This window comes from Urocitellus parryii, chromosome 1 (genome assembly GCF_045843805.1).
Source record: "Urocitellus parryii isolate mUroPar1 chromosome 1, mUroPar1.hap1, whole genome shotgun sequence".
NCBI lineage: Eukaryota > Metazoa > Chordata > Mammalia > Rodentia > Sciuridae > Urocitellus > Urocitellus parryii.
Genome location: NC_135531.1, coordinates 229,525,141 through 229,768,933, shown reverse-complemented (window position 1 = coordinate 229,768,933; position 243,793 = coordinate 229,525,141). Strand labels below are relative to the sequence as shown.

The 243,793-nt window shown below is 35.0% G+C and overlaps 1 protein-coding gene and 1 non-coding gene across 3 annotated transcripts; both read right to left on the bottom strand.

Moving 5' to 3' along the window:
• Positions 1-1,533: 1,533 nt before the first annotated feature.
• Positions 1,534-143,136, bottom strand: Agps (alkylglycerone phosphate synthase). Of its 2 annotated transcripts, none has more exons than XM_026391997.2 (20): positions 142,817-143,136; positions 121,850-121,939; positions 117,700-117,790; positions 114,354-114,474; positions 114,181-114,255; positions 109,883-109,954; positions 108,141-108,220; positions 103,690-103,770; positions 93,745-93,870; positions 89,462-89,570; positions 62,913-63,040; positions 52,999-53,050; positions 46,807-46,883; positions 44,804-44,916; positions 40,233-40,302; positions 37,952-38,013; positions 33,040-33,129; positions 25,355-25,454; positions 22,044-22,101; positions 1,534-7,054 (listed from the first exon to the last, which is right to left on the bottom strand). In XM_026391997.2, exons 1-20 carry the CDS (start codon positions 143,134-143,136, stop codon positions 6,933-6,935), a joined length of 2,037 nt encoding a protein of 678 aa, XP_026247782.1. In that variant the 3' UTR covers positions 1,534-6,932. The 2 variants fall into 2 exon arrangements, with proteins under 2 accessions (XP_026247782.1, XP_077659045.1); XM_077802919.1 differs by having other exon boundaries at positions 117,730-117,790; positions 142,817-143,077.
• On the bottom strand, positions 37,063-37,169 carry LOC113185086 (U6 spliceosomal RNA). Its single transcript, XR_003301090.2, has one exon. It is a non-coding gene; the product is annotated as a U6 spliceosomal RNA (small nuclear RNA).
• Positions 143,137-243,793: the final 100,657 nt, after the last annotated feature.

The following is a 243,793-nucleotide window of genomic DNA, read 5'->3' as shown; positions in this document are numbered from 1 at the left end:
GCACTCTGCAGTGAAGCAGCCAGCAGCACAGTGGTACAGGGTATAGTCATACTCAACTGCATAACCCAGCAATGTCACTTTCTACCACTAAGCGTGTTTCTTAACTTTTTTTCACCAATAAAAAGGGGATAATTCCACTTCCTTGACAGTAGTGCTGTGAAAACAAAATTGCCTCTTTCCTCAGTCTGGTATTTGAAGGGCAAATTAAAAATTAAATAATTAATAGTAAATCTTAGGGCAGTGTTCAGCACAAGTACATACACTCAACTGGAATCACTGAGAAGGGTTAGAAGGGACCTTATACATTTTCATTTTACAAAATAGGGAAAGTGATGTATATGGATAGAGAAAAATGATGCATATCCAGAAGGTCTAGAGCAGTTTCCACTTTGTTCTAAACCTTTAGAACCCCATCATTTCCTATTTTACAGCTTCATGGTGAGACAGACTTTTTTTTTTTTTTCCCAGCACAATGAAGTACAATGGATACGGTTGAATTATGTGCAAGGAGGGATTTCAGAATTTGTCCATCAGCCAATAGTAGGCCCCAGGTTTATGAGTCTTCTGGAAAGACGTGCCCCTGAGGACAAACATAGGCAAAAGTAAACTTCACGTTTTTTCCTGACTGGGTAACACAGGAAATTGGGGCAGCAAGCTTTATCCTTATTTGAGTCTGGCAGCTGACAATGTTAAATTAAGCAAACATGATTGTGTATTTAATGTTTGGTTAACAGATACTGACTCATTGAATAAAAAGACTATTTGTGGACAAAATGTAAAAATATGAGGTGGACAACAGTATGTCAAATGGAATCTAAATGCTTGTTCATGGTTGGAAGATCAGGATGGTGGGTCAAGCAAGCCCTTATAAAGTACCTGTTGTCTGCCACTATTTAGATGAGAATACAGACAGTATTTGTCTCAATTTTATGAATGATACAAAGCTGGATGGGACAGAAAATATTCTGGGTACAGGTCAAAATCCTAAGATTCTGAAAATCTGGAGCAAAACCTACTAAGAGAACAAATTTTAGTGGGGATAAATAAAGTAACAGGAAAAGGAGCCTTAGAAAAATCACCTCCAGGGAAATGTGAATAAAATGTCACATGCAGAGAAAATAACCCTGTTAAATTTAATTTCAGTGTGCATGGAAATGCCCAGCAAACATGCATTTATTAGTGACTATACTAAGGGAGCATTGGTCCACCTCTGGTATATTTGTATTCAGGCCTACACAACTCACTTTAAAAACTGGGCACATGTAGAGAAGATTAGGATGGTGAAGGGTCTGAGAAATGACAGGAGCAAACGCTGATTGGAAAAGGTCTGAGGGCCCATGAGATCAGTCTTTAAACACCTGAAGAACTACACTTCAACAGAACAAATGGCCAATTCTTTATGACTACAGAAGGCAGGACAATGTATTAGTGGGTAGAAGTAAAAGGAACACAGGTTAAATGAAATCAGTATGAAGTAAATAAAAATTTCTGTAACAATAAGCTGTTTTGATATTATTTTATTTGTTCCCAGCACATCTTAAAAAAAAAATCACACATGGGCATTTGCTTATAGAACAGTACACTGGAGGGAAACCAATAAAAGAGAATCTGAACATACACCGAAAGCACAGTACATAGACTATGTTTTGAGCCCTTGTGGAGAACAACATGGCTCAGTATGAATTGACAACGCTATACTGGAATCTCTCAGGAACTTCCCTTCCCACTACATATCCACTTTTAGACTATAAATGTAAAGAGAAGAACTGTATGCATTAGTTACAGCAGTAAAATGGCTTACATACAAGTGCTTACCCACACATAATTCCCAAAAGATTACTAGAGTACTGGCAGGAATACGCACTGCCTTGGAGGAAGACCCAGGATAAGATTTTATTCAAGTTGTATCAGAGCCAAAGTATTTCACAGGCTTAGCAAAAATGGACAAAAATTAATATGACCTACACATAATTCTCCTAAGATTTACCAGTGTTCAGGAACAAAAATATTTATTAATTGGAAGGCACCATCACACAAAAGGACTGACACACAATATAAGGAATAGACCCCACTCCCCCTTCCAGGCTCTGCTCCCCAGGGACCATGTGAGCAGACATCCAAAGCACAGAGCGAGTGTCTCAAGGCTGGGTGAATAGCCACACTTCAGAGCTACCAGGTTGGGACAGTAGGAATGAAAATGTAGGGATGAAAATTCCTGTTGACTGATTAGTACCTCATCTGTATGTGAGGGTACAAGTCCACCATACAATTAATTAAATATGCTAGATGAGCCAAACCAACAATGGAGAGGATTATCAGATTAATGCACAACTACTTAATTCCTGACATGTTTTTAAAGAGGAATAGCCTTGAGCTGATAACTAACCTCTGTCTTTAAAGACTTATACTCTTTTTCTCATTTTAAATGGCTATTTCATGATGGGGGTGAGGGGGAGCAGAGGAAATCCCAAAAAGGCACTGTGAGCAAGGGGGTACTATTTAAGTAGCTCAGTAAATAACTATTTATAGAAACTATACCAGTATAAGCATATCATGTTCTTTTTGAAATCCAATTAAGAGTTAAAACATGTTTCATGTGGGGTGCTTAAGGTGGTCATGAAAAACACTGCCAACAATAAGGTGCCTTAAAAACATGTATATATGTTACTTGGAAATCTACATGAAAACCAGGTTTCTCTCTCTCTTTCAGACTGGGAATTCAGAACACCTGAAAAATTTTACTAGCAATACTTAATGTATTATTTTTCCTTTGTGAAAAATACATAAAATAATATCCTTTGGGAACCTAAAAAGAAATCATTTCACAGACCTAAAGTTAACTGAATTCAGTGATGGCTCTTTGGCTTGAGTATAGTTAGAAAAGCAAGAGAAAGCAAGAGAAAGCTCATTCTTTGAGATTCTTCCAAGGTTTTTTAAAGGGAATTCTTTATAATTACAAAAAACTAAATGCCTCCTAAGAATTTAACATTGATTTTTAAAATAATTAGAGATTGATACAACCTAGCTAATGACAGACTGTTAGTAATCCAAACAGATTTAGTCATAGGTTATACTTGATTAGGCTACATCAATAAAACAACAAAAACTAATTTCCTATTTTCAGATCAGTGGAAATATTAAGATGATAGACTAAAGATGAAAGAAAAAACCCATATGCAAACAGAACAAATAACACCTTGACACTCCCTTTGAGAAAAAAAAATCTTAGACCCAAGTCCAGTTTATTAATAATATGTTTCTATAATCTCTCAACATTATACAAGCAGTTTTTACAGTTAAATTTCACACTGAAGACAAACGCTATTTGGCTTAGGAAACAGAAAGCTGAGTAACTTACATCCTTCATATCAGTCAGTATATTTCAACAGTTTCAGTAAACCTTTCACACTTTCTGGATTTCAGCATCAATGTATAAGTTCATTTTTCCCCCTTTCCTTTTCAGGAAAGTGATATTAGTAAGAATTAAGTGAATATGTTGACATATGGCTCATTTGGGAACATGAAGCCTTGGGCAAAGCCAAGCTTCCATAACTCAAAGCAAAGGTGAAACAGCGAATTCTTCAATCCTAAACTGGCACCTGTAACACTTTCTGCTTTTTTCCTACCATGAGCTAAGCCCTAATTAAAATCAAAGTTGCTAAATCTTAAGTGATAAACAAAAAGCTACTAAAGCTGTCCTTTACTCTTATCTCAGTTCCTTAAAATGTAGATATGCTTTCCACAGCATTCCATTTGGCTGCCTCAAGCACCACCACATGCAATTTGTGAATCAATCCATATTGAATAAGTGTGTTCTAATATTGATATGGAATAGAAGCTCAACCAAACCCAGCCCATTTGAAGACTTAAGGGAACAAACTGCAGTTTAGGACTTCACAGCTTCTCTGATTGACTGCAGTTAAGAAGTAGCTCTGGAAAAATGACAAGGGAAAATCTCTGGGGCCAACATACAGAAAATGCAAGCTAGGACTTAGTTACTAATATTCTAAAAAAAAAAAAAAGGTTTCCTTGCAACCATCTGCATCTGGTATATTATGCACACTGATGGCAGCTCATCCTTTATTGCATTTTTTTTGTTTTCCAAATCAACACAGCTATGCCAACTAGATGGCTTCCAGCTTCACAAATAACTTTACAGTAACAGTCCCACAATATGAAAGCGCTTTTAGGAAGAAAACTCCTAATTATTCAGAAGCAGAAGAATGTAATCCTCTTTTCTGTGGTAAATACTGGGCACAATTAACACGTGACTTCCACAATTCTTACCAAATAAAAAAGCTCAAGACTAATTCACTTTTGCACTACTATAAATTGCACCAAACATTAAGGCAACAGTTTCTCTAAGGGCCAATAAGAGACCTGTTCATATTAGGTCTCTTCAATTCCATTTCTCACTAGCAGCAAGTTCCCATTACCATTGAAAACCCAACCAAGTGAGACATCATCAAAATATAAGCAAAATATTACAAACATGACTAGCTTAAGAAAGTCAGTGTTACCCAGTTAGAAAACCAAATAGGCTATGGGTCTTCAGAATTTTAAATAAACTTGTCCAGAATTAGTTAAGAAGCCTCACATAGACAATGTTCTCCAGGCTTTAACTTTCATGAAGCCATTTTCAGATACTTCAAAAACAAGAGGTATGGTTTAAGTGCTTCTGTGCATATTCATGAACTCAGTGCTCCAGACACTAAGTCTATACTCAGGCACCTCCCAGATATGAGTGTGTCAAAGCTGGGTGAAGGCTTTCTGATTTACTAAATCAGAGTGAAACAGTACTGATGAACGTTCTTGCGTTTCAAAATGATCCCTGTAGAAATGATTCCAACTACAAAATACAGTCACCATTATAAAATTAAGGTTGGGAAGGCCTGCATACATGGAAAAAGAAACACAAAAACATAAATCACTAATTTCCATAAGGTTCATGTAGAATAGTGAACACAATTCTAGGTGTTACCTTTATAGATTCTTAATATCTAATATAGATTTGTGAGGTTGTTGAAATCTCAACTCCCTGGGAAAGAATACTAGACCAATCACATGCAAAAGAATGGATCTGCTTGTGAATCCGTTTTATTTTTTAAAATTGCTCAGAAACATGTATACACTTTCAGTGAGATATTAGTACCTTACTAAATTTTACATTTTGATCACCAATTAGAGAAATCATCGTCATGAATAGATGCATTTTATAAAGTTGAGAATATGATCATTCTAGAGGCAATTTCCTCATCAAGTGTCCAACTATTTCAAACCATCGAGGGTTTTAAGCATAGATTTGCTGGAAATTTTATAATTAAAAATAAATCACCAATGAAGAGAGGCAGCTTCTAAAAATACATAGTTTTAGTTTTTGTCGTTACACTAGTACTTAATTTTGATTTGTTTACAGATTTAATTTTGTTAGTTTGAGGCCAATTTTAATAGTTAAAAATTATCATTCTGAAGTCTTAAAAATACATTTTGTCAAATTTAAATTTTCACTTTTCTGGTTAAGGCTACTTCAGATAAAAAAGATAGTAAACTGCCCCAAAATAGTTTGGAGTTGTTGCTACACAGAGTGTCCTTTCAAAGGATCATCTGCATTTTGACATATATTATCTGATTAAATATTAGTTTTAAAAAATTATCAAAAGTTAGGTATTGCAGTAAGAAAAGAATCCATCTTAAAATGTAAAACATGAACCAAACAGACAGTGATTTAAAGTAATAATTTCACTCATTTTAATAGCCAGGTTAAATGTAAAAATGTTTGCTAAATGTGATTAATGTTTTCTTTATTATGTAAGAAATATGATATTTCAAACTTCTGATTATGTATATGCATTAATACATTTTTAAAAAAATTTAGGTTAAACCAGTAATTCAAAAAAGGCATTAAACCATTATTAAGAACTAATTTGAAACTTATTTTCACATGAAAATTTACCATGCTATTTGGGTTAATTTAAAAAATTAAAGATTTTTGTCATTGAAACTGTTGAGGCTTTTAAATCCAAATGCTAAATCATGACTGTTTCTTTAGCCAAAGGGCTCTTTCAGCTGGAGACATTAGGGTCAGGAGTCTTCCTTCTGTTCCTGTTGCAGCTTCTGCAGCTCAGCAACAAGCATGGGACAGGAGAAACACTGGGACTCAGGGTGGATAAAGGCATTCATTTCATAGTAAACCTGTCCTTCACAGGAATAAGTGAGGGATAAGTCAGCTTTTCTTACAAAACATACTATGAATGATCTTAGTGATGCAAATACAAACTCATATATCAGCAGAAAGAGAAACATCAAGAACAAAAATGTGTCCCCTCACAGAGTAATTCCTATACTGGTAATTACAACTGTATACTAATTTCAAAGAAAACTGTAGGCCAAGCACCTTATAGAATTGAAGGCCTCCTAACAACAGGTTGCCTATATTCTTTCCTCCCTTAATGTCCTATCACAGTATAACATGTTCTTAGAAAACATATACCTGTATCACTCCTCAGTGGACTCGTTTCCTAGATAACTGCTTCCCAAAAACGTTCTTCTTCTTTTTTCTTTTTTTTAAAGGCCAGAGAAGCAATAGATGATACCAAAAGCCTCCTTTGTTCCTCAAGAGGAAGCATTAATCTAAAACAGCAGGCAGCATCTTCCTCTGAAATATCTGGTAGCCTTGTGATGCTTGACTAAAATTTGAAATTATAAACAGTTGGCTGTAAACTGATATACCTACACTGAGAGAGATTTAAGAACACCATCTGTCAATCCATAGATGTGGAAACAAAACTACAGAATGAAAGCAAACTTATGTTAAACCAACAATCAAATGTAGCCAAAATATAGTCCATAATGTATCTGATTACTGGTATAACCATACAGTTCAAGACTTAAAAAAAAAAAAGGTGACATTTTTCATAATGATACTAATGGATTTATAAAAGGTTTCTATTTCCAAAGATATTACTGGGGTCCACATATTCCTTGACAGACTTCAGCATTCCAAAGCCGACATCGGAGATACATTCCTTTAGCCACTGCTTCCGCAACTTGCCCACTGGAAAAAACAAAATCAAAAATGCTTCAATATACACTATGATGCTTGGAACCAATCAATCTTGTGACCATGAGTGAACAAACACTGTTTGATAAATGCTTTTATTCAAAAATGAGAAATGTTTTGCTTTATTTGATTTATTGAGCCCACCAGACTATCAAGCTCATTAAGCTCAATGCATTCCCAGGGGAAGTCTGTGCTCCACAGTGTCTCCTTTCTCTGTAAACTATGAAATGGAGATTGAAGGGAGCTTGGACTGAGATTACAGCCCATTTTACAAATAAAAATGATGATTAAAACATGCATTTCAAAAGAACCCACCCCCATCTTAACTACTAAAACATACCAAGTTTCAGAGAAAATAAAGTTAACTAAAGAAAAACATCACATTGGGATGAATTTGTTAGCAAAGCTTTGCAAAACTAACAGAATAGTTCCTTAAAATATTTTAAGGAGCACAAAGACTTTTCCAAAAAAAAAAAAAAAAAAAAAAATCTGAATCTTTAACAGGCTTATGGGGAAAAAAATTTAGCTGTGAAGCTTTCTGTTTACATTTTCTTGTCACAGGCTTTTAAATAAATTTGCATGTTCCCAAATAATGGTTATTTTCTTCCTATTGTTTTTTTCTAATTAAGAAATATTTTGGGCACTGAAAAAAATCAGATGCCTAATCCATTTTAACCTTAATCTTTAGCTTTATAAACTATCATGTTCTTATTCTTTGTTTCTAAGTCTTACTAATTTAATTTGAGAATGAAGTAACATAATAATTAGCAGCAAGAATTATATTTTAAAAGACACTCAATGAAAAACAAAACTTTTCTAAATATAACTTTTATAAGAAAGGATATGTAAAAGAATTCTGAACTGTCAACTTAATTTGGCACTGAAAAACAAAGCAATATGCTGACTTATCTGTGGCAAAATAAGTAAGTCTTTTAATTTATGGTTAGGATTATTTGTAGTTAGTATTTCTCAAACACATGCATTACTCAAATGGTCATTTTCCACAAATGTTCATTATGATCCAAAGTCATCAACAATGATTTGTTGACCAACCGAAATGGGAAACCTTCTCTCATTAAACTATTCAGCTTGTCACTCTAAAATGCACTCCCATTTATCAGGCTGCAGCAATACATCATAGCATCTGCCTTTTGGAAACCTTAAATACCATCTCAACTCAACTCAAACCATCTTCTGTGTCCAGTTCTCCAGGAAACCATCAAATTGTTATCAAAATAATAAATAGTATGGTTTCTGCCTAGATTTTAGAAATAAGGGAGTATTGCTGGTGTTAAGAAAGGGGATAAGATAATGAGGTTCAGGAGGGGAAAAAAAACTGAATTCAAAATAAAACTTTTGTTTAAAATATATCTAAAACCAGAGGCAAAAATTACAAATTACTACTTATACAATCTCTGCTACGTAAGAGATTTTTCTGCTAGGATCTTTTATTTAAGGGACAACTCATGACTATGCATTAGCCTTAGTTTTCTCATCTGCAAATGGATTAGAATCTATTAGATTAGTCTATTAGATTCTAATATTCTATGATTTTAAGAATTTAACAAGTTAAAAATCAGTTATTTCCAGATTTGCTCTGTACGATTAAAAAAAAAAGCAACTAGTCTAAGTGTTGGAGGTGGCATTAGATTACTGTGTTACTTTCTATAAGCTAACTACACTGAAGCAGCTCAAGAGGGGCGAGAGCAGTCAATGCCAGACCACTGTTATCTGTAATATAGTTTCACTGAATGTGTCCTGTGGTTATAGATGTAATTGTCCTGAAAAGACTGCAAACAACTGCTCCAACAAGATGAAGCACATTAGAAGCTCAGCAGGATGCCCAACAGCTAGCTTGTCTGCCTGGTTTTACACCTCTAGTAATAATGCAATTCCACAAGGAACTGAACCATCATCTGAGAAGCCACCCAACAGCCATTGCATATTTAATGAAGTCTCTCACCAAGCGCTGGAAAACAGAAGGTGCTTGGAGTGCATCATTAGTTCTGTCAGAAGGATAATTTACACATCTATCTTGTCAAATTTTCTATGGTTTATACTTTTACAATAATCAATCTAACATACATTTGATTAGTGAACTAGAAAGTTAAAAAAAAAAAAAAGAACAGAAAAAAAAGACAGTACAGCCAACATGGATCCTCATAAACATACTTGATGAAAGAATTTAACCCCTTGGTGGCAGAGGTCTGTGAGCTTCTTTTAGTACTGATAACAGAAACTGAAATGGGGTTAGAAGCCAGGGCTTATACAATTAAAGGGATTAGAAATCTTTGGTTTTGTTCAACAAATTAAGTCAACTACATTGTACAAAAAAAAAAAAAAAAAGCATAGTATAAGCAAAAACAATGTGCATTATAAGGCAATTACTGAAACCAGTTTGCGGCTACAGAAGAACTTTCTGGGGCTACCTCAGATTAAAACAACAAACTCCACAGGCCTAATCCAAGAGAAGGAAGACTCTGAAGCAGAAAATTTATGTTCCACAGCTAGACAATAATGCTCTTTGCTCAACCCTTAGACTGCACTGTGAGGCATTTGGAAATTAGCTGGCTATACTGTCCTGCAGACAGATGTACTATATATACATATGTAACACATATGTGTTACATAGTACTTGCCTAAACATTTGTACAGTTCATTTTCTGAAAGGGAAGAAATGATTTCTCTTTTATGTAGTGTGCCACATTGCAGGAGGAAAGAATGATGAATAAAAATTGCAAAAATAGTAAGAGAGGGCCTAAGAATACTTTCAACACCTGGTATTATCATCCATTGAAAAGGCGTATGCACATTCAGACCACATAAAGCACATTCTTCTTTCTAGGCCTGGATCATCTGATGTGAGACATTCATGGCTGCCGATCCAAGTACCTTCCTTTTACTTAACTGAGAGGTAACACTAGAGCTACAAATGCCTGGTTTACCGTCTTCAAAAACAAGACAGATCCCAAATTCCACAATTCATTATTACTCTAATAAAGAATGCCTTAAGTATATAAACCAAATATTTAAGTCTTGTAAAGTATTTTACAAGGTACAAAAAAGGTGAATCCAAAATTGAATGTTATGAAACTAATGGTGTAGGGGGAATCTAAACTAAAAACTGAGTTCACCTTTTTAGAGTCTGATTTTGAATAATAAATATACAAAGAAACAGTTTTTTTTTAAACATGTCTTTCTAGAATATACAGTACATTTTTTAAAATTTACTTTTGGAACAGAGAACATGAAAGCTTTCAGGGATAGTCTCCTATTCCCTTTGGATGCTAACAAATCAAGGAAGAACTCAAGTTTTGTGGTATGATCAACAGTATAAAAGAATAAACAGACATGTGAGGGGCACGGGGTAAAGAGATTTTGTATGTGGAAAATGTGAACATGGGGGCCAACCTAGCCCTCTGGGGCTACTCATATTCACCTTATCTGGAACTACTCTTTGTGGTTTAAGGGATCAAAAACTTAGCAAAAACTATCAAATAGTTCCATTATAAAAGGGACAAACCTGGGGTTTGTTGGGTACAGAGGTCTCTTTAGCTAGATATATTTTAACTTTCTAAATTCTCCTTTTGATTATAAAGTCAAAAAGACTTTTTTTATACTTTTATTTAAAAGAATGAATTATGAAATGAACCATACACTTAAAACTTACTAAAACTACAACACAGAAGTAGAATTTATCCAAAACCAAAAGCAACTACTCATTATTATGACTGCATTTTGAGGGCTGAAGGTATATAGCTCAGTGGCAGAGTGCTTGCCTAACATGCCCCTGGGTTCAATCCCTAGCATTGCAATAATTGGAACAAAAAACCCTGTATTTTTGGAAACTCAGTTTTGAGCATCCTCGATAGCTATTTAGCATTAATATACAGGTCATATTTTAAAAAGAAAATCTAGAGTTCACTGCTGATAGAAGTATTCTGAGCAATGACTTTTTATTTCTAGATTTAATTAATCAGACCAAACTCCTGATAGATCATGTAAGGAACCAGTGTTGCAAGGACATCCAGTCTCTTGTCAGATGAGGCTTTGGAATCCTGGAACTTGTTAGGCACTAACAGAAACAGGAACAGAGAAAAACAATGGACTGTTTCTAGTCTTTGAGTTATATAGTACACCTCACTGTAATATTTCTTCAGATGGGTTTTTTGGCCTGAAAAAAAAGAAGGTAGTAGTTTATTTGTGTGTGCTATAAATATAAAACACATTTCTGTTTGGTTAGTTGGTTTCAGTGGAGGTGTTTACTGAATGTTAGCCAACAGACCTCTAACAGAGGGAATGATAACATCTACCCTTTAACAGAATATGAGACAGGACCATGACTATTAAAACAAAAATAAATTTAATGCTTAATAGGTAATAAAGGTCAATTTGATTTAAGTCATATGACTAATTTTCTACTAATTAAACTTCTGATATCATGAAGACAAGTTCATGAATATCAGGAACTTTACTAAAGCAGTTAAAATCCAGTATTATAAGATTTTTCTCTCATTGTCAATACTCAAAATGTCAGTTTTCTTAATGCTAAGTTTTCTTTAATACAGTTTAGCTATAAGTGTTTACAGATCCTTAAGTAAGTCTTTAGAGATTATGAAACTGAAAAAAAGTTTAGATTATTAGTATGATCACACATCAGAAGAGCTGGATTGAGCCTGTCCTCAGAATCACAATTAAGTCCTAATTATATTGTATGTTCACAAATGATGCCCTGGCACACTTAAAATTTAAACCAGAGTAGCAATCAATATCCATACAAAAGAGTCCAAAGCCAGTGAACAGGTCAAATAATCTGAGATAAGAATAGAAAAAGACAAAAAGCATCGTATGCTTCTTGAAGACTAAGGCCATGTTTTATTCTTCTTTGTGGTGCTGTTGCATAACATAGTACACATCATACAGTAAGAATTCAATAAATGTTAGCTGAAATTTAAAAAGTATGGAACGACAGTTATTCCGAAGCCATACATATGGTGTAGGAATTCCGAAGCCATACATATGGTGTAGTATTTAGGGAAAGAAATATGGGTTTCCTCAACTTCCTTTGATTGTGTCTGTCTTGCATTTCCTATATTTTGACATTATTTCCTGGATATATTCAGAACTGTTATGTAGTAGCAAATACAAAAGAAGTTACATCAGGAAATCTCAAATTCTCATTTCCTTCACAATCTCTAGAACTTTCTGAACTATATCAGTCTTCTCAACTGGTGTGATTTTGGTCCCCAGGATACATTTAACAATGTCTAGAGACATTTCTGGTTGTCATAACTGGGACATTAGTAGCATCTACTGGGTGGAAGCTACAGATGCTGTTAAATGTCTAAAATGCACAGGACAGTACCCACAGCAAAAAAATATCTGGCCCAAACTGTAAACATTAACAGGACTGAGAAATCCTGGTGTCTGTTTCCCAGTGCTTATCTTTAGGTGCCCAATTTCCATGAAGGCTACTGTCACTGCTACAGCTAACTAACTGGATCAGCAGCAAGAGACTTACTACCATTTGCAAAGGGACCTTGTTCTAAATTTGATATTACTGATCACACAGAGAGAAATTTTGGGAAAAGGGGCAGACAGAAGTTAAATCTGTGAGACTATCAATTATAAATGACTAATGCTATTTAATCTAATGTCTACTGAAAAAAAGTTTCAAGTCATATTTTGGGAGACTATTTTCTAGATGAAAATTCATGCAAAGTAAAGCTTTTAGCATTGTCCAAAAGAACACTCTAATGATAAAGAAAATGTTCTATATCTGCACTGTTTAAGATGGTGGTTATTGGTTACATGTGGCTATAAGGCACTTGAAATGTGCCTAGTGTAACTAAGGGCATGAATTTTAAATTAAATTATTTGATTTAAATTTAAAATTAATTTAATTTAAAGTTTAAAATTTAAATTTAAATTTAATTAAAATTTTAATTTTAATTACAGAATGTAAATATAAATGACTACATGAATACTAGGGGTTTCTGTATTGACCCGGCAGAGTTACAGACAACACAAGAAGTAAATTCTACTTATAGTCACCTATTTATTAAAGGATCATCTATTAGGACTGTTTGCTAATCACTGAATCTAACCATGAAAAATATTCTGTAACAATATAATAATGTATTACAGGTGCTTTCAGACTATAATTTTCTGTTCTACACACTAAAACTGTTGGGAAGAAAAAATTCTCTTTAGAAGTCTAACGAGCAATAGTAGTAACTATCTTCTCCTAATGATACTGATGAGGCACAAAGAAATATAAATACAGCATGTAGCAGAAGAAAGTGAACACAATGTTGTCCCTGACTGTTCTCTTGAACTGTAGCATCTGTAGCTGCACAGGGTGGGAAAGGGTAGGAATCAATACATTCTTGCTATGGGTTTTCTGTCAGCTCCCAAATCTGCTTAACCTACGATATAGCTGAAGTAACATAATGTTCTACTAAATTAAAGGTTAAATTGGTTTTTAGTCTGTTCTTAGGATAACTATTTACTATATTGCTTTAATAGAAAAAATATTATAATCATCATCTAAAGTCTATGAGAAAAGGCCAATCACAAAGAAGAAACTGGGAAAATTAATTTGAAGGGCAAAACAAAATTTCTGCTATCTACAGCAATCAGATAAAAACTCAATGTTGGAAAGGCTACACCCATCTGAAGGTTATCAAAAGAATAGGATATTGACACTGATATTCAAGATATACAAGTTACATCATTAAAGGGATCCCCCATGTTGCCTGATTATAATCACCTTCTCCCAAGTTCTGACTCCTTTAGAAACCATTAATCACTTCTCTAGTTCCTATAATTTTGTCATTTCAGAAAAATTATAAAATCATACAGTATGTAATATTTTGAGGTTGGTTTTTATATACTCAGCATAATTCCATGGAGATTCGGCCAACCTGTTATATGCATCAATAGTTCATTCCTTTTTACTGCTGAGTAGTATTCCATGGTATGGATATACTGCAGTATGTTTAGCTATTCACCAGCTGAAGAATATCTGGGCTTCCCAGGTTGGGATCATCACGAACACAGCTGATGTCTTGTTTTGGATATGTGGTCTGCACATATTTTCTGCCTCTTTTCCTTCTCCTAATGGAGTCTTTCATAGAGTAAAAATTCTTAATTTTGATGAATCCAGTTTCTTAATTTTTCTTTTTATACTGTTGGTGTCCAGTTCAAGAATAAGAACTATTTGACTACCTCTCAATCCCAAAGATTTTATACTATGCTTTTCTTCTAAAAATTGTAACATATTATGTTTTGCATTTAAGTCCATTACCCATTTCGAGTGAATTTTTGTAGAGATGTGAGGTTTGGGTCAATGCTTTGTTTTGTTTTGTGTTATTTTTGACCACAGATTTGCAACTGTTCCAGCACCAGTTCTTGCAGGAGGATATGCTTTCTCCACCAAATTGCTTTTGTATTTTTGTAAAAAATCAGCTGGATGGATATATTTGTGTGGGTGTTCTTCTCAATTCTGTTCCACTGATCTATGTGTCTTTCCTTCAAAACCACACAGATTACTGTAGTTATAAGACTCAAAATTTGATAGACTGCTGGGCATGCTGGTGCATGCCTGTAATCCCAGCAACTCAGGAGGCTGAGGCAGGATTACAAGTTAAGGGCCAGGCTCAGCAACTCAGCAAGACCTCCTCTCAAAATAAAAACTAAATTGGTTGGGGGTTGGGGATGTAGCTCACTGGTAAAGCACCCTGGGTTAAATCCCCAGTTTTAAAAAAACAAAACAAAGAAAGAAAGAAAGAAATCAGGTAGACTGATCGCTGTCATTTTATTCTTCTCTTTTCAAAATGTTTCAGCTATCTAGTTCCTTTGCCCCACCACTTCTATTTTAGAATAATCTTTCCTATAATCACAAAATATTCTTCCTGCAATTTTGATCTGGAGAAAGCTGACATTTTTCACTATGTTGAATCTTCCACTAACCCAAGAACACTATATACTCCCTCATTTATTTAGGTCTTCCTTGGTTTCTTTCTTCAACATAATCTTTAGCACACGGATTCTATATCTATTTTGTTAGATTTGTGTGTAAGTATGTATATGTTTTATTAGATTTATGCCTATTTCATTTTTTGAGGAACTATAAATTGTATTGTTTTAAATCTTGGTTTCTATATGTATTATTTTTCCCCACTCTTTTATTGTTATATTATAGTTGTACATAGTATATGTATTATTAATGTATATAAATGCAATTGATTTTTGTGTGTGATCTTATATTCTGCAATTTTGCCTTGTGTAGATTCCTTAGGATTTTCTACAATGACAATCATGTAATTTACAAATAAGGGCAGTTTTATTTCTTCCTTTCCAACCTATATGCTTTTAATTTCACACTACAAGCTTTTCAACAAATGATCCCAAGGCTGATCTTTTATAGAGTGTCTTTTGAGTAGTCTTTTGAAAAGTTGCTGATACCATTAGATTTTGTTAAGACCACAGAAAAGAGCTAAGAGTAGCTGCCCTGTGTTTATAATAGAAAATTATTTTGATAGACACCAATATTTAAATTAGGACTGGTTATGCTTAATCAAGGTTTTTTACTTTCTGACAAGGTCTTAGATATAATTTTAGCGAACGAACAACTTAAAAACTTCAGTCATAAATTGAAATTAAATATGTAGCTGACATAAACTCTGCTGGTTAAACTGCCCAGCTCGTCAGTTATAAAAACAAGCATTATGAAGATTAAGTTAAGCAGACTTTATATTTCCTATAGCCTCCAGTTCCAGACTACATCTGTTTTCTTTGATACACAAAACCAGAGTTAAAATAGCTCCATTTATCACAGCATGATTGTAGGCAGACAAACCAGCCTGTCTGTTTCCAGATAGTGAAAGCAACTGTTATTAATCACAATTACAGGCCAAACCCACTATGAGAAATTGCATCAATATTCTTCCAACCCCAATCTCCTCTCGTAAAGAACTCAAAAATGGTACTGAGAGCATCATGACACTCCCTGAAGGTCAGTAAATAAAGATGCTTCTCTGAGGTTGGGTTTTCAGTTCAGGATGCAAATCAAGGAAAACCTTTTGAACACATAAAAAATAAGTGATGCCTCAAAATCTCCAGTATTGATTAAGTTTATCAGGACAATTAAATGCATTATTTAAAATTCATATTGAAAAGGTTTCTTCATGAACTATAATGAAAAGTAACTGATATTTAACATTTATGAATCAAATGATTTTAAGTAGAGAAGCTATTATAGAAACAGACACTTTTCTGCAACAAATTTCATAGCTAATAGTATGAAAGAAAATTTTTTTCTTGCCTTACAGATTTTAAGAGACCTTCCCATAGAGTGAAGTCAACTGCAGGTTGACAAAGTATTAAGTCCATCACTGACTCATACCTTTTGAATACATGGATCTTTTCCAGATAAACTGCAACCCTTTCTTCAATGGTTAAGACAAGAGATTATGAATACACACCAGAGTTCCTCCTAGTACTGCTATTGCTATTAGAAAACAAATGCACTACAATTTTGAAAGGACCTACTACACGCAAGGCATTTTAGATACTTTACATACATTATCAGAGTTAGGTCTTCCAATTAATCTATGAGGTAGATACTATTATTCTTGTATTGCAGGTAAGGACAATTGCAGTTCAGAGAAATTATTTCCCTAAGACTACATGACTAATTAAGTGCTGAGCCAGGAGTCAAATACAGATCTCATTCCAAATCTGATATTTTCTATTTATCAGCCCCTCAAATTCATGTTTTGTTAAAAAGTGTGAATGAAACCTTGTACACATAAGGTACCTATGGAAGAACACTAAAGTGGCTGGTGGTATGGAACTTCAGAGAAATGCACATTATTCTCCTCTGATCTATTTATCCACTGAATAACTGACTCTGATAATATACGTTCCCAGAAATATTATAAAATAAATTGAGTCTTCCTATGATTAAATAGGCTCCTATATTCAAACTGGGACTGTTTATTAAATGTTTAAAGCTAAATTAGCAATGAGACTATTGCCATTCTAATATGAAACATTTAGACTTGTGTGAGAATTTGTAAAACTGCTCTAAATTTTGCAAGCACTTAGGTATACATCTATCCATTCACTTAACATGTTCATATCTACTACACAACTAAGTACAGCAGTCAGTCACTGTTCTAGGGACTGGGGAACATAGTGACAAATAAAAAAAAGTCAGTAATCTCACTGAATTGAAACTACAGAAGAGGCCAAGGAAGATACCTCTAAGAAGGTGATATTTCTTCTGGAGACCTAAGTGAAGGAAACAGAGCCATACACATATCTAAGGGAAGAACAAGAGAAAGAACATTAGAAATTAAAGGAACAAATATTATAGGGCTTGAAGAGGAAAAAAAAGATTACTGGTATGTCTGAGGAACACCAAGAAGGCCAACACTGCCAGAGGAGAAAAAGTAATCAGAAACATGGACAGAGAGATGGACAGATACACTGTTTACATCTTCGAAGACCCTGCTAAGGAGCTTGGGTTCATTTCAATGTAAGGAGAAACCACAGATTTCTGACAAGATTGCTCTGGCAGTGAAAAAAAAAAAAATGAGAACACAGTAACAGAATGGAAGAGGCAGATCAGTTAGGAGGCCCCTGCAGTAGTGCAGAAAACAGAGTGGAAAAAGGAGGTGATCTTTTCAGGTACCTCTAGGTACCTGATGACTCTAGTCATCAGATTACAGATGCTCTTTTAAGCTGTGGGATTGAGGTAGATAATCACAGAGGGAGTGAACACAGTAGAATGAAAGCTGAGGGCTAAACCCTGAAACACTCTTAATATTTAACAGTTTGAAAAGGGGAAAAGCATCTTCATCTGAAGTATATTTTGTATTCAGGCTTTTATGGTTCCTTTTTCAAAGAATTAGAGAAATCCAGGTTGTTTGAAATTTGTTTCTAAGCAGTCGTATCTTTGACTACATAGAAAATAAAAATATGAGAAATAGGATAGAAATTTAAAAAATTATATTTTAAATGTGGCAGAACCTCTCAATAAACTAAGGTCCATTCAACTTAAAGCCAATAATTTCTAAAAATAAATTATTTCACTAAAATTGGAGTCCTTAATAAATAAAGGCCTCTAAATATAGAACCTGACATGTTAGATAGTTATACAAGTAGTTTTATTTTAACATAATCTGACCTACATTTGTTTAACTATCTGACATTGCTGACATGTTAGATACCTATAGTCAGGAAGTATAAAGACAACTAGAAAGTGAAACTGATTTATGGGCAAGAACTGAGAAAACAAGGAAAATATCTATGAGTAGGAAATTAACATTCTGAATCATTTCTGCTCATCTGTTTCATCTAAAGTAAGGTAGGTAATTAATGTCAAAATTAAAGAAAGTTTTGTGTTTTTTAAAAAAGAGTAGTCTCATATGTATTTCTAAAACTAATTATGTATCTCTTTTCAAAGGATGTCAATTTCAATCTTTTTAGATTGTAACCATTTCAGATATTTTTGCTGTTAAGAGGACAGGGATACTGAAGCAGAAGGATGTGAGTTCAAATTCAAATACTAACAGTTGCTTATCTGGGGGCCACTACTACACATCAAGAGCCTGAGTGTCTTCGTTTGAAAGATAGGAATAATGCCCATTCCACAGCATTGGGAGCAGGATAAAAAGAGATTAAGTCACACAGAGACCCCCCCCACACACAACAAACTTTTAGAGCTTTATAAATGTTAATCATTTTCTTTCATTCTTTCCTCCCTTTGCTTCACTGTTTCAGCATCTATAGCATTTACATGCTTATTTAAAAAGTCACTTTTTAAATGCTTTTCAAAGAAAAGGTGTCTTAAAGTGGTAATGATATCACAATCCCACCAATTCTGATCAATGACTTTTGAAACATTGTAATATTTTACTCTAATGAACTACACAGACCCTCAAGGAAGGGTGTTTCATTCCTTTGTTAGCAGATGAGACATATTTATAATATGGAAAACAGATTATAAGACATTAAAAGGCATTAAAAGCATAGTTTGTATCAAAAATACCACAGCACTGCTTTTTGCCCTTTTGGCAAAAATCAAAGGTACAAATATCACAGGGTACAATCCTGATGGTGGGGTGGGGAGGGGTAGAGACAGAAACTGACAGGAATTATTTACATTTTTGCTTTAGGACCAAGGACTGAATAATCATGACACTGCAGATTAAGGTTTACATTTTTCCAACTATTATTTTCTTATTAACTTTCTTATTAACTTCTATGTGTTAATATTAATATACTTATTATATTAATATTAACACACATAGAAGTTATTATATATTAATTATATTAATATTTGCACAGGTTTCATAAATAAAATCCCAGTTTTAAGTAAATTTATACTATAGCTGTTTAACTATATTATTTTAAATTTGCAAATTACTTTTTTCTGTAGCGTCAGCTTTATAGATATATTACTTTGAGTACATTTATGTAGGTTCTGTTAAAGCCAAGCAAGAAGCTCTCAGTGTCTGAGGTGTACCTAAAACAGTAACATCAGTATTTCTGGCACATTACACTTTTGCCACTGCTGGAGGGACTTGACTATCTTAATAGATCTTAAAGAGATAAAGAGCTGAGGAAAAAACTGTGCATTTGGCTTTCCTCTGCAATGTTTCAGGTCACTTGCTCATTTCCAACTTCCACAGAATTTTTGACGCTGTAAAGCTTGAGTGAGCTAAGAATATTATCCCACAATTAAGGAAACAGCTCACCTAATAACCAGTTATCTAAATGACAAGCTTCTGTTTCTTCCTTATATAATTCAGCCACTCTGATCCTTTTCCAGAATTCTCTCTCTCTTACATTTACTATTATAAATACAGAGCCTACACTGCCCAGACAGGCTGGGCTACTCTCTGGTAACAGAAAGTAAAAGGTACACTATTGATTGCTGGCATGTGCAACATTGTTGGTTTCTGAAAGGACATTTTAATTTTTCTTCAAATAAGTAATATGTCTAAATTATTCTGCCTCCTTCACTGATGCAATCAATTCAGATTAAAGAAAATATGAATACTCCATAATATTATCTGTTTTTAAAAGTTCTTTACTTATTAATAGAATGTCATCCTGAAATAGAATTGAAAAAGACTTGAAATAATTTATGTGGTCTTCAGAACATTTAAAAGAAGCTAAAAAAAAATATCTAAATTTCTTTTTGAAATATCTCTCCTTTAAATTTTGAAGATTAGGTGTTTTCTTTTTTAAAAAGAAATTTGTTGTTTTTAGATACACAGGATAATAGTATAATTTTGACATATTATACAAAAATGGAGTATAACTTGTTCTAATTAGGATCCCATTGTTGTGATTGTACATGCTGTGGAGATAAACTGGTCATGTATTCATACAAGAGTACAGGAAAGTTATGTCCAATTCATTCTACCGTCTTTCCTATTCTCATCCCCACTCCTTCCTTCCCCTTTGTCTAATCCAATGAACTTCTATACTTCCCCTCTCTAACCTCCCTTGTTACGGGTTAGCATCCATATATCACAGAGAACATTCATTCAGCCTGTGGTTTTTTAGGACTGGATTATTTCGCTTAGCATGATATTCTCCAGTTAAGTTTATACTGTTAATCAGAAGCTTTTAATTCTACTTGAGAGACTTCTAATATGCATTTTCCTCCTTTCATTTTTGTAATTCTAAAATTCATTAGAATCTCCAGCAAAGGGGGGGATAATGAGAAGAAAAAGAAGGGAAAGGGCAAATTCATTCACTTTAATAGTTACCAGACAACTAAGTTAAAATTTTATTTGTGGGGGTTAAGAAAAAAGTGAGGTGACAGCAAATGATTAAAATGATATAATGAGGCTAGGAATTCTTTCTGTTTCATTCATCTACATTAGCAATCTTCTCCAGGCTTGACTGCAAAAATGCTATATGCTCAGAGGCCTTTTCCCACCAAATTCTTTCATCCATTCTGCACAAAAGTAGGGACTGAGTGGGCTAAGTAGTTCAGGTACTGATATATAGCAACACAAAAAACAAAATCCATGTCCTCAAGGACCCTAATGTCCCAGTAGGCAGAGAAACATATTTTTAAAAAGCACCAACACACAGCATATTAGATAGTAAGTGCTATGAATGAAAATAAATAGGGGAAGAAGGATATGGAGAATCCAAGGCAGGCGAGGATTTACATCTTAAACTGAGTGGTTATTTGTCTTCATGATCTCATTAACATTTATTTAAAATTTAAAAATCTACACATTTCTATTTTTCTAAGCATTAAATTGTATGCAGGGATTTATTTTAAGAACAAATTTTTGCTACAGAACTGGTAAATAATCTCAAAAATTAAGATTTTTAATGACAGAATGAATGGTCATTCTTTAACTTTTTTTAAAAGATTGCCTCATATTATTTTCCAAAGCTTTTGAAGGTAGATGTATCACCATCATGTTGATTGGTGATACAATAAATTCTATAACAAAACTTGATACTTATATCAAAATGACTACCAAGTAATATAAAACAGCATTACAATCTTGAAAAAATTTTTTTCATATGTCAATTTGCTGGTTTGTGTAGGTAGAACAAATAGCTCTTCAATATATGTATGACTGATGTCCACCTATATTCCAACAGTGGCTGAAAATCATTCATGAATGGTATTGTTTTGCTGTAATGACCAATTATCTCCCAGGCAAGCTGGGCTTCTCTCTCGTAACATGAGACCCCTGAGAACCCAGAATGCTGGCTAGGTTCCAGACAGAGGCAGCCTTGTCAAATAAGCTTCTATTGGTTACAACCACAACCTAACTACCTACTTCAGTCACCGTCATCCTAAAACATAAAAGCATCTAAGAAATATCAAGCATTTTCAAATTACTCACATCATGACTCTTCCCAGGATTTTATCAGACCAAGTATTTTTAAAAGTAAGAATACTAAAAATTTTGCTCCCAAAAAAGAATACCTCCATGGTGATGTGACAGGCTCCCTCCATTTGCAAGGATCTCTTCTCTAGCAGCTGCCTGTATTTGGAAACAAAACAACCAATCACTGCTACTTAGATTTCACTTTGGAATTAAAGAGTAAAACCCAATTCCCAAAGGAGATGCATACTTCTTGTGTTAAATAATAAAACAGAAGTCTAATTTTCCTACCTCATAGGTTAATTTCATTTAAAAAGCAATTAAACTTTGTGGGTTAGCTTTATAATTTCTTTCCTAGTGAATAGTCATATTATCTACAAAGATTACTTTGAGATTCTAGAGGAGTAAAGGCAAAATAACCACCTCAACACTAAATTGTGAACAGGTAAAAAGTTATAAATGTGGAGTCAGGTTTTACTTTGAGTAAATAGCTTATGTCAACAAGCAGCAGTAACTAACATCAAATGACTACTACTGTATGTCCAGAAAGGTACCAAGCAATTTGCCTATAGTATCTCTTTTATTTTCACTGTAGTCTTAAGGAATGATTACAATTACTCTCATTTCACAGATACAAAAATCAGGCTTAACTAGGTTAAATTACTTATCTAATACCACACAATGAGCACCAGAGGGGGAAAAAAAAATCACCCACAAAGCTATTGGGGATCAACCATAAAAATCCTTCGGGGGCTGGGGCTGTGGTAAAGTGCTTGCCTAGCATGTCTGAGGCACTGGGTTCAACTCTCAGCACCTCATATAAATAAATAAATAAAATAAAGGCCTATCAACAACTACAAAAATATTTTAAAAAATCTTTATGGAGAACACTTCTTAGGTCAATGACATGAGACAAATTACCTATCAGTTCTACAGGTATAAAAGTGTGGAAAGAAAAACCTTGCTTTTTTTTTTTTCCTTGTTGTAACTCTCCTGACATACTACATACTGATTAACTTCCTTATGGAGCCCTCAGATTAAAAAGATAAACACTTATAACAAAATACAGACTGAAGTGCAGAGTAAAAAAGGGTAATAGAAAGTGGAATTACCTTTGATTCTTAATGATTCATGAATATGTAATAGTCATGAGGTATCTACAGTGCCCTGCATGTCTAAGACTTTCTCAAGTGCACATAAACCATGAGGAGGCAGGTCAGGGTAGAAGAGGGCCCTGGTAGGACAAAGAAATGGACCACATCCCATTGCAATGTAATCTAGAAGAACCTCATTATTTAGGATTTAGGGTTCTCCAAAAGAATCACAACTATGCTAGTCCTGCTCTTAGAACTTATCATTTCTAACAAATTACTTCAATAAGACAATAATTCCTTGAGATCAGTAGCACTTAGCAAATGGCAGCTTAAACTAGGAAAAGGAAACAACTTCACTTGTGCTACTGCAGGGAAAGAACCTTTGGTGGCCAGCGAATACCACCAAAGCACTGAAAAGCTAAGGGGCTAATACACTCAAACTTTTAAGGGCTGATAAATATATTCATTATTTTGATTATGGTGACAGTACTACGTACTTACATCAAAACATCAGGTTGTATACTTTAAAATGTACAGTGTACTGTTATTTTAATTATACTTCAAAAAGCTGTTAACAAAAAAAAAAAAAAAAAGGAAGAGGGGTAGGGAAGAGCCCACCAAATCATGTCTATAGTTCAGATCTAAACACATGTATATGTGCGGCACCACTGAAATTATGGACTGGCACACAATGGAATTCAAATACTATGGCACCTGAGTTTTTAAGAAAACTGTTTCCTACAGAGTCCTCCATAGTTCCATTTGTTTCTTTAACTCTACACATACTTGTTTTGAGAAATACTGGCCATCAACAAAAGGTTTTATAAAAACTAGCAGCTTTGGGCTGGAGTTGTGGCTCAGTGGTAGAGTGCTCGCCTAGCATATGTCAGGCCCTGGGTTTGATCCTCAGCACCACATAAAAATAAATAAATAAAATAAAGGTACTGTGTCCAACTACAACTAAAAAAATAATAATTAAAAAAACCTAGCAGCTTAACTATTGTGAATTGTGCTGCTATAAATATTAATGTGGCTATGTCCCTGTAGTATGCTGTTTTTAAGTCCTTTGGGTATAGACCTGAGGAGCTGGGTCAAATGGTGGTTCCATTCCCACTTTTCCAAGGATTCTCCAAATTGGCCGCACCAATTTGCAGTCCTACTAGCAATGTATGAGTGTGCCTTTTCCCCCACATCCTCGCCAACACTTATTGTTGTTTGTATTCTTAATAGCTACCATTCTAACTGGAGTGAGACAGTTTTGATTTGCATTTCTCTAATTGCTAAAGATGTTGAACATTTTTCATATATTTGTTGATTGATTATATATCTTCTTCTGAGAAGTGTCTGTTCAGTTCCTTGGCCCATTTATTGATTGGGTTATTTGTTTTTCTGGTGTTAAGATTTTTGAGTTCTTTATATATTCTAGAGATTAGTGCTCTATTTGACATGTGTGTGCAGATGAGTGGATAAAGAAAATTTGGTATATATACACAATTGAATATTATTCAGCATTAAAAGAGAATAAAATCATGGCATTTGCAGGTAAATGGATGGAGCTGGAGAATATACTGCTAAGTGAAGTTCGCCAATCCCAAAAAACCAAATGCCGAATGATTTCTCTGATTTAAGGATGCTGATCCATAATATGCTGCTAGGGGTGGGGGGGTGGAAGGATTAAATGAACTCTAGATAGGGCAAAGGGGAAAAGGGAAGGGAGGAAAAGGGAGGGAGTATAAGAGTAGGAAAGACAGTGGAATGTGATGGTCATCATTACCCTATGTACATGTATGAAAACAAGAAGGATATGACTCTACTTTGTATACAACTGTAAATATGAAAAATTGTGCTCTATATGTGTAATATGAATTGTAATGCACCCTGTTGTCATATATAACAAATTAGCAGCTTAATTTGCTTACATACATTTTCAATACACAAAGAATTTTTAAGCCTAGAATAATATTAGGACAACACAGACCAGAGCATAACCTCAATAGCAATTCCCACATAGGGATGGATAGGCTGCCAAAGGGATGGCAAAGATTCTTATTGTTATTTAATTTCATCAACTATCATGTACTATAAATAACAATCAAATAATCTCAGGTGATAGCTATACAGAACAATAATTTTAGACTTAGAATTTAGTACACAAACCAGTACAACAAGTACATTTTTCATTTCTACAGGCTAGCAGCCAGGCATACCAGCTGTAATTAAACAGAGTCAAACTAAAATTCACAAACTGATACCAAAATTTATTCAAATTACTAAAAGAATGTGAAAGCTATTGTGTATATGCATGTATACAAAATTACCTCAGTTTGTTCAAACACGGTCAGTGGGTCACTAATTCCCCTGTAGTTAAAGGCAAAATAGAAGTAGATACATGCACCTGCATCATAAGTCTGCGTTACCCTAAAAGAACAAACAGACAAAAATCCCCACAAGGGTTTTAAGTTAAGTGAGAACAGATTTAACATCTAGACAAAAATCAACTGAATAATCATTAAGCTATAACGTTATTTTCTTTGTGGTTTCCTACTTCATGGAAGGAATGGAGATTGGCTTTCTATAGAGCTATTACTAAAATAGGTAAAGTGAGAATTTGGTGAGAAAAAGGAGGATTGTACTTCCATTTAAGTGCCAATTTAGTCAATATTTTAAGTACACTCTTGACTGTGCCAAGTTACTAAAACTTGAATGACAAAATTTTTTTTATACATTTCATTAGCATTTTATGACAAAATGCTATTTTGTTATCTAGAAGTAATGGGAGATATAAGTAATATGTGTGAAAATATATTTAAAATTTAGACAGGTAAATACCAGTATTAGTTGTTTTAAAATGCAAATTCAAAGTAACATTTAATAAAAGCATGACAATTAAAATTACACCTATCTTGATAATAAAAGTAATATTTTTCTCTTTGACTAATATGTATGCATAGTCCTTTTGTGACTGGTAAAAGACAATATTCAAGGGACATCCATATTACAAATAGTATAGCTCCATTATTTTTCAAAAGCCAAGTATTCTTGCCAAAAGACCAAACAATGAGATGTATACACATAGATATTAATTACATTTTGTATGGGCACAGTAAAGACACATGAAGTAAATGTCTCCTACTTAAGAAAGGTGGTATTAGACTAGAAACAAGAAATTTGGTTCTGTTCATTGGCCCCATCACTGAAAAGCAAAAACATGAAATGCATGGAATAAATATGGGCATGCAAACACTGACTAAAATCAATTTTCATTATTTTATAAATCTATATTGGTAAAATATAGGCAAGTTATAACCTCTTCAAAGTATATTAAGTTGACAGCAATACTATGAACTTGTCATTTGTTTTGATTTTCTAGTTCAAGAGACTTAAGGATTCTGGGCAGAAAAAATTAACGCACTGAAATTGTTGCTATTAAAGAGGGTAGGGGGAGCTATTTAGTCCTCGCTATAATATTAAAAATAAATGAAATAAATATCAACAACATTTTTTTTTCTTCACAGTAAGTCAAGTGAACTAGAAGAAACTCTTATAAGATTTCTATAGTTGATACAAGATACAGTCCCAAAACACAGAGAAACAAATACGAGTAAAGAATGCTGATATTTCTGAGTTCAGTTCAATAGGCTATCTGATGATGCACTAGAGACCTTGAGAGAGACAGAGAGAATATAAAGACAGACAACATTAATCACTTTTTGCAGCCTAAAAAGCACTCTAGACTCTACAAAACACAGATGGGAAATGAAAAGGTTATCACATTGAGTGATGACACAAAGAATAAGAAAACCTGTGTGGGTCAAATTAGGAAATGTACCTAGTAATAAAAGGTATGCCTAAATGAAAACTGAAAGAAAATGGAAGATATAGTTCTATGTAAGAAAAATGCCATATTACTAACATACAAGATAAGTCAATCAGGAGATAACAGAGGAGACTAAGAAAGATAACTATGAGCAGAGGAAGCAGATAAGCAATAAGATGGAGGAAACATAGTAGGGACAAAATGAAAATAACCACAATTCTGACATGAGGAATAAGAAAAACCAAGGAATATGAAGACGAAATCAAGACCAAAAGACCAATGGTGAGCAAAGGCTATTATTAATACTGCTGGGACAGCATGTGGAGATGATCTTCACTTTACACCAGTTCTACAGCACCCACACCCTTTGTGGCACAAAGACTTGCTTTTTTTCTCCCTCACTTCTTCACTTATGCCACTCACCCTGCCTCAATAACTGTCCTTCCTAAGTATGAGCTCCCTTTTTCCTTCTCTTCAAAAACTACCATCCATATCAAAAGAACACAGAAGCCAATTTAAAGTAGTTTCTAACTGCCTAATCTGGGAAAACTTAAACAAGATGAATAGTGATAATCATGGATCTAACTCAGAGAAGAAAACATATATGGATTCATACCAATCAAAGGGGGATTCTTCTAGTGAATTCCAACTGATATATGTAAAAGAAATGATGAAAATAAAAGTTGCCATTTGAAAATTTCACAATAACAACTGTTATTATCTGAAATTATTAATGGGAGACTGATGATTTAGGAGACTGTATGAGAAACAAGATGTTTACATAGTCTCAAAATTTCTTCCCAAAGGGTATTTATTAAGTGAAATAGGAAAAAAGAGTAATGTTAGAGCTGTAAAATCAGGCAGGCACCATTTTAACCAAGTAATCAAAGTTAATATCATCAATAATATGACATATCAATGTCATGTTCCTGTTGATATGATGTTCCAAGGTTATTCTGTAGCCTTTTTGCCAAAATGTATAAATTGAATTCAATCACAAGAGAACATGAAACAACAACAACAACAAAAGGAAAAAAAAGAAAAAAAAACTGAATGTCATTTTACAAAACAACTGGCCAGTGAATGTAAAAAAGTGTATAGGTCACGTGAGATAAAGAAAGTGAGGAACTGTTCCAGATTAAAGATGATTGCAAAGACATGAAATCTAAACACACTATGTAAACTTAAGATTGGATACTGAACCAAAAGAAAAAAAAATAGTGGGAGAAAGGGTAAATAGAAGTGTCTAGATTAGTTAATAGTATTTTAACAACACTTTTTGTTTTAGTAATCATCCTGTAATGATGTGTAATATTATATTTGGAGAAGATGAGTGAAGGGTATATAGAAACTGTTAGTTTTGCAACTTTTGGGGGAAAGTCTGGATTATCCCCTCCCCCACCACCCACCAAAACTAAAAGTTTAAAAGCAGTGTAAATGTTTCTCTAATTGGCCTAAATAGCAAAAAACAAACAAATAAGCAAACAACAACAACAACAAAAAACAAACCCATCTCCTTCTGGTGGTTTCCCCCACCAATCTAATTATACTACTGTTAAGAGAGCCAAAACACACTAGATAGAACTTGGTGATCAGTTATAAGTCTTCCAAACTTCCTCAAAGTTAACAAACATGAGAACTTAAAGCTCAGAAAAAATACCAAATGAGATCAGACTAGATGAACTATAGCATCTTCACTAAACTTATATTAACAATTAGAAGGACTTGGAAAACAAACTGAATTGACCATATTAAATACAGTGAAATGACATGAGCTTAAAATGGTGCTTAAGAACCTACATGTGTTCATGTTGTATATATGTACATAAAAGATATCAAGAATATTAATTAAATATATTATAATCTGGGCTTTCAAAATGCAACTAGGAAACATTTAAAAGGGAGCTCAGACAATCCTAGTCAAGTCTCCAAATTCAATCTATGGAGGTTTCCACGAAGAATTTAATTTAACAGAAGGAACAAATACAGAGGAAATACTTTCTTTAGTACACAATACAAACAGAATCTGATCTAAAATTTTAATAGCATTTTAGGCCAAATGTTAGGTGCATCAGAACAGAAGAAATGAACTGTTTAACAATGCTACTGTCAATTTGCCAGCTGTGTTTTTCTTCTAGTGTTAATTCACACTCATAAAAAGATCCCTTGAACATTTAAAGTTCCAGATTTACAAAGTTTAAGAAAAACTGGAGAATTAAATTTTAACTATGAGTGCACTATCATTAGACATAAGCAAATTCAAATAAAATTTGACAGGTAAATGAATGAGTTTACAGCACTTGGTAAAATATAACTCGATTCATTAATAACAACACTAGAATAGGTAACTAAACATTAATTGAGCATTGCCATCTTCCAGCAAATCTAGGATGTGGATCACCAGTTCAGTTTTCATAGATGAGCAGATTACTAACGTCAACATAAAACATAATGGGCTTAAATGATCAGTAATTCAGACAAAGATAAAATTTAATAATAAAAACACCTTTTGGAAAACCTCCATTTGGGTCCACTTCAGAAAGTAACTCAGATCTAACTCCTTTTAAAACAGATTAATTCCAGCACTAAAGACACTTAATCACTAACCTCTTTCAAAATGATCTGCACAAATAAAAATGTGGCTGTCAAAGTCACTTCATTATTTTTTCATTTCTAAAACTTTTTTGTGCTTTATTCTGTCTGGGGTACTTTCTTACGTTAGAGTCACTAACAATTCCTTCCCATATGACTTCCTTAAAAGAGTTAGGTTAAAATATCTATTCCAATGTACAAATTACATTTTAATGGTTAAAAATTAAATAATCCAATAAATGAACCCTTATAACCTGAATTAGTTTTCTTGGGTTCTTTGATTTTAGAGTTATTAATTATTTAAAAATAATCTTGGAATAGCTTTTTTAAAAAACTGGTTTGAAAAATGCATCTCATACATTCAATAGAGAATAATCTCCTTGGTCACTTTTAAGCAGATCAAATAAAATTAAATAAAAATCAAAACACTAGTTAAATGTTAATTTAAAAAAAGTAAAAGAATGATTCAAAATTCTAATTTACCAAAGCTATTTAAATAATTATACTTTGGCCATTCTAAACTGGTTTCATAAAGTAATCACAAAAACTGAGCACATAGAACTTTTATAAGAAAATCATTATTATAAAAATAGCTATTTAATAAACACAACTCTTAAGGTTTAGATCTGGAATGTCCCCCTAAGTTTCATGTGTTCAGAGGTGAAGCTCTGAGGAAATGATTGGATCATGAGGGCTTAGAGGATTAATGCAATAATGGCTGAATAAACTACTGGAAAGTGGGACCTAGTTGGAGGAGGTAAGGCACTAGGGGCATGCCCTGGAAGGGTTTATCTTCTCTTTGTCCACCCCCTGACTTTCAGTTGCTATGAGATGAATTGCTTTCCTTCACCATGTCCTTCTGCCATACTTCTGCCTTGGAGCTGGCTAACCATGAACTCAAAGTTCTAAAACGTAGAGCGAAAATAATTTTTTTCCTTTTCTACATTGTTCCTGTCATGTATTTTGATCACAGCCACAAATAGCCAACTAACAATAACATATAGCCAATTCAATTTGATTATATTAATTCTAATGTCTACAAAACATAATAAAGATGCGTAGCCTTACAAATACTTTCTGAAAAATGAAGATTTAACTGTTAATTATGGAGTATACTCCAAGGCAGAATATTTTGCTTTCCACTCATTTTCAATTAAGTAAATATTTATCACAATGAAGGAAGAGGAGGTTCTAAAGAGACACTGAATAGGGAGTTGGAACAAAAGGAGGAAGAGAAGAGGGCAAAAATATATAAATTTCCACTTGCCTAAAAAAAGGAATAATACTTTCTCAACTACACAATAATTAATTCTAGTTTATTATTCTCTGACTTAAAATACTTCAAACTTTAATGATAATAAGTCGCCTTTGGATATTTGTTTCAGGATTATAATAAAAGAGGCCTAATAGATTGTCAAGAGCAGAAACAAGGATCAATTTGAGATAATATGAGTAAATACAACTTTTTTTTCCTTTAGATTTTAAGGAATTTAAAGGTTCATTTTTAAAGACACCAATTTTTTAATTTAAAAATTAAAAATGTTACATGTACATATATTCTTTTTCAAAATTTCTTTTTAGTTATAGATGGACACAATATCTTTATTTGGTTTATTCATTTTCATGTGGTGCTGAGGATTGAACCCAGTGCAAGATGTGCGAGGCAAGTGCTCTACCACTCAGCCACAACCTCAGCCCCTACATGTATATTCTTACAACTTTATTTAGAAAGGTTTTCTCCAAAGTCAATGACTAAACCAACATTAGCTTTATGAAGTTATGGTTTTTTGTTATATAGAACAAGGCCTCTACTTTTCCTTCCTTTGGACATCTCAAATGCCCAGTCAATAATTGTTAAAATCTACATTTTAAAAATTTTATTTTCTCTATTCCAAGTATACTTGTTCTAAAGCATGTTAAAATACTGACTTGACTTGATACTTTCTGTAATGCTCATCAAACCCTGAAAGATTCCCCCATACAGAAACAGAAAAGACCATTTGCAATGAGAACTTTCTCATTGAAATGAGCAGTTTCCTCAGATCTCGTGTTAGAATTCTACCTTCCTGCTCTTCAGAAGCACACATTTAGCAAATGCTTTAAGGATACTTCTCCCAATGGAAGTAATTTTAGAATACCAACTTTTCAAAGTAGGCAGGAAGTTGGCGAGGTGGGTTGGCAGGCCCAGGTTCCTGGGCTGGAATAGGCCTTGATCTGTTTCCCAGGCTGAAATTAAGTAATTCAAATCAGAGAAATAAGCTTCATTAATAGAAATGCAGATACCCTTTGACTTATGATGGTGTTTTGTCCAAATACAATCATTGTAAAAATACTGTAAGCTGAAAATGCATCTTAAATATGCTCAGAACACTTAAATTAGCTTATAATTGGGAAAAATCAACACAGTCTATTTTGTAATAAATTGTTTAATATCTCATGTAACTTACTGAATACTCAACTGAAAGTGAAAAAACAGTGCTTGTGCACTATTGTGAATTTGAAAACTTTTAAGTCAAACCATCATAATTCAGGGACAGTCTTGCATATAGAAATGTTATGCTGAAGCACACTTGTTTTTGAAGTCCAGTGTCAGGCGTACTTAATAACAGAGACACATTATTTCAAAATTATCTACTTTTTTTTTTATTTTGTAAAAGTTTGTTTCTAAAATATTAGATGTGTTCTTGAAAGCCTCCCTCAACACATACAGAATAAAATTGAGGCAGTTACACAATACAGAATGCTAGATCATTACTGTTAGATTCAAATTAATTCTATAACTTTTTATAGAGAAGTCAATTGTTTGACTTGATACATTTCATCTTCTGTGTTTGCACAGAAAATTAATATCAAAAGACTGAATACAAAATGTCCTTGCTCAAGGAATCTTCCTTTTTTGGGCTGGCGCTATGTAACAAAGATCATCAGCTAAACACACTGTCCAATATGGAAAATACTAGCCACACATAATGTTATACATTTTTTTAAATAAATTAAATAAAAACTTTAAATTTAACTTCACAATAACACTAGCCACATTTCAATCTCTCAGTAGTCACATGTGGGCTTGTGGCTACCATACAGGACAGTGTTGATACAGAATACTTCCATTATCAAAGAAAGACCTGTTGGAAAGAGCCAAGTTAATCATCATTTGAGTCATTTGTGCCTCTTAGTCCTCTATCCCTTTCCTATCTCCTTAATCAGCGACTAAAATGGTTAAAGTGGTTTTTTTCCCCCCTCTGATGAAGAAAGAGCTATATTGACTATATATCTAATTCATAGCTGCTTGGCTACATATGTAATTTATACTTGCTGTGAATAAAGGAGCAGTCCTCTTTCCAAGAGCTTAGATCCTTGACTCTTCCCTGCCATGTTATCCAGATAGGACAAAAGGCTTTTGGAAGGCTGGCCTATTCCTAAAGAGCTCAGGACCCTGTGAAATCCTATTGATATATCCTAACAAGCTGGTGAGTAAAGTTCAGGGAAGCTTTCCAAGGAGAAAAAACTGAAATTTTTCCTCAGCTGGAAATTATAATTTGATTAAATAAAGTAGTTTTTCAGAAGGAGTAAAAGAGCAATAAGAAAACTCACCTGCATGTAGAAAGAGGAGCAAACTGTACACCTTTCTCCTTGCATTCCCTTCTTATTCTTTCTTTTACATTTCTACAGAGATCTACAACCCTAGAAAAGAAAATTGAATAAAATATTACACTTTCAAATGAAAACTACACAAATTCTAAGAAGTGCTGGTTTATCTGGTACCCTTCATGTTTGTAAAATCTCTTAACCATAAACTTTCATAGTTACTCTTTAGAGTGTACAAAAAGAGCCTTGATCATTCATATTAGGTCCTCCATTCATAACTTTCTTTGTTGCTTTAGAAGAAATACAAATCAGAAGAGTAGACTCAAGCCTCATGAATGGAGTTTCCCATACTTAGGAAACCTAACTTCAAAATAAACTGAATTACAAGATTTTACAAGTTACAAAAAATATGCTAATGAAAATTCAATTCTGGGTTATTCGAATACCAATCTTTATCCATGTCTAAGCAGCTTTCCTTAATTCAAAATAATTCAATCAAAAATAATTATGTCCTATCAAATGTGCCACAGACTATTCTCAAACTAAAATCCAATTTGACAAAGACTTATTGGATATAGACTGTGTAAAGTGCTAATGTGTTATGCTACACTGTTTGATATTGGGTCAATGAAAATAGGGGATGGGTGGCAATAATCCTTCATAGGGAAATATTTGACAATATTTAACAATGTTCATTTATTTTTAAATTCACCCATATTTAAATGTGAGCTGCAGCATGTCATTGTAACTACATATTTTGTTTTATCTAAACAATAAAACTCCTAAGCCATATATATAAACCATTTTATTCCCCTATAAATGTCTTGGCCACATACTGGCAGAATCTGTGTTTTAAACAATGGTTTGTTTAGCACCAAGAGAACAAACTCAGAAGGCTGGCCTAGCTTTCTAATCTTCAAACTGATTCGACTGTGTAGGATCAATAAAAACCATACATTTAAATGGATTAAGCCTTATAAAGCATATTTAAGTTATCTATATTTTCAGTATCAATAAATATAGGATTAAAATATAAATAAGGCTTTAATATTATTATGCCATATTTTTTATTTTTATGAATAAAGCATATGAAAATTTTATAAATTCTAATTTTACAAAACACTGCTTTTAAGTTAAATTCTGATTTAATTTATGAGAGTTGCAGGTAAATATGATTTACCAATGTTATGTATGCCTCATTCATAGAATGGCAAAAATGAATATTTTTAAAAATATAAAGTATTAAAGATTACTGAAATTTGTTTTTTTTATCTTGAAAATTCATTTATAAAAAGCTTTCAATACAAATAAAACCTATTCAGCTTTAATATCTACAAAGACTAAGGAATACTATAATAATAAAGTTACTAAATAACAAGTTACTAAAATAACAAGTTCTTTATCTTGGCTTTAGAAAACAATGTTAAGTGTTACTGCCAAGTATTCTAAAAATATTAATACAATTCTTCTGTTGATTGGACTATGTTTCAGATTAAATACATGTAAATATACTTAATTGTCAAAAATGCAATAGGAAACATGGACATGTTAAGAATGGCCTATATCTAAACCCTGGTAAGTGAATAATAAAAGAGATGGTAAGAGGGCTGAGAATATAGCTCAGTCACAAGGCCATGGGTTCAATCCCCAGCACCACCAAAATAAAGAGAGAGAGAGGGGGGTGGGAGGGAGGGGGGGAGGGAGGGGGCGGGGGAGGGAGGGAGGGAACACGAACACAGGACTAACTGGTTATAATTGCCAAAGGTATGTTTCTATACATGATTTGTGGGAAAGGGGTTCTGAAAGTATTCTCATATAATTTAGATAAGTTCAATACAGTCCACTGGACCAATTTTTTTTTTTGGATATAAATGCAACTATGTATATACTTTAAAATTCTTACTTGACCTATCAGCAAATTTTGCACTGTTGATCACTTTCCCCCCCAAGCGGGGGGACTATCTTCTATATGTTGAAAGTCCCTAGGACTTCTTTCATAGGTTCTTTTATTTTTCCCTTTACTCCATTCTGTTTGTATAAAGCAGTTTAAATCACTACACTCCCACTGCTATCTCCAAAATCTTTAAAATCTCCAACTCCTAAAAAAACAACTTTTTAAAATTTATTTATTTGGGTATTGAGGATTAAACCCAGGGGCACTCAACCACTGAGCCACATCCCCAATGCTTTTTGTATTTTATTTAGAGACAGGGTCTCGCTGAGTTTAGGACCTCACTAAGTTGCTGACGCTGGCTGTGAACTTTTGATCCTCCTGCCTCAGCCTCTCAAGCCACTGGGATAACAGGCATGTGCAACCATGTCTGGCAAAAACGTGACTCCAGAGTTGATTCATAGGACTCTACATGAATACTCATTGAGCACTTAAAAAAAAAAAAAAAAAACTTACCAGGTATAGTCAGTGTGCTAGGGTCACTATGGGACACACAAAAATTAGTTAAGACCAATAACCCTTTAAGTGGCCTGGCATGAAGAGGCCAAAGACCCAATAATGTGTGAAAGCTGAAGGTCCTGGTCCCATGGGCTACTGCTAAATACAGTCAACAGCTAGCTAAAAGTTCAAAAAACAAAGCAAGTTAGTTAGTACATGTGTAACAAGCAAAGTTTACTTCACAAATGCAGTTACTTTTCATTAATGTCATCAGTTAACATTAATGAATTATGAATTTTTCATAATGCTGAAGAGAAACCTCTACACTAACCCATGTGTACCAGTGATAAGGACAGAATGTTTGTGTCCATCTCAAAATTCACATATGGAAATCCTAACCCCCAGTGTGATGACATTAGGAGGTGGGACTTTTAGGGAAGAGGCACAGCTCTCATGCATGGTATTGGGCACTTATAAATAAGACACGAGAGGGTTCTCACTGCTTTCTGTCATAGAAGGATACGATGAAAAGAGAGCCATCTCTAAGCCATAAAGTCTGCCTTTACCAAAGACTGACAATGCTGGCACTCTAATATCAGACTTCAAGACTCCAGAACTATGAGAGATAAATATTTCTTGTTTAAGAACATTTAAGTCACTCAGTCTATGGTATTCTGTATACAGAAACTAAGAAACCCAGCAAGGAGATGTATTAAAAGACTAAAATCATCTTTGAAAACACTATGAAAAGCCTCTAAACTACTTCTGCTGCTCAAGTGTAAAATATCCATGAGCTGGTAATTCTTTTTATTTACAAAATTTATTCTCCTTATTAAAATTAAATGTGAAAACAGAGAGATACTATAAATTGGATTAATATCTAGTAATCCAAGGAACATGAGCACCAGTATATCAATAGTCACAGTCCTGGGTCAGTGAAGACAACATGATAGGAAAGTTTTCTGAGGGGACAAAAAAGAGCTTAGAAAAAACAAAATGTTATGATATGTACTATCTAAACAGTAGATTCATGGCAATTTGTTATAGCCTATATTCTTTATTGTAGATTTTAAATAGTGCACAAATTTATAAAGAAAAAGTAAAATGTAGGCATATTTAAAAAAAAAAATATATATATATATAATTCCTGAAGGAATTAATTCACAAGTCCATTTTTAATAAAACTACTTGACATTTCCAAATAAGTTTATATTAATTTACAAACTGATATTTGTGTGAGAGTGTGTGTGTATGTGTGTGTGTGTATTTCTGATAAAGAAATCTATACATTTATTTCCATTTATCGATTTGGGCCTTTTCTTACAATATTCTCCCATATTAGAATTTTGCTTATATTTAAAAATAGAAATGTACTTAATTTCTTTTTTTCTTATTTAATAAATATATTTTTTGGGTTTATTTATTTATTTTTATTTATATGTAACAGCGGAATGCATTATAATTCTTATTATATATATAGAGCTCAATTTTTCATCTCTGGTTATATACATAGTATACTCACACCAATCCATGTTTTCATACATGTACTTTGGATAATAATGATCATCACATTCAACCATCATTAATTACCTCATGCCCCCTCCCTTCCCTTCTCACCCCTCTGTACTATCTAGAGTTCAAAAAATATGGAACGCTTCACGAATTTGCGTGTCATCCTTGCGTAGGGGCCATGCTAATCTTCTCTATATTGTTCCAGTTTTAGTATATGTGCTGCTGAAGCAAGCACTGTACTTCATTTCTTAAACAGGGTTTCTTTCAGAAATCACTTAAATGAAATTAAGATCTTGCTTAATACATGCATGCACAAACATCAAAAGCTACATAATATATTACAATAGATTAACTGGTTTTAAAATTTTGGGGGACTTTTTGGAGAACATATTTATGACCCAAGAATTTAAATAAAGCTGGGTGCAGTGGTACATGCCTGTAATCTCAGTTACTAAGAAGGATGGGAGGTAAGAGGATTGCAAGTTTGAGACCAGCCTCAACAACTTAGCAAGGCCCTATGCAACTTAGCAAGACCCTGTGCCAAAATAAAAAATTAAAAAGGGATAGGGATGTAGTTCAATAGTAAAACATACCTGAGTTTAATCCCAGTATTAAAAAAAAGAAAAGAAAATTTAAATTAAAGCTAAGTAAAACAAACAGTAACATTTAGTATTTTTTTCTTCTTATTGGCACATTATAATTATATATACAGTGGGACTTGTTATTATATATTTTTAACATTTAGTTTTTAGTAAGAGTCTTCAAAATGTAAACGTCAATAATACCTTCCTTTTTTGGATTACAGATAAATTTTCCTCAAACCAAAAAAAAAAAAGTGTAATGGCTGGAAGTTCTGGTATTCTGATGAAGATATTAATTTAAATAAAAGTAGCCACCTTGTTTCAAGGCTTCTTCACAAAATTTTGAAAGTTTATATATTCATACAAAATAAATTACGTTAGCAACTCACAAAGCATATTTGAATTGAATAATATCCGACATTTTATTATATATTACCTGTCCCAAGGAGCAGAAGTCTCAAAAGATTCTCCAAAAACATAGTATTCCAAACCCAAGTCCTGTTAAGACACACAAAAATCACTAAACTACAACAGATGCAATAATCAGTAAGTAATATTGTTATTATTTCATGTAACTGTTAGTATTACATTTCTAATTTAACCTCAAATGCTTTTATTATCTATCCCATAAGAGCTCTGGGAAGGTGCCCTGAATGAAATATGATCTTCTTAAGGACAGGAATCTCGTGTCTTGCTTTCTTCTGTATCCCTGGCAGCAGAGAGAGTGCCTAAGACAGAACAGGAATTCAAAGATTTCTCCCGTGAATGGAGTGTCTATCCAGGAAAAATCTACGTACATATAGAGAAGACTAATAGAATAGATTTTTACTGTCTTAAATACCAAATTAACCAATATCAAAAATTGGTCATCAAGATGGAAGAAGTAGAGGGACAGAAGTTGAGAGGGAGTGGGATTAAAATAAGCAAGTATTTTCCTTTCTTCAAGTCAACTTTTCTTTAAAAACAAATTCCAAAAATAGTGTCTCTCTCCTTGAGGTTGACAGATTAGTCAAACGTAGGGAAACAGAGGGATTTCTGCTTGGAAAATATTTTCTAGCTTACAAGATGTAATATTTATATTACAAGTAACTTATACCATTTGATTTCTTTACCCAGAGCACAACTGTCATCACAGCTAGAAAGATAGATTCACAAGACCACAGAATGTAAAGATTTGAAGAAAAAAAAGTTATAAGGCAGAAAAATCAATACAGGTTTTAAATTTGCACTTCCCCTAAAAAGAATCACTTTGACTCTACTAGTGGTTGGCAGGGGGAAAAAAATGCAACTACTGATCTAAAAGGGTTGTTTTTCTCTTATGAATTCATTTATTCAGTAAACATATATCTGAACATGTAACAATGGCACTGTGCCCTGGAATTTTTTAAAAACATGAAACAAATAAATCTAGGGGAAAAATCCCTAATTTGCTTTTGACTCAGTTTTAACATTAACTGGAAACTTAAATTAAGACATTTACCCCAAACTGTATGTACACTGTACTTGCTACAACTGTATTTCATTTTCTAGAATTCTGAATTCAGTATTATAAGAAAATGATCAATACCCTTTGTTGAAACAACAAACAAAATTTTATCTATACTCAAAATACTTTCTATGAGAAGAACCGTGGATACTGACAATTTATGGATGTACACATAATGCATAAAACCTATTATCATTCATGATCTGTACATTCCTTAATCAGAAATCTTAACACAGTGGACAGGCAATAAATATATTTTTCCCCATTGGCACCACTAGGTGGGGGATAGAAAGGCACAGGACTAACAATATACTTCAAATTCACTGCAATTTTATAATTTAGATCTTAACTAGAATTAAATTCTTTCTAAAATGAGAAAATATTAATTCAAGCTTTCTTAAATAAGTAAAACCAAACTGTATATAAGTTTTTGTATTTCCTTCCAAACAATTTCTAACTGAAGAATTAGAAAACTTAGTAGTAAGGAAGCCAAATTCTCAATAGAGTAGCTGAGAAACGACCTTTTAGAATAAGATCATTCACATTAAATAAGAGGCAATATTTAAAAAACAAAACAAAACAATACTAATCACCCGGGAAACAGCAGAAAACAATTAAGAAACCTGAGTTTATTAGAAAATAGAAAGAAAAAAAAACACTAAATAAAGGAAGAAATAAATTTCCAAAGAACAATGTCATGTAGCATAGATTTAAATATGACTAATGAAGTTTCTAACATATATTCCATAAAAATCTATAATCAGAAAAATTTTAGTGCTCAAGTACACATAAATTATTTATTTCTAAATAGTAATAATCACTAGTGAACCAATAACTACTTGGAATTAAGTTAAATATCAATTTTTAAAAAGAAAGATTTATATACATAAAAAACAGATTATAAATTAAGTGAGGAATGCTGCCAAATAAAACAGCTTGATTCTAACAAGGTAATGTTAGGAAAGGCATGTTCAATGTTCAGACAGAGAATGACTCCATTCTTTTAAAAGAAAAGACAGACATTAAATCATTTTTAAGTTACTCAAAAGCATAATTTGGTTTAAATGGGCTTCTGTAAAACCACAGCTACTGTAGGATTCATGTAAATGATGTGCTTAATTATCATATCTTAAGATGTTTAAGAAACTTAAAACTATGGTTTCATTCAAAGTAGGAAAGATTATTACTTGCAATGTAAATTAAATGACAAGGGAAATATGATGTAACCTACTCGAATGTATGCAATGACATAGGTCAGCAAATATCCTCTCTGCCCATTATCTTCTCCAGCTGCCAATCCACTGTGATTAAAGAACAAACTGTTAATACATTTTAAATGAACCACTAAAAAATATATAAACTAACCAAACTGATTTGATATCTAAAGAAAACTGCTTTTCCAGATTACATCTCATTTTTATCTTAATTTCATTTATATCAAAGAGATATCAAGAGAATAAGTTTAGACAAAAATCTAAAAATATTTTTAATATTTCAGTCTAGTCATTAATTTCAAAATTTATTCACCACACTAATAAAGATGAGTTATATTACTTTTCATATTCTCAAAAATAGCAGAGAATTAGTCATGAAAAATAGCTTAAATAAGCTTAATTCTCACATGCATAACAAGACACTTAAAAATTCTTATTTTATTATTAATATAGGCTGAGTATCCCTAATCTGAAAATCTAAAATCTAAACTATTCAGAACTTCCTGACTTTCTATTCTGGATGGATAAACACAAGTTAGTGTTAAGGAGTAGCAGACTTGACAGAATAGCTCTAGTCTAGAACTACTTGAGGACGGGCTATAATGAAATGCAGGGGACTGTTTGTATTAATAGAATGTTTATAAACAAGAAAGAAGCATTGCTGAAAGTGAAAAGTAAGAAAACACAGAAAAACAGTTCTGGGTTGGATGTGAGGTTGTAGGTAGAGAGCCAAATAAAGTCCTCAAACAAAAGGAACACATGTCAGAACACTGCAGGGACAAGTGCTTGGAGGAAAACAGATGAACCCATAACTCACGTAGATATGAAACAGTCAAGATTAAAACCAAAGGAGAAAAAACGCTATAGATCTAGAAAATACAAATGGTTCATCTTGGAACTAAAAGTAGAAGGAAAGGAGATAAGAGTGAAGCCTAAAAAAGGGTACAAGATACCTGTGCTAGGAATCTTTGAGAAGGAGCATGCTAAATATGTTAGGTGGTGAGAAGTAACAGGTGTGAATAAATATTCAGTTGGCCTATCTCTGTTAAGTACGGTTGAGAAAAAGTCCTTCTTTCCTCTCCCAGACAAGACATTTCTCTTTAGATTCTCTTCTAACATCTGGTGATGGTTTCTGTTTCACACTGGGATCCAGTGGGACAAACCACACAGAAACATGCATTGTTTTACTTAAAGTAGGAAGAGATTGAAATTGGATGTCCATTCTAAATTCATAAACCCCAAAGGAGAAAAAAAGTCAATTTGGGATTCTTTTCAAGTCATGTTTTCTAGCAAATTTAGCGTTTTAGAATTTTTCTTTATTTTTTTAAGTTTTTAAAACTGTCAATCTTCTAGTCTGAATTATCTTAAGATACAATTGTGTCATACAACATGAACACAATCACTTATGTAACCACTACAAAAAAAATACTATTTAAATTAAAGTAGCTTTAAAATTTTAAAGTAGCAACTTCCATCCCTTATTTCTGCTCTTTGCAAATTTCAGACATCAATTCATGGTTCTTGAACAAATTTAAAGCTATTTCATGAGGAAGCACTGGGAAGACTAATGAAAGAGGAATGAGACAATCATTTATATAAAAGGGCCATCTGGTAAACCTAATCACTCTCATGTTGAATTATGTTAAACAACTTAAGCACACTTTAAAAATAATGATAATATATTACCTTAAGTTCTATGGTAAATGTCAAAACACCTGTCATGAGTGCTGACAAGTAACATTTATTCTCCTCAGTTCTTAGAAAAGTAAAAGCGTTTAGCCAACAAGGATAAACAACCAAGGTACGATGATTATTCAAAATTTGGTTACTAGGCTGTGTTGGGTCACATATGTTCAAAGGTATTTAACAGTGTCGGAGTGGAGTGGAAGATAAAGAGACAAAATGGCTAAGATAACATGTATTCTAGATTGTTCAGAGTACTTCATTAAAAGCAATCAACTTTAGCTAATAAGGTAATGGGAATACATGACAAAAGGAAGAAAAAATAATGGACAGATTAATAAAGCCCTAATTAAAAATTAAATACATGAACTAAATTAACATATAAAAACTTTAGCAGAAAAAAAGTTGGTGGTGCCTTCCTCTAAATTGTTATGCAGAAGTGACTGAGGATTCAGGGTTTTCGGAGTGGCACCTTAAAGAAAAATATCCCTGAGTCTTCAATAATTAGAACCAAAAAAAAAATTTTTAACAGAAAACAAGGGGGCAGTCAGGACCTCTGATAGAAAATCAAAATAAGATATTTCCAAGTTTAAAAAAAAAAACAAATTCATTTTCCTAACTGACAATATGGGTTGCTCAAAACCAAAGATTTCTGCATCTAAATGAAGGAACCTAGGAAGAAAGTACATTAAGAAATTAATTGTAATGTAACTAAAAAGGAACAAATAATAGCAAAAACACGAGACACCAATTTGAGCCAATGTTTTTAACAGTTTATCTCTGCTTTAAATTAATATCTCATTTACTATAATCTATTTTTAATGGATAAATCTGGTAGAAGTGTTATTTGGAGTAAGCAAAATGTTGGAATTAAACCAACAGTTCTGGAGCTTTAGTATCAATGTCTGGCAAGCTGAACCCTGTATCTAAAAGAAGATTCACTCTTATTTATAAGCTATAAATTGATGGTGTGATGTGAGAAAACAAACTCGGCATTACTGACATGCCTGAAATTGATTACTGAAGCAAAACTGATAATATGGTTCTGAAAAACCATCTAAAGATTAAAATACTCTGTCTTACAGGTAATAGGCATACAAGAATTAGGAAAAAAAAAGATATCAGGGAAAAATACAGATCTTGGCTTCATCAATTCATTCAACAAATGTTTAGTCAATTTCAAGTATGTTCCAAGTATCAAGAGTGAGGTCCAGGAACAGACAAATCATGCCTTATTAAAAAAATTAAGTGTAAGACAGAATGGGCACTTTTTATCAGCAATGGGTACTTTTTATCATCTAACAGGAAATGTGACACATTACTTACTAGTAAAGATTTGCTAGTTACTCTGAATTTTAATTATAATTATTGATTCTACAAAGTAGATTTCCTCTGTGTGTGTGTTAGGAATGTAAGAACACTGGGAAAAAACTAAGCAAATCCAACCCTATAAACAGTGATCCAAAACATTATTAGAAAATGTCTTCTTACATTTCCCTACAAGTCCTTCTGAAAAATTTTATAGTCCCAATTAAATACTTAAATATATTTAAAAATTTTAATGCTTCAGTTTCTAATATTAAAGACCAGAGCAGAGATAAAATGTTGTCATTAAAATTTACTTATCACCTATGAGTACCTACTTCCTAAGCAGTAGGTATACAAATAATGCCAAATTCCTTCTGCGCAGGGAAACATGCATATTTTAAAAATGCAAACAAAAATGAGATGACCTGAAAGCCAAGCAATTTGATCATTAAATAAATCTTTATAGCATAATTATCTTTAATTAATTTAGTTAAAACATCAGTAATTCCAAAAGGTAACATATAAAAACTTTAGCAGAGAAAGTTTAAAAGATTAATGAACTTTATCTGTTACTAAAGAAAATTAAAATTCTACTTGCCAGTTTCAGAATAGGGGGAAAAATGTGAGAGTCTAATTTTTAATATTCAAAACCAGTACAACAATAAACTAAAAGTTAAGCCCAAGGTTATACCCTTTTCCACTCTGACAATACTTCACTTCAACATTGTTCAGACAATCCTGGAAGTAAAAAGCTAGTTACATATTAAAGTGTGTGTGTGTGTGTGTGTGTGTGTGTGTGTGTGTACAAGTGGGATACTCTAAAACACACAGCTCCAAATTAAGTGTTCAATTGTTGGCTTAGAAGGAAAAAAAGAATAAAAGTATTAGAAAGAACTCAGACTAAGCATAATGTGTATGCTATATTTTAACACTGAAACAAACAAAAAAGTAAGACTAGTATCCAGAAAACTGATAATTTATGTACTTAGAAAAGAAAAAATGTAGTCCTGATAAATGGCATTTCCACTATAGTTCTCATTGATCAGTCTGATAATCCATCAAGCAGACAGACAAAAACCACCCTATCATTATTCAGTTGGTTATAGATGTGAAATGTTTTCTGTTTCTTTATACCAGCACAAAACTGTAAATGACACGGGGTGGAGTGTAGACAATTTGTCAAATACCAGGGATTAAACTTAATTTCCTTTTAAAAATACACTAATAGCATGTTTTATATATACACTATTTTCACTGAAGAGTAACATGACAATAAATTTTTTTCCTACTTTACCACAACAAATATGAAATTGGTATTAGTGCAAACGACCAATAAAATAATATTTATATACTCCATATATAATTAGATAGATAGAGCAATCAATCTAACTTCTTACAAATTTTGGAAGTAAATCAAAACAGTATTTTAAATTTACTATCATAAATTAACAGAAATTTAAAATGAAATTTAAATTAATAACTGCCTAGAGATATGCAGTCTGTTTATAAACATTACAGTTTGGTGCATTAATAACTGGTTGGAGATATTAGAATTCTAGCTTATTATTCTCTTGGCATTAAGAACTTAAAGACATACCCAAATTTTGCAGCGATGTCATATACTTGTTTTTCATGTTGAAGAACCTTCTCACGGTCCCCCTCAAATAGTAATGTGGCTACACTTAGCTGATTTGGATCAAATCCTTTAAACTTAAAAAAAATATATATTTTATTACAGATGAGTTTAACCTTGCAAAACAATAAATCAAAATGCATTTGCTCTTTCCTTCTGGTCTGAGTTCAAATACACCAAGTTTTTAAAAATTGAACTTCGGAACTTTAAATTTCAATCAATAAGAATGCTTAATGCACCTATGCAGGTCATTACAACATAAAACTATAGAGCATACAAAAAACATTTTATATGTATTCCATGGTTTTAATCATATAAAACCATGTATGCCATGGTTTAAATCAAATGTCATATTGATATATAAATATAACAAATTAACAGAATTATAATAAAGAATTAAATAAAAACTACAAAATAATAAAGTAGCTAGTTATAGGGGGGAACACAACAGTACCCTTACATACTAATAAGAACTTCTTATTAAAAAATACTTTCAAAAGAGATCTTAAACATAAAACTAAGAGAAATAATCTTATAAAGAAATATATAACTTCATTAGGAAAACATACCTAAAAAATATAAGTAAGATTTATGTTCCTGAATGCATAAACTAAACATTACAAACCTATATATTACTCTATTCTGAGTTTAGTAAGAACCCCAGTGGACTGTTGAAAATGAAGAGTTTCTAAAATTTTTTCTAGAATAGAAAAGAGGTAGGTGACAGTAACCTCAAGGAAAATTCTGAATAACAAGAGGGAAAATCAGACCTACAACAATTAAACCCATTTAATTTCTCAAGAACAAAAAGCTCACTTAAAAATATGCATTCAGGGACTGAGGATGTGGCTCAAGTGGTAGCACGCTCACCTAGCAAGCGTGGGGTACTGGGTTCGATTCTCAGCACCACATAAAAATAAAATAAAGATATTGTGTCCATCTAAAACTAAAAAATAAATATTTTTTTAAAAAATGAATTCAAATGGAGTTTGTTTATTTGATAAATACTATGAGAAGATGTGTTGGTTATGGCAAATCAATAAAAGAAGAGGGATTAATTAGTTAATGGTGCTGACTCAACTGGTTACCAACTGGGGGATCAGAAGGTGAAGATTACTTTAGATTTTTACTTCACATCATAAAATTGAAATAAATTAAAGTGTAATAAGGAAAAATTTTAAATTCTCATTCAACACAAAAGAGAAAAGCAAATGGTCATAATCATAGGTCCAGATGAACGAAGCTTCTAAGCTTAGAAGGAATTAAATAATTACAGAAAAAGCTTAAAAAATTTGAAGTTTTAACACCAAAAAGAAAAATCTCTTTTTAAATGGGAAGTACTGGACTGAAAACATTTATTTACAAAATTTACAACAAAGGATCTCTAATAATTCCTCAAAGAGAACATAGCAGAGGAAAAAAAGGAATCAATCACCTTGGCAAAATAATCATATTCAACTAACTCAGAGAAAAATTACATCTAGAAAATATAAAGAAATGTTTTGTCTCACTGATTTTGAAGAACATCATCTAAAACAAAGGACTATTCCCCTCCCAATAAATTTAAAACATAAAAAAGCAACAAGAACAAAAACCCATATGCAATAATAAGGCCACAACAAAAAAATGACACACATTTTGCTGCCAGTACTATACACTGGTATATGTTTTAGGAAAGCAATCCAGCAAAGTTTAAATAAAAATTCATACTCTTAGAAAATGTGCATTAGACTGTTCAATGAATATTATTTTTAGAAACCTCAAAACTAGAAAAGGAAAATTTTTGAAAATGACTACATGACTGATTTAATATTATTCCAATATGAAAAACAATAATTATAAAATGTACACAGCAACTATTATAAGAACAAACATCCTTATAATAGGCGTCTGTGAGAGGAAGAAGGCAGGAAACCAAATTAAAATCCCAAGTATTTAAACATTTAGCATTTTATAAAAATTCTTACCTTTGTAATATAAAACTTTTTTAATCCATCCAAAAATGATGTAAAAATAGAGGAAACCTGAGGTTTAAGAGCATGACCTGAGAAAAAAGTTTCTATATTAAATTAATAGCAAATGATATTTTCAGAAGATTAAAAGACTAGTTAGTAGCCTAAAAGTGAAAGTTTTATGACTTTAACTTTTAAATCTATATTATGTATATTTATATTAAGAGCTTCATCTTTTCTTTTCCCTTCTTTCAAAAATCACAACTTTTTATTTACAAAACCCATTCTGTTTGTTAAATTCAAATTACCACATGTAATTAATACTACACATAGTTTAGGTCATCTTTCAATGATGTATTTTATACATACTAAAACTAGTTCATTAATTTTTATTTTATTAAGAACTCCCAATGGTGGCTGGTTTTACTTTTATTTTTCTAATTATACAGAAACCACTCAGAAGTATAACCAAATAAGGAGTCAATGCAAAGTTTAAGGTTGTTTCTTAATTAATTCTTAACTCATCGCGAATTCTTGGCATAAAACTAGCAATTGCTTTCTTAATCACACCCAGAGAGTTAAAATTGCCAAAATAACATAAACGGTGTCTCAGAGTCTGTTAAATTAACATCTTTGCCTGCGGATTAAGCTTAATTGAGTGAAAACCTTTTACTGTTTCCCCATTGTTTTCAAAGAGTAGCAACTTCAACTTCCATGACTGCTACATTTAAGAGTCATGCATCTGGCTTTAATGTTATGAGCCCAATTCAGAAAAATATGGCAACCATTTATATAAAAATTTTATAAAGAATTTTAAAGTCTTTACTAAATCTAAAATCATATCCAAAAAAAGATTAATTTTTTTAAAGCCTTTCAAGTTTGAAGGATTTTGTTTGTTTTTAAAGAGCAGGACTTCCCTCTAAAATAAGTACAAAAGCAAACATTTCTAAAACAACTATCACTGATAGTCTATTTTTCTGACCCACCTATTTTTTTAATTGAAATTATGAATCTGTGATACTACAGTTTTGCTGTCTCTAATAGGAAACTGTTAAAAGGACACGTAACATAAGTCTTAACCAGGAGCTAATAGAAATTCATGCTCTGAGGCATTAAAACAACCCCCCGCTGCCCCAGACACTCCAAAAGAACTGCAGATTAGATGGAGATCCACCTGGCAATCCTTTTGAGCTACTGGATCAAAAGTAGTTATTTTTTTCTTTTTTTATTGTGAACTATCAGAGATACTTTTCCAGAATAACCAGTGCTTTTTGATATAATTTTTAGCATGATTTAAGTTAGAAATAACGTATCAACAAAACACTTCCTGCACCAAATGGAAGTCATCCTATCTAAATAACAATTAGAAATAAACTTGTAAACATATGTTGAGTATGTGTTGTGTTTTTGCAAAATGGAAATTGCTATTCATATAAAAGTTTTCTCATTCATTTATCTTTACACAATGCATAAGGGATCCAAATGTTAGTGCTCCAATATGAAATAATCCTTACGGGTAAATAATCCACTGACATTTATTAGTATAATTTCCATTACATCAGTAGCAATTTGTCACACACATCTCCAATATTAAGTTGACATGATAGTTTTAAAGAATAAATTATTGCAAAAGAGACACTGACTTTTGAGTCAAGCATTAGTATTACTTGGAGGATATTGTTATCTTTTACTTTTTCTTAAATTAATGCTACCTATGAGATTAATTATACTCTAAACATATTTCAGCTAGTGTTTTATCTTTTATAGTAATTTGGTTTCCAAATAGCTTGACAGTGCATTTTTTGTTCCTACAATTTGAATTAATTAAAAAGGATATATTAACTATGTATGTTTCAAAGAAGTGGTTTGAAACAGTGTAAAAAGTATTGGGCTTTGGATTCAAACTAAATTAGTTCAATCTCAGCTCTACCAAACAGGACTTGAAGACTTTGGTTAAAATACTGAGCCTTGAATTGTTTTTAAAATGGGAATACCACCTTGAAGAACAGTTGTGAGGAGGGATTTCATAAATTATACTAAGTTAATGTGCTTAGCAATGTGCTACGAGCTATTTAGGATATGCTTACCTTCTTTACCAATGCAATGATTAATGTTCAAATAACAACTAAATGCCTGTTATGGCTAGGAATGATAGTGCAAACCTGGAATCCTAGCTACTTGAGAGACTGAGGCAGGAGGGTTGCAAGTTTGAGGCCAGTCTAGGCAAATAATTAAGATCCTGTCTCAAAAATAAAAATAAAAAATAAAGGAATATGGATGTAGCTCAGTGGTAGAGCACTTGCCCTGCATGTGCAAGAAAGACCCTGGGTTGATCCATAGAACCACAAAAACACAAAATTTAAAAATGCCTACAATGTGATAAATGCAAGAAATTTTAAAAATTACTAAAATACATCCTCTAAAATTTGAGAAACCTTGATCTACAGAGGAAATCCATAGATCATTTTAATATACTGAAAACAGATAATCTAAATATAATGTAATAGGGGTTTTACTACAAGAAGAGTTGGTATTAAAAATATTCACCATTTGTGAATAAGGCTTATGCTTTATTAATCAGTATGACACAAACACTAAAAATAAGCAGGCTATTGTAGGGTCTGAATTGCTGTGCTAAGCATTACTCTTTTAGTTGTTCATCACAAGGTCATGACAATATATATAGAAGGAAAGACTTCAAAACAAACTGAAGAATCAAAAAGACTACAGCCAACCAAGAAGCATAACCAGATCTGTAATTCAAAATAAATACTATGGTGGCTAAATAAAAAGCAGAAGGGAGACATGATCAGTACTATAAAGAATTAAGTCCTACCATAGAACTAGAAGGGACTATGTGAGCATGTTTCTCGGTATATAATGAGAATGTGGAACACAGATGGCAGACAGCCAGAAAGACCTTTTCCTTAAACTCTCATTTTACTATTCCCTGAGGACCTTAAAAGAGCGCACTATAGGGATACGGCCACATCAATGATTATAGCGGCACAATTCACAATAGCCAGACTGTGGAACCAACCTAGATGCCCTTCAATAGATGAATGGATAAAAAAAATGTGGCATCTATACACAATGGAGTATTATGCAGCACTAAGAAATGACAAAATCATAGAATTTGCAGGGAAATGGATGGCATTAGAGCAGATTATGCTAAGTGAAGCTAGCCAAGCCCTAAAAAACAAATGCCAAATGTCTTCTTTGATATAAAGAGAGCAACTAAGAACAGAACAGGAAGGAAGAGCATGAGGAAAAGACTAACAGTAAACAAAGACGAAAGGGAGAGAGAAGGGAAAGCATATGGAAATGGTAGGAGACCTTCAATGATACACAAAATTATAAGAGGTTATGAGAGGCAAGGGGGAGGGAAAAAAAGGGAGAGAACTGAACAACAGCAAAGGAGGTAGGGAGGGAAGATGGGAGGGGAGGGGAGGGGAGAGGGGATAATAGGGGATAGGAAAGGTAGCAGAAGACAACAGTCACTAATATGCCATTATGTAAAAATGTGAGTATGTAACAGATGTGATTCTGCAATCTGTATTTGGGGTAAAAATGGGAGTTCAAAACCCAATTGAGTCAAATGTATGAAAGATGATATATCATGAGCTCTGTAATGTTTTGAACAATCAATAAAAAAAAAAGAAAAAAAGAAAAGCAATGGGTCATCAATAGTAATTCAAATAATGATTCAAACAGTTTTAATTTTTAAGTGATAATTGTAAATATCTGGGGGTATAATTTGAGCTTTGAATTCAAGTATATATTATACACAAAGAGCATGCCCAGCATCTTAAATATTTCTTGTATTTTTTTCCCAGTGAGAAGAACTCTGTCATTTTCATCAACAAAGTTGATAATTACATTAACTGAAATAGGTCAGGCACAGAAGGACAAATGCTGCAAAATATCACTCTTTCATGGAGACTGAAAAATTGATGGCATAGAAAGTGAGAGTAGAATATTAGTTAGTACAGTAGGGGAGACAATGTTACAATTGAATATTAGAAAAAAAAGTTCTGATGTATTTTTGCAGTTTGTGAGCAGAGTTAAATATTACAAAATCTGGGTCTGGGGTTTAGTTCATTTGGAGAGTGCTTGCCTAGCATGTGTGAGGCACAGAGTGTGATTGTCAGCACCATATTTAAATAAATAAATAAATAAATTTAAAAAAAAAACCTCTCATTTTAAATTGCTACAAAACCCAATTATAAAAAAAAAACATGGTCAGAATTATAGTTTCAAAAGATGCCTATGTCTAACATAATGTACTACAACATCATCACATAAATAGTTAATAATTTTATTAATTATATACATGGCTCTATAGATCTCCAAAAGCAAGCCAAACATACTAGAGCCTTGATTTTCATTTGACTTAAATATCTCATTATTTATAGGACACAATTATCAACTTTTGTTTCTTAATACTATAGTATGTTGAAAGTAATTTATTAAAGAAGTAATTGTGAATAAAAAGAATCTAATTTAAAAAATGAATTCTTGATATAAACCTGACTTTCCTAGTTAAGTTTCTACATAACTATAATATTTTTCCCTATATTAAAACCTAAGCAACTTTCAGACATGACAAACAAAAGCCTGCCTTTCAGGGCTGGGGAATAATTCAGTGGTTCAGTTCTTTCCTAGCATGTGCAAAGCCCTGGGTTCAATCCCTAAACTACAAAAAAAGTAAAATAAAACAAAACAACAGCAACAACAACAATAAAATCTGCCTACCTTAGCCTTTGGTATTTATTACTGAACAATAATTTCCATAATTTTAGGAACTGATTTTTTTTTTTTTTTGTACCAGGGATTGAACTCAGGGGCACTCAACCACTGAGCCACATTCCCAGCCCTTTTTCATATTTTATTTAGAGACAGGGTCTCACTGAGTTGCTTAGGGCCTTGCTAAATTGCTGAGGCCAGCTTTGAACTTACAATCCTCTTGCCTCTGTCTTCTGAGCTGCTGGGATTACAGCACCACCATGCCCGGCTCAGGAACTCTTTTGATGGTATTTAAATTCTACAAACTCAAATCCCAAAGTAAATTTCAGCACGTGAAAAAAAATATGGAAGCAATAAAACTAGAATTGAAAACATGATTAATAAATTGTATCAAAAGTTCAATAATTTAGATATATAGGTAGAAAGGAAAAATGTTTTTGGATCCAAATACCTACTGAATTCTTCACCCCAAGAGCCCAATGGCACCTTAGATACAATCCATTGTAATATATTTTTCCCCAAAATCGACCATTTTTACTTCAACTCTTCCCTTTATTTAGCCTTCCACATCTAATTAGCTACCTGATTTTTAAAAATCTATCCTCTACTCTATTTCCATTATTTCTACCTTACTCATGGGTCCCAAAATTTGCCTCTTGAGCTGTTTCATGTCTGTACCCTTCTAATCCACCCTGAGCAAAACTGCCAGAATGAGCTTTTGAAATGTAAAGATGATTTTATTCCCTCCACAAAGAAATCCCACAGCTTACAAGATAAAATACAAATCTATTCTGCAAAGCCCTAAATGACCCATGTAGCTTTATTTCATATGACAAGCCTTGTCCTACCCTCTATTTGAGGTAAACAAAATGATTCCCAGTATCCTAAAACATGTCACTGAGGTTTCATAACTTTGGGGGGCGGGGGCAGGGAGGCAGCCCTGGGTATTGAACCCAAGGCTTTGTGCATACTAAGAAAGTACTCTAACCCTGAACTATATATGCAGCTTCTTTTTTAAATTATTGTTGTATTTTGAGATGGGTCTCAATAAGTTGCTCAGAATGCCCTCAAACTTTTGATACTCCTGCCTAAGTCTCTTGAAAAAAATTCGTATTTCTGTTTACAAGTGAATGAGTGTGGTAAGGAAGAAATAATCTCGAGCAAACTTCTATTTATCTTTTAAGACTTTGCTCAAGTATCACTCTCCTTTAAAAGTCTTTTCTGACTTTCAACTCCTAGGTTGAACAAAATCAAATAGAATCAACTGTTCCTTCACTTAAAAATCTATACAGGATCCAATGCAGTCTTCTTTCATAGTCTCTCCAACACTACTGAACTCATTCATTTATGTAACTGTCTGAGAGAGCTTCCTGAATGGCAGGAACTATGATATTTATCTTTCTAGTGCTGAAAATTTTTAGAATAAATGAGCATATGTTAAAATTATCACTCCTTACTTACCAAACTGAAACTGCTGGTTGTCCATGAGGCGAATAGATGCAGGAGCACATCTCTGTTTAAAAAGAGAAGAATGTGATATAAGTTTAATACAATAAAAAGCTAGATGAGTAGAATATGAATATTTTTCTATATTTAAGAGATTAAGAGCTTACTTCCTAAAAATATACAGAAGAATTTTTTATACAATTCTATGAAGATAAATAAAACATCTGGCTTTAATAGATTAATACATACTACTATATCTTTAATTTCTGCAATAAGATGTGCTTATGTCTAGCAAAGACCTATGGAAATGCCATAAAAGAAAACTGGGCTTCAAGGTGAACTGATTTCAAGATGGATTATTTTAGAACAAAGTAGAAATTTTTAAGACTAAATACAGTTAATTCAATAATTATGTGTTTATGAACTAGTTATGTTAGGTTCTTGTAACACTTTTAAAATGAGGAACATGGAGGTGAAATTTTTCAGGAGACAAAGCACTAAAATGTTGTCTGTGTCACAATTCTACGAACTGAAATTCTTTCTTTTTATCTCTTCTCATAACCCATTTTAAATATAACAACCATCCATTTTCTTGATTTGCAAGTCCTGTCAAGGTTACTTGTATGAAAACAGTGATGAAATTCTGAAGGATAAGATAATGTATTCGAAGAATAAAAACTGCACTAGTGTTGTAGTTATTTAGGCACATACTACAAGTAGCAAGTAAAGAAAACCAAGGAAAGCAGATACAGGCTAAGTAAGCATTCCTAACCCAAAAATCTGAACTCCAAATTACTCCAAAATTACTAACTTTCTGAGTTCCAACTTCCCAGACTTGGGGGCATTTGGATTTCTGGATTAGAATATTCAACTGGTAATGTCTATGCAAATATTCCAAAGTCTGAAAATCTCTAAAATCTTAAACATCTCTGATCCCAAGCATTTTGGATGAGGGATATCACCAACCTATATTTATATTTATTTGGTAATGATAAAACATCACAATACTAACACTAGCAAGGTTCACATTAGGTGTAATTTCTCCATATTCATGTGAGCTGAACCTTAAATGGAATTTTTTATTTTCTATACAAATTTTCTACATGGCTAATGTTTTAGGGGCTGCAGTTGTAACTCAGTGATACAGCGCTTGCCTAGTATGTATGTGTGAGGCACTGGATTCCATCCTCAACACCACATTAAAAACAATAAAGGAATTATGTCTATCTACAACTAAAAGGGGGGATGTTTTTATACCATAAGTCTGACAAATGCTATATATTTTTAAGCATTTATCTTCTGAGTAGTATTTATCAAAACAATTTCTAGCAACATAAATTTCTGAAACTCAGAAGAAACAATACACAATAGTAACATACAATACACATTTTATTTTACCCAATAAAATGACTAAATGTTTCTTATTTTGAGAGATTCAATTTATTTACTCAGTTTTCATACTAAAAATGAGGTAAGTAAAGTTATTTTTTAAAGTTACTTCCAAGTCTAAAGAAACAGTATTAGATAATTTTATATACACATCATAACAATAACCCACCACCTTATATTATTAAGAATCACAGTTTCCAAGCTACTGTCATGTCTTTATTTCATATAAGAAACAACACTATCAAGATAGCAGAACTGATATTACCCCCATTTTACAGAAAATAACACCAGAATCAGTGAGGGTAAAATATTTGCCCAAGGTCAGATGACTGTTAAATAATAAAGACAGAAGTAAGACCAAGATACCTTGGGTCCTAGATGAACGTTATTTCAAGTATATCACACATCCTCTAAAAAAATCACTTAAAACACATTCACACAAAGCTTCAGATTCATATTTTAAACAATAGCTACATTAAAATTATCTTATTTGCTATTTTCTGAATTTATTAAGAGTATAATAATTTTTAAAATACATTTACAACCTGAGTAATTTCAAATCTTGGTTTAAAAATCTTTGTAGTTTGGCTTATGCTTCTAAAAATGCTACCAGTTTCCAAAATACTAAAAGAAAATCCATTTTCTTCATATGTACAAATCTAAAATGTTTTTAATAAAATGAGTACATTGACTTCTAATAAAACATATGAAGCATGAGTAGACCAAATTTCTGTTCTCCATAAAATAAACAGAATATCCATATAACATATATATTTATATGATGTCTTATATATCTAATAAAATATAAAAGAATTCAGAGCCATTTTTCATTTTTAGAATAAAAACATTTTAAACTCCTATCAACAACTTGTAAATACCATATCTTACTTGCAACCAGATTCTACTTCACCTGTATCAATATCAGGTGTTCTTAATGAAAACAACCAACATAAACACATCTGTATCAGAAAACGGGAAGAAAAGATATTACATTAAATAAATTTCTATTGGTACTAAATCTGTAAAGCAATTGAAGTACAATATGCAGATTCTGATTAAATATTAGTTTGCAAATACTCTCTATAAAATATATTTGAGGGACAAGTGGAATAATTTAAATAAAGAATTGTAATTAGCTGGCATTAGAAAATTACTGCATAGTTTCTTAGATATGATAATGGTACTATTCTATTTCAGGAGATAGATGCTGAAGTGTTTAGAGGTCAAGGGTCATGATGTCTGTCACTTAATTTCCAATGGCCTAGACAACATATATATATACACAAAGAAAAATACTGTAAAAAACTAATAATTGCTGGATATACAAGGTGGATATACAGGTGATTGCTGTGCTATTCTTTTAAATGTTTTATATGTTTTAAGTTTCCAAATTAAAGAACTGGAAAGAGAGCTAATAAAGTTTCAGGGCACTTGCTATACACACAGCTACCAATATTCAGTTAAACTGACTGTGATTTTAACTATGATGTTTGACAAGTGAGTCACATAAACTAGTTAGTACACTATTCCCATTTACATTGAGGAAGTACAGTATATGAGAACAGACCATTATAAAAGAATAAGCAAGCAGCTAAAAAATGTATTCTAAATAACATTTACTTTTCTGAAATTATCAAATGCAAAGCAAGAGCTTTAAAGTTTCATATTGTAATCGTGCCAGGGTTTTCAAAGGTTGCTAAGTAGAGTTTTCAGTTACTGTCATATTCTGATAAGTAAAACACTCAGAAATTTAAAAAAATAATCTAAATTAGTTTGTGATTCTCTGGCAACTAATAATTTGTAAATCGTGTTATTCTACATATACAAAAAGCTTATTTACAATTTGAAATAATTAAAGTCATTGCAACTAATTAAATAGAAGTTTCTATAATCAAAAGATTAAAATAATGTTACTATTCTTAAAAAACAACATTATTCAATCTGATATACTCTATGTTTAAGATTCGATTATGTCACCATTGCTTTAAAACTAACTAGGGAGGTTAAAAGCACTCAAAAGATTGCCTTTAGAAGTAGAGACAGCACAAATGCTAATAACTGAAAATCTAAATTCATTACTACACTATTGTAATATGCTGGACTAAGAATACTATATTCCACAGATAAGGAAAGGGGGATAAAAGGCCCTTCAGTAAAAGTGACCTCTGCTGGTAGGTGATCAGAGCTAACCTGAGAGGAAATCTTTTAACTAATTTTAATAAGTTAATTAAAAAAAAATTAAAAGAATTTAACAATTCTCCAAAAAAAATTGCTCACTCAAATGGGAGTTAATGGAATAAATTATATGCACTTACTAGGATCTCTCATGTATCCTGACTGGTACCTGAGTATACTTCATAGTTAGTAAACAGTCAAAAAAAACTATCAAAAAAAAAACCTAACTAATGAAAGTATATCTGTATCTTTATTTCACTTGGACATTTTAGAAATAAATAATCACTCTGACCTTAAAATATAGATATAAGATGAACTAAGTGAAAGTGCTGGCAATTTCTTCCCAGGATGCTACAACCAGGAATTTACTTGAATATATAACCTAATAAATAAAAAATAATCATTCTGTTGAATCTTATTTTACTAAGTATTGGTAGTATTTTCTGCACTAACTCAAGAACCAACAGATTTCTTATCCAACAATTTTATTTTTTTAAAAAAGTCCCTATATAAAACACACCAAAAGCTGTCTGTAAAATTTATTTTTCTGGCACTAAGTCATGCTTTCATTTGTCATAGAGAAAATCATAATTTGCATTTCAGATGATATACATATATCATTTGGGAAGATGTCTCTTAATTATCTAGCTATTGGCAAAAGAAATTCAATGCTAACATACATTTCAAATGTCTGCAGCATATCTACTACTCTAACTTTTTACGGATAAACTATAAAAAGATTAGCACTGAATGGTCCAGTATCTGGAACCACAGCTAAGGAATGAGTCATCGTTGAACTAATAAGGTTTATTTATTCAAAACATAAATCAAACTTTCTGTCTAGAACACCCCAAATTCTTCAGTCTAAACACTATATCAGAGATAGTGAATTTATCTCATATTGCATCAGAAGCAAATACTTCAATACTAAACCCCATGTGCAATGCCATACAAAAATTTAAAAGGAGAATTTATCATGATATGCAATATTCTTAGTGATTACCAGGAGAGGAATCCCATCCACTTAACTTGCATACTATCCACTGCACTATGTGTGCGTTGCACTAAGAACAGAGCACTTCAAAAGGCAATGATAAAATTAATAAAAATAAAAGTTTAAAAAAAAGGCTGAAAGAAATCTATTGAGTAAAAATATCTAGAAATAAAAACTTTAAATGTAGACAGATTCTTCCTCTAACTTTTAAGTCAGAGTTGATATTATAGATGAAATCATATAATATTTACGACTATTACAATTACTGGCTGGTCATATTGGAAATGACATACTAGCTTACAGCTAAGAGTCTTATTGTAAACAAGAAGATCTTTATATTTTAAAGACAATTATCTCTTAGTTTTTAAAAATGAAATAATATACATTATTGTGTGAATATTTCCTTCCACTTATATTAAGGGAAAGGCCAAAAGTTAGGGTCAGTTTCCTAATTATAATTTTTATTTTTTCACTTTAATAAAAGTAAAATAACTTGCTCTGAGTGGCTTCTGATAGAGAGTCTGTCTTATAGTTGTCCTCATTTTGCCGGATTACACAATAAAAAATTCAATTACCAAGCATTAATTAGGGTTATTCTTTCTACACACAAATATATTTTAAATGACAATTCCATCTTCTATATGTAATAAATATTCCCAAGAATTACTTCTGAATATAAAGAAGTTTAAAATATTTTACAAAGTTATGTGGTAAGCCTAACTCCTTTCAATTTATTTGAACCCCTGCAGGATAAATTTTTACAGAAAATTCAAGATCTATTCTTTCCTAAATTATGATCTAAGGTCACCAGGAAAAAATACCAATCAGTTTAAAATTGTTTAAAATAAAAATGCTGGAAAGTAGAAAAGGCTACTCTTTGTCAAAAAGTAATGAGACGAAAGGCTATCATTTACCCTGTAATTCTAAAAATCTAGTTCTGATACTGAGAAACACAATTTTCAAGGGAATGAGTAGAATCCATCACAAACATAGTCAGATTTTCCTCTTACTGAAACAGATGCTCTTTTCTCAATATCATAAGGTATAAATCCTAAATATTTTTTAAACAAATACCATACACACACACACACACACACACACACACACACACACACACACAAACTGTGCTTTTAAGCTTGTTTCAACATTCAGTTTTCCTTCAAACCATGTATAGACATGTCCACTATCATTTCCAGAAAAACAAGAAAGGAGAATAATAAAATGTTACATCTGACAATGACACTGATTTAAAAAAAAAATCATGTTTCCCCTTCTTTAGAGGCTACTATAACAAATCTATTTTCTAAGAAAGTCTTAAAATTCACTTACCCATTTACTGAGTAAAGTTGGAGATTATACTGAACTGCCACTTATGAGAAAGAATCACATTAATCTTCCACTAAATCTTCCTTTCTAGCTCCTCATAAGACAGTGAAGTATTGAAAGAGGGCAATTCCTCACATGGGCAAATGAGAGAAACCTTAGTAGAATCCTTCTGCTGCCAGTGTATGGTAGCTTATTTATTTCCCTCAGTAAGAATAGTAATAAAAAGTATACACAGAGTCCACTTTGCTATTTGTGAACAATCATGTGTACTCATTTCCAAAAGATACTCATCCAAAATACAGTTTCCCATTCCAAAAGCAACTTGAGTCTGAAAATACTGCAAAAATTGAAGTGCTTTGAAATGACAGTGAGGAATTACAAGCAAACAACTCATTATTCAATCAAGAATTTGGCACAATTATAAACCATGTAGCATCTATTTTAATGGATCTTAATTTGCCTGCTATCAGCAGAAATTCCAAATCCCAAATTGAACAATGACTAGTGCCAATATCTGATAATTTTCTCACTTTTTCTGCCTGAGAATACTGTTACAAAGGAAAGCAGCAAATAGTATCTTACTCTTGACATATGAGATTTGCACACTCTGTAAATTGATATGCAAATATCCCTAAACCTTTATACAATCCTTTATCCATTTCCAGGTAAACATTTAATGCTTTTCTACTACATATCATAAGAGAAGTAATATACTTAATTTCCCAAAATAATGTAATATCTCCAAATTGAAGTAATGGTTCTTAGCATCTTTATAATGCATAAGCGCAATATTCGAGAATAAAATATTGTCTCTCCAGACTTTTGAATCAGTTCTAAGACCACAGCATTTGTCTCTAGAGATTATCTACTACTAACTACACGAAACCAAACTGTCAAAACTATCAGAAAAGTGCTTTCTTTTTGACTTGCTTTTTAATCACAGGGTGGTACTTTCTATTAATCATTACCTTTATTTTTTATTTAATTTTTTTAGTTTTATTGATTTTATTTTTTTTAAATACATGACAGTGGAATGCATTACAATTCTTATTACACATATGCAGTAAAATTTTTCATATCTTTGTATATAGAATTTGTTCACGCCAATTCATGCCTTTATATATGTACTTTGATTTTTGCATTACAATTCCTATTACACATATATACCACAATTTTTCATATCTCTGTTTATATATAAATTATGTTGACACCCAATTCAAGTCTTTATACATGTACTCTGGATAATGATGTCCATCACATTCCACTGCCCTTGCTAATCCCTTGCCCCCTCCTTTTCCTCCCACCCCTCTTCCCTATCTAGAATTAGATAAATTCAATCATTACTTATTTAATCCAAGATATACATGCAGCATAATTTTGTATAGTGAATTCTAAGAATTTTTGAGTATCCTAAGAACGTTTTTAAATATATAAAAATACAAATTTTACACATTTACACAAGAAAAAGAAAAAAATCTATCACCCACTATTCAATGGCACAGGTAACTCCTCTTTTATCACTTTCTATCAGGAGCGTCACAAATTGTAACAAACACAGCACCAGACTGCACCGACCATGTATGTTTAAATTTAACATTTCCATTCTAATGAAATCATAAACTTAAGATTTTGATTCACCTGTACATCACTTCTTGTGATGAAATGTAACATAGATTTACATATATTTATAATGTGCAAAAGTTGATGGAACACTCAGGAAAGCATAAAATGTGTACACATCTACTCCAAAGATCGCATAGTATTTTTTAATGAGTCAACTGAATCTGTGTTCTTATAGTGCATATATCATGAAGGGACAGTGTTGAGTAAACATGATCTCACTGAGGTCTTTTGTTTAAAAACAAAACAAAACAAAAACAAATAAGGGCTGGGGATATAGCTCAGATGGTACAGTACATGCCTCTCATGCATAAGGCCCTGGGTTCAGTCCCCAGCACCACAAAAAAAAAAAAAAAGAAAGAAAGAAAAAAAACTCAAACTACTTTTATAACTATAATTTTTAAAATTCTAATTTGGCATTCATATTTATTTTGCCATAAAATGGAGGAAATAATAATAATTAGAAATATGTTGTTCAAACCTTGAACAAGAGATAATATAAACTGTATCTTTAATGAGCTTTTTGGTGGGAAATTGTCAAGCTAGATAAAACATGCAGGGGAAATAAAAGAATTTAACACATAAGGTAGATTATAATTCAAAGTGAAAATATCTGAATAAAAAAATCACTCATTAAGATCTGAAATTAACAAGAATACAGAATTTATTCTGAAAATTCTTTGATTTTGTTTTTAATTGATGAACTTCCCATTCTTCTAAGGTATCAACTCATAAGCAAAACTGTAAAGCTCTGTACACAGTTTCTTTGCTTCTTAATACTTCAGGTAGCTTTATATGTATATAAAGTTACCATGTTTTCCTTGGTCTTCAAAAGTGATGGAAATGTTTTACACACATGCATCAGAACAACTTGAACTTCATTTCTTATACATTATTTTAGCACAAGAAATACTATTTACTCCTAAAACTTATTTCCATGCCTCCTTAATATTCCTGCTTTAAATATTACTGCCAATAATCATTTTGGTAAATGTGATGTCATATTATATACTCTAGCTGCCTAATGACAATATAGTATCATCAAGGTTGTAGTGAATTAGGGCTTTTAGGTAAAAATTTCAACTGTCAATATTTATTTCTGCATTAACACCGAAGTAACCTGTCACAGTCCAAAAATGTTCACCATTATTTCTTTTTAAAATCTTCTCTCCACCCCAAGAGCAGATAGACAATAATCAAGATTAAGGGGCCTATGCTAAGTCTAGCAATCTAACTGTGATAAATAAGCTTCTTGAAAACAGATGAAATTCTTGAAAATGCAAAATTAACAGAATGGTGTCTCAGAAAGCAAAACTGAGCATATGCGATCAAGAGTACTAGAAATGGTATACACACACGTGTGTGTGTGTGTTGATAATTTCCTTTAAACACCAATAGTGGTTGTCTTGGGATGGTGGGAAGATGAAACTATTTGCCATTTTCCCTTTCAGTATCTTACAAAGTCCAAGATGAAGACAGACTACTTGTTAGTTATTTTCATTTGTTTATCAGACTCCCTCCACCTGGAACTGAGAAACTGGGTCACACTGAAAAACTCCCTTGCTCACAAGATTCTATTTAAATATGGATGACAGTAAGTATTAAAGAGCTCTAGGAGTTTAAAGAAAAAGGCTAAGTACATACCCTTAACTTCCTTCCTGCTGAGAAATGTTGAGAAAGAATTACAAACTATTCCGGTTCAAACAATGAACAAATGCCTAGAAAAATGCAGGAATTTCCATACTAATACATAGAATACAGAAATATGATTTCTAGGCATTATCTAGTCTTTTGAAAAACACTTAACAATATATCTCTTTTTAAGGGAGAAGAAAATGGGAATTCTTTTTAGCTTATAGTTAAACATATTGTTTTATACTATATTATTTTATATTACTTAAACAATAGCTTAAGTAATATTATAAAACAAAGTAAAGCCTAGCAGCATATTCTATTTACTGATGGAAGTCTAATTGTCTACATTTCATTTCTAAATTTCAGGGTCACTGATATTCAGACATTACTCTAATTTCAATAAATGTCTTAATTTAAGATAAATTAAAAATCACTTTAATCACAAAATATCTTACCCAACGATAACTTAAGAAATAGAATATCCAATAAAAGGCAGAGTCATTCAAAGCCACAATCCAAGTACATATCTTACCTTGGCTTAAAATCACACATCCCTTTTTAAACCACAAAATAGGTGTGATAGCAATATAATTACTGAAAGTAATAAACTGCACTTAAAGGGGTGATTTTATAGCACTATCCTTTCATAGAGAACTGGGTAAAAATCACAAATATAATACAACTGAATATGAAGATTACTTATAACATTTCCACAATTACGCAGCAGAATTTTAAAAGTATAAATATATTTTCTTATTATTTTTGTTTTTGTTTTTGTTTTTGTTTTTACCTGTTTTGCAATTTCTCTTAAACAGGCTACTCCTTGTTCAAAATTAGGGAAAGCTACCGAGCCATACTTTTGGTATTCAGGGATTGGTCTGATTTTTATTGTAGCTTCTGTTATTACACCAAGAGTTCCTGAAAAAGAAGGGGGAATAATCCAATATATCACATGACAATTTTCTAAATCATATTTAAATCTATTTAATCTATTTATTCTTTTAATTTATTCTATTATCCATATTTAAATCTATTTAATTTATTCTCTTTGGGGAACAAAGGCTAACCAAGTCTTTTTAGATAAACAATTAAGCAAATTTTATAATTTCAAGAAAAGTTTTTAGAATAGACTTTTTTATTTACATACAAATATTTTAAAGTAACCTCTAAGAGGGTTACTTTTAAGTGGATTTTAAAAATATTACAACTTACTAAAAGAAAAAATTTTGGAAAAAATACAGGTTTTTATATTTCATCTGTTTTAACACAAAAGTATATTTGATATGTGTGCCTGTTTTTACTATGAAAATAATTTATTGGGGCAAAAGAACCTAACTTTCTTGAAAACTAAAGATGACAGAAGAAATTTAAGGAAATATTACCTAGCCATTTTTCCTAAGAACTGATTCAAAGGAAAGATAGAGGCATTACTGTGATGCCCTTATAAGAAATCAAAAGACATATTCAGAGACAAAAGTTTATAGATATCTAGCATAGGAGGACCACTAATGAAACAAATGTTTTTCTTTATTACAGGAGACACAAGGGATTAATCAGAGATGAAAACAATGTTAAATATAACCCTGACCTAAATATCTATAACAAAATATTTGAAGAAACATGGTTAAAAAGGAATATATTTACAAAGCCAACCTTTCCAAGTCAGTGGTTTCTAATGTTCAATGGTAGAAATAAATTATACTACTAGTAAAATTTCTGAGAATCATTTTAAAAGACTGTTTTAAAAGTGTAAAGTGGGAAATCATTAAAATTACAGAACTTAATTACAACATCAGAATAAAAGTTATCACAAAATCAAAACTACCAATAAATTTTATGATTTGCCTACAACAACTTGTCAATATATAATACAAGATGAAAAACCAGTATGAGTTCATCAAAAGTAAATTATATTGTATAGATCACAATATATTCACCACAAATACACTTGATTTTTAAACTGAAATTATAAAATATGACCCTCTTATAATCTATATGATCACAAAAGCTCTACAAGTTGGCCTGATTGATACTTGAATGTAAAACAGATGTCTTATAAAATTCAAAATAAAACCTAAATAAAAAACTTTCTTTTTGTTTTAGCATCTTTATTAAGATATAATGTAGACAATGAAATTCACCTGTTTAAAGTGCAAACTTCAATGGTTTGTAGTATATTCACAGATATGTATAACTATCACTATAATCTAAGTTTAGACTACTTTCATCATCCCCCAAAATAAATCTGTACTTATTAAACAGTCACACCTCATTTCTGCACCCACACCCTAGCCCTAGTCAATCATGAATCTATTTTGTCTAAAATTTGCATATTCTAGACATTTCATATAAAAGGAATCTCACAGTATGTAGTCTTGTGATAGCTTTCCTTCACTTAACTATGTTTTTAAGGTTCATATATTAGTATTTCATTCCTTTTTATTGCCAAACGTGCCACTATATGGTATAACTCATTTTGTTCAGCTATCAGTGATAGACATATGGGATCCTCCTTTTTGGCTACAATGAATAATGCTGCTATGAATATACATATACATACACAAAGAAAAGACAGAGAGGCATTACTGTGATGCCTCAAATACCTAAAAACAATTTCAAAGAAAATCTCTGATCCTATTTCATATATTACCTGATTGCCAGCTACCTTTTCCCGAAATTAAGTTCCAGAAGTATGCAGCCATGCAGCCAACAGGTAAAACTCACTTCTCTGAATTTCAGAACCGCTGGTACAGTTGTTCGCCCTTGAATAGGTCACACTAATAATTGGGTCCCAATCATCCTTGCTCTGCCTTATAACAGGGCTGATGTCTTGCCAGGAATAGCAAACCTAGATGGCCTACTTTCCCTTATCCACTTGCCCTCAGCACTCAGCTTCTAAAGCAGGGTGTCACTCAGACAGAAGCATGCCACTGTCTCTACCCCCATCCCCAGAGCCCTAGTTCAAAGATTTTTACATGGGTCAGGGAATAGTGTAGGGGGCATGAGACAGATAACTCCTAACTAACCTTTTACCAAAGGAAAATTACTTGCAACACCACATGGGGAAGATTAAGCCTATGAATAGTCTCAAAAAGAACGAAGGATGAACTGAAGTGAAGCATCTGCCTATCGATAGAATGGATACACAGATTCACTGGAAACAGACTAAACTGTAAGCTGTCTAGTTTGCCCTGGGAAAGAGATATTGTGGAGGACCCTTTCTAGACTCAAACAAAAAACAAACTCAAACTATCCCTTCTAAGGAGATTGAATTTACCTAGATTAGTCTGTAGATCATTTTATGCCCCAGAACATTTTTGAAAACACCAGCATAATCAGCTTGCAATCAATGGTCATTAACAGCTAAATGTGGTTCAGCAAAAAGGATATCGAAGAAATCCCTTTCATACTGCCATCCCCAGGAACTGTAGCCATACCTAAAGTGCATCACCAGAGGAACAATATCAGAAAGTTAACAGTGCAAAAAAGAAAAGTATGAGGAAAAGGACCTCACTAAAATCATACAGTCAGTCCCTCAGCAAATAAAAACAAATTCTGGGGTGGGAGGACAATATACAGAGTTGTTTCAACATATTACATAAAACATTCACTTTATAAAAACAAAAAAAAATTTGATGCTTACAACAAAAGAAGAAAGTATAAGCCATATACTAGAAGAAAAAAAGAAACTGGAAACTGCCTGTGAAGTAACTAGATATCATATTTGAAAAAGAATTCAAAATAGTCAGTATAAATGTGTTCAAAAGACTAAGATAAACCATGATTCAAAAAAATAAAAAAAAAAGATATGCTGATAATGTTACACCAATACGAATTTTCAACAGAGAGAAATCATTCAAAAAAACAAAATGGAAATTCTGGAGTTACTAAGTATAATAACTGAAATGAAAAATTCACTGACAGGGTGCTCAACAACAGATGTGATCTGGCATAACAAAGAACGAACCTGAAAATACATTGATAGACATTATGCAATACAAAGAACAAATAGAACAACAAATATAAATGAATGGAGCCTCAGAGAAATATGAATAACCATTAACCACACTACTACATGTACAATGGAAGTACTAGAAAGAGACCAGAGACAGACACATAATAGTAAAAATGCTCAAAGACAAGGCAAAAAGTCTTCAAATAACTTTAAAAGGGGCCTCTCAGCGTCACCAGTTGCTGTGTGTGCACGCGGAGGACCGAGCTAGCTCGCAATAAACACCTCTTTGCTGCTTACATCCATCTTGGGTCTCTGGTGGTCTTTGGGGGTCCTGAATTCGAGCATAACATATGGGGGCTCGTCCGGGATCCCCCTAATAAGCCTACCCAGACACCCCGATCGAGAGGTGATGAAAACCCGGCCGGTAAGTAAAGGCATTGCCGATGTGTAGGAAAATGTACTCTGGATGCATGCAGTAATGGTTTTGTGTTGTGAGGTCGGCAAAAGGTCCAGGTGGACGCACCGAAGGGCAGCCGACAGGGTTTGTGGGAGACGTCCCCAGCCCCTTTCTGGGTTCTGAGTGGATTGCCTGTAGTAAAGTATTTTGTGAAGTATTTAGTAAAGTATTTTGTAGCTGATGGATCCGCGGTCTGCCTGAGCCTTTAGTTTCTGGGTAGCAATCCACGACGCGCTGCAAATTCTGTGGCCGCGCTGTGAATTTTGTGTTATATGTTTTTGTTTTTGTTGTCCTGTCTGTCTCCACCCCAAAACCCTGGCAAGAGAACTAATCTACCAATCTGGGGTTGTCAGACTCAATCTGAGGGGGATGCTCTCCCAATCCGTATGTCTGAAGGGAAGGCCCCAGTTGGCCTGGGGCCAGCACTCACTTTCATTTTTTGACAATCTGAAAAGGGAATCTATGTCTTTGTGTGTGTGTCTGTGTGTCTTTTTGTCTGTGTCTCTGTTAAGTGTGATGGCATTGTTTTACTTTGGACCAATGCAGAGTCCCAAATTCCAATCTGCCTTAGAGGTGTGGAGATAACTTTAGCTAGATTTTAACCTAAATTGTAAGCGAGATTAGGGAAGCAGTGTTTTCTTTTCTTCCCGTAGTTGGCCTGAGTGCACCCGCTGCGGTTAAGAATGCCTGCTGGGGATCTAAGAACTTTGATATCTCACTTTAACTTTTCTCAAAACCCTGTCCTTATTATTAAATTGGCATTAATTGGCTTTGGGGATGGGAGCCAAACTTTCAGTCATAAATTCTGTCCCAGACCGAGATTCTACACCAAGGTAAGTGAACGCACCCCATGTCTGTTTGAGGTGCATCTTTCTCTCTTTCTTTCTGGAGGTAAGGTGGGCACCCGATGGCTACTTAAATGCAATTAGTGCAGCCACCACTCTTCAAGACTCGGGTGAGAGGTTTCCCGGCCTAGGCAGCTCTCAATCACCTGTTCTATACAGAGCAGGCATGTTGGGTTCTGCCAAAGCCGCTTCCAACTTTTCTGTCTGGGCCCGGAGAGCAATTGGCGTGAGTACACAGTGTCCTGAATCCGGATCTGCCTCGGATGCGTGGAGGTGGAGGAAAGAGTTTGGAACAACTGCGGAATTCCAGTCTGGGCTACCCTCAGATGTATTCCTAAGGTCCTTTCTCTTGAGCCCCCTCCCGACAGCCCTCAGGGGTATTTAGGGTGATCGTAGATGAATGGCACTGAGGGAAAGTCCCAATCACATTTGCCTCCGTATGGGCTACACAACACTCCCAACCCCGCATCCATTCCTCCTGGATGCTCCCCTTCTTTCTCAGGTTAGAAATGTTAGCAATTCAGGTTGTAGGACTGAAAAAGACATAAGAAAATTAGTAAAATCTGCCCAGGTTCTCTAAGGAGCATAGATAACTTTCAATAGTCTGTTTTACCGCCCCAATGTTTAAAATGTGCTGTGTTCCTTAAGCTGCTAAGAGAGACATTTTTAGAGGAAAAAAAAAAAAAAATCAAGAAAAAAATTTGGGTCCATCAAAGTACAAACCCCCTCCCCCTTCAAGACCTAAGGCAGATAAAAATTGACTCTACTGGAAAGTTAGGAGATATGCCAGATTGCCTGGGATTGGATCTATCCAAAGGAGCTAATCCTGCAAGTGAAAGGGAAACTGATAGACTGCCAGCAGCTGCCAGAGCCATTTTCGCTTTGGGGAAATTCCTCATTCTTTCCCTGCACTGTAAGGATTACTCCACCTAAATGCAGTAAAGTCAGTCACACTGAGACCCTTGATTTTACACCTATAGTTGCCCCTATGTGAAAACATCTGGTCCACTCATGGGAAATCTAAGGTGCCACTGATAAGAGTCATAATTAAATGAAATTAAAAACCTGGAGATTTTTCTCTTATCCGGTCTGTTTTAAAGGTTATTATAGATTGTTTCTTGGGGATGATCTTGGCTAAATGTGATTTTTTTTATTGTAACAATCTGGTATCTGAATGGGTTTCTAAAACATTGCACAATCTTACAGTTAAAAGTTGGGTTTAAGTAATTGTTTAGTTTGAGATTTCAGATAGTTCATGCTAGAAAACTTAAATACTTAGGACAGAAAATTAAACAACTCTACTTCCAAGTTGGCAAGTAACTCCCAATCATTTAGCTTTATTTTTTCTCATCAATTTTTGAACTGGGTAGACTGAAAAGATTTCACTAGGTATACCAGTGCATTAACTTGGACAAGGATAGAAAATTATGATATGGTATCTGTTCCCCTCTGTGTAAAGATTCAGGAAAAGAAAGTGTTGGATTGGGATGTTGGTTGGTCTGGCTTATTGAAATGACATTAAATAGCAACAGTCTTAAAAATTTTTAAAAGCTTAATTTTGGATATACATGGTAGTGTGTGATTCTCTTTTAAAATTTTTTTCAGGTGATTTAATGTAACTTAATACTACTTTAGGAACTTCAAAACAAAGAAAGTGGCTTAATGATCCTGAAGAAATTTCTTCTGTGGTAGCTTTTTTATTATTAAGATCCTATTTTCAGTTTTGTGTGAGCAAGTTTTTCTAGTGTAGGAAAATGTAGTAAAGGTATGAAATTTTGTAAATTGTATATTAAACTTGTATCATAATTTTCAACATCCAAACCTAAAAATTGTGACTTATGGTTAAAATGCCTTAGGCATGAGGTGTCTGCTCAGAATTCCAGTTGTCCCAGTTCCTTCCAGACCTCAGCCAGGACTTAAGTTGATATACAAATAGAAGAAGCCTGGAGTGCTCAGCAGGAGACAGATCTAAGCCCCCCCCCCCAAAAAAAAAAGGTAAAAGTGTCCTTTTACCTTAACTCAAACTAGACCCCAACCCAAAAGTAAATTATATGGTATTTACTAATTACTGGCCAGTCATCTTTTCTAGGACTTTTGCTTTTTCTTAGATTCTGTATTTTTTTTTTTTGAGCTCATGATTTTGATCCTACAGACAAGTTAATGTTTTTCTGATAAGTTCTATTTTTGATCAACTGGAGGTTTTTTTTTTTTTTTTTTTTTTTAACACTGCAATGAGATTTCACCTGAGAAAGCTACAAGGCCTTTACTATTGTGTTGTGTTACACTTGTGTTATGTGTTGTGTGTCGGTATGTCTGTATGTGTATATGTCCATACATCCTGCAGTGATATGACAATTGACAGATGAGGAGCGCTCATGAAAAATTTAAAAATGGATCCAAATATCTTTGATTCACGTGATTCAAATGGTTCAATTTAAATTGGGAAACAGATAAAAGTAAAGATGTCTTTAAAATTAAGCTTATAAGTTTTTCTAGGTATTCAAAAATAAAACCTAATAAAATGTTCATGTCTATGAAATAATCTGCTTAAATTAAAAAATTCACAAGTTTTGTTTCAAAATGTGAACCAAAAAAGTTAACAGATAAAAAGAGAAGCTAGAAGGTTCTAGGTATGGATTTAATAGAGGGAAAATGTGTTACTGGATAAGAGAGTCTATGTGACTAAGTAATCAAGAGGGTTTAAGTAAGGGATAAAGAAGGTTTGTGTAAGTTAGGTATGTGTGTAAGTTTTTGAGCAAGTAATCTTAAAAAAAAATCAAACAGCTGGTTAAACAAGTGCTATTGTTTTAAAAAAATTGTGCTATGTTATTTCTTTAAAAAATAAACTTGGTTAGCATAAAATCATCAATGTAATTATGGTGTTATTAATGTGTTCATATCTTCCAGGTATACAAGTCTGTAAGGTAGAAGCTTCAAAAGAACATTATATCAAGCTGGTGTTCTAAAGTTGTATGGTAATTTTAGGCTTAAAAGAAAAACATGTTGGAGATTTAATTATATCATTTGTGTTCTATAACTGGACTTGTTATCAATAAGATATGTACAGTTCCATGTTACTTTTCACATTGAGATACAATTTTAAAATACAAAAATACTTTTCTACAAAATGTTAAAAGCTTTCAGCTTTTCTCTAATTCATGTTTTTGATGTGATATTATGTTGTGTTAGCTAATGTTCATGTAAACCTGAGCAACAATTTATGTAAACTTTGTAAAATGATGTCTAAAAAACAAAGATCAGCTTCAGAACTATAGTACTTGAGATTTATGAAGAGCCCTGCCTTACTTGAGATAAGGCTCTATGTCCCATCTCACTACATGTGAAAGTGACTATGAAAAAAGTAGGCCAGATTTCAGTACATTTAAGGTTGTGTCCAAAAGGTGGTTTTTGTCACGATTGCCAGGATCTCAAACAGGGGATTATAATGTATAACTCTGCCAGAATTCAAGGTAGCTATTATATAAACTAAATATATTTTTACCCTAGTTAGTTTTATTTTGTAGTTTGCTTATAGATGGACTAAGGATTGCCTGTTAATGTTTTGCAGAGGTACTACTTTAAGAGCTCACGACCTGGGTTAATTTAAGATGAGTTACAAGGAGTTATCACCTACAGGATAGAGAGATAGACATTAAAGCCCAGTACCCTTAATATAAGGCTGTCAACTTATTTGCTAGATGTTTAAGATTAAGTTTTAAAATTAAAAATTTGGCTCTTGCCCTCTGAGTCAGTCTGAATCAGGGAATAGGGGACTTCTTCAAAGGGCTCTGCAACTCTAGGCCACATAACCTCCTGAACAGGGAGATTAATGAGACCAGTGGAGGACAGAAAGCCAATCAGTGCATTTGCTGTGAAGAGGAGGGTCATCAGAAAAGGGAGACATCCCTAATGCTTCCGAGGGAAGCCATATGGTCAAGCAAGGCCTGGACCCATCCTAGCGCAAATGGCACTAACGGAACTGAGAAGTTGCTGTAAGTTCCCCGAGGACTCCCAGGGAAACTCAGCTGACTGTTAACAATAGATAGAAACAAAAGTCAGTTTGACTTGCTTCATCTTAAACACTTAGCAAAGACAGTCAAAGCCAAAACACAGCTGTTCCTGGACATTTTAAATGATAATAACAGTTAAATGTAACTTCCATAAATAAGTAAACTGGAGGCTGCAAAAGAGATTCTTAGGTAGGAATGCCTGATAACTATCAAAAGAAACTGCCAGAGTAGTTTTAGTTTAAGGCCCACAGATATTCCTAACCTACACAGGTAGGCTTGGTGTTTGCTAGTATGAGTATCCAGCCATAAGTAACAGAATTAAAGATTTCTCTATTAGACACAGAGGTCATACTAGTAAAAAGGATTTTGCAAGATCAGATGGCATTAAATTATTAAACTGTATCTTAAGGGGAAGGACATCTGTAACCCTAAAAGTTAAATGTTATGTTTACAATCCTGGTAACTGGGGATGTTAAAGCCTGGTGAGGGAACTTATGTACAGTGACATGTTCCAGCTGCTGCAACACTTATTCAGTACTCATGGTTTTTGTTTCTCTCATAGAAGTACCCATCCCCAGATGACAACCTGTTTTTCCCCAACCAGACCTCAAATGGAACTGACTTCTAAAAGGGAACTCATGTCTCCCATGTCATCGTCCCCCATGTCGTCGTCCCCCCTGTCATCGAGCCCCCTCATGTTCGACACCCCTTTTTAGCCTGAAGCAGCCAGAACGAGCCATCGCCCCTTCTCACCCCTTCTCCTTACGGCAATAAAGTTTCTAAAATTAGGGGAAATAAAGCCAGAAATGGTTAGGCAGTGTAGATAAGTAAATCAAGTCAGGTTGGATCTAGGAGGCCAATTTTAAGTAAGTTTGGGAAGTTAAAGACTGTCCCCTGAGGATTACTGTTTACCAAGATGTAGAGCCTGCCCAAATAGGCCCACAACTGAGGGAACCATGATTGGTTCCCAAGTTTCCAGACAAAGGGGGGAATGAAAAACCAGCCTCTATCTCAGAGCAAAGCCTGTCCAAGAAAGGGACATGACCTTTGTCCTTGGAAAAGCCCACAGAGCACTCCTAAGCACATTCCCACCCTGCGAAGTTGTTTATCTACAAATAACAGGAGAGATCTGCTGCCCCAGTTGTCCCAGGCTAGGTGGAGATCCATAGCAACCCCCAGGCAGCCACCAATCAGCATGAGACAGGGAAATACCTGGGATGCCAGATGACCCTCCCAGTAGTTTATGGTGGTTGATAACATATTGGGAAACCATGTAGTTCAGCACGTACACCCCTCTTGGCTCAAACCAATCAGTTCAAACCAATACCCCTTTTGTTCTGACCAATCACCCCTAACCAACTTGTTCCCACCAGTGAATGTGCTAATCATGTTTTAGAGTTGTTATTTCATTTTCCCGCAGTGTGTGATGATTTGCTATGATGTATGTAAAGTCCCTGCCCTCTCCAAAAAATGTATAAAAATGCTGCAAACCCTGGGCTCGGGGCTTCTCAGCGTCACCAGTTGCTGTGTGTGCACGCAGAGGACCAAGCTAGCTCGCAATAAACACCTCTTTGCTGCTTTAAAAAAAAAAAAAAAAAAACTTTAAAAGGCACACTAAAAATACCACTAAGGCAATTAAAGTGCCAGATTAAAAAATACTCACTAATGCAAAGGAAAGCAATAATGGAAGAACAGAGAAACAGAAAGACATAAGACCTACTGGGGGGGAATATGGTAGACATCAGTATAACTAAAGCAATAATATTAAATGTCAACATACTAAGTATCCAAAAGAAAAAGAGATGGTACAACTAGATTTAAAGAAAAATCAAACTGTCTGTTGCTAGAGGACACACACTTTAAATTCAGAGATACAATTAGATTGAAATATGGGAAAAGATATCATAAAAATAGCAACAACAAGAAAGGTGGAGAAGGTCAAGGGTTGTAGTTCAGTGGGAGAGCACTTGCCTAGCATTATGTGAGGCACTGGGTTTGACCCTTGGCACCACATAAAAATAAATCAAATAAAGGTATCCATCTACAACTAAAAATAATTAAAAAGAAAGAAAAGGTGGAGAGGCTAAATACTAATAACGATAAAACAGACTTTAAACAAAAATGTTATTAAAGAAGGATACTGTACAATAATAAACTGCAGAAAGACATACAATTATCACAGGTATGTACGTAAGAACAGGACATAATAATATAGGAAGAGCTAGTTGAAATACGTAATTTGGAAACTTAGTAGTAGTTGGGATACATCAATACCCTACCTTCAATAATAGTCTTAACAACTAAGCATAAGAGCAACAAAGAAAGAAAAGATTAATAACACTATAAATCTACAAAACTAAAACCTTTAACTCAACAATAGCAAAACATATATTCATTTAAGGTTCATAAAGAACATTCTCCAGAACAGACCACATACTAGCTAGGCCATAAAACAAATCAAACAAATTTTCAAAACTTAAAATAGTACAAAGTATGTTATGTGACCATAATAGAATGAAATAAGAACCCAATAAGAAAGAAATCTGGGAAGCTTACAAATATGTAGAAACTAAATACATTCCTAAATAATCAATAGGTAAAAGAACAAATAAATAGGGAAATTAGAAAATAGTTTGAGAAGAATGGAAATAAGATACAACATACCAAAACTCATCAAACACAGCTAAAGCAACACCTAAAATAGGAAATATATTACTATAAATAAAGTCTCTTTTTTAAAATACTGAAGATATCAAATCAATAACCTGACCTCCCATCTAGAAAACGAAAAGCAAACTAAACCTAAATAAAGCAAGCAAAAGAAACTAAAACTAGAAGTGATATTAATGAGATCAATAAAATTAACAAACTGTTAGCTGAACAAAGATGAACCAATTACTAGAATCAGGCATGAAATGGGGGACATTACTACCAAATCTACAAAAATAAGAAAGATTATAAAGGAATGCTATGAACCGTAAACACGATGGCAATAAATTACACAATGGAGGTAAAACAGACAAATTCCTAGAAGAGAAACAAACTACTGAAACTGACTCAAGAAAAAGTAGATAATCTAATTCAAATTAGTAATGAATAATCCAAAAATACTCATAAAGAACAGCCAAGGCACAGATGGTTTTACTGCTTAATCCTGCCAAGTACTTAAGGAATTAATACAAATTCTTCACAAATTCTTTCAAAAAGTGGAAGAGGTAAGAACACTTCCCAGCTCATTGTATGAGGCCAGTATTATATTATTCCAATGCCATCAGACAAAGACATCACAAGAAAAAAAATGACAAATCAGTATCTCTTATGAATATGAACACAAAAATCCTAAAAAAATAACACTGTAGACCTGCACAGAACCCAGGCCCAGGATAGGCCTAGATCCATCCCACCACCAGTAGATACCCCCTGGAGCTCAGGCTCTGGCACAGGACCACTTCCTCCAACCAGAAGAACCCTGCCACAGATCAGGCCCAGTCCAGACCCACCTCTGCTCACCTGCGCAGGAACCAGGCCCAGGGTAGGTTTAGATCCATAACACCCTACACACACACACACACACACACACACACACACACACACACCTGGGAGCCCAGGCCTAACCCACTTCCATCTTGGGACACTGCTAACATCACCATACTCTTCCCCATGCAATAGCCTCTACCTTTCAAAAACAGACAGGGCCTAGAAGCAGCTACGTCTCACGGCAGGCATCCCAAAGCCAGTGGAAGGCCCAGCATCTCAGCCCCATCTCTAAAAGACCTTGCATTCATCTAGGGGCACCTCCACTGCTATTTTGAGTTATCTCCCCCATTGCCGCCACCACCTTTATTGCAGTAACATCCATCATGGGACACCTGCAGGGTCTGGAAGCCCAGCATCAAGATTAGGTACAGATAATCTACAAGGATACTACAAGATTATAGGATAGAAACTGTAATATCTCAGATCCACACTGTAAGAAGGGAAGACACATAGACAATATGAAAAAACAAGGGAGGAAAGTGCCCCAAACAAACCAGGATAATAACAGATCCGATGGACAGTGAGGTTGATGAAGTGTCAGAGAAGGAGTTCAGAATGTTCATAATTAAAATGATCTGTGAATTAAAGAATGACTTAAATGAGCAAATAGAGGCAAAAACTGATCAAACAAAGAGATAAGGGAGTAAATACAGGCAGCAAAAGATTATTTCAAGAAAGATATAGAGACTCTGAAAAATAACCAATCAGAAATCCTTGAAATGAAGGAAACAATAAACCAAATAAAAAACTCAAGAGAAAGCATCAGCAACAGGCTAGATCACTTGGAAGACAGAACATCAATTAATGAAGACAAACTACACAATCTGGAAAATAAAGTTGACCACACAGTGAAGATAGTAAGAAACCATGAACAGAACATCCAAGAATTAAGGGATAGCATCAAAAGACCAAATCTAAGAATTATTGGGATAGAGGAAGACACAGAGTTTCAAAACCAAAGGAATGCACAATCTCTTCCATGAGATAATATCAGAAAATTTCCCAAACATAAACAATGAACTGAAAAATCAAATATAAGAGGCTTACAGGACAACAAATGTACATAATTACAAGAGATCTACCCGAAGGCACATTATAATGAAAATGCCTAGCATACAGAATAAGGATAGAATCTTAAAAGCTGCAAGAGAGAGGAATCAGATCACATATAGGAGGAGAACACTTCGTATCTCAGCAGATTTTTCAACCCAGACCCTCAAAGCAAGGAGATCATGGAACAACATATACCAAACTCTGAAAGAAAATGGATGCCAACCAAGAATCTAATATCCAGCAAAATTAAGCTTTAGATTTAAAGAGGAAATAAAAACCTTCCATGATAAACAAAAGTTAAAGAATTTATATCTAGAAAGCCTGCACTATAGAACATCCTCGGCAAAATATTCCATAAAGAGGAAATGAAAAACAATGATGAAAATCAGCAGAGGGGGAGATTACACGAAAGGAAAAACTAATCAAAAGAGAAACTAAGTCAAGTTAAATACAAAAAATAAACAAAAAGGGCTGGGAATACAAATCATGTCTCAATAATAACCCTGAATATTAATGGCCTAAACTCACCAATCAAAAGACATAGACTGGCAGATTGGATTTAAAAAAAAAAAACAAGACCCAACAATTTGCTGCCTCCAAGAGACTCATCTAACAGGAAAAGACACCCACACACTGAAGGTGAAAGGTTGGGAAAACTCATATCACTCATATGGACTGCAGAAGAAAGCAGGGGTTTCAAGCTAAATTAATCAAAAGTGATAAAGAAGGACACTACATACTACTCAAGGGAACCATACATCAACAAGACATAACAATTATAAATATATATATATATACATGCACCAAACAATGGAGCATCTATGTTCAGCAAACAAACTCTTCTCAAGTTCAAGAGTCAAATAGACCACAACACAATAATTCTGGGTAACTTTAACACATCTCTTTCACCACTGGATAGATCTTTCAAACAAAAGCTGAACAAAGAAACTACAGAATTCAATAATACATCAATTATGCAGACTTAACTGACATATATAGACTATTTCATCCTTCAGCAAGTGAATATATATTCTTCTCAGCAGCACACGGAATCTTCTCTAAAACAGACGATATATTATGCCACAAAGCAACTCTTGGCAAATACAAAAAAGTATGCATTCTATCAGATCATAATAGAATGAAATTAGAAATTAATGATAATATAAAAAATAAAAGCTACTCCAACACCTGGGGACTAAACAATATGCTACTGAATGAACAATAAGTTGCAAAAGACATAAAGGAGGAGATTAAAAAATTCTTAGCGGTAAATGAGAACACTGACATAACATATCAAAATATCTGGGACACTATGAAGGCAGTACTAAAAGGAAAGTTCATTGCATGGAGTTCATTAAAGAAGAAAAAGTCAACAAATAAATGACCTAATATTATATCTCAAAGCCCACGAAAAATAAGAACAAACCAACACCAAAATTAGCATAAGACAGGAAATAATTAAACTCAAGAGCTAAAATCAATGAAATTGAAACAAACAAAAAACAATTGAAAAAATTGACAAAACAAAAAATTGGTCTTTGAATAAATAAATGATAATCCCTTAGCCATGCTCACAAAGAGAAGGAGAGAGAAAACTCAAATTACTAACATCTGTGATGAAAAAGGAAATATCACAACAGACACTAAAGAAATACAGAATATAATTAGAAATTATTTTGAAAATTGTACTCCAATAAAACAGAAAATATCAAAGGCACTGACAAATTTCTAGAGTCCTATGATTCAGTTTGTCTAAAATGAATTAGAATTATATGCACAAGTTAAACAGATCAATTTCTTTTTTTTTTTTTTAGAGAGAGAGGGGAGAGGGAGAGAAAGAGAGAGAGAGAGAGAGAGAGAGAGAATTTTAATATTTTAATTTATTTTTTTTTAGTTTTCGGCAGACACAACATCTTTGTTTGTATGTGGTGCTGAGGATCGAACCCAGGCCGCACGCATGCCAGGCGATCGAGCTACCGCTTGAGCCACATCCCCAGCCCTAAACAGATCAATTTCAAGCAATGAAATAGAAGACTCCATCAGAAGCCTACCAACCAAGAAAAAGCCCAGGACCAGATGGATACACAGCTGAGTTCTACAAGACTTTCAAAGAAGAACTAATACCAATACTCCTCAAATTATTTCATGAAACAGAAAAAGAGGGAACACTTCCAAATTCATTATATGAGGCCATTATCACCCTGATTCCAAAACCAGGCACAGACACATCAAAGAAAGAAAACTTCAGACCAATATCTCTAATGAATATAGATGCCAAAATTCTGACAAATCGAATACAAAAACATATCAAAAAGTTGGTGCACCACAATCAAATGGGGCTCATACCAGGGATGCAAGGTTGGTTCAACATATGGATATCAATTAATGTAATTCATCACATCAATAGATTTAAAGAAAAGAATCATATGATCATCTCAACTGGTGTGGAAAAAGCATTTGACAAAATACCGCACCTCTTCATGTTCAAAACACTAGAAAAACTAGGGATAACAGGAACATATCTCAACATTGCAAAAGTTATCTGTGCTAAGCCTAAGGCCAACATCATTCTAAATGGAGAAAATGGAAAGAATTCCCTCTAAAAACTGGAACAAGACAGGGATGCCTTCTTTGATCACTTCTATTTAACATAGTTCTTGAAACTCTAGCCATAGCAATTAGACATATGAAAAAAATTAAAGGGATATAGATAGAAAAAGAAGAACTCAAACTATCACTATTTGCTGAAGACATGATTCTATACCCAGAGGATCCAAAAAAAATCTCATCAGGAAACTTCTAATACATAAATTCAGCAAAGCAGCAGGATATAAAATCAACACCCATAAATCAAATGCATTTCTGTATATCAGTAACAATCCTCTGAAACAGAAATGAGGAAAACTATCCCATTTATAATAGCCTCAAAAAAAATAAAATAAAATACTTGGGAATCAACAAAAGAGGTGAAAGACCTCTACAATGAAAATTACTGAACACTAAAGAAAAAAAATAAAGAAGACCTTAGAAGATAGAAAGACCCTGTTCTTGGATAGACAGAATTAATATTGTCAAATGACCATACTACCATACTATATAGATTTAATGCAAACCTGATAAAAATCCCAATGACATTCCTCAGAGAAATAGAAAAAGCAATCATGAAATTCATCTGGAAAAATAAGAGACCCAAAATAGCTAAAGCAATCCTTAGCAAGAAGAGTGAAGTAGGTGGCATCAGTAGACTAGACCTTAAACTATACTACAGAGCAATAATAACAAAAACAGCATGGTTTGGCACCAAAATAGACTGGTAGACCAATGGTACAGAATAGAGGACACAGAGACAAACTCACCTAACTACAGTTATCTTATATTAGACAAAGGTACCAAAAACATACGTTGGAGAAAAAATAGCCTCTTCAACAAATAGTGCTGGGAAAACTGGAACTCAAAAATCTTAACACCAAAAAACAAATAACCCAATCAACAAATGGGTCAAGGAATTGAACAGACACTTCTCAGAAGACGATATACAGTCAATAAATACATGAAAAAATGTTCAACATCTTAAGCAATTAGAGAAATGCAAATCAAAACTACTCTAAGTCAGAATGGCAGCTATTAAAAATACAAACAACAGTAAATGTTGAGGAGGATGTGGGGGGAAAGGCACACTCGTACATTGCTGGTGGGACTGCAAATTGGTGCAGCCAATATGGAAAGCAGTACTGGAACCACCATTTGACCCAGCTATCTCACTCCTCGGTCTACACTCAAAGGACTTAAAAACAGCATACGACAAGGACACAGCCATATCGATGTTTATAGCAGTACAATTCATAATAGCTAAACTGTGGAACCAACTTAGCTGCCTTTCAGTAGCTGAATGGATAGCAAAAAGGTGGTATACATACACAATGGAATACTATTCAGCATTAAAAGAGAATAAAATCATTACATTTGCAGGTAAATGTATGGAGCTAGAGAATATAATGCTAAGTGAAGTTAGTCAATCCCCAAAAAACAAATGCCGAATGTTTTCTCTGATATAAAAATAATGATTCATAATGGGGTTGGGGGGAGCATGCACATGGGATGATTAGACATATTCTAGATAGAGCAAAAGGGGAGTGTTGGGAAAGTGGGGGGGACACAGGGGTAGAATAGACGGTGGAATAAGATGGATATCATTACCCTAAGTACATGTATAAAGACACGAATGTTGTACTCTACTTTGTATACAACCAGAGATATGAAAAATTATGCTCTATATGTGTAATATGCATTGTAATGCATTCTGCTGTCGTGCATAATTAAAATTTTTAAAAAACCCAAATAATACTATAACCAAATGGGGTTTGTTTAACCCCAGAATGAAAGAATCAATAAATGTAACATCTAAAAAATCAATAAATGTAATAGAACATACCAGTAGAATAAAAAAACAAAAATAACATTAACATCTCAATAGAGTAAAAAATATTCGACAAATTCAACATTAAGACAAAAACACTCAATAAACTAGAAATTGAAGAGAATATCATCAACTGATAAAGTTCATCTATGAAAAACCCACATCTAACATTATACTTAATGGGGGAAGACTAAATGATTTTCCCCTAAGATCAGGAACAAGATAAGAGTTCTGCTTTTGCCACTTTTATTCAATGTTATACTAGAGGTTCTAGCCAAGGCAAGAAAAAGAAATTAAAATTCATCCATATTGGAAAGGAAAAAATAATTCATAGATAATGTGATCTGTATACAGAAAATGTTAAAGAATCTAATAACAAACTAATAGACCTTAAAAAGGAGGCCAGCAAGATTGTAGCAAATAAAATTAATATGCAAAAATCAACTGTTTCTTTATAATGAAATTAAGAAAATAATTTCATTTATAATGGTATCAAAAAAAACATAAAATAGGAATAAATATGATAAAGAAATACAAAATTTACATTTTGAAAACTACAAAGTATTGTCAAAAGAAACTAAAGATCTAAATAATTGAAAATACACCCCATACAACCTTGTTAAGATGACAGTATTCCTCAAATTTATCTAATTAGACTACTGATTTAATGTAATCCCTAACAGAATCCAAGATGGCTTCATTGTAGAAATTAACAACCTAATTACATAATTCTTATGGAACTGCAAGTGATCCAGAATAACTAAAAGAATATTAAAAAAAAACACAACAACAACAGAAAGGAGAACTCACACGTCTCAACTTAAAAATTTGCTAAAAAAACAGTAAACAAGTCAGTATAGTACAGGCATAAGACAGAGATCAATGGAACTGGGAATCCAGAAAGAAACCCATTTTTTTATAGTCAGCTAATTCTTGACAGGGTGCCAAGACTTTCCAATAATGAACAGTCTTTTGAAAAAAATGGCACTAGGATAAATGGATATCTATATACAAAACAATGAAGTTGAACACTTACCTCACACCACATACAAAAAGCAACTCAAAATGGACCAAAGATCCAAATATAAAAGCTAGAACTATAAATTTCTGGGAAGTAGCTATGGCGGTATATCATCAGGACCCTGGATTTGTCATTATATTCTTAGATATGATACCCAAAACATGAGAGCCACAAAAGAAAAAAAATTGACTCAACCAAAATTTAAAACTTTTGTGCTTCAAAGACACAAGCAAGAAATCTATAGAATGGGAGAAAACATTTGCAAATCATTTATGTGACAGGGACTCATACCCAGAATAAAGTCTTTTATAATTCCATAATAAAGATAAATAACCAACCAAAAAGTAGGCAAATATTCTGAATAGACATATACAAGCAAATATACAAGGGATCAATAAACACATGGAAAAAAAAAGATGCTCAGGATCATTAGTCAAAAGAAAATGCTAATTAAGAATGAGATCCCAGGTTGCCACCACTCATATGACTACAAATTTTTAAAAAATAGAAAATAACAGTGGTGGCAAGGATGTAAAGAAATCTGGAACTCTTTATAAACTGCTTGTAGGAAAATAAAATGATGTAGCCATGCAGGAAAATAGTCTGGATGTTCTTTGAACTATAAAACTCAGGATGATGACCTGTGTGACCAACAATTCCACTTCAGATATATATCTAAGAAAAATGAAAACACTGTGTCCACACAACAATCAGTACAAGGATATTTATCGTAACATAACTGATAATAGCCAAAAGGTAGAAAGAGCCCAAATGTCCGTTATTGATAAATAGATATACAAAATGTAGTATATCCATGCAATGAAATGTTATTCAGTTATAAAAAGGAATGAAGTACTACTGATATATACTACAACAGCTGAATTTTTAAAACATTATAGTAAGTAAAAGAAGTCACAAAAACACTAACTATACATATATAATTCCAGTTAGGTATAATGTCCAGAAAAAGCAAATCTATAGGGACAAAAAGTAGTTGCTCAGGGCATGGAGGTGTGTGAGCACAGGGTGGGGGTACTGATAGCTAAAAAGGACAGGGTTTCTTTCTGGGGTGAACTTTTAGTCTTTTGTCAGAAAGGGGCAAAAGGTTGACAGGTAAGTACTATGCTGTCTTCTCACCCATCAGCACAGAATTATCTATCACAACTATTCTATATTATCAAGACAGTTTTTAAAGTTGCTAATTTCCTTCCAGAATACTGACACTGTCACTAAACTTAGTTTTAAATGTTTTTACTCCTTTCAACATTTTTACAAGTTTCCTAGTAGTCTTGGAATTAACATCTGATGTTCAAAGTCAGTTCTACAAACAAATTTAAAACTTGTCAGGTATAAATTCCTAAACACATGAATCACCTCATCCACCTACTCTAATCTAACCATAAGCCACAGAAAATCTTTTAAAATGCTTTCTGCAATTCAAGTTTCATCAGATTAAATTAATTTAGGGAAGGTCAATACAAACCCTGACTTTTGACAAGAAACTTTTCTATTTAAAAACTGAACTCCAAGTTCTCATATTTTTGACATATTTTGACATATTTTCTTACTTCTGATTAATAAAGTAATTTGAAAATATTTCTCTGAATCACAACACTATAATCAAAATATGATCCAAAGGAAAAAAATGGAAACTACTTAAACATCAACCAATAGAGGATATATATTACAATAGTGTTGACTCTGGACAAATACACATCTTGAATTTTGTACATACTTCTACATATCTGAATTTTGTAAATTTTGTAATGTACATGTTATTACTCAAAAAGCTTATTTCAAAATACGTATGTATCTCTATACATACATAAAGGTTTTTTGAAATTCTCAAAATTCCTAAATATTAATAAAAAGAAGGCATGCCTCAAATTTCTATATATCCATATTGTTTCATAGATACGCACCCTAAAGTAGTAAAGCCCACCATAACACTATGAGATTTTTAAAATCTGGTTTAAAATAAATTATTGTCTTATTCCAAGGTCAAGGAAGTGATCAAGGTGAGTCTATGCAACTTGTCATCTATCAGTTCATTACTCTCTCACTATGAGATCAAAATCCACCCAGGTCCCAAATGTAGTCTGATGGGGACGGCTTCAATTCAGACTTATACTCAAATTAAGCCAATCAAAAATGGATATGTCCAAATTCACTTCATCAAAAGGCCCATTTCTATGGTATTTTTATTTAATTAATTTTTATTAATTCTTTTGTTCTGGGAATATTAGATCAGTAGTGATATATAAAACTACATAGATTATTTATCACTTGATTATACACATCTTATGCCAATATTTTATATATACTTTATATAACTGTTTACAAAATAACTTCATGGAAATGTGACACCACTGAGGCTTACATATTATGTTTATGTTTAAAAACACATGCTTATATTTAAAAAAAAGACTGCAATAACTTTCAACATTTTGTTTTATGATTTTCAAATATAATTTTTGTTCTTGAGAAAACGTGAAGCTTTGATTGCTATTTATTATAAAATGCAAGTATTTGCTTGGAGCAAATTTAAAATCTTTCATAATTTCATAAAATATACTCAAGTAACCTTCTGATTAGGAATAATGGCAGTCATTTGATTCTGAAATTTCCCTCTCATTTTGTTTCCCCTACCCTCTCCCCCCCAAAAAAAAAATCAACATGGAAAACAAGTCACACAAGGCCTATAACTTCAGTATTACAAAAAACAAAAGAACCCTGCAACCTTCAAATTACCTCTAAGAAATTTGAAGAAAAAAAGAAAAAAACTCCAACAGACCTCCTGCAGCTTTCCAGCTGCTACAAGCTAAAAAGTGAATAAGGGAAGGATTAAAAGATCACAAAACAAAGAGGGTAATTGAGGACTTGGAAGAAGCACAGACAAAATTACACCCAGAAAGTAAATGCACGACAAATAATGCCAATAAAAACAATAGACTGTACAAGACCTCAGTAGTCCACAGCCTGACTACAGAGTGGAATTTGAAAATGTGAAGAACCAAAATTTACAGCCTTGGAGAAATACAAATGACACAAACACACACAGAGGGAGAGAGAGAGAGAGAGAGAGAGAGACAGACAGACAGACAGACAGACTGCTGAGACTCTTTAGATACAAGGCAGTAAAGAAAAAGAATGGGAAAAGACAGCCATCCTTTGCCTCAATAAAACTACCACAAAAAACAAACAGCACAAAAGAGGACAGAACATGGGGAAAAAAACACTACCATACTAGAAACCTATTTAAAGTAACAAACATGAATAGAAAAAAACAGAGCAAAAATATTTTTAAAAAATAAATAAATACTGCAGCTGGGGGCAATGGTGCACATCTGTAGTCCCAGCAGATCCAGAGGCTTAGGAGGATCACGAGTTCAAAGCCAGCCTCAGCAATTTAGTAAAGCACTAAGCAACCCAGCGAGACTCTGTCTCTAAATAAAATTTAAAAAATAGGGCTGGGGATGTGACTCAGTGGTTGAGTGCCCCTAAGTTCAATTCCTGGTACAAAAAAAAAGAAATACTGCAAAAAAGTCAGAAAATACAAATAATAGTATGCAGAAAAAAATCCCATTCCCCAAACCAATCATGATCTTGAGAAGAAGTGCAATACAACATTTCAAAAAAAATTAAATATTGCCAAACAAGCTACTGGGAATACTAAAAACAAACAGAGAATTAGAAACACAAAAATTAAAGACAAATTTTAAAAACCCTAGGAGAAATAAAACAAACCATCAAATTTGGGAAAGAAATACAGCAACAATTTTAAAAAGCACCTAAAAAATGACGGTTAAATTATAAGGTAACTGAATAAGAGATACACTTAAATGAAAATTTACTAAAGGGTATTTTTAAAAAGCAGAAAAATAGCCAAAGAATGACACTAGAATAAAGAAATCAGAGAAAAAGTGGGTGAATTGGAAAATAAGCAAAAGAAGTCAAACATATGTATAATGGGCGTCCCTAAAGAATAAAAATCAAAATAATAAAACACTTTTTTTTTAAATGTGGTGCCTCACACATGCTAGGCAAGCGCTCTACCACTGAGCCCCCACAATGTCAGCCCCCCAAAATACCTTTATTTTTTAAATAGAAATTTAAAAAAAAAATTTAACATTACAATCCAAAAAATTGGCTAGAAATAAAAGACGTGAGTCTATACACTGGAAAAGTCTACTAGATACAACTACAGCAAATAACCCAACCAATCAACTTAAACTTTAAGAGTATAATGACAAAGAAAAAAAAAAATCCTGGGCCTCCAGGTAAAAAGAGAAAACAACCTATGAAAAACAAGAGAAATAGACTGGTATCATTTTTTTAAAACAATAAATAAAATTAATATAATAGGGGAGCTGCATTTTCAAGAAAGTTAGAGAAAGGATGACCCAAAGATGTATCCATTCAAGCCGTCCTTAGTATCAAAGTCACAGAAAACCAGTTTAGAACATTCCAGAACTCAGGGAATGGTAAAAGTGCCTTTCCTGAGAAATACACCCAAGGATGATCTTTATTTAATTAAAACATGACGAGTGAATCTTTAAAAAAGGATTGATATAAGCCATTTTTATCTACTTAATTGTAGAGCAAACATTAAAACAAAAGCATTATCAGTAGGTTAAAAAACAAAATTACACTTTGTCTTTCAAATAAAAGAAAGTTAAATTATTAGTAAATCCTATGGTTAGGAAAAGAATGAAAAGCATTTATAATGCTTTGAATATTTATTATAATTTGCATTATACTGATCATGTTAGAGCACCTAAAATAGAAGAAAACTCCTTATTGGAAGAAAAGATGAAAAATTTACAACACAAAACAAGACAAACACATTATACTTCAGGTTATTAGGTATATGTGAAATTTAGGATTACCGGGTGCAATGGCACACACCTGTAATGCCAGCAGCTCAGGAGCCTGAGGCAGGAGGATTGCAAGTTCAAAGTCAGCCTCATCAACTTAATGAGGCCCTCAGCAACTTAGCAAGACCCCAACTCAAAAGAAAATAAAAATAAAAAGGGTTGGGATGTGGCTCAGTGGTTAAGTGCCCCTAGGTTCAATCCCAGGTACAAAACAAAAATTCAAGGTTGTCATCAAATAATTTAACTATGGAAAAAAAAAAAAACATTTTTAACCTTCAGGAAAGGTTTATGATCACATTTAAGGCATAAGGTTATTATATATGTAGTTCAAAACAGCACATAAAAACACATTTTACAGGGTATAGGTTATAGCTATAACTTATACCAGAACTCAGGAAATGGTCTTTATTTATTTATTGTTTGCTCTACAATTAAGTAGATAAAATGGTTTACAGAGTGTAGGTTATAGCTCAGTGGCAGAGTGTTTATCTACCATGTGTGAGGCACTGGGTTCAATCCTTAGCACAGCATTAAAAACAACAACAAAAAAAAAAAAACATAAAGGCATGCTGTCCATTAAAAATATATATATATTTTACAACAGAACATGATGTACATAAATTTACTTTCTCAGTCATGTCATCTCCTGGCCTATATAAAAATAATGCTATATTTGCATATAAGCTGAAATAGTGATTAGGAATCATAAATGGTAAAGATTGATGATATCAAAATAATGAATAGCCAGAATAACAGTAATAAACTTAACATTTGGTCTTATAAATTGCTGAGCACAATCACATTAAATCCTCACAACAAATTTATGAAAAGGGATGCTTTTATTATTTTCATTTTATAGCTGAGGACATTTGACACAGATAATTACCTAATTTAAACAAAGTCCCAGAAACACAAGTGATAAAACTAGAATTGAAATCCAAATCTGACAGACTTCATGGCTCATGCTCTTAAATCAGTATGCTATTTTGAATACATATTCATAATAAAATCTCACTTAACTATTTATACCTATTTTCCATAAATCATATTTCTTCACTTACTTTACTGTTTTCCTACCTTAAATCTCTCTCCAGTCCCCTTATAACCTGCTGTTTACTCTACCAAGCAATTAAACCTTATGTCCTACTTATACTGAAAAACTGGCAGTTTCATGATGAAACAGACAAGGGGCTTTCTCACTTCTCAGTCTGCTTCTATGTTGTTTTTTAAAGAGTAAATACTGTACATCTTTCTATATTTGACCTAGAATTATTTTCTGCTAACAACCTTCAACAACCAGTTTAGGTATGGCTTCTCGGGAGAAGCCTTCAAATACCCATCAACCTGACCTGATCTGTATTTCTCCCTCATTTACTTTAATCGTAGAATTTATCACACTGTTGTGTAATGACCTCTACTTAAGTGCCCTTAAATGTGCTACCACAGTACCTAACAAGCAGAATTTTTAAAACACTGAGAAAAAAAATTGAAGAGTTTACTTGAAAAGATAATATATATTTTATAGATTCAATTCCAACTATGTATATATCAATAATAAAAATTATGAGTTTTAGGGGAAGAGCAGTGGTATACAGCTACAATACCAGTGACTTGGGAAGCTGAAATAAGAGGACTTCAAGTTCCAGGCCAGCCTGGGCAAATTAGGAAGACACTGTCTATAAAGTAAAAAATAAAAGGACTGGAGATGAAGCTCACTGATAAAGCACCCCTAAGACCAATTCCCAGTATCTGAATGAATTAATAAATAAATACATAAATAAATATGAATTTTAATACCCATTTCTTATTTACCTTGAAATCTAATAGCAAAATTTACATTCTTTTAGTTAACTTTTAGATAATGCATTAATGTAAGAATTTCCAGAAAAATATTTGACAACTATATTATTTTAAAGAAACTTAATATTTTATTTTTCTCATGAAAAATGTAGCTGTTTTTTCCTAGAAGATTTTGCTGATCAGAAATGGAATAAACTAAGTAAACTGGTGAGAAATCTCAACAAAAGTTTCATTGATTATCATGCAAAACACCTAAGCTATACCCCTAGACAAGAGTCTATCAAATTTTAGTGATATGGTAAAGAGCATATCACTTTATCATAACACCAAGAGCTAGACTTTGTCATTTTTCTCCTCTTTGATGTTACCATCAAAGATTGCAATCTATCTTCTAACATCTTAATTAATTATAACTACTTGTTCCAATTCTCAATATAGCTTAAAATCTTTTTCTACTTGGACCACCTCTAAAGCAAATGAGTTCCTCTGCCAATTTACACTTTCTTGTTTTAATTTATCAAATTTAGAAATAATTTCTTGTTTTAGATTATTTTGTTTCTCCAAATTCTTATTTTTCTGAATTCTCCAAGACTCCCATTCAAAGAACTGAAAATTATGGTCATGTTTAGCTTATCCATACAATTCACTGTGTCTACCTACAGTCTGTGAAACATAAAGAAAAGGTTAATTTTCTTCTAATCTATATAGCAACTACATATTTAGGATGACCTAAAGAACTACATTCTAATCTATCCAACATTAAGTAACCAGCTAAGGATACTACTTGCAAAATTTAATGACCAACAGGTTTAAAAGATATGTGACTCAAAGTACTGGGGGCTGAAATGAAGAAAATTATGTAACATACATTGATGAATATGTCAAAATGAACCCTATTATTATGTATAATGCACTAATAAAGATGTAAATCAGAATTTAATTTCAGGTCTTCTAAAAATCAAATAGTAAAAAAAAAAAAGATAAAATTATAGAAAAATAAGACAGCAAGATAATGTTTACAGTTCTTTCCCCTGACAACTGTAAAGATATTAAACAGTATAGTACACAATATTAAACTACTTTACATCCTACTTTTCCTAAAATTAATTAAAAATTCTGAAAGAAAAAAATGTAATTTAAAAAAGATGCACTATCTCCAGAAAAAAGGAAAATGAACAAGAAAGTTAAATAAGATGTTCTCATAATAAAAACTTTATGAAATACTAAAATAATAAAACTTTTTAAAAATTACTATTCCTTAAGTATATAAAATGTCTTTCTTTCAAAGATCTGATATCAAATAACAGATTTTTCACAAAATTGAGTCACCAGTATTTTTTTCATAATAAATCTGCAGTTATATTTACCTTCAGATCCCATGATGAAGTGATGGATATCAGGGCCTGTTGACATACGAGGTCCTTGACAGCTTTTTTCTATTACACCTCTAGGTGTTACCATTTTCATATGAACCACCTGTTTAATACAATACAGGATGTAAATTCTAGGAATCAGCCATTGAATTAGTGTGTGTATATATATATACACATTTTACATATTCATATAAAATACTACTTTTAAAATGTGGGGCTGGGGCTGGGATTGTGGCTCAGTTGTAGAATGTTCACCTAGCACGCATGAGGCACTGGATTCGATCCTCAGCACCACATAAATGTAAAATAAAGATATTGTGTCTACCTAAAACTAAAAAATAAATATTAAAAAAAAAGAAATGTGGGGCTAAGCAATAGATTGTGATGCCCTTTAGGACTTTAGTATCTTTTAGTAATTCTTAGACTAAAGATAAAATTTGTATATAACCTAAAAGAGAGAAAAATCCTAAAATTATTATATGCCTCTTGATTTAAGCTGGTTTAAACATATTTATCATCTTAAGAATGGAAAAACAAACTTCTTTAATTAAAGATTTAATCCAAGGTTATCCATATGACAAAGAACTAAGGACTCAAACAACAAACAACAGTGAAGATATTACTTTAACAGGCTCATTCTTTCATTCATTTTGTATATATAGTAATATATTATTATATTATATCATATAGTATATAATTATATATACTATATAATATACATTATAATATTGTTATATATTATACACTATATATTGTATATAACATATGCCATATGTACACATAACATACATGTATATGTGTGATAATATTTTTTATATAATTATATATTTTATTTATTTTTTATTTCTCATTAAATTGCCCAGGTTGGCCTCAAACCTGCAATCCTCCTGCCTCAGACTCTCAAACTGCTGGGATCACAGGCATATGCCACTACACCTGGCTATTTAAATGTATTTTATGAAACACTAGTACTCATGTCAGGTACTGTGCTACATGCTTGAAATTCTAAGAAAAATAATATTTTTGCCTTATCCCCACAAAAAAAGAATGAAATATTAATTATGATCATGTCAAATGAAGATGGGGCTGGGCTTATAGATCAGTGGTAGAGCACTTGCCTAGCATGCACCAGGCTCTGGATTAGATCTCAAGTACCACAAAAATAGACAGATTTAAAGAGACAGAACTGAGTTAAAGAGAAAAAGCAAGGGATATATGTAAGTGCACCGTATAGGTAAGAAAGTCAATATTTTGGGCAAGAAGGATCATTCTAAAAATCAGTTTCAATATCTCATTTGTAAAGAGGTAAAAATCCAACACATTTTTAGAATGGATTTTTGACCACTAAACAATGATGATCTATTTACTATTAAAGCAAATGATGAGAGGACATATAAGCAATTCACAAAATAAGAAATGAGAAGTGCCAGTGAAGACATTTTCAAAGTTTACACTCTAGCAATTTAAAAAAAAAAAAATACACACACACACACACACAAAACTAAAACACAAAATATTAAAAAAAGGCCTAGTTAACTACAAAGATTCTCATAGTGATAGTGGGAATATCAATCATTACAAATATGGCAATTTGGCTGGAGGATTCAAAGACTTAAAAATGTATAAATTTCTTGATCCAACAATTCAACCTCAGGGAGCCTACTAAAACAAAGGAATATACCCAAGAAACTACATTAGAGGATATTTTTATCAGTTTTCTGTAATTTTAAAATAAAAAATAACTACGGAGACTGTTTAATAAACCATGAATTATCCATAAAGATTATGTGAACCCTTTTTAAATGATGGTGTACACCTCCATTCATCCATGTTAATACACTGATAACAAAAATTAAAGAACAAATCAAACACAGTATGATTCCTTTTATATTAAAAACTAGATATACTCATATGTGTTTGTGGTATGCCTAGAAAAATAATTGGGAAAATAAATATAAAGATGTTAAAATTGTTAGAAATGACTACGTATTTAATATACAAAGAACATGTAATTTTTTATAATACGTATATATATTATTCTTAAAATAAAAACAAGTTGTTGTCTAATTACATAAATTATCCATATAATAGTTATGATTTTATATATATATATTTTTTTTAAAGAGAGAGTGAGAGAGGGGAGAGAGAGAGAGAGAGAGAGAGAGAGAATTTTTTTAAATATTTATTTTTCAGTTCTCGGCGGACACAACATCTTTGTTGGTATGTGGTGCTGGGGATCGAACCCGGGCCGCACGCATGCCAGGCGAGCGCGCTACCGCTGAGCCACATCTCCAGCCCAATAGTTATGATTTTAAAAGAAGGATTTTCTTCTGAAAACTAAATGCTTACTATGTCACACGTTATTTATTTTTGTGAAATTCAGAATTTTTAGTTTGATTTTATTACTGTAGGATTCTACTTTTCCTTCTAACAGTACTTTATAATGAAAAAGTATAGCAGAGCACCTTTTACAGTGGCAGTGGATTATTGTTAAAGATCATGAGCTTCAACTCCATAGTATCAGCGTAAGAAAGTGTAACCAAAAATGCTCAGGAAATCCTTTAGTGAAAAGACTTCTAATAAATCAAAAGATAACTCAAGTTGAACTTTAATTCCATGTTCTTGGAAACAGAGGGGGACGGGAAATTTAAAGTTAAAAGTTTATTCTATTGTACACAAAAAGTATTCAAGACTTTTGAATCTTCAGATTAAAAGTTAGACCAAATAAATAACTCTTTTCAACTTTTTTCCAAAGTTAAAATATCATTACTTACTATACTTTATACACTAATAATGATTAAAGAAATGTTAATACTTCTAAAAAGTGTAATATTTTTCATGAGTGCCAGTGCAGGCACAGATATTAAAAATATATCAATTTTAGTAGAGATTTCAAAAATGCAATGAAAATTAAGATAGTTTCAGAGGATACAAGATGCTGCAAAAAAATTAAGTTAAAAACAAAATGTGCTTAGTAACTGCTTGTCAGATAAGTACATTAGGATGTACACTTATAATCTGTGGCCCTTAACTATCTCCCAAAAAATGACTGAAATAAATTAAATATTTTGGCAGTACCAAATCTAAGTTTATCAAGTATTTGCCTACCTCTGATAAAGTTCATAATCTAATAGCAAAAAAAAGTTAAATCTTCTCCCCTGCAATTGAATTTAGTTATTTTAGTTACAAAAAAGAAAAATATAATTTTTAAAAATGTCTGCAATAAAAGAAAACAAACATGGGCACATAGGCTGGAGTGTGGCTCAGCAGTAGAGCCCTTACTAGCATGAATGTGGCCCTGGGTATCCTCAACAGGAAAGAAAAGAAAGAAGGAAAGGGAGAGAGGGGAAGAAGAAACCAGGATAATGTAAACATTTCTAAAGAGCTGACAATATAAGCTGACAAGAGTCTTAAATTACTGGGTGTTAACTACAAACAATAAATATATCTCATTAAAAATTTTAAATTCACATCAACTGAAAATGTTGAAACTTTAGATTTAAAAAAGAAAGCTTTACAAGTCCAGGAATAATGTTAGGAACGTCACTTTAATACCCTCTTAAATTAAAGTTCTTTTGAACTACTCCCAAAATATTGAAGATAAAGGAACTAACATTTATGAAGCACCTATTGCACACCAGAGATTCTGCTGAGTTTTCCCTTCATGCCCTTTACTCCTTACAATAGTTCTATGCAGTGAATTTTATTTTTCTATTTTATAAGAAAAGAAAATTGAAGTTTATAATGGTGAACCAATTTGCATAAGATCACATAACTAATCATTAGAAAAACTACCAATGAAACAAATGATACCTAATACCTAACTAGGGTGCCTACAAGTACACTATTATCACACTGACTCCCAGAAAATTGGCACCAGATAAGCTAAAACAAAATGGTAAACACATTAAACATTACAGATCATATCACTACTTAACAGAACAATTTCAAATAGCCTTTAATTAAATTTTTGAAAAAATTTTTAAATTTTTTCAGAAAAATAAATTTAAAATCTCCTAAAGTAACATAGTAGCAATGCTGAAATACTTAAATAGACTAAAATCTTTGAGTTTCCATAAGGCTTGTAAATAATATTTGTGTATTTCATAAGTTGGATACTGTGAAATATCTACAGTTTAAGTGTTAATCATGTGACACACACACATACATACAAACACCACATCATTATAATCAAAAGAGCTACATTCTGATGAAGATGAACCTCTTCATAATAATCCCTATATGCTAATCAATTATATAAACAGAAATAAATTCACCAGGTCCTCAATATTGCCATAGATATTCTTCTTCATGCCTGATGCCCGAGTAGATATCCATCCTCCCACAGTGCTGAATTCCAGGGAATCTGGTTCATGACCTGTACAATAACCACTTTCTTTAAGCTGGAAAACAAAAATGTTAACATTTGAACAGCGAAATGGTGCCATTGTACATAAGACTCAACACATTAATTCCTCCCACTTTAAAATTTCCATATGACACTGCTGATTTTCATTGAAACTGAAAAATAAATACTTTTATTAGTAGTTCTCAAAAAAATTTAAACTTCTGCCTAATGGAAAGCTTTACAAAACTGGAACATGTGGGCCAAAAGATAGCTGTAGTCCACAGGTTCAACAAAAAATCTTGCTCCTTATATCCTTTTGTTATAAAGCCAGCTGTCCCTCCTCACCTCTACCCACCCACACAAAGAGACAATTTAAATACTTATGGAGAACAGATTAAGCTTAAATAACTTCCAACTTCACCTAAACACTTTCAATAAATAAAGCACTTAATCTCTTGTTCTCCCTGCCCTAATATAATATGCAGCAGGCCTGCAGAAAATCTGAGCAAATTGCCTGTACTTAATTCTCTCAAGGAGTCATGTGTTTTCATGTACAGCCATCTGGCTAGGTTTCCTGCATGTAATACCATCATTTATTTGTGATGCGGATCATGCATTCCTGTACATTAAATAGTCACTTGTTTCTCATTTTTCTATATTAGCTTAGCTTTGCCATCTGTACAGCACCTGAGGTTGAATGGATGCCCTTTACTGCAACAACACCAAAGCCATTCCACTGAAATAATTTTAAAGACTCAGCCATCTCCTGTCAAATGATACAGACACCACCATCTGCATATCCACTATCTACTGCACTCAAGCCCATCAATCTGCATTGACCATTTTGATAGTCATCCAGTTAAGCAACTGCTTCTATTTTTCAAGTAAACCATGCAGAGACATAGAATATGTCAGCTATGTTTGCATCTGAGTATTTGAGTGTGGTATAAAAGTTATAATCCCAAATTTGAAAGTCTACTAGTTAAATATAACTTGTTAGATTTTGTACACCACTGATGCAAACTATATTTTCTATTTTGCTGTTAAGAAAACAAGATTTGAAAAGACACCAATTGCCATTCTTTTCCACTAGATACCCAATACATTTATTTAATTTCAGGAGGTTAATGCCAAGCACAGTGGTGCACACCTATAATCTCAGCTACTTGGGAGGTAGAAGCAGGAGGATTCCAAGTTTGATGCCAGCCTGGGCAACTGAGATTCTGTCTCAAAATAAAATTCTAAAACAAACAAAAAATAGGGGTTGGGTGTAGCTCAGAGGTAGAAAGCTTCTGGGTTCAATCCTCAATACCAAAATAAACTAATAATTTTTTGAAATGAGGTTAATAACTACCCACAAATAAACCAAGTACATGTCTGAACAGGTTAAAACTAAAAATATCAGATTGTTACATTATATTTCTCCTCTAACACCACTCACAATCTAAACTGATGTTATTTTCTCTCAAAAAAACTAGTTACTCAATTTTATGAAATTAGGAAAAGAAAAAAATATTTATGGAGTCCTAAGATGTGGCATGCACTAAACAGAATTTTCACATATTTTAATGACAAAATGAACTTCCACACTACTTATTCAGAAGCCTTCACATCATTAAATATACACTTAAACTATTTCCATTAGTATATCCAATATTAAGATATACTATTAAGTTGGATCTTATATCTGGTAAGCCATTTCCTTACTTTCTCCAATTACAAATAGTTACTATGTGCCAGGAATTATGTAAAGGAATGAAGATAAAGACTCCAAAAATAAAAACAAGGAGTTCTTATGCTGAAGGAACTCTACCTAGCACAAATATTTTAATCTACTTTCTTGTTAAAAAATCTCACTAACTTCCTACTAAGTAAGTGAGTTAAGTATTAATAGTTAAACTTGGGTTTGAGGGGCTGGGGTTGTGGCTCAGTGGTAGAGTGCTCACCTAAAATACAGTGTCCACTTAAAACTAAAAAATAAATATTACAAAAAAAATTTATCCTAGCTAGAAAATCTGCATACTACAGGATGCTAATTTACTAAGAAACTGTCGTTGGGACACAATACTCTATAATTGTATCTACTACCATATACATGATAGGAGCCACTTTATCCTTTAAAAGCTTATATTTTCTGTTATTGTCATTAGCTACCTAAGAATAATCTGAAGGAAGGTCCAGATTTATTCATACACTTAACAAATAATCTTTTAAACAAAATAACCTCTCTGTTCCATACTGCATTATATAAAAGTAACAACTTTGTCCATCAATCTCTTCTCATGTGCCATGAAAAACTATAAGAACAGGATCTTTATCCCACTTCTGTGTCCCCTTCAATACCAAAACAACAAGTATTTATTCAGTATGTGCCGAGCTTCAGATACATCACCAAAACAAAAACAATCCTAAACTGTGGAGGTTGTACAGTGTCTCCCCTTATCCACAGAGGACATATTCAAGACCCCAGTGGATATCTGCAACTGTGGATAGTATCAAACCCTATGCAGTATTTTAGGCTTCTCTTGTAGCATCACTACTCTTGCCCTTTGAGGCCATTATTCAGTAAAACTGTTATAAGTTAAAGAAGTGTACAGTAAACCCTAGAATAACAAAATAAAAGGTCATAGATAATAAAGAAACAAAGGAAATAAAAAGTATCATTAAAAAATAATACATCTTAAAAAGGTAGTAAAAAAGAGGAAAAGAAAAAAACACATGGACAATATAGAAAATAAATACAGGTTGTATACCTCTTATCTGAAATGCTTAGAATCTGAAGCAGCTCAGACTTCAATTTTTTTTCTGATTTCAGAATATATATACATATATTATAAGATATCTTAGGTATGGAAACCAAGTCTAAACATGAAATTCATTTATATTTCATATATATCGTAAGCACACAGATAGATGATTGCTAGGAGCCACAGCAAAAATATTGATACAGGCACCTTTGGGTTTAGTGACTGCCAACCAGCCATTCAGATTATGATTATGTTAAGTTACATTATGGTAATTGTCTCCTGCTGTTTACCTGGGCCCGTTTGGGGACTCAGGTTACTCATGTCACTCTTGTAATGGGAGAGTTCCCATTGGTTGGGAAAGGTTGGTAGGAGGGTGTTCCGGGGGAAGTGGAGCCCCCCCCCCCCTCAGGTAGAACACACGTGGTGGACCCACTTGTTAGGGGACGCACACGGCCTCTCACAAAATAAAACTTTGTCTCAGTTTGACTGGCTTGTGTTTTTGTGCCCAACCGGGTTGCAAGATTGCAAGCCGGCGTGCACTGACAGCCCAGCAGGGAAGCGCTCAGCAGGGGTGCGGCAGGCAGTGCTCGGCAGGCAGTGCTCGGCGACAGCAGCGCAGCGGCAGGAGCGGAGCTCAGGGCCCGGGGCCGGGCAGCCTGCAGCAGATGATAATTTTATACAGTATTTTTTGGGTATCTACAATTTGACTTCAAACCATTATGTGAAGTTTTTGCATGTGGCATCATGTTGGCATTCAAAAAAATTTGAATTCTGGAGAATTTCAAATTTGAGATTAGGGATGCTCAACCCGTTAGCAAGATGACAAACAAACTAAAACTGTCAAAAGATGAAATGATGCCCCGATGAAAAGGTAGCAACTCTCAGGTTAGACAAAAAGAAAAGACCCAATTATCTGATGCCAACAAAAAAGGTATTTTAAACATAAAGATACAAACTAGTTAAAAGCAAAAGAATAGAAAAAGGGAAAAAACATACCATGCTAACAATAATCAGAAGAAAACTACAGTAGATATTTTAATATTAAAGTTGATTTCAGAGCAAAGAATGTTATCAGGAATAAAAGAGAATATTTTATCATGACAAAAGGGTCAATTAATCAAGGAGACACAATAATCTTCAACATTTATTTACTGTTGTCCTCTGATAACAAGTTTTAAAGTACACAGAGTAAACATTGATAGAAGTATAAGTAGACAGATCTGCAATTATACTAGAGGTTTTAATGGCCCTCAATAATTGATCAAATAGCAGACAGTATATAAGAAAAATAAATAAGTCCTAAATAATACTATAAATTATTTTGACCTAATACATATTTATAGATTAAGCCACCAAAAAGCAAATGACACAGTTTTTGCAAGTACACATGAAACATGTACAAAACAGACCACATCATGGGCTATAAAACAAGTGACACTAAATTTGAAAGGATCCAAGCTGTATAAAGTAGTTTTTTTAAAACACGATAGAATTAAGATAGAAATTAAAAACAGACAAAGGTCTGTTAAAAAATCTCTAAATAATTGGAAACTAAATAGCATAAATAAAGCTTAGGTCAAAGAAAAAAATCAAAAGAGAAGTAGAAAATATTATGACATGAATGGGGTAAAAATTGAGGATGCCAATAAAGCAATAGTTAGGCAAAAATTTACAACAGTGAAACCCTTTATTAGAAAACAAGACCTCAAATTACCATAACTTCTGCCATAAAATATGAAAAGGAATTTGACAAATCCAACATTCACTCCTAATAAGAACTCTAAAACTAATGTAGAAAAGGACTTCCTCAACTTGATAAAAGGTATCTACAAAAAAAACACCTACATTTAATATACACTTAATGTTAAAGGTCTGAATACATCTATATCAGTAATAAGATAAGGATATCCACTCAAATTTATTTGTATTAAGAGGTTCTGGTCAGCATGATCAAGTGAGAAACAGAAATAAAAAGCATCCAGATTACACAGGTGTATAATCCCAGCAGTTTAGGAGGCTGAAGCAGGAAGATCACAAGTTCATCCTCAGCAACTTAGCATGGCCCTAAGCAACTTACAAAACTCTGTCTCAAAATAAAAAATTTAAAAAGGGATGGGGATGTGGCTCAGTAGTTAAGCACCCTTGGGTTCAAGCCTTGGTACCAAAAAAAAAAAGCATTTTGATTCGAAAGGAAGAGATAAAATTGTCTTCATTCACAAACAACATGATCATCTACGTAGACAATCCAAAGAGATATACAAAATATTTAACCTAGTCAGTGAATTTAATAAGGGTGCAGATATAAGAACAATACACAAAAATCAACTCTATTTTATATGTTAATTTTTAAAATCAGAAATCCAAACAATAGCACTAAATACTATATAATACTTAAGGACTAATCTGATTTTAATAAATTCTTAAGACCCACACATAGAAATCATAAAACACTGCTGAGGAAAATTACAGACCTAAAAAATTAAAGATATACTGTGTTTATGGGTCAGGTCACAAGAAACAATATTGTTGAGATGTCAGTTCTCACCAATACAGAGTCAATGTAATCCTAATCAGAATCCCAATAGGCTTTTTTTTCCAAACAGAAATTGACAAAATTATTCTAAAATTCCTATAAAAATACAAAAACCTAGAATCACCCAAACAACTGTGAAAATGAATTTAAAATGTTGCAGTAATTCAGTCTGGTCCTACCATAAAGGTATACACACAGACTAATGCAACAGAACAGACTCCAGAACTAGATGCATATATATATACATATATACATACATACATACACACAAACACACACTCAAATGTGTTTTGTTTTGTTTTTAAATGATGGTGCACTTGTTACAGTGAAGAAATTCTATCTTTTTCAACAAATGGTGCTGGAAAAGTTAGATATCCATATGCAAAAAGAAATCAACTTCAATCAATATCAATACCTCAAATTATATGTAAACTAAGAATTCTTCTAAACTAGTTGATGTAAAACCAAAAACTATAAAACTTAAATAGGAGAAAGTCTTTGCAACCTCATGTTAAGAAACAATAACAGAAGCATGATGTGTAAGATAAAAAAATTAATATACCGAATAAAATGACATGCCACAGACTGGGAGAAAGTATCTGCAAAACATGTACCTGAGAAAAGACTTTATACAGAGAATATAAAGAACACTCTCTTTTGTCAGGCATTGTGGTACATGCCTGTAATCCCATTGGTTCAGAAGGAGGAGACAGGAGGATTGAAAGTTCGAGGTCAGCCTAGCAATTTAGCAAGGTCATAGCAACTTAGCAAGATCCCCAACTCAAAATAAAAAGTAAAAGGGCTGAGGATGTGGCTCAGTGGAATCAGTGGTAAGGTACCCTGGGTTCAATCCCTGGCACCAAAAACAAAAGGACTCTCAAAGCACCATTATAGAAAAACAAACAATTCAACTTAAAAATAGGGCTAACAATTTCAACAGACACTTTACCACTGATGATACATGGATGGCAACTAGGCATATACAAGGATATTCAACTTCACGAGTCATTAGAGATATTCAAATTAAAACTACAATAAGATACTACTACACACCTGCTACAATGACTAAAATTAAAAAAAAATAAAATGTATTAGCAAGGATTTGAAGACACTGAAACTCTTAATATAAGCTAAAATATAAAATGATACAATCACTCTGAGGAAAAGTTTGGTATATTTTCAAAAACAACCTATTATTTTGATCTATCCATTTCATTTCCAGATATTTGCCCAAGAGAAAGAAAACATACATCCATAAAAGAACCTGTACATGAATGTTCACTGCAGCTTTATTTCTAATAGCCCCAAACTAGTAATAAACCAAGTGCTCATCAACAGGTAAATGGATAAACTCTGGAGTACCTATACAACAGAATACTTCTGAGCAATGAAAAGAAACAAACTATTAATACATGCAACAATATAGATGAATCTCAAAATAATCATGGTAGCAAAAAACAACCAGAAACACCTCATCGTCCCCCCACTCCAAAAAAAAAAAAAAAAAAAGAGTACTGTATGATTCTACTTTTAAAAAATTATAGGAAATTTAAATAAATCTACAGTGTCTAAAAGCGGATCAGTGACTGTTAAGGACAAGGTATGGACTGGGAGTAAGAATGAGGTAGAATTATAAAGAAGCAAGAGGAAACTCTTGGGATTGATGAATATGTTCACCATCCTAATGGTTATAATGGGTTTCACAGTTGTATTCATATTTTAATACTTATAAAATTTGTACACTTTTAAGTGAAGACAATTTATTATATGAAAATTACATCTTAAATGAAACTATTATAAAGCAAAACAAAACAAAAATATATGACTCAGATTTCGATCTTAACTCTCAATCAACTAAATTTCTCTCTACTGAAAATGAAAAGCTACAGGGTAAGTAAAATTGGAAGGAATGATTAAAAATTTTATCTCTAAAAATTCAGTTTTTAAAACATTCAGTTTGAAATATCCCTTAGTTACCCAAGCAGACACATCAACTAGGAAATTAGATACAAGAATCTAAACGATTCAGGAAAGAAGTCTGGGTCAATGGTACAAATTTGGGAGTCTTCAGTGTAATAATAATTTAAAAAAAAAAAAAAGTTAACTGTACCTGGATGAAGCAGATAATCCTCCATAAAAATTAGTAGAATGAATCAAAATTCTAGGTATTAACTTAATTCAATCCTAATGAACAACCTAAAGAAGTAGAATCATCCCCATTTTATAGATGAGGAAACTGAGGCATAAAAGTAACTTGCCCAACATCATATAGCTACAAGCTATATTTGAAGTTTACACTAAGATCTAATATCTAGAAAGAAAGAAAATGATAAGTTTTTTAGCAATATGGACCCAAGGGGAAAAAAGAATTATGGCCACACATCCCCAGTTTTAGCCAATAAAGTAGTCAAAGTATTTTAATAAACCTGAAAAAGAAATTCCCCATTAGTGACTTCCCTTAAACATACTTAAATCAAAGTAACTTACAAGTTAAAGAGATTAAAATCAGCTTCCTAATGACTGTGTTGTTTCCTTTTTAAACTTCCAGAAACAAAAAGCAGTACATGTTAAACTGGTTATCTCAGCTGATATAGAAACTGAAGGACACCAAATTTTAAGGAAGAACTTGAACTGGGATCAAAACTGCTGCAGAGGGCTGGGGTTGTGGCTCAGTGGTAGAGCATTTGGCTAGCACAGGTGAGGCACTGGGTTCGATTCTCAACACTACATAAAAATAAATAAATAAAATAAAGGTATTGTGTCCATCTACAACTAAGTAAATTTTTTTTTAACTGCTGCAGAAACTACAGCCTACTGCAATCAAAACAGAAAGTGGTACATTGGCAGTAAGAAAAATAAACTAGTAGGTAAAATATCAGAAGTTTCTAGTCTAGGAGGATGTCATTCAAATTTAAAGAAAATATGTTCCTTGAATTTTAATTTTAACCTTTAAAAGAAAAGAAAGCTTGAAAAGGTTAAGATGCTATAATAAAGTATGTAAAATTAGAGACATAAAAAGCCATTCTTTTAATTTAAAAAAGAAATGCTATATTGATTGATAATGCCTCATTCTAGCAAAATGGAAGACTAATATTTGACTTTCGGGGGTTTTTCATTAAATACTACTATTCTGCCCACTGAAGTTCTTAACAAACTATAATAATTAATAAATTTCCTTATCTTGACATACAAAACCTTGACTTATTTGATAATCTTTAACACCTCAAGAAATGTCCAATTAAAATCAGCTTCCTAATTTATTATAGTTCTCTATTTATTCTAGTTCTCCACATCTTACTATATTAAATAAAAAATAAAGACAATAGTTAAATATTGTTTTCAAACCCCTTCAAGTAGAATTAGTCTCAGCAGACCAACTTCAGTCAACATTTCAAAAAAGAAGGAAAAAGATAATAAAAAGTAAGATAAACAATCATATCTTTCTCTATGTCCTGTTAAAGTTTTGGAGGGAAGAGTCTTTATAATCCCAAGTTGGACAAAGTGATTAATACATGACCAAAAAATAGAATTTCTAACTTTTGTTTACAAAAGCTAAGTTACAATTGCCTTGATCACAATTCAGGAAGTTGAAGGATCCAACCATTTGAACAATGACTTGCTTAGAACCTATGAAGAGAACCTAAAGTTTTTCAAAAATTCATTAGAATCCCCAAAACATGCTACAAGGACTCTCTAAGTTTCACTACTCGTAGATGAGCAGTTTTCAATAAAATTATTCATTGAAAAGTTCAGTAAACAGCAAACACCAACATCTACCTACTGGATGCAATTTACCATCAAGACTTGAGAATTATATTTCCAATATGTTCCATTTTGCTCCCTTCCATTCCTCCTACTGTGTATCAGGTCACTAATAGCACTCATCTAAATTATTACAGCAGTCTCTTAATCAGCTCTTACATGGCCTATTCATCCTCCACACAGTAGCCAGAATTCTCTAAGGTACAAGGATAAGGTTCAAGCTTTCAAAGTAGTTTTATAAGGTCCTTTATTTTCTGACCTCTTCATGTTTTTTTGGACTCATCCTCTTACTCCTACACCTACTCCCATCCAACATACACCAAGGATGTGTGTTCTACATACACACTACACTGCAGTCATACTCAGTTATCTGCAGTCTCCACTAAAAGCAATAACTATCTTTAAGGCCTATGCACATGCTTCTTCTCTGACTGCTTGTTCTTCCCACCTCACCTCTTTTTTTGCTAATCTGACTCATCCTGAAATCTCATCTCAAATTGCCCTATTCTGTCACACATTCTTTGTACAAGTTCTTCCCACCTGGCCCCATTTGATGACTTGAATTTAGTCTTCAGATGGCAATTCTCACTCTCAATCATTAAATTTCTATTTACCTAACTTTCTGTCCTAATAGAATGTAAGCCACCTTAGGGTAGTAGGTAATGTCTTTTTCACTACTATGTTCTCAACATCTAGCTTAATGCTTGACCCACATAAAAACTTGGCAAATTCATTGAGTTCCGGGGGGCGGGGGGGGGGGAATGTAACATGAAAGGTACTTCATTTAGATAGAGGACAGAATAGTTTTGAAAATCTTAAAGAGATAACATACCTGTCTTTCCAAATCTTGTCCTGTTATGCCAGCCTCTACATGAGCTGTCAGATTGTTCTCATCAACCCAAAGAATTCGATTCTGTTGAAAGAAGTGAGAAGTCTCATCTCCATGTCCTATTAACATTTTCTCAGGAAATACAGAACTTCCTAATTCAAGGCAACAAGTGACAAGACAATAATTAAATAAGTAGGGTTATTCAACCACCACCCAGGTGGGAAATGAGCTACACTTACCCCTTATTATATAACATAACACATAAAATACTGATTCTTTAGGCAGATATTAATATGAATTAAACTCCAACTCTTAGCTTAGGCAAATAACTATCTAGGCTTAGTGATTCTTCGCTGTAAAAGCATATACATAAATTAATACTATATACTCATAATAATGTAGACACGTGCTATTAGAAATAAATGAAATAATGCATATAAAAAAACAAACAGCATATGTGAGGCCTGGCATTCTGTAGATACTATCTGTACTTCTGTCAACATGGCAATCCTATCTAATTAAGAATCAGAAAATAGGAAAGAAAACACCTGCCAAGGCATCTGAATTAATAAATGGCATCTCTGCTTTCTGTCAATCTGAAAAAAAGACCAGAAATCCCACAGAGAAAACAAAGCACATCCCTGTGTCATACTCAAAGGAAAAAACTGAGTATTTTCTGGCAGAAATATATGACTGATAATAAAAAAAAATGTGTTTTTAACATTCTTATTTGGCCTAATTTTTATGTATATATGTGTCTAATATATATATATATATATATATCCTTCTTTCCCCTTCTATTTGAGCAATCAGGTAACACATAGAATCTTCTGGATCCCAAGGAAGCTTACTTTGTATTTTGGTATGTTTAACTGCATAATAATAACTAATGTAAATAAGTCTGGTTAATGATAAAAAGAATACAATAAGCAATACAAAAAGAGCAGTGTCTGCCTAAATTCCAAATTAGAACATATACAAATAACCGCACTGCTTAATTCATAGGGCACAATAATTACTAAATGAGAATGTATTTTTTGGTTTGTTATATAAAACTCATTAATTATACTCTGCCTATAACAGTAATTTCAACATAACTATGGTATAATTGGGTGTTTGGTTCTGTACCAGCTAAACAAATTTAGTCTTATATACATATATACGTATGTATATGTATATATTAAATTGTTGAATAAAAAGACAAACAATTTATTAATCTAATAATACCATCTATATAAGTTATGTACATCTTCTGCCCCAACAGACTGACCCTTGAGACAATTACACATATGTGCTAAATATTTACTTGTACCCAGTAAGGGTCCAAACATCTTTTTTGGCAGAAAAAAAGAAATTAAAAGAGGCAGAGAATAAAACCACCTTCATGAGTATTCACATAAAAACCTCAAGAAAATGTACAGGTTATCTTATTACAACTAGTATACACTACCCAAGTTAAAACAAAAACTTCCACAGCCAACAGGCTAAAGAATTATTATATGTATTCAAATACAACTCTGATTCCCTTATTTTATATGTATTACAGCAGAAATACAGTGAGCAAAATCACTGAGATATGACTTACTGACTTTAACACAAATCATAGTTACAGGTACCCACTCAACAATCATATTTAAAACAATTCAAAGTTAACAGTTCAGTGACTACACAAAACTACTTGGAAACATGGCAATCCTGCTTCAGAATTTTAAACATCTACTCAGCATCAAGACTTTTACTTGTATTATCTCACTTAACCTTTATAATAACCTTCTGTAGTATTACTATTTCACACATTTGGTAACAAACTTACAGGTAAATTTGCACAGCAAAATAAAGAGCCAAAAATCCAAATACATTCCAAAAAAAAAAAAAGGCAACTGTAGTAGCTCTATATTTTGAATAAATTATAGTTTTTTTTACATTCTGGAATAAGGAGAAACGTTGATAGGGAACTTCATAGTACAATAATCAGGCAGCTACCATGTAAAGTTTGTGATCAATTTTAGCATCACGAACGTAGGATAATCAGCTATTGTATACCACCTCTCCTAATGTTATATGATATTTAAACAGCACATAATTACAAAGTCTTGGGTATGATAATTGCTCTGATTTGATCATTACAAAGTATACATGTATAAAAACATCACTCGTTTCAATAACCCCACAAACATAAACAATTATGTCTCCATAAAATAAAATTTAAAAGCATATCACCATCTATAATGATGGTATATTTTTATTTATGGTATATATTTATTTTTTTAAAATCATGCCTGAATCTAACTAGTCTATATAGAGGGCATAAAAGAAGAGTTAAATGACACCAAGAAGAAGCAACAGACAAATTCAAAGCAAGTCACTTTATGATATAAATAACAGTTTCTTCAAAAGTCAGAAACATTTGAAAAAGGGGAAGAAGAGGATACTTTCAGATAAAATAAGATTTAAGAGAAACAACAAAAAGCTAACATAAGCCTTTTCTAAACCCCCATTTGAACAAATGAACTACAAAACAAAGGCACTGTGCATAAAGAAAGACTCAATATTAAATGGTATAAGAAATTACTTTTGACTATGCCAAGAGTGATAATAATGTAATAGTAACATGAGAAAATATTCCTTTTAAAGAGACAGGCAGAAATATTTAAGTGTAAAGTAGCATTTTTAAAGGATTTGCTTTAAAATACTAAAGAACAAACAAAAGATAAAACAAGTATGTCAAAATGCTAATAACTAATCTAGACAATAAATATACCATTCTCTTTATTCTGTGTTTGAAAAAAAATTCAAATTAAAAAGTTTTTTTTAAAGTTGTTTTTATTATAATAAAGAAATGATCAGGAATACCATTGATTATATAAAGTTCATACCCAAATTAAAGCCTTAACACAGCACAACGTCCAACTCAATGAATCCAAACTTCAAACTAAAGCCTATCATTAAATTAGTTCTTCCATTCACCACCAAGCAAAAATGCAACAGCATTAGTATAAATCTGGGAGACAAGTTTTGATTATTCAAATTAACCTTAACTGACTAATATTATCTGTCCTGTTTTTTAAAAACAGGAAGTCTGACATGGCAGTGCAGGCCTGTACTCCCAGCTAGTAGGAACAACAAGGCAAGAGGATCCTAAGCTTCAGGCCAGCCTGGGCAACTTAGTGAGACCCTGTTCAAAATAAAAAATACAACAATAAGTGCTGGAGAGGATGCGGGGAAAAGGGCACTCTTGTTCATTGCTGGTGGGACTGCAAACTGGTGCAGCCAATTTGGAAAGCAGTATGGAGATTTCTTGGAAAGCTGGGAATGGAACCACCATTTGACCCAGCTATCCCCCTTCTCGGTCTATTCCCTAAAGACCTAATAAGAGCATGCTACAGGGACACTGCTACATCGATGTTCATAGCAGCACAATTCACCATAGCAAGATTGTGGAATCAGCCTAGATGCCCTTCAATAGATGAATGGATAAAAAAAATGTGGCATTTATACCCAATGGAGTATTACTCTGCACTAAAAAATGACAAAATCATAGAATTTGGAGGGAAATGGATGGCATTAGAGCAGATTATGCTAAGTGAAGCTAGTCAATCTTTAAAAAACAAATACCAAATGACTCCTTTGATATAAGGGGAGGAAACAAGGACAGGGTAGGGACGAAGAGCTTGAGAAGATTTACATTAACAGGGTTGAGAGGTGGGAGGGAAAGGAAGTGAGAAGGGAAATCGCATGGAAATGGAAGGCGATCCTCAGGGTTATACAAAATGACATATAAGAGGAAAGGAGGGGTAAGACAAGACAATACAAATGGAAGAAATGATTTACAGTAGAAGGGATAGAGAGAGAAAAGGGGAGGGGAGGGGAGGGGAGGGGAGGGGAGGGGAGGGGAGGGGGGATAGTAGAGAATAGGACAGACAGCAGAATACATCAGACACTAGAAAGGCATTATGTCAATAAATGGAAGGGTAACTGATGTGATACAGCAATCTGTATACGGGGTAAAATTGGGAGTTCATGACCCACTTGAATCAAACTGTGAAATACGATGTATTAAGAACTATGTAATGTTTTGAACGACCAACAATAAAAAAAAAATAAAAAAATAAAAATAAAAAATAAAAAAGGACTGTGGATGTAGCTTAATAGTAGAGAGATACTAGACAGATAATAGATAAATGAAATCAAGTCATCTATATGTCAATCTTCTAATTCATGCTTCTCAAATTATCAATACCACATTCTAATTTGGTAAAATAGCAACAAGATATGCACCTCAGAGTAAGTGAACTTAAGATTTTGAATATCTGAAGACAAGGCTAAAATATAATAATAAAATACACTCAAAACAAAATGGATAACAGATCTTTTTTTGAATGATAATTGAGGCAAAGTCATAAGGACAATGTTTTAAATATAAACATTCAAATACATCTTAAATTATTATATACCATTTGTGAAGTGTCCAAAGAAATTATTGTTCTTGTCTCATCTGCAGGACACATCAGGCCATATGAAACACTTGTTCCTCCTGCCAAAATACAAACAACTTCATGTTTAAATATTTTCCTTTTAGCTACACTTCTAGGGCAAATTCCTAACACAGTGTATATAAATAGAACCATTAACAGAGGGACATCTATTTCTACTCTGCAAAATACAAATCACAAATGATAACAACATACTAAAAGAAAACTCACCTTTAGTTTATTTATTGCCAAAATGAAGCAATATTATGGAACCAAAAGCAATGGGATATGGTTTCTTTCCCTGAACAAAACACACTCAAGTGAAGCCCCTACAATTTGTAGAACTCCACATACATAATTAGAACAATACATAATCTAAGATAATGATTACTGTGAAAAAAAGAAACATCCTATATAACTAGATGCCATTTATTACTTTCTACTTTAATATTGAGATTCATTTGTCATTTAAAATAATATTCTCATACAAAAAGGCTTTTAATAAATTACAAACAAGTTAAAATGTCCAAATTATGTGATATTTAAAAACAAACTAATATATTCTTTGGTGAAAAAGCGACCTTAATATAGAATAAATAATACACAGAAGTATTTAAGTAATATACTGCTGTTTTCTCTTAATACTTATTGTCAAAGTAAAAGTGTTTTCTTGGTACCAAGAATAATACAATATTTTCAGTTCCTTAATTAGATCTCCATCAGCCTATATCAGAATACATTTTAATTGGTACTTGTATACACTTTTGTGTAAGAAAACATATGGGAGTCACTTCCCATAAAAAGCATATGGATGCTGATCAGATTAATTTCAAAAGAGGAGACAATTATCAGTTACAAATATGATTCCTGTAATCAGTAACAACTATTTGATTATCACAGTTATTTGAGTTCAGAAAAATATTTCATAATAAGTGACACTGCAGTCCCTTTTTTGTATAAATTCAATAGATAGTGTGAGCTGAAAAGGGATCTAGAGCTCCTGAAATTGTTAATGTCCCATTTCCATTCCATCAATGCTAATTTGGTCACTAAGGTTTATTTCCTTTTACCTAGATAAGTTATTAGCACAAAGCAGTCAATAAAAGATCAAAACCATTTTAAAATGCAAAACAATGCTAGTTTTCTGCATGAAAAGATATAAATGATTTGATCATATACTGGTGCTCTTTTAATCCACAGAATGCTCTATTATGACTCTGCTTCTCAAAGGTTTAGATTGGGTATATCTATTTTTGCCTTTGAAAATTAAAATCATATCCATAAACATACAGATTAGAAAGTAACTACTAAAGCAGGAGCATTTTCTTATTTAGGCATTAAATCACAGTTTCAACTATGATCCACCAAGAAAAAAGAAATCAGGAATTAAAAGTTTGTACGCCAAGTCTCAGTTTAGGTAAACCTCTTCAGAACAGAAATAAGCAGCATCAACCAATTTTTTTTTAAATAATCTCATCTGTTGGGGCTATCGCTCAGTAGCAGAGTATGTGCCTTAGCACATGTGAGGCACTGGGTTTGATCCTTTAGCATCACATAAAAATAAACAAACTAATTAATTCTGGATACAATAAAGGGACTCCTTAAAAAAACTCATTAAAATTATAGAAATGTTTCTTTCAGCAGACAACATAAACACTTAAAATACAAATACTTTAAATAAAACAAACTTATATCATATTTAAATATAAAAGCACAATACCTACCACCAATTGGTATGATACAAAGGTTATATTTGCATGCTAGATTCACAATCTTAACTACATCATCATGACATGCTGTTGAAAAAAAAAGGAAAATACATTAATTAAAGGGATATGAATAATATCTGGATGATCCTAAAAAATAAGGGTCTATAAAGTTATTTAGCATCCAAACTTTTTCTTTGCTTATTCATTAATGCACTAAACAGCTGTATTAAGACATAACAAGTTCTTTTCAACTTTTCATTTTGAAATAATTTCAGATTTATAAAAAAGTCACTAAATACTACAAAGAATTCCCTTAACCTTACATCCCCAAACAATAACATCTTATATTACAAAAGTCCACTTAACAAAACCAAGCAATTAATACTGAAAACTATTAACTAATTTACAGACCTTAACTGTGGTCAATTGTCTCACCAAAGTTCCCTTTTCTGGTTCAGGGTCAAATCCAGATCACACAGTGATTTTAGCTGGTCACATCTCCTCATTCTTCTTTAAAGCTACACATTTCCAAAGCCTATCTCTGACTTTCATGACCATGACACTTTTGAAGAACACTGTTCAGTTATTTCATAAAACATCCTCAGTTTGGATTTGTATGTTTCCTCATGATTAAACAGATTCTACATTTTGATAGCAATTACACAGAAGTGGATATTGTGCCTTTCTTAGTGCAATACTTCCGGAGACACATGATGCACACACAGACATGTCTTATTTCCAGTAACATTAACTTTGTTCATTTGGTTAGTGTAGGGCATGATGTAACGTGGGGCATGTTGCATCAGAAAAGAGGAAACTTAACCTGCTGGCTGCTACTCGCTTCCCAGTCCTGGGGCCATAGGTGGCTAAGAGAGCACCTAGCAATTAGCCAGAAGGCATTGCCATGGGTTGTGATGAAGAATCGGTCCACCTCTAGGATAGGCTCAGAACCCTTCTGCCCTCAAGGACAGCTCAGGTCTCCCATTACTGTCTGTAGGTTGGGTGTAGATTCCCCACCCCGCTGACCTTTACCCTGATTGGTTCCTGTACATTATATTAGCTGTGTATGTTTTCTCATTAAACGAAATCCTGCTTTGACTGTTCTCCCTGGCCCGCCTGTGGGCGGCCATTCGACCTTTACCTTTCTTGGCCTGTCCTGGCCAGGGCGTGCTCCCTCAATCTCTCCCACAGGTCAGGGGGGAACGGGGTTGGGGGGGGGGGCTAAAAATCCCGACAGGTTAGATTGTCTGGTAGGTATATTTCCTGTTGAAATCAGTAAATTTCTTTAGATATGTAAATAGTATGTTTCTCATCATACTTTCACCCACTAATTTTAACACTTCATTAATGATTCTTTTTTCTGCTTTTTAGAAAAACATTAAAATCTTACACAAAAAAAAACCAACACCTAACTAAAGGGCTCTTTATCAGTGTTAAAGTTATCCAAGTACGAAAAACCTAACTATGGAAGACTGCAAATGCTAAGTAAGAGGTGCTGAGACTAAATATGAGTGGTTCTGGTATTATTAAGTGAAGTAATTTTTAAAATGTTTTCGTTAAAGGAAATTTTAAATTTCATGAGCATACTTACACCAAAAACATGCATTATATGAGTGACTAACCATCTGTCCAAACTAAAGGTCAAGATATGCACACTGTGGAAAGGTCACAATGGTGAAAATCCTGCTTTAAAGATGACACCAGAGCAGGAAAGCTACATATATCACAAAGTCTTTACTCTTAAACAATCCATAGCCATTCCATTAAAGCAATATGTAGAATTCAGATTCAGATTAAATAGACTTAAAGATAACTTCAAATACAGATTTGGAGAGGTGTGGTCTCCAAACTGCAAGGTGAGACAGTCAATTCTACTCCATGGAATTAGCTCAAATTGCACTGCCTCAAAAGTTGCCCTCATGCAAAGGAAAATTTAGAAGCATCAACAATAAGAATTTATATCAAAGTTAAATAAAGGTCACTGTGAACTGACAATGTGATGGGAAACAAAACTATTACTAAGAAGCTCTCATAGCAGAAGATTCAACAGAACAAAGTTAAAAACTTGATTCATCCAGGAATACACCATTCATATAGATAAATAAAGTATGACATAAAATGCAAGGAATTCTTTCACAAAAATTAAACCTCTGGAGAGTATACAGGAGATCTGAAGAGTTAAGAAACTTGAGGCATGAAAACCTTTAAAGCTATTATTGCAAAAACCCAGTTACACATTAATAAAAGACCGAACTAGAAATTGGGGTGGGGAAAATAAAATGGACAAGCACAGATGTGTAGGAACTAACCAAATGGGTAGGATTTTACAAAGAAAAGAAATTTGTGTGTGGCAACTAATTCTGTTTCCTACATTTGGCTTTTTAAAAATACTTGGACTTCTTAAAGAAAGACATACTTCCACTTTGGAATTCTCTCAGCACTTCAATATTCAAACATGATGAAAATACCCAGAAGACACACTTGAAATTTCTTCTCAAGATACGTCAAAGGAAGGTCTATTAAGTTTCCTGTGGCCAATGAAAATCAGTAAATCTTGCTTTCATGTTTTCCAGTAAAAAAAAAAAAAAAAAAAAAGGATTGAATGGATAAAGAAAATGTGATATATATATGCATATATATACACACACACACACACACACACACACACACAATGGACTATTACTCAGTCTTAGAGAATAAAATTATGGCACTTGCAGGTAAATGGATAGAACTAGAGAATATCATGCTAAGTGAAATAAGCCAAACCCAAAAAAACAAAAGCCCGAATGTTTTCTCTGATGAGCGGATGCTAATCCATAGTGGGGGTTGGGGGAGATGTGAAGAAACTTTGGTTTGTGTAGAGGGGAGTGAGGGGAGGGGTGGGGCTTTTGGGATGGAAAGAACAGCAGAATGAGACAGACATTATTATCCTATATACATGTTTAATCACACTACTGGAGTGACTGTGTACCATGTACAGCCAGAGGAAAGAGATGTTGTGCTCCATTTGTGTACAATACTCCAAAATGCATTCTACTGTAAAAAAAAAAAAGTAATTAACTAACTAATTAATTAATTTAAAAAGCCAGCCTCAGCAACTTATTGAGGCCCCAAGCAACTTAGCGAAACCCTTCTCTAAATAAAATATTAAAAAGGGGATGTGGCTCAGTGGTTAAGTACCTCTGGGTTTAATCCCTGGTACCAACAAAATAAAAAATGAAAAAAGAATTTTCAAATTTAAAAAAAAGGAATAAACCTTCCACAAATCTTAGTAAAGAAGCAGCCTAAAGTTACTAAAAAATCAGCAGGCAAAACAAAATATTTTTCCTATTTGACAATAACTTTTCCTTTTTCTTTTTCTTAGGAACAACTAAATTTCTATACTAAATGGAGACAAAAGACCATAACTATTCCAAATGTATGGGAGAATATACATCCCAAGAATCAGGAAACTAATTTCATCTCTACTACATATGATCTTGGATTTTCCTATCTTACCTCCTTTTTCTCCCCATCTTAGGTATCATTTTTCCTTCAGAAAGTTCCTACAAAGTGGAAGTATCTTATCTAAGACATCAGAATTCATGAATGAACCAATTTTCTGAAAAATAAAATATTCTATATACTTTGAAGAGGAAAATCTTAAGAAAAAAGTGGTCTGGAAATCAATATAACTTTTTTAACAATGCTATCATGGACAGCAAGGAACAACATATCTTCCCTGCTTTAAATTATACCGTAAAAGAGATAGTTTAAAAAAATGTAATAAATATAGTACCTAATTCCTTACCAAGAGCAAAATAACAAAAAGTTCATCCATCTTCTTTCCCAAGTCAGGTCCAAAATGTTAATTTCTCAAAACTTATTCATTTCAAAGATAGTAAGTATATCATATATTTTTAAACAACTTGTTTTACCATATAACCTTACTTTTTAGCCCATAAACTAATGTTACCAAATTACTATTATTTTTAGTTCTATAGTAATTGTATTTATTAATAATTTCTATGTATCTGAGTAAATTGTACTAATTTCACTAAGCTTCCAAATGAATAAAATATATATTTTTCTACTGATCATTAAATGCAATTATATACATTTAACTTAAAGACTTAATTATCAACAGTAATCCTTAAAAACCTACTGTTCAGAACAATCTCATCAAGAAAGAGTCTCAAGGCCTTTAGTAAGTTCTTAAAAACATCACTATTTATATTTAACTCATACATTAAAAAGTACATATTTCAAGTACCAAATTTACTTAATATTTAACAATACTAAGTTAATGGTACAAAGAGAAAAAAATAACTTACTTGGCCATAAAACTATATCAGGAATTCGCTGAAACATTCCTTCCCTGAGCAAAAATATCTCATGAAGACAATGACCTGTTTGTGATTTTAAAAAGAAAAGATGTAAAAATATCTTTATAAAACCTAGAAAATTTTTAATTAAAAGTAAATGATACCAATTGAAAGTAGCTTACCATGAGCTCTAAATACTCGATCATCTGCTTCTTGTGAATATGAAATATTAGTTTCTTTAAGTTCACGAAGAAAATCTTCATTTACAATTGAAGGAGGAGTATCACTAGGATTTAAGGATGCCTAGAAAATAAAATTTATTTCCAGAAAATAAATTTTGAATATCTCTGTTCAGGAGAGTGACTATGAAATGCAGATTTCTTTTTGCATTCAAAGTTAGAAGCAGTAAACACAGAAACCAACTTTTGACAATGGCAAATTACAAATAGTCTGGTTAATTATACCCTATCACATGAATTACAGAAGTCCCACATTTCCTCTTGGCTTCTATGACCCACTTTTCATTATTTGCAATCCAGAACAGGGAAGAAAGTAGTCAAAAATCTTCAATTTTAGTTTAAGGAGAGTGGGAGAAGAGTGGGAAAGAGCTATTTGTGTTTTGCATTATCTATATTTTTCCCTGTAGAAAATATTATCATCTCCTAGTCTTCACTGACCATTTTAAAAAGATCAATAACAGTAATAAAAAAAAAATTTTAATGGGCTGAAAAATCTCATGACACAATTATAAACTGAATACCAACTTCAACTAAAAGGTATTTTGAAACCTAATGTTGAACTTTAAGGTCAAAACTATGTGACACTGGGTTTGTCACTCAACTTCTGTGAGACTTGGCTTCTTCATCTGTTATATGAGATTAACCCACTGTTAAGGTTTAGATATGAGATGTCCCCCAATTGCATTGTTCATGTGTGAAACAATGCAAGAGGTTTCAAGGTAAAATACTTGAGTTATGAGAGCCTTAACCTAATCAGTGTATTAATCCACTGATATGAATTAACTGGGCAAGTAAGTGTAAGCAGGTAGAGTGTGGCTAGAGAAGACAGGTCACTAGAGGTGTGCCTTTGGGGTTTATATTTTGTCCCTGGTGAGCAGTGCTCTGTTTCCTAACTCCCTATCCTGAGCTGCTTTCCTCCCCACACTCTTCTACCATCATGTTCTGCTTCACCTCAGGCCTAGCACCATGGAGTCAGCCCTCTATGGACTGATACCTCTGAAACTGTGAACCTAAAAAACTTTTCCTCCTCTAATTGTTCTTGATAGGTCTTTTGGTCACAGTGACAAAAAGGCTGACAAAAACCCACCCCCAAATGTGTAAGAATACTATGAGGAAAGCAGATTAAATGTGCTAATTTTTGTGAAAAGAACCTAATAGCATGTCTAGCAAATCTTAAAAAACAAAAAACTATGATATAGTATTCAGGGAAAAAAGTACAAGAATATATAAAGAAAAGCATATGATATTTCTATATTCCTGGTCTCATGAATTTTATTCATATAACAAATACCGATTGCTAGCTACTATAAGCTAGGCATGGACCTAGGCTTAGGGATATAGCAGTGAGTTAAATAGAAAACAAAAAGAACCTCATGGAATTTATCCTGTACTAGAAGGAAATTACCAAAAGAACACCTCAAAATAATAATAACAATACGTTATTAAAAATCGAAAAGGGCTCAAAAGCAGAAAAATGGAATGTATCTGAAATGTGGTGACATATCTGAATATAGCATGTGTTATATCAATGTCAAAGATAAAAAGTATTCACAAATAGTTGAGACAGAAAAATAATTTAAGAGATGATAAAAGAGACATAAGAAAAAATAATTTGGTTTGGTAGGGGCAGAAATTAGCTATTCAGTCCCACTTTTTCTTTTTTTTTTTTTTTTTTTTTTTTTTTTTTTTTTTTTTTTTTTTTTTTGGTGATACTGAAGATTGAATCCAGGATGTAGTTCTACCACTGAGCTACATCCCCAGCCTTTTCTATTTTTTTTTTTGAGATAAGTTCTCACTACATTGCCAAGCTGGCCTTGAACTTGTGTGATCCTCCTGCCTCAGCCTCTGAATAGCTAGGATTACAGGCATGTGGCATGTTGCATGGCTTGTTCAGCAGTCTAATTTAATCACTAGAATAAAATAACTGGATTTATAAATAAATCTAGCAATTACCCACTGACTACCAATACTTAATAATATATTGGTTACAGTGAAGAATATCATGAATGACATAGCCCCTATATTTAGGAAATTCATATCCAATTGGAGGGACATGCAGAATACCTCTGGTATAGCAAACTAATAACAATAACAATATAAAGGTGATAAATATTTCATTGGTTTCCTATGTATACAGTTTATTGGTTTTTTCTTTTTTTTCCTTTGTGGAACTGTGGATTGAACCTTGGTGCATGCTATGGCAACACTTTATCAATGAAGCACATGTCTAGCATTTTTTTTTTTTTTTTTTTGAAACAGAATCTCAACAGATTGCCCAGGCTGGCCTCAAACTTGCCATCCTCCTGCCTCGGCCTTTCAAGTAGCCAAGATTATACGCCTGGCCAGTTTAAAGTTTTTTAATCTTTCAGAAAAGTAAAAACTACACAAACAAATTAAAATTCTCTATCATTCATATCTTTTAAGTTTTTAGGTTTTTTGGTAATTTTTCAAATATTCTAAATGTTTACTATTAAATATAACATATAACAATTTTATTTCATTCTATATATCATAGATTATTACCTATTATTTTGTTATCTAAAAATAACAGCAATTTAGCTGGGCACAGTGGCACACACCTATAACTCCAGTAGCTCAGGAGGCTGAGGCAAGAGGATCACAAATTCAAAGCCAGCCTCAGCAACTTAGCAAGGTCCCTCACAACTTACAGAGACCCTGTCTTAAAATTTAAAACATAAAAAGGGCTGGGGATGTGGCTCAGTGGTTAAGCACCCTAGGTTCAATCCCTGGAACCAAAAAAAATAAATATATTTTAGGAGCTGGGGTATCAGCTCGGTGGTAGAGCGCCCACCTAGCACATGTGAGGCACCAGGTTCTATCCTTAGCACCACATAAAGATAAATAAATAAAGGTGTCCATCTACAACTAAAAAACATTATTAAAAAAAAAACGAAAGAAATTTTAAAAATAAAAATAATAGCAACTTTCATTTCTATAATAAAATACAGAATTAACTAATTTGTACAACACTACTACCCTGTCAGAGGTATAACAGTTATTACTCCCACTTCTTAAATTAAAAATAATCAAAACTCAAAAAAGAGAAGAAAACTAGTCAAATAACTCTTAAATTCTGAAATTTAGAATCTAGATACTGTGAGAAAAAAAACTCCTACAAAACCTGACAAGACCTATATAATTAATAGGCTTCATAAAAAAGAAACCATAACTGTATTAAAGCAAACACAACAAATTACAAAGATAAATCTATTTAATTTGGGATTAAAAAAACAGTTAAGCAAGTTAGTAATTATTCTTATTTGCTTACTTTAGAGGTAGTTTTATGTTCCAGACTTACTCCAAGTGTATTTTGGATCCATTCCTTAAAAGTTGGTAAAGTCAAGCCACTAAGAGGGTACCTAAGATACAAAGAAGATTAAATTTTAGAGTAAGGTATCTTCATTTAAATTTGAAGCTTAGATTCTGCTTCTAGTAATGGTCAAACAGTTCCTATCAAACTAACCCTCCAACATATAACTATCAACTCTAAACAAAAACAAAATAAAACCTAGCTACCTGAAGACAGTATAGATGGAACAAAAGTAAGTATGCAATACATTTGGAAGAAGGAAAAAGCACTATGTAAATATCCAGCTTTGCTTTGCTTTTTAAACAGTTTTGACAATGGGGAGAGCTACAGCTGTTGAGGTAACAAAAATTTTTTAAAAAGAGCTTAAAGAAGCAGAAGAAGGGAGTGTTTGTAGTAAACGCAGCCGTCTGGAAAGCATACAGAGAAATTACAGAACCTATAGGAGGGACCTATGTTTCAACTCTGTCCAAACATCTGGCTGACCCTGAATTATACATGGGTAGAATATGTATGAGAGTCTTATAAACACCCCAGATAAGCTTAAAAGAACTGAAAAGACAACATAATTGTTATCGCTTCAGAGGAGCAGTATTTGGAGTCTGACATTAGTCAAATTAAATGCTTGATTTAGGGGGGGAAAAAATTAAAAGTCTCTATGGCAGAATATAGCAGCGTCCAGAAGAATCCTGAGTTTCTAGGACTTATCAATCACAACATCCAAGACTCACTCCAGAATTATTAAACATGAACAAACAAGAAAATGTGATCCATCATCAAAAGAAAAAAGAAATAATGACAACTGACCCAAAGATGATCCAAGATACTGGAAATAGCACACAAGGATTTTAAAGCAGCTAATAACAACTTGGCTAAAGGACCAAAGAAAAAAATATGCTCCCAGTAAGGACCAGAAATTTCAGAATAGAAATAAAAATTATAATAAATAACAAAACAGAAATTCTATAATTGAAACTCTCAAACATTCTGTTGGTATCTCATTTCAGATATTCTTTGTTTTGTATGCCAGTTCAAGTTTTTTGGTCATTTTTCTTTTGGGTTATTATTATTTACTTATTGATGTACCAGAACTGTCTACATATTATGAAATCAGGAATATATGTATTAAACATTTTATCATACCCTATGATTTACATTTTCACTCTCTATTACTAGAGTCTTGATAAAAAAAATTCTATATTTTAATGTTGTTTATTTTCTTTCCTTTGTCAGTTAATATTCTTTGTTCTCTGCTTTTCGCAAACCTCAAACTCAGAAAGAATTCTTTATATTCTCCTAGCAGTCTCAGTTTTAGCTTATACATTTAAGTCTACATTCTATCTGAAAATAATCTGTGTATGTGGTACGAGGCAATATCGAATTAATTTTTTCCAAGATGGTAGTTTATGTCCTCCTATTGCTACTTTTGTTCTGTGTGTTTTTTAATGGAGGGCGGAAAAAAAAAGAGATTCTAGTAGTCACTATTCCAGTAGAGAGAACAAACAGAATGGTAGAATACTTGCCTAGCATGCACAGGGCCCTAAGTTCAATTCCCAGCACTACAAAAAGAAAAAAAAAAAAAGAAAAGAAAGAAAGAAATTTGCAACATTTTCTGATACCAGAGAAATCTAATGATTCACCCATTATCCTCAGGAAACTAGACTAGACTTAGAGAAAGTTATGCCTGAATTCAATTCACTTTATTATCCTGTCTGTGAAAAGATAAAGGTGTTCCCTGAAACACCAAAATGGGAACTGACTATTATTTAGTTACTTAATTTTAGTTCTGTTGTGTGTTACACATTTCATCTTAGGTTGTCTAAATTTCACTTTTATGCTTGGGGAATTACCCTTTGCATAAGTCTTGGAGGGAGGCAAGAGCTACCTTCCACCAACATGCATACACCAGATATTTACTTTCCAGGTCTCCTTGTAAGCTCTTACAGTTAGATGTACCCTTATTCTTCCTCTCTCCAATGAACTCTGACTCACTGAGAAATGACACAAAGAAATGATGCCTTTAAAGAATCCTTTCTATTAAGACTGGCAGTAGTGACAATCTTCCTGTGTGTAAACCCAACAGATAAATTATCTGGTTCTGTTACTGCCTGGACAAAAATGTCTATCAGGGTCACTAATATCCCTTTTGCTCTTAATTTTTGCTCTTCTAACAATAATTGAATTACAAATTTTGTTCTCTAGATACTTTAACGTAAGGAAGGGCAGAAACAAGTATAGGAATAATCAAACCATCAATGAATACACTGGGGTTTAATTTTTAAAATCTCTCTCATGAGTGTGGTCCATGTGTCAAGTCTCCACAGCTTGATCTCCCCTGGGAAAAATGACAAACCAAGTGCCAGAACACCTAAAATAAGAACCAGATGCTAAACACATGGGATCCACTAAGGCAGTTACCTGTGATGTTTTCTGTGACTAATCATGTCACATACCCACATACATTTCTAACATAAACCACATTACCTACAGTACTCCACAGAAGGCTCCAGGAGTCTTATGCTTTCAATGGCACTATGCTGCAACACAAGTGACAACATGCCCCCTTCCATACAATAGAAATAATGTTCCTTCAGGTTCAAAGAGACAGAGAGAAAAATGAGGAGGTGTCTAAAAGAAAATAAAGTTGGTTTTCTAAGTTTAGAAAATTTATTTTTTTCTCCAAAAGATTTTGAAAAATCAAACTTTACCTAGGTAGGTTTCTACTGTATTAGACATTATTCTATTTAAAACATAAAAACTCAAGATTAAAAACACTGGTTAATTTACTTTAACAAGAAATCCCTTTTTCTACCTGAATTACATAAGTTCTCAAGTAAGCCTCTATGCTGCCCAGTTATATTTAAGAATAAAAATGAGAACACAGATGTTTATTTTTCCTATTAAAAAGCTAATGTAAATGTACTTCATACCTTCGTGAAAATTAGTTTCTACTTACTACTCCTGATGTTTTACTTCAGGTACAAAATATAGAGAAATCAAAAAATAGACCAGCACTACAATTATGTTGCAAAGAAAAGAAATAACTTCATCAAAAAAAAAAAAAAAAACAGGCTGTAGTTGTAGCTCAGTGATACAGCGCTTGCCTAGTACATGTGAGGTACTGGGTTTGAACATTTGAACCTCAGCCCCACATATAAATAAAATAAAAAAGGTACATTGACAACTAAAAATAAATAAATAAATAAACACAAAAAAAATAAAATTTACTTTCTTTACTGACATTTTAATAATACATCTAATCCCATTTTTTCCCCTTAGTCTCAATATTTATTTTTTTTAAAACCAGCATTCACATAGTGCATATTTATACTCACTGCATTTTCAAAAGTTACATAAAAATTCAAAAACAAACTAAAACAGTTTTGGTAGGAGCAGTGTTGTTTAAAGTCAACTAAGAAGACATTTCACAATTCTGTTTACCTCTAAAATAAACACTTAACAATACAAATATCCTTTAGAATTCTTCTGAGGTATGACTGAACAAATATCCTTAATAATTCTCATCAACATATTACCAGAACATTTCAGAAATGTGAAAACTGTCATAAAAATGACCTTTCTTCATCATTTCTCCCCAATATATCTCAGAAATTCATTTTTTAAATAGCATTTATCTTTGCACAGATCTAAAATTATTACCTTTCATTATAATCCACACAGAGATGTGAATAATAAATATGAAGTTACTTTTAATAAATCAATGGCATGGATATTGATTGGGTGGTGAGATGGCTGAAGACCTTGTTTGGATTCAGAGGCAAATAAACTACTTACAAAAGGAATTTGTGAGACAATTTAGAGGAATGTTAATATGGACTAAATAATTAGATATTATTATAAAATGTTTGCTATCTTGGAAGTGTGACCTATAATATTAGGTCCTTATTTTTTTAAAGGATACATATATAAATATTTAGACATAATGTCAGAATTAAAAATATAGAAAAAAATAAGGAATTATTGCAAAATGTTCATAATTTTTAAATGAAGGCAGGATCATTATGCTATCTTTTCTATTTTTATGTTTAAAATTTTTTGTAGAGAGAAAAAGGAAAAGAAGGAAAAGAAAGGAATAATCAAACAGGATTACCTTTTCCCAGTCAACTCAGCTTCACCCTTCTTATTGATGAAGAACTTGGAATCATTGTATCCCCATCCATTCCATTTCATAACTTCTTGCCTAATAAAGAGAAGAAAAATCTATAAATAAGACCTATGCTAACACATCAAAACTAAGCAGCATATTATTGACCATTAACTTTCACAATCATTCAAAAGACCTTATATCCACCAGTATTTTATTAGTTGAAAATGACCACATATTAAAATGTCTATATATTAATATTTCTAACTATAGATTCATTCTAATGAACAGTACATGCTTTCCAGAGGATTATACAAAAAGATCTAAAGGAAAAGATGTGCTCAGAGTATGCTTCATTTTGTATATGTTATTAAGTTTAAATTACAGGATGCCCCCCAAATATTCAGCAATTAAAACTAAGAATTTGGGGTTGGGATTGTGGCTTATGGGGCTGGGGTTGTGGCTCAGCATAAGAGCACTCGCCTAGCACGTGCAAGTCCCTGGGTTCGATCCTCAGCACCACATAAAAATAAATAGATATGGCTGGGATTGTGGCTCAAGTGGTAGAGTGCCCACCTAGCACATGTGAAGCACTGGGTTCCATCCTCAGCACCTCATAAAAAATAAAATAAAGATATTGTATTCATCTAAGACTGACAAAAGGAAAGAAGGAAGGAAGGAAGGAAGGAAGGAAGGAAGGAAGGAAGGGAGGGGAGGGGAGGGGAGGGGGGAGGGAGGGGAGGGGGAGGGGGAGGGGGGAGGGGGGAGGGAGGGGAGGGAGGGAGGAAAAGGAAGGTAGGAAGGAAGGAAGGAAGAAATTAATTTTTAAAAAAAACTAAGAATTCACTTGGACAGGAGACAAAGTTTCACCTATATTAGAAAAAAAATACAATTGTTAATCTTCCGCTATAATGAAAAAGACCAATTTACAAGATAGGTTCATTAGTAACGGACACTTTCTATAACATAAATTAAAAATCTCAGTACTGGACTCAAACTTTCTAAATCCTTCAACTTCTAAGTAACTAGACTCGGAGTCTCCCCCTTACCTATATATCCTAACAATTAATGACTATTCCAGATTTCAGTACTCCAAAACATGCTTTTTAAAATTTCTAATATGCCAATATTTCAGTTTTAAAAATCATTTTCATTAAAATCAATGATGCAATCGCTCAATTTTACAAAGTACATAGGAATAGATAGATCTGAGACTGTGCAGAACACAATAGGCAACACACAGAAGAGTCAGTTTTTATTACATGTTTTACCATAGTGCCCTGGTGTCATCTTGGCTACCAAAATAAATTGTTAATAAATCTTCTTACTATAAATTGAAGTATGAAGTTTAAGATAAAAATAATTTGAAGAAAACTGTTCTTTATCCAGAAAGCAATTTGCTGCAATAAAATCTCAAAACAATCAGACACAGCGGCACAGTCAGACTCATTCCCAGCTAGATGTTTCTTTAAAAAATAATAATTCAAAATAAAGATGTGCTCATTAGAAAATGGTCCATAATTCTCAGGGGAGAGAAAAATAACAACTGACAAGCAAATACTTTATTACAACCCTAATTCTTGCTCTAGTTCAAGAGTTGCAAACAAGTGGAACATGAACTAAACCAGATACAGATAAGTCAATACATATACTGAAATCTCTTGAAATCTCTCTATTCAGGGGCTGGGGTTGTGGCTTGGAGGTAGAGTGCTAGTCCAGCATGCATGAGGCACTGCTTCGATCCTCAACACCACATAAAAATAAAATAAAGGTATTGTGCCTACCTATAACTAAAAAATAAATATTTTTTTAAAATCTCTATACATAAAACTGAGACTAACTAGAATGCTCTTTAAAATTACAATTATCAATAAAAATATAGTTCCTATACAAATTATTCAAAATACCTCAAGAGAATCAATCCAGAAGCATTCATAATGAGTGAGTTATAAACTAATGCCCAATATTTTCTTCTAATGCCTCAATATTCTTACTTCATTGTAAAGAGAAGTTTTGGGAAAGAGTTTAGGGGAATTTCCTACAGAAAAATCTCATGATTAATGTTATCACTGACACCCATTTTCTTAAGATTATACTTTCTAAAAGCAAGTTATCTTTCACTTTGTTTTTTAATGATTAAATTTCCTTCATGTTTATAAAGTACTATTTATAAGTACTATTTACAAATATTTTAATTATATTTCCAAAATAATGTATATTAGGACAATGTGTATTTCAATAAATTAATCTTCAATATATTTTCAATTATATACATAGATTTGTATGTGAATGCATTTTATTAATTAGTGGATTTAAACATTTATCATGAATTCTGTATTCTACAAAATAGCATGAATTCTGTGTTCTACAAAATAGTTTGGCATTAATATACATGACTGCATGATCAATGTGATTCTGCAATCTGAAAAATGAGAAATTATACCCCATCTGATTCAAATGTATGATATGTCATGATCATTGTACTGTCATGTGTATCTAATTAAAACAAAAATAGTTTGGCATTACACAAAATAAATGTAAAACTATCAAAGTAGTCATTTTGCTTTGGTATTACAACCACCAGATACTAGGAAATCATTTCAGTACAGATGTTGAACTTGGCATTTTACGTAGGTTAACAATGAGGATCATTTCCTTAAAATTATCCCTAGAATTCAAAAATCTTTCTATTTTTTTAGTTGTTAACGAATCTTTATTTTATTTATTTATATGTGGTGCTAAGAATCAAACCCAGTCCCTCAAACATGTTAGCCAGGCACTCTACCACTAAGCCACCACCCCAGGCCCTAGAATTCAAAAATCTTTCTATTTTTTTAGTTGTTAACGAATCTTTATTTTATTTATTTATATGTGGTGCTAAGAATCAAACCCAGTCCCTCAAACATGTTAGCCAGGCACTCTACCACTAAGCCACCACCCCAGGCCCTAGAATTCAAAAATCTTATTCCCAGATGACCCAAAAGTAAAAAGTAAACATAGTCACAAGGGCTTACCCTTAGCACTGCATGAGAAAATGAATCAAGGTAAGCAGGAAAAATGTTGCTATATCCTCCAAAATAAAGAGACTGACATACTCAAGAAGCTTTAGTCTTAAATTCAAATTGGGTTAATACCCTATAGAATTTCCAGGTTTTCAAATGTGGGATAATGTACCCTCTTCTTTTTCCTCCCAATTGGAAAATTCTTCCTCATTACTACAGTTTAAATTTGGAATGTCCACCCCCAAGGCCCATATGTCACAGGCTTGGTTCTTAGGTATGGTGCCATTGGGAGGTGATGGGCCCTTTAGTAAGAACTATTAGGTCCCTGGAGGCATGCTCTTGAAGGAGTCTGTGGATCTTTTCCTTTCTCTCTCTTTTTTCCCATGTCCTAGCCATGAAGTAAAAGACTTTGCTGTACCCTCAGTTCCCACCAGGATATGCCGTCTTGCCACAGGACGAAATCAATGGGACTAAATCATGGACTAAAACCTCCAAAATTGTGAGCCAAGATAAACCTTTACTCTTATTAAGAGACTATCTCAGGTATTTGTCACAGTAACAGAAAGCTAACACATTTATGAATGAGGGATTTACAATATCTATACCAACTTTTTAGGAATCTTTCCCAGAAGTTGAAATGCAAGCATTTGGAATATATTTGTGCCAACACAGTTTTATGTTGCATAAACAGTACATAATTAAAATACAATTTACCCTAAAACTAACTTTCTGATATCTTCAAGTACCCCATGTATTAGATAAAAGTGGGTAAATCTCCTAGGGGTCTGATTTTCTGATTTTATTTTAAATTTATGTTAATGTATCCCCTTCGAATTACTAATCCATAATAGGAAGTTAAACACAACTATGTGATTACATTAAATTTTAAAATAACTTCCCATGTAGCAGAGTATAGTGAGTACACTAAAAGGCATTATAGCATTTAAAAAATAGAGTAAGCTTTACATATCACAGAATTCAAAAGCTAAAAAGAACCCTAGATACCACCCAGTTTTCAGATAAATAAACTGCCCAGGAAGATCACAAGGCTAATATAGCTGTGAGTATCTAAAGTCTGGCTCCCAGTCTCATGAGAGTTAATATCTGAAACCCACTAAGTCATGTGCTCAGGTTAAAAAAAAAAAAATCCAGGAACCCTTTTTCACCACATTGATATTTTCAAAGCACTATTATATGTTATTATTGCAGTCACTCTTCTGTACTTGACCTGAAGGAAAACATTTAGAAATAAAGGAATACAGCTTATCACTAAGCCAGATGCTCTATACCTCCCCATAGTAAAATGAATTCTGCCATTCAGAATAATAATCCCAGAGCACTACAAGCAAGCATTAAAGTGAAGAATGATAAAAGAATCTCCCTATATTCTATAAGACTCAAATAGAACAATGCAATTTTCAACTAACCCCAGAAGTCAATTAACCAGAAAGATCACTCAGACATTCCAATCCTTAGAGGTAACCACACCAAATTTAATAGCTTCAAAATACAAGACTCTCCCTACTGCCAAAAAAAAAAAAAAAGGTTTGATTTTACTTCATAAAAAAATACTTACACATTGATCACAGTACCATATGGTGTTAAATGTAAGGTTTCAGTTAGTGTAACCAAACAAAATTTAGACTTATAAAATAGCATCATATATACACAAGGTGGCAGTATTCTCCATAATATACATGGTGTACATATTCAGACTTCTGCATTTCCCAGGCTGTTATTTATATTATCTTTAAGTGAAATATTTGATTTATCCTTGTTCTTACTAAAACCATAAAAAGTTCCTTACTTTAGTCTTAAAATGTGAGATTAAGTGTAAGTCTTGGTTTACATAGATTAATCAGATTACTATTCCTCTGTACAAGTAATAAATTGTAAGCATCCGGATATAAATGATGGTTTCTACCATTGCTATTTTCTTATGATATTTTTCACTTCAAAATAAGGAAATGGAAAAAATTATTTAGCATACTATCATTCCAAGTTAGCGGTAATAAAAAGTTCAGCTAATAACAACTTATTTTTAAGTTTCCCTGATAAAATTCCAACAATCAAAATTCTGATAAAAGATATACTATGCTACTCAGTTTAGATGAAAACTAAACTTTGGCCTAAACTTTCCAGTTTAAAAAAAATAAGAAAAATATCATATTCTCAGAATTTTTGAAAAGTGGAAACAGAAGTATGAAACTGAAGTGCTAAATTTCTAACTAACCAACCTCTTTATCAGTTAAATGGCAAATCAATCCCACAGATAGTACAATATGCCAAAGTTTTTTTTTAATATTTATTTTTTGTAGTGGGACATAATACCTTCATTTATTTATTTTTATATGGTGCTGAGGATCTAACCCAGGGCCTAGACAAGCGCCCTACCACTGAGCCACAACCCCAGCCCATGCCAAAGTTTTGTTTTTTTTTAAGTCCTTAAAGAATTTTTTGTGCTAATTATCCTTATTATCTGTTTTTACACTTAATTACCTTAAGGCCAGAATTACCTACAAGAAATTCTGAAAGTGAAGTAAAAAATAAAAGTGATGAGAAAGATACCAAGACTTGATCAATAAAACACATACACTCTTCAAAAGATATGCTATCAAAAAGGAAAATCCTATAAATGAAATACTATTCCTTCTGACTTTTTATTTAAAAAAGAAAAAATAGAGCTAAATTCCCATTAGAAATATGAAAGTCCATGGGTTGGGGGAGGCTTTGCAATATTTTTTATCCTACAGTTTAATCTCAAATGTAGATGCTCTAAAATAAATTTAAAATCATATTTATATCTAGTCTACATGTCCTCCAAAATTATTCCTAAAAACTCAATAAGAAACCTTTTAAGACTCTTTACACTATGTACTGACTCAATCTTTTCATACAGGTAAATGAATCTAAGTAATTTAGTTATTCATGTCCTACAAAATTATTTCTGAAAACTTTAAAACTATTTATAATATGTACTACCTCAATCCTTTTCAATAGGTAAATTAATCTCAATAGTTTATAGTATTTTATATATTCTTTTTAAAAGAACCCTTTAGCCCCAAAAAAATTCTTTTTAATTAACAATGCAACATCACATGTTTCCAAGATTGTAACATCTGACTTAGAAAATATACTAATGCTACCAGGCTTTTTGATATGCAACACCATCAAACATCTGAACCACACAATTTGTCTTCTTGCCTAGTATAAAAAATACCACACTATATTTTATATTATATAATATAAAATGTTATAATTCATCTGATTATACTTTTATTTCCTACAGAGAGAAACAGAACAAGTGAAATGGCCAGAAGGCACAACAACTTTAGTTTTCGTCATGAATTAATCTATTTGCTAATTAACTTTGATCACTGGTGAAGAAAGTTAACACCCCTCATTCTCCCCGTTTTTAAGTTTTTGTTGTTGTTCATTTGTTTTTGTTTTTGTTGTTGTTGTTTGTTTGTTTTTAGTGCTGGGGATCAAAACCAGGGCCTTGCACATACTAGGGAAGTGCTCTACCACTGAACCAAATGCCCAGCACCCTCACTGTAAGATTTTCAGGTCTAGTTGCCATAATAAAAATTTAGTCCTTTGAGTTATTAATCAGCTTGCTGATTTTTTCCCCACTGTGCTAATATAAAGTGACTTAAATATGAAATTTAAGAATACAGAAAATTGTTACCTAGAATAGGAAAAAGAGGGACCTACATATAAGCCATTTCACACAGCAACCACGTACTAAGCTTTCACAGGTAAGGTCAAGTCTATGGCCCAGCAACACAACTCCTCAATATATACTATAGAGAAGTTCATACACAGTTTCTAATAAGGGACACAGTCCCTTATTACATATCCCTAATAATGTCTGACACAGTCCCTGGAACACTGTAAGAGTAGTTAGAGGCATCACTAGAGGAAGAAATATGTAAAGTGGAAAATGCATTCAGTGAAATATGTAGCAATCAGAAGCAATGAGGTAGACAGATAAACATATAGAAACAGCGGTGAACAAAAAGGAGAAACAAGATCCATAGCATAATAGCATTTAAGCAAACTTAAAATAGACACACTAAATAACACTGTATATTTTATAAAACATATATAGAAGAACATTCATGAGTGCCTGTGGGAGGGACAGATACAATTAAGAATCAGAGACAAGAAAATAGAAATAAGGACCTTACACAGACCAACACCATAAACTCAAAAGTATAACTGCTCCCTGAACCTGAGGTAAAAATGCTGCTCAATCCTTGAATCTTGAAGCAGTATCTCTGTTGCAAGGAAAACAATTGTTCTTTCATCTATATGCAAGAATTCCATGAGGGTTTATTATAAAACCCATCACTGGCCTTATCAATCAATCTTACTTTTTTTTCTTAGAGAGAGAATTTTTTAATATTTATTTTTTAGTTTTCGGTAGACACATCTTTATTTTTTATTTTTATGTGGTGCTGAGGATCGAACCCAGCGCCCCCGCATGCCAGGTGAGCACATTACCGCTCGAGCCACATCCCCAGCCCCAATCTTACTTTTTAATGATAGAATTCCATTATAATTAAGTCATTGAGTCAAACATTCAATAAATCAAATACATCTTTTACTCCCCATAGTTAGCTGTTTACAGTTCAAGAAACTGGTACTCACTCTAAAGAAACTTTTTTAAAACTTTAAGAGCCAAAAATTGTGCCTCAAAGGCCCAACTTCTATTATATTTGCTAAAAATAAATAAATGAAAGAAAAATGAGGGACAAGGAAGAGGCTCAAAGTAGGGAAGACTGAAGCAAGTAAAATAAGGTCAGCCTTGCACACTGGCAGAGTAATCTGGTAGTCACCATTCATTTCTTCAAGGCTTTTGGGGTGCCTTCCCTTACCCCCAAACTTCTCTTATATATTACCCCAAATTCTACCAATTAGAAATTTATTGTGGTTTAAATAATGTCTCTGGAAATGGAAATATTAATCATGTAAGCTACAGTAATACCCATGACAAATATCTTGGGCCACACATCTTCACACAAAATTGGCACCCGCGATTCTGAAGGCCTGGAAAGGTACATCTATCTTATCCTCTACCTTTATGTGTTGCTCTATATCACAAGGAGCACAACCCAACCCAAATCAGTATCAGGGAGCTACCGTAGCAAAAGAAATGGCACAAGGAGATATACCTTCCTTGACCAGTGGTGTTCCCTAAACTATATTTTAAATTTCATGATTTTGTTCCCCTTGCTGTCCACTAATCTAATCAATACTGTGATTTGGACAACAATGCCAGATTCTCTTTAGCACCAACTGGAAATGACAGTTCACTTTCATTGCTCACTCCCTCCTTACTAGGAATTGAAAAAGGAATTAGATCACAAGTTTATTAAACTGACTACTCTGTTAAGTGACCAAAGACCATTTCTGGTATTTCTGCAGGAACTATAAAAATGAACACTATAAAACTAAATACAAAGAAAATATGAATGTCATTTTACTATAGAAACAAAGTGGAGGAGAGGGGTTTCACATTCTACTATTTAGACAGATAAACATTTTATTTTAAAAGCAGAGTCCTGGATGCCACCCTAGACCTAACCTATAACTGGAATCTCTAGCATTGTGGGTCTCAGAATGCACATTTTTAAAAAAGCACCTATGGGGGAGGTTGTGGCTCAGAGGTAGAGTGCTGACCTAGCGTGTGTGAAGCCCTGGGTTCAATTCTCAGCATCACATATAAATTAGTAAATAAACAAAGATCCATCAACAACTAAAAAATATTGAAAAAAAAAAAAAAAAGCACCCATGGCTAGGCCAGGCCAGGCCAGGCCAGGCGTGGTGGCATACACCTGTAATCCCAACCACTCAGGAGGCTGAGGCAGGAGAATCACAAATTCAAAGCCAGCCTTAGCAACTTAGCAAGGCCCTAAGTAACTCAGTGAGACCCTGTCTCTAAACAAAATATATAAAAGGGCTGGGGATGTGGCTTAGTGGTTAAGTGCGCCTGGATTCCAGGAGATTGGAATTAAGAGAAAGGAAAAAAAAAAAAGGAACTTTAAACTCACTGCATCATAGGAGAGGATGGACCTGGGTTGAGTGCAGCAATAAAACAATGGGCAACAAGAGGGCAAAGTGGAGGAGAGGGGTTTCACATTCTACCACTTAGAGAGATAAACAGCAGAAAAAAATCTTATCTACCCAGAGAAACATGTGCAAGAAGTAATTCTAGCAAGAAGCCTGATGGATTTCTGGTTCTGAGCTCTAGTTCCATACTGAGGCCAAGTTCCATTCTTGCCCTTGACTTCCTTGGTGCCCATGTCCTCATAATAAATCCCCTTGGGTCTGGCAGTATAACTCAGTGCTAATGCTCTGTGATTAGCATGCTTGAGACCCTGGATTTGATCTCTAGCACAGTAATAATTATTATGATAATAATAAAAGCCAAGCAGAGGCAAAAAAGCATAAGGCTTTTCTCACCTAGTAAGTAGCCCAAATTGACTGAAGCATAAATATTCAAGAAAGTCATGGAAAACAGTAAGAACAATAGGATGAAAAAAAATATATTTTCCATGTTCCCTGGTGCTATTAAAAGCAAAAATCAAACAATGTTTGCTTTACAACTTCAATGACTATCCAGTGCTGATGAAATCCCAAGTTTTCAACATAGCACCAATCTACATTTTCACCTTCTTTAACAGCTATTTCTAGCCATGTTAAAAGTTAACACAATTCCTTGTACATACCATGCCTTTTTATGTCTGCCTGTCTTTGCATTTGTTAAATATTCCCTGTCTAAAATGTCCTTCTCTCCCTAAAGAACTCCTATTTATCCATAAAGAGCCAGTCCAAAAATCACTTCTAGAAAGCTTTTCTATCTTCCTTAGGAATTTATGACTTTATCCAAATACACTGATAACAGTGTTTATTACAGAATATCTTCTATGTATCTGTCTTATATAGCTCCCCTGTACTGCCAATCATTTTTGCAATGTTAAAACATACCACAGCACCAGTGGGCAGTGAGTACCACACTTTCCCTGAACAAAGATTGATCAGGGGTAATAGAATGGAAAACTGTTTTTTAAAAAAAGGAAAATAAACAAAGGGAGACCAGGCTATACATGAGACCATTAAGATTTCATCCACATTGGTGACAGTGGAAAAAATTAAAAGTTGCTTTAGAATTACAGCTAATAGAATCTATCCGATTTGCCAATAGAATGAACAAGGGATGGGGAATGGAGCTCAGCAAGGTGTTATGATGGATGTGTTAACCCTGAATGTCTAAAAAATAGTGAAAGCAAATACAAATAGTGAAATACTGAGATTGAAGACTAAAATAATACCTTATACATGCACACTGAGTTGAAGATACTGGCAAGATAGATAGAAATGCTCAATAATGTAAAATGTTAAAATGAGAGCTGAAAGTACAGTATTATCTTAAAAGTTTCCCCAATAGTAGTGAAAGCCAATACAGTCCAAGTAGATGAGATTAATAAGAAAGAAAATGTAGAAAAATTAATCTTAGGGATTTGTAAATTTAGGAAGCAGAAGTCAGTCAACAAGTATTTGGCCAGCTAGATAAGAGTTTAAAAAAAAAAAAAGTCAGGATAATGGTAACATGGGAGCTAAGGAAAAAATAAGAATATCTATCAAGCATTTAGAACTGGTCAAAAGGAAGACTTAGGTTTTATAAATAGGTTATTGATGGCTTTTAAGATAATATTTTATAATTTTAAATGGTGGAATTTAAACTTTTAATCCTTTGGAAGATATCAGTATTATTTTGAGCTAGGTAAAAGTAGGAAAGAGGAAATAATAATGATAATAATAATAATACATAACATTTTATGTAATACATAATTATATATACATTATATGTTATATAATAATATTTTTTAAAGTGATACAAGTAGAAAACTTCAAAAAGTTATTTGAGCACACCTTTTAAGCAGCAGAAAAAGTCATCAGAGTAGAAAACTGATTGGCTCAGAAAAATAAATAGGGTAACTCAAAAGATTCTAGAAAAGGAATCATCAAAAACAATGAGCTGATAATCTAGATGATCATCTTTCAATAAATGATAGCCAGAGTTTATTCAGCTCATTCAGCAGCCCAAGCAGCTTTGTCCTGTGATCACCACTTCTGTCCTCCAAGCAACAGCTGATTAGAGCAAGGTAGACACGTGACCCAGGTATTAAAAATAAGGGGTTCAATTATTCTCTGGTATTGGCTGAATACCCCAGAAGGACAAGTGCACACACTGTTCCTCTGCCCAGAACACTTGTCTGCCAACATATCATATGGCTAAACTCTCTCATCTTTAAATATTTGCTCTAAAGTCATGTTCTCAATGACATCCTATTAAAATTTGAACTCTATCTTATTCTCTTGAACTTTTCTTTTTTCTATAGTACTCAACACCTTTCCACACATAATAATTTACCTGTTAGAATGTAAGCTTTAGTAAGACAGAAAACACAAGTGAACAATAAATACTTGTTTAAAAAGACACAAAATGGATGGGAAGCACATTAAAAGAAAAAGGAACAGATTCTGTGATATCAGAATAACATCAAGGATAAAGCTCTAGATTTGAGATAAAAGATCTAGATTCAAATATGAGCTGTATCACTCACTAGAAAATGACTATTTGCTGGAAAATACCTATGAACTTAACTTTCTGATTTGTGAAATGAGTGGGGTATGAGGATCAAATAACATAATATGTCTAAGACAAGCAGGATAACTACAGAATTCAAAAAAGTTTAATTTTAAAAGAATGAAAATAGTTCAAGATTTGGGATTGAAGGATGTGACTGGGACTAGTGTTAACACTAGGAGAAGTAAAAAAAACCCAGAACAAAAAACTTCATTTGGAAAAGAGAAAATGATTTAGGTTTGATCTATAGCTATACTGTCCAATACAGTATCACCAGTCTTGTGTGCCTATTTAAATTTAATTAAAAACAAAATTTAAAATTCAGCTCCTCAACCACATTAGCCATATTTCATGTACTTAATGGATACATGTTATCATATTGAACAGTGCAGATTACAGAATATTTCTATGATAATAGAAAGCTCTATTGGACTATGCCAACTTATAAAATTTAGGTTGACATCAGAAGATTTAGTCAATAGAATGTGTGACTAAAGTCACGAGAGAAGTCAAATGGGTGTTGTTATGTCTCTGAAGCTGTTTTCCAGAAAATTTCAAGCCTTTTTGAAGATTTATATATCCAACAAAGTAATCAATCTGAGTATAAGTTGAGAACATCTGTGGGTATAATGAATTAGATGTCATATTATTTGATTTCAAGGTCTTGGAATACAAGAACATTCACCTATTTGATAGTATAAAGTTTCTAACACAGCAACTACAAATAGAACCTGGGAGGTAGCTGACATGAATTTACTCAACATCCTAGCTAAAATCTCTGATTAGTATCTTCAAACATACTGTCTACCAAATATTACATGCAATCATACAATAGTTTTCTTAGCAAGTGACAATATGATATCTACAACTCCATATCTCACCTAGAAAGCAAAATTCTCATCAAAGGAGACTGTAGTAATTGGAATGGTAACACTCTTACTTAATAAGAATAGTTCAACTACTAAAAGATCCAAGAATTCACTATACAAATGCTTAAAAGAATCAAAGGCAGAGGTTAACACTCTCATTTTAAGAGAGCAGTACAAAAACTATCTTTTACATATTTCTAAAACTTAAAGAGAATCTGGCCAGTAAGAATGACTCATAACTCAAAATTAAAATGTAAAATCAAGTAATAGATTTAGACTTGTGATTTTAAGCTGATCTTCTAAGGTCATAATATTTGAACACTGTAAGGATTTTAAGGTCAACATGTTTAAAAACTCAATCTGTTTCTAAGAATGATTTAGTACCAGAGACCATTTTATTGATTACATCAGAGAGCTAATATACTTAAGAAAACTGAATATACTAAATACTATTTTAATTATGTTAGCCTCTTCCTTTCCTAGTTTTTCATATTAAAATAAATAACTATTCAAATCAATAACAATGAATAAAATAGTAGATATCTACCAATGGAATATTATCAGGATGAACAAAATGAACTATACATAATAACATGGATAAATATCACAAAAATAATTATAAGGGAAAGCAGCCAAACCCAAAAGAATAGACACTATATGATTCTACTACATAATTCCATTTATATATTATTTTAAATAGGCAAAATTAAACTATGGTGCTAGAAGTTAAAGTAGTGTTTATCAGCATAGGATAAGCCTTTGGAAGTAGTACCAAGTGGGTTTCTAGGGGACTAGTCAGGCTGTTTCTTAATCTAAATACTGATAAAGCAGATGTGTTCACACTGCAAAATTTATTTAAGCTGTAAACTTGAGATATGTGAACTTACTTTTGAAGCATTATATAACTATTCAATAATTTTTAAAAATATGTGTGTATATATGTGTATAAGTGCATGTGTATGTACATATACATGTGTATGTTTGTGTGTGTGTGTATATATGTACACATATAAACACTTAGAACTATTCAAATAAGGTTTTACACTATGTACCTCCCCCAAATTGTCTCAGGACCATCAGACTATATGCATTACACTATACTTTGGGAAAAACTAACCTATCAAATAAAGAGAAGGGAAAGGGAAAGGCATAAACTGGGAATGGCAATAAGTCTGATGTAGTTACAATACATACTAGTTATCAAGGAAATAGGAAAAAGGCCTAAAACGTCTGACTAGAACAGACTGTCCTGGAGAACCATAACTTACTACCAAAAAAATTATGTAATATATTCAGTAGGCAATGGCGATAACACCTACTAGTAAGATATACAGTCAGCTACCATCAAGCTTCAGGCCATTTTTCCTAATTTCTCCGAAAGCGTTCCAGCAATACTTCCATTCTCAGGCTCCAGTTTCCAATGCAGGAAGACTTCAGCAAGAGTAATGTTCCTGGCCCCTGCCCAGCCCTAACATACTCACAGTTTCTCATGGGAGGAGTGATTCAGCTGGTCAGTGAATTATGAAAAGACACCAAGCGCTTGGGGTTAGCCCTCTCTTTGGTATCTATCCTCTTATGTCTCTGAGACAGTATTAGGCTTCCTAACTCTGCCCCTGAAGAGATGGTCTTTTGTGGTCCCACATTGCCTGTGATAGACTAATTCAGGGTAAATACTTGGTATCCAAATCTAAGCAATCCAACCAGTTTTGTCAGTAATAAAGCTGACATTTTTACCTCCACTGTCCATATCTTGAACTACCTATCAAATTATTCTGTACTCAGATGCTGAGACAGAGATAGGATAAAATATTACCCCTAAAACCCAACAAAGAGTGTGCTAATGGAGGGAGAACAATTACTACTTTATAATAATATGGCTTTGGTTTTATTGGGTTGAAATCACTATACTAACTGGTAAACAGCAGAAGTTACCTGCTCAATAACAAGAAAATAAAATCAAAAAGAATGATACTTGCTTAGCACTTACTTTTAAAAAGTTCCAGAAAGTGTCTCATCTAACAGCAATGGCATTCTATTTCTTTGTAGCCTAAAATTAGATCACCTGATTTATTTCCAGTTATTTTTATTAAGTGCCAACGAGGTAAATAGCTCTCTAATAATTTCTTTTTTAAAATATTTATTTTTTAGTTATAGGTGGACACAAGAACTTTATTTTATTTTATTTTTTTAATGTGGTGCTGAGGATCAAACCCAGTGCCTCACTCACGCATGGTACGTGAGCGCTCTACCTCTAAGCCACAACCTCAGCTCTCTCTAATAACTTCTTAATATAAAGACATCTGTTTGGAGAAGATTTGGTTCATCTCAAAATGCAATCCAGATTGGTATGATACCAAATAACCATAGAGAATAATAAGTCTTCAAGGTTTCTTACTCATTCACAGTCCAAAGACTGAAGTAGTCCTAAAGCCAAACAATAAATCCTCCATGACCTCTTCTCTTTTCTCCTTTGATCTTGTCTCTTCCACATTGTTCCTAACCTTATTCCTATTTATTCCCAACACTGTCTTCTCCTACAAACCAAACAAAGTCAAAATTCACTCATAGAAAGAAACAGATTAGTCTATCTTTTTAAATCATGTATTTTATTTTCTTAAATTATGAATTTAATTTTGACAGGATAATACTTTATATGACATGGTATTTGATTATGATCCATTTGATTGCAGAAGGTTTGAAACTTACCATGACAAAGAGACCAATTTGATGAATAGTTTTTTCCCTGAAGAACAATGTCAAGTATGGTATAGAGCAAACAGAAAGAAACAGGCTTGGGAGTAAGACCCAAGGTGAAATGCCATCTCTCTTATTTCACAGTTGCATGACCTTAGACAAATTAACCACTCTGAGCCTCCACTTCCTCACCTGAAAGCTACATATAGTATCACCTACTCTTCAGAGCTGATGTATGAATTAAATGAAATAACGTACATAAATTTTAGAATGGTGCCTGGCATGTTAAGATTTACCCAAATTAAAACTCTACATCATCACTAGAATTCCTAGGTAAGAACTCAGAGTATGCTAACTATTTCATTCAATGTAACTATTAACATAAGTCAAAGAATGTTAAGTCCAGTAACTTATGCAAATAACCTTTGCTTCAGGAATGTACCTCTTACAGGCTTCAGGAGCCATTCTGGGAAACATTTACAAACATTAACTCAGCTTTTTCCTTTCTGGAAAACATCTACCTAAGTAGATGTTATATAATGTATTGTTTTTTTAAAAAAAAAAAGCATATGAAAATGTCATTACAAGCAAATAAATTAGTAGCATTCTTAATCTAATTATTCTTCTGATATTAACCAGAAGAATTTATAACCTCTGTAAAAACTGCCATTAGAGCAGCTCTGACTAATGCAAATCACAATGAGGTGAGCCAAAGTTAAAAATGGGAAAGCCGCTAACAACGTGAAGGGATAGAAGTCAACAAGGGATTTTTTCCTTTTCCTTCTCTTTTCTGTAACATTACAGTCACTAAAAAAAAAAAAAAAAAAAAAACTGAAAAAAATTTTTAAAAAAGACATAAAAATGTCACATGTGTAACTGACCTTTACTATAATTTTTAAGGATCTAAAACTGCATTCAAAAACAAGGTCAAATGAAAACTATACATGGAGTAACACACACTTAAGAAAAGAGGGTCCAAAATTAAACTGTCACCCTCAAAAATCTGCTCAGCAACCTCAAATAATGAGAATGTATGTTCCTAGTTAATTAAAGTAGTTGGAACCAACTCAGAGGAGTATATGACAATACATTTTGGTTGACCGACCCTCTTAAATGCCCACGTTTCTCAGGAACTCTCATCCCTTTTCTATTTTTATTCACTTGTCCAACTCCCATGGCATTAATTTAGTCACATAATTTTAAAAGTATCACCTAATGCACTAACTTCGGAAACTCTCAAATCCATCCTTTCCTGCCCATACTCACTGTTATAATCTTGTTTTAATCCTTCAGTATTTCTCACCTGTTGCGCTCCAAACACCTCCCCTAACTTATCTCCCTATGTCCATCTTTACTCTTCACCAACCCATTCTTTTTTTCTTCTTCTTCTTCTACTTCTTCTTTTTTTTCCCTAGTACTGACACTACCACTGAGCTATATCCCCAGTCCTTTTTTTTTTTTAAATTCTGAGACAGGGTCTAAGTTGCTGGAGCTGGCCTAAATCTTGAGATCCTCCTGCCTCAGACCCTGAAGTCCCTGGCATTACAGGCATGCACCACAATGCCCACCTCCAGCCCATTATTAATACTGTGGCTGGAGTGACTTCTCTCAAACCTAAACCCAATCTGATCTTATCTATAATCAGCTTCATTCCTTCAAGCATTTGCCATTAACTAGCCCTTTCACTCTTTCATTTTTTTATCACCCTATGACATACTATTTTACTTATCTGTTTACTGTCCCCACTCCGAACAAAATATAAATTCTGTAAAGGGCACAGTTTCTGTTCACTACTATAGGTCACTTGAATGAATAGACTGATCACCTATATACCAAAGGCCTCCATGACCGGACACTGCGCTCTTTCTTCACTTTATTCCCAGTGCACCAACAATGAATCGTCTAGTTACCTAAATGCAATATACACTTTCATACCCCCTTACTTTGACATATATTTTTCCCTTTGCCTAGAATATATCTCTCCTCACCACTGAACTTGCCAAACTATCACCAATATCTTAAAACCTTCTCCAGAAAGCTTCTACTGACCTCATGGAGTACATCCACCATTCTTTCTTTCCTTTGTACTGCATCAGTACCCTTATCTACAGTGGCTTTAATTAAACTACTGGAATATGTTATCTCCCTTCCTGAATTCTTTAAGGCAGAGGACTATTTATTCTCCTTTTTAACACGTATGGTAGTACTTGTCATAAATTAACTACTGTGTAAATGTTCACTAAATTACTTGAGCATAATTAATAATGTATGTATAACTATTCTGTAAGAAGAATGAAAGCATGAAGTTTCACTGGGTGTGGTGGCACACACCTGTAATTCCAACAGCTGTTGAGACAAGAGGATCGCAAATTCAAAGCTAGCCTCAGCAAAAAGTGAGGTGCTAAGCAACTCAGCAAGACCCTGTCTCTAAATTAAATACAAAATTGGGCTGAGGATGTGGCTCAGTGGTCAAGTGCCCCTGAGTTCAATCCCTGGTACAAAAACAATTTTTTTAAAAAAGCATGAAGTTTCAAGAAGTCACTACTACAAGTTCATGTGAATTTAAGTCTAACCAGCCATGAGATAAAACAATTATAATTTTCAACACAAACCACAAAATTATTCTAAAGTAACTGCTTTATGATTACAATCACACTTTACTGGATACATACTCTGGCTCCTTCTTGCTCCATCATTTGCCTTTCTCTTAGGCTCAGTTCTGGTACTGACAACTCAAGGCCCAACTAAGCAATAAAAAGCAGAAAACAGTACTGGGTTTCCTATGAATAATCTATCAAATAAATCATTCTCTGAGGGAGTTTTGATGTTTCATCCAATAAAGGTTTTTCTTCTACAAGTTAGTATTCTATTTTGTCTTTAGTCAGCATTTTTATTAAACTTCAAAGTACTTGTACAGGATTAGATTTTAACATTAACCACCTAACCCTGAACCAAAAACCAGAGCTTCCCACCAGCTGTGAGCTATGCCATAAATGGGATAGAGCTACACCTAGACTATTAATGCATTCAGTCCTTGGAGAAGCCATACAGGAAATCAGTCACCTTCAACCATAGTGACAGATCCATTACCCCAGTACAAACATAACTATTTTTTCTCTAAATGCTTTAAACCAAGGCAACTAAATCCAACCATAAGGAAAACCTGCCCTCCCTGCTTAGTTCTTTTTGTTGTACTAGAGATTGAACCCAGGGCTTTGTACATGCTACACAAACACTCTACCACTGAGCCAGACCCCTGCTTAGTTCTAGTAGTATGAACCTGCACATGAATGTACAATCACACAGAGATGTATACAAGTAAGTAGACATAAATATATGTGCATTTACAAAAGAGAAAGTCTTAAACACAATCACAAATAATATAACATCAGTGTGACCAAAGGATGAAATAGATGTGATCTTTGATTTCTCCCTCTCCACCACTTGGTAACCAAGTTCTGGAAAATGTCCCTTCTAATGTTTTTTTTTTTTTTTTTTTTTTTCAAAAATTATGCCTTCATTCAGAATTCCAACATTCTTCTTTGGAATAAGAGACACTTATTGGTTTGTCTTTGGACACAGTAAAAACTGCAGCTACTATTTGTTGAGGGTTATGTAATAAGCATTGCACTGAGCACTTGATCTTTTTAACTCTATTTTTTTTTTCATTCTCACAGAAACACTGCACATTTTTTTAAAAAATGAGGAGACTGAAGCTCTGAGAGAGGCAGACTTGCCCAAAGATAAAATTGCCTAGTGGAAATTCAAACCAAACTGCTCAACACTCTTTCACTTGGTTCTAGTAAATCTGATCATGGTTTGCCCTACGTATAATTCTGAAAAGTTTCATCTCTCACGCCTTTATCGCTTGTGATTCTCACCCATGCTGCCACATTTTACTTCTAGTAGTTCCCTAATCTCTCTCACTTCTTTACCTGTAAAAATACTGTCTACCAAGAATACTTTTTCCCTTCTTCAACTAGTGTGTTCTTTCCACCACGATGACAAAATACCTGAGAAAATTAACTTACAGGGGGAAAGATTTATTTTGGCTCATGGTTTCAGACTATGGTCAGCTGACTCCATTGGCAAGGCAGAAACATCCCAGTAGAAGGACATGCTGGAGGAAAGCTGTTCACTTCATGGCAGCCAGGAAGCAAGAAACAAGGCAAGGGCTGGGACCAGATATACCCTTCCAGGACAAGCCCTCAGTGACCCACCTCCTCCAACCAGGCTCCATCTCCCAGTTTCCACCATCTCCCAGTAGTCCATCCAATTATGAACTCATCAGTGTATTAATCCATGGATGAATCAGAGCCCTCATGATCTTATCACTTCCCAAAAGCCTACCTCTGAACATTACCTCTGAACCAAGCCTTCAACACATGAGCTTTTGGGGGACACCAAACCATAACAGCAGGCTATTTACAATATAAACATCAGGATTACTCAGACAACCTTTATTCAGAAAAGCTTTTGCCCTAACAAAAACAGTCAAAATTGGATTAAGAGACTATATGCTACAGGTATCAATTAAATTTCTTATCATACTGCATTATAACTTTATTAGTTATAATCATTAGGTTCTTAAAAGTAAATACTGCATTTAAAAAAATCTCTGTATTGCTAGTATGGTGTGTATGTAAAAAAGGGCTCTCATATGTTGAATTCATGAATTATTCATCAGAAGCAGTTTAGTTTTAAAACTTGGCTCTGAAGTCAATTTCATGTGCTTCTGAATTCTAACTTGTCACACAGTATACCTGCTAAGCCTGCAGCCCACTTCTTTATGACTTTTTAAATTTCTTCTTCTGTAAAATGGGAAGAAACTAAACCTACCTCATAGGAGAGGAGTGCAAGAAATAATGGATTTAGCACAAACTCTGGCTCTTTGAAAACACGCATTAGCAACATCTTTTTCACTCTCAATGTCCATGTTGATACAGCTGCATCTCAGAAAATAGTTTCTTGAAGTAGTTTTCATTGGACCTTAAGATTCCAGCCCTCCACCCCAAATCGGAAGCTTAGATCTCTTACAAACATCCTCATTCACAGATCCTTGTCTTTTATATTATGAGGAGACTGAAGCTCTGAGGCAGACTTGCCCAAAGGTAAAATTGCCTAGTGGAAATTCAAACCCAGGTCTATATGCCCAGCCACTACATGATATACAGAATTCATTAACTATACCACCCTTCTCATCTACCTAGTGTATGCAATTTATTGCTTCTTACTACTCATGGGCTTCCTACTTCAAAGTCAAAAACTATGCCCCTAAAGGAAGCGGAAGCCTTGCCCACAGAAACCAGTGAACACCTTTTTTTCAGAATGTGTCCCTTCCCCACGCCTTCACCCAGGATCATCTAGTACAAACTTGAGTCTCCTGGGAGGGACAGCAATAGAGCCCCTGCTACCCATTCCAAGACCTTAACCCCGAAAGTATTTTAGACAGAAAATGAATTCCTGGCATCAAAAACCCAAGAAAAAAAGATCTCTCTGGGCCCTTCCCCAATAAAAGCTCCTCAATTCTATTACCCTCATATAGTAACCAAAATCTCCCACCCAATCCCGTCCCCTTCTGAGATTCCGGGATCTGGTCCACTATCTCTCGAAAGGTGAATCCGTACTTTCAGGGACCAGGATGCTCTCCGCCCACCCGTGTCGACTCCCTTCCCACCTTCCCAGTGCCCTCGCGCCGCACAGGCCCGGACTGGCCCCTTACCGCCGGCTGCTTCCACAGACCGCTACTCACCGCTTCTTGGGGATGGTGCCCGACTCCTGTGCGGCGGGAGTGGCCGTGGCCGCCGCCGTGGCCGCCGACGCGGCTCTCGGAGCTTTGCACTCATTGGTACTCAGAACCTCCTGGGGCCGGCCCAGCAGATGGGCCGAGAGAACCCGAAGCCTCCGCCCAGCACGGTCCAGGTCCGAGTCCCGGACCGCTGCAGAGCCGGGGCTCGCGCCCGTCCTGCCCGCCGCAGCCGCCGCCTCCGCCATGGCTTCCGCCTTGTGCCGCCGCCCGGGACCGCTGGGCGTGGGTGAAAGGTCACTCAGAGCGGCGCCCGGCGCGACCATTCGCTGCGGCGCATCCCGGCAGCCACCGCGGTGCCTGGGCGGCGGGTGCCATGCGCCTGGAGCTCTACATTTTCTGCCCCCGCCCACCGCGCCAGCCCGCCCTCCCTCCCCTGTCACGCCTCTGCCGCGCGCACCTGCCAAGCAGGTGAGTTTGAGCTAACTTGATTGGCCCTGCCGGGTTTTGGCAGGTCCAAGAGCCGAGTCGCAAGCGTCCCCGCTGTGTCTCAGAGCCCCGGAGATGTCCTGGGGAGTGGCCTGGGCTTCCTGAGGCCCTCTCGGGGGCAGACTCCCAGGAGCAGGAAAAGTAGGCAATGCCATTGGACCTGACCACGGTACCAGCAGCGTCTTTTCTTGGAAGAGATCCTAGTGTTCTACCTCTGCTTTGCCCCTTGTAGGGTCACTCAGAACTGATCCTCCTAGTTTCTATCCATTACAGCAGATAGTTCTATCATTTTCTCATTTCTCATCGCCTACTTCGTTCCTTCCACTGTGCTTAATGCTAGATCTCAAGTAAGTAATCTCCGATTTACAAACAAACAAAAAAAAAAAAAAAAAAACTGGAGGGTGAGACATTTCTACCTTATCCGAGAGTATACAGCTAGTAAATGCTAAAACTGAGTTGCAGCCTGTTTTCTTTCCATTCATTAATGGATTCTGTGTCCTTCCTAACCCATGACAGCTAAGTTTTTCATTACTACAGATAGAATTACTCAAGAGCTATTCTTGAGACTTTTCGATTATTTACAAATTGACCTCCTTTCTAGAAGATGGCACTTTGTAAAATTGGGGGGATCTCATCGGAAAGTGCTTCACAATCGCTTTCAGCCAGCAGCTTAAGAATTAGCTTTAAAACTCCTACTTTTACTGGCCAGTCGTTCTCTGTGGTGTCACCACCTTCCAGTTATACCTTCCTGGAGAAAAGAAAAATATTAGCGAGGAATCTGAAGAACACCTCATACCTAGGACTAGATATTGACAGGATCTTGCCAGCTTCCAAGACTGAAATTGTTTTCACAGTGAACTTCCAAAAGAGGCCCAAACTGGTTAAAACCCATAGATTAAGGACTAGGCAAATTACTGTTGGCAGCCAAATCCAGCCTGTGACCTGTTTTTATATAGCAGTCAAGCAATGGATTTTATATTGGGGGGAGGGGTAAATAAGAAGAAGAAAAAGAAAGAATATGCAATAGATATCTTATGTGGTCCCACAGATCCTAAGATATGTAGTATTTGGCCTCTACAGCTTTTATGTCCTCAGAATCATACATAAAGAGGTGCCAAGCCACATTGAATACAATCCAAATGACCAACAATAAAGTAGTGGTTAAAAATAAATTAGGGGCTGGGGTTGTGGCTCAGTAGAGCACTTTCCAGCACATGTGAGGCACTGGGTTTCATTCTCAGCACCACATAAGAAAAAATAAATAAATAAAGGTATGTATCCATCTATAACATAAAATTTTTTTTAAATTTTAAATAAATCATGTTGCTATGTTAAATTTATCATGGCCATTAAAACAGTTTAGTGCAACTGTGGAAACATAGGAAATTATTATGAATTTGTTAAATATAAAAATAACTATAATCTGGGAATGAGGTTGTGGCTCAGTGGTAGAGCACTTGCCTAGCACATGCAAGGCCCTGGGTTCGATCCTCAGCACTACATAAAAATAAATAAATAAAATAAAAGTATTGTGTCCAACTACACTGAAAAAAATATATATGTATATACATATATGTGTATTATATATATAGCTATAATCTAACCATTTTTATACATCTATTTTCTCGATCTTTTTTTTTTTTAATAAAGTACAGATTGTTTAAAAGGGAAAGTAGCACTCCGATTAGGTAAAGCAAAGTGGGCGGAACAAGACAGAAAGGCTCAAGGCCTGTTTTCTCAATTTTGCAGCAACATCATGGCACAGGTTTCATTGTCCTTATTTTAGAGATAAAGCCTCAATGAGATTTAAGAGGCCTCTCTGAATAACTATATTATTTCCAGATATCATATACTTAATGCTATTATTCTGATTCCACCAGTAGAGTTTTGGGGCATTAACATTGCATATTAAAATTTACTTATATGGGACGTTAGAGATGTAACTCACTTGCCTAGTATGCACTAGGCCCTGACTTTGATCCCCAGCACAAAACACACACACACACACACACACACACACACACACACACACACACCTTATATAGGCTTGGTTTTATTTGTGTACAAATTCTTAAATAGTACTTCCTAAAACAAATTTTTGCCCTAGACATAAGTTATAGTCCTAGTTTCTTAAGGATTGAGTCCTGGGAAGAATTTTAAGGATTACTACCACACCCATTAGGACCTCAATCATGCAGTACAAGAACATGAGGCACACATAGCACTTTCCTAGGTTTTTGTAACTGTGAAAGAGAATCTTTAAATGATCTTGAATAAACCTCAAAGGTACTAGTTTCTGACTTTTGCATACATGGTCCCTGTTTTGTTGCACACTCTCACAACCAACAAATCTTAACCCTGATTGGCATTTCCAGGATTCAGCTGACTACCAGAAAAGTGGATATATAATCCTGCACATTTGAAAACCAAAGGGAGAGATTCTTTTACTTGACTTCATTGTCAATGAGAAAAGCTGTCTCTTATTTTAAAATTTTAACATCCACATTGCTGTCCAATGTCACATACATAATCCCAATAGTCTTTTTGTATTGTACAATCTGAAGACAAAGCCACATTTATATCTTTTGATCTGAAAAAAAGTCATCAGAACAGATAGAGATTACTCAATCCAAGAGTTAATGAGGCAAGCATCATTCTTCGATTTATCTGGGCATCATTTCATTTTCTTCATATTTTTACTTCATTCACCTTTCAAAACAAACTCAAATGTCACCAGTGATCTTGTTATAAAGAAAAATAATAGCAACACTGATCTAGACCTATCAGTTATTAGTCAAAATATTCTATATCGTTTAATATAGGTCATTTGCTTTTTGCAGGACTGTATTGGTTCTCCCTGTTCTTCTTTGAATGGGGCAGAAACTGAGCTCATTTCCCCCTCCCTTTTATGTTTCATCGTGTTGCACAAACCTCAGAGTTATTTTCAACCACTTTCTCTTTTGTCTCTTTACAGTCAGTATATCAACAGTACTTGGCCCTCTGTGTCTCTTAAATCCATTGTTTCCCTAAGAATTTCTCACTTACCATTTATCATATACTACTTTTTTTGTTAATAAACTTTTTGTTTGCATATATCTGTTTCTCCAGACAGACCAAAATCTCTATGATGGCAGAATCAATAGCATATACAAGAATCTAAGACTAATACTTAATTTATAAGGGACTCACAAATTTGACATTGGGGAGCCACAGTCCTAATAGGAACAGTTTTCTCTCGTCCCCCAACTGAAAATGTCTGACTAAAGTTGTCTTATAAAACAGCACTTTCCATGATGATGGAAGTATTCTGGGTCTGTGCTGCTCAATACACTAGTAGCCAAATGTGGCTATGAGTACTTAAAATGTGGCTGAGATGACCGAAAAACTGAATTTTAAAATTTTAATTACTTAATGGCCACATTTGGCTCGTGATGACTATATTGAATAGCAGTTATAGTCTATCAATAAGTTATTGATGCCTGCAAACACCAACACTGCCTTCCTCCTTTCCCCTACTACTGATATAATTCATACTTTTTATTATGAACAAGAGGAGATGTCAAGGAGAAATGTTTGTGTTTTATATACTGACCTGATGCTATAAATATATTTTATCGCCCCCCCCAGAAAAAAAAGCTATAAGTGATGAAATGTAGTCAAAAATAATACACCTTCCAAGACATTATAGGTTAATTAAACTTTTATAAGCCACGTTGAAGATCTAACCATTGGAAATAAAGTTCCTTTTGCATGATGTGCAATTCAAAGATAAGTTTGGGGAATGTTAAGAGAAAGGACTGCCATAAGGGTATCAAGCCCAAAGAAGTTACCTTCTTTCTGACGAACCACTTTCTTTATAACAGGAGCTCTGTGAAAGAGTTCAGACATTTCAAGAGTTTACTAATACATAAGAATTATTTAATGATTCTCAGATAATTCAGACAATGATAAGGAAAGGACTTGATGTGTATGCTAATCTCCAGATGGTTAGAGATAGTTCAACATTAGATACCAAATCCACTCTAGAATCCCTGAGCCCAACTCCGTTTAGCTGCCGCTTCTCATCATTATATTCTTGCTTGGGGAAGTCATTGGCTTTTTCACGTGAACTAGGAGTGAAGAAAAGGGATACAGGAAGAGTAATTTGCTAAGTGCTCTAAGGAGAAAAGTGCCTCAAGTTTAACACTTCAGCAGCCCTACTCTTCAAGCTTTTTATACCATTTATAGATGTTACTAGAACAGTGTTGAAACCCCAACTAACACATTTGCTTATAATTCTGTAAAATTCTAGATTTCTTGCCAAAATATTACATAATCCATAGTGTCCCCAGATTGTTTCTGGAATACAATGTGTCTATTTTTGCCTGACTCCACAGAGAATTTAGCCTAACAATACTAACATACTTTTAGTATAAATATAGCTAACTAACTTCTTTGGTCTTGTCCAAATTGAAGTTTGGACAACCGCAATTTGCAAACCAAATTTAAAGATTTGGCAAATATCAGTAGGCTAACAAAAAGCTTTATCTTAGATGATGAAAAGACTAAGGTAACCCAAAATTATGTGCTAGTAGAAAAACTGCTTACATACATTTCAAATATGTGTATGGTGATGAAAACATATAATCAGTAAAATATTTGTTAAGAGCCACTCTATTATATTGTATGCCTAATTTACTACTAAGTGCTATGATATGCAAAAAGTACTTAAGCCAATGGCTTATCTACATGATATAATTAGGCTAGTTAGGAGTCAGAATATATAGATGGAGAAAACCTGTCATACTCATGAATAGAGTAAGTGTGATAGAGATGACCTTAGTGATGGGTTTCCTCTTACAAGAAAAGAGTCCAAAATTTATTTCATGCTACCTAAGAGAAACGGATGTATCCCATGAAGCCTAACCTATTGAAATGCTTATGATTCCCTCAAAAAATCAAAAACTCACACTCAGGAGAACCGTCAGTGAACCCGTTCTTTCTGAGTCCTGGAACACATGGCACTCAGTAGTAACCTGGGATCCCAAGGTAGAGCAGATCACATGCACAGAAACAAAGGGTGAACCCATGCCATGTGGAATAAATAGAGTGCCTTTATTTGCATTTGTGATCACTCTTTTAAGTTGAGGCACATAAAAAAATCTATAATAAGATTGATTAACTCCTAAAACATACACAAGACTCTTTACTGATTTTCATTACTCATCGTCAGAGCTGCTCAGTGATCCCTAAATACAGGAATTCTTGCTTTTTTAACCTTTTAATTATGAAATATAACATATAGAAAAGTGAACCAAAGCATAAATTAAAACAAATCAAGCATCCATGTAACGTCATCTAGGTTAAGAAACATTGCTGGCACCCCAAAATCGCCCTTAAGCCTTCTCCTAATTGCCAAGACACCCATTGTCTTGAGTTTTATGGTAAGCATTTCCTAGTTTTTCATTGTCTTTTTGACAACTAAGCTTTCATCCTTTACTTAGTTTGGTTCCATTGCATTTTTGCATTTATATAAATGGAACCTTATTGTATGATCTTTTGTGTGTGGTTTCTTTCGTTCTTTAAACATTATGCAATTCATCCATATCATTGCATGTAGTTGTAATACATTCATTTTTTATAGTATTGAATTGAATGCATATACCAGATTTGATCTACTCTACAATTAAAGGACATTTGAGATATTTACAGTATGATACTAATATGTATTATATGCTTTGAACATTCTTATATCTGTCTCTGGATGGAATATATGAATTTCTGTCAAGTGTCATCTAAAAGTAGAATTGCTAAGTCATAAATCATGCATACATTTAATTTTAATTAATAATGAATGCCAAACTATCTTTCAAAGGAACCACACAAAATCTACCTCAGCAATATATGAAAGCTCTCATTGCTTTAATATGGGTGGTTGTCAGTGTGGTTAGCTTTAACTACTCTGATGGGTGTGTGCTATTATTTTAATTATCTACTCTAATGAATGTATACTATTAAAACTTTTTGGACTCCAAGATTCCTTTGTAATTTAAAAATTGAGACTCCCAAAGAGATTCTATTTATGTTTATTTCTCCCTGCTTACCAATCTATATATCATGTTAGAAATTAAAACTGAAAAATATCTATTTTATCCATTTGTTTAAAATAATAATGATAAACCAATACATTTAATAAGCAATATATTTAAATTAAAAATAATTCTATTTTCTAGATAAAAAGCACGAGAAGAATGTACGTTTGTATAGATCACTGTAATGTCCGGCTTAATAGAAGACAGCTATATCTCATATTTACTTCTGAATTTCATCCACCAAGATACACATGCTGTGTAACCATTGGAAAACTCCACACTCATGAAATAATGAGAGTGAAAAGGGCAAATAACATCTTGGTTAATCTTATTTTAAAAATAGTTTTCACCATGTTGACCCCCTGAAAGGATCTCAAGGACCCACAGAGGTTTCTAGATCACATTTTGAGAACTGAAGCCCTAATGTATTCCTTTAAAATGTCTGCTAAAAAGTTAATTGCGGAAGCTCTAGACAACTGGATGCCAAAAGTAGTTAATGAATTGTCACATGAAGTTGTACATAGGAGTCAAATACTCCTATGCCTTAAGCATGTAACAATTTTTGTGTGTTCTTTTTCCATTTAAAAAAGTATGTAAAACCAATATTAATAAAGTTATCAAAATATTTGAGGCATAATTTCATGTTTTGATGAATTCTATAATTTTTTTCAATTTCATACAATGAAATCTAAAAATCATTCCTGCACTTTAAAATCAAGTTTCTAAGACAGTTGTGATGGCACACACCTGTAATACCAACTACTTTGGAAGCTAAGGCAGAGGATCACAAGTTGGAGGCCAATCTGGACAACTTAGTGAAACCTGTCTCAAATTTTTTTTTAAAAAAAAGGGCTGGGGATGTAAATTTAGCTCAATAGTAAAGCACCCCTGAGTTCAATTACCAGTAGCACCAAAAATAATAATAACAAAAAAAAACTATGGTGAAAAAATCAAATTTCTGGGGGTTGAGATGTTGCTCAATTGTTGAGGACTTCTAGAACCTCCAAAACTAAATCAATAAAAATTTGAAATTCCAATTCATAGATGAACAGAAACATGATTGATATAAATGAGTAGCTAAATTTAATGTGACTATTATGTTTTGATTTAAAATTTAAAATTAAACATGATTTAAATTTCTTTGTAAGAGCAGATTCATTCCCATTTTAGGATGACAAAGTTACTTTTATCATTGCATTTAAATCAGTGGTAAATAGTTAAAGGTTATTCCAGTCCAGTTATTCCCGAGACATTTTTTTTACTATTATCAAGATCATAACTTGGGGATTGTTTATTCACAAATCCCAGCATTTGACCTTTTTATACATTAAGGTCTCTTAGTTCTCTTCATCTGGCCACCTTTATATGTTGTCACCAATAGCATTCAAGCATTCAAGGGCAAAGGATATTCTTAAAGACCAATATGTTCTGCCCTAATTCAGATGGGAATTGTTTCCCCCCTCCCATTGGTTAAAAGTATTCTGGGGCAAAGAGATGAGGTAAATCATTGAGTGCACTTAAGATTCTTCCAGATTCCCAAAGAGAGCTGACTTTCAGTGATCTCCAGGAGTCTATAATTGGCCCTGGCTAACTCTGCCTTTGGCTGCATCAAAGCCCCAGAATCCCTATTCTATATTCAAGAGAATTTACCAAGGAAGTAATCTGCCTGCTTAACTGGCTGTTAGTTCTCTCCCTACCATTTTCCATTATTTTCTAAAAGGGGAAACTGACTTTGCTCCCCACTGGCTTAGGTTATGTTGTAAGAAAGTTTTAGTGAGTATATTAGGGTTACATTCACCTATAATGCCGCCCCATCCTTATTCTTCTGTGGTCTAAGAAGTTTTCTCTCTAGTGTAATTGCGTCTTACCACAGGCAATCATACCACCTTGAAGCCTGAAGAAGCATGAAACTACTTTAAATCAAATGCTTAAAATAACCTGTTAATCACCCATGCAGTGTTCCTACTACTCCAAAATCTGCTACTGAAAGTAGGAATGTCTGGTTTTGAAATCTACTTTTTAACATATTGACAAATTCGATTATTGTATTTTTAACAAAGACATATGATAATTTCTTCATGATCTTAATTTCTTCCCTTTTCCTTCTACCCCCACATTTGGGATTGAACCCAGGGTTGCTCTGCCACTGAGGTACATCCCCAGCACATTTGATTGTTTGTTTTGTTTTGAGACAGAGTCTCAATGAGTTGCCCAGGCTGGCCTTGAACTTGTAATCCTCCTGTCTCAGTCTCCAAAGTAGCTGGGATTACAGGCGTGTACCACTGCACCCAGCTCATCCCCATTTTTTTTCTTAAACATTCCCCTTCCTATTTTTTTCCTTCCTTTTAGACATATCTTTTTTCTTTTCCGTTTTTTTTTTTTTTTCTACTTGGGTCAATATGATGCAGTGCTGGAGAGAAGAGAAAAGAAAGTATTCATAGTCAGTAAAATAAACAATAAAATCAGTCCATGAGCTAAAAGATAAAGATAACCAAGGCTAATGCCAGAAGGTCCCCCTAGGAGGAACCAAAGCAGAAAACACACCCCCAGATAGAGCCCTGCATAGAATCACTGATAGCCAGTGTGAGGATGGTCACTAGGAGGCAACAAATTCTGCTAAAGCAATCCTTTTCCAAAATATGATCTTTAAGGACATTGTTGGCCCTTCAGAGTATAGTCCTAAAAATATATCCTGATCCAGCATATTTTAAATTTGTATGCAAAATAAGGTGTGTTGGATACTAATTTTTCATTTCTGTTTTGAAGACATTCAAATGCCAGGGCTATTAGCACATTCAGTTCTTTTTTTTTTTTTCCCTTAAAAAATATCCCAAAGCTACTGGATCAAAAGCAATATTCTGATTTACTTGTTTGTGCTATTGAGGTGAAGGCAGTGTTGAAATTAAAAAAACTGAAATTTTAATTATAATCATTTCTAATTCTCTATTTTTATGGTGACCCATATGATCCATAAACAACTTTTAAACCCATTTATTGCTCATAGCTGAGGTTAGAAGAGGTCACCTGTGAACCTACTGAAAATAGGTGAAAGAAACTTCTGACAAGGAAGTAGGGTAGCAGCTGGAAAAACCCCACACCAGATGCAATAATAACCACAAAGAAATCTCCAGTCCACTGAAGCAATGGGATTTGCGAAAGGAAGGGAAAATATTGAGTAAATGAAACACTTTTTTGTGTTAGTTCTGGGTGGCACTTACAATACACTAATGGTCAGGAACGTAAGCCTTCAGTGGCTTTCCATTGACCTGCCCTTTTGTACCTAAACTATAAGGACATTTGTAGTCGTGGGAAGTACCATCTCAGGAGTTAACCATGATTTTCTAAAAACCATGCCATCATCATTATAACCAATCTACGGATCTTAAAAGGTCTGGAAAAATCTTTCTTACTTTCAAACCCACATTTCAGAATGTAAATTCATGACATTCCCATAAAAATGTGTGAAATTTCAGTTTTGCCTTAAAATAAATCACAAAATATAGGTTAACCAACTATGTAACTTGTCTAAAATACTAACATATTTCATCTAAGTCACATTTCTTTAGATCTAACCAGTGAAAACAATAGGTAAGCTCTTCTCAACTTTCAAACAAAATTAAGATCATCCTGTCTTATGATCCTGTCTTATGAAAGAATATGATGTTTTGGATTTGCAAATTTGATTTAGGAGGTAAGCAGGGAGTACAAGTGGATTAGAGTATAGATAAAACAATATTGGCCATCTTAAAGCCAGTTGATGAGTAGAAGGGGATTCACATACTCTACTTTTGTATACTTTTAAAATTTTCCATAATAAAAAGTTTAAAAATCATATTTAAATTTTTAATTTAGCTTTTTTATTACTATTTTAAAAACAATATCTGTTGTAAAAATTCCAGAATATATAGAATGTAAAGAAGGAATTAAAAAACAAAAAAGTAATAAAACATTAGCATGCATTACCTTTCCCAATATTTAAATATCAAATATGTAATAATGCCACTCCATAAATGTAAATTAATAAGTCTTTCTAGTTATTAACTCTAATGCCATGATTTCTTCAATGTTGATAGACACTGACATTACCCCATTCTGTTTGAGAGTTAGAGATGAGAAAAACCATTATGGAACACATTGTGCTGTTCAGTCACTAGTAGTAGTGACAACTGCAAGGTCAGATCAAATGAAGAACCAGTGTGAATAAATAGATACCTTAGAGTAATGTGTTCATTAAGTTGTATGAACTCTGTTCAAGTTGTATGAACTGTCAGAGAACCAAGGCATCAGGTCAGTTACGCTTTGCAGTAGTGTTGCAAAACGTCTTAGCAAAGAACTGTTGAGCCACTGCCAGCTGCAGAAAACAAGAGAGGTCATTTCTTAAGCCTAACCATAAAGCCAGATTGCACCTTTTAGTAAAGTTGTAGTATATGGTTTGGACCTGAAATGTCTCCCAAAAGCTCCTGTGTTGAAAGCATGGTCCCTAGTGCAGCAAGGTTCAGAGGTGGATCATAAGGGCTCTAACCTCACCAGTTGATTAATCCATTTGATAAATTAATCTATTGATAACTGAATAAATCACTGGAAAGTAGGGCACAGTTGAAGGAAGTAGGTCATTGAGTGCATTCCCTGAAGGGTTTAATATTCCCCCCAGTCCCTTCCTCTCTTTTTCTGCTTCTGGCTGCCATGAGCTGAGTAGATGTTCCTCCACCATGCCCTTCTGCCATGATTATCTGTGGCACGTTAAGCCCAAATCAATAGAGCCAGCCAACCATGGACTCAACTTCTAAAATTATAAGCCAAAATAAACCTTTCCTCTTCTAAGTTGCTCTTGTCAGGTATTTGAATCACAACAATAAAAAGCTGACTTACATAGTAACAAATCAACCCAAACTTAGCATATTAGAACAAAAAACATTTATCATCTCACCCATTGATTATTTTGATCCACTTCTGAAGGTCAAGAACCTAGAAGCAACTCAGGTGGATGGTTCTGGTTCACAAATCCATAAGAAGTTGCAGCCAACCCCTTAGCCAAGACTTTGTGATCTCAAATCTGGATAATCAGCTTCCAGATTAACTCACAAGGAATTCACTCACAAGTTCTTTCTACAAGGAACTCTCCAGAGGTTGCCTGACTGTCTTCATGATATGGCAACCAATTTTCCATGAAGAAAGTCATCAGAGAGAGGTAAGAAAGAAAAAAGATCAAGCAAGTAAGAGAGTGGCCATGTTAGAATCTGTAGTCAATTATAACTTGGTCTTGGAAGTGACATAACCATCATTTTTATCTTATCCTATTGATCCTGTTATAGCAGGAAATAATATAAGTGCATGAATACCAAGAGGCATGGATCATTGGAGTCCATTTTTGAGGCGGGCTACTACATGTAAAATTAAAAAAAAAAAAAGAACTCCAAAATACTAGAGACAAAATATATGAAAATGAATTTGCAAGTATTAAGAGACATATACTTGGACCCCGATCTGTTTGGGATTGTTACGTTACTAAGGTCAATGAAAGGAAGCCAAACAATGACTTCCAATCATTTAAAACTTTGAAAATGACTTAATGTTATACATCTCTGTGTATAATAACAGAGTACAACTGTCAAGCATTCAAGCCATGAACTTGCTGGACTTACTTATATTCAAAGCTATACAGAACAGCAGTAGCAATGGCTGCTAAATTCTGCATTATCCACACTATTCTTGAATGGTGTTATGTGGGACTCTGTCAAAGCTCAGGTCCTAGTTTCTAGTCCCATTCTTAATAGATTTCAATATGACTTGGCATAAATGCACTTCCCTGGCTTTTTTGTTTATCACCCCAACCAAGGAATCATGGTAGAAGAGAAAGGGATTACAGTATATGGTTTCTGCCTTCACCAAACTTAAAATCTCAGTTTAAGAGGAAAATAATCTTCCATACTCACAACTGGAGGCCTTGAAAATAAATATGAGAAACATTATACACTGATAGATAGTAGTTATCCCTAGGACCAGATTATACAAATTAAAAGTTATGCTTTAGTCTCTGTATTAATCTCTAAAACCACATTTATGTATTGACTACTGGTGATTTTTAAAAATATTTTTTGTTTCCCACCATGCTTTTGGAATGCAAGTCATCTGTTCAGAACAAAATCTGACTGTGCTTAGAACTTTGATCCAATAACTTAACAGTAATTGATGTGAGTAAACAATCAAAAAGGTAGATAAATTTCACAGTCCACCAAGAGAATCATATTTCTTCAACAATGACATTGATCAAGTTATAATAATAAAACACACAATATTCTGATATGTAGATACCAAAACATCAAAATAGAGACTAACAGCACACTTGAAAGTAGCCCTAAACATGGAAAACTATGCAAACTAAAGAATGGTTATTGAAAAATAGAAGGGGAAGTGAAAGATGAGTGAGTTCTTTTTTACTTTTATAGTTTACTCTTTATAATAATTTTACTTATTTGTAAAAGAGAAATTTAATCATTAATTTTTACAATTAGTGAGAAAATAAATTAACTCCCTTTAATGGAAAGAGTTTGATGCATATGATCATTCATTCTCAATCTAATAGTCACTATCAAACTATCAATCACTATTTCCTCCCAGCCCACTGAGCCACATTCCCAGATCTATTTTGAATTTTATTTAGAGACAGGGTCTCACTGAGTTGCCTAGTACCTCACCATTGCTGAGGCTGGCTTTGAACTCTCAGTCCTCCTGCTTCAACCTCCTGAGCCACTTGAATTATAGGCATTCGCCACCATGCCTAACCCAACGACACTCTTAATATCCTACAATTCTGAGTCACAGATTTTTTTAGTCTTCTTTTGATGGTATCAAAATATGTGGAATTAGTGTTGTCAGGTATTTTCTTCTTGTCAAGATAATTCATTGGTATCTCTTCAAAGGAGGTATTTTGTGTGGGTGTAACACTCAAAAGAATAAAGTTTATATGAATTATTATGTTTACATGCCAAACTATGTAGTTTTTTTTAAGGTTTGCTTTGGCAGATACATTTTCCCATGGAAAGACTGTTATTATTCATAGCAGTGGATATTTCTTTCTTGTGTGTTTATTTTTTGAGGAACTCCCAATGACTCGCTTAGCATTATCCACAGAAGTTTGTTCTATATAATTTGTGTGTGGGTACATAAGTATGTATGTGTGACAAGGTGGGGGCATAGGAAGAATTAATGGGAGGGTGGGATATAAATCTTGTTTTTTACACACATGTAAAAGAAACCCTCAGATAAACTGGGTATTTGATCTCACCAAAGAATAAATTATTGAGATCAAATTCTTTTCTAAGACCAAGTTTTGACATTTCAGAAATGGAGATACCATGAAAACATCAGCCTAAAAGGGGGTTAGGAAAGGTTAGACAGAAAATATCTATATCCAGGATCAGTCATCTATTCCCAATCCTAGTTGTTTATTGAATTACTAGGAAATTATTTAAAAATAGCAATGCCACACCTAACACCTAGTAATACATTGAAATCTCTAGGGGGTAGGACCCCAGCATCAGTACATATGTTTTAAAAGTTTCCCAGGTGGTCCTAAAAAGGATTGGCTTAAAATGTAATCCCAAGGACACCAACATCACTATTGCTGGGAATCTGTTAGAAATGTAAATTCTCAGATGCTATCCCAATCTACCAAGTCAGAAATCTGAGGTTGGAGCTTAGCAATGGGTGTTTGAACAAATAAGTACTCTAGATGATTTTTATGGGCTTTGAAAAATGTTCTAGAATGTTAATAAAGTAAGACAGGAGCCAGGGTGCCAATAAGAAAAAGGAATATAATGAATTCAATATTTGTGTGATGCAGGACAAAAAAATAAATTAAAACTATACAAATAGCCTTTCAAAAATGAGAAAGAAGCCAGGCATGGTGGCACAAGCCTATAATCCCAGCGACTGAGGAGCTGAGTCAGAAGGATCATGAGTTCAAAGCCAGTCTCAGCAAATGTGAGGGGCTACACAACTCAATGAGACACTGTCTCTAAATAAAAATATAAAATAGGATTGGGGATATGGCTCAGTGGTCAGGAGTGCCCCTGAGTTCAATCTCCAGTACCAAAAGAGGGGTGGGGGGAAAGAAAGAATCTTCAAAAGAACTAAAATATAGTGAGGACTGAATGGAAATATGCTTAAGTATGCTTATGGTCACCAGAGGAGATATTTGAAATCAAACTGAATATTAGTATATCCACTAAATTTAACAATTAGGAACATTGATGATGATTATCAGAGGAACATTGGTGATGATTATCAGAGGAACATCGGAAGAGAAGAGAAATACAGTGGACTGGGGATATGAACAGTAAATGTACACTGGCCTTTTGAGAAATTCACCTATGTAGGAATGGGAGATATCATGAAAGAACAAAGAGATGGGATATTGAAGAAGGTTTATTTTATAGTAGATGATTTGAATGTCTTTATATGCTGAGGGAAAAGAGCCAAATAGATATGAAAGCTTAAGATAAAGAGACATTCAGGTTAATGGTAGTTGATAAGGTTAGATAACTGAGAAAATAAGAAGAGGAGGGATAAACCATTAACCACAGGCAGAGAGAGGGTGACTTTTCTGCTGGGCAGGGAAAAAAAAGAAGAAAAAGGGTAAGAGAATTCTTAGGTGGTGAGAAAGCTATTAGTAATAACATTAATTGATATCCCTTGAGGACCTACTCTGTACCACACAATGTTCTAAGCAGTTTGCCTAGTATCAAGTAGGGAAGTCTCATGGTCACAGTCTTAGGACCCCCACACAGCCACATACAGGTAGACATTGAGGTTGGAATATTTTCAGTTGAAGAATCCCACAGCCTGTAGGCTTTTCACCTGTGTAGCAGTGTCTTTCCCTATTTCATACTCCACGAGCATTCCTTGTGTTCTGTTGAAATGTGTGTCAATAACCCTCAGCATGTCCAGCTTTCAGTATTTCAGACTTCATGAAGAAGAAGGAAGAGTCCTTTGTCTGCAGCACAGAGGGGTGGTAGGCAGATTTTCCTGTAAGGGTTTCTGGAGGAGACCCAGTAGCCAGGGAAACTGAGGCATACTATTAAAGCTGACCTGGCTCTCTCTCTTCTATACGTGAGTGCTTCTGGAGTCCTAGGCCAGAAGCCCAACTCAGGGGGTCCCAATAAATCAGGTGTGGCCACTTATCTCAAAAACCAAAGAGAAAGTGAAGATAAAGAGAAATTTGGGGAAAATTTGTCCTAAATTTAATCTCTTTGTCTTAAACTTTCATATCTATTTGGCTTTTTTTCCCTCAGCATATAAACAGGTTCAAATCTATTTATTATAAAGTAAACCTCCTTCAATGCTCCATCTCTCTTTGTTCTTTCCTAATTACTCCCATTCCTTCTCGGGTGAATTTCTCAAAAAGGTCAGTCTACATTTACTATCTTCACTTTATTTTAAACAGAAAAAATAGTGGCAAAAGTTGGAAAGGAAGTTTAATCCATATGGCCACATTGGGAAGGCAAAGTGAGATGGAGCATCTCAGCCCTGTCTTTGGGGGTACCTACATGAATTTTACACTTAAATAGAGAAGAATTGGGGTAGGGGGCAAGAGGCATGCAAAATTAAACAGTTTTGGTCAAACTCCATGGTCTGATCTCAATTCTCATTCTGTGAGGTGGTTCCAGAGAGGTCCTTAACACTAGAGGGGACAACCTTCATTTGCTTTGCAAGATCTATCAGACCTGTGATCCTGGTAAGGAGGAACAGACAAGTCCATTCCTATGAGGTAATTACTCCTGCTTAGGATTAATTATTATGGGGTGATCTGTTCACAATGCTCCACTGTTCCCAGAAGGTGTAGGCAATGACTGGAGATTTCTAAGTGTTACTCCAGGGCTCTGGAATGGGTCATTGTAAAGCCAGGAGTTGAATGTTACTGCAAATCTTGAAAATTTCATAGTTACACTTAACTTGGTGTCTTCAGCATTAAAGGGGCAGATTTCTAGCTTTAGATGAATAGGCATGAATGACTAACATGCCTATGTGCAGAATTGAGCAGAAATCTGACCCAAAGTTTAAGGCAATAAGGGCAACACATACAAAATGAAGTCAAATATAAGCAAACTTTACCTTTCCTTTAGTTACCCACTGGACAGCTGCAAGGCCAAGTAAAGAATTAGTACTTTTAGCAAAAGCAGCTTGTAATCCTGTCATATAAAATGTAAAGAGTTATTTCAACCGATGCTGCACTGAGTTGTGCCTTCCTTGGCGACTAATATACCAAGAAGCCATGGGCAGACATACGGTTTGTTCTATTTAATCTTTAAAGTGATCCTTTAGGGTAGGCACTAATGTTATCCCAATTTTACAGATGAAGAAAAGATATTAGACTAATGAATTCAGGATGAAAGTCAAGTAAAGAAAGTTCTGATCCTAATCAGTACTTTCTCAGAAGAGAGGTCTTCTTTGGTGTTCTCAATTTCTCTGATTGAAATAAGAGGCAAGAGTGTTCCCTGAGATTGATTCAGGAAGGTGGACAAGGGAAGGGATGGAGCATTCATAATTGGAATAGCTGCAGAGAAAAATGAGGAGAAGTACTAAGAACACATTTGAGAACCTAACTAAAACTAAAGTGTATGCTTTAGCAGAAACTTCAATTCCTTTAGCTTGCAGTACCCTACCCTTATTACCTCCATCTGCTATGCCAGGACTTAGATAAATAGGCAAGGGAAAAAAATAGGGTAGGACTTTCAGGCTCTTTGAGAAGAGATGCATACAACCTCAAAAGTGGTCGTCATTAGGGCTACAGTTAGCTCAGTGGTAGAGTGCTTGCCTAGCATGTGTGAGGCACTGGGTTCAATTCTCAGCACTGTATGTAAATGAATAAATAAAAAACAAAGGTCCATCAACAACTAAAAAAATATTTCTAAAAAATTGGTCCATCTTAAATACAAAGTGGTTTCTCCCAGGTGCTCTAGCTTAGATATAAGCAAAGGGCTAACAGATTTCAGAGGATGGAGAGAACTGTGTTCTAACAGAGGGAAATGGAGAAATGTGAGCATATAGAGGAAACTTAAACTAGGTCTTGCGTGTATAAAAATTGACTGGTTTTGAGCCTAATCTACTAAGAAATGAATTAACAGCACAAAAAGGAAAAAGCACATTTGGCATTGGGGGACCATAAGTTAGTTTCTAGACAGGCTGATTTTGAGATGTTTATGATTGTACCATGTAGAAATGTTCTCATTTAGAAGTTACCATATAAAGGTGGTAGTAGTTAAAGGTTCACACACCAAGTTTCTGGCACATGAAGAGAATAAAAGATACCAGTTATCTCAGTTTGTCATGGATGAGGGCAGACAGAGATGGCCACATGATGTACCTGATCAAAGTAAGACAGTAATCTCACTAGGCACCAGAGCAGAGTTCTCTGGCATTGAAACAAAAATAGTAGAGGAATGAAAGCCTGAGATGGTTTTAGGGCATGTAGTGGGTAGTGATGTAGGTAACCCTTAGAAATACTTAGAAGATTGCATAAGGGAACTAGGAAGGATTTAAGATTAAGCAAGTCAGGTGACACCTGGAGGAACTGCAAACACAAAGTTCACCTTTGTTTTTTGTTTCACAAGCTGTCCTAGATCCAGCCTCACATGAAATTATAGCAAAAAAAATATTCTGAGTTCAATAGCAAGGTCATGATGTTTGTGCAATATCATAGCTTCTTGCTTTTTTCTCTAACCTGTCTACTATCTTCATTGTACTTTCTTGTACAGTGCTCTCTCATTCCCACCAACATTGCCTCAGGTATTCCTCTTTGCTCTAAAAACCCATTTTAATTGTAATAAAACTCAAATTAAAAAACTCAAAAATTACAAACTTGTAAAAGAAAATTCTTTAAAATATTTTGTAGTAAGTTCCAAACCCTTTGTATGTTTGTGTCTGGTTCAATCCTAGGCTTACATCTTAAAATCCAAATGTGAGGAGGCAACCAAAGAGTACTTCAGGAGTAGCTCCTAGAAGTAAGACAAGTCAGAAGCCACCTCATCACAGCTGCCATTGTACAGAGAATTGCTAGTTAGACACCACTTCTTTTACTTGTATTTCTATCCATGAACATAGACCATTTTTAGTAGGTACCACACTACATAACAAAATAGAAGAATTCAGCTCCCAGAACACATAGGTTTCTGCTAGGCATGGCGGCACACACCTGTATTCCTGGCAACTTGGGAGGCTGAAACAGTAGGATCACCAAGTTTGAGGCCAGCCTTAGAAATTTAGCAAAGCCCTAAGCAACTTAGTGAGACCCTGTTTCAAAATTTTAAAAAGGAATGGGGATATAAGTCAGTGGTAAAGGGCCCCTGGGTTCAATTCCCAATACCAAAAAAAAAAAAGAAAAGAAAAAGAACTCCTAGGTGCCAGTTCTGAACCTGTTAATATCTATCTTTGCTACCACAGGCAAATCAACCTCTTGAAGCTTTATTACTTCATCAGAAAAACAGAAGTAACACCTGCCCCCTTCATACTTTGCAGTGGCACTGAGAATCAATCAGCCGGATATTGTATGGGACATTTTTTCATAAGATAATTGTCACAATATAAAAATAAGATGTAATATAGAATATAAAATAAAGCTAGAATAATTTTAGTAGTAAGTGTCCTATTATTATAATAGTATATGTGTATATATGTCACATTTTTTAATCCATTCATCTATTGAAGGCATCTAGATTGGTTCCACAGTTTAGCTATAGTGAATTGTGCTGCTATAAACATTGATCTGGCTGTGTCCCTGTTTTTAAGTCATTTTGGTATAGAAATTACAAAAAAAAGTTTATTTTCACAGTCTCATGGCATAATCACCAAAATCCATATAGTAGAATCTCAATGAAAAGTCATCCTTATGGTACATTGCTATGTTTAGCAACAGGCAGGAAGAGAGACCAGGTAAAGGGTGGTTAAAAAAAAAATAATGAAGGCAGAGAAGGAGTATAGTAAGAGAAGAATGAAGAAAAAGGAGGAAGGGAAAGAGAGCAAATGAGAGCAAGGGACAAAAGAAAGCGAAGAAAGTAGGGAGGATGGGGAAGAAAAGACCCCCTTTATAACTGTTTTTGTCCTCCCGACACCCCCTTTATTAGTTACTAAGATAGGGTTCCAGAGTGATTTTTCCACAAGAGACCATTGAAATCATTAAGCCATTATTGCACTGTGTTTGGGATATGTTCTAATCTTCATAGGTAGCCCCTGGAGTATAGAATACTAAAGAAAACAATTTTGATGGGGAAAATTTTTTTTAATTTAAAAAAAAATGAACAAGGAAATATCTGCTCAGTGGTGAACTACTATTTTGCATGAAAGCTGACATCAGGAAAGATAAATGCAAATGGCATAATCACCAAAATCGATATAGTAGAATCTCAATGAAAAGCCATCCTTATGGTACATTGCTATGTTTAGCAACAGGCAGGAAGAGAGACCAGGTAAAGGGTGGTTTAAAAAAATAAGGAACCAATATTAGCATTTTTTAAAAAAACTCCCAATGAAATAGCTTTGTTTTATTAAGTCCCTTACGGGAAGTAACTGTGTATATTTTTACTATATATTACCTAGTCTGTTGAAGAAAAATATGTCAATGAGCAAATTGGCACAGCTTCTGAGGTGCTTAGTTGTAAATGTTTTGGCATAGCTGAAAAATGGCAAAACAACTGCAGTTTGTGAGTTTTTAATTTTGAATAACAGCATCATAGAGCAGTGTGGTAAAGGTATTTGAGGTTCAGATAAGGAAAAGGAGCTGAAAGGTAGAGGAGAAACTTAAGTTCATCAACGGTGATTGAAAGATACTAATTTTGGGGACCCAGGTTGTAGCTCAATGGTTGAGTGCTTGCCTCGCATGTGTGTCGCACTGGTTTGATCCTCAGTACCACATAAGAAAATAATAAACAAAATAAAGATATTGTGCCAATCTAAAACTAAAGAAATCATTTTTAAAAAGATACCATCTTCTCTTTTGAAATAAATAAACAGTTTAAGTTTTAAGGGATTTCATTAGTATTTGGGAGGAGGAAATAGACTTAGAAAACCACCTTAAATGTAATCAAGCTGGCTTATAGAGGATCAAGACCCATTCCTATCTTCTCTGTGTCTGTCTCTGTCTCTCTCTAACTCACAAATCATTAATAGTTTCTTGGGTTTGTTTTTAATTTATTTATTTCTTACATACAAAAGCCTAGGATCATACTTTTTAAATTATTTTTTATTTATATATGACAGCAGAATGCATTACCATTCTTATTACACATATAAAGCACAATTTTTCATATCTCTGGTTGTATACAAAGTATATTCACACCAATTCATGTCTTCATATATATACTTTGGATTATAATGTCCATCACATTCTACTATCATTTCTAACCCCATGTCCTCTCCCTTCCCTTCCCACCCCTCTGCCCAATTATCTATTCCTCCCATGCTCCCCCTCCTTATCCCACTATGAATCAGCCTCCTTATATCAGAGAAAACATTCAGCATTTGTTTTTTTGGAATTGGCTAACTTCACTTAGCATTATCTTCTCTAACTCCATCCATTTACCTGAAAATGCCATGATTTTATTCTCTTTTATTGCTGAGTAGTATTCCATTGTGTATATATGTCACATTTTTTAAATCCATTCATCTATTGAAGCCATCTAGGTTGGTTCCACAGTTTAGCTATTGTGAATTGTGCTGCTATAAACATTGATGTGGCTGTGTCTCTGTAGTATGCTGTTTTTAAGTCCTGTTGGTATAAACCAAGGAGAGGGATAGCTGGGTCAAATGGTGGGAGAAAATCTTTACCCCTCACACATCAAATAGAGCATTAATCTCTAGGGTATATAAATACTAAAAAAGCTAAGCACCAAAAAAACAAATAACCCAATCAATAAATGGGCCAAGAACCTCATCAGAAGATGATATACAATCAATCAACAAATATATGAAAAAATGTTCATCATTGCTAGCAATTAGAGAAATGCAAATCAAAACTACTCTAAGATTTCACCTCATTCCAGTCAGAATGGCAGTTATTATGAAGACAAACAACAATAAGTGTTGGTGAGGATGTGGGGGAAAAGGTACACTCATACACATCTGGTGGGACTTCAAATTGATGTAGTCAATATGGAAAGCAGTATGGAGATTTCTTGGAAAATTGGGAAAGGATTATACTTCTTTTATGTTTTTAAAGGAAGAAATATTGGGTGCGATATTAAGGAATTTAACTTATAATCTTTACCTTCTAAGTAAAATAAAAATTTACCCCTATGATTAATAGTTTTTTGATCTACAAACACACACAAATATTTATGTATATGTACATGCACAAAAGTGAATAGGTTGGAGACAATAAAACAAGATCTCACACATTTACAGAGAGCCAAAAGACACTGGCCCAAGAATGAAAAGGGGACTAAGCTTGTTTTAGGTATAAGACCAGGAATCTTCAGACAACAGTCAGTTCTTTTCAACTGAAAATATGAGAAATGAAGTGGCCTCCTTGACTGTCCCAGATATCTATAGGATAATTAATGTGCTCTTCATCCTACTTACTGCAAGCTCCACTCTATGAAAATGAAGGCAGGATCCTTTCAAACAGAAGAAATAGAGGGAGAAGGAGAGCTTGTATCTATACACATGACCCCTGGAGAATAAGATACCAAAGAAAGCAATTTTGATAGGAAAATACTTTTATAATTTTTTTAAAAATTAACAAGGAAATATCTGGTTTGGTGTGTCTATATAAAACATATTTGTCATACATATACTATATATAATGTTCTTTTTTGATTATAAAGTAATTCATGAGAAAAATACACTTTTAAAAATGATATTCACCCTAGAAAAATTGGGAAATTCAAAGATAAATAAAACAAAAATAGTTGATGACTCTAGCACTCAGATAATATTTCAATAATATTTTGTATTTGCTGTTTCTATTGTTTTCTTTAATGCTATAACTATCTTTGCTCATAATAAGTAAACCATTTGATGGTTTCAGCACCGCTAGACAGGAAATGAATAAAAACATACACAGAAAAAGAAAGGACAATGGCATCCAGTTGAACTGTGGGAAGCTGTATCAGCCTCCACAACTAAGTACTTGGAAGAAAGAAAGCAGTTGTGAGAAATCAGCAGAGTGCTGTTAGAAGAACACAAGAAGACTCTGTCCCAGTTCCGTCCTAGTGTTACCTCACTCCAAGGCCTTGAGAAGCCATTTTCCTTCTCTGGGTTTCATTTTATTCATCTTTGATTTAGGAGACTGGAACTCCATAAACATCATAAGGTATTTTGCCCTGTGCTGGACCCCAAAGATGACTGGCAGGAAACTTGTAGTCTAATCTAGTGGGTTTTACAGCTCAGAAATGAAAAATTGGGTAAAATTTTATGACATCACTGAAATGTCCCCCTAAAGTTCAGAAGAAGATAATTTTCAAATTCTTGTTTTAGTGGAGTAGACAAGATGCTGCTTAAAGTTTCTTAGGCTCTGAAATTCTATAATTTATCGTCACCAAAAATCTTGAGTTCTATAAGATACTATTCTAAACCAGTATTGATCATTTTCAAGCTGAGAGTAAATTTGTTCAAAGTCCAGGAGAACAACATTTTCAAAGCAAAAGGAAACTGGAGCTGGATGTTCTGTCTATTCAATTGTCATTGTATAGTCCCTCCACATCTACAGCCAAACTTTGGCAAAATTGGACAGTAAGTAATATATCTTTTCTCCAAACCTTCTGATCCTTCTCTCCTTAACCAGTTTCACTCTAACCCAGGAATTTAGCAAATTTGAAACTTCCCTTTCATCTCCTGTGAAAACCTGTTGGAAAGTGGTAGATGATTAATTTATAGCTTAGTGTGTTTCTCCCAAGGATATCTATACTGACATTTTATTCTAACTACTTAATAAAAGTCTTTTTATTCTTATAGAAGGAATTTCGTGTACCAGTGAGTAGGTAGAGAAGGGCAAGACAAAAGAACTTTTCTACATTCCCTGAATTTATACAATATGGATATCCCTTGTCCGTAATTCTTTTCAAATTCTGAAACAATAAGGATTATGTTTCTAACACGGATCATTCCACAAATTGCACTAATAAGGACCTCTTCTTCTGCCCACTTGGAGCTACACTGGAACATAGTCTTTATTTTTGGATAACTTACAGAAAAACCATCCCACTTACTGAATAATCATTGATACTGAAGAATACTTTTAAGGGTCGGTAGAGACTGGGTTTTTTCCCTAGTTTTTAGTGAGGCTGAAAGTATTTAGGAAGAGTGTTTCAATTTAAATGAATTACAAATTCAATTAGGAATTGATGTATTTACAGATAAATGATTCTTCTAGATCAATGCTATACAACAGAACTTCTGTATTTCTGTGATAATGGAAATGTTCTATGGCTGTGCTGTCCAATAGGTAACCAATAGCTCCATGTGACTGTTGAGAACTTGAAATATGGCACTCGAGGCTGGGGTGGAGCTCAGTGTTAGAGAGCAGCTTAACAGATGGGAGGGAGGCCTTGGGTCCAGTTGCCAATACAAGAAAGAAAAGAGAGAGAAAGAAGAAAGGAAAGAAAAAAAAACCCAAACTATTGCACTTGAGATTCAGAAACTGTACTTTAAATTTTTATTAATTTTTATTAATTTTAATTTTAATGGCCATGTAGATAATGGATACCACATAAGAGAACACCATTATCGATGATTCTTTGTGCATGCTGGTTGAGTGCCAACCGTACTATTCTAACCATAAAAAGGGAAACTCATCCAAGTGGAGTGACATGTCTTCAGACCCAAGTCTATTATGATTATATTTGTTATAAACACAAAAGCTGTTGCTATTAGCAAACCAGAAAATTTCTAGAGTTGCCATGAAACCCCTATAGAAAAATATGGGACAAACCAATATATTTCACTGTGGTTTAACAATATTCAAATAGACCTGAGACTATATCTCAAAGTGATGAAAATAAATCCAATTTAATGTGTGTGCATGTGTTGGAGGGTTATTTTTGTTTTGTTTTGGAGGTATTTTTTTTTCCTTTTTGCAGTGCTGGCAAAGCATTCATGCTAGGCAAGCATTCTGTCACTCACTGAACTACATACATTCTTAGCCCCCAGTGTTATTTTCTTTGCTTTCCTAAAATTGTGCCTACTGGGAGTTTTCCACGTATCTATGACAACCCTGTTATAGGATACCTTTAAAAAATTCCCCTGACTAAAGACCCCTGAAACCACATTTTTTTTCTGACTAATGGAATTAAGAGACTGTAACTATTATCTATTGTTCCTTAGGAAGACCTTTGGGACCCTTCCAAGAAGTAACTTGACTATCTGTTATAATGAAAGAGAATTATGAAATGTCTAAAGGTTCTTTGTTAAAAAATTTTAATAAGCATTTTTTTATCAATAGGCTCTTTGATAAAAATCTCTCTTTGAGATTACACTTGATGGCTCTTCTGATCTGTTTGTATTAAAAAAGAAAAGATGAGAGAAATACTTTCCCTTCAGTGTTTCAAACAAGATAAGATTAGTATGAGATATTACCATTGGCCCTTACTTTCTGCTCTGATTGAAACATTAGGAGTGCCCAACCATTACATTTATACCTTGTAAAATAGTTAAGATTTCCAGGGACTCAGTTTCCTGTTTTTTCTAGGCCAAAGTCCAGAGAACTCCAGTAGCTTCTGCAGCCACTGTTTTCATGGGGGAAATATCCATGAAGATCCCTGGAGAGAGAGAGAGAGAGAGAGAGAGAGAGACAGAGACAGAGACAGAGACAGAGACAGAGACAGAGAGACAGACAGGATATGAATCTCCAGTGCCGCATGGAGAAAATAGAAGTCACTAAAAGTTATAAAAATTATTTTTATTTCTAGAGTTTAAAAATATGTTTTCCTTTGTTATGAAGACTGAGGACCTAGACAAGAAGGCTGAGGCTTTGCTGCCTGGGGAAGGGTCCTATGAGGCTAGGGTTGAAGAAACTCAGATGAACCCAAGTCCTTGACAAGAGTACTTGCCTGAGTTCTTAGAAAAGTTGTTGAGAACCTGAGGATTGTATTGAAAAAAGAATATTTGTTTTAGACAGTAACAGATGCCAGTTTGAATAAAAACAGGTGGTAGCAATCACTTCTTAGTCAGAAGCCCAGAGAAAGTAATCCACCTTTGGATCCTGTCTCAGTTTCAGATTCTTCAAAATGTAACACAGAAGACCTCTAATAGTTGACTTTCTTTCTTTCCCCTCCCCCAGCCCCGTTCAAATCTACAAAAGCTTTTGGATCTTGTTTTCCATATTTTATTAGCCAAAAGTTGCACTTAGCTTCCATCCTATATAATGTTCTTACTTTGAAACTGAGAGAACAAAACACAGACTTTTCAAGGGTCACCCAGTTTTTGCTGGAACATTAGGCCACAAGGTTTCTATTTCCACTACAGCAGCCAAGCCCCTAACTATTCCATGTATCTTTCTCTTGTAGTGAAATGACAGAAGCTGGAACTCTAATCTGTGCTGAGAATATAGTCTTTAGGAGCTAGGGACACTTTGTTGAACTTATACTTCAATTCAACAAATATTTACTAAATGATAACAATGTCCAAGCCTTACGAGTTGGTGCTGTTCCAGCAGATAAGAGCCTCAAACATAGTTGCAGCTAAAATTCTCTTTGTAGGGTTATTTCATCTCCACCCAAAACAGGAAGGCTTGGAGAAATTGACTAAGTATTTCTATATCTCTGTTCTGTTAACCCATAGATACTCCTCTCCCTTTTCTTTCTAGCTGATTACAGACAGATTTCCCATTTTATTTTATGTCTTCTTGTAATCCTTTCCTTGTCACTATTTAAAGTTGGGAACAAGGTTCTGGGAAAGAATTGAGAATGGTTGGGTGTGACCCCACAAGCCATATCTTGCACAGTTTCGGTATATGGGGATTAAGAAAGGATGACTGATTCTTGAAGTTCTGGTATGACTTAAAGTTTGGAGATTCTACTATGAAGGAAAAGAGTGTATAACTAAAAGTGGTACAGAATTACTAATGTAAAATCTGATCCCTGCTTAGAAATAATCTGATTCTGTAAGGGTCCGGCGAAACGTCGGAGTAAGAGACCACAAGAGACTGTCTTATGCAAAAGCAGAAGGGTGGGTTTATTTGGAGATCAGCATGCTAGGGCTCTCTCTATAGCAAAAAGAGCTAGAGCCCTGAGAACAGCTTGAGCAGAGCTTATATACTTTCCCTGGAGAGGGCAGGGAGAGAAGTTACATTTTGTAGTTTGGCAGTTGGGGACAGCTCATTCTGGGAACAAGATTAGCAGACAGTCCATAGTTGGGGACAGCACATTCTGGGAACAAGATTAGCAAACAGTTCTTAAGATTTCAACAGTGTTTTGTTAAGCATATAGAGAAACGGAGTGACAAGTACCTATTTTATTAACCTTTCATTCCCCACTTCTTCTTCTAGCTACTTTTAATCATAAAAGTGATCATTGGGGGGTGTCACATTCCGTGTCTGCTAGTGGGGTATATTGTTGTCTGATTACCATAAGTTTGATTTGTCCAATTTGGGCCTGGAGAAAGGAAACTACACGGTTGAGCAAACAGGGTTCTAGAGTTAGCAACAATATAAGAATTATTAAAGGACCGGCCAGGGCTGATAAAAGCATAGTTAACCAGGGGGACTGTGTGAACCAAGATTTATATCACCCTTTTTGGGTCTTTCTCTCTCATTGATGCTCTTTAAGGCATCTTTTTAATTTACTCATAGATTTTTTTACAAAACTCCAGTATGGTCGGCATAAAAACAACATTTTTTCCTTAATGCAGCATAAAGGCCCTCTTCTCTCATGAAGAGGAGGTTCAACCCTCGCCTGTTCTGTAAAACAACTTTAGAGAGAGAGGTTAAAGATTCCTGCAAAGCTGTGATGGAGGTTTCTAATATCTTTAAGTTTTAGTCCATTGCTGTTTCTAATTGGGTCATTTGTTGTGTCCCACGGACCAGGGGAGTGGTTCTTGTGCCCACCCCTGCAGCAATTCCCATTCCTAATATCTAAGATGGCTAAAGTGAGGGATACAGGTTTCCGGCGAAACCGGGTTGTATGTCCCCTTATTTGATCTTTAAATGAACCTGCATCATGATTGAGCACTCTGGGAAACATCTGCACCATTACATAATTAATTACATTTGTTGACCATTTTATGAAAATATAAATAATGTTTAAGTATATAGAATTATACTGTTGTAGGGACGGACAAGGCAAGGCACCTAAAATAGCACTGAACACAGGGAAACAGTTCTATTTGGTTGCAACCGGATTCAGAGGGCATTGCTTCTGCTGTAATCAATTAATCCCTTGAATCCCAAGTTTAGGTAGTTTTAGAATTTTGTACTCAACATGTAAGGGAAGGGGCTCAGAAGTTTCCAGTCTGCAGAAGTTCACAAAAAGCAGTTTTTGTTTCTGTTTTTTTTTTTTTTGTTGTTTTGTTTTTTTTTCCTGTTCTGGGCAAGTTAACTTTTCAAGGACACCTGGGAGGGGGAGAACTTTTTTCTTTTTCCTTGCCAGCTGTTACCATAGAGCCCAATTGATAACTTTTTATCTTAGAAATGTAGCCATCTCTGTGAAGCTCCAGCTCAAGGCCAGAGGCCCTGTTCACATATTTTGTGAAAAACTAGTAAGGGGGTGTCTAGCTTAGGAGTGCTGATTTTTCCAGCCAGTGGCCAAGTAGAACAGGGCAACATGAAAAGAGGAAGTTTATCTATACTGAACTCTTTTATAGGGACTCTTTTGCTGAAAGTCCTAAAGTCAGCCATAGTGAAGACTTCTGGAGAAGGTCAGTTAAGACTTTTCTGTGGGCCTGGTACAGAGGGGGAGGACGGGGAAGGCAGTGCTGAGAGCAGCTCCGTGGATCTGAGAATGAGGAAGGAGAGATGTAAAAGAATAATGGGAAAGGGGTTTGGGATTTTCCTAGCAACAAAAACTTGAGTAGTAGAACAGGTAGAGCAGAGGGGAAGACTGGAGTGAGTATCCCAAAAAGCCTGTGAGGGACTTTAAATTTTTAGTAACCTGTTTTTAGTAATGATAAAGCAACTTTAAAGGCCATTTTTATTACATTTTGGATAGTCCTGGTGGGACCCGGTGTGGGCACTGACAGGAGAAGAGAGGAGTGAATGGGTGGAGAGATACCTCAGTACCTGTTACTTCAGCAAGGGGGCAATGGTCTGAGAACCGGCGGAGGTTTGGGTTCCATCAGGTAGCCCCTGTATGTTTACATCCTTATGCCTTACAGAAGAAGTTGGTTTTCCCCCCACATAGCCGTGACTGTTTGTGGCTTTGATAGTCCACCGGGCAAACATAGTAATCTAGGTTAGCCAACTTACATCTGGCTCGCGTGTCCCTACATCCATAATGTTTGTTTCTATTATCTATGGTACGGAAGGGATTTAATGGAATTTTAATGGGATCTTTTTCATCAGGGATATCCCAATAGGAAAGACCTATAGCCAACTGACATGATTTGTGATTAGCCATCACAGTTGTACGGGCTGATGAGGGTTAGGACTACTGGTGGTCAAGGGGAGAGTCTATAGTCCTATCCACACGGCGAATACGCAATTTGAGAGAGTTACCAGTCTTTTCCAATTCCCAGCCAGAGTCTGGACAGGGCGCAGGAAGTGATTCCATCTACCTTTACCGCTGTAGGTGTTATAAGTAGCACCTGGTATGGTCCTTTCCAGCGGGGTTCTAGAGATGACACCTGATGTAGTTTTACATAGATGAAGTTTCCCACTTGATATTGGTGTGGAGTTCCTTCGTCCCCAGGTTGGTAGGCAGTGGCCAGCTGTTTACACAGGTATCGCTGGGTTCTTTCAAGAGCTTTAAGTCTGTCAAGCAAGGGGGTGTGGAAGGGATTGTTAGGTCCTAGAGTTGGGGTTAGGTCCCTTACTGGAGGAGGGGCACCATAGAGAATTTCATAGGGGGTGAGGTTACACAAAGAAACAGAAGGAGTATATTTTTTTGTACAAAACAGTGCATAAGGCAGGAGCATAGTCCAATCTTTTATGCCGGTCTCCAAGCTGAATTTTGTCAAGATCTCTTTAATGGTTCTATTCATTCTTTCTATCTGTCCTGAGCTCTGGGGTCTATAAGCACAATGTAATTTCCAATTAATCCCCAGGGTCCTGGCTAACCCCTGACTTACCTGGGCCACGAACGCCAGTCCATTATCGGACCCTATTACCTTAGGCAGGCCGTATCTTGGAAAAATATCTTTCAGGATCTTCTTGACCACCATTTGCGCCGTTTCTTTTTTTGCAGGGAAGGCTTCAATCCATCCTGAAAATGTATCTACAAATATTAGGAGATATTTAAGTCCATACCTTGCTGGCTTAATTTCAGTAAAGTCTACTTCCCAAAATTGTCCTGGTCTGGTTCCTCAAAGGTGCCTTCCTATAGGAAGCTTGGAGGGGTAAGCATTAACCAATTGACAGACCCGACAGGCTTTTGTTACTCGTTCAGCTATTTTCTTTCGCTGTGAGCTGGTTAGTGGAAAACTCTATTCTTGATCCTTTAGGAATGCCTGCAGTTTCTTTGAACCAAGGTGAGTGAGTTGATGTACATTCTTAACGTAGTGTAGGGCTTTCTGAAATTGCAAGTTGGGTTCAGTGAAGTCGAGAGTTCAGTGTCAGTGTCTTTATGTTCCCCCGGTGTGGAAAGTGTTAACATGGTTACTCCGTTTAGGGCTGCCAATTTAGCTTCTTCATTTGCCTTCTTGTTAGATGGGGGTGGTATCTGCACAACGGTTTGTTTTCTGGGCTCAGTGAGCCATTGTTTATCGCCTCTAAGAGAATAGTCCAGGAAGATTACTTCTTGCTGGCAATTTGGGCCTTTTTGGCAGAAGCTTGGATAATAGTGCTTGGGTCCCAGACTCACAGTTTTCCTTGGTATCGGCTGTCAGTAGCAGGTCATCCATATATTGAAGCAGGGTGACTTTGGGGTGCGTAGTTCTGAAGTTGTTGAGATCTCTTTGGAGGGCTTCATCAAAGAGAGTGGGGGAGTTTTTGAACCCCTGTGGGAGTCTGGTCCAAGTTAGTTGAACAGACGTTCCGGTTTCTGGGTCTACCCACTGGAAAGCAAACAGCAACTATCTTTATGCAGAGGCAAGCAAAAGAAAGCATCTTTTAAGTCCAGGACAGTATACCATTTTCTCTCAGGGTTCAGGGTGCTAAGCAGATTGTAACGGTTAGGTACTGTGGAGTGAATGTCCTACACTCTGTTGTTGATCTCTTTTAGGTCTTGAACAGGGCGATAGTCCCTGGTTCCTGGCTTTTTTACTGGTAGCAGGGGAGTGTTCCAGGCCGATTGACAGGGCCTTAGGACCCCTAAGGCCAGATATTTCTGAATATGGGGCCTTATCCCATCTTTAGCTTCTTTGCTCAGAGGATATTGTTTAATATTAATTGGGGAGGCTGAGGTTTTTAACTCCACCATTATTGGAGGTTGTTTTAGGCTTAACCCAGCAGTTTCTGCCCAGGCATCTGGGTAATCTGTTATCCATTTCTGGGGTAGCTTGCCTGTTTGATCAGTCTTGGGGGGTGTGAAGAGTTGATGTTCATCTTCTACTGACATAGTTAAAGCCATGACTATAAGAGTTTTTACTGAAGGATTTAGAAATTCCATTTGGGGGCCTTCAGGGTTAAAAGTTATTCTGGCCCGGAGTTTGGTGAGCATACTTCTGCCCATCAATGGGGCTGGGCATTCTGGGATCACTAGGAAGGAGTGATGGACTTTTCCTTTTCCCAGGTCCATGGTCCTCTTAGTTGTCCAAGCCCGATATTTACTGCCGTTAGCCCCTTGAACTAGAGACCTTTCAGTTGATAGAGGGCCCAATGGGGCCTTAAGGGCTGAGTATACTGCCCCTGTATCCACTTCAAAGTTTACTGGGGTCCCCTCCACTTCAAAAGTTACCCTGAGCTCGGGGAGGGGATCCGAGACCCGACTTTCCTAGTTATCCTCCAAAGTTAGAATGGCTGGTTGGCGTGGCTGTTTCTTTCTAGGGCACTCTTTGACCCAGTGTCCTTTTTCTCTACAGTAGGCACATTGATCTGAGGCCAGATGTGGCTTCTGGCGTGGGCCCAGGTATCCCTTTCTGTCTCCCTGTCTCCTAACTTCTGGCCTATTTGTTGTTGTGACCAGGACCTTAGTCAATGCCTCAGTCTGTCTTTTGCTTCTTTCATCCTCCCTTTGCTCCCTTTCTTCCTCAGTTTCTCTCTTATAGTATACCTTCTCAGCTTCTCTGACTAAATCTCTCAAAGTCATATCTTGTAATCCATCTAAGCGTTGTAACATTTTTTTTTAATATCCAGGGCAGCTTGCCCAATAAAGGCCATCATGACAGATGCCTTTTGATCCTCTGCCTGAGGATCAAAAGGAGTATATCTCCTATATGCTTCCATAATTTTCTCCAGAAACATAGAGGGAGATTCATTAGGCCCTTGAATAATCTCTCTTACCTTGGCCAAATTAGTTGGCCGTCTAGCGGCTGCTCGGAGACCCGCTATTAGAGCCCGGCGATAAGTGGACAGATGCTCCTTACCTTCAAAGGTGTTGGGGTCCCAGTTGGGTCGGTTCAAGGGGAAGTTGTGTCAGTTGCCCATCTGGTCCGTGGATATTTTTTCTTACTTCCAGGAGGATTCTCTTTCGTTCCTCTGTCATGAAGAGAGTGCCTAAGAGTTGTTGGCAGTCATCCCAAGTAGGCTGGTGTGAAAACATCAATGATTCGATCAGACCTGTGAGCCGGGTGGGGTCCTCGGAAAAAGGGGGATTGTTATTTTTCCAGTTATATATGCAAAAGCAGAAGGGTGGGTTTATTTGGAGACCAGCATGCTAGGGCTCTCTCTATAGCAAAGAGAGCTAGAGCCCTGAGGAACAGCTTGAGCAGAGCTTATATACTTTCCCTGGAGAGGGCAGGGAGAGAAGTTACATTTTGTAGTTTGGCAGTTGGGGACAGCTCATTCTGGGAACAAGATTAGCAGACAGTCCATAGTTGGGGACAGCACATTCTGGGAACAAGATTAGCAAACAGTTCTTAAGATTTCAACAGTGTTTTGTTAAGCATATAGAGAAACGGAGTGACAAGTACCTATTTTATTAACCTTTCAATTCTTCTCTGTGCAATGAAACACACTTACCCCACACCCCAGCTGATATGATGTGGTCAAAGCTATGCTTTGTCTTCAGATCTTTATCTCTTCCTCTGAACATTTCTTCCCATCCCCATCGTCTCCACCTAGAACAATTCACCACCACTTCTTTGTCTGGATTCCTGGCAGGACACAATAACTTTCTGACTGTTCTTTCCATATCTATTCTTGTATCACTTTTACCCTGTCATCATCTTGCCCTCAGAGCAATATTTCAAAACTGTGTTGCTTCCTAGTGTGTGAGGGTAATGACCCAAATAATGAATGGGGTATATATACAAGGCCATGCACAAAAAATCTTTCACCCACATCCTCGGTTTTCCTATACTCCATGGCCCACCCACCCTGGTGCCACTGTTATAGTTAAATCTTCGTCCCAGGGTTTCATAAACTGACTTCCAGACCACTCATGTATAATCGAATCAAGCCTTTATTGAAGCACACTATTGGCGGCTGACCAGAACATAAAGCTGTTCCCCTGCCCCAAATAATTGCAAGGGTGCTCCTTATAAGCCTGAAAATGGCAAAAGAGATGTTCAGGGGTCTAGCCAATGCAAGCAAGCCAGGTTACAGAAGCGGGAGAGTGCAGTCAAGCATTGGGAAGCCTAACCAATCACAGTTATCCCAGTCACTCCAGTTACAGAAACAGAGCCCCGTTACCCTAGTTACAGAAACAATGCCCCATTAGGTAGTTCCGTGTTCTTAAAGGTTTCTATAGCAAAAGGAAAAGAACATCTTGCCCCAGTCATGACCCTTCTACATGGTTGTTTTACAGGATGAGTCATAAAACAAAATGGAGTCACATTTGCTTCTACTATCACACCACCACCACCCTTGTCTCCCCCTACCTTGAACACTCTTCCCCCACCCTCATCCCTAACCCTGGTATCTGCTCCCTTACTGTCCCTTCAGTGCTCAACTCAAATAACTCTTCTTTAAGGAAGACTAAACTATGAGATGTTCCCTAGCATCTTCTCCTCACATCACTATTGCAGTTGTAATTATATAATGTTGTTTAACCAAGACAGTTTCTCTAGTCTGAATATAAATTTGGGAACTTGGGGACAATAGATGTCTTGTTTATAGCTTTACTTCAGCATCCATCCCAGTGCCCAGCACAAGGAAGGGCTCATTAAATATTTGTTGAGTGAATGGCCACCTCCATGTTGTAAAGATATGGCCTCTTCCTCAACATGGAATCTAAAGCAGAAAGAACCTATTCTGGTTCTGTATTGTATCCTCTGTATTGTTATTCTTTTAACTTGGTTTGGTTTGATTGTTTTTATCCTCTGTGTTTATCCCATTGTATTTCCTGAAGGTAAGAACAAACTCCCAGTGGAACTGCAGCTGGCGGTTGAAACCATACCAATGTTCTCAGAACACATCCTGTCCTTTCCCATTTCCTTTATATACTAGAACCACCAACAATCTTAGAGTGAGCCAAATTCTGATTCTCAGTCTGCTGAAGTAAGATCCCTTAAGGCCCCCACCAAACACCACTTTCTCTCTAGAAGGCTGCCTATTCTTTTTTTTTCTTTTAAATTAGAGCATTATTGTTATCCATAGTAGTTGGTTTCATTTTAACAAAATCATACATACATGTGTGGAATTTGATTTCAAACCCCCCATTTTCTCCATCTTCCCTTCCCCTATTCTCCTCCCTTTATTAATTATCCTTTCACGTATTTAATTATTTTTAATGTATTCTTTCTACTTATACATAAAAGTGAAATTCCATGTTGTATTCATATATGCTCATAATGTGATTTTGTTAAAGTCATTCCACATTTCTTCCCTTTTCTTGTCCCTCCTCCCTCCCTTTCATCTTCTTCTGTTCCACTGATGTTCCCTATATCTTTACAATTGCAAATTTTGCTCTAGCTTCCACAAATGAGATTTTCTGAGTCTGGCTTATTTCACTTAGCATGATGTTTTCCATTTCCACCCATTTACCAGCAAATGCCATAATTTCATTCTTATTTATGGCTGAGTAAATCTCCATTGCTTATATACACCACATTTTCTTCATCCATTTATCTGTTGACAAGCACCCAGGAAGATTCCATAATTTGGCTATTGTGAAGTATGCTACTATAAACATTGAGGTGGTTGTATTACTATAATGTGCTGATTTTAGTCTTTTGAATAAACACTGAGGAGTGAGATAGCTGGGTCATATGGTTGTTCCACTCCTAGTGTTTTGGGGAATCTCCATACTGCTTCCAGAGTGGTTGTACTAGACTGCAATCCCATCAACAATGCACAACTATACCTTATTCCCTACAACCTTGCCAGCATTTATTATTATTTGTGTTCTTGATAATTGCCATTCTAACAGAATTTCCATGATTACTAGAGATAATAAACTTTGTTTTCATATATTTGTTGACCATTATTGATTGTATTTTTTGTGTGATTTTAAGTTTTCTGAGTTCTTTATGTATTCTGGATATTAACTCCCTGTCAGAGGAGCACCTGGCAAAGATTTTCCCCCATTCTGTAGAGTCTCTCTTCACACTCTCAATCATTTCCTTTCATGTACAGAAGCTTTTTAATTTGATGATATCCCACTTATTGATTCTTGATTTTATTTCTAGAGCTTCATATTTCTTGTTATAGAAATTGGTGCTAGCACCAATCTTGTGGAGTGTTGATCCTATGTTTTCTTCTAACAGTCGAAAAGTTTCTGGTTTAATTCCTCAGTCTTCAATCCATTTTGATTGGACTTTTGTGTAGGGTGAGCGGGATCTAGTTTTATTCTTCTACATATGAATATTCATTTTTCCCTAGCAAGATTATATTTTCTCCAACTTATATTTTTGGCAACTGTCAAGTATCAGATGGATTATAAGTATGTAGGTTTATATCTGTGTCTTCTATTCTATTCCATTGGTCTTAAGTCTATTTTAATGCCAAATATACATGTTGTTTTTGTTACAATAGCTTTTTAGTATAATTTGAGATCAGGTATTTTGATATTTCCTGCATGGTTCTGTTAGGAGCCACAGCAAAAATATTGATACAGGCACCTTTGGATTTTATTGACTGCCAGCCAGCAATTCACATTCATATGGTAATTGGACTCATGCTGTTCAGCTGGGCCCATTTCAAGACTCAGGTTACTCATGTCACTCTTGTAATGGGAGAGTTCCCATTGGTTGGGAAAGGATGGTAGGAGGGTGTTCCGGGGGAAGGGGAAACCCCCCCGGCTCAGGTAGAACACACACGTGGCGGACCCACCTGTTAGGGGACGCACACGGCCTCTCTCTAAATAAAACTTTGTCTCAGTTTGACTGGCTTGTGTTTTTGTGCCCAACCGGGTTGCAAGATTGCAAGCCCGTGTGCACTGACAGCTCAGCAGGGGATCGCTCAGCAGGGGTGCCGCAGGCAGTGCTCGGCAGCAGGAGCGGGACTCAGCCGGCCCGGGGCCAGGCAGTTTGCGGCATTTTGGTGGCCCTGTACTGGGAACGCCCAAAACTTAAAGGTGAGTAATATCGCTCGCCCCTAAGGAAAGGCGACAGAATGGGTATTTCTGTTTTGATTTATTCTGCTCTTATTTCAGGCTCTCTAGCCTTACAATTTTTCCAGACGAGTTGGGATAAATGGCTGACTCAAGGTTTGAAGTTATTCGGCCCTGAGAGAGAGAAAATTGACATAATCATTTTCCTCCTCTCCGTTTCTGTTTCATTTTGTTTTGGCTTTCTTCTATCCTATCTTATTGGGTTACGTTACCTTTATAGTAGATTAGAATCTAGTAAAAAACAAACCGAAAAACTGTTAAGTAAATTGTTAGAGGTCCAAGCCATGGCAGAAAACATATTAGGTCAAGCAAAACAAAAGGTCTCTCAAGCTAGTCAGATAGAAGAAAATTTGAACAAGGCAAGCTCAGGGAAAAAACGGTCGTCAGATAGGGAGGCTGCTACTAACTCCGTTCCACCACCAGAGGGCATAGTTCAACCAACAGCTTTACCTGCCTCCATAGATGATGAACGGAATCCTGAGGCGGGACCCCAAAAACTAGCATGCCCTGTAATTGAGCAGGGAGAAGAAAAAGAACGAGTTTACCGTGCCTTAGATTTCAAAATAATAAAACAATTAAAGGAAGCTGTAGCAGCCTACGGCCCGGCCGCTCCCTTCACAGTCAGTATGGTCGAATCTATTACCGGCTGGAACTTAACACCAGCAGATTGGGCTAACGTGTGTAATTCTGTGCTAAATAGAGGACAGTATTTATTATAGAAAATTGCCAATGAGGAATTTTGCAAGGAGACAGCTAGGCAAAATGCAGAAGCAGGTTACCCTGAACGAGGCCTGAAAATGTTACTGGGAAAAGAAGAGTTTCAAGAACAGATGCAACAGCTCAGATATGATCCTGGCGTATACGCTCAAGTCGCTATAAATGCAATTAAGGCATGGAAAACTTTAAAGGGACAAGGGGATTTTCAAGGTCAACTATCTAAGATAATACAAGGAGTTAATGAGCCCTACGCTGACTTTGTAGCTAGACTTATTGAAGCAGCCTCTGAGACATTTGAAAATACAGAACAGGCAATGCCATTTATAAAACAGCTGGCTTACGATCAAGCAAATCGTTGCTGCAAAGAGGTCATTAGACCGTGGAAACAGGAAGATTTAAACACATATATTAAATTATGTAGAGACATTAATGAACAAGGACAAGTCATGGCAGCTGAAGTAAAACAGGCTTTAAGTACCAAGCCAAAAACATGCTATAATTGCAATCAAGAAGGGCATTTTAAAAGAAATTGCCCCATAGGAGGAGGGTTTAACAAAGCTAGGTATCAAAAGAGTAGAATCCCGGGTATTTGCCCACGATGCCATAGAGGGAGACATTGGGCTAATGAATGCCATTCTCAAACCACCATAGAGGGTATTCCGTTATCAAAAAATGGACAAAGACCAAGTGTCTACCCACGATATCGTGGAGAAAGGCATCAGGCCCCGTTGTCAAAAAACGAATTGGAGGGCCCAATGCCCCGGGGCCCAAAACCACAAATATACGGGGCAATGGAGGAACCCAGCAGTACCATCAAGGTGGTGCCCAGGACGCATTATCCATCAGATCCCTCATCAGACAGACTAGAGGGAGCGCAGGGTTGGACATCTGTGCCTCTGCCAGAGCAGTATTAACTCCAGAGATGGGAGTTCAAATCATTCCCACAGGAGTAAAAGGACCTCTTCCCCAGGGAACAGTAGGCTTATTATTAGGACGCAGTTCTTCTACACTTAAAGGACTTATGATAAGTCCTGGGGTAATTGATCCCGATTATGAGGGTGAAATAAAAATCATAGCTAGTTCTCCAAGAGGTATATCAGTAATTTCATCAGGAGATAGAATAGCACAGTTATTAATAATACCAAGCCTACATGATAAATTTTCCAGTTGTAATGTAGAAAGAGGTTCCAAGGGATTAGGCTCCACAGGTGTAGATTGGGCTATGCTATCTTTAAATTTAGATTCTCGCCCTATGCTAAAATTAAATATTCAAGGGCATGATTTTAATGGACTGCTGGACACAGGCGCTGACCTCAGCATCATATCTCGCCAGGAATGGCCTAAGCATTGGCCATTACAGCAAGCGACCCAAACGCTTAGAGGCCTAGGAGTGGCAACTAATCCCCATAGAAGTGCAATGGTATTAGATTGGAGGGATCCTGAAGGATGTGAAGGAACTATACAGCCCTATGTATTGGACCATCTCCCCATAAATTTATGGGGACGAGACGTCCTAGATCAATTAGGATTGACATTAACAAATAACGTCAATCCTAACGCGCCCACTACTAGGGCAAAACAAGGCTTTAGAAAAGAAAAGAGATTAAGAGATCAAGAACAAGATATAACAGCACCAATTCAAGTAGATCAAGAGATAGATAAACATGGATTGGGTTTTCAAAAAGGGCCACTGAGACAATCAAAATTACTTGGAAATCAGAAAGACCAGTGTGGGTTCCTCAGTGGCCCCTAACTAAAGAAAAGATACAAGTAGCCCATGATCTGGTCAAACAGCAATTAGCGGAAGGACATATACAACCTTCCGTATCTCCCCATAATACTCCCATTTTTGTTATTAAAAAGAAATCTGGTAAATGGAGATTATTACAAGATTTAAGAGCCATTAATAATGAGATGGTTATTATGGGACCTGCTCAATCAGGGATTCCCCAACTGTCTGCTTTACCAAAAACGTGGCATGTTCTAGCTATAGATATTAAAGATTGTTTCTTCTCAATTCCAATTCACCCCGAGGATAGTCCACATTTTGCATTTACTATCCCTGCACTGAATCATGAAGGTCCTGATCAGAGATATGAATGGAAAGTACTCCCTCAAGGGATGGCTAACAGCCCAACTTTGTGCCAAATTTATGTTGATAAAGCAATCCAGCCACTTAGAATTCAAAACCCTGAACTACAGATATTTCACTATATGGATGATGTGTTAATGGCACATAAAGATAAAAACACATTGCTAGAATGTTATGCCACGCTTACAAACTTATTAAAAAATTATAATCTAGAGATAGCAATAGATAAAGTACAATTAAATCTTCCAATTAATTATTTAGGAGTTCTATTATCCTCAACCATGGTCCGTCCACCAAAAATTCAAATACGAGTAGATCAACTCAAATCACTTAATGACTTTCAAAAGTTATTGGGAGATATAAATTGGATAAGGCCTTATCTAGGCATACCAACAGGAGAATTAGGACCTTTATTTGATATTTTAAAAGGTCCATCAGATCCAAATTCACCCCGCATGTTAACGCCTGAAGCTAGAAAGGCATTAAAAATCATTGAAACATATATGGAAAATATGCATTTGGATAGAATTGATATAAGTTTGCCTTTATTATTTATTGTATTACCGACAAAAAATATTCCTACAGGGGTATTTTGGCAAGAAGGTCCATTATTATGGATACATTTATCTTATTCTCCTAATACTATTCTTACTAGATATCCTGAGGCTGTAGGGCAATTAATACTCAAAGGAATAAAAGCAGCAAAAGGAGTGTTTGGGATTTCTCCCAATAAAATTATTACTCCATATACTATGGATCAAATTGATGAGTTAGCTAATGAGTTAAATACTTGGGCAATAATCATGTGTAAATCTAGTGTTGCATTTGATAATCACTTGCCATCTAATCCTTTGTTGTCCTTTTGGTCTAAGCATCCTGTAGTTTTTCCAAAAATGACAAGAAAAACCCCTATCATAAATGCTCCAAATATATTCACTGATGGGTCAAATAATGGTACAGCAGCAGTAGTTACTCCTGATCAAACTTTTACATTTTTAGTACCCAAACAATCAGCTCAAAAGGTAGAGCTCAATGCAGTATTGCAAGCTTTTATGATGTTCAAAGATTCTACATTTAATTTATTTTCTGATAGTCAGTATGTAGTTAATGCTATCGTATCTCTTGAAGATGCTGGTAGGATTTCTCCTTCCTCTACTGTTTTCTCTTTGTTCTCTGCTATACAAAGTCTAATCTGGGATAGAAAGGATCCATTCTTTATAGGACATATCAGAGCACATACAGGATTGCCTGGAGCCCTTAGTTTGGGTAATGAACTAGCAGATAAATCTACACATGACATACATATTTTCTCCACAATAGAAGAAGCTATAAATTTTCATAAAAGGTTCCATGTCAATGCTAATACTTTACAAAAACGTTTTAAAATAACTAAAGAACAAGCCAGACATATAATAAAACAATGTCAAAATTGTGTGACATTTTTGCCACAAGTTAATCTTGGAGTCAATCCTAGAGGACTGATACCTAACCATATTTGGCAGATGGACGTCACACACTTGCCAGAATTTGGAAAATTAAAATATTTACATGTTACAGTTGATACTTCTTCTGGATTTTTGATGGGCTCCCTTCATCCCGGAGAAAAAACTAAAGATGTTATAGCTCATTGCTTACAAAATTTTGCCACTGTGGGTGTTCCTAAACAGTTAAAAACCGATAACGGTCCTGGTTACATCTCCAAGTCTTTTAAACAATTTTGCTCATCATTTGGCATTACTCATATAACAGGAATCCCATACAACCCACAGGGACAAGGCATAGTTGAAAGAGCTCATCAAACTATAAAAATGTACTTATTAAAGCAAAGGGAGGGAATTAGTAAGGGGTATATATCCCCCAAAGATAAACTTAAAATAACCCTTTTTACTCTAAACTTTCTAAATTTGGATTCATCAGGACTTAGTGCTGCGGAAAGACATATGTATCCGAAAAATGTACATAAGCCTAAGGTACTTTGGAAAGATATTCTAACAGGACAATGGAAAGGTCTGGACCCAGTAATAGTCTGGAGTCGGGGCTCCGTCTGTGTTTTTCCACAGGAGGAACAGCAACCAATTTGGATTCCAGAGAGATTAACTAAAACAATTTCTACAGAAAAAGAAGATGATTTGACTCAAATCCATAACAGCTGATATCCAGAGTTCCAGCCTGGCTATTCTTGCATCTGCGACAGTGATTTACCACGGTGCCTTTTTCAATATCTATTTTATTATTTGCATTTTTCCCACATCATAAAGTTCTATTTTATTTTATTTTATTTTACCTTATTTTTTAAGCTCATACAAACCTAGGTTAATGTTTTTCTGATCAGTTTTATTTTTTTTGACTGTGTTTTATTTATTTATTTTTTTTTAACTGTAAAGTTTTTAAACATTGCAATGGAGATTTCACCTAACTATAGCAACAAGGCCTTTATTTACTATTGTCTTATATGTTCTATGTTATGTATGCTGTTTTGTGTTGTATGTCTGTATGTGTGTATGTCCATATTTCATTTATAAGGAGCGCTCATGTATATATAGATACAAGTATTCAAAAAAAAAAAAAAAAATTTTAGTCACGTGACTTATATGGTTTAATTTACTTTAGGTAAACAGCTGTTATTAAATTTTGTTTTTAAAGGTGGTTAACAGATATGTTTGTTTACTTTCACCTTTCCTTTTCATTATATTTCATAATTCTGTTCAGGATAATGTCTCTTTAGCAACATGGCCATAATTCCCATCTCCATCCCAGTGCCGGTGAAGACTAAGACCAAACTACAACTTTTATGATAGCTATCACTATAAACTGTATAAATTGATACATCAATCAAAATAACTCAATAAGACTGCTCAATCAAGGACTTAATTTACTTTGGGAGGAAATGGACATATTGATAGACTCCTCCAATTTGAACTGCTCAATCAAGGACTTAATTTACCTTGGGAGGAAATGGACATATTGATAGACTCCTCCACTTTGAACTGCTTACACAACTTGTCTGGACTATGTATCACCTGTATACATTGTGTTCTATTTGTTGATACAGCGAACTGGTAGTGCTAAATATCTTAGCCGATGTGTCACCAGTGTTTCCAAAGGAGCCGTCAATTGGCTTGGTGTCGTGGCAATTCTGCGTCTTTCTCCCTTCTGCTAGTGATGGTCTGATTTTGGGGGCCAACAGAGGTGAGGCAAGAACCTCACCCCCCCACTGGCACCAAGGTTAAATTTGGGGGCCAACAGAGGTGAGGCAAGAACCTCACCCCCCCACTGGTGCATAGGCCTATTACACAGGTATGGCTATATACTGGACCGGTAGTCAGTGACGGGTATGATTCGGTTACAGTGGTATCAACCTAAGCCAGGAGACTGACGCAATAAGGTCAGTTTTCCCATGACGGGTAAGAACCATATGTGAATTGGACATACCTAACAGGCACGGTCCCTAGCCACATTTGCCTGTTGTTTATTTTAACAGTAGGGGGCAGATGTTAGGAGCCACAGCAAAAATATTGATACAGGCACCTTTGGATTTTATTGACTGCCAGCCAGCAATTCACATTCATATGGTAATTGGACTCATGCTGTTCAGCTGGGCCCATTTCAAGACTCAGGTTACTCATGTCACTCTTGTAATGGGAGAGTTCCCATTGGTTGGGAAAGGATGGTAGGAGGGTGTTCCGGGGGAAGGGGAAACCCCCCCGGCTCAGGTAGAACACACACGTGGCGGACCCACCTGTTAGGGGACGCACACGGCCTCTCTCTAAATAAAACTTTGTCTCAGTTTGACTGGCTTGTGTTTTTGTGCCCAACCGGGTTGCAAGATTGCAAGCCCGTGTGCACTGACAGCTCAGCAGGGGATCGCTCAGCAGGGGTGCCGCAGGCAGTGCTCGGCAGCAGGAGCGGGACTCAGCCGGCCCGGGGCCAGGCAGTTTGCGGCATGGTTCTTCTTGTTCAATATTGCTTTGGCTATCCTGGGTCTCTTATTCTTCCAAATGAATTAAAGGATTGATTTTTCTAATTTTGTAAATAATGTCATTAGTATATTGATGAGGATTGCAGTGAATCTATATATTGGTTTTGGTAGTATTGCCATTTTAATAATATTAATTCTGCATTTCCAAGAACATAGGAGGTCTTTACATCCTCTAAGTCTTCTTTAATTTCTTTCTTCAGTATAGAAGCCTGCCTATTCTTGTCAGAGCTTTTCTCTTCTTCCAAAACATTTTTTAGACATTTACTGGCTTTTTATTATGGATATTTGATGCCCATCTACTCAAATTACTGAACTCTGTTTCTCCAAGGGCAAGTATGCTGAACTGATATATTATCCAAATCATCTTTGTATCCTCAGCATCCACCGTAATGTTAGGTATATATTACACAACATTAACTTTTCTCATTGGCCTAGTTGCAGAGACTGGGGTAAAGTCCTTCAGTCTTATCATTTCTATTAATCAGTTCTACTATATGTTCTTTCATATTTCCACTCCCTCTGTACTTCAGAGAAACATAGAGAACAGAAATATTCTACCTTCTTTGTCCTTTCTATGAATGGTTTCCAAAATTACTGAGAAAGAAGAAAAGTAGTAAGGAGGTGCATAAAAATGGAGAACAAACTGAATAATGCCAATAAACACATACATTGTGTATGTTGTATGTTTAAAACCCCATATCTCTTCCCCAAATGATAAGAAGTTGAAAATGCCAGGGACATTTGATAAAGGGCATCTGCTAAAACTAGTGTCTGAAAAAAAAAAGATAAAAAAAGGAAAAGCAGTAGTTCATGTGATAATAAGTTGAGCATGCCTAATTGTTGATTCTAGAAGGGCAATACTGTTCATTGTGTGCTCTGTAGTGAAATTATCTCTCTTAGTGTGTAAATATCTAAAAATAATAAATTCCCTGATGCCAAAAATGCAGACCTGGAAATTTCTGCCCCTATCTAGCAGGGTGACCTTGGGCAAGTCAAATTACTGTCCATAGTTAATTGTGTTGCAATATGGGACCACTTATTACAGAATTAAAAATAGAGAGCCTCCTAAAGGAACTTTCTTCTGTTTAAACAAGCTCTCTTGTGGAGCCACATGGGGATGTGGGGAAGGATGTAATTAGATCATGACTGTCAGGTGGAGAACTAGATTGATACCATTATTGAAGACATCACATGAGAGCTGGATGTGGTGGCACATACCTGTAATCCTGACTACTCATGGGATTGAGGCAGGAAGATCAAAATTTTCAGGCCAGGCTGGAGTTGTAGCTCAGTGGTAGAGTGTTCACCTCACATGTTGAAGGCACTGGGTTTGATCCTCAGCACCACATAAAAATTTAAAAAATTAAAGGTATTGTGTCCATCTACAACTAAAAGGAAAAATATTTTTAAAATAAGTTTTAAAAAATGTTTTTTAGGGGCTAGAGATGTGGCTCGAGCGGTGGTGCACTCGCCTGGCATGTGCTGGGTTCATCCTCAGCACCACATACAAATGGGGATGTTGTGTCTGCAGAGAACTAAAAAAAAGAATAAATGTTGAAAGGTTCTCTCTCTCCTCCCTCTCTCTCTCTCTCGCTCTCTCTCAAAAAAAATATTTTTTATTAAAGGCCATCCTCAGCAATTTGGTGAGACCCTGTCTCACAGTAAAATAAAAAGGGCTGGGGACGAAGTTCAGAGGTAGAGGGCCCCTGAGTTCAAATCCCAGTGTCAATCAATCAATCAGTAAGATGAGATGATGTCATGTCTGTGGATACAAATCTTTTTCAGAATAAACAACTTCTCATTACTCACCAGATAATTTCCATTCAGGTATTTCTTTTCTGTTCAGCCCCAACTGGTTTTAATTAGAAGTCATTTATTCAGAAAAAATAACATAACATGGAAGATCCATTTATGCCATTTATGAGAAAAACTTTGCTCTAGATCTGACTGAGCCACCTCAAGCTGAGGGATCTTAAGACACCTTAATAGTAGTAACATTTGCCACTTAGTGAGTATTTACTCTGATCACTGTGCTAGGCACTTCACAGGAACATCTTACCTTAATTTTCACAAAATTAAAGTCTTGAAGTCTTTAAGGCAAGAGCTATTAGTCTCATAGAGATGACTAAAATGAGATTCAGAAAAGTTAAAAAATTTGCCCCAGATCATATAGCTAGTGAGATTCTGAAGTCTTCATTTTTTTTTCACACTGATTCAATCCTTTAGACTTCAATTTTTTTTCCAACTGTAGTATTAGGGAATTTAATTATGTGAACTCAAAGGGAGTTATTAAATGAATGTAATTTATTTGTTGACTTTTTATTTGGAAAATATTAAACATATGCAGAGAGACTAGTACACTGAGTCATGCCTCAGTCACCCTCAGTCACCCTCCCTACTTCCTTCTAGATCCAACACCCCACCCGACTCCCACTTCTGCCCCATCCTACCCTAGGTACTGAGGGTTGAACCCAAGTATACTCTACCACTGAGTTACATCCCTAGCTTTTGTTTGTTTGGTTGGCACAGGTTCTTGCCAAGTTGTCCAGGCTAGCCTCCAACTTATGATTTTTCTACCTGAGCCTCTCAAGTAGTTGGGATTATAGGCCTGTGCCACCATGCCAAGCCAACACCAATTTTTAATATCATCAAATATCCAGTGTTTGTTTCCTTGATTTTCTCTTTCTCTCCTTAATGTTTTAATCTATTTTCATAAATGATTCATAGGAATAGCACCAAAGACACTGTTAAAAGTATGTACTTGTAGCTGGGTGCAGTGGCACAGAACAATAATCCCGGAGACTTGGGAGGCTGATGTAGGAGGATCCCAAGTTTGAGCAGCCTGGACAATTTAGCAAGATTCTGTCTCAAAAAAAAAAAAATACTTGCATGTAGGACAACTCAGAAAATTGTAGTGAGTGGATTCTATCTACTTTATAATAAAAATGCCACTAATACCATTTAGTTGTCATCGATACAAAATATTCTCATTTTTAAAAATCTAAACTTGGCATGGTCAACTGTGTCTATAATCCATATTCAGCAACTTGGAGGCTGAAGCAGAAGGATCACAAGTTCCAGGACATCTTCAGAAACTTAGCAAGACCCTGTCTTCAAAATGAAAAATAAAAAGGGCTGGGGATGTAGCTCAGTGGTAGAGCACCCCTGTGTTCAACCTCCAGTACCAAAACAAAATCCTAACATTGCAATGTCTAGAAAAATTTAACAAGTTATTTATAATTGTTATAAAGTTGAATTGATAGAACTTTACTAGCTGAAACACTTTGACTTGTATTAATACTTTACTACCCTGAATTTATATTAAAAATTCACAAATATAAACAGAAAAACTGCCAATACCTGACTTCCATCCCCTATTTTTCTACTCATGGGCATATATTTAAGTACCATTTGACCTCATGGAGGGGAAAAAAATAATATCCAGAACTACCAGTATCAGGAAGAAAAGACCAGTTGTTTTTTTATGTTTTGTTTTTTTTAGAATGAAATGTTTCCTGCCCCAGTGGATTCTTAAGTATCTTCTCCAGGTATGTGGTGTACTAGCTGGATGGTTTTTGGCATAATTATTACTTTTATGTTTGGCCTGGATAGTACCCAAATTGATGTCTTCAAAAAGGTCAACCAAATAGGCCTCACTTGCCTCTGAAAAGCATCAGTGGCTGTGTTCTGAAAGCAGAGATCCATTTTAAAGTCCTGAGCAATTTCTTACACCAAACTCTGAAAGAGAAGTTTGTGAATCTTAAGTTCAATGGACTTCTGATAACATCTAATTTCACAGAATGCCATGGTACGAGACCTGAAACCATGAGGTTTCTTCACCCCTCAAACAGAATATACTCTTCCAGCTTTGTAGCCAGTTTCTTCCTAGGTTTTACAGCACTGGTTTATTTTTGAGTGGTGTGATCTATACAACCCATGGTGCAGAGACTCCCTTACTTAATCCTTTCTTCTATGGCTGTAGCTCATGGATCTAGAGGCAAATGTTCTATCTGTCTAGTTGTTTATTTAAATCAGAACTCACATTGTATCTGGCTGACATTCTTAAGCCTCTTTTAATCTATGTTTTCCTCACCTCATCCATATTTTTTTCCTTATAAGATATTTTAAAGAAGCCAGGTCATTCACCTTAAAGAGATTTCTATTTTTGGATTTGTGCTGATTGACTTCGTGTAGCATCAATTGGTTTGCTTCTCTCTTCCCTTTACCATCTGTAAATTGCTAGATGGGGCTAGAGATTTTATCTTATTTGGGTTTAATTTTTTAGTTTCTTGGCAAGAACACTCATAGGTGGTGATAAGGCTTACATCAAGAAGAAGTAATGTCTGGTTGTATCTTTTTATGATGTTAGCAATACTTGATGATGATGCCTGGCTCCGTTATTTCCATTATTACTATATATATATTTTACTAACAATTTGGTCATTAAAGATAATTTGACTACAGAACACGTCGGTACACACCTTCAACTCAGGAAGTTGAAGCAGGCTGATCACAAGTTCTAGGACAGCCTTGGCAACTTAGGGGAAAATGCTCTCCAAGTAAAAAATAAAAAAGGTTGGGGATGTAGTTCAGTGGTAGAATGCCCCAGTGTTCAATTCCCAACAGAGGAGTAATAGTAGTAGTAATAATAAGAGTCCTTTATAGGGTTTTTTGTTTTGTTATGTTTTGTCCTGAGGTATACCCCACTAAAGGTGTTCAGCCAAATTACTTGTACTTCAATACCAGTGATACTCAAAATATTAAAAAGTAATTGGAATCAACCATAACGGACAGCCCTATGCTATACCATGATCTTATTCTTTAGTTATTGGACTGTGGGGTGGTGAATAAGAATAATATCTTAGGAGATCAGAAACTCACCAACACATATGGGATTGTGTCAACATTTTTAAAACTGGGAAGATCATTCTCTGCATACTGGCTAGTTAAATCTTTGGTGTCTTTAAGTCCCCATCTAGTCCCATCAGAATATATACAGTCACTCAATTGAGAAATCATTTTACCGACTCCTTATCCTACTAGGTTTTATTTATACACATATCTAAAAACTTTACAACCACACAAATGATTACCTATAAAATAAGCAACAAAACAAATATGAGCTATGACTGTCACTAAACAAAATTATCAGTATTTGGAACCAATATAAATACCTAAAACAAACTGAATGAGCAAAAAACAGAGTAAGCAAATTATGAATACAAACTTGCAGGCCAAGAAGACCTAAAAATCTATTATGATGAATCAGGCTGTAGTATTAACATATATGGATTGACTAATAATTATAATTGAAGTTAAATATAATTAACATAAATTTCAACTCTTTTTAACTTAATTCACTAAAAGATCTTAAGAATTACTTACCATAGAAAATATCTGTGATGTTGCCTTCCCAAAAATCTCTTTCCTAAGAACTGATATTCCCTCTCCTGTCACCATCCACATGACTATAATCAGAACTTTTCTATGCTACATGATCCTCCTCCTCTGGTCACACTTGACAGGTCCAGGGTTAGGCCCCTGACTTAAACCAGTAAGATAAGAAGACTTTATCTAGATTTTTCAGACTGGAATAAAGAGGCAACCATGTAGTTGTTAAAGGATGCTGACCAAAGAGCTGTTGGTGTCCACTCTTTCTGATTTATGAGGAAATTCTGTATGTAGTTGGAGCAGAGGAAGAGGAAGCTGACATGCTGAGAGGAAACAAGCCAAATGAGACAGAGAATTTTGTTGGCAGCAATGTTCCTCCAGGTGTTCTGAGGTCCAACTGCACCTACACATCTCTTGGGTTGACTTTTTAACTCTTTCATGGAATTCATAAGGCCATAATTTCTAATTTTTGCCAGAACTCATTTAAATTGTATTTCTGTTGTTTGCTATCAAAAGAATTCCCACTTCATTAACAAAAGGAATTACATAGAATAAAATTTCCAGAAGTAATAAATTTGTATTTGAATAATTTCCATTTTATTGTATCATACACAAGTCCTTTCAATTCCCCCACTCTTGATTTTTTCCATATTGATGCATTAAAATTATATACAATAGTGGGATTTGTTGTTATATATTCATATACATGCACACAATATCACAATATAATTTGATCAATATCATTCCCCAGTATTTCATCTTCCTCTCTCTTTCACCCTCCTCTGCCCACTATTGCTTAAAAAACTCAAAATATTGATAGATTTTTATGTGCATGATTTTTTTTAACTTGGTTATTCATGATATAGAATATGTTGGGAGTGGCAGGGGATAAATCTGGGAAGATAAATTAAGATTAGAGTACCTAGGATCTTAAATATCCTGTTAAAAAGTTTAAACTTTATCCAGTAAACCATTGGGATATATTCAGAAAGTGTCCAAGTGAGGGAATCATATACTTATATCTTTAGGATGTTTAGATACATAATTCTTGTGGCAATTTGTAACTTCAATAAAATGGGAAACAAACTGAAAAAAGTTCAATAGGATTTCATCCTGGAAACCCAATCACTTAAGGACTACTTTAGGTGTTCAAGTCAGAGTTGATGAGGAACTTACCTAGGAAAGATACCCTGAAAATGATTGGAAAACAGAGAGAGTCAAAAGATGGTTTAAAGGTAAAACTGATGCTGATGAATGACCACTTGAGCACAGGGAAGCAATTTGTGAAGAAATGTAGAAGGGTTGTGAACAGATGGGAAAACCATCAACACAGAAGGAGGAACAGATTTGAGAAGACACTAACTGATACTTCAGCAGGTATGCTGTCCTTATGTACTCTCATTCTCCAGCATTTCAAAAACGGTCACAATATGATTATATCTCAGTAATTTGTACTTTACTGGAATTCCCCTACATTTAGGATGCCAAGGAAATTGTTACATTCTAGAAATTTAGGATTCCTTCTTGGTCTCTAAAAGGAAGGGCATTAACTGTGATTTTGTCATGTGGTGTATATTGGTCTAATAGAAATCTTTGGTTAATTGATATAATTAAAAGCAATAACGGTCAAACTAAAATTTTGTATATCAGATATAGAGAATGATATAAAATAATTATCTACTCTACCTTCTTCTACCTTCATGGTTAGAGGTAGAGGAACTACAATTTTATGATAGGGTGCTATATGTGGTGATACATATCTATAATCCCAGCTACTCCATATTTGCAAAGCAAAAAAAAAAAAGTGGGGTATAGAGCACTTGCTTAGCATGCAGGAGAACCTGAATTCAATCCCCAGGACCAGAAAATAAAAATTAGGAAAAGGAAAAAGAAAAATTATAGTAAAATAGAATTGGAAAGGATATGATAAGGTGATGTGAGGCTCACATTTTCGAAACACATTTCTATGTTCAAAGCCACTCACTAGAAGACCCATTTATACCTTCCCTGAGGAACTAAACAAAGAGCTCTTTTCCCTCAGATTTCTAAAACAAAATTGCCAAATGTCAGCAAGATACCTTGTTCTGTGTTGAAAGCATAACTAGACACAGTCCACATTCCTGGGAACAACTAGCTCACTACCATTGCAATACTTTTTGGAAAATGTGAAATTCAAGTTTGCAGACAGTGATTTTTGCCAAAAGTAAAAGCTCAGCAGCTCATACTTGTGAAGAAACTGACAACTTTTTGTTTGCTTATTTGCATGTTGTTTTGTATCTGTCTTGGTTGCTAGGAATTGAACCCAGAATAAGCTGTACCACTGAGCCACACCCAAAACTCCAGAAATTAACATCTTTATGTTTCTGACACAAGTTACAGGAAACATTGGCCAAATTCTGCTGGTTTGATTTCCACTCCTTGATATATCTCTTACGTCAGCACTGATGGATGAAAATATAAAGCAGGGCATATGTGTAATTTAAATATTTCTAATAGCCACATTTTTTAAATGTAAACAGAATCATGTGAAATTAATTTTAATTTACTTTTTAGAGACTTTTTTTCTTCTGGCCAAGGCCCACTACCTTAGGCTTGTGGATTTTTTTTTTTTATTTGCTTTATTTAGTTATACATGACAGTAGAATGCATTTTGACACATCATACATAAATGGAGTATAACTTCTCATTCTTCTGGTTGTACATGATGTAGAATCACACTAGTCATTTAGTCATATATGCACACAGGGTAATAATGTCTGGTTTATTCTACTATCCTTTCTACCCTCTTACCCCCTCCCCTCCCTTTACTTCCCTCGGGCCTAGTTCAAAGTACCTCTATTCTTCCTAGGGACCCACAGCTTATTGTGAATTAGTACCTGCATATCAGAGAAAACATTCAGCCTTTGGTATTTTGGGAATGGCTTCTTTCACTTAGCATGATATTCTCCAGCTCCATAATTTACCTGCAAATGCCATAATGTCTTTTTTAACTTTAAATCTGAGTAATATCCCATTGTATATATATACCACATTGAAGGCACCTAGGTTGGTTCCATAGCTATTGTGAGTTGAACTGTTATAAACATTGATGTGGCTGCACCACTGTAGTATGCTGATTTTATGTCCTTTGGGTATAAACCAAGGAGTGGGAAAGCTGAATCACATAGTGGTTTCATTTCGAGTTTTCTGAGGAATCTCTATACTGCTTTCCAGAGTGGTTGCACCAATTTGTAGTCCTTTCAACAATGTATGAGTATACCTTTTCCCCCACATCCTCACCAACATTTTTTGTTGCTTGTATTCTTAGTAATTACCATCATGACTGGAGTGAGATGAAATCTTACCATAATTTTGATTTGCATTTCTCTAATCGCTAGAGATATTCAACATTTTTTCATATATTTGTTGATTGACTGTATGTCTTCTTCTGAGAAGTGTCTGTTCTGTTCCTTAGCCTATTTATTGATTGGGTCATTTGGCTTTTTGGTGTTAAGTTTTTTGAGTTCTTCATATATCCTGGAGATTAGTGTTATATCTTAGGAGCCTATGGTAAAGATTTTCTCCCATTATGTAGGCTCTCTCTTCATTTTATTGATTGTTTTCTTTGATGAGAAGAAATGTTTTAGTTTGAATCTATCCCATTTATTGATTCTTGATTTTACTTCTTGTGTTCTAGAAGTCTTGTTAAGAAAGTTAGATCCTAAGCTGACACGGTGAAGATTTGTGCCTACTTTTTCTTCTATTAGGTGCAGGGTCTCTGGTTTAATTCCTAGGTCCTTGATCCACTTTGAGTTGAGTTTTGTGCAGGGTAAGAGATAGGGGTTTAATTTCATATTGTTACATATGGATTTCCAGTTTTCCCAGTACCTTTGGTTGAATAGGCTATTTTTTCCAATGGAATGCTTTTAGAGCCTTTGTCTATTTATGTGGATTTGTCTCTTGTCTTCTATTCTATACCATTGGTCTTTGTCTGTGTTGGTGCCAATACCATGCCATTTTTGTTACTGTGGCTCTGTAATATAGTTTAAGGTCTGCCATTGTGATGCCTCTGGCTTTACACTTCTTGCTAAAGATTGCTTTTTCTATTCTGAGTCTCTCATTTCTCCAAATGAATTTTATGATTGCTTTTTCTAGTTCTATTAAGAATGTCATTAAGATTTTAATAGGAATTACATTAAATCTGTATAACACTTCTGGTAGTATGGCCATTTTGACACTATTAATTCTGCCTCTCTGAGAGCATGTGAGCTCTTTCCATCTTTGAAGGTCTTCTTTAATTTCTTTCTTTAGCGTTCTGTAGTTTTCATCATAGAGGTCTTTCACCTCTTTTGTTAGGTTGATTCCCAAGTATTTTATTTTATTTAGGGTTATTGTGAATGGGATAGTTTTCCTAATTTCTCTTTCAGTAGATCCATCACTGATATAAAGAAATACATTTGATTTATGGGTGTTGGTTTTATATCCTGCTACTTTACTGAATTCATTTATTAGTTCTAGAAGATTTCTGGTAGAATTTTTTGGATCTTCTAAATGCAGAATCATGTCATCAGCAAATAGTGATAGTTTGAGTTCTTCCTTTGTTATCTGTATCCCTTTAATTTCTTTCTTCTAATTGCTCTGGCTAGGGTTTCAAGTACAATGTTGAATAGAAGTGGTGAAAAAGGGCGTCCTTGTCTTGTTCCAATTTTTAGAGGGAATGCTTTCAATTTTTCTTCATTTACAATGATATTGTCCTTGGGCTTAACATATATAGATTTTACAATATTAAGGTATGTTCCTACTATTCCTAGTTTTTCTAGTGTTTTGAACATGAAGGTGTGCTGTGTTTTGTCAAATGCTTTTTCTATATTTACTGAGATGATCATATGATTCTTGTCTTTAAGTCTATTAGTGTGATTAGTTACTTTTATTGATGTCCATATGTTCAACCAACCTTGCATCCCTGAGATGAACTATACTTGATCAAGGTGCACTATCTTTTAAATACACTTTTGTATGCAGTTTGCCAGAATTTTATTGAAAATTTTTGCATCTATGTTCATCAGGTATATTGGTCTGAAGTTTTCTTTCCTTGATATATCTTTATCTGGCTTCAGTATCAGGATAATATCAGCCTCATAGAATGAGTTTGGAAGGGTTCCCTTCTTTTCTATTTCATGGAATAATTGGAGTATTGGTGTTAATTCTTCTTTGAAGGTTCTGTAGAACTTGGCCTGAGAATCCATCTGATCCTGGGCTTTTCTTGATTGTTAAGATTTTTATGGTGTCTTCTATTTCATTGCTTGAAATTGATCCGTTTAAATTGTGTATATCCCCTGATTCAATTTGGGTAGGTCATATGTCTCTTGAAATTTGTTGATGCCTTCAAGATTTTCTATTTTATTGAAGTATAAATTTTCAAAATAGTTTCTAATTATCTTTTGTATTTCAGTAGTGTCCATCATGAATATTTCCTTTTTCATCATGAATTTTAGTAATTTGAGTTTTGCTCTTTTTCTTCATTAGCATAACTAGGGGCTTGTCAATTTTATTTATTTTTTTCAAAAAAACAAGAGAGAATTTTTTAATCTTTATTTTTTAGTTTTCGGCAGATACAACATCTTTGTTTGTATGTGGTGCTGAGGATCGAACCCGGGCCACATGCATGCCAGGCGAGTGTGCTACCGCTTGAGCCACATCCCCAGCCCCAAAAAACAACTTTTTGAATTGTTTCTTTTGTTTCAATTTCATTGATTTCAGCTCTGATTTTAGTTATTTCCTGTCTTCTGCTGTTTGGGGTGTTAATTTGTTCCTTTTTTCTAGGGCTTTGATATTTAATGTTAGGTTATTTATTCATTGACTTTCTATTCTTTTAATGAATGAGCTCAATGCAAAGAACTTTCGTCTTAGCACTGCATTCATAGTGTCCCAGAGATTTTGATATGTTGCCTTTAAGTATGTTTTTTATTTTATCCCTAATTTCTTCTACTATCCACTCATCATTAAATAGCATATTATTTAGTCTCCAGGAGTTAAAGTAGCTCTATTTTTTATTTTACCTTGGATTTCTAATTTCATTCCATTATGATCTGATAGAATACAGTGTATTATCTCTAAAAAAATTTTTTTTTGTATTTGCTAAGAGTTGCTTTGTGGCATAAGATATGGTCTATTTTAGAGAAGGATCCATGTGTTTCTAAGAAGAAAGTATATTGATGGATACACTCATTGATGGATAAAATATGTACATTAAACCTAAATAATTGATTGTATTATTAGTTCTTTGTTTATATTTTGTTTGGACAATCTATCCAGTAATGAGAGAGGTCTGTTAAAGTCACCCAGTATTATTGTGCTGTGGTCTATTTGATTCTTTTTTTTTCTTTTCTTTTCTTTTTGGTACCAGGGGTTGAATTCAGGGGCACTTGACCACTGAGCCACATCCCCAGCCCTACTTTGTATTTTATTTAGACAGGATCTTGCTGAGTTGCTTTGCACCTTGCTTTTGCTGAGGTTGACTTTGAACTCACAATCCTCCTGCCTCAGCCTCCTCTGGGATTATAGGCAAGTGCCACCATGCCCAGCATGGTCTATTTGATTCTTGAGATTGAGAAGGGTTTGTTTGATAGACATAGATATTCTGTTGTTTTGGGTGTAAGTATTTACGATTGTTATGTCTTGCTGATGTATATGAGAATGGAAACACTGCTTGTTTAAGCTACCCATATGAGTGATATGTTGTTTCCCATCCTTTCACCTTCAGTCTATGTATGGTTTTGCCTATGAGGTGAGTCTCTTAGAGACAACAAATTGTTGGGTCTTTTTTTAAATCCAATCTTCCAGTCTATATCTTTTTATTAAAGAGTTTAGGCCAATACATTCAAAGTTATGTGATTTGTACTACCAGTAATTTTGGTTTATTTCTTTTTTTTTTTTTTCAGAGTAGAGATTAGAAATTTATTAAAGGACAGAAGAAAAGACTTCTCCCGGAGGAAGAAGGGGACCCAAAAGGTGGAATCCAGTTAGCGGGCAATGTGTTCCCCTTTTATAGGTTTGGTGATGGAATGTAGGTGGGAAGGGTTGGGACACAGGTGGGCCAAAGAAGTAATCTGGGCATTTCCGAGTCAAGTCCGCTGTTCATTAACATTTCTCTGAGATGGGCTATCTCCAAATCTGTTGGGGGCTGTATCCTGGGCTTCATTAACATTTCTTTGGGATGGGCTGTCTTCAAATCTGTTGGGGGATGTTCATTAACATTTCTTCCAGGTGGACTTTGGCCTAGGGCCTTTTCGGAACTTTATTAACATTCCATGAGTTGTCCTGTTTTCCCTGAGTCATTCCCAGCATGGCCTCCATTTTAGATTTCACTCGATATTAGACCCGATTTACCTAACTACACTGACTACCTAACTTTAAATCTGGCTTCATTTTCCCCTCTAATTTGGGGAGCTCCTTACTGCTGTAAGGAATGGGGGCGAAGACCGTTCTGGCTTCTTCAGGTTGATAAAAGGGGCGATGTTGGGGCAAGCAGTTTGGAGTCCCCTTTTAAAAATCGGGTCTATCGAGTGGTCCATGATAGAAGTCCGATTGAGAAGTAATAGGCGGGAGGGCCATTTGGGCGATGGGCGGTCATTTTCTCTGCGGAAGAGATATTTTAGGTCCTCTACTGGAGTGCAGGAGTATCGTTCCTCAGTTTCTTGGGAAGAAGAAGTCTCTTTGGGTATCGGCTCAGGATGGCAGGCCTTAATCCGAGAGTGGTGGATCCAATTCTCCTGTCCCAGCACCTTTACTGACGTATTAGAGAGTGAGGCTCCCATCTCGGTGTAGAATCTCGGTATGGGACCTCCAATATGTTACCGCTGTTGACCGGTGACGAGTTCTTGCTCCCCAATGCTGAAGAATAACACCAAAGAAGCACGCCGAGGCAAGGCCAGAGTAGAGATTAGAAATTTATTAAAGGACAGAAGACTTCTCCCGGAGGAAGAAGGGGACCCAAAAGGTGGAATCCCAATTTTGGTTTATTTCTGATTTGTAATTTGACTTAGTTTCTCCTTTGATTGACAATTCCTTTAGTATAGTTCCTCCCTTTGCTAGTTTTCTTTTTTCATTTTATCCTCATGGAATATTTTGTTGAGAATGTTCTGTAGTGCCAACTTTCTAGTTATGAATTCTTTTAACTTTTGTTTATCATGGAAGGTTTGTATTTTAGCTTCAAATCTGAAGCTTAATTTTGCTGGATATAAAATTCTTGGTTGGCTTCCATTTTCTTTCAGAGCTTGATTTATATTATTCCAGGACCTCCTAGCTTTGAGGATCTGAGTTGAGATGTCAGCTGAGATTCAAATTAGTTTCCCCCTATACATAATTTGACATTTTTCTCTCATGGCCTTTAAAAGTTTATCCTTATTCTGTATGTTAGGCATTTTCATTATAATGTGTCTTGGAATAGGTCTTCTGTAATTTTGTAAATGTGGGGTCCTGTAAGCCTCTTGTATTTGATTTCCCATTTTATTCTTTAGATTTGGGAAATTTTCTGACATTATGTCATTGAAAAGATTGTGCATTCATTTGATTTGTATCTCTGTGCCTTCATCTATCCTTATAAATCATAAATTTTGTCTTTTTGTATTATCCCATTCTTGGAAGTTCTTGAAAGTTCTGTTCATGATTTCTTACCATCTTCTCTGTATGGTCCAATTTATTTTCAAGATTATTTGTTTTGACTTCATTGCCTAAGGTTCTATCTTCCAAGTGGTCTAGTCTGTTGGTAATACTTTCCACTGAATTTTTTACAATTTTTTTTGGAATTATAGATGAACAGAATGCCTTTATTTTATCTATTTATTTTTTATGTGGTGCCGAGGTTCAAACCCAGTACCTAATGCATGCTAGGCAAGTATTCTGCCACTGAGCTACAGTCCTAACCCCAGCCCTCCATTGAATTTTTAATTTGGTTTGTTGATTGCTTCATTTCATGGATTTCTGCTTGATCTCTTTTCATAATGTTCATCTCTTTATTGAAGTGATCTTTCACCTCTTGAAATTTGTCTCTGATTTCACTAGTCACAACATCCTTTATGTCATGGATCAACTTGGCTATGTACATTGTAAACTCTTTCTCTGACATTTCTTCTACTGTGTTATTAATGGATTCTATTATTGGAGCATCTTGGTTTGTTTGAGGTGCTTTGTTCTCTTGTTTTGTTTTGGTTTTGTTTTTGTTTTGTTTCATGTTTTTTGTGTGTCTTTCCATCTAGAAGTATGGACCTGAGACAGTACGGTTACTACCCTGTAGACTTATAGTGTCCTGAGGGTTTCCAATACCTCATCTTTAAGGGGTAGATTATATTAACAAAACCCAATGCAAACAATATACAGCCTTAAACCAACTAGCTCCTATTAAGATGCCTACAGTTTTGTTGCAATAAACAGACAAGATATGTTCAATTATTGTCTACAATATAAACAGTAGTTTCCTAAAAGAGTTTACAATTTCAAATGATGTACAAAGAGAGAACAGAAGTGATATAGGATGTGATGTTTATGAGGGAGGAGGAGAGAAGATAGAAGTAAAATTCTTAGTAGGAGTGATAGAGAAATTAACAGAGGTTGGCTGTTGGCAGAAGAAAAGAGACAAAGAGAATCCAGGGAAACAGATAAATGAGAGGGAAAATATATACGAAGTTTTAAAAAATAAAAAGTCAAAATATAAGGATACACAACAAAACTATAATATACTATTCAGATGTCCCAGTCCTGAATAAACTGATGCATGAAAACTACTTGGTTTCAAAAATAATAGACGTGAGAAAGAGGGGGAAAACAAATCTCAATGGAAAATTGAACAATTGTTCCCATTGGTATTCAAAAGTTTCTCAGCTTCCCTTCTCCACCAATAGGTGGTGTTATCTGGAGTTCAATGGTAGCTCCAATCTGATGAGTGCCAAACTGGCTGGTTGGGTGAGCTGATAGCAAGATACCCTTAAATCCCCTTCTGACCCATTGTAACCAGCCTTTGTCCCTGAGCACTTAAAGACTCACTGAACTGGGGATAACCCAGCTCCCTTCAGCCTCTCTAACCTCTCCCCCCTCCTCCCCCCCCCCCCCGTTAAAAGCCCCCAGTCTCCAACTTTCCATGGGATTGCCAGGCCCAGACTGGCCTGTGCAAACCCCGACACAAACTGAGAAATCAAGGCTTCTGATTCCCCCCATGCTCTACTATGCTGCAGTCCCAAGATCTCAAGATCTCAATACCATTCTAACTTGCAATCAGAGAGACCACCAGGAATGTGCTCACACAAAGGAGCAATCATGAAAAAAAGCAGCAAGATGGCAGCCACTAGCCCACCCAGCAGAAAGACCTCAGGTGCAGCCAAACCTACAGGCATGCTATCAGTGGACCTCCAGGCCCTGGCTACTAGTTTCCCCAGACATAGGAGGCTATGCCCTGAGATGGCAACTGCAGCAAACTTGCAGGTACCCTGGCCTGGACCCCCAGGCCCTGGACAAGATAGAGGTGGCTGCTTGCAACCAAACCTGCAGACATCCTGACAGTGGACCTCCAGGCCCTGGCATGATGGCAGTGGTGACCTTAAAGACTATTTTTAAAGTGGTTTTAGATTTATAACAAAATTAAGAGGTAGGCACAGAAATTTCCCATATACCTTCTGCCCCCACATATGTATAGCCTACCCCATTATCAACATCCCTTGCCAGAGTGGTACATTTTTTTACAATTGATAAACCTACATTGACACATCACTATTACACAAAGTCCATAATTTACCTGAAGTTTCTATCTTGGTGTGAGTTGTATGAGTTTAGAGAAATATATGATGACGTATATTTACTACTATAATGTGAAATAAAGTAGTTTTACTGCCTCAAATATCCTTTGTTTTCTACCTGTTTATACCTCCATCACCTTAACCCTTCTGACCACTGGTCTTCTTATTGTCTCCAGAATGTCACACAATTGGATTCATACAGTAGTTAGCTTTCTTAGACTGGTTTGTGAAATTAATTTTAACAATAAACGTTATTTAATCAAAATTTCCCACATTGTTAGCATTTTAACATGTATCTCCCAAGGAGTATAAAGACAAATTTATAAATCTGTCTTTATACTCCTTGAGAGATATATACATATATATGAAAGGGATATATATATAATGGATAAAGAAATGTGATATATATCATTGATGGACACATAGGCTAGTTCCATAGTTTAGTTGTGATGAATTTTGCTGCCATAAATATGGGTATGCATGAATCATTATAATGTGATGTATTATATTTATTGATTGATTTGCATATGTTAAACCATCTTTGCATCCCTGGGATAAAATCAACTTGATCATGATGTTCAATCTTCTTAATATGTTGTTAAATATGATTTGCTGATATTTTGTTAAGGATTTTTGCATGAAACTTTACCAAGAATATTGGTGTATAGTTTTCTTTCCTTGATGTGTCCTAATCTGGTTTTGGTATGAGTGTGATACTGGCTCCATAGAATGAATTTGAAAGTGTTCCGCACCTTTATATTTCATGAAATAATTTGAGGAACACTGGCATTAGTTCTTCTTTAAAGATCTGATAGAATTCAACTGAGAATCCCTTTGGGCTTGGTTTTTTCTTTGTTGGAAGGCTTTGTATTACTACTTCTATTTCATTGCTAGTTATTGGTCAGTTTAGATTTTCTATATTCTCTTGATTCAATTTTGGCAGGTTGTGTGTACCTAGAAATGTACTCATTTCTTCTACATTATCTAATTTATTGGAGTTTAAGTTCTCAAAATAGTCCCCAAATGATCCTCTTGATTTTTGTGATGTCTATGGTGATTTCTCCTTTTTCATCTCCAATTTTATTAATTTGGGTCATCTATCTTTTTCTTTTGGTTAGTTTGGTTAAGGGCTTATCAGTCTTATTTAAATTTTCAAAGAACCAACTCTGTGATCCATTCTTTGTATTGTTTTTTTAGTCTCAAGTTCATTGATTTTGGCTCTAATCTTAAATATTTTCTTCCTCTACTGGTTTTAGAATTGGTTGATTCTTCTTTTTCAAGGGCCTTGAGATGCATCATTAGGTTGTTTATTTGGGATCTTTCTGATTTTCTTATGTAGGCATTCATGGCTATAAAATACCCTCTTAGAACTGACTTCATAGTTTCTCAGAGGTTCTGATTGTTTTATCTCTATTCTTGTTTGATTCTAAGAACTTTTAAATTTCTTCCGTATTTCTTCTACCACTCACTTATCATTCAAAAGTTCAAGCTCCCTGTGTTTATATGGTTTCTGTATGGTTTTTTGATGTTGTTCTTATTTTGTTCCTCTATGATCTGATAAGATACAAAGAATTATATGAATTTTTGTGTGTGTGTATTTTCTAAGACTTTCTTTGTGCCCTAAAACATGTCTATTTTGAAAAAGTTTCCATGAGCTACTGACAAGAAAGTGTATTCACTTTCTTGGATGAAATATTCTATAGCTATCTGTTAAGTCCATTTTATTTATAATATTAATATTTTTCTGGTCTAAAGAGTCTTTCCTGAGTTTATGTCTGGATGACCTATTGATTGATGAGAAATGTGTGTTGAAATCACCAAGTATAATCGTACTGGGATCTATCTGAGGCTTTAATTCAAGTGGTGTCTATTTTATGTAATTAGGTTCACCAATGTTATGGTTTAGATGTGAGGAGTCCCCCAAAAGCTAACATGTGAGACAATGCCAGAAGGTTCAAAGGAGAAATAATAGGGTTGCGAGAGTCTTAACCCAATCAGTGATGTAATCTCCTGATAGGGATTAACTGAGTGGTAACTGAGGTAGGGTGTGGCTGGAGAAGGTGGGAAATGGAGCATGACTTTGGGGGTATATATTTGTATCTTGCCAGTGAAGACCTCTCTCTCTTTGCTTTCTGATCACCATGTGAGCTGCTTCCCTCTGCCACACTCTTTCATCATCATGTTCTGCCTCACCTTGAGCCCCAAGGAATGAAGCTAGCCTTCTATAGACTAAGACCTCTGAAACTGTGATCCCTTAAATAAACTTCTGCAATTGTTCTGGTTGGGTCTTTTTGTCACAGCAGTGAAAAAAGTGACTAAAACAACCAACGTTTGGTGCATAAATATTTATTATCATTATACCTTATTTTTGGATTGTTCCTTCTACCAGTATAAAGTGACATTCTTTTTTTAAAATATTTTTTACTTATAGATGGACACAATACCTTTATTTTATTTATTTTTATGTGGTGCTGAGGATTGAACCCAGTGCCTCACATGTGCTGGGCAAGCGTTCTACCACTGAGCCACAACCCAGCCCCTGAAGTGACACTTTTTGTCTCTTCTGATTAATTTTAGCTTGAAACCTGCTTTTTCAGATATGAGAGTAGCTACTCCTGCTTGTTTTCAGGCTCCATTTGTATGGTATATCAAGTCCAATCCTGTAATTTTTAGCCTGTGGCTGTCTTTGCCTGTAAGGTTGGTCTCTTACAACAATATATAGTTAGGTCTTGTTTTTCTCTTTTTGTCCTCCCCCACTTCTTTTTTGTTTTTTTAATCAAGTTGAAAAAACTCAAGGGTGCTTAATCACTGAGCCATATCCCCTGCCTTTTTTATTTTTTATTTTGAGACAGGGTTTCACTAAGTTGCTTAGTGCTTTCTAAATTGCTGAGGCAGCTTTGAATTTGCAATCCTCCTGCCTCAGCCTCCCAAGCAGCTGGGATTACAGGCCTGCGTCACTTTGCCTGGAGGGTCTTATTTTTTTAATCCATTCTGCCATCCAATGTCTTTAATGAGATAGTTGAGATCATTTTCATTCAGTGGTATTATAAAGAGATGTTTATTAATTCCTGCCATTTTGATTTATTTCAAATGTTTAATTTAGTCCCGTTTCTCATTTTCTTAGCTACTCTTCAAATGAGATCTGTTTATTTGTGAGCTCTGGGATTTGCTTTTGCTTTTGTCTGGGTGGAGTATTTCTTTAAGCGTTTTCTATAATGCTGGCTTAGTAGACCTAAATTCTTTTTATTTTCTGCTTATCTGGAAAGCTTTCTATTTCTCATTGAATCTAAAGGATAGCTTTATTGGCATAGTGCTCTTCATTGACAGTTATTTTCTTTCAGAACTTGGAACACATCATGCCAATCCCTCCTAACTTTAGAGTTTGTGCTAAGAAATCAGAAGTAATGCTGATTTTACTTTTCCAGGTTTTAATTTTTTTTCTTTGTTATGTTATGTTAGGCATTTAATCATAATGTGTGTCATGGAGAGGTTCTAATTTGATCTTGTCTGTTTGGGGTTCTGAATGCATCCTGTGCCTGGCTATCCATTTCATACTTACCATTTCATACTTTCACATTTCACACTGAGATATGTTTATCTCAGACTAATCAGATTTCAAGAGCCAGTTTTCATGTGGGCCTACTTTCCACCTTTTGAAGAGTGGCAAATGATGATACTTTTCTTTCATGATGAGTTAAGGATTAGAAAATACGAGTGGAGTTGCTATTAAATCAAATTTATTCCCAAGTAAGAAGTAATGTGCTATTTTAGAGAGAGTACTAGCTTAAAACACAAATTTGGGTTTTTCTGGCTAAGCCACTAACTGTAAAGACTGAGACTAATCAAATCAATTCTTTAAATAGCCTCTAAAATGAGGTTGAACTAGATCAGTGAATTTCAAACCATAGTCTGGGGAGCCTAGGTATTTATAAGGAAGAGTAAAAAAGAAAATATGTGGCATTTCTCTCTCCTCTCTCTCTCTTTCTCTCTCTCTCTCTCTCACACACACACACACACAGCCAGATCAGCCAGATTCAACCACTGAAGGATCAAGTTTATTTGATTTATTAATCTTCAGAGTGAAGTCTAAAACTAATTAAAACTTTAAACATTGTTATCAGGGAATTTGATCATCTCTGGTTTCCCTTTCAATGATAAAATGAGACATAATATTTGCATCTTCGGGCCCATTTTTAGAGGTCCTTATGTATACCTTTTTCTTAAACTGCCTTGTCACCAATATTGCTCCTTACGGAGCTCTACTTAGATTATCAAAGCATTAACTACTACTAATACCTAGAAACAATATTGTTTCAAGTTCTGCTTGTTGTGAGAATCATCTTTTTCCTTGATCTTTCTGGGTCATTCTGGTAAGCTTTAAATACTAAAGCAATAAACTTCTTGCCAGGAAGGCACATCAGAGAACCAGGATTTTCACAAGTCAGTTTGTCATAGCAAATGTCCAGTGAGACAGTTAAATGTAAATTGGAGAATAAGACAGGTAGGCAGCAGGAGAATATGAGCAATGTGTCTATTAAAGTCCTTGCCTTCAAGAACTGTCGAGGTCTGGCTCTATATTCACTTTTTCAACTTGAGTTAGGAGTCTCAATTAACTCCTACATAAGAATTGGCAATTACAATTACAAAGTTACCTGGTGTCCCAGGGTTAGGTATTCTATGGGGACCTAGTAGCAGGTCTCTGAAATTGAAAGAGTTTTATAAAATAGTGCCTCCTCATATTCATAAACAGCTAGGTACTGCAGTTTATCTCTCACTATAGAATCACAGCCAAACATGTTCTGTGCACTACTGGACACTTGAAATTTTTCTGCTAACTTTCACATGTTTTTTTCAAGGTTTCAACAATATTTACTATTTTTAACTCTTTTGATCTAGTAGGAAATATCAAGCAGGCATTTCCCCAAGGTACCTAGATTTTTTAAAAACTGTGTCTGAGAGTGCATTCATAACTGAGAATTGGATAATGTCTCTCTTTTCAACCTGAAGTTTGTTTATTACATAAGTCATGTAAGACCACTAGTGAGCTCCCTGTCTGTTTGGTTTTAGGGGCTTCATGATCAGTCAGTCACCACCTATATTTCTCAGCTTATCGTCACTGACCAAAACACCTGACAACTTTAAGTAGAAGAATTTTATTTTGGCCCATGGTTTCAGAGTTTTCAGTTCATGCTTGAATGACTTCATTGCTTTGGGCTTGAGGTAAGACAGAATATCACAGTGGAAGGGAGTGATAGAGAAAAGCTGTTCTACTTTCTCTAACTATGCCCCACTGCCTACAGTTTCCACCATCTCTCGAGTCAACTCACCTATCAATGGATTAATATACTGATGAGGTTAGAGCCCTCATGATTCAATCACTTCCCTTAAGCTCTACCTCTGAACATTGCTGCATTGAGGACCAAGCTTGCAACACACGAACTTTTGAGGGACATGCAAGATCCAAACCATAACACCTCTCAAGAATCAATGGGTCAGAGCATTCTGTTTTTCACATTGACCCTACTACCTTTCAAGTTAGCCACATGCAAGTATCAAATACTGCTTAGACCAACCCATTCTGGGATTCTCCCATTCCCATGAAATACAGTAGCCAAATTCAACTCTAATCTGTTTTGCCCTCAGTCCTGAACTACAGAGAACATTCTCCAAAGCACTTTTCAAATATGCTGACCTTCTTCTTACAGATTTGTTAAGTGTCTTCTGGTTCTTTTTTTTTTTTTTTTTTTGGTAGATACAGTTGAGGTGGGTGGGTAGGTCAAATATAAATCTACTCAAGCTTTCTGTCTTCTGAAATTTAAAACTTTATTCTTTTACATTCCACCGAAGAAATTTGTATCTCAATTTCTTTTTGCATGAACAATCAATCATTCAGTCCAGATTCCAATCTACCATTAGCTGAACAAACAGAATTATTTCCAACTTCCCAAACTACCACGACTAATCTAGAATCACTTATAAACCTATTACTGAATTGAACCCAGACTCAAAATTATGTCCTCCTTGTCTTCATTCAACTTTCTTAAAATATTTTCTAACTCACATCCCACATATTAACAAAGTCTTCAATTCATTTGTTGCTAGAGCCCTGTCTTTCTGAATTTCACTTTGTAATTGCCTGTGTGTGTGTGTGTGTGTGTGTGTGTGTGTGTGTGTGTAGTGCTGGATATTAAATTCAAGGCCTCACACATGCTAAACAAGCATTCTACCACTGAGCTGCACCTCCAGCCCTTGTAATTAGTTCTTGAATCAGACTAAAATTTGACTCTATAGATCTGGCAGAGTGAGAGTAGGGAATCAGAGAATCAACTTTCTCACAATGTTATCCTTTCAAACTATGGAGTTTCAATATCTTTAGGTGACGAAGAAATAACCTCATAAGCAAAAGTTTCAGCTGTCAAGAAGGCTCACAATTCAGGGGCAAGAGTTCTCTGAGTTCTCAAATTCTCCCCTGTATTGCATTTTAATTGTAAAGAACCTACTTCTTTCTGTATCCACACCTTAAATATGTTCATTCAATAAACCAGGTAAGGAAGTAAATTCAACTAATTTGCAAATTGTCAACAACAACAAATATTGGTTTATAGCTATCTTAGACCTGGAAGCTATAATAGTTTCTCATAACAGATTCACACTTTGGGTTTCAGTTCACATTTTAAAATGAGAATTTAGAGGTTTTCATTTGTCAATCTCTCAACTGAAGTAACTAACTTCAGCACATAGCTCCTCACACCCTCCATATTGTTCTAAGACAACTGCCATTAGGTCCCCCATAGTCTTGTCTTCAATGCCCATCTCAGCCTAAGGTTCAAGAGTATTAACTTTTTTAATATATTTATTCTTTTAGTTGTAGTTGAACATAATACCTTTATTTTATTTATTTATTTTATGTGGTGCTGAGGATCAAACCCAGGACCTCGTACATGCTAGGCAAGTACTCTACTGCTGAGCCACAACCCCAGCCCCTCAAGAGTATTAATTTTGTAAGCTATCTCACTACTACCGGCATGGGCTTCCAGAGTCCTAACTCTGAATGATAATTGACTCTTATTATCTTTAAGCATAAAGAATCTAGATAACCAGATACTCCTTATTTCTCTAAGAGTCCGTTGTTTATAACTAATTCCCCATTACCAGTTTCTGCACATCAAGATTCCTAGTTGCAAGCATTAAAAAATAATTCTAGGTGGTTTAAACAGAAAGGGATTTGTTGGGAATGTCTCACAAAATCCATGAGAATGTTTTTAAAACAGGCCAGAAAACTGGAACCAAAGGAAGCTAGCAGTAGAAAAATGAATCAAGGGTGACCATAAGAACAACCTAGTTAGAATGCTTCCAGAATTTGGTTAAGAATTATTATAGGAAGAATCTAAGTAGAATGCTCTTAGTGACCCTGTCATCTCCAAACATTCTCTTTTCCTGGATTATTATTGTCATCATTGTCTGTAAATAACTTGTTGGACCCTGCACCTTTGCTTCTCTCCTTCTGGATTCAGAGTCAGAATCCTTTAGTTCCTATATTGAGAAGAGTACTGGGATATTGGGTAACCAACACACACACACACACACACACACATACACAAGTCCTGGGCACGGTGGGTGCTTGGTTTTGTTTCTGGATTTGCTATTCTGTTGTATTGGTCTGTTTTTATTTTATTTTTGCCACTATGAGATTGCTTAAATTTTGGCTTTTTATCATTTATTTTTAAATCTGGTAGTTGAAATCCTCTTCCTCCACAAAAGTTTAAGTCTTTTTTTCTCTACCTTAATTTTTCTGCATGAATTTTAGAATTCTTTTTGTCAAATATCCAAAATCATCCCATTGGGATTTTGGTTGAAACCATAGTATGAATTTATTCAGGGAATAATTTAAATTTATATATATATATATATATATATATATATGTTTGTTTTTTAAGTCGTAGATGGACATAATACTTTATTTGTCTTTATGTGATGCTGAGGATCTAATCCAGGGCTTCACATGTGTTAGGCAAGCACTCTACCACTGAGCTACTATCTCAGCCCAAAATTTACTTCTTTTTATCCAAAAACATGGTATAACTATTTAATCCTTGCTTTCTACTCTTGAGTAATTTCATAGATGTCTTCATATAGATTTAGCATATGTATTAAGTTCATGTTTTTGTTGTTATAGAAATTGGGATTTATTGGGGAATGGCCAATAAATTGAGTTTTTTCCTTTGAAAAAATTTCAAGGCCCTCCTTTTGGCCCATGCAAAATCACAAGGTAATATTTACTGTGCAAATAGCTCTATGGTTCTAATTTCCCTATTAAGATGTAAATCTGGGCTGGGGATGTGGCTCAAGCGGTAGTGCGCTTGCCTGGAATGCCTGCGGCCCGGGTTCAATCCTCAGCACCACATACAAACAAAGATGTTGTGTCCGCCAAAAACTAAAAAAAAAAAAAAAAAATTAAAAACCTCTCTCTCTCTCTCTCTCTCTCTCTCTCTCTCTCTCTCTCTCTCAAAAAAAAAAAAAAAAAAAAAAAAAAAAAAGATGTAAATCCATTGAGCTGAATTCTTCCTCAGTTTATCCAATTTCCATTATGGGATTAAACCTTAGACTTTGTAGTATAAAATTAAATTTGAAAGTTGTAAAGATAAGAAATGTTTTCTAGGGGAATAAATTCAGGAAAAAACTCAAGCAATAGGACTGGATAAATTGGAAGATAGAGGCTGCTGCACTAGTACTACAGTACCCCCTGGTGGACACAAGGAAGATTGGTTTTGTTTATAGTCAAGAATGGCTTCAGTCTCATCCCCAGGCAATCAGAATATGGAAATCCCTTAGTGATTAATTAGGTCAACATCTCTGACTTTCAGATAAGGAAACTGAACAAAAGGGAGAAATTATTATCTCAAGCTCACATAACCAACCCAAGGCTAAAATCTAAGATCATAGCTCTCATTTTTTCTCCCCCTCTCCATTTCTTTCTTTCTTCTGTCTTCTTTTTCAACATGTACTATGTATGTACTATGAAGCAAGATGCTAAGAAAAAAAAAATTAATTTAGTCTTTATCTTCAAGTCTACTTTTCTTTTAAGCCTAATTTTTTAGAAATCTTCAGGGAATGAATTTGTTGGAGAATGACAAGAAAGCTATGCAGGAGAAGATTCTCTGATTAATCATCTACAAATTGACTTGCAATGTGATAGTTAATAGTTGAGATTTAACTAGAAATACGTTTGCAGTTCTGGAAAACCCTTGGCCAGGTTCAGACCATTTTGTGGAGAGAGAAGATTTTTATTTTTTAAGTACCAGGGATTGAACCCAGGGTTGCTTAACCACTGAGCCACATCCCCAACCCTTTTTTGTATTTTATTTAGAGACAGGATCTTGCTGAGTTGCTCAGGCCCTCGCTAAATTGCTAAAGCTGGCTTTGAACTCATGATCCTCCTGCCTCAGCCGCCTAAGTTGCTGGAATTACAGGCGTGCACCACCATGCCCAGCTAAGACTTATTTCTAATTGACCTGCATTAACCTTTATCTTATTTCCTTTTTACAGATTCATAATTGTGAATTATTTTGCAAAAAATGACAATAAGATATTGAAGTGTTTGTCTGTACACAACACCTATTCCCAAACATTATCATTTATGGGTACCACATCGAGCAAATTTTTATTGAGGCCCTACATATCAGGCATGTAGCAAGCACTGGGTTTAGTATGATAAAAAGAACAGATACGATCCCACAGTTTCTGTTTTCATATAGTCTCCTGTGTTTGTGTGTATAATTTTCTAAATTCTAGAAAAACTTTTTCCCATTTCACTTTGGCAAGTTATATTTTTAGGTTATAAAAATCAGGGAATATTCAAACATTTTCTAGAATTAATCTGCTCCACCTTAAGGGGAACAAATAATAAGGACTAGGAACCAGATAGAACTGAATTTGAATACCTATTCTTCCCTTTATAAGCTATGGGACAAACTAAATCACTTCTATGAGCCACAGTTGCTTCTATAAAATTAAAATAATGTTTCCCTTCTAAAGGGTGATTTTTTTATCACATTTATTAATACCTGAACAGAGACATTACTTCCTGAGTGAAAGCATAAATTATATATTCCTTTCCTAAAATGCAGAAAAGTTATCAAAAGAGAAACAATATTGTTCACTTCATTTTATCTAGAATATTTTTCCAGAATTAATACAGATAAATATTTATGGCCATTGACATTCTGATTTTTTTTAAAAAAATAGATTGAAATGATTTAACAATGGATGCTACTGCAACAGCCTTTCTGTAAGGCTGTTTTCTTTTCCCATAGATCAGTGTGGTTTTCCTTCATAGAAATTAATCTATTATTTCAGTTATGATGAAAAAATGTGGTATCACCATTATTTATCTGTATAAGGAATCTTTCAGTAATTTGTATGTAAACTTATCACTTCCACATGTATAATGGTTACACAAAGACAAGAGTCATGTTTTACTCAGCTGTGTCTCCCCTCCTATTGGTACCTTACTTAGAGTTAGAGCACACTAAATATGTACTAAATAAAAAGACCATCTTCCAATATGCTACTCAACATGCAAACTCAGAGAAAATCTGACTTGTACTATAGGTAAACTTACTTTGTTCTCCCTAACAAGTAGCAAATATCAAACAAATCCCACCTCTATTACATTCCTGCTGGAAAAAAAAAAAAAAGTACAGTACAGTCACATGCCACATGCCGATGTTTAGGTTAACAATTGATCACATGTATGACCAGTGGTCCTAGAAGATTGTAATGAAGCAGAAATTTTGTGACATTATCACTATCGTAATGTAGTGCAGCACATTACTCCCTCATGTGTGATGATGCCGTACAAAAAAAGACCTACTGTGCTGCCATACAAGTAAAAGTGTAGTACATTATGTACAGTGCCTAGTGCTCAGAAGTGATAATAAAGGGCTATATTACTGGTTTATAATTTGCTATACTATAATTTTATCATCATTTTAGAGGAAAATTCTTCTACTAATAAAAAAATTACTATAAGACAGTACACCGTGTTAAGCTACAGCAGCCTCATACATCTGGTGTTTACCACAAGATACGTCAAGTAATTAACCTATACCCCCTAAGTTTGCTCAAGCACACTCAATGATGTTCTCATAATGACTTATCCCCATTGTTAGTGACTGTAGCTAAATTCCTCAATCCACTCAGCCCAAAACAAAGCTTAGAAAATGTTTGGACACAGAGAGAAGAAATAGAACAGGACCAGGGAGGACTGGTATGTTTGTGAATGCTGTGCATGCAGTAGGCCAACTTCCTTTCCCTCTTACAGTATCTGCTAAAGTATGCTCCTCACAACACTAATTTATGAAAAGCCCAGGGTTTTAAGGTCAAGTACATTTGGGAAAGCTTACCCAGCACTTTACTCTCTTAAAAGTTCACAGTGCACATTCATAAGTTAAAGAGTATAAAGAAAACTGGCTAACACTGTTTTCCGCAGCAGTCCCCAAATTTATTTGTCCAACATTTCAACCATAGACATCTTGCAGAAACAAGTAGATTCTGCAGAATACAACAGACTTCAGGAAACTGTCCCTCTGTGTTGAAAGGACTTTTTCTTCTCATTAAGTCACAAAAAAACAACAGTAACAAATGCCTCTATTTCATCTCTGAATCTTTCAATACTTGGAATGTGAGCATTTTTCTAGCAATGTTTTAGTTATAGAAAAATGAGGCCATGATCTGACAGTTAAAAGCTACCAGAAAGTTTACACAACTGGATTTTACATATTTAAGAGGTCAATTTGAATCCAGGAAATGGCTTTCCAGCAATGCCTAAAATGTTTTTATAACAGTCAAACAGGTATCCAAATTTTGTTTTGTAACTGGGCAGGATGGATAGAGAGAATAAAAGCATTATATGTTAGTCACCAGATCTCCCTGATGTTTTTAAAAGTTTTATACAAATAAATATTTGATATCCATTTCCTCTTAATTCCATCTGAGGACTTCCAGTTTATTTTTGTGTGTTTTTATTTCTTCTCTCTAGATGGCAGCACAGATGAAAAAATGACAGAAGAGCTCGCTCGGAGCAGGCTGGCTTTAGCAGAAGCAAACTGTCACCAACTGCCCTCCTCCAATTCATCTATCCTCTCCTCTCCTCTCCTAATCCCTCCCCTTCCCTTCCGTTCTCTCTTCTCTTCTTTTCTCTTCTCTTCTCTCTCTCTGTCTCTTCTCTCTCTCTCTCTCTCTCTCTCTCTCTCTCTCTCTCTCTCTCTCTCTCTCTATTTCTCTTTCTCCCCTTAAGAAACAGAACCTAAGGTATGATGGCTAACATTTATCTTTTTCCCAAATAGATTTAATTGGTTATCTAGGGATGCAAAGAATTAATGACAACTGATAATGAGTGGATGAGGGAGCTTACCAGCATCTCTCACAGGCTAGCTGAATTTTCTATATCTTAAAAATAATGTCAGCAACATTCCTAAGTCATGCAGCATACCATATGAGCATGATCACTTGCATCATTACACTGAGCATCAGATAGAGCCAAACTCTGAGACACCTCCTTTGCTTTAAGTATTGAATTTAAGATCTGTAACAATTCTCTTTACTGACCCTCTTGTCAACCCAGGTTTTGAAGCCACTGTAAAGTGATCCTTGTGTCACTAGATGCTGCACTAAAGCTTAGGAAGTTAGCATGAAGGTAACACTTCATTAAAAGTGCACAATTTATAGTTGAATTAATAATGCAAGAGAAAAGGAGTGGAACAGACTTAGAAGACCTTTATACTTTATATCAGAGCCCCACTAGGGATGTTTTTTAAAACCTTACCCTTCAGTGGTTCATTGAATCTCTTCATTAAATAATAAAATGGGATCTACCAACCAAGATGTTCTCAACAAAATCTGCTGACAGGGAAAAAAACATAAGGAAGCTGGCCCCTGCAATGTATGGCACTTCAAGGGCTCCAGAGTGCTCAAAAAACACTAAATTGTTCATGTGTAATGAACTGGACAGCAGCTAAAAGGTGACCTGTGCCTTTTAAACAGTAAAACAAAAAATCACCATGGGAAGATAGTCCATAAATAAACCAACCTAAGTCCAAAATAATAAATTAGTGGATTTTGGTTTATATTTAAGAAAAAATCAATTTGCAATGTAACAGAGAATTTTTAAATTCTCTGTTGCTTTTCTTTCTTTTTTAATGAAAGTGATCATTCCAGAATGTAACTCTAAAATCAAATCTTTCCTTGAGTGAGTACCTTTAATAACTCATGTGGGTTGAAATTGAGTAATACTATGGTGGATCAACCTGTCTTTCCCAAAGCAACTCCTGGTTCTCCAAGACTACTCAATGCTTTTTCCTGGGCTCCAAGTTTAGAGACAAAATCAAGACCTAAAATAAACAGGAAGAGAGGCATTAAGAAAGCACAGCACAAGGGGCAGAGAAGAAAGCTAGGATGTTAAATATCACCTAGCCCCAATCTGCATCCATCTCAAGAATCATGCCACCAAGGGCTGCTGACCAACAGCCCTCAGCTCTGAGTCTATCCCTAGAGTCAATCCTCAGATGATTTCTTCCAGAGACTCAGGAGCGTTGGAGTAATGGTACACCCAGGACAAAGCTGAATCCTGAGAGTTGGAATCTTCTCCTCTTCCCATTAATTTTCCTGTGTCCCTGCAGCCTGTCCAAACTACCATCCCTCAGACCCTCATTATCCTTGATATGTGCTCAAGAGAGGGGCCCTTCCAATGAGCTATCTTCTTATGAATTTTCATCCTCATGTTTGACTCAATTTCCCTTTCTTATCTGTGAAAAAGTGATACTATAAGAAATAGGTGTTTGGTTTCTATCCTTAGTTCCTGACACACAAATTCCTAAAACCCTCAAAGTCTTCAGAGTTTAAAAAAAAAAAAAAAGTGTCTTTTGTATGGTAATGAAATGACTGGTTGCTGGGGCCCCCCGAGTAGTTTCAGAATGGAAGCTGGTCATGGTCACAGTAAAATCCCTGCATGATTAGAGGATTAGGACTTTCAGCCTCACCCTCCATCTCTGGAGAGGGGAGAGAGGCTGGGGTTGAGTTGAGTCCCATGGCCAATGATGTAATCAATCATGCCTAGGTAATAAAGCCTCCATTAAAATCCAAAATACATAGTTTGGAGAGCATCCATATTCCTGAACACATACAAGTACCTGAAGGGAGGCATGTGCCTCCCCAGTGCCTTACCCTGTGCATCCATCTGGCTAATCATCCATATCCTTTATAATATCTTTTGTAATAAATGGGTAAACACTAGTGAAGTGTTTTCCTGAGTTCTGTGAGTCATTCTAGCAAACTGACTTATCCTGAGGAGGAGGTTGTGGGAACCCCCAAAATAGCCAGTCAGAATATGATCAGCCTCTTGCAATAAGCATCTGAAGTGGGGGCAAACTTGCGGGACTGAGCCCTCAAGGTACATAGTGTCAGAATTCAGTTGAATTATAAGACACCCAATTGATATCCGCTGGAAAAAATTGATTATTGGTGGAGGGAACCCTGTATATTTTGGTGACCAGAATTGTTGTATTGGTTGAGTTTGTGAGAAAAAGAAAAGCAGTTTGAATTTTTCCTACATCTCTTCACTCCAATTCCTCCCAAACTGTTCCTCTATGGCCTCAGGAATCCCATTTCATCACCAAACCCTGAGACTCCCAGACTCTTCACTGAACATTCTTTAGCTTTCTAGCACTAAGAACCCTAGCTTTCCCATAAGCATACTCTTTCCTCTACAGCCCTCGAAAGTGGAGGCTGCAGGGTTGGATCCTTCCTGTAATACAGTCATTTCCCAAAGTCTTGAGTTATCTGCCCTCTGAGTCCCAGGATGCAGACTCATTATACCAAACTCCCTATTCCAGTTGTCATCTACTGGCCACCTGGTCATACCTCTTACTTTTTAGATCCCACCTTTCTTGGCTATTCTTTCTCATTTCTATTTTATCTTAAACTTCTTCCTCTCTTCTGAATCCTTCCTTCGTTCCAAGAAGGAAGGGAGGGAGGGAGGGAGGAAAGAAGGAAGGAAGGAAGGAAGGAAGGAAGACAGTCACATTGCCCATTATCCACAGTCCTCTCTCCCCTTATCAACTGTACTTCTTAGAAAAGTCATCTCCATTCACTGTTTCAACTTTGTCCCCTCACACTCACTCTCCAAAATTGCTCTCTCCAAGGTAACCCATGATCTCTGGGTAGCTAAATTCAAAGGACTCTTTTGGGTTCTCTCTTCATTGACCTATGTTAATATTTGACATATGTACCTCCACCCCACCTTTCTTCCACCACCCCCCCCCCCAGGGCTGGGTATTGAACCCAGCACTGAGCTACATCTTCAGCTCCTATTTTTAATTTTTTAAATTTGAGACAGGGTTTTACTAAATTGTCCAGGCTAGCTTTATGCTTGGGTGTCTCCTGCCCCAACCCCTCAGTAGCTGGGATTATGGGCCTGCACCACCACACCTGACCTCCCTTCTTGATACTTTCTCTTGCCTGAGTATCTATGGCACCATCTATAAACAGTCAGATATCTCACCAGCTCTGATCCTTTTCTGGAGATTCAGACTCTATTATTTCTACAGGTATCTTAAACTGAACTCATTTTCTCTTCAAAAACACTTCTCTTCCTGGATTCCTCCTGGAAGTGGCAAACACTAGTATGGACTTGTTGCTACATCTAGAAACTTGTGTATCATTCCTAACTGCTTTCTCTTCATCATCTCTCACATCAAGTTGCATCACCAATAGTTCTTGATCCTGTCACCTAAATACCTCTCCTACTCTGGTGCTTATCTCTTTCTCCTCTGTTCCCATCACCCTAAATCCATTTTCAGTCTTCCTTTCAAACCATTCTCCATGCAGTAGCCATGTGATTGTAATGCACAAGGAATCTCACAGATAAGAGTCTGTAAACACTCAGGTATGCAAAAAGGTAACTTTTATTTTTTTCCTGGAGTAATTTGATTTCTGAATCTGAACCTCCAGCCTTTTTCCTGGCAGACAACTTAATCTAGGTTTTCTAAAGTGAGTTCACCAATTTGTCAACTAAGATTACATAAATATTTCAGTTCAGAATTCAATATCAGATCTTCTTTCACTTTCTTGCCTGTTAACTCTTAAAGGCTTCTCTGGCTGGGGCCCAAGGGAAGTGGGGAAGAGGATGGAGGTGCATGTGTGATTGGCTGCATATTGTGATTGCGGGGTGAGGTAGAGGGAAGCCATCCATCAAGTGTAATCTGAGGTGGTCCTAATGCTAGTCTGAACTGCTAATGCCATTGTTGTTTATCCTCTCAACATAGCAGGGCCCAGTGTGTCATCTGGGATATTGGATCCTGCTGACTCTGATAACAGGTGATGGGCTGGTTGGTTACATATATGGTGCTTTAGCTTCATCTGTCAGAGGAACAGCCATATCTCCTGCAACCCCAGTAAGCAATCCAGGGATACCCCATCCTTTTGCCTAGCACATCATCTTTCACAGCAGGCCATTTCTTCTCCTTCACAGCACAGAAGGAAAATCCAATTCACATTTATGCATTTGCACAAATTGATTTCCTCTCACTGGTTTCATCTCTGAGTTCAAGTGCAAAGCCTTTCATGTTTAAGTTTTGCAATATAGAGTCTGGATCTCTTTCAATAACAGTCCCTTTGTAATAATTAATATGTTTTCCCTTCTACTGACAAATGAGTCTGGCAGAATGTTTGTGTTCCTGTATGGGCATGCATTTGTGGGCATGCATTCATTTGCACAAGTGTGTGAAGGTATAGGGTGGGGGCTGAGGTTCAGGCTGGAAATCCAGAGCCTGAGAAGAAAGATGAATGAAGAGAGTGTATTTCTTAATACTTCACATATCATCCCATCATGTATTCTTTCTAAATCACAAATCTAAAGTCCTTCACCTGCTTAAAGCCATCTGTAGCTTTTCATTGCCTTTAGGATAAAGTCTAAACTTTAAAACTTGATATACAAGTTAAGATCTGTCTGCAGATTACATCTCCCATTTCATTTCCCTCAATTTCTTCTCTTATTTCAGTTCCATGCTCCCTCTTGCCTCTGGACTTTCTCACATTCCTAGAAGACTCTCTCCAACTTTTCCCTACATCTGGCTAATTCTTGCATGTTCCTCTGATCTCAGGTTAAATGCCACCTCCCCAGGAAACCTTCCTTGGCCTCCTTTTAAACACTGACAAAATGTGCCCCTGATATGTGCTCTCATAATCTTCTCATGTCATACCACTTTTAATATTTATTTTTTTCCTTTGTTCTATCATTGGACTACAAATGCTTTTAAGGCAGGACTGTGTCTATTTTGATCAGTGTCTACTCTCCAGTACCTAGAATGTGCTGACACCTGATAGGTGCTCAATAAGTGTTTGTTAAATAAAAATTAAATAAATGAATAAAAAAATAAATTGAATGTGCAAGCCAGATATTAGCCAGCTTCATGTGCATTCTTATTACCTTGTAGAAGGACTCAATACTTTATTGTTTCACCCACAGCAAGTCAACTCCACAAAGTAGAGGTGGCCAATGTAGACTTGGCTGAAGATTTCATAAAGATAATGATGGTTTAAATAGCACATATTTTTATTTATCTATAGATTTTATTTATCTACAAGGCTTTTAGATGTTGGATCTTCCTCTTTTGACTTTCCCTTCCTCTTGCTCCCCACCTCCAACTAGGTCTCTACTTCCTTTCCCTAAGCAAATATCACATTGAGAGGACTATAGAAGACCAACTGGAAATAGATGAGGCTAGTATCAGGCAGTACCATTTAGAAGAAAATTGAATGAGGCCAGACAGAAATGGTGGCCTGAACTAAGAAAATGACAAAATAAAGAGAAGAGAGTGGGGTTAAGAGAAGTCTGGGAAGGCAGAAGAGAAAGGAAAGAGGAATGTAGGGTTCATCTCATAGGAAAATAGAAAAAGAAAGAAGAAAGAGAAAAGGAAAGGAAAGGAAAGGGAAGGGAGGAAGGAAGATGATGATGGTTGGAAGATGGAGAGAGTAGGGATTGAAAGAGTCATAGGATTAGTATTATTAGTAAGGGGACTAGGAAAGACAATTATGCTGAGGGGCCTGCCCTTCCAGCATTGATTGTGGGAAGCTTGAGGGTTCAGAGAAACCCCACTGGAGAGGATTTCAGAAAACTGTGTCTGCTTTATTGCTCCACAAAAATAGCTTTTATAAGGGGTATGTGCCAATTAACTTTAAAATAGTCACAATAGGCCAGAATCACAGCATACCATATTATAGGAGTCCAGACACCAAGAGTTTCAGGAATTGCCATGTAGGCTAAACTTGTACCAACAAGGGAATAACTTCTTGTCAAAGGAGCAAGGAAATGGTGCTTGTCAGTGTTCTGATAGCACTTCATCCCAAAACATAGCGTTCTATGTTAGGACTTCCCTGCTGCACAATGAGCAAGATAAGCATTCCTCCATGAGGGTGCAGAATCAGGCCCACCCACACGATTAAGTAAGGAAGAAAAAGTATAAGGGTTATTACCTCCTAAGGGTCTGAAGTTAGAAAACAAAATTGATATGGGCACTAGTCTACACAATTGTGTGATTTTTCTATACTAACTTGGAATGCCTATAGTAGGAGTTGAGAAAATGGGTGGCAGATTGATCCAAGATTTGGAATGTGCTAAGAAGATGGGGCAGAAGGATAAGAGGGAGAGGGATTGACAATGCCATGAAAAAAAAATATTCAAAATGATGAACAATGGCACTAGGCTCCATGGTGATAGAAGTGGGCCAGGGTGGTGCAGATAGATTGGGAGAGAAGGGGGGGGTCAAGAAACTGGACCTGGGGATATGGCTCAGTGGTACAGTGCTTGCCTAGCCTGTGTAAGGATTCAATCTCCAGCACAATGAAGAGAGAATGGAAGGGAAGGGATGTTTTGCTGTAATGAAAAATAAGTAAGAAAATTAGAACCCATTTTGCTTCTGTCTAAACCATATCCAGGATGTCTTGGGCTACCTCAGAATTCCTTGTCCAAATGCCCCACCACTACTTCCAGGGTCTGCCTAGATTTCTTATTTTGTAATAAGAAATACAAAATACAAAAGAAATACAAAACAGAGAAGGGCCTATTTATGATTTAAGGGAATAGGAGTCCACAGGATCCAGGACCCAAGAGGAAAATAACTCCCCAAAAGGATAAGGTTTCCTTCTTCCTCTGAAGTGAGACAGGAGAAGAGGTGTCATCTTTAAGTATTTCTTGGTAGAGAAGAAAAAGGAAGAGGAGGGTGACGTTGGAGTATTTTGATTTTTTCCATTAAGCAAGAAGGGAAAGTCATATGCAGAAGTGGGATTGGGGCTGGAGGGAAATCGAAAAGATTTTAGAAAAATAGCGGTGGGGAATATTACAGGAAAACAATTTTGAAAAATCAGAGAATTGCCTGGTAGTATCAAGCGCTCAGCTAGAACCAATAAGTTAATACTGGCTTGGATCAGATATTTAAATTTCTTCCAATAATATCTTCTGCTTGGGAGCAAAAACAGAAAGTATATAATGAACTTAATTCAGGGATGTTGACTAAAAAGACAGGAATGAATGAAGGACCAGGGGAATGAGGGCACCTATCAGAGCTATTGCTGAAATCATCAGCATGAGCAGATGATCGTTGGCACTGTGAGAAGAGTGGAAGGCAAGGGAGCAGGGGTCATAAGAAGAGGACAAACAGAAAGTTCAGTGGCCCTGATAAAAACAGCACCACGATCTTCCAGGTATTTTCTTCATAAAGTAAAGAGGTGAATGCCCCTTTAAATCATTAGCTAAACCTGGGCAGACTCTCAGGCAGGGCTGATCTGCTTTGCCAAGAATTGATAAACTTCTGTGACCCCTCCAGGGCAAGTGAGGTGTGCTCTACCATTCCTGTCTAGACAAGTCGCTCTGGCCTCCCTCCCTTGTGCTGCACCAAGCCCCAGGTATGTGCCAGGATTGCGTGTCTTTTGCTAATTACCACATTCCAGAATGTGGGGCTCTTCCTGGTTCTGCCTTTAGGCCTTTAGAGCACCCTGCTCTGACCCTGCCTGGTTGTGCTCCTTACCACAGGGTGGGGAGACTATGGGCCCGAGGGGATGTAGCCACTTAGAACCCATTTTGCTTCTGTCTAGACCATACCCAAGATGTCTTGGGCTATCTGTCTAGACCATACCCAAGATGTCTTGGGCTATCTCAGAATTCCTTGCCCAGGGTCTGCCTAGATTTCATCCCCAAACCCACCCTCCCCAGGGCAGACCAGGCTGCTGGTACGTGTAATCAGCCTGACTGTGGCCCAGGGGATCATATGTACAAAGACACACAGAGCACTGGAGTGTCACAAGCATGCACAGGAGGCCCTTCTTAGCCAGGATAGGAGGACAGGGGACAACCTCAAGTTGGGGTCCTGCCCTCACATGTCTGGAGATCATGGTGCAGAACTCCAAAGAATACAATAATTGTACATTCACTCCTGGTCTGGTCTTTAAGAAGACAGTTATCAAGGTAAGAAAACATAATTTGTTTAGCAGTTTGATTTATAACTTTACCATAGTTATCGTTCACATGGAATATGGGCCTCCATTTGTACTCTTGCCCTTGGCCCAACAAATGTTAGGGAGAGGCTTGGCTCCTGCAATGTATTATTTAGCTGTCATGAAGAACAGCCCTTTGAAATTACCATTCTAAGTTTACTTGACATAATATTTAGGTCTGAATTGTATTCCAAGATAGTAAAAAGCAAAAATCCATTTAAAAAAAATCTGTTTGGTTTCTAAAAACATTTGGTAGCCTAAACCTACTACTTTTATATTGATTAATTTTTGTATTATTGATGTTATTTTTCCCTGGTTTTTTTATTTAAATGATCTTTTGGTATCATTTGATACAGTATGTTTCCCTGTTTTTTAATGTTCATATTAAAATGCACATCTGAGCTTCGAATATCAGCTAAATAAACATCAGAATATATCTTCAGTATACTCCTTTTAATCTTAAGGATTATTGATCACACTTTTTCACAAATTGCAGATGCTTACTGTTAAATTCTTTCTGACCTGTTGAATCTTTCTTCCATTTGCCCCTTGACAAGCCCTCTACTACATCTAAATCTCAAAAGAGATGACCTTTTGGGAGAATCTATATGGTAGGACCTTTCCAGTAGAATCTGCCAACAAGTCCCAAAGACTTATTTGGTTGATACCAAATCAGGAAGTAGGAGGCTCAGTTTTTAAAGAAGGAAAAAGAGCATTTGTCTAAGCTAGAGAAAAATCTAAGCTCTTGGTTCAGAGAGCACATTAGACTGTTTGTGGACTGACACAAGGCAAGGTCATCTCACTTTTCTGTTCCTGAGCTTTGATTGCTTTAAAATGTAAGTGGGAGGCAGGAAAGGGAGAGAGAATTTATTTAGCTTACTGTTTCCCAAACTTAGTAAACTGTGGAACCTTTTTCTTTTTCAGCCTGGACTTGGTAAATGTTAAACTAACTCAGTGGTTCTCAACAGGGGTGTATGTGTGTGTGTGTGTTGGGGGTGGGTGTGTGTGTGTTGGTGCCTTCACACCCCATGGGGACATTTGGCATTTAGCAATATCTGGAGACATTTTGGGTTGTCACGCTTAGGGAGGCCATTTTAGCATCCTACAATGCCAGGACAGCCCTCCACAAGAAAGAATTATCCAACCCAAACTGTCAATAATACTAAGGGATTGAGAAACTATGAACTGTTTCTAAATCTTCTTTCAACACTAAAATTGGAATGGGGTATTTCTTGTTTTCTGAAGACACAAAATTTTATTTCTCTTTTAGTCAAAGTCAACTGTGGGTCTGAGTGTGTCTCCAGAACAATTTTCTTCCATATGTTGGCGCTGTATTTTAGTTGCTCAGTTCTTATGGCATCCTCTATCCATATGTGTTTCTACAATTGCCTTGGCAAGGCGAGAAGCATATAGAACCACATGCTGTAATGATTCTATGGATGTGACAGTGTCTCCCTGAGTTTTGTTTTTGTTAATGGGGATTGAACCCAGGGCCCCCTCATGTTAGGCAAGTGCTCCACCACTGAGCTATAACCCCAGCCCCCTTTTTTTCTTCAAATAAACAATTTTACTGAGTTATAATTTATGTACCATATAATTCACCCATTTAAAGCATAAAATTCAATAGTTTTAAAATATTTGTATATATGTGCAATTATCCCCACAACTGAAATGTTAGAACATTTTCATTACCCAAATGAAATTCTGTACCCATTAACAACCTCTCCCAATTTTCACCCAATACCCCTGTCTTCCCCCTAGGCAACCATTAATCTATTTTCTATCTCTATATATTTGCCTATCCTGGACCTTATATGTCAATGGAATCATATATTATATGGTCCTTCGTCATTGGTTTCTTCACTTACCATAATGTTTTCAAGGTTCATCCATGTTGAAGTTTGTGTCAGTATTTCTTTTTTATTGCTAAATAATATTCTATTTTATGAATATCACATTTTATTTATCTGTTCATCAGTTGATAGATATTTGGGCTATTTCTGTTTTTTAGGTGTTGAAAAGCAAGAATAACACTGTTATGAACAGTTATATACAAGTTTTGTGTGGACATATATTTTAATTTCTCTTGGCTTATACATCTAAGAGAGGAATTACTAGATCATATGGTAACTTCACATTTAGCTTTCTGAAAAACTGCCAGACTGTTTTTCACGAGACTACACCATTTTACATTCCCAACAACTATCGATGTATGAAGATTTCCATGTCTCCACGCTCTCACTAACACATACTATTATCTGTCCTTTTTTATTCTAGCCATCCTAGTGTATGAAGTGGTAGCTCCTTATGGTTTTGATTTGCATTTTCCTGAAGGCTGATGATGTTAAGCATCATTTCCTGGACTATTTGTTTCATCAAAAAAAAATTTACCAGAAGAAATTTTCAACATAAAAAAGGAAGCTTTATTTCAAAAAATAATAAACAGTTTACAAACCAGGATTTGGTACAAAATGAAAGCATGCTCCAAGGAACAAAGAAAGGGGTTGACTACATAAAGTTCCTACCCAGTTCCTACTTCAGTCTGTTGTATAAATGAGGGATGCAAGTATGAGGGAAGCACTTGGTCCTGATAAGTTGGTCATAGTTCATTGGTCAGGTTCCAGTAGCAAAATAGGACTTTACGGAGGCTGTTTATCTTGGCAATTCAAACGAGAACATGCCCGGGCAAGAGCTTCAAAGTTTAGTTTGCAGTACTGAAAACACAGAGTGTGATCAGCCTCCATTCTAAATTTAGGCCCAATTAGCCACTTGGGACCCTTCTTAGAGATCTAGCTGTTCTTAAAGTTTACAGCATATCTTCTTTACATAAATGTCTATTCAGATCTTTTGCCCATTTTTAAATTGGGCTATTTGTCTTTTTATCATTTAGTCATAAGAGTTCTGTATCTCAAGATTCAAATACTATATCAAATATATTATTTAAAAATATTTTCTCCCACTCTATATAGTTTCTTGTTGGTATCCTTTGAAATGTAGAAGTTTTAAATTTTGATGAAGTCAAATTTATCTATGCTTGCTTTTGTTTCTTGTGCTTTCTTGTGTTGTCCTAAGAAACCATTGTCTAATCCCAATTAGCAAAGACTTATGCCTATGTTTTCTTCTAGATTTTTATCATTTAAGTGTCTATATTTAGGTTTCTGATTCATTTTGTGTTAATTTTTATATTTGGTGTGAGGTAAACTTTATTATTTTGAATGCAGTATCCAGTGGTCCCAGAACCTTTGTTGAAAAGTCTATTCTTTCCCCATTGAACAATTCTGGCATTCTTGTTAAAAATCAACTGACCATAAAAAATCATTGTGACAGGCTGGGGTTGTAGCTCAGTGGTAGAGGACTTGCCTAGCACACAGGAGGCACTGGGTTCGATCCTCAGCACCACATAAAAATTAGTAAACAAAATGAAGGCATTGTGTCCATCTACAACTAAAAATAAATTAACGAGAATGTGTATGAGCGTTTAGAAGGCCACTTCTCGGCTGGGCGTGTTGGCATACACCTGTAATCCCAAAGGTAGAGAGGCTGAGGCAGGAGGATCTCAAGTTTAAACCAAGCCTCAGCACCTTAGTGAGGTCCTAAGCAACTTAGTGAGACCCTGTCTCAAAATAAAAAATAAAAAAAGGCTGCGGATGTGGCTCAGTGGCTAAGTGTATATGGGTTCAATCCCCAGTGCCAAATAAATAAATAAATGGTAGAGCACTTCTCTGATATATATGTAAAGGAATATGTTATAGATCACATCCCAGATTACTATGACTCTTTTAAATACAAAAGTTTTGAATACAAGCTACTTTAACAATTGTTTACTTCTTTAGAGTCAGAAAATTCTATCTGCGGCAAGAAGCAATCTTTCCCTGTGGAGGTATTTTACCCAGACATGAAACAAATCTAAATAAAGTAGGGGAAGAGGATATAAAAAGGGTCTTCTGATTTCTATTTCCCTTATTATGGTATTCTAATTTCCCTTTTTGTGCTCATTTTTTCCTTTCATCTGGAAGAGTAGTATTAATTGTGTGTGTGTGTATGTGTGTGTGTATGCGAGCACATGCACATGCACATGCATGCGCATGTGCACACACACGCTAGGATGAAACCCAGACCCTCACACGTGCCAGGTAAGTGCTCAACCACTGAGCTACATTCCAGCCCTTTAAAATTTTTATTTTGAAACAAGTTTCCACTAAGTTGCCTGGCTGGCTTCTAGCTTTCAATTCTCCTATGTCAGCCTCCAGTAGGTAGGAATACAGGCCTGTATCACTATGCCTGGCCCCACCATAATTTTTTGTAAAATTGATAGAGATTGACCATTTCTCTAGTATTTGGGCCTAGAATATATTACCTGACTGAAAGATCTCTTAACTGCACTTCCATATGTGGAAAGAAATGAAACATAGGACTCTAATTCCACAAGTAAGGTAGAAGAACTCTTTCCTCAAATGAGGTAAGGCTTAGAATGGGAACAGTTTTGGGGTTTTTGTTTTGTTTTGTTTTGCTTCTTTTCCCCCTTGATTGTGCTGGGCAAGCACTCCACTACTAGGTTATATCTCCAGCCTAGATAGAAGCATGTTTTTGCTTAAGATGGTTTGTGGAAAACCCAATTGATTCCAATTCTGGCTTATAGTATTATTCACTGTATTTTGTTCCTATTTATAATGATGCATGATAAACTTAATTGTGTTCCATCATTTATATCATTAATATTTCCTTTAGGTTTGAGTGCTGTGAAAAGTTCTCCTTCAAACTTGTACAGGGATTGAACTTGGCAGTGACTTGAGATGATTAATTCATATGTTGGTCGTTAGCAAGGTCCAGTAGTTAAAGTCTACTTTGAAGTAAGTTATTAACTCCAATTAAAAAAAAAAGCACTTTATCAACTTATTTACTCTACTTGACAGATGAGATAGGGAAGTTACTGACTGTATGACATCACCTCTGTACTTTTACCACTGAACACCAGGGTCAAGTGAACATCTAGGTTGTTCAAGGACATAGTTTAAATCTAGAATAAATCCATTAGGTTAGTGGGGGTGGCAGAAGGTGCCCTTGAATCACATTACCTTTGTAATACTGTCTCCATTTTTTAAAGTCCATTTTTGCTCTTTACAAAGTCCTCAAACTTCTAAGCTAAAGACAACTAACCACAAGGCAGCACCCAGATCAATAAACAAAATATTACCAGCACCTCGAAGCCTCCTCTGCGTGCAAACTCTAAGAACTACTGCTCTAGTCAGAGCCCAGTTGTGACACTCTCCTTCCCCAAGGTCCCACCTTTCCCTTAAAGGCCAAAGCCTCATACTGTGTGAGTACTCCCAAATCTTAGAGCCTCACAAGCACCCTGAAGAATGATGTGACTTAATTTGTGAAAAGGGTCATGAAGGGTGTTTCCATCATTTATATTCCTGGCGTACTCCCTAAACTGCTTAAAGCAAATGAATTCAGGTCCTGGCCAAAAAGGAGTGGAGATCAGTCATTGCCTGAAAGCACCAGCTTATTGCAACACTCCAGCATATTCTCACGGAAGGGTGAATGAGGTGGATTCTAGTGTAATTACCTTTGTGTAATTGAAAACTAAATCACTGAGGACTGCATAGTTTAAATATCCATTTAAATACTTTCAATTTTATTGCACTTATTTTTGCAAGACATGCCACTACCAAATAGGCTATTCATTTTTCTAGTGGATTAAGATCTGAATAGGTACATTAAAAACTAGCACAGCTCAAATAGATGCCCTCTTTTTCCAGAGATCATTAGAGAGAGTTTTTCTTTTTTTCTTCAATTCATCTTACAGGACCTGTAATAACACAAAAGAGATCAGATTTTCTGTGAAATGTAATTTAGACAAGTCTTTAAGTGGTAAAACAAACACCTGTGGTGCATTTGCCTCTAGTCCTCAAATTTTTAACATGCATAACAATCACCTGGAGGGGTCTCATTAGAATGCAGATTCAGACTCTTGGGGCCAAAGATTCTGTAATACTAACAAGGTCCCAAGTAGCTTGTGCTGCTGGTCTGGGTCACAATTTGAGTATCAAGCATGGGCAGACTGAAAGTTATTCAGCACTACTATGAGCCTGGATCTGAGATCAGGTTCCTGGAGTATTTCTAAGGTCCATTATAACTACAATTCCACAATGCAATAATCCTTTTTCACCTATTAAATAATTTTCTTTAGGTTTCTGATTCTCATTTAAATCTGTTATTTTAGGTGTTGTTCTTTATAGGGAAGCAGGTAAAAATTCTCATAGTTGACGTGTTTTGTTTTTTCAGTCTCCTACAAATCTACCTCAATCCATGGGAAATAACAACATGGTATGGGCTGGGAGCATATGCTATATACTTGAGTCAGCAATGCAGGGCTTTGGTGAGATAAGCAAGTGTGAACTTGGGAGTATCACCAAAAGAAAGGGACAGCTAATCCTACCAGAATAAGGAGTCCTTCTATGAATACCTTATTCAGATTAGCCACAACTTGGAAGAGCGCACACCATGTAATAAAAATTAAAAGCATTGGTACTATTTACTTGTGAAGAGAAGACAAAAAAAAAAAATGAATGGCAATTGAAGCCAGCACATCCTCTGAAGTAAATAACTTTATAGTATGCCAGATTAGATTTAGCTTCACTCTAAAGCAAAACCTTCTCGTGATAATCATGATCTTAGGTGTAGGATTACCAGTGGTAATTTTTCAAACATTATTAAAATCAGCCATAACCCCCTACTTGGTTGCCTTTCATTTGTGCTATAGTGGATTGCCTATCTGTTGGGATTCAGTAAAGACACCACTCCAGATTTTGAATATTAGGAATCATATGCTTATAAAACCATTAGAAGAGCTGGAAGAACAGAAATCAGAGGGCTGCCCTTAGGCTTTCTGCACAGACCTCACAATCTAGAGGTCAGGAAGTGTAGAGACCACTGCTGACATAACAGCTACTTTTCACCAGTGGAAGTGGTGGGAAAACAGAGGCACAGAAAGTCTGGTTACTAAAAAATCACATTTAATGTAGGACATATAGCAAAAATTGCAATGAAAACTAACAGGGAAAATAGCTTCTATATTCCTTTCTCTTCAAAATCTTACATCATTACATATGGTTAACAAAAATCTCAGTTGTTTATAGAATCATGTTAGCAGGGCAGTCTAAGAATGACAGTTGTTTTAACTATAAATCAAATTTTATTGAAATACAATATATTGGCATGAAAGTATACCCATATAACCATTCTGGTTTTCACTTTTAGTATTCAATAAACTACACAAGATGTTCAATGCTTTACAAAGGCTATGGGTTAGATGTTTTTGTTTTGTTTTGTTTTTTTGTTTTTGGCAGTACTAAGGATAAACCTGGAGTACCTTACCACAACCCAGGGGTGCTCTACCACTGAACTACATATCCCCAACCTGTTTTATTTTTTTTATTTTGAGATAGGTCTTGCTAAGTTACCAAGACTGGCCTTGAATTTGCCCAGGCTGGCCTCAAACTTGTGATTCTCCTGCCTCAGTCTCCCAAGTCACTGGAACTACAGGCATACACTACCACATCCAGCATGTTAGATGATTTTTCCCAACTGTAGGCTAACATAGTGTTCTAAACACATATAAGGTAGACTAGGCTAAGCTATTGACATTCAGTAGGTTTCAACTGAATAGTATTTCCAACGTATGATGAGTTTATCAGGATGTAACCCTAATCATAAGTCAAGAAACCTCTGTACAGAGTCCCCCGTTAACTATAGATAATGTGTTAGAAGACTCCCAGTAATACTGGAAACCATAGATAGTACCAAACTCTGAATATATTATGTCCTTTCCTATACACACATACATAAATGTAATATCTTTTTTCATCTTATCACACTATAGCCTTAACTTTTGCTGTTTGATATGCAGTGGCAAACTGCCATGAATTTCTTTGTCCTTCTTTGTCTTTATAATTTCACAGATGGAAGATTCATTCTGGGGCTGGGGATGTAGCCAGATGCTGATCAAGAAAGTTCTTAGAATGATCCCCAGCACAACAAAACAACCACAAGATTCATTCTTCCGTAGGATCTTAGCCTCAGCGTAAGATTTTTTTTGCTGTTTTTAACCAAGTTAACAACTTTTATCTTTTCACATAAAGAAAACAGTTCACTGCTACTCTGTCATTTTCAAATTTCCAGCCAAACCTTTTCGCTTTGGGACATCATTAAGTAAACTAAGGGTTACATGAACATAAGCACTGCAGCACCATGACAGTCAATCTGATAACCAAGATGACAATTAATTGCCTAACAGGTCAATAGTGGATACGGTATAGATGCACTGGACAGAGGGATGATTCATTTTCCATGTGGGATGAAATGGAACAATGGGAGCTTTCATCATGCTACTCAGAACAGCATGCAATTTTTAAATGTATTGTTTCTGAAATTTTCTACCAAAAATTTTTGAACTGCAATTGACCATGAGTCATTGCAACCAAAGAAAGGGAAACATCAGGTAAGGAGATGGTAGTTTTACTATAGTCTTACTACTAGTAGATGTCCCACATCCCTAATCAGAACTTGGTATTTTTCAATTTTCAGATTTTAGCCATTCTCTTGAAAGGTTAATACAATATATTGAAATTGCATCATCATTTTAGTTTTTATTTTCCTGATGTTTAACAATAAATGATTTTTCATGTTTGTTGGCCTTTTGGATACCCTCTTCCTTGAAATGCCAGTTCAGATCTTTTGCCTAAATTTCTATTTTATTGACCTGTCTTTTTTGTTGTTCTCTGTAGTTTTTTTTTTTTTATACTGAATATGAGTCTGTTGTTGGGTATAGATGTTAAGAATGGCTTTTTCCCTCTATGGCTTGTTTTTTCACTTTTTTATGCAGTTCTGTTTATCAGATGTTTTCCTTCATGGTTCACTTATTTTGTGTGTATTCAGTTTAACATATTTTGCTGACTCCAAAGTTATAAGGGTATTCTGTTTTCTTATGAAAATTTTATTGCTTTACTGTTTACATTTAGATTTACAATTCATTTGGTGTTGACTTTCATGTATGGTGAAAAGTAGAAATTGGATTTTGAGTTTTCCAATTCCTGCACCACTGTGATTTAGAGATGGATTGAATATAGAAAGTGGTAAAAATGAATGCTAGCAGAGTTAGGTGTTGTTTTTACACCATGAAACACATAGCTTCAGTCTGCAGATGTAATTTAGGGATAAAGCCCTTGCTTAGAATGTGTGAGGCCCTTGGCTTGATCCCTGGCATGGGGGGCGTGTGGAGTAGCTCCAATTTGTGAATTTTTTTCCCCCTTCAGTTTGGGGACAGAAACCAGGGCCTTAGTACGTGCAAGGCAAATACTCTACCACTGAGCTATACTCTCAACCCTGTTATCTTTTTTCCAAATGTGATCTCCTAATACCCAGGTGCTATGATATATGCCTGTAATCCCTATGATTTGGGAGGCTAAGGCAGAAGGATTACAAGTTTGAGGCCAGCCTCATCAACTTATTAAGAACCTCAGCAACTTACCAAGACCCTACCTCAAAATATAGAAAGGAAAAAAGGGCTGGAGACATAGCTCAGTGATAAGCACCACAGGGTTCAATCCTCTGTATCAAAAATAAAAATTGTTCTCTTCTGTGATTCTCACATTGCATACTGGCACCAGTTCACCTCCTGCAGCTGCTTTGCCTCTTCTTTCTTATCCAGCCTCTTAGAATGTCATCAGTGCTGCCCAGAGCACTATGTTTTTTTTTTTTTTTTTTTTTAGAAGTTACGGCAAGAATTAATCTACTTTCAAACAAATTAAAGGAAGAGCAGGGTTAGAGTTGGAAGAAAAGTGTAAATGTCAGAATACTTTTAAAGAAAGGTAGCTGTGGGCAGAGGGTAAAGCTCAGTAGCACAGTGCTTGCCTGGCATACTCCAGGCTTTGGGTTTAATACCCAGTACGCAAAAACAAAAGAAATGTAGACTTTATTACCTATTCTAAGAAAGTAAATACAAGGCATTGTTTTTAAAAGTTTGAAAAAAAAGTTGGCTCTCCTAAATGAATGAAATAAGCTCATCATCCTGCTTATCACCACTTATAGGCATAACCGCCCCCTGTAGGGGTTTTTCCCCCTTGCGAAACAATTGATGTCTTCTCAATCTTATAAGAGAAGCTATGCAAAGGAGGAGGTTTTGAAACAACTTCCTAGCTTCCCTACAACCAGATTTTCCCCCAAAGGGTCCTCTAGAAATTATGAGGAGCCTACTAAGACAATAAAATGTATCTGGAGTAAAGTTATTAACCACCTTGCGCCTGAATCCCTGCTCTTTCCTTTGACATTTAGATATATCCTTTGATTCACTAATAATAATAGCTGAAGTGGGTTGTGAAATATGACTTTTTTATTATCCAACTCAGTTTCTATTTCATGTCGCCATATCTCTGGGCCATTAGGAAGTCATTTCAGGGTATATTTATAAGTTGTATCACATAGTTTTAGGATTTTATTGCCAAGGACCTGGAATGGGGCAGGCATCTTAGTCCTTAATTGGTTTATGATGATATGGCCAAAACTGACATACATTGTAGAATTCCCATGGCCCCTTTGTAGGCAAGGCCTTATATTGTTTGGGGGTTACTAGAAGTGTAACTATCTGCACAGCCCTTAGCATCTTGCCAATTCCTACTTGCCAGACAGTGTATCATTACTCTATGTTCATTGTCTTATTTAATCCACATAATAACCCTATATTATAGTTGCTGTTATTATTCACATTTTATAGATGAGGACATTTAGGTTAGGTAATATAGCCAAAGCCCTCGTATCTCATTAGTGGTGAACCTTTCGCTGTGGGTTGATTCTCTTAACTCTTTTGTGTGAATGCTCATTAATAATCCATTCGTCCACCCTTGCTCTGCCTCTCAGATTTTATACAAACCTCTTATTATCATCTCAAAGAATTCACCTTTGCAAAGATCCATTACACGAAGGCATGTCATCTTAGTTAATCTTTTTCAATCTATGAATCAAATATTTCTGGGCACTGTGTATACGTTCTATACAAGTTCTGATGGCTGAATGGGATAGGGAGAAAAAGAAGTACAAGAATCATAGGAAACACAAAAGTTAATTTTTCTAAGTTATCTCTCTTATTCTAATGGAATTTAAATTGATTATAGAAAGCTGAGTCTTTCTGTCACTCACCCATTGATTTGATGCTCAGATATATGAAAACCTATTTTTGTTTTTGATGGCCCTTTCTTTTGGGTCACCTCCTAAAGTGTCATAAGTTTCCTTTTACACTCATCTAAAGGCTACCAAATCCAAAAAAGGTCCCATCTGCTACCACTTGTGTTCAATAGGTCTCAAGATTTAATTTTCCTTTTTGCTAAAACACTCAAGGCTTCTACTTCCAAGATGAAATCTTGAGAAATTTGGAAATGCTATTTAAAAGTAAATACAACCTTAAAGAGTTTATGAACCCCTGTACTTAGCCTCTACATGTAGTTTTTGTAGAAAAATTTTTCTACTTCTAAAAAAAAAATGGAACTCAATCTGGATACAAAACTTAGTTAAGAAACATGTTTCAAATTCCTTGCATTTCTTGTGTCTTAATCATTATTAACCTGGTCACTTAAAAGTAGAACTTCTGATTTATATTTTCTATAGTCTTTACTCTTCCAGACTGCAGCAGATGTTTCTGTCCTAACACCTGTTCTAAATTTGAACAAATATGTGCTTCTAGTCAGTCCAGGGCAGAGAGAGCTCTCTGGTAGGGATTAAGACTTCAATAGCAGTGTTTTATCAAGTTCTAACTACCCTTAAAAAAAAAATCTGAAATCTCCTAAAAATTAACCTCTAATTGGCTGAAGGTAAGATGATCAATTATGGGAGCTAGTTTTCCTGAAATTTATCTTAGATTTCGATGACTATGACTTTAGTCCTAAAAAAGGGAAAACCAGAACCATTTTCTCCACTCTTTTGGGTATGTCTGGCCAAACACTTCATGATCCTGATGGAAAGCAGAATGTCAAGGCTTCAAAAGAAAAGAAAAGGAAAAAAAACAACATTGAATTCCTAACTCCAGAGAGTGGCAAGTTCATCTTATTGCTTCCCTTCTAGGTTAAGAGTCATTTCAATAGGATGAGTTTCCTGTACACCTCACCTGTTGGAAAGGAAGAGTATTGAAATGAAAGATAACTGTATACTTTGTCTTGAGCAATTTTAAAACCTCCATCCACCATGGTTTTGTTATCTGTAAATGGGGTCATAGTACCTATTTAACAAGGCTGTTGTAAAAGCACATGAGATATGTGAAAGTGCTTTATAAATTTTAAAGCTATACAACATTACAGATTTTTGAAAATTTATTTTTATGTTTCCTTTGCTTTTTAACCTAGAATGTACCTGACCAACCATAATGACTACATTATATTTTAAAACCATTACTAGCCTGGCATGGTGGTCCACATCTATAATCCCAGCCACTTAGAGGCTGAAGCAAGATGATTGCAAGTTCAAGGCTAGCCCTCAGCAACATGGCAAGACCCTGTCTGAAAATTTTAAAAAATAAAAATGACTTGGGATGTAGTTCAGTGGTAAACAGTCCCTGGATTCAATCACTAGTACCTAAAAATAAAAAATAAAACCATCACTAAATCTCAGTGGTAGTGATATAATAGTCACAATAGAAAAAGAAAAAAAAAAACCAGGAGGTTGGAGTGAGGTGTGTTTGTGTCCATGCCATATACCAATTTTTCTATATGCCCCAAGGGGTTTGTGAAGGCTGCCCAGCGTTCAGAAGGAAAGGACCACAGATCAGCTGGGGAATCTACCCAAGTGTCAAAGAATCCATATTAACCTTACTGCCAAAATAGCTGTCCATCCCAACCAAGTAATTTCATTATTTCTTAAAAATTAACCATTGGCTGGGCATATAGCTTAGTGGTAGATCATGTGCTTAGCATGTGTGAGGCCCTGGTTTGATCCTAAGCACTATTTTTTTTTTTTTTGCAGTGCTAGGGATTGAACCCAAAGCCTCAAGCAATGTTAGACAAGTGCTGTACTACTAAGCTATACCCCCAGACAGCCCAGCACCACCAAAATAAAACAAAGCAAACCAAGTTTTTATTGCTAATACTTTTCAAAGATTTTTTTAGTTGTTGATGGACCTTTATTTTATTCATTTATTTATATGTGGTGCTGAGAATTGAACCCAGTGTCTCACACATGTGAGGCAAGCACTCTACCACTGAGCCATAACCCCAGCCCCATTTTGTAAAGAGTTTTAGAGATTTTTTTCTCTCTTCTGTAAAAGTAGTTAAGATTTCTTAAGGTAGCTGCTAAGATAAGAATTTGAGATAGCTTTGTCTTAAGAGACAAGGTCAATTCCAATTTGGAAATAATAATGACCTAGAACAGATGCCCTTTTCCATTTTCACTCCAATAGAATCTTTAGGCTGGACTCCACCTCTTAAAAAAGATTTTTTTTTTTAAAGCCAGGATATGTATGGACTCAGGAAGGGTGGAGAAAGGAAATGGAGAGTGACTCACTCCAGTTTGTAGAAGGATTAAGCATACACCCCCACAAGCCTGATGCTGGGAACTCCCACTATAGAAGATGAGGCAGATCTTGACATGAAAGCAGTTTACAGTGTCTCAACCTAGAAAAGAAGCTAAATTCATTGTTAGCTTCTAGATTGCATAGTTAAAATGCAAGAACATGCACACCCATGCTTACTTGCTTACTGCAGCACTATTCACAATGGTTAAAATGTGGAATCAACCCAGATGCCCATCAATGGATGAATGGATAAAGAAAATATGGCATATATACACAATGGAATATTATTCATCCATAAAGAAGAATAAATATCCCATCATTTTCAGCAAATGGATGGAACTGAAGGGCATTAATTAAGTGAAATAAGTCAGACAGAAAAACAAGTACCCCATGTTCTCTGTCAAATGTAGAAGCTAAAAATTGTGGACTTGAATGTAGAATAGTGATTACTACAGCTTGGGGTTGGGGGAGAATGGATAAAGGAAAGCTGAATTTGATTAATTCATGCAGTATACATGTGTTGAGGCTAAGCTCTTTTAATATGTATGACTCATACATGTTAATAAAAATATTAAATAATAATAAAATAAGGTGTAAAAACAGCAAGTGCCCAGTATTTTCAAAGACCTTAACAATGCATGTATAGCAGGAGCTAAGTGGTGTGGTTCAGTGATAAAGCACTTGCCTAGCATGCATGAGGCCCTGGATTTCAACCCCAGTACTGCAAAAAACAAAAAAATAAAATAAAAAGCACATATTGAGCAGGAATGTAGTTCAGAGGTAGAGTACCTGCATAGCATGCCCAAGGCACTGGGTTTGATCTCTAGCACTAGGGGAAAAGTATTTATATAATTTCAATTTTATAACTCTATTCTTAGGAAGCATTTAGGCATGTATACAAAGATTGAACTACTAAGCAGATCATCCGAGCTGTGTTCATCATACAGAAACAATAAAAGTAACCTAAGTGTTGAAAAATAAGAGCTTAATTAAATACATACATACAGTGATATATAATATAATATATGATATAAAATGTATATATAAAATATAAATGATATGATAAAATATCATATCATTGTATTATGTATTTAATATATATGTAAATGTTTATTAATGTGATAGGATATCTAAAATGTATTAAGGACAAACAGATGACCCAATCAATATGTGCTCAATGATTCCCTTTTAGTAAAGTAAATATGTGTGCATGTGTATGCATGCTCTTCTAAAAGCTCTTAAAGGGCTTTGGGCTCAAGATGATAAATTCAATTCATACTTTTAAGTCCCCCTTTAAGGGCTGGGGATGTAGCTCAATTGGTAGAATGCCTCACATGCATAAGGCCCTGGGTTCAATCGCCAGTACCACAAAAAAAAAAAAAAAAAAAGAAAGAAAAAGAAAAGAAAAGAAAGGAAAAATCCCTGCTTACTCTCCAAATCCCTCTAAAATGATTTAAAACACACATATAGACAGTCACAAAGAACATAATTATAAAAGTGCAAAAAGAAATTCCCCTAAGTTCACCCCACCCTATCTCTGGGTCTTGACTTCATCTCTGGATGTGGGAAGAATGCTGAGGAATAAGAATGGGGAAAAAAGATTTTTACTTTTTATTTTAGCTTTTTGTGCTATAATATTCCCCCCTTATCAGCAGAAGATATGTCCCAAGACCCTTAGTAAATGCCCCAAACCTCAGATAGTACCAAACACTGTATACTATGTTCATTCCTATATACACATATACAAATTTAGTGCCTTTTTTTATTGGTTATTCAAAACATTACAAAGATTGCAGAATCACATCAGTTACACATCCACATTTTTACATAATGCCATAATAGTAACTGTTGTATTCTGCTACCTTTCCTATCCTCTACTATCCCCCCTCCCCTCCCCTCCCATCTTCTCTCTCTACCCCTTCTACTGTAATTCATTTCTCTCCTTATTTTTTCCCATTCCCCTCACAACCTCTTATATGTAATTTTGTATAACAATGAGGGTCTCCTTCCATTTCCATGCAATTTCCCTTTTCTCTCCCTTTCCCTCCCACCTCATGACTCTGTTTAATGTTAATCTTTTCCTCCTGCTCTTCCTCCCTGCTCTGTTCTTAGTTGCTCTCATTATATCAAAGAAGACATTTGGCATTTGTTTTTTAGGGATTGGCTAGCTTCACTTAGCATAATCTGCTCTAAAGCCATCCATTTCCCTGCAAATTCCATGATTTTGTCATTTCTTAGTGCTGCGTAGTACTCCATTATGTATAAATGCCACATTTTTTTTTATCCATTCATCTATTGAGGGGCATTGGGGTTGGTTCCACAGTCTAGCTATTGTGAATTGTGCTGCTATGAACATCGATGTGGCAGTATCCCTGTAGTACGCTCTTTTAAGGTCTTCAGGGAATAGTCCGAGAAGGGCAATAGCTGGGTCAAATGGTGGTTCCATTCCCAGCTTTCCCAGGAATCTCCATACTGCTTTCCAAATTGGCCGCACCAATTTGCAGTCCCACCAGCAATGTACAAGTGTACCCTTTTCCCCACATCCTCGCCAGCACTTGTTGTTTGACTTCATAATGGCTGCCAATCTTACTGGAGTGAGATGGTATCTTAGGGTGGTTTTGATTTGCATTTCTCTGACTGCTAGAGATGGTGAGCATTTTTTCATGTACTTGTTGATTGATTGTATGTCCTCCTCTGAGAAGTGTCTGTTCAGGTCTTTGGCCCATTTGTTGATTGGGTTATTTGTTTTCTTATTGTTTAATTTTTTGAGTTCTTTGTATACTCTGGTACTCCTCTCGCCATGCACAAAAATCAACTCAAAATGGATCAAGGACCTTGATATCAAATCAGAGACTATGCATCTGATAGAAGAAAAGGTGGGCTCCGATCTACATATTGTGGGGTCGGGCTCCAAATTCCTTAATAGGACACCCATAGCACAAGAGTTAATAACAAGAATCAACAAATGGGACTTACTTAAACTAAAAAGTTTTTTCTCAGCAAGAGAAACAATAAGAGAGGTAAACAGGGAGCCTACATCATGGGAACAAATTTTTACTCTTCACACTTCAGATAGAGCCCTAATTTAGTGCCTTTTTAAAATTATTTTTTAAATTAACTTTTTAAATTAAATTATTAACTACTATGATAATTTAATTTATAAATTAGGCACAGTAAGAGGTTAACAACATAACTATAAAGTAGAACAATTATAATAATACTAAAGTTACTAAAAACTTGTGAATTCTTTATTTTTGAAACTTTCCATTTAATATTTTTAGAACTCATTTGACCATGGATAACTGGAACCTCAGAAAGTAAAATCACAATTAAGGGACAACTACTGTATTTGAATGTTCTCATTCAGACTATGTATTTTTCAAACTTTAAAAGTTATTAGTGAGACATTTAAATTAAAATATAAATTAAAATTTAATTTTAAAAATTAAAATGGGCTGGGGCTGCATCTCAGTGTTAAAAGTGCACCTGGGTTTAATCTCCAGTGTGGAGGAAAAAGGTATTGAAGGCTAGATACAATAGTAGGAATACAGTAGCAGTACACTATTTTGCATTTAGCTTAAGTAGGATTCGAGTTAAGTTGGAAAGGATAAAAGGCAAATGAGAAAGAATAAGGGAAAGAGAAAAATAAGGGAAAACAAGAGAAAGAACAGGAGAGCAAAAGAGGACATTTAAATGGTATGATGAGTCCTGTTTTACCTCCCCTTAAATTAACATGAACTTAGCCAAAAATAAATCTGAAAGGAATGATGTAAATATGATCCATTTCTGGCCCCATGTGCTTTTCATATTTCAAATATCTGCTCATGCTGAGTGTGACTCTAGTCTTAACAGAATCTTTTTTGTTTGTTGTAAATGTTTGTTAATAATTAAATAAAATGGCTTATAATTACAATTTTTCTTTATTGCTTAACACACAAAACAACATTCTATTTTGACACTAAGTGATTTGAGGTATTTTAGAGGGTGATTCTTAGTGCCCTCTTTTGAACCTAGGGCCTTGCACATCTTAGACCATAGCTCTACCACCAAAATACATCCCCATCCTATATTCTCCTCTTAATTTAGAAATTAAGTCCCAAGGAGATGGAAAACCAGTGCAGAAATTAATAATCTTTGGTAGTATTGAGGTGTTTTTTACTCTCTCTGTGTCATCAATTTTCTATTTGGATAATGAGGAAGTGTTCGTTTTGTAACAAGAAAACTCTGTTGAGTATCCCTCATCTAAAATGCTTGAGACCACAAGTATTTCAGATTTCACAATTTTTCAGACTTTGGAATATTTGTACAAACTTCACCAGTTGAACATCCCTAAATCAAAAATCTGAAATCCAGAATTTAGATTTTGGAGCATTTCAGATTTCAGATTTTTTGATTAGTCAGGTTCAAACTGCATTAAAGGAAGAAGTAAAAAGACAACATGTTGAAACAGTAGCTGCAACTCTCAGTGTACCTTCCTCCGGCCTGTGTGCACCCAGCAAATCTCAGTTTCCTTCTGCTGTCCCAAATGGAGCACTTTTTAGTGACAAAACACCACAGCATCACAATTTTGCACCAACTATTCACCCAGATACAAAACTCAATCTCACTCTGTGCCAAATAATATTTGTCACTAGCCCCTTGATTGTTTTTCTCTTTTTTCTTGTATAAATGCTTTTATACAAGAATTATACATGAATTAGAAACGTTAAATAGGCTACAATTTTATCATATAAATAAAAAAAAATCCAAGAAACTTTAAATAGTATAGAAGAAGAACTCACATATGGATGATTAATTTGTGACTCTGCCTACAAAATTGAGCAATCAGGGTTGGGCTGCCCCCAAACAACAACTCTGAATTCCTGAAAGACAATCAGTCATTTCTCTCAGAAGCCTGTGGGTAAAACAGATCCTCTGGATCTTTTTGAAGACAAGGGGTAAGAAGCAGCTAAGTCTTTCCCACTTGTAGGGGTTCCAAGCCCTGCAGAAATCTGTCCAACCTGGGAGCCTGACCAGGTTGTGAGATTAATAGTCCCAATCAGTATTAAGTAAAAGGGCAAGACTGTATGTTCTCTGTGGAAGACTGATACTTGGATAGATGCATAGTTATAAGCAAGGGACCCAGTTTTAATACCTTCAATCTCATATGTTCTTTTAATTTTATATATTTAGAGTGGAAATAATACTGTTTATTCTGCAAATTAAATGAGAGGTTCCCTTTGGGCATACATAAGGAGTATGCTATGGTCCTAATGTGTGAGAAAGGATTTAAAACAGTATTAAGAAAGAAAAAACCCAGGCATGGAGTCACATGCCTATAATCCTAGTGGCTTGGTAGACTGAGGCAAGGGGTCATAAATTCAAAGCCAGCTTCAGCAATGGTGAGGCGCTTAGCACTTGGTGAGGCCCTGTCTCTAAATAAAATACAAAATAGGGCTGGGGATGTGGCTCAGTGGTCAAGCGCCCCTGGGTTCAATCCCCAGCACCGCCTCCCCCACCCCACCCCCCACAAAAAAAAAGAAAGAAAGGATAAAACATAACATATCCATAGCATAGTTGTTGGTCCTTTTAGTGTAGGAGTAGTGTCAAATAGTTGCTACTTGCCCAGTGTGAAGCCTAAAAACATCTTCATGTTCTCCTTTAGCATTTTGCAACTTTTTAAATTAATACCTTGGCAACAAGAATAGCTTTTTTTTTTTTTTTCAAGAAATCCATCTCTAAGAAAACACACACTTGGAAGCTGTCAAAGACAATAAGCTTGCCTAGCTGGAGTGAGTCCATTGGCAGAGTTGGCATGGATCAGCCTTAATCCTTTCTCAGAGCACTGAAGCAGAGTACACAAGAGAGTACCTGTCAGGGGTTCCCAAGTGAATTCCATTCTGCCTGACCATCCATAGAAGACCATAACCACTTCCCCTCTCATCTGTCACCCTTAGGATTGCTAAGAGTTTTGTAATAGGCCCTGAAAAAACAATTTAGAAGATCTCAAACTTTGGAATATTTGTACAATATTCCAAAGCACAGGTCCAGATAAAAACTCTGAAAATATTTCAGATTCACTGAGATGCCTCACAACACCCCTCCCTAGGCCTCTTTCTTTGTCACCTCCAAGATTTGAAACTCGCTGCTAAGCCACCACAGCAACCTCCTTCCCTGATATCACATTCACATTCTCAAACTCAACACATCTTCTCTAGAACTTTCTTCTGTCCATTGCACCATTTTATCCAAAACTCTTAGGTACACTAAAATTTCCTTCCAGCTTGGATTGCGCTTGGCAATTCCAGTGCCAGCCCTACCCCTACCAAGCCTGCTGGGTTGGATCTATCCTGAATCTCCACACCACCCTCACCTAGTCCACTCTATCCCACTGTCTTCTTCACTTGCAGAAAGCCAAAGTATAAATACTGCCATTCTACACCACTTTTTTGGTCTTTAATCAAATATTATAGAATTTTGACATTTGAATTTACAATATTTTTAATGATAAAAGAGGTAATTGAGGGCATATTTAATGCTCCTTCTGCCTCTTTATTCCTTCCCTTTCACTACTTCCGAGATAAGTATTAACTGGAGAGTTACCAAAATGATCTGGAAAGAATGAACTAGATGTACTTAGATTATGGAACCTGGCCTCAGTGGGGAAGAATTGGAATCCTAATCCACCAGTCTAACTGTGATGTCCAATTTTATGTGTTAAGCATTGAAAATAAGGACAGTTATGAAAATACCAATCTCTTCGTGAGAGTCAGATCAAATGCAATCATGGATAGAAAAGCGCTTTGCCAACTCTAAACTATTTTTAAAGCAATCAATCATGTTAACAATCATTATAATGATTCTTTTCAAAGAGATGTAGCCAAGACTTCAATGAATGGAAAAGTCTGTAATCTACACTTCCTGCTGCTTCTCCTACATCCTACCCCTAAAGCCTGACACTTAACTGCCTTCTACCAAATCCAAATCTACTTCCCCTTCCTTACCCCACATTTCCTTATGGTGGAAACTTCTGTTAATCTCATTATCAGATCATAAAAATTCACAATAATGTGTGAATGAGGATTAATTGTCTGGAATATAAATTTCAAAACTTGTTAATTGAAAGGATTTTATATTGATGGAATGTTGCATAGAGAGAAAAAGGAAACTGATTTTTTTAAATTTCAGGTTTATCTTTCATAGTCTAAATGAACATATAGTAGAGTCAGCAAAAATGATACAAAATGTACAAAATGTTCATAGGTGCATTATTCATAATAGTGTAACCAAATGTGATGGGTTTGCTTTTGGTGAGTGCAAAGCCAAAAAGCACACCAGGAGGTAAGAGAGTGGAGATAGTTTATTGCCTGCATCAAGTAAGAAAAGCACTGGGGTTATCTGAAAGCAGTGCTCTCCCCAAACAAAGGAAGCATGAGGATTTTGTTTGGGGAATCTATACATATTCATATAGGAAAGTACATGTGGTGGGGGACAACAGTTCTGGGCATGCTCAGTTCAAGGTCCTACAGCACATGTTTAAGAAGGAAAAATTACTGGACAGGAATGTTTCTGAGTATGCTTAGCTTAGTATAGACTGAGCCAATTTTAATATAAGTTGCCTAAAAGAGTGAGTCAGTGTAACTGGGTGACCTTGGCTGGTTCTTC

Bases quoted from the DNA above. Each gene is read 5' to 3' on its own strand.
- Agps (XM_026391997.2), bottom strand. From the start codon at position 143,136: ATGGTCGCGCCGGGCGCCGCTCTGAGTGACCTTTCACCCACGCCCAGC. The intron at 44,917-46,806 runs GTAAGAATTTTT...ATTTTTTTTAAG, and splicing joins AAAAGTTTTATATTACAAAG to TTTAAAGGATTTGATCCAAA. The intron at 40,303-44,803 runs GTATGTCTTTAA...CTTTAATCACAG, and splicing joins GACATCGCTGCAAAATTTGG to TGGATTGGCAGCTGGAGAAG.